The following is a 288,358-nucleotide window of genomic DNA, read 5'->3' on the forward strand; positions in this document are numbered from 1 at the left end:
TTCCAATCCCAAAGAAAGGCAATGCCAAAGATTCTTCAAACTACTGCACAATTGCACTCATCTCAAATGGTAGCAAAGCAATGCTCAAAATTCTCCAAGCCAGGCTTCAGCAATACGTGAACCGTGAACTTCCTGATGTTCAAGCTGGTTTTAGGAAAGGCAGAGGAACCAGAGATCAAATTGACAACATCCGCTGGATCGTGGAAAAAGCAAGAGAGTTCCAGAAAAACATCTATTTCTGCTTTACTGACTATGCCAAAGGCTTTGACTGTGTGGATCACAATAAACTGTGGAAAATTCTGAAAGAGATGGGAATACCAGACCACCTGACCTACCTCTTGAGAAACCTATATGCAGGTTAGGAAGCAACAGTTAGAACTGGACATGGAACAACAGACTGGTTCCAAATAGGAAAAGGAGTACGTCAAGGCTGTATATTGTCACCCTGCTTATTTAACTTGTATGCAGAATACATCATGAGAAATGCTGGGCTGGAAGAAGCACAAGCTGGAATCAAGATTGCTGGGAGAAATATCAATAACCTCAGATATGCAGATGACACCACCCTTTTGGCACAAAGTGAAGAGGAACTAAAAAGCCTCTTGATGAAAGCGAAAGTGGAGAGTGAAAAAGTTGGCTTAAAGCTCAACATTCAGAAAACGAAGATCGTGGCATCTGGTCCCATCACTTCATGGGAAATAGATGGGGAAACAGTGGAAACAGTGTCAGATGCTTACTCATTGGAAGGAAAGTTATGAGATAGCATATTCAAAAGCAAAGACATTACTTTACCAACAAAGTTCCGTCTAGTCAAGGCTATGTTTTTTCCTGTGGTCATGTATGGATGTGAGAGTTGGACCATAAAGAAAGCTGAGCACTGAAGAATTGATGCTTTTGAACTGTGGTGTTGGAGAAGACTCTTGAGAGTCCCTTGGACTGCAAGGAGATCCAACCAGGCCATTCTAAAGGAGATCAGCCCTGGGATTTCTTTGGAAGGAATGATGCTAAAGCTGAAACTCCAATACTTTGGCCACCTCATGTGAAGAGTTAACTCATTGGAAAAGACTCTGATGCTGGGAGGGATTGGGGGCAGGAGGAGAAAGGGATGACAGAGGATGAGATGGCTGGGTGGCGTCACCGACTCGATGGACATGAGTTTAAGTGAACTCTGGTAGTCGGTGATGGACAGGGAGGCCTGGCCTGCTGCGATTCATAGGGTCACAAAGAGTCGGACATGACTGAGCGACTGAACTGACTAACTGATGTGGAGTCAGAGAGAGTAAGTGTAGGTTGTACTTTGTAAAAGAATAGCTATTAAAGAAAGAAGCATGGAGATGCTTTTTGAAAAGTGGCCATTAAATAGCTTTTGGGGTTTTTTTTTTTGTTTTCTGAATGAGAGAAATGACCATATCTTTATGCTGAAGTGAATACCCAGTACAGCACTGAAGGGAAGAAAAGGATGTGACTGATAAAGCAGATTTCCTAGAGAGGCAGTGTGGAATAATATCCGCTGCACCAGTGGATGGGGCTGCCTTTGATAAGAAAACTGTTTTTTACTAGAGATGAAGACAAAGACAAAAAAGGGATGAATGCAGATGTGGGTGGGCGTATGGGGAAATGGGAGAAAAAAGCCACTCTTGGTAGCTGCTCATCCCTACCTTAGAAACAAGGTCATCCCAAAGAGAGGAGATTGAAAGCTCTGAAGAGTGGTGAAGGTTTGGTATTGTAGTTCGGGGAAATGGGAGAAGCACGTTTGTAATAAGACTGCTGAGTAACATTGCGGGAACAACTGAGATTAGTTTTAGTCCAGATTTATAGCCTCCGTTCTATATGGTTGTGATTTTTCTTTTTCCTCCAGCGAAGCAATGCTCAAGAAATGTTTACAGCTGAGGAGGCACCGAGGGGATTGCCTGAAGGACACGAAGTCCATCCATCTCTCCAGATAGTTTGGATTATTTCTCAAGATCAAGGTAAACCATCCAAATTAAATGGTTGAACTTTATTATTCTGGTCCCCCTTCTTCATGTTTCTAAGTTGCATTTTGGTCTCAGGCCTCAGTTTCCTTGGAGGGAACCCAATGACAGACAGGCATAGGCCAGTCTTTATTGTGAGCACTACAGGGGCTGTGGAGAAAGGGCAACCTCTAACCCATTCATGTTCCACTCATGAGGGCGCAAAGAGTCATTTCCTTTAAGCCCAAATGCCAGGGAACATCTGGGTTTTATACCAGGTTAATCTGGTATAAAGCTAGGCACAGTCCAGAGCCTGGTCTTCACTTTGGAAAACTTGGGTTCACATGTAGAATTCATCATCTGTTAGCTGGTTGACCTTGAGCCTCTTAACTTCTCTGTGCCTCAGTTTCCTTGTCTGTAACATAACAAAATATTTATTCCTACTTCATAAGGCTACAGTGAGAATTAAGTGAGACAGTCAGTGTAAAAGCGCTTAGCACAGTGGCGAATCGTTAAAATCCTCAATGCTTATTAGCCAGCTTTGTTGCTGTTATTGTTATTATCTTCCAAATGTTCTTTTCAGGCTTTGTGTTTTGTCTTTATCCTCGGTGTGACATGTATTTGTATGCATTCATTTACCTCTGGTCTCCACTTAATTTTTTTCCCCTTTTTTTCATTACCCATACTTAACTTATTTATTATCTGATATCTACCTATCACAGTTTTGGAATGAGTCAGAACCTAAGAAAGTGAATTCAAGGAGGTCTTAACCCAGTCAACAACTGTAAAGACTATTCTGTCCATTTTTACCCCTGTTGTAGTATATATTTCAGAGATGAGAAAAAGGATTTAGAACTTTCTTATCCCACATTTGCATCCAGAAATGCAAGTTTCCTTGAAGTCCATTTTGCCTGATATTTACTTTTTTTTTTTTTCAATCATTCTTGTTCAGTGCCTAAAGGCACTTCACCCTAATTCAGTATCAGCTCAAATATTCCTCATTATAAATAAACAACATATTATTGTATTTGCAGAAGAGGGTGGATTACTATAGTCATGGAAGTGGTTACAGTTTGAGGAAGGATAATTCAATAATTCTTAAATATGTTTGAAAGGCAACCTGAGCATATTTTCCTTATCAAACTTTAGCACTTGAAATATATATACTAACCCTTTAGGACTATTCAGTCAAAAGTCAAAAACTTTACTTAGTTTTAAAAATATTCAAGAAGTTTCATCTTGGTGTTAGTATATCAACTTAGTCTATAATGTCATCAGGGAAACATGGAAAATATCCCAGATCCAGTTCTTTGCTTTCAGCTAAATAAGTTATCTGTGAAACCCCTGATATACAAATGTATCTCTTGGCTGTTAATAGCTTCATTTTTGTTTCATTTTTCTTATTGTTCCTGTTGCTGTTTTTGTTGTTGCAAGGGCCAGTTAAGTACCACACATGAGAAGCAGCTTTTGTTTTGTTTTCACTCAGGTTATGTGGGCATGGGATGGTTTATCCCAGGTGTTGATATCAAAAGGAGAGCAAAAGGGTTTAAGGCCAGTTCTCTAAAGAAATATGAGGACCCACCTCCCTGTCCCCCTTCCCTCTCTCAAGGCCAGAGTTGAAAACCAGAGGGCGTGTGTTGGCGGGCTACTCCCACCATCACCGACCATCCCCAAGAAAGCAGTGTCGGAAGCACAAAAAGAGCCCACGTACAATGGTTAGCCTTCAAAGGGGCTCATTTGTTATATTGCTCAGAGCCCCACAGAGTTGCTGCAAGCTTATAACCGCCACTAATTTCAAAGGGAGCTCTGAACTTGCATACGCTCCGCGAGGCTCGGTGCAGAATGAGAAACAGCCTGAGTGGCTTGAAGCCGTGTTCAGACATTTTTTAATGTTCGTCAATGTCTTTGGCACCATCACTTTCACATAGAAACCCACTTACCTCCTGCTGCAAAGTGTGAAATAAAGCCATTTTCAAGCCTGGGTAGGGGATAGTCTGGAAATTGGGCTAAATCTTAAAACCACATGAAGACTGAAAATAGGATTCACAAGCTGGAGCTCAGCTCCCACTAACCCACTTCCAAGGTCAGGTCACCATGGCACCCTGCTCGGTTAGATACTGTCAGTGCCACCTTTGAAGGGTTAAGGCAGTAAACTGTGGTTGTCTCAGGAGCTACCAAACTAAAGGCCCATCTCCAAGGCGTCCCAGGATCGCTGGTCCCCAGAAGAGGAGAGAAGCATTATTTCAGTCCGTGCTTTGTCAGGACCCAATTGGCACATCCCTGGGGAAATTCAAGTTAGGAACTGGAATTTCTTGCCACAGTGCTCGGCCTCAGGAGGTGCTGTAAGTGGCCTCTTGGTCCAGAAGGTTTGTAGGAGACAGATTCGGATCCATCAGAGGTCTTCCCCTGATCACTTGCATAGCGACCAGCTCTTCCCCAGTTGTTTCTGTGGCTCCCTAGTCACTAAGGCAAGGAGAAAGAGATCCCTTAGGGACTCAGAAATGACCTTGTACGCTCCAGGAAACTCTGCGACAGGCAGTTCTCCAGGGAGCCTCTGGACGAGTCTCCATGAGCACCTTGTTGTTAGGATAAAGAAAAAAAGGTGTCCTTTTGGTTCACTGTTCAATGAATATTCATTAAGTCTTGGACAGTGGATTGGATGTTATCTTTTAGTAAGAAAGAGAAAGTTATTTATTTGGAAGAAAAGGAGTTAAATAATGGGACATGAGATGTGGTTTTTAGAAATCCAGAGATGCCCTCGATAAGTTTAAAAATGCAGCCTCTTCTCTAAAGTTCGTAAGAAAGTATTGCTAGGCATTGATATACTCACACGCTCACTCTTTCATCACTGCTTTAACCGGTGCTTACTGAGCACCTGCTCCATGTAGATACAGTTCCACTTGTTGGGGTCAGCAGGGGACAAAGCAGATGAAAGTCCCCTCAGCTGGTGTCCGAGCGGCAAACACATGCTGTTTGTTCAGTCACTAAGTCGTGTCTGACTCTGCCACCCTACAGACTGCAGCCAACCAGGCTTCCCTAGGATAACAAAATAAGTAAGAAAACTTTTAAGTTCATGTTCTTCACACAGTGAAAGCTGTTCACTTACATGAAAGATCTGTGGCCTTAAATGAAACATAAAGTAATGTTTTTTGACCAAAAAAAAAAAAAATTATCTGTGTTTCTGTCTCTCCTCAAGAGGCCTGTGAGTAGATGTAGCCATATATAGACAGATGAGGCTCCACAAGTAGTTTCTAGAAATGTATCAAGTCATATCTATCCACAGTGGCATCCCTAAATGTCCCCATCATCAGTGTAAACACCTTTGAGTAATCTGTCTTCACTTACTGCTCTCCTTAAATACTCATGCAAAATGCCAGCAGGCTGTCTCCCTTCTTTCTGTTGCATCTTCTTATCACTAAAAGGAGACAGCCGCCTCTACCCCTAAAACACAATACACTTGTATATTTTTCCCTCTCATCCTCCTTCCCTTTATCTCTTCTTTTCTTCCTATAGGACCTATGTTGTGCCAGACATGGTACATTCCATAGGCCTCATCTTAACCACACTAAAAAAAAAAAAAAAAAAAAAAAAAACCTAAATCTTAATATGGTTGCTTTTAGAAACACTGAAAAGAACTACTACATAGAATGGAAAGACGTGAAAGTCAGATTTCTCATAGAATATATGAATAATGCCACTGCCAATGGTACTACTGTACCTGAGAGTTTACAAGTCCTTTTAAAGATATGTCATTGTTGTTGTTTAGCCTCTTAAGTCGTGTCCAACTCCAACTCTGCAACCCCATGGACTGTAGCCCGCTAGATTCCTCTGTCCACGGGATTTTCCAAGCAAGAATACTGGAGTGGGTTTGCTTTTTCTTCTCCAGGGTGTCTCCCCAACCCAGGGATTGAACCCACATCTTCCACTTGACAAGCGGATTCTTTACCACTGAGCCACCTGGCAAGCCCATAACATATCATATAGCCCTCTAAACTTTTGCTTCTCAAAGTGTGGTTCCCAGAGCGGGAGCATCAGCATCTCTCAGAAGTTGCTAGAAATGTAAAATCCCATGCTCTGCCCCCAACCTACTGGACCAGACTCTGCATTTTAACTAGACCCTCAGGTGTATTTTATACACTTGAAAGTTTGAGCATCTCTACTCTAAATAGTCCCTGTGAGGAAATAGAAAATCTCATTGCCTGTTTTACAGGTAACAAAACAAAACAACGAAAACTAGGGGTTAGAAATTTTGACTAGTGAGTAGGTAACCAAATGTTGCAAGCAAGAGAGTTCCAGAAAAACATCTATTTCTGCTTTATTGACTACACCAAAGCCTTTGACTGTGTGGATCACAATAAACTGTGGAAAATTCTTCAAGAGATGGGAATACCAGACCACCTAACCTGCCTCTTGAGAAACCTGTATGCAGTGGAAGCAACAGTGAGAATTGGACATGGACATGGAACAACAGCCTGGTTTCAAATAGGAAAAGGAGTACGTCAAGGCTGTATATCATCACCCTGCTTATTTACCTTATATCCAGAGTACATCATGAGAAACGCTGGGCTGGATGAAGCACAAGCTGGAATCAAGACTGCTGGGAGAAATATCAATAACCTCAGATATGCAGATGACACCACCCTTATGGCAGAAAGTAAAGAGGAACTAAAGAGCCTCTTGATGAAAGTGAAAGAGGAGAGTGAAAAAGTTGGCTTAAAGTTCAACATTCAGAAAACTAAGATCTGGTCCCATCACTTCATGGTAAATAGATGGGGAAACAGTGGAAACAATGGCTGACTTTATTTTGGGGGGCTCCAAAATCACTGCAGATGGTGACTGCAACCATGAAATTAGAAGATGCTTACTCTTTGGAAGGAAAGCTATGACCAACCTCGATAGCATATTCAAATACTTTGCGAATAAAGGTCCATCTAGTCAAGGCTATGGTTTTTCCTGTGGTCATGTATGGATGTGAAAGTTGGACTATAAAGAAAGATGAGCACCAAAGAATTGATGCTTTTGAACTGTGGTGTTGGAGAAGACTCTTGAGAGTCCCTTGGACTGCAAGGAGGTCTAACCCTTCCATCCTAAAAGAGATCAGTCCTGTGTATTCATTGGAAGGCTTGATGCTGAAGCTGACATTCCAATACTTTGGCCACCTGATGAGAAGAACTGACTCATTTGAAAAGACCCTGATGCTGGGAAAGATTGAGGGCAGGAGGAGAAGGGGACGACAGAGGATGAGATGGTTGGATAACATCACTGACTCAATGGATATGAGTTTGGGTGGACTCCAGGAGTTGGTGATGGACAGGGAGGCCTGGCATGCTGCTGTTCATGAAGTCACAAAGAGTTGGACATGACTGAGCAACTGAACTGAACTGAACCAAATGTGGAGTCAAGGACCACTTTTCTTTCCATAACACTGCACTCCCTATTTGAAGGATCTGTTGCATACCTCTGTTTGGATTTGCCATCACCCAGCTCAGCATTTCATAGAAGGATCTGCACAATAATTATAGCCTAATGGTGGCAAGTAGGCCAATGCTAATCTGCTTCTTGACGATATATTCCTCATGTAGGATGGTCTTGCTGCTTCTCATCTGAGAGTTCTAAGGTTAATGATAAGAAAAAAGTTGCATATTTATAATTTTTCTAGTTTTCTCCAGTTCCTCACCAAAGAAGAACATGTTCACTGGATAACAATTTTTGAGGTTTCTGATGTCAGTTTCCTTTCCCCAGCTGGCTCTTGAGTATTTTATCTGATCATCTTGGAAGAAAGGGGAAAGACAGCCATCATATAGCAAGCACTTCCTGGGTACACAGCTCAGTGCTCTTTATGTGTTATTTCAGAATTCTCAGAGAGACCCATGGGTTGACTCGGTTGCCCTATTTTACAGAGGCAGAAGGTGAGACTCAAAGGTGACACCCGTGGCAATCCTGGGGATCAAGCCCGATTCTGTCCTACCGTGCTGGCCTCTTCCTAGAAGGAAGTCTTGTGTGAATGAGTATGGAAGGTGACCCAAGGTGGGGGCAGGCTCTCATTGTGTGTTCAGTCGTTCAGTCGTGTCCGACTCTCTGTGACCCCATGGGCTATAGCCGCCAGGCTCCTCTGTCCATGGGATTCTCCAGGCAAGAGTACTGGAGTGGGGTGCCATTTCCTTCTCCACAGGCTCTCATCACCTTCTGTCTTTGGTCACCACGGATGAAACGGCAGGTACCCATTTCCTAAACAAGAAAAGCAGGTTCCAATTTTCCCCTGCTTTTAAGGGTGGAGTTAACTAACTGGAATGAAATCAAAACAGAGAAGAATCCACTAGAGGGATGCAAGCTAAATATGCAAAACTTCCCCAAAAGAACTCAAAAGCCAGCACAATAGCGTTGCTGGGGTTATATACTTGAAAACATCCTTATCAACACCATACAAGTTGGCTAAAATCCAGACATATGATCTAAGAAAGTCCCTCTATATGAGTCACTTTTAAATTCCTCATGCTTAACAGGGAAGTGGGAAAATGTCACCATATTCTTTAAGAAAAGAATGAATAGATTTCTCAAACTGGTGGGGCTGAGAAAGGCATCTTCCTGGCTCTCAAACAGACAAACGCCCCCAACAGGAGTCCTCTCCATTCCGTCCCAGCTCAGATACACTAGACGGAAATGCCCTCATCTATTACTCTCTGAGAATCTGCAGACAATCTGCATGGAGGTATCTCTACTGGTCTTAAAAAATTCAATCAGATATTATAACCCTCGGATTTTAGTGTACGCTACAAACGTTTAACTGGTTTGGCATTAAGGATGTAAACTTTCCAATCTTTTCCTAGAACCATGACACTACAAAAGGGACTGTTGTAATTAGGAGTAAAACTGTGCTGTCTTCATTAACCAGTAAAGCACTCTCTAAACCCAGGAAGGCTCTACTTGTATTCCAAGAAAAGTCAGGAAAATGGTGCCACCAGAGCCCAATAAAGACATGGGGTCAGCTTGTGCTTGCTGGAATTGACTAGGGTTATGTGAAATGGCTTTAAAAAGCAAGGAAGAGCAAATGCTTCTAGCAGAAGAGATCTGAGTAGAGGAAAAATGCTGAAGAATCATGTTAAGCTCAATCTTGTTTAAAGTTTCATCAGATGATTTCAGTCTCGATTGCCTAGATTCATTCAGCATCATTGCATTGTGATGGAGCCACCCTTATTAGCCAAGGATAGTATGCTAACTGGTTGGAGGCTGCTTCTTTCCTGGTTGTAGCATGTGACCAAAAGAAGGCTTTCTGAATTGCAGCTGGGAGTGATACATCCCAGGTGATGCAAAATAGCTAAGGAGTGTGTATAAAACCAGGCACAGGCTAGTCTCAAAGATGATTACAGGCTTTCCTTTAGTTCTTTAATCTCCACATCCATTTCTGTCCTGTCAGAACCGTCTACTCTGGAGCCTCACTACAGAATCAGTTGCAGGAAGAGCCAAGTGTGTTACTAGCCTGTGCGTTTGGATGCCTAAAGAAATTTGGTCACTCACGTCACCAACCGAGCATGTCCTAAGGGCTTCAGCTGTGAGGCAGTCCCATACATGGGAGGAAGACAAGCACATTCTCAAGGAATTTGATTTATGTTTTCTTCACAGATGCTTGGGACGTGTGTGCTTCCTGGAAAACCACCATGGATCGATTGCATGTAGCAGGCTATCTAGCTGTTATTCTGTCTTTGAGCTGAAATTCTGATCACCCATGTTTCAAAAGCTAATTAAGCTATGGTGCAGTTGTAACAAAAGGACCCTGGACAGGATCTGGGCTCTAGTCCCTGCATCTAGCTGGCTCTTCAGCTCTAGGCAAATGAGCTCCCCACTGGGACGCCACTGCTTGGTCCTGCAGTAGTAATCACTGTATTTATTAAACACTTTCTCTGAGGTGTTCCCTGGTGGCTCAGACGGTAAAGCGTCTGCCTGCAATGTGGGAGGCCTGGGTTCAATCCCTGGGTTGGGAAGATCTCCTGGAGAAGGAAATGGCAATCTACTGCAGTATTCTTGCTTGGAAAATCCCATGGATGGAGGAGCCTGGTAGGCTACAGTCCAGGGGTTTACAAAGAGTCGGACACGGCTGAGCAACTTCACTGTTCACTTTCTCTGAAGTAGGGGTTATGCCAAGTACTTTAACTGGGTGATCTCATTTAAACCTTGCAAACCCCCCAGGAGTAGGTTCTATGGTTACCTCCTTTTTGCAGATGAGGAAACTGAAGCATGGAAAGCTGGATAGCTTGTCCAAGGAGACACAAGTGACATATGCAAGTAGCAGAATTTAATCCAGTTTCCTGGGTCTGTGCTCTTAACCCCTCAGCTGCCTAATTTTCTCATGGCCTCACTGCCCCAGGCCAGGGAGGTATTCTAGAAATTCCTGACTGTATTTAGAGATGATTGGCTTAACTTATATAGTTCATGTATGCTCCTGTGTGTTGTTTACATTTTTACATTTTAAACGTTTCTTGATTTTTCAATCAAAATCCCCAACTTGAAATGTCTGAATGAGTTGTGGAAAGATCACTTCCTCTAGGATTATGAGTGATTTTCTGTCCTTTATAAATTCCTCTTTTTATAAGTGGAGATAATAATGCCTGGCTTATTAGGTTGTTGTGAGGCTCCAAGCAAAACGGCTAGAGGTGGAAAGCGATGTATGAACAGAATTTGTTCACTAGTATATTTAAATACCAGCTCTTTGGGGAAAGACTTTCCTATATATCTGCTGTGATATGAAACACTGTGCCCTCACACTTGTGCGATGCTAAAGTGAGGGTCTTGATCATTACTTTGAATGTGGTTTTCAACTAAAAACAGAATTCTTTTTTTTTTAATTAAAAGTTTTTCAACTTTATTTGCATGCTTACTTTTAAAACTTTTCTATTCTAATATAGCTGATATACAGTGGTGTCTTAGTTTTAGGTGTAAAGCAAAGTGATTCAGTGTTATACATACAGCCTATAAATTTTTTTCAGATTCCTTTCTATTATAAGTTATTATAACACTGAATAAATTTCCCTGTACTATACAATAGGACCTTCTTGTTTATCTGGTTTTTGTATGGTAGTTTATCTCTGCTAATCTCAAGTGTCTATTTTATCCCTCCCCTGCTTTTTCACTTTCATGCACTGGAGAAGGAAACGGCAACCCATTGCAGTGTTCTTGCCTGGAGAATCCCAGGGACGGGGGAGCCTGGTGGGCTGCCATCTATGGGGTCGCACAGGGTCGGACACGACTGAAGTGACTTAGCAGCAATAGCCTTTCCTCTTTTGGTCACCATAAGTTTTTGTGACTGTGTGTCTGATCCTGTTTCATAAATAAGTCCATTTGTATCAGTGTCTTCAGAGTTCACATGTGAGTGATATTGTATTTATCTTTCTGTATCTGACTTACTTCACTTTGTATGGTAATATCTCAGTCCCTCCATGTTGCTGCAAATGGCATTATTTTATTCCTTGAAAAAGAAATCTTAAATGTATTCTTATTTACCTTAGCACCATAAATTGATGTAACAGAAAGAACAGCTTAATGGTGATAGTGAAGCAAAGAGAACTAACATCTACTGAGCACCTAAATTTGTTGTAGGCGTCATCTCAGTGAATTTCCATCATTGCTCTATTGAGAAAGATGTGAGAAAACTGAAATACAAAGATGTTAAGTAGCTTCCATGGGACACGTGGCTTTTCGTCAAGAGCGAGGACTGAAATAGAAGTTTAATCTGTCTCCAGATACCAGGATTTTCACCGTGTCATGCTGAGTGAATTCTCTGTAAGCTTTTTGGTGCTATGTCACTCCAGTCGTGTCCAACTCTTTGTGACCCCGTAGACTGTAGCCCACCAGGCTCCTCTGTCCATGGGATTTGCCAGGCAAGAATACTGGAGTGGGTTGCCATGCCCTCCTCCAGGGGATCTTCGAGACACAGGGATCGTACCCATGTATCTTACATCTCCTGCATTGGTAGGTGGGTTCTTTACCACTAGTGCCAATAGATTTTTTTGAAATTTATGTATATACTGTTCACTTATCAGTATATTAAAGTACCCATATTAGTAGTCAACATTTTCATAATAAATTTCTGCTGATAAACCAAGACCTTAAAATTATGAAGTTCAACTTCTAATCCATTGCTTTTCCAGTTTCTTCTTGGATACTTCCTACCATGTGGAACTCACTATTTCCAATGGCAAACACTTTCATTTTTGAATGCGTAGGAAGTATTGCCACTAGGCCATCCCCTCAGGCATCTCAAACTGAAGATGTTCACAACTTAATTCATAAAGTTGTTTCATAGTTTTATTTATAGTTATTGGGGATCTGAGCGTACCATAGGAGAGTGGGCCCTAAGGGAGCTTTATCCCATCAATAATTCACTAGAGATTACATTTTAAACATCCATTCACTTTTTCATTACTAAAGCCAAAGAAAAAGGTCAGTAAAAATTGTTACCTTGTCTCCTTGGGATTTTCCAGGATCATCTTATCAGAGTTTAGTACCTCATTTGGGTAGAAGACAGTTCTGTCAGTCAAGGTTTCCAGCAAGAAGCTAGTTGATGATACCTTCAGATGGAACCTGGGATGTGTTAATGAAGGGACCCTTACAAAGGTATGGGCAGGGCTCAGGGGAATCAGCAGAGTCTAATGAAGCATCCTGGTCAGCAATAGTAGAGGACCATTAGTCCATGTAGATATGAGAGAGTGAGAGGAAGGAGCAGACCCTTGAACCCAGGAAAGTAGCCTAAAAGAGGACCCCTCCCATTACTCACCCCCAAACCAAAACAAAGTGACCTGAGGTGCAGGCAGGCCGGCCGGCCATCAGAAATTCAACAGGGGAACAGACACCCTGACCTCACTATCCCTCACCCCCAGAGTTCCTACTGGTATCAGTTGGAAGGCAGAAGACAAATGAGCTTGCTAATACAGTCTTTGGGGCACAGAGCAAGGCACAGAAGAGGAGAGAGAGGATCTGGAGGCAGATGGAGAAGTCCAACACAATATTCCACGCAACACCATGTGTTCCCTGAGCCATGTTTTTCTTTCTTACCCTCCTCTTGCCAGCATAGCTTCCCTGGTGGCTCAGATGGTAAAGAATCTGCCTGAAACACAAGAGACCTTGGTTCAATCCCTGGGTCGGGAAGATCTCCTGGAGAAGAAAATGGCAACCCACTCCAGTATTCTTGCCTGGAGAATTCCATGAACAGAAGAGCCTGGCGGTCACGAGGTGGCGGGGGGGTGGGGTGGGGTGGGGAGGAGTCCACCAGTCCGTGGGGTCACAAAAGTCAGACACGACTGAGCAACTAACACTTTTTCCCCTTGCCACTTATTGCCAGCACATTCTCTCATTTCCACCTACTAAATCAGCAACAGGATGGACTAGTTTCAAAGTAGTCTAAGATCATGGAGGGAAATAATACTACTATAACTCTACTAGATTTTACCATGAGAAAAAATTAGAGTTTCTCTCTTAGATGGCACCAATTAATTCTAAAAGAAATTGTGTGACCTTCCTTCTATATTTTTGTGTCATAATTAGAAGACCAAGCCTGCTAAGAAATACATATAAATATATACACATACACACATACTCAGAGGCTATTTAATCTTCACATATCAAATGAACTTTTTTTCCTCTGATTTCCTTCTAAGATTTTAATTATTCTTTGTTAAAGCCTTTATTAAGCTTTAAACACTGGTTTAAGGCCTAAGCTCTGAATTACTAGTCTAATTGCTTTCTCCCTAACTCCAATATGTTCAAAGCTCTGCCTTTTGGGACTTACATCTTAACTACAGTTTTCTGAGACTAAAGTTTTCTGAGCAAAAGGTCTCAGAACCAGATCTTCCAATGGGATCTGCTTATGTCCTTGAAGATAAGAGATCTGGTGAATTGAATTCATTTCAGATAAGCCAAGACCACTGGGGAAAAAAATGGAAATCCTTTCCTTTGTTGCAAAACTCTCATGATGGAGTTGACACACTTTGAACAACAAATTTAAGGAAATGTTTGCACCCTATCACTTGGATGATGGTGTGATGGTCTCTTTTTAGGTATGTTGAGCCTGAGATGGGTTGTTCTGCAGACTTATATAAATCACATGGTAAGTAGTCTACTTCACCATGCACATACAACACCTTTGACAATGGAGCATTGATCAAGACCAGTACACCTCGGTGACAAAGATGACAGATTCTTATGCAGCATGAGCAGAATAAGGACAACATTTTGTCTTAAAAGGTAGCAAAGACATCGCACAGTCACCGGTGAGGCTATCAGGTTCCATAATTCCTTAATGTGTGTATATTTTTCCTCTTAATGTTACTTGTGTGGCTGGCGTGCTGAGAAATACACCTTTTAAATCTATGTATTCAAGTATTTATTCAGTCTCCTCTTTGCAGCAAGTATAGCAATAAGGACATGAGACAGCAAATAAGACATGATCCTTCTTCTTAAAGAACCTGTGGTTTAGTTGGGTGACAATGTCACATCAAAATGAGGGGAGGTTTTGAAAGCAAAATGTTGCCAGAGACTTGGTTCCAATGACGTCTTTTCATTTGTTTCATGCTACAACTCTTACATTGGCAAGGATCCATGAGACCATATGGGAGGAGATATTGGGGTTGTGTATGGGCCACAGGTCGTGACTATTGTAATTATCAATTGAGCCAGTCTCAGAAATAGACTCATACCCCTGTCATCCCCCAGTCTCATGACACCGTGTCTTAAGATTGTGTGTGTGTGTATGTGTGTGTGTGTGTTGACTCTTTGTGACCTCATAGTCTGTCCAGAGATTAGCTCTCATTAACTCTGATGTTGAACTGTGACAGTCTCCTAATTCATTGCCTTGTTTATACTCAAAAGTATCTTCCTTTTATTCTCCCTAGATCCATTCTCTAGCTTCCCTGCAATGCTCTTTGTAAAACATGAGTCTGGTAGCCCCATTCCCCCTCTTAAATGCCTCACAGTTTCCTGTGTCCCCCATGCTAAGACTCCTCAGGGGTACCGTGAGATCTGATTCCTACAGACTCCAGCAGCTTCCCATGGCTCCGGCACCTACACCTTCCCGTGGATTCCACCAGAGTGACTCCTCCGGGATGCTGCATGCAGCTTCTGCTTCACACTTTAGCGCCTCCTCCCTTTACACATGGTGTCACTGGGCCTGGGCCTTCCCCTTCCTAACTCCACCCCTGTTCTGCAGATCTAGCTCCGCTTTTCTCCATCTCTGTCTCCACCTCGCAAGCACAATCATCTGCTCCCTGGACAAGTATTGTCCTTTAGTTGCTAAGTTGTGTCTGACTCTTTGTGACCCCACGGACTGTAGCCCTCCAGGCTCTGTCCATGGGATTCTCCAGGCAAGAATACTGGAGTGGGTTGCCATTTCCTTCTCCAAAGGATCTTCCCAACCCATGGATCGAACAAGTGTCTCCTGCCTTACAGACAGGTTCTTTATCACTGAGCCACCGGGGAGGCCCCTTGGACAATTATAGTAGCTTCCTAAGCAGTCTCTACTCCATGTCTATTCTTGCCTGCCTCCAGTCCATTCTTGACCTCCAGGATGGAGGTGGCCATCCCTCATCCCCTATCTGCCCCATCCCTGTCACCCTTAAGATAAAGAGCAGAATCCTTATCAGAGACTGTTTGTTGTTCAGTTTCTTAGTCTTGTCTGACTCTTTGTGACCCCATGGACTGCAGCATACCAGGCCTCCCTGTCCTTCACCATCTCCTGGAGCTTGCTCAAACTCATGCCCATTGAGTCAGTGATGCCATCCAACCATCTCATCCCCTTCTCCTCTTGCCTTCAATCTTTCCCAGCATCAGGGTCTTTTCCAATGAGTCAGCTCTTCTCATCAGGTATTGGAGCTTCAGCATTAGTCCTCCCAATGAATATTCAGGGCTGATTTCCTTTAGGATTGACTGGTTTGATCTCCTTGCAGTCCAAGAGACTCTCAAGAGTCTTCTCCAACACCATAGTTCAAAAATATCCTTCGGCACTCAGCCTTCTTTATGGTCCAACTCTCACATCCATACATGACTACTGGAAAAACCATAGTTTTGACACGACAGACCTTTGCTGGCAAAGTAATGTCTCTGCTTTTTAATATGCTATCTAGGTTGGTCATAACTTTTCTTCCAAGGAGCAAGCGTCTTTTAATTTCATGGCTGCAGTCACCATCTGCAGTGATTTTGGAGCCCAGGAAAATAAAGTCAGCCACTGTTTCCATTGTTTCCCCATCTCTTTGCCATGAACTGATGTGACCAGATGCCATGATCTTTGTTTTTTGAATGTTGAGTTAAACCTGTATCAGTTCAGTTCAGTTCAGTTGCTCAGTTGTGTCCAACTCTTTGCGACCCCATCAATCGCAGCACGCCAGGCCTCCCTGTCCATCACCAACTCCCGGAGTTCACTCAGACTCACATCCATCGAGTCAGTGATGCCATCCAGCCATCTCATCCTCTGTCGTCCCCTTCTCCTCCTGCCCCCAATCCCTCCCAGTATCAGTCTTTTCCAATGAGTCAACTCTTCACATGAGGTTGCCAAAGTACTGGAGCTTCAGCTTCAGCATCATTCCTTCCAAAGAAATCCCAGGGCTGATCTCCTTCAGAATGGACTGGTTGGATCTCCTTGCAGTCCAAGGGACTCTCAAGACTCATCTCCAACACCACAGTTCAAAAGCATCAATTCTTCGGCACTCAGCCTTCTTCACAGTCCAACTCTCACATCCACACATGACCACAGGAAAAACCATAGCCTTGACTAGACGGAGCTTAGTCAGCAAAGTAATGTCTCTGCTTTTGAATATACTATCTAGGTTGGTCATAAGTTTCCTTCCAAGGAGTGAGCATCTTTTAATTTCATGGCTGCAGTCACCATCTGCAGTGATTTTGGAACCCCCCAAAATAAAGTCTGACACTGTTTCCACTGTTTCCCCATCTATTTCCCATGAAGTGATGGGACCGGATGCTATGATCTTTGTTTTCTGAATATTGAGCTTTAAGCCAACTTTTTCACTCTCCTCTTTCACCTTCATCAAGAGGCTTTTTAGTTCCTCTTCACTTTCTGCCATAAAAGTGGTGTCATCTGCATATCTGAGGTTATTGATATTTCTCCTGGCAATCTTGATTCCAGCTTGTGCTTCTTCCAGTCCAGCATTTCTCATGATGTACTCTGCATAGAAGTTAAATAAGCAGGGTGACAATATACAACCTTGACGTACTACTTTTTTCCTATTTGGAAACAGTCTGTTGTTCCATGTCCAGTTCTAACTGTTGCTTCCTGACCTGCATACAGATTTCTCAAGAGGCAGGTCAGGTGGTCTGGTATTCCCATCTCTTTCAGAATTTTCCACAGTTTATTGTGATCCACACAGTCAAAGGCTTTGGCATAGTCAATAAAGCAGAAATAGATGTTTTTCTGGAGCTCTCTTGCTTTTTCCATGATCCAGCGGATGTTGGCAATTTGATCTCTGATTCCTCTGCCTTTTCTAAAACCAGCTTGAACATCAGGAAGTTCACAGTTCATGTATTGCTGAAGACTGGCTTGGAGAATTTAGAGCATTACTTTACTAGCATGTGAGATGAGTGCAATTGTGCAGTAGTTTGAGCATTCTTTGGCATTGCCTTTCTTTGGAATTAGAATGAAAACTGACCTTTTCCAGTCCTGTGGCCACTGCTGAGTTTTCCAAATGTGCTGGTATATTGAGTGCAGCACTTTCACAGCATCATCTTTCAGGATTTGAAATAGCTCAACTGGAATTCCATCACCTCCACTAACTTTGTTCATAGTGATGCTTTCCAAGGCCCACTTGACTTCACATTCCAGGATGTCTGGCTCTACCAGATTAGTGATCACACCATCATGATTATCTGGGTTGTGAAGATCTTTTTTGTACAGTTCTTCTGTGTATTCTTGCCACCTCTTAATATCTTCTGCTTCTGTTAGGTACAGACCATTTCTGTCCTTTACCGAGCCCATCTAGGGGGCCCTATCAGGCCCCACTTGTCTTTCCAGCTTCATGACCCACTTAGCAGCTTGCTCCAACTACAGTGCCCTTCTTTCATGCCCTTGAAAGTCCTGTTTCCTTCTGCTATAGGTTTTGCTGATGCTAGCCTCTCTCTGTCTCTCTTTTTTTGGCTGCACTGCATGGCTTATGGGATCTTAATTCCCCAATCAGGGATTGAACATGGGCCATAGCAGTAAAGCACTGAGTCCTAACCCAGCTCTCCATGCTAGTCTCTCTTGCCTCCTATTTGTTCCACAGATCTCAGCTTAAGGATTACTCTCAGAAGAAGGTCTTCCCTCATTCTGGTCTAGGTCAAATCTCTTTATTCTGAACTTTCATAGACTGTTCCTTCTCTACATAGCACTTACCTCAGTCTGCAGGGGGTTGTAAGAAATATCTGCCTGTGCCCCAAGTGCAAGTTCCGGAAGGATGGATGGTCTCTGCTGTTGCTTATTATTGAACACCCAGCCCAGTACAGTAGCAGCACAAAGAGGCACTCACAGACTTGTAACCATTTGGTCCAAGACTCTGGCTTCATTTGGAAAGTCCCTGTATCGCTAACATCTCTCTGTCCCCTAGTAGCCTTTGTATGTGTTTAGACCCCACATCTTCGTTCTGTATTATTTTACTTGTCAGTCCCTGGAGGACCTCAGAGTCTAGAAAGAGAAGCAATAGCTTAATTAAGCCTACATCTACTACACTGACACATGGATAGTGAACAATATATTCATCAATAAGTTCTTCTTAATTGAGATAATATTCATATAACATGGGCTTCCCTGGTGGCTTAGATCATAAAGAATCTGCCTGCAATGCAGGAGACCTGGGTCCAATCCCTGGGTCGGGAAGATCCCCTGGAGAAGGAGATGGCAAACCACTCCAGTATTCTTGCCTGGAGAATTCCATGAACAGAGGAGCCTGGTGGGCTACAGTCCATGGCATTGCAAAGAGTTGGATGTGACTGATCAACTAACACTTTCACTTTTCTTTCACACAACATAGAATGCACCATTTTAACCATTTTTAAATGTATTATGCTGGGATATTTATTACATTCATAGCACTGGGCAGGCATCATCACTCGCTTGTTTCAGAACATTTTTATCACCTCCAAAGGAAACCTTATACTCATTTAGTAGTCACTTCCTACTCTCCCCTGTCCCCCAGCCCTGGAAACCAAGAATCTGCTTTCTCTAGAGTCTCCTATCTTGGAAAGTTCAAATAAATGGAATGACACAGTATATGGCCTCTTGTGTTTGGCCTCTTTGACTTAGCATATGTTTTCAAGGTTTATCCATGTGATAACATGTATCTGCACTTCATCATTATGGTTAAATAATATCCCATTGTGTGGATATATTGCATTTTCCTTATCCATTCATCTGTTGATAGACATTTGAATTGCTTCTACCTTTCGACTAATCTGAATAGTGTTACTACAAACTTCCATGTACAAGTTTCTGCTTGAATACCTGCTTTCAGTTCTTTTGGCTATTTGCTTAGGGATGTAATTGCTGGATGAAGTATCTATGATACGATATGATAACTGTATGTTCAGCTGATTGAAGAGCGACCAAAGTGTTTTCCACAGAGGTTGCACCATTTTACATTCCCACTAGCAATGTATGAGGGTTCCAATTATTTTTCCACACCCTCATTTTCTGTTTTGATGGTTGCATTTTTATTATTTTCTGTTATTTACAATTTTTTAAACTATTATCATAGCCAACCTGGTCGGTGTGAAGTGGTATCTTACTGTGACTTTGATTTTCATTTCCCTAATGGCTAATGATATGAACATCTTTTCATGTTCTTCCTGGTCAGTTACATATCTTCTTTGGAGAAACATGTATTCAGTTCCTTTGCCTACTTTTTGATTGGGTTGTTTTTCTCTTTCTTGTTGACTTGTAAGAATTCTTTATTTATTCAGGATACTAGACCCTTATCAGATATATGATTTGCAGGTATTTTCTCTTGTTCTTCAACCATCTTTTTACTTTCTTGAAGTGCCTTTGAAGTACAAAGTTTTAAGTTTTGACAAGTTTCAGTTTGTCTCTTTCTTGGTTTTGTTTCTTGTGCTTTTCATATCATTTCTAAAAACCACTGCCAAGTTCAAAGTCACAAGAAATTTAGCCCTATATTATTTTTCTATACAGTTCTTTTGCATTCTGAAATTATATAATTCCAAATATTATTGACCACCTACTAGATGCAAAGAACCCTTGGGATTTCAGGGAAAACTAGATATTACAGGCCCAAATATCAGAATGGACTTTACTTAAAGGCATTATTTTAGTGTTAGGATTGGGTCCTAAAATTTAAGCTTTGAAAGTGCCAAGATGGAATTCAGTTGTAAGTAGACTAGCGTATTTAGAATAAAAGTCTTTAAATACATATTCAAAAGAAACTTAAATGACCTCTAATTAAAATACATAAAGTGAAATTGCAAGTTCATGAAGGCTGTTAAGATGCTTTTAGAAAAGCTATGGGGAAAATATGATGAATGCCAAGCAGTACCTGGATTAAAGAACACGCCATTGTTTGTGTAGGGGGAAATGTTAACAAGTGCTACATACAGTTGTGAGCTGAACACAGGGAAAGCCATTCTAGATAAGAGGAAAAGGAAAAACTTAATTTTAGTTGAATCCGAAGAAATATAAGCTGAAGACTTGCCCTATACATAGTAAATGCTCAATAAAGAATTTGTTGGATGTGGAAGGAAGTTTCTAGAACAAATGAATACCCTGCCCAGAGTAAGTACTCAATAGTATGTTTGTTGAATACAAAATCAAACTCCAAGGGGGGAAAAAGTGAATTTGATGTGACCTATATAATTGTTACTTCATTAAGAAATGGAATTCCAACATAGATTATTGATAAGGAAGAAGTAATGACATTTCAGAAAGGAGCATTTCTGAAAAGAAGCAAAAGGAAGAGGGAAGGAAACTTACAAGATATAACGATGTACTATAGATAAAGGAAAACCCAGCAATTATGTGCCAATAGTCGAGTATTAAGGGCTTCCATGGTGGTTCAGACAGTAAAGAATCTGCCTGCAACGCAGGAGACACAGGTTGGATCCCTGGGTCAGGAAGAAGATCCCCAGGAGAAGGGAATGGCTACCCACTCCAGGATTCTTGCCTAGAGAATTCCATGGACAGAGGAGACTGGCAGGCTGCAGTCCATGGGACACAATTGAATGACTAACACACCCACACAAGCTTATTTAAATAAGTCAGCTTAGAGTAAACACACCATTTCTCTCTTGTCCTCTCCTTCCCTCCTCTCTGTAAAGCTTTTCTATCTCCCTTTTGTATTCTAAAGAATCTTTTAGCAATAGTAAGAAAGTCAAGAAGACAAAGATTGTAAGCAAGGATACCAATGGACGTGGGAGTGGTATTGTTCATTACTAACAGAGCTGACAGTAGTTCTTACATGCTATGTTTTTCTATTTGTTTAATTAAGGCAGAGAGGGCAAACAAAAGCCCTTAAAAATGTTCTCTATCATGATTGTCACGGTGGGTTCAATACTGTAGAGGTTTGTCAAAACTCACTCAGTTTTACACTTGAGTGTAAGTTACATCTTCATAAAGCTGACAAGAAGGAAATGTGAATGTCAGCCATAAGTAGGTTAATTGTAGTTCAGGGAGAAGTGGGCTACTGACTTCAAGCTGGAGAGAGAGATTTACCAAGCTTAGAGGTCCTGCAAGCTAGCTTTCCCTGTGAAAAACGAGGGGAGAGAGAGATCTATTAACAAGGATGTTGTGGAATTTAAGTAGATTGTGCAGTCTCATCCTGGAAACAAAGTCCTATGTTTTAGAGCAAAAATGAGCTTAATAGCAACAACCAGAATACAAGGGATTTTGAAAATTATGAACGTGGGATCAAGGTGGTTTATGACAGAAGTTATTCTTACATTTTAATGATGATAGGATGGCTGTTATCAAAACATTAAAACCCCAGAAACTAACAAGTGCTGGTAAAGCTGTGGAAAAGTTGGAAAACTTGTGTACTGCTGGTGGGAATGTAAAATGCTGTCCAAAGAAAACACAGACTCTTATGGAAAACAGTGTTGTGGTTCCTAAAAAAAATTTGTCAATAGAATCACCACATGATCCAGCAATTTCACCGCTAGGTATATATCCACAAGAATTGAAAGCAGGAACTAAAACAGATATGATCAGACTCATGTTCATAGAATTGTTTGGAAGCCTAAGAGCAGAAGCAAGCTGAGTATCCATCAATGGATGAACAAATAAACAGCTTGTGGTGTGCACATATGATGGACTATTCTCCAGCTTTGAAAGAGAAGGTAATCCTGTTAAATACTTCAACACGGATGAACCTTGAGGACACCATGCTAAGTGAAATATGCTCTTCACAAAAAGACAAATACTGTGTGTGTAGTCCAATTCAAAAGGACCAAAAGCAGAAGGGTGGTTCCCTGGGCCCAGGGATCAGGGGTGCGGTGCGGTGGCAGTGGGGAAGGGGAGAAGCGAACCTGTAGGCAAAAGGTTGGGAGAGACTTCCATTTTCTCAGAGTAGGGAGGATTCAAGCAGACACTCGCATGGAATTGAAGCCTCGATGTTTCACTGTCTCCTGTGTTCCTCCAACAGCAAAACGAGGGTCTTCATAATCTGAAGACCCCCGGACAGTTGGAGATGATGCTCAGTGTGGCATTTAGGAGAGAAGGAACAAAATAATGGCAACAGGAGGAAAGAGACAACAGAGAAAATGACTGAGACGGGAATCAAATTTGCAAAAGTAAAATTAGAAACCATTTCCTGAGTGGGAGAAGGAAATGAGAATTCAGAATTTGTAAAAAGAGAAGGGTGACAAAACAGCTGAGCAAGAAAGGAAGACATTCTAGAGAAAGGTGCTGGGGCCTAGGGGTTCCAGCTAAGGAACTGAGCTGCTGGCTGGTTAATTTTTGGTTCAAAGATCAAAAAACACCCTTTTTTCTATAGGTTGCACATATTTATTGCCTGAGTGGTAGTTGTGATGAAACACCTTGAAAATTATAATATTTGTATGCAGATATTTTATAAGCAGAAGTCTTCTGATAGAAATAAAAAAGCAGAAAGTCACTATTCAGTCATGTTTTCGGGGATACTTTTTAATAAAAAATTCTTATTTTGTGTCAAGAAGAACCCCGGGGAATAAAATTATTTTGAAAAGAAGCTACAATTCATACCCCTCCTCAAATGGGCAATAACTAGTTGTACATGAATAAACTTTCATATCTAGCTGTTTGAGTAAGTACTTAAGCCTTTCTTAAAATGATTATTCAGGGGAAATTATTCAGTTGGGATTATCCTTACTTTTTATAACATTTTTCTTTCCTGGTATGTGGCTTTTAGCCAGTCCTCTGATTCTTAGAATGCTCCAAAAAAAGATGAATTAAAGAAAAGGAAAGAAATTCAAATAAGTCAATGGGGCTGCTTGGCAGTAGTGAACATGAAACATGTGATTATAAAGAGGATGAAATGAACTAAAATCACGGCCACTGCTTTTTCCCAATAGTACTTGCTATTTCTATACTCCATTTCCATGGAAGAAGGAAAACTGAAATAGTATCATGAAAATAGCTAATATTCACCAAACTAAGCATATGATGTCCCAGGGCCAGTTCTAAGTGCTTTTATATATTAACTCATAATCTTCACAACAACCCTGTAAGGAAGGTACCCTGTAAGAGTCCGTTGTTCAATTTTCAGGACTCTTGTAAGCCTGTTAACAGCTCGAAATCAGCCGAATTATTTATACCTTAGAAACTGACATATATTTCAAAGCAGAGCTTTAGAGGGGAGGGTGAGTATTTAAACATTTTCTACAATGCCATGGCCATTATCTCTCTTTCACAGCTAGGAAAACTGGGTCCAAAAAAGTTAGGTAAGTTTTCTGCTGATGCAACTAGTAGTTGGTAGAGTTAAAAATGCATGCCAGGTAGCACCACTTGGGAGCCCAGGCTTTTAACCATCATACCAAAGTGCTTATGATGGGACTAAAATGTACCAGCTAGATTTACAAAACCCAGGACTAGAATTAGGGATCTTCTATGATCCTCTGTTTAACCATCTGAGTCTCAAGACATCTTCTAATAGAGATGTTACAATTGAAGAATGTTTCACATTTATCTTGGCTGTATCCTAAAGGAAATAGATTATGTGAAAATGCAAAATGTCCGTCGATTAGCCCCTTCCTTCTTTCCTTCCTTCCTCCTTCCTTCCCTTCTCTCTTCCTTCCAAAGTTTATGTCTTTGCAGTTGGAGTGGATTGTTTGCTGACCTCTTAGGACTTTTGGCAGCCCTTGAGGAAGAGCGCAGTGAATTTTCCCACTACTGCTTCTGCTCTGCTTTCCTCGTTACCATAGAAAGCAGAATAGCTGTGCTGACAGTGGGTATCATCAGCAGCATTAATAAATATTTATTGAGCATACCCTTTGTGCTGAGCTCTGGGGATACAGAGAGGTAGAAGATATGGTCCTTGAGCTTGTCCCATAAGTGGCTCAAGTCACAGGAAGAAATTATTAAAAAGAAAGAAAAGAGTAGCCACAATAGGTGGGTCACGTGGAGAAGCCTTTTGGCTAGAGGGTGGGGGGAGGGCAGGTGGGAGGGAGGGGGTGAGGGGCGGGTAGGGAATGCGATAGCACCTGCTCTAAGGGAGGCATTAAAGGGAACATGGGTATTATAAGCAGGGAGAGTGGTTTGAAGGAAGGCACTGGGAAAATTACAGTGTGTGTGTGGAAGAATAAGTGGTACCTTTTGGCCTAAGGGAAAGTTCTGTAATAGAAGATGAGGCTGGAAAGGATGGATTTCTGTTTAAGGAAGGTCCTTTGAGGTTGACGGAGGAGCCCAGCCTTCACTTTTTGAACCAACTTCTTGAGATGGGTAAAGTGGTGCCATGAATAAGATTAAAGTTAGCCAGGGGTGAAGGATGGACTGGTGGAGAGAATTACTAGAAACAGATAATAGTAAAACAAAAATCTGTTATGAAAGGTTTTCCAACAAGGAAGATTTTTATGGAATAATTAGAATTGTAAGCAAGATACAGTTAGAATTACAGATGATGATTTGTTGTTGTTGTTAAGTCACTAAGTCATGTCCAATTCTTTGTCACCCCATGGGCTACAGCACGCCAGACTCCTCTGTCCTCCGCTATCTCCAGGAGTTTACTCAAATTCATGTCCATCGAATCAATGATGCCATCTAACCATCTCATCCTCTGCCAACCTCCTTCTCCTTTTGCCCTCAATCTTTCCCAGCATCAGGGTCTTTTCCAATGAGTCAGCTCTTCACATCAGGTGGCCAAAGTATTGGAGCTTCAGCGTCAGTCCTTCTAATGAATATTCAGGGTTGATATCCTTTAGGATTGACTGTTTTGATCGCCTTGCAATTCAAGGGACTCTCAAGAGTCTTCTCCAGCACCACAATTTGAAAACATCAATTCTTCGGTGCTCAGCCTTCTTTATGATCCAATTCTCATATCCCTACATGACTACAATCATAGCTTTGACTATATGGACCTTTGCCAGCAAAGTGATGTCTCTGCTTTTCAATATGCTGTCTAGGTTTGTCATAGCTTTCCTTCAATAAGAAAGGCTAGGAAGAATGACAACTAAATTCTAAGAAACTGGATCTAGCCAGTGGAATTAAGGCTGTTTTCTCTTTCTTTAATCAAATTTTTTTAATGTGGACATAGTTTATCATTACAGAAAAAATGCACTAAACTTTAAAAACTTGAAAGAAAAAGAGGTGCTGAGGTGGGTATTAATTTTAGATAAAATGATGACTTATACTTTACATTTCTAGTAAGAAAAAGGAAAACAACTCCTATGGTTTTGGGGCAGCTGGGGATATGGGATTGAAGTTTTGGGGAGCAGTCAATACTTGACACTCTATTTTGTGAGCCATAGATGCTTCTGGCTGTTTGTGTAGCAACAGCTGCATTTCCACCGTGACTCTAGCTGAGAACCATGGTTTCAGATTTTACAAGATCCCCTGGTTTCTGAGCTCTGTTTATTCTGCCTCATCCCTTGGTTCCCCCAGTTTAGGGTAAGAATGACTTCTTACCATTGCTACTCTCAGTCCCTCATTTGACTTATCAGCTCTTCCATTACCTGCGTACCAACTTCCCTGAATTAAATTCCTCTGCTTTCCTAGCTGGGCCCTGACTGATACAATTCACTTGTGTACCTAAGCATGTGTATGTTGGGTCATGATATATAATACATTTCATACTGAGAGTAGTTGTTAAAACAGTTGGAAAGCCACAGTCTAGGAAAATAAATTTGAAAGCATGCCATGGATAGTGCTGGGTTTATTTCTTCTGTTGGGTCTTGATGGCTATTACTGACCTGAAGAACATGAACTTGGAGACTTTTTTTTGTCTTTTAAAAAGAGAAACAATCTTGTATAGTAGGAGGCATCCTGACTGGGAGTGAGGAGACCAAGAGTCTAATCTCTGTAGGTGTCCGTGAGCAGGCCATTCAGTCATTGGTTCTAGTATATTGTGCTGACTTTGTGCATGGAACCAGAGGTTCTGAGATTGGCGTGTATTTTTTAAACCAGGGACTACTGTAAGAAGTTTCAGTGTTAGCATGTCGACACCAAACATTGGTATATAATTTGTGACAGTTCATGTGACTAGTGATATTAGCATTTGAAGGCTGTTTGAAAGAATAAAAGTGAAAGTTGCTTAGTTGTATCTGACTCTTTGTGACCCCCATGGACTATACAGTCCATGGAATTCTTCAGGCCAGAATACTGGAGTGGGTAGCCTTTCCCTTCTTCAGAGGATCTTCCTGACCCAGGGATTGAACCCAGGTCTCCCACATTGCAGGCGGATTCTTTACCAGCTGAGCCACAAGGGAAGCCCAAGAATTCTGGAGTGGGTAGCCTATCCTTTCTCCAGTGAATCTTCCTGACCCAGGAATTGAACTGGGGTCTCCTGCATTGCAGGTGGATTCTTTGCCAACTAGGCTATCAGGGGAGCCCACTTTCAATGAACTAACATTAAAAGAAACGAGAAACAGAAAGAGCAGAGAATACATCACCCAATTGGATGTTTGACCAACATTGAGACTTAAACAGCCCTGAGAAGTCCCACATCACAGCACATCCGGGACCCCATTGGGAAAGGGTCCCAAGCAGCACATCTGCTCTGTGGTTGAGACTTCATTTGAAAGAATAGCATTATTTATTAAATGATTAATGTTAATATTTAATTAATTAGTTAATATTAAATAATAATTACTAATGATTATCTAGACTATTATGTTTTCACTATCTACTTTCCTCAGTTGATGAGTAATTATTATGTTAGCATTAGAAATAATAGCTCAGGATTCTTAAGCTCTCAGGAAAATAATCATCATTGATAGGGGCCATAGACCTGCAGAATATCAGGTAACGGTGGTTACAGTTATTAATGTTGGTAAATAAATCACAGCATAAAATGAAGTATCACTTAAAGACAAAAGTCCCCAATAGGTGGATATATTTTTCAAGCAGTTTGACAAAATATAGGCAGAGTGTGAAATGTCAGTGTCTTTAAGAGTCGGACATATCCCCAAACCCTAAGTATTAAACAAACAAAAAAAATGTTATATATTATGATGTTCTTTTTATCAGCAAATCCCTTATTTTCTCCCCTATATATTTAAGGAAATAAATAAGGAAAGTGTATTTAAGGATAGTCTATTATCAAAAGGCCACTAATAGCAAAATAGTAAAATTCCAGCAGACATCACAATGTCCCTGATAAGATAAGCAATTGAATATGCACAATCCCAGACCAAATGTGAGCATTGCCTTTATACCCAGCACTCATTGAAGTCATTGACTGTTCAGTTGACTTTATCTGAAGGGAAGATAAAAGCTTCCTGCGCAGCATTAAACCTTGCCCCATGTAGAATCCAGATGCTCACAACCCCTTCCCCAAACTTTGTATACTTGTTTTATATATTCATCACTTTCTAGCTGATAAAACCATTGAAAACTAAAATAAAACCATATTGTTGTGGGATCTATTTTATCCCTACATGTGGAGAGACCAACTTTTTTTCTTTCTCCCCCAAAGCAGATTATTTATCTCAAGTTCTTTAAAGAGTCATCTAAGGTAATTTTAGTGGTGAGTTCTGTTTTTATATGTTCCTGGCTTATTTTCTACTCTTCTCTTGAATTTATATAGAACTTCAAGTATAGAAAAGTGACTGAAATAAGACAACAGCAGATTGTGCTTTTGTGTACTGAACTTGAAGTAAGAATCTGGTGGGTGACGTAATTCAAGTCAAGCAGCAAAACGGTTGCACACAAATAAAAAGGCAGTCAATGGTAACTGAAAGGATAAGTTTTGTAGCAGCTGAAGGTGGTCTAAGAGTAAAAGACCGTAACAAAATCTAATAAAACAGTATATGAGGTGGATACAGCATATTCTCCTGCCACGGTACTTGGTGGCGAGGCTAGGGGATGAGATACAGGGTCACCTTGGCACAGAAGCATAGTATCACTCAGAGAAACACCGTACCCATCAAAGGGCACTGAGGGCAGGGGCCTGCCAAGCAAAAGTTAAAATCTTTGAACAATTTGTGACAATGACAAAATTTCAGATCCTGAATCTATGTTCTGATTCTTAATGCACAACTGCACAATGTGTCAGAGCCTCAAACACATGTTGAGGATGACATTTGTAAAATCCTACCTTGTCTAGTCAATATTATAAGATGGAGTATTATTGAGAAGGTCCTTCAGGATGAAATTATCCTGCCTTTGAAATTTCTAGAGAAATTTTTTGAGTTCTAGTAAGTTTTTTTTTTTAAGGGTAGACATGTTTGGACATATGAAATGTGCACACCTATTTTATAAAAGTTATGAAAAAAGATTAATTTATCCAATAAGTATTCTAGATCATTGATGCTGCTGGTACCTCTATATCAGTAATCCTTACCAACTTTGGGGAAGATCCCTTTGAGGAGCTGATGAAATGTATGGACTCCTTCCACAGAAAATACACGTTAACATGAACATGGAATTTTGAACATAGCTTCAAGGGATTCTCAAATGTTCTGAAGATCATTTAGATTCCACCTTTCCCCTACCCCATAATGGGTTAGAGACCTGTATTGATGACAAATTACTGGGCAATTTTTACATGAACAGTGCAGATCAGTCTGAGTCTGGAGTTTTACCAAGCTGGCTTAAAAATTCTGACTTCATTCTTTAGTCATCTCCAAGTTGTCTGATCACATTCCTCTTGCTGTTAAAAAAAGGGTGGGGGGAAGAATAGATAGAGCATGATTTATGTATATGTATTCATAATACATGTATTCAGTATTAATATATCAAGTGCATTATAAAACACAAAATAGAAGCTATAGCAATATGAGATTGAGATAATAAAACAATTTTTTTACGTGAAAGTGAAAGTCGCTTAGTCCTGTCTGCCTCCTTGTGACCCCATTGACTCTACAGTCTATGGAATTCTCCAGGCAAGAATACTGGAGTAGGTAGCCTTTCCCTTCTCCAGGGGATCTTCCTAGCCCAGGGATCAAACCCAGGCCTCCCACTTTGCAGGTGGGTTCTTTACCAGCTGAACCATAAGGGAAGCCCAGCTTGCTAATCATGAGTCTACCATTGACTCGCTTGTTAATACCTCAAGGCAAAATATATGCTTGGGTCAGAATTCATCATTATTCATGGTTTAAAAAAAAAAGTGATGGCTAACCTATATTTAAATTTCAAGTAGTCTTGGATAACTGTGAACACTTTAACCTATTTCTTACCAGATCTAAATGGACTGCGTTCTTCTCACTTCCCAGTGTGGCTTGGCGAAGAACCCTCGGAGGTTTAAGTGGCAGATTTGATCCTAACTTTCACTTGTCCTTGCATTATCAGATTTATCTCACTCTTCAATTTCTTTGAAGGAATATTTTCTTTAAAAAATTTATTTATTTTTAGCTGTACTGTGTCTCTGTTGCTGCGCAAGCTTTTCTCTAGTTACCACGGGTGGGGACTACTCTTCGTGGTGGTGAGCAGGCTTCTCACTGCCGTGGCTTCTCTCCTTACAAAGGAAGGGTTCTAGGGCATGCTGGCTTCAGCAGTTGCAGCTCATGGCCTCTGGAGTGCAAGCTCAGTAGTTGTGGCATGTGGACCCAGTTGTTCCGAGGTATCTAGAATCTTCCTGGACCAGGGATACAGGCATTGACAGGTGGACTCCCAGCCACTGGACCACCAGGGAAGACCTGAAGAAATCTTTTAAAGCCACTTGTTTTTCAAACTGATTGGTTAAAACCAGATAACATAATCTGTGCGTACGTGAGTGCTAAGTTGCTTCAGTTGTGTCTGACTCTTTGTGACCCTGTGGACTACAGCCCGCCAGGCTCCTCTGTACATGGGGATCCTCCAGGCAAGAAGACTGGAGTGGGTTGCCATGCCTTTCTTCAGGGGATCTCCCCAACCCAGGGATTGAACCCGTATCTCTTATGCATCCTGTCAGGGCAGCTGCGTGCTTTGCCACTAGCGCCAGCCACCAACATAATCTGTGGAAACTATTAACTTCAGGCAATGTCAAGTTCTCAAAAGTGAAAGGACCAGAGGGAGCATTGCTGTTACCCTCTGCCCTGTGGGCCCTGCTCTTCTATTAAGTAGTCTTCAGATACATTATTTGACTGGTATGTGACTGGTTTACTTGGAGCCATGTAAAGTAGCCAGGGTAAATGAGTATAATCTTTACAAAGCTCTTTTTTCTTTTTCTCTTTTGGTCTTTACATTTTTTTAGTCATTAGAAGAAAAAGAAATAAAATTTCTAATGTTCTTCCCAGATTGCTCACTCCACTTTGGAGAAGCCTATCTTAGGCAAATTACTTATTGCCTCTCAGTTTCTTTATCTGTAAAATGGAGATAATATCTCATAGGGTTAAATGGATTAAATGAAATACATAAAGGTCTTTGCATAGACACCAGCAAATATTTTAAAGGAGAAATAAAAGGGAGCTGCTATTATGATTATTACTACTCTATTACACAACTACCATGTATGTACTCATGTTATTCCTAGCCTAATTTTAAAATGAAACAAAACCTCCTCTCAATGCTGTTTATATGATAGCAAAAGCCATAGCTTCTCCTCACCTCCCACCTACTCCCACCACCCAAAGCAAAACAAACTCTAAAACACATCAGCCATTTCAGCTTGGAAAAATAACATATTCTGAATACTTAATAATCTTGTTCAATAACTAAGACCTGCTAAATTCTCTATGTCAGATGATTTTAATATATATATCTCTCATCCTTTCATTCAACAGAAAATGTTTAAACAACCTACCATGTCCTAGGCATTCGGCTAATTGTAGCAGTTTCAAAGATGAATGGAACTTGCTCTACACCCTCCAGGCACTAACCATCTACTGGAGGATACCAAACAAATAATTGCATCAAAGTGATAAGTGCTATCATGGTACAGACCGGTTGCTATGGGAGCAGAGGAGGACAAGCAGTTTCCTTTGCCTGGGGAGGGCAGAGAGGGCAAGGAGGGCCCTTGGAAGGTATCTGGGCTGTAGCTGAGCTTTGGAGGATGTGCTTGGGGAACCTGCATTTCATTGAGAGTGAACTAATATATCCAGTCTGGCCCCTTAGTTGCCAGGAGGTCAACTAGGCTTCCTGAGCTCACATGTTTTCAGGAGATCAAGAAGGCTAGTAGAGATCTGTCCTTGCACAGCTGTGGCTGACGTGCTAAGAGGTCTGAAATTCATCACAGAATGGATTGGGAATAGACAGAGGCTTTTGAACTAGAGGATGGTATGATCACAAAGAGAAGTGGGGTGGTATTTTGGAGGACTAGCTGTGGAGAATCTAAATTTATTGACTGTTGATTAGAAAAAAGGAGAGAAGTGTTTATTTCTGTAATAAATCCACTTGCTAATTCTGAACTCTTCACTAAATTAAATGTCGCCTGATTCACTTTGTCAAAGTTTAGTTTCCATTACTGTAGATGAAGTCCTCGTTCCCTAAATGGTCTTACTTGCTCCTGTTTGAAGCAAGACCACATTTCAGCCAGCATGAATAGTTTGCTGGATGAAACTTGAAGCTTCCTGACTTTGTGCATATATATATATATATATATAGAGAGAGAGAGAGGGTGCTGTAGGTAGATGTCAATTTTCAAACCCAGTGTCTACTCTATGCAGGATGTCAACCATGGCCAACTTACATAACAAGTGAATGTAGCCATACAGACATGAAAAAAATGACATCTCTTCCTTGATGTCAAACTAGAAAGAGAAAAGCAAGTTCAGAGAAGACATTATGACTCATCAAAGTCCAAAAGGAAAAGCTTTGTGTGAACCTAGCATCCTGTGCAGCCTCCCGGAGTCCTTCTAGCCGCCAACCCTATTTGCTTTTGTGTGATTTTCTGCAAAACAAAACAATCCCATCATTTTCCTCCTTAATATCAGTTGTTAAATTTTACCTTCCTTTGGAGATGAAATTCACGCTATATGTTCTACAATCTTCTTTTCATGCTGACTGAAAGGTGCTGCCTTTTCATTTCTCCTGAGTGTAGGCCTTATTTTATAAAATTCCTACTTGCTGCAGTGCAAGCTACAAACAAGACAATTCTTCAGAGTAAAGACTTGAAGGGTGAAGGTGGTGCTTTCTTAGACCAATGTGAAGGGAAAGGGAGATGCAATATCTATATTTAATCTCTGCTCCCAGTGACAGATTTTATTTTTCCATCCCCATCATTGTGCATGTAATGCACAGATACCAATCCCGCCAAGTACTGCATCAAAATTTTACATGAACTGAAGAATATACACATGTAACAAAAGGAGTATTGTTTTAGTCTTTACTTTCCATCTGACAAAACACCAGAAGGAATGACCAGTCTCTTCCGCTAGTATCTCACTAAAATGATTGTTCTCTCTTTCAAATTTGGGATAGCAGGTGAAAATGAATTCTTAAAAGGGATAAAGGGCACTTACTCACAAGGGAATTCAGATGAAGTCATCAATTTCTAAAAATTGGCATATAAGGTTGGCATGCCAGGGAAATGGATCACCGCCCCCCTTCCAGCCCAAATTAAAACCTTATATTACCTAATGTATTAAGCATCACCTTTGGGTTAAAGCCCTTTTATAGACAAGTAGGTTATCTGGCTATATTATTAGCTGAAATTTATTAGGCAATTGAAAGTTCTGCTTTTACTACATTGCTAGTTTTGTTTAAGATGTCTCACCTAGTTAATAGTTATACTGGCATAACCTCAGGCAGAAAAACAAGTTCTTACAATAGATTCTTCAGGGCATAATATATTCTACTTCTTTTATATGTTATCTTTTGTTGTCTTGAGTTTCACTTTGGGATAGATAGAAAATTATGAAGCTCAGGTTAACAAGCAAGTAGCAAAGCCTTAGAAAACTACAAGGTAGGTGATCCTTGACACTCCCAGCCACCTGAAAACGGTGCCCTTGAGGATTCTTCCTCCACCAGCAATGGGCCAACAACATAAACAATTCTTGCCATTTAATGACCCTGTGCAGCATGCTGCAGCAGTGTTTGTTCCACAGCTTCATGCCTTCAACTTATCCACTGCACAATTTTAAGCGCCCTAGAACTGTATTTCAGACCCAGTTGCCCAAATAGAGCCAATTTCGCAACAGTAAAATGGTGTTAAAATAGGATTTTACTCTAGGGGGGAGAAATCTTGAACCAAATAGTCACAGTGCACTTTGCATGAGTAATTTAAACTGTTACATTACAAAATAAGGGCTATGTCATACTTTTAATAACACTACCATATAGGAACAGTTTTAATGTTGTCAAGCACCTACATTCATCTAAGTCTAAAATAATAGGCCCCTGATTTAAAATCTCCTAACATTCTTTCACACTTCATAAAATAAAATAAAATTCTCTAAGCAAACGCTGACCTATTCATCCAGCCAAAGTACTGTATTTCAAGGAAAATAGGAAGGAGAGGTCTCAAACCCACCAAGCGCCAGCAGTTTGCTGTCTGCAACCGTAACTGGTCTTAAATGTGGGCTGGGGGTGAAGAGACGTCGGACGGGAGAGAATAAGAGATTTATTACCTATCTTAAATCAAAAGCAGATTCCATGCTTTAACTACCCCCTATCGCCCGCCCGCCCCCAAGAGGTTGTTTTCCTTTGTTTTTTGGTATATATCTCACGGGAAGATGATAGGTGAGGGAAGGTCAAAGTGCTGTGTCTGGTCCACAGAGTCAACACAGGGGTTAGGGCGGGTTTGTTTATTTATAAAGCGTTCAGCCTCTCAGCTGTTTTTCCCTCATTGGCATTTGGAAGCTTGCAGTCCTTTAGAAAAGAGACAGATTTGGCAGGAATGTTCTTTGTGCCCTCCTTCCTTTTTACGGGGGAGAAAAGGAACAGATTTATAATTACAGCCTTGGGTGGGGGGCGGGGTGGGGGAGAAAAAGTTTCCGGCAGCAGGTCGATGCCTGTTTTTTTTTTTTTTTTTCATGGTCAACACTGTGCTACAAACAGCTTGGGTGCCACTTGGAGCCTTCCCCCCTTCCCCTCCCTTTACCTCCGCAGGCTCGCTCTGGCAGGCAGAGGCACAGTTAAATTCCAGCACCTTCTTCCCATACCCCTAAACTACTACACGCTATTACTACGGCTGCCCTCCCTTTCACTTAGCCTCCTCCGCTTCCCAGCCTCCCACGAGGAGGCCGGCAGGGGCCCCGGAAGACTGCCGGGGAAGGATAACGGGCGTCCAACTCCCTCCATCAGGGCTTGGGGCTTTCCGCGTCCTGCGCAGTTTTTCTGCTCCAGGCACAAACACGGCCAGGGAGCCGGCGCCTTGCAGACACACACAGATCCACGCATACTGTAGAGCTGTCTCGATCCACATTCTTGCATACCGCCCCCTACTCCCTCCCAGAGCTCCGGGAGTCGCCGAGCGGGGCGAGTGACAGGCGCTTCCCGCCAACCCGCGCCCGGGCGGGCAGGGAGGAGCGGCGCTCTGGACCAACTGCGGCGCGTCTTCCGGCGCCCGCGGAGGCGGTGAGGGTGGGACGCGGGGCGGAGCCGGAGTTTAGGAAGAGGAGGGGATGGCTGTCATCAATGAAGTCATATTCATAATCTAGTCCTCTCTCCCTCTGTTTCTGTACTCTGGGTGACTCAGAGAGGGAAGAGATTCAGCCAGCACACTCCTCGCGAGCAAGGTAAATATAACTTACAACTCCTTTTTCCTCTTTCCCCTCCCTCCGGCCTCCGGGCTGCAGCAGCTGCACAAACCCCTCCGGCACCGCGCCGCCTTCGCCGGGGATTATTCATTATTAACCTAATTATTATTTATTGTGCATGCACGGAGACCAAAACAAACAGGCGGGCCAACCGCCGCAGCAACAACAAAAAAAGCCCGCCTCCTACCCCGCGGGCCTCAGGTGGAATGCTCTTAACGACAGCTCCCGGGCAGCAGTGGAAGAAACGCGAAAGTTTCAACCGAAGCTTGCTGTTCTAATAATAATAGTAATAATTACTACTTCAAGGGTGCAAGGGGAGGAAAATCCCAACAAACCACAGCCTTGACCTTAGGTAGGCAATCAGCGATGCGCTGCCAACGGAAGGTTGCAACACACACACACACTCGGCAAGGTTGCAATCCCCTCATTCCCTTAAAAACTGGGGTTGGGGGGAGGAGGTGGCAGGAGGATCGGGAAGAGTATGGAAACGCTAAGGTTCTACTAGAGCAGTCCTCCCGGGAAGAGTTGGAAGGGGACCGGGAGGAGAGGGCGAGGAGCCCGGGCTGACGGCTGGGCGCCAACGAACGCGGCTGCCACCAGCTTCCCTGGGACTTGTTTAAAGGGCTCCGGCTGCGGAGACAGGAGCTGGTCGCGGTGGGAGAAGCCGGAGCTGGCTCGCCGAGGCAGTGGCAGCCACCGCCGCGGGGCCGCTGCGTGCGGGATCGGAGGTGTCACCTCCACTTTGCGAGCAGGGATGGGTACGCTGACCGGTAGGCAGGCCTTTAGGCAAAGGGGCTGCCGGGGGTCTGCACCCGGGGCACTGCGGACGACCCTGCCCCTGGTACCTGGTGGCCGCGCGGGCTCGGGTGTTGAAGTTCGGGGTGTCCAGCCGCGACCACACTGCTGGGAGGGAGGAAAGGAGGGAGGAGGTCCTGAAGAAGGAGGTCGGAGGTGCTCATTGGGCTGTTATCCTGCCCTCCGCCTTCTCGGGTTTGTTTTCTTTTGGTCTGCATCTTCCCCTAGCTTGGGCTGCCGGAACCTCGGGCGTGGGTCGCCGGCGATCATCCGGATGCTAGGGGAGCACCCGGGCCCAGGAGAGCCACGGTGGCTGCGGGCCGGGGAGGCCATGATCCGGATAATCCTCTCTGCCTGACTGTCACAAACAGGACCCGCGCGCACCCTGTGCAGTGGTGTTCGCTGTAGAAGGGAAGGGCTGGCGCGGGGTAGGGGGTGGGGGGCGGGTGGGGAGGCTGGTGAGGGCAGAAGGCGGGGAGACCGGGAGGGAGCCTGCCCCCAGAGATGACACGCACCGCTTCCTTCTTGTTCCCTGCTTTCGAGTTTGCTTTATTCCCATCCCAACCTGGTTTACTCCCTCCTCTGCTTCCCCCTCCATCTCGCCGTGTTCCCTCCTCCCGGTTGCGTTGCAAAACACGGCCATGCCATCTGCAAAGGTGTCGCGATGCACTTCCCCAAATAACCAGTCCGGCGCGCCAGCCCCTAGTCACCCTCTGTCTGCGGGCGCACACCAAGTGGGGCGCCCTGGGTCCCCTGCACCAGGCCTCGCAGCCTGGGCGCAGTTGCACCGCGCGGGGCGGGGCGCAGCAGTAAGGGCTCCAGGGGGACAACCGCTCCTGGGTCCCGACACTCGGACCGGTTTCCGGCACACGCGGGGAAATTGCCTCCCGCCAGTGTCTGCGCACTCGCCCCCGCCTCCACCGCCTGGATTGCATTATTATTTTTATCCTGGTTGCAGTTTGCAGCCGATCCTGGTGAGCCCGGGGCTGGCCGGACTGCTGGTAGGGGGGGTGGTGGGGGGGCGGGTGGAGGGAAGTTGGACGTGGATCAGGCAGGAAAAAAAAAAGTTTGGCAGGGAGACTAAGGAAGGAGGGAGGGTGGGAGGGGGCGGCGAGCTCCCGCAGCTCGCGTCTCGGCGCCCTCGGGGCCGGCGCGAGTGTGTCTGCGCGTGAGTGTGAGTGTGTGTTGTGCGCTGGGGCCGGTGCGTCGCGAGCAGCGGCGCGGGCAGCTGCTCCTGCTCGTGCCCTGCCCGGGAGCCGCGGGAGGACAAGGCGAGGTTTGGTGGTGGAGGAGTGGTGGGGGTGGCGTGTGCGTGTGGCTGTGAGTGTGCGCGCGCGAGCAGCGGAGAATCAGGAAGTCACAGCAGCGAAGCGCACACAGACATGTTTGATCGCCGTGACATGACGCGCGCGAGGGAGGAAGCGGCAGCGGCTGCGGGGGCCGGGCCGCGGGCTGCAGCGCCGGCCTAGGGCTTGGGCGTGGAGACCCGCTCCCGCCGCCGGCAGGGCCGCCACAGCAGGCTAGGCTAGCCCCGCGCCTCTTTTTGTTCCGTGTCCCCCAGGTAAGGAGCCTGAGCCTCCGCCGCCTGCCGGGTGCGGAGCTTTCCAGTTCTTTCCCTCCCGGCCCCCTCCGGTCTCCGGGTCAGGCTTTCTTGCAAAGTCAGGAGGGCGGGAGAAGCCGGCTCCCGGCCCTCCGATCGATCGCGTGGAAAACTTTCCAGCGGGAGGCACCGCGAGGGGAAGAAGGCCTTGCTGGCTGCTGTCCCTTGTCAGTTCTTTCTCCTCCGGGTCCGGAGAGTGGAGTCGCTCTGCCCCGGGGCTGTTGCACATTCAAACTTCAGGCCTTAAACGTGCCTCCAGCTTTTGCCGGATTTACTCCAGAAATTAAATATTCGAAGTCGTCCGCTTGGTCCTGCCAGGCGTTTGGGTTTTTGAAGAGCAGAAGGCAGGCATGGGAGTCGAGGGGGATGGGGGTGTTGTGCAGAATCCATTCCTTCCTTAATGTCTGCAGCGGGTGTTATGTAATTTTAGTAGCACACGGGTGCAAAGCCCATACTGGGCTTCTCCCCTCCTTTGTTTATATAACTTTTGGGAGAGTTTTGCAAGGTCCCCCTCTCCCCTTCCTTTTCTTCTTTCCGTTCTCAACCTAATGGAGCTTGGTGCATTTGAAAAAGTAAAGCGACCTGGGTCAGTATATTATTGAGAGGTGCTATCCTTAATCTCCTGGTTATTATGCAGACTGTGTTCCTAACTGTGTGTGATGTTAGGGCATAAGGAAGACATCTGTATCATCAGTAGCAGAGTTAAAATTTCAACTTCCATTTCAAAGGACTTTTTAATTTACACCTGGATGTGCTGTGCTTGTTGGAAGAGAATGCTTGTAGGCACAGAAAGATTGTTGTTTTGGTTACTGAATGGAAGAAAATTTCTATCTAAGCGTGTTAAGTAAGACTCAGAAACCTCTGAGAACTGTACTGAAACAAAAGCCATGCCCAGTGTTGGTTGTGTGTATATACTTAACACTTGCACATTCAAATGTTTCAGTATTATCTTATTTGCAGGACCACTGCCCCAGGCTTGTTTGCCTACAATCGCTATGCTAGGCTTCTAGCTTACCTCTAGCTTCCTGGTGAATTGTTAAGAGGTGTGGCAGAGGTTTGAATCCAAGTTGGTGAATTGTTATGCAGATAAAACACCTTTTTCTCTTTTAGGAATCTAATTGTCCTTTTATTCTCCTAGACAATTTTTTTTTTTTTTAAAGCTTCCTAACAACTTGAGTGTTTGCTGGTGGGAAGAGATTTGGAGATACCATTAGGTATCAAAGATATTTATGGATGTGACTTGAAGTAGAAAAGCAAACCTGTACACAGCCACTCCTCTACCTTGTTGGGGGCATTAAAGAGAAAAGTCAGGTGAAGAATATTGTAAAATAAATCAGAGGAGTTTGGGGTATCTGAACCCTTAAAAAATTGGCAGAGGTGAGAGGGTGCCTCCTTCCATGAAGCTTTTTTCTCCTGAGTGACATCAGTTACATCCCAATTCAGGGACTAGCTGCTCTGTGGGGTTTCACAGAAAATATTCACCACCAGAGTGTGTTCAAAGCAGCCTTAGATCTTTTCTTTTGTTCATTTTTTTTAAGTGGTTTTTGAGCATTTCTCGTCAAGTTTCTTAAAAAGTGCTTTGACCAACACCTGGGGCTTGGAATTGACCAAAAAAACCCAAAAATGCCTCTGCTTCTGTTATACTGTTAATGTTTGGATTCTGTTTAAAATATTTCTGGCATTATAACTAGAAAGCAACGCTTTGGCAAAGAGATAATTATTTAAAACTTTTTTCTTTGATGAAGTTTAAGATAACATAAAAGCACATTTCATGCTTTTCTCAGAGATCATTGTGGTACCCTTTATATTCCGGTAATATTTTGACATTTCATTTTAAGGGCTTATTATGTATTGAAACAAGTCCATGAAAGAGAAGACTTTCATATATTATAAAAGTGGTGCCATCCTCCAGTGTTTTCATGTTGAGTTGGTTTTTTTTTTTCCCCCTTTAGAAGTCTTCCTTTGTAAACAAGGCCTTTGTCAAACTCTCCTAGGTCAGCAGCTTTTTGATACTCCCGAGAAATAATAAATCAGTGTTTATGACATCTTGACATGGTGCCATGAGAACTGAATTGTCACAAATATAATGCTAAGGAGTGTTTCCCTACACCAGCGTATTGAGATTGGTCAGACCTGATTTAGTCACCAAAAGTTTTGATTTTCACTGTTTCTGGGCAGGAAGATTTTAGAGAAGTCAGGGACAATTTGTTGCTTAACACGAGTGGCCTTAGAAACTTTATATAAATGAGTCACTTTTCTCTTCTGCAGTATTTCTGGTGAACAGATGAAAAAATTTCCCTAATGTGAAAAGCCATTTTTCGGGAGCTACTTCTGATTTTTTTCCTGTCCATTTTTTTGTATAAAAGAATGATTGCTCCTTTTTCTTAAACATACTCTGTAGGTGGTTTTGAACAATAGTGGATGCTGAATTTTCTGTCATCTTTGGAAGTGTTTGTTTATGGAACTTTAATCTCTAGCCAGTTAATAAAGTCATGGATCATTCTATGAGTAGTTGAAAATAAAATACAGGTGGTGGCAAGTTATTTGGTAGATTATTTAGGAAGGCCTGAGGTGTTTACTTTTTCTACCTAGAAAGTCATGACTATACCAGCGAGTATAGAAGTCTTAGAACTTAGTTCTTCCAGAGCCATTATGAAGCATAGCATATTTATTTGCCTAAAAGATATTTATCACCAAGTTAAGTGGGATCTTGCAACCAGGGTTTGGAAAATTTTACAACTTTATTGCTATTTATTTTTACTTTTCCCCTTCGTATTAATATAGCCCTTTTCTTTGAAAATGTTTAGATATATTAGAAATTTTAAAGATACCGTGAAAGATACTTGAATACTTATAGTTAGCAAAACATATAGCAGAGCTGATGAAATTCAGGAGCTACATAGCTGAATTTTTTGATTGTTGGATAGAAACATTATTTAATTTTAATTATGAGAGAAAAAGTCATTAACTCAATCATTCAGAGTTATGCTTTAGATACAAAATACAGGATTTTTGACTGAAATATGAACATAAGTGGTGGCCTTCTGGACTTCATTGAACATTATTATGTAACTGAAGCCTACTGTGAATTGTGATGTTTTATTAGATATGAGACTTTCAGGACATTCAGTGATCATCAGGAAATATGCCTGTAGAATTTTATACCTTTAAAAATAACACAGTATTCTATGTAGTGTTAGGTGTGTAAGCATCAATCTTCCACTGATACATCGTTTACCTCTGTGCAAGCACTAATATTTTAAAAATGTTTTAGAAACGGACCTAATTTAAATATGGGGTGACCCTTCTGTAGATGAATGAAGTTGCTAGAAGTTGAAATAAAATTTAAGGTTTAAAAACTATTAAATAATAAGTCCCCTCTCCTTTTGTCATTTTGTTTAACCTGAATTCAGAATTGGGGAATTAAAATTACTTAAAAATAGAAAAAAAAAAAAACCCCAAACCTCTGACCAGAAAGCATTGCTGTATGTTATTTTACAGGTGAACACAAGTCCAAGGGAAATTCTATATCAGTTTATGTTAGGATCCTGTTTTCTTCTTTAGGATAACTGTATGTTTCTTTACCTACTTGAGATTGTATTGTCCAGTTTTTATCATCCTACCAGGAGTTAAGTCATTGAACTTGAAACTTTAATGTACATGAGGAAAGCTGGGCAAATAATAACATTGCAAATATTTGCAATTGTTTGGCAGTTTTCTGTTGTGCTGTATTCCTACATGTACTAAAATGCTATTAAGTGGTCTATAATTCCTTAAAAAATTAATGATCTGCAATTGAGAATTTATGTCTTTTAAAGAATGTGCCTGAACACGTATGCATAGTGAATTGTAAACCACACTGATCGCGTGATCCAGGGAGAGATCTGGGTGAGCTCTTTTGAGTCCCCAGGGCAGATATTCTTCGCAATGGGGTAAGATTGTGGCCAGAGGAGGCAAAGGGTGAGGGCCCTGGGAGCTGATCATCTGAGATCGGAAGAAAATCCTGAGATCACAGGCACCAAGCCTAAAAAAAACTGTGAGAAGACCAATGGACCAGTTTTGACCTGCTTGCCCAGAGCAAGAGGTTCCAGTTAGAAGAATTTTCAAAAGATAAAGTTGGAGAAGGTAGAAAGACTTGCTTTCCAGGGGAAAGCATGAATTTTTTATCCGGCATGGGCTGGAGTTCGGAGCAATGGAATTCATGAACAAAAAGTAGAGCTATCTAGCAGATTGTGAATGCAAGTCGAGGTTGGAAATTGAAGCCTTTAGAAGGATCCTCGTGATGATGTACATTCTTCTATGATAGCTCACAAAGTGTTTTCATATGGAATATTTTATTTGCTTCATATCAAAATTGAGGTTGTAGCTGGCTGCTGTTACACCAGTTTTGTAAAAGAGAATTTGAAATTCAGGAGTCAAATAAACCACTCTGTGATTTATTTTTTAATAGCATTAATTATTAACACTGTAAATGACCACTATTCATTTTAACTGCAATGAACTTGAAGGGTTTGTGCTTGAATTTTTGTTGCTGCTGTGAAAGTTGGGCATATCAAAGCTAGTCTATCACATAACCAAGTTTCATTCAGCGCATAATGGTCAAGTTTTACTGCTCAGTCAGCATGCACCATGTCAACCAGAAAAAGGTTTTAAAATATATACTTGTTTAGTGTATAAATAAAATTATCTTAGCTAACAGAGAAGGAAGTGGCTATCATTGATTCTTGTCGGCATCCCAGATGAGGTTGCCATGCAAAGGGGCCTACAGAACCTAGGAAGGATGGGTGGGTGTATACACAAATTAGAGTGTATACACAAATTAGGAGTGTCACACTTTGCTACTAGCTCCTTGGTTTGTCTGTTTGGTTTTTGACCGGTTGCCTGGCAGTTTGGGTTGAGCTAAGTTTGAGAAGTGATAGTTATCTGTCATTACCTGTGATTACCTGTGGACACAAGTTTGGGGGTTAGACAGGTGCTCTCTACCTGAGGGCTTTGTTGTTGAGGGGCTTCTAGTACTTTGAGTTTTCTCATAAACACCCTGCTTAAAATAATGTTTCCTTTGTGGAAACATGGGCTGCCCTCACTGAAGAGATCATCAAATTGCATCCCAGGTAGATGCTTCTGAGAAGGCAGCTCATGGTATGTGCAGGGTTGTAGAGTCAAGAGCCCAGCTCTTGTTGAGGCAGCACCTGGGGCTCATGGGGCTGTAATTAGCCCTTGAAGTTGGTTGTTCTCTCTTGTCCTGCACGGATCTGCCTCGGGGCCCTTGCCAGGTCTGGCTCCGGGCAAGGACTGTCCCAGGGCTTTTTATTCCAAGTAAGGGCGGCAGCTCACATCCTAATTTGTCCCCTTGACTCAACGATGAGGAGTTCTCAGAAGCCCAGAAAACACAGCACATTTTTCACCCAACCACTTTTTAAAACCTCCTCAACTTTGAATGGTAAACTGACTTTGAATGGAGAAAGCTGTTTTCCAAGCTTCTTTAGAGTTTCGGGCCAGCCACGTAGAATACTCACTCTAAGTCCAGTGTGGTTTTTATCTGTGGCACAAATCATATCATGCACTGTTTAAAGTTGCACGTCTCAGGCCAAGAAGCAGGAGGGCTTTGGGGATATTTCACCACCTATCCAGACAGCCTTGGCCTCTAAAAACGAAACTTCAGGTCGGTTTATTTCTTTTATCTTCCTCGCTATTTTTACCGACTCTCCGCTCACCCATCAAGAACAGCAGCGCTTGTGTTCCAGCTCCAGGGAAGTTGTTACTTCTTGTGGGGGGATTATCAATTCATTTGTAGAGAAAGCTACAGAGAAAACAAGAAATCCTTCAGGATCGGGGGAGAAGGTCTGAATCAGCAAACAGACATAAAAAGAACTCTTATCTTAACTCTCTCCTGAGCCTTATATTTTTAAGGTAATGAACTGGGCCTAACTTTTATTTCTAATATTCCACCTTTGGCCCTTGCCCGTATGTCTTTCTGTAAACACAGCAGTGATAAAGGTCTGCTGGAGAGCCCACGTTCCCTCACTCTTCCTTATTGTGTTTGGAGAACAGTTATTTAAGAAGCATTGTCTAGTCAAGATGGTTCTGTTTCCCCAAACTTTTTCTGTGACTAGAAAACTACAGTTTCTTGTAAACACGTTTATTATCTACTTCAAGCCCTCACTGAAGCACCACCTTATCCATGAAGCCTCCCTTAATTCCCTTCTCTTGCCTCTGCCCTCTGAGATGTAAATCCTCTATTCTGCCTGTGACTGCAATAGACACTCCAGCTCAACCCCTTCTGGTCTTGCAGAAGCTTGCTTATTTGTTTGTTTGTTTGTTTTTTTCTCACTGCTATGTATGGATAAGTCTTGTTTCCCCATCAGACTTGCTGAGCTGTGGGGTAAGCCCTCTGGTCATTCTTGTACATCCTTCATGCCTTGTGCCCAGGGAAAGTCAGGACATTTGAGAATAGATCAGTAATACAGATCTTCCGGTTCTTTGATTAAATATCACCATCCTCTTAAGTTCATAACTTTGTCTCTGCCTCATATTTTCTCAAGGGCTTTTCTTCGCTTCTCTGTCCCTTCATACATTAACATATGATCACAGCCACACCCTAATCCCATTGCGACACCTCCCCCTGTTTCCATCTTTGTTTCTGCACCCTGCGCATTTTGCCCAACCTGAGTGACAGCTCTGCACACTGGTGGACGGCCTGGCTTGCCTGATGTTGCCCTAACTTGGTAATGGGCCCGGAGTCAAGAGATAAAGTCACCCACAGATGAGACTTTGGGCAAGCTCTGTGGTCCTTTTGCGCTCTCCTGTTTTAAACGGGGACATAACAAGATGTGTCCTCAAGTCAAGTCACTAAAATGATTCAGCCCGTAGGGGTGTGTTGGTAAGTATTACTGCAGGCATAGAGGTCTTTCAGCTGATTGGAGTAAACCACAAAGGTAGATGTTTTGTCGCTGGTTGTCTTGGTTGGACTGGTGACCCTTAAAATTCCATGAAGTTGAACTTCTTTTAATATGCAGATGGGTGTGCCCAGGGGCTTTCGTGCTTTCTGCAAAGGGGAGAGGAAGGAGGTTCGGGCAGAGGGAAGATGTCTGCGGTGGCTGGAGTTGTGGGAAGCACCAACGACTTTTATTTTTAAAAGCACACACTCCACGGTTGTAAAGGCAGGGTCAGGACGAAAAAAGACAGGGTGTACTGCTGAAAAATTCTTGGCTAAGAACACAGCGGCCTGGCCCTCAGGGAGTGCTGGTGTGAGGTAGAGGGAAGTGTTGGGGGAGGATGGAGGCGGGGGTGGTGTTGGCAGTGCCAGTGTATGGCCCTGTCTGTGTGTTTCACCTCCTCACACACATGCATTCTCTTCATTATATTGGCCATGTAATTGTGGAACAGGTCGTTCTTTTTGGTGACCATGTAAAACTCACCCCCCCCCCACCAGATAAAAATAGATTTTGAGTGTTAACTTTGTGGAGAGACCAAGAGCTCCCGCCCCATCAAGGTGACCAGAGCTGTAGCCTCTCCCGCATTCATCCTGCCCCCAACCCCACCATCACCACCCCATCTACCTCACTTCATCAGTGCTTGGGAGAAAGAAGAAAAGGCTTTGGATTTCTGGGCAGAGGGGGCAGGAGGATGGATGAGGGAGAAGATGGCTTGATCAGTACTGGACTTTCAACCTTAACCACGGGGACTTAGTCATGACCTGCACCTCTGCTCAAGACTCGCCCCTCTTTGTAATCTCCACCCCCAAGTTGTTTTACACTGTGAGAAAGTCTGATTAGGTCTTGGAGCTGTACAATGAAGTTGCCATCAGAAACGACGAGGAAGGAAAAGGAGGCCAGGACGGTGCACTCATCTCTGAAAGGTGCTCCTCTTTGGGTGCATCTTTGGGGGATGGTGGGACAGCACGAATCCCAGGTCCTGCTGGGAGGGTTACTGATGAGTGCCCCCACACGGAAGACTGGAGGAATCAGGAGATGCTGCAAGTCATGGATTGGCAGATGCACGGAGCCTTAAGATGCTCCGATTCCAAGCTCCAAGGAAACTGAGAAGCCCCAGAAGAAAGGCGCTTTGCCTGGGACCCTGAGGGTTGGTGGTGGCCCTGAGATTGGCGGACAGGAACCCAGGGTCTCTGGGCTCCCAGTCAGAAGCCAGAGAGTCACGTTCAATTTGCACAGGAGTCCAGATCCCTTAGCTGGGCAGCATGAAGCACGCTTGCTCATTCGTTAGACTGTGCTGTTCTTCTGAGCTGACTTCTTGTGTATGTGCTCATCTATGCTATTTCAAGGGCATGCTTCTAAAGATTCTCGTCTTAAGAAAAGTTTCCCATGTGGCACGTTAGCATTCCTCTATATACCCATACTTCCCTACTTCCTATCTCCTATGTTTTCCCCTAAGAAGTTTTTAGTAGTTTCCTATGACAAAAAACGAGCGTTTTTATGGGACTGTATACCATTCATTACAACCTGCTATGAGATTCCCAGGTGAAAATCATTATATATGGAGAAAATCATTAGATATTAAAATATAAAACATGAAAAGTAGGACGACCAGGCTGACTGAGCATTTGTGTCTTCATTGTTCAAACTTGTGGTGTCTTACCATCATAGCCACTGAAGCCAGTTTCAAGGTAAACCATAACAGGAAGTAAGCAATTTCCTTTTATTCACTAGAAAATAAAGGGGTTTATTAGTTTGCTGATATACATGAAAGAACATTTAAACTTGGAGTACCCCTGAATTGACGTCAGCTTCCTAAATTTAAAATGCTGACTGAACATGTGTGTGTGTATGTGTGTGTGTGTTTGTATATGTGAGAGGGTGGAATGCCAAAAAAAAGGTTACTTCTGCCTGCTTTATTAATCACAAAGAGAAAATAATAACATTTGGCTCTCTAGTGAATTCAAGGCTATAATTCACCATTCGAGCTCCCCTGTTGTTTTAGAAACCACTTGAACTGGGTTCTCTTAGTCCCCTCTTGTATCAGCAAAGCAGTTTGAGTGATCCCTTGCTCGAAATCGCTCCCAAGCAGCCTTTCATCGCTTCCTGTTTTAGCCCTAATTCATTTATCAGATTGGCCCAAATCCTTGCCTCCACTGTTAAGATTTCTTTGTTTGAGCATACCTTGAACGCTGATTGCTCTCCGAATTTTTTACTTTTTAATAATTGACTCTATTAATAGTTTGTCCATGCAGTTTTGTCTACAGTTGATTCAGTGTTTTGCTTTGTTTTTTTACTCCACACTGGTTGGATGTGCTGGGGAAACAGGAGCAAGGAAGAGCAAGTCCTTGCCCTCATGGCCCTCACATTCTGGAGATTCCTCGAGAGGTGATGGTAGTTAGCTAAGAATGGAAGCAGTGTGTGTGTGTGTGTGTGTGTGTGTGTGTGTGTGTGTGTGTTTTAGTTTAGTTAGCTAAGAATGGAAGTTGTGTGTGTGTGTGTGTGTTTTAGTTTAGTTAGCTAAGAATGGAAGTAGTATGTGTGTGTGTGTGTGTGTGTGTGTGTGTGTGTGTGTGTGTGTTTTAGTTTCCCCTCTAACCTATCACTTCTCTGTGGACAGAGAGGTGATGGTAGTTAGCTAAGAATGCAAGTAATGTGTGTGTATGTATGTGTTGTGTGTTTTGTGTGTGTGGTTTTTTTTGTGTGTGTGTGTGCGTGTGTGTGTGTTTTAGTTTCCCCTCTAACCTGTCATTTCTCTGTGGACAGAGCCCCGCTGTGGGTGACCAAGACCCTATGGTCTAATTTCAACCCTGCCACTCGTTAGTGGGCACACACGTCCATTTAGGATTTTGTGAGTTCGGCATCAGAATTTTGTGCATACAGGTGTGTGCCCCAGGTGACATAATAAATCATCATGACTATCCTGGGGTCATTCTGGATCATGGAGACATCAGAATTCAGAAAACAGCTTATTTAGTCATTTTGGCTCATATCCAAGAGTCAGTCGTACCCACCCCATGAGGCAGTTCCCCAGTGGGGATGCCGGGAAGTCTTGGCACATAGGAGATCGTATATTGCTTTGCTGGAGAACTGAAATTTCCGCACCTCATCAATGTGCGGAAATCCAGGAGTCATAGATGACTTCTCTTGTGACTCTTGAACCCCACAGAGGGCTGGGATGAATCTCTGGCCTCAGCTGTACATGTGGTCTTCTGTCCATTAACTTTGGGGAGGACCACATCTTAACCTGTCCCTCCTATTCATTTCTGCTGCCGTGGAGGTGGCAGGGGTGGGGAATAATGCTCAGTAAGAGTAACTGCCTGTTGTGCCAGACGCAGAGCTGTGGTTTTATGTGTACTATTGCATTTTAGTCTCCGTGCATAATTGTATACGTGGATATTTGAACCCATATTTGTCCAACTCCCATAACCTCTGTTTTTCCCATGATTGGCAATTCCCTTTCATTCTCAGTTTATGGAATTGTACTTTCCCCCCCTTTTGACTATCTAGAAATCTCTGAGAAGTTTGAATGCCCATTGACTTATGCAAGTGGGTCTTGGTTGGGTACGTCTTTAGGAATTTTATATTTTAACGGCTTTTGGGGGGGCGGTTAATGACTAGTAAGGTGCCCAAGTAATGGAGAGCATCTGTTGAGTTCAGTAATAAATTTCAAGCTTGTTTAGAATTCTGCTTATGTGTTAAATTTTAGTTTCTCCAGTGAGCCTTTTTTTTTCCCCCATCTTAGATGATTTATATCTTTCTGGAGAATCATTTAGAGTTGCTTTTTCTTTTAAACAAGTGGTCTTCATAAAGAGGAGGGCAGATGGATATGTATACGCCCTCTGAAGCATCTGGACCAGACAGGGGAGTTCTGTTTGATGTTTGTTACAGAAGTGGCACCACCAAATACTAACAACTGTTTTATTCTGATCTTAACATCATGTTTAAAACATCCCTTTCTCTTTTCTTCTTTCCAACTCAGTATCACTGTACCGACTGGCAGAGACAGGAGAAGTAGATGTCCACACCCACAGACCCTGGCGCGATGCCCCACCCGGGGCCTTCGCCAGGGCCGGGACCCTCTCCTGGACCCATTCTTGGGCCCAGTCCAGGACCCGGACCATCCCCCGGTTCCGTCCACAGTATGATGGGGCCAAGTCCTGGGCCTCCTAGTGTCTCACACCCTATGCCGTCGATGGGGTCTGCTGACTTCCCTCAGGAAGGCATGCATCAGATGCACAAGGTGAGTTCATTCCCCTTCCCAGTCTTGTCTTCTGAGTCATGGATGGCTAATAATCCCTGATAACCAACCCGTGCCCCCTCTTTTTTTCTATTATGGTTAACAAGAGAATCAGCTAGGTTTTTTTCTTATCTTGTACCTTACCTGGTGACTCAGAGACTAAAGCGTCTGCCTGCAATGTGGGAGACTTGGGTTCGATTCCTAGGTCGGAAAGATCCCCTGGAGAAGGAAATGGCAACCCACTCCAGTATTCTTGCCCGAGGAATCCCACGGACAGAGGAGCCTGGTGGGCTACAGTCCACGGTGTCACAAAGAGTCAGACACAACTGAGCAACTTCACTTTCACTCTCACCTTATTAGAAACATACCTTCTTAGACTCTTTTATGGTTACAGATGTTGCACTGTCAGGAAGACTTGCTCTTGGCTTTTAAAACAGTGTTAGCTATAATATGCAGCTTTGACAGATTCTGTGGATTGGGGGTTGCAGGTATTTTGACTTGGTGAAGAAGTAGGAGTTAAGTCTTACTTTTTTTCCCCAACTACGTCTGTTAAGTAACTTATACCATCTATGAGTAACATACTGAAAATTATCCTTCCCTGAAAAGATCCCATAGGTCCCAAAGAGGAAAAGGGAAAGTGAGTCTTTTCCTAAAGAATATTTTCAAAAAAGCCTTGATAGAAATAAAACAGTTTCTAGGGAATCCTTGAAAATGCACTTTGCTGTCTGCCTGTGAAGTGGCTTTATTCTGGTTTTGGAAGAGGGCTCTGATTTTGCGGAGCCCAGGCCCAGTTGTTATTAAGGTTATAATAATCTGCCATTCGTGAGATTCAGGTTGTTGCTGTGGGGATGATCATAACGGTATGACTTTGGTATTATGGCTTTGTAGGAGATGTGAAACAGAGAAAATGGCCTTTTGAGAAAGCAAACAAAATCTTCTGTGACAATTTGCTTTGAAGGGTAGGAGTAGCCACTGTATATTACCTGAAGGTTAGGCCTGATGAGATGTATGGCCGTTTTACATCTTTTTTGGATGATATCACAGGTAGATAAGGTAGTGAAGATGCTTCTTGGTGTTAAATAGGTGAATTGTGGAAGATACTGGTTTGAAACAGAAAGGTTACTGCAAAAAAGTACAAGTCTTTTCTTTAATTGGTAGAACTGGAGGTCAATTTTAAGGTAAGGAATTTTAAGCTCAGGAAGGAAAGATCCATTTTTCACAAATTTATGTTATTTGATGGTTTTCAAATAAAAAAATTAATATATGCTTATTTTGAAAAGTAAAACCATATTGATCTAAATAAAATAAGTGGTTCACCCCAGGTAACAGCTTATTGTACATACTTTTTTCCCTTAAATTTTGATTAAGACTGTATGATGTTTTTAAATTAGTTAATTAATTTTAATTGGAAAATAATTACAATATTGTGATGGTTTTTGCCAAACATTAACATGAGTCAGCTACAGGTATACATGTGTATCCCCCCCATCTGGAACCCCCTTCTGCCTCCCTCCCCACCCTGTCCCTCTGGGTTGTCCCAGAGCACTGGTTTTGGGTGTCCTGCACCAAACTTTCACTGGTCATCTATTTTATGTATGGTAATGTACACATGTTAATGGTGTTCTCTCTGACCATCCCACCCTTGCCTTCTCTCGCTGAGTCCAGATGTCTGTTTTTACGTCTGTGTCTCCTTTACTGCTCTGCACATAGGATTGTCAGTACCGTCTTTCTAGATTCCATATGTATTTGTTAATATATAGTATTTGTCTTTTTCTTTCTGACTTACTTCACTCTGTATAATAGGCTCCAGGTTCATCCACCTTATTAGAACTGACTCAAATGCGTTTCTTTTTGTAAAAAATATGGAACACTTCATGAGTTTGCATGCCATGCTAATCTATGCATCATTCCAATTCTAGTATATGTGCTGCTGAAGTGAGCACTGTATATACGCTTTTTGCACCTTACTTTTCTCCAGCTTCAACAAAAATACCATCTAAGCATAGATTTGCATATTCAGGTGATATATTTAAATTTTTTTTTCTTTTACCATAATTGAATCATATCATCATTGTTAATTACTTTGAGACTTCTTTTTCATATAACTATATCATGGATAGCCCTATAATATCTCCAATATCTCTCCCTGCTTTTTTGATTTCTTTTAAATACAGGTTTTTAGCTTGTCAGGTATGTATATAAATGCTTATTTTCCATATTTATTAGGAGACACACTGAATATAGAGACATAGCAAAGTCATTGCATTGTCTTGTGTTCATATTGTATTAATTGGGGGATTATATTATAGACTGGATCTGTCAATTGCAAACCTTGGTACAGGTAGGTGAAATAATTCTGGGAGGGTTTAAGGATGCTTTCACCTTCGAAATGAAAGATAAGATTTGAAGGAAATATTTAGCTCACCTTTAAAAATAAACATATTCATAAGTGTTAGGTCATCGTTACGTTCTGAATCATTTTTATTTATCTGATCCCTTCTGTTTTGTTCTCTAGCATCTTTGTCACATTTTCTCCTATTCTCTACCCCCATCGATGCTCTTTTTTTGTTTTGTTCTCATTCTGCAAGTTCTGCATTTTCTCATCCTGCTTTTCTTCGGCCCACAGACCCTCAGATAATTCCCTGGGTGAGGACATGGTGACGTGCCTGGAGTTCACACCTGCTGACCAGATGCTTCACTTTCTGAAAATCTTTTTATAGGCAGCTTTATTCCTTGTCTTTTCTCCTCCGTCTCCCTCTGAGCTTCAGCTTTTTGCTTTTCAACATTGCTGGAAATAAATAAACAAGTGGCCTAAATACATCTGCTGCGTTGCTTTGATTTCCTCTCTATTATTACTATTTAACAGACTCAGAGACACTCTTTATACCAAATTCTTCCCATTTTTCTTCTGAACATCCTCTTTATGGTAAATTTCTCCTCTTTTCAAGTGCGTGCTTTTGACTCTGCAGAAATTAACTTTCCTTTCTCCAAAACTGCAAACACTCATACTTTCTTGCTCAAAGTCATTTGGTTTCTATAAACTCCTGGAAATATTCCTTTCAGGCTGTTTTGAAAATTGCTATTCCAGTTTGGGGAGGAATAGACTTTTCCTTTCTCAAACACATGCTCTGTTGCCCAATTCTGGATTGGATTAGTGTCCATTCAGTGGCAGTTTCTTGGGTGTCTGTTGTGTCCAAGGCCTCAAGCCCTCAAGCCCTCTTTCCAGCCCCTGTGTTCTTCTTTGCCAAACTCTGCCTTTCGCCTTTTTTCTTCCTTCCTCCGCCTGTAGTACAGCTTCACCTACTTCAGCCTCTTTCCCTTTTGGTGCTTACCCCCATTCACTGCTGTACCCTGTCTGTTTTTCTTTTTCCAACTGCCATGGAACTTTCTGGTTTCAACTTTTAAACTTTCCATAGGTTCCTTCCCCTCTGATGAAAAAAAATTACCCAAAAAATAGATCATCACAGACATTTCAAAGAGTCTTTCTTCTTCCATTCTGACTTTGGACTCACTTCAACATACAGCAGGTTTCAGGACTTACTTAAAAGGGTGTAGAAGAATAGCTTATATTTGTCTGCCTTGTCAACAGGACTTCATTTTTATTTGCAGGTTTTGACATAACCAAAAACCTTTCAACTGTTTAAAGCTTTAACTTTTGACTTAACAGGTAGCTTTGCTGATCCTATTGGTGTAGTCTTTTTTATTTATTTTTTTCCCCCCATCTATGAAATCTATGTAGTATATAGTAATATATGTAATATAAATGTGAAAATATATGGCTATCATATGGATAATAGATGACTGGGCCACATTTTGAAGACTTTATAGGATGGGCTCTTAAAGCACCGGATAGAAATATTGTGCCTTACAGAGGTGCCTAACTGATGTCCTATAAATGTTTCAGCCCATGGATGGTATGCACGACAAGGGGGTTGAAGACATCCATTGTGGATCCATGAAAGGCACTGCTATGCGACCACCTCACCCAGGAATGGGCCCTCCTCAGAGTCCGATGGATCAGCACAGCCAAGGTTTGTGTTTGCTACATACCTGCTTTGGGCTCCATATCATAGTCTTTCATCTTTCCTATTGTTATTTTAATTATGACTTGCAAAGAACAGAACTTGTCTAAGGATGGGGTCTGGCAGGTTTCTTTTCCCTGTAGAAATCTCCCCTTACCCCCTCACCAGCACAACTTTATGTTTGATATGGGCAGTTTTCTTTACAAAATCCTAGTAGTTTGACTGGCCACCATGTGTCCAAGCACTCTGCAAAATGCACTGCATACTTTACGCAGAATCTTTGCCCTGATGTTGTAAGATACATTATATCACTCCAATTTTGTAGGTGGAGAAGCTAAAGCTCAGAATATCTACTTTGCTTCCATAAGTTAGCATATCCAGTAAGTGACAGGTCCAAAAGGAGGACCCAAGTCTGCCTCCCAACAACAGCATGGATGGGTGATAGCAGGAGCAGGATGAGCCACCCACGTCCCTTGAATTGTACACTCCTCCTTCATAAGGTGACTTTTTCTGGCAGTGGAATAACCTGTCATCACTGGGGAATGGCTATCTTAGTCTCTTAGGGCTCCCAGAACAAATTGCCACAAGCCAGGTGGCTTAAAACAATAGAAATGTATTCTCCCAAAGTTCTAGAGGCCAGAAGTCCGAAAGCAGGATATTAGCAGGGCTGTGGCTGCTCTGAAGTCTACAGGGAAGAATCCTTCTTCGCCCCTTCCTAGCTTGTGGTGGTCGCCAGCACTGTTTTGACATTCCTTGACTGGTAGATCTGACATTCCAGTCTCTGTGCTGGTCTCCACGTGACATTTAACCTGCATGTCCGTGTATCCAGACTTTGTTCTTTCTATAAGGACACCAGTCACTGGATCAGAGTCTACCCTGATCCAGTACGACCTCATCTTAACTCAGTTACGTCTGCGAAGATCCTGTTTCCAAAAGGGTCACAGTCACAGGCACTAGGGGGTATGTCTTCAGTATAGCTTCATAGAGGACAGGGTTCCACTCCACAGTTGCACCCACAGTAGTGGCCACATCAAAATATGGCAGCTTTGTCCTCTCCTGGGTGCTTTTCCCTCTCATTGTTGAGGGCATATTGAAGATAGTGGAAAGTATATCCAAAGATATAATGTAACCTCTTTTCAGAATCACTATAGGGGCATTTCAGCAACTCATGGAGGCATAGGAGTACATCTTCACTAATATTCCAGCAGGTTTTTGAAGATCCTAGACTCTGATCTGAAATTTGATGGTAGGCAGATGTAAGTGTGACTAAATGACTCGTAAAATCTTGCCCATGTTAGAAAAGCAGACTGAATAATTGGGACTTGTTCAGGCACAGAAGAAAAAACTTGAGCCATTCAGGGGTAAGAATGAATTAAAACAATACTTTCAGGTTTATCATTTAAATTCTGAAGAGCCAGGTGCCTTCACAGAGCTAATGTAGATCTCATTTTTAATACCTAGGAGGTGTAGATGAGTTATATTCAGTGATTCTCAAAGCCAGATGCTGGCTCTGTCTGCTCCTGGCTTTGCAGTACTTCTAATAGTGGGGCCCTGGGACAACGCCAAAGGAAAACACTTGAAATGCATGAATCATAAGTGAGGCTTTTTACTTTTATGTATCTTAAAATTTCTTTCATTGCTTGGTTCCTTTCTTGGACTTGTAGAATGATGATATTTCTTGGAATTTCCAACACTTGGCACAATGTCTAGCACATAACTGGATATTTAGTAAATTTTTTTCAATTAGGAAGAGAAGTGAACTTTATGTATTCAAAAAACACTTTTAAATAGATCGTAATTTTTATATAATTTCAATAAGTTATAATTACTTGAAATGCAGAAGTCTGCATTAAATTAAATAGAATTGGAATTAGAATGTAATATTTTTCTCTAGAAGAGTAAAGTGCCTTGTAAGCTGGGGAATTCATTATTTAAAATATGCTTTTGAATAAGGTAGTATTGGTATAATGCAGTCTTATTCTACATAATGAGCTAAAAAGAATTTAGGCTCCATAATAACATATATCTTTAAAAACTCTGTTGTAGGAAGCCATTTATAAACATACCGGTCTAGAGAGGTGTAGTATTGATCAGAAAACTGCCTGCTTTAACTACCTAGCAACCTATTAGGTTATTTTAAGGTATTGGTTGAGAAGCAAAACCATTTCCTTCAATAAATACTAAATTGTGTACCTTATGGTCCTGATGATAACATTGTTTATTTTTAGTCCACTGGATAGAGAAAGCCTTCAAAGAAAAGTATATAATATTTAATGTTTTGTGTGTGTGTGTGTGTGTGTGTGTGTGTGTGTAAAGAGAAAACTCATATAAAATTGGCATTTGAAAACTCAAGTTTATTAAAAGGAGAGAGGCTGATTGCCTCTCTCTGCAAAGAAATGAAACTGGGGAAATAATGCCCTTGAAGCTGAGGGAAGGAAAACTGCCATTTTTTGACGACTTTTAAATGAGCAAATTAAACCAGATTTCAAAAAGAGCAGATTCTGCATCAACACTGTCATCCTGCAGACAAAGGTATATTTACTCTCAGGCAATTTCTTCACCATTTTCTCAACCAAAGATAATTATGCAAATATGTTATTTTGTTTTTATCGTTTAGATTTTTTTCTGATTTTTCCTGAAGTTTTATGGAATGCTAGTCATGTCAAAAAATAAAAAGAAATCTCTCTCTCTTTAACTGAAAGACTGTCACATTTTTAATGTCATACTGTGATAGAATGATTCTATTAGCATCTCCTGTAAATTCTAGGAAACAATTTTTCCCACACCCCTAGTTTTTTTCTTACCACATTTGAGGGAAGATTTTGTTGTATTGATTAATTCTGGAAAATGATTTTTATTTCACTCTTAGTTTCTTTCTTAGGAGATTTGAGGTAAAACGAATTATTGTACTTAGTACAACTAAGTGTCTCATCCTTATAATTTTGCCATGCCAGGAGACATAGTTGAAAAGAGCGATTTGATGAAGTGTGTTACACAATTACATTTAGATTAGATTGTCTAATGTTTTGGTCAGTTGTATTAGGCATCGTGTGATTTATCACGGGTAAGCTATAATTGGTGACGACCTTAGGAAAGAGGACAGTCCAGAAGGCAGGAGACGTGACCCATTTTAACACCTGGTTGTATCCCTTCTCCCATGAAATGTCAGTAGCTATAGTAGGAAGTTTTTCCTCCAGTGATAGATGCAAAGTTGGCAGAAAGGTGTTAGGGAGGTACTTTCATAATGAACAAACTACCATTTTGCACCAGCATTACAATTTGGAGGTGAATTTTAACCTCGTTAAGAAGGAAAACCGTTAATGATGAAGTTAAGTATATGTTATTGATACTTAAAAATGTTTATTGTTATAAATAACATCCTGGGATTTGAATTTCTGCTCATCTTGCAGATGAGCGGGCTGATTGCAGGGGCATTTTCTTAGGCTAACTTCTGTGATCAACTAGAACCCTAATGCCTTCATGATTTTTGTGCTCGATTACAGAGTAGGGATTTCGGAAATGAGAGTGAGCAGCTTTTCCATTTCTCTTCAGGGCAGGATTACTCAGAATGGAGTTCTACATCTCACCAATTGATAGAACAAAACCTACTCTTGTCTTAGGGGATCAGGCTAAATTTGTTTCCCTCTCCAAATGGCAATTTGAGATAAAAGGAACTGTATCCTTTATTTTCTCTAGTCTTTCAAATGATGATGTTGAGTCCCCAGGCAGCGTGGGTCAGATATTCGTGAGCCTCTGTAATTCCACATAGACACAGAGTGCAGCTTCAGCTCAAACTTGATTAAGTGTTGAAACACACGGCAGATGCCTAATAAACACCTATGTGATGACCTTTAAAATAATTGTGATGCAGGTGGATTTATTAATGGCAAAGACCTTTAATTTAATGTTTTACATTGTGTCTTAGAATGCCTTTGAGTTGATGAGTTAGCCCTCAATTTGAATGGAAGACAATGTTTTGGGGTACAGCAAACCACTCTGTCCTCTCCTTCCTCTTGGATCTCCCTTCAGCAATGTGCAGTCCTATATTTTTCTAGGGATTCTTTGGCCAGACTCCACAGTTCATCTCTTGAAATAAGTTTCTTGAAAATTTTATTGCATTTTGACTTTTCTTTCTTAAGTATTCTTAAGTTTTCCATTTAAGTCTCTTTATCACCCAAACAGATTACTTTCATTTTTATATTACATTGTAAATGGTTCTGGGCTTCCCAGGTGGCCTTGGTGGTAAAGAACCCATCTGCCAGTGCAGAAGACGTAAGAGGCATAGATTTGATCCCTGGGTTGGGAAGATCCCCTGGAGGAGGACATGGCAACCCACTCCAGTATTCTTGCCTGGGGAATCCCATGGACAGAGGAGCCTGACGGGCTACAGTCCACAGGGTCACAAAGAGTTGGACACACCTGAGGAGACTTAGCTTGCAGCACATAAATGCTTCTAGAAGATTTTGGAAGCTTTCAAGCCTTTAACTTATTTTTATATTACTACAACAAAATTAATATTAGACCATGGAAAGAACATATGCCTTGGAATCAGGTGAATCTTGGTTACCAAGATCTAATTGTGTGACATGGTGTAACGTGCTTACTCTCATTTTAAAAAATGAGGTGACAGCACGTATCTTCTGGGAGTGTTGTGAGGACTATAGAAAAAAAAATGTATGCTCCATTCTGCTCACATCCCTCTAACTCTTCTTACCATTTCTGTGCTCCTATCATCCTTATATCTACTGGCCAGACCACCATCTTGATTTTGATTTACCGGCATCCACCTTACACACACAGACACACACACAGACACACACACACACACACACACACAGCATGAGATTAATCTTCAGGCATGCACTACAGCAACTGACTTAACCATACACTCCTTGTTGGCTTCCTTCCCTTATTTTACCTTTCCACACTCTTGTCAGTATCCCTGCACCTTTCAGATAAATCAGCTGCACTCAGTCTTTCCATCAGGCTCTGATTCCAGGGTAAACTTGGCTAAAATAGCATGTACAGTGCCTTGCTTAATGCCTACAACCATGGAGGCCCTCAATAATGGCAAATTACTCATAAAGTGCATAATAATAAACCAAATAATATCCCCGTAAGAGTCCTCATTCTGCACTGCAGTACAGCAGAGAGCTTCAAGTTCTGGTCTCTAGGTTGGAGCTCCTTTTAATGTATAATACTGTCCCCTGTGCCCTTCCTCTAGGTGTACAACAGCCACTACTAGGTCGTGTCACCATCTAGGACACGTGAAAGTGAAAGTGAAAGTCGCTCAGTCGTGTCTGACTCTCTGCGACCCCATGGACTATACAGTCCATGAAATTCTTCAGGCCAGAATACTGGATTGGGTAGCCTTTCCGTTCCCCAGGGTATCTTCCCAACCCAGGTCTCCCGCATTGCAGGCGGATTCTTTACCAGCTGAGACACAAGGGAAGCCCAAGAATACTGGAGTGGGTAGCCTATCCCTTCTCTAGCAGATCTTCCTGACCTAGCAATTGAACCAGGGTCTCCTACTTTGCAGGCAGATTCTTTACCAGCTAAGCTATCAGGGAAGCCTCTAGGACACATCGGGCTATCCACTGCTTGAAATGTGACTAGTCCCATTGGAGATGTACAGTAACTTAATATGGAAACAAAAATGTAAAATCTCTAATAATTTTTATTCTTTGAAATGATAATATTAGGGGTATGTTGGTTTAAATTATATATTATTACAATTTTGTCTGTTTCTTTTAATTTTATATGTATATATATATTTGATATACATAAATTTTAAATTATATATAATCCCATTAAGTTACATGTGCTTTAAATTTCTCTCAGTCAATGCTGTTGTGGAAAATCGTCAAGATCTCCAGGAATGTTTCTCTTTCAGGGTCATGGGGGGCAGCCTGTGACCTCTCCCTTTGTGTTTTATTCCAGGTTACATGTCGCCGCACCCATCTCCGCTGGGAGCCCCAGAGCACGTGTCCAGCCCTATATCAGGAGGCGGCCCGACCCCACCACAGATGCCACCGAGCCAGCCAGGACCCCTCATCCCAGGCGACCCTCAGGCAATGAACCAGCCCAACAGGGGTCCCTCTCCTTTCAGTCCCGTCCAGCTGCATCAGCTCCGAGCCCAGATTTTAGCTTACAAGATGCTGGCCCGGGGCCAGCCCCTCCCCGAAACACTGCAGCTTGCAGTCCAGGGGAAAAGGACGTTGCCTGGCATGCAGCAACAGCCGCCGCCACAGCCCCAGCCCCAGCCTCAGCCGCAGCAGCCACAGCCGCAGCAGCAGGCCCTTGTTAACTACAACAGACCATCTGGTAGGTTAATATGCAACCCAGTGAATAATGCGAGGGTCCAGCTCAGAGAAGGACGGCTAAGCACACAGAAGCCCTGGGCTGCTGTCAGCCCAGGGCCATCTTCTGCCGCACTTTGCTGGCTCCCTTGTCTGCTTTGCTTAGTTGGCCAAGATTCTTGATCTCCTCGGCCGTGGGTCCTAGAGGGGTGCTTCTTAAACCTTTGGAGACTCTGGTCTGAGCTGTGGCTCTAAGCAAAATGTGGGAAGCCCATCCACCCCACCCCCTGCCAGGTTAGGAACCCCTGCACCTGGTGTGTTCCATTGCCAGCAGGCACATCTCGAATCTCCTCTCCTTGAGCTATTTTGTGTCTGTTGACTTATTTATTTCTATCCTTTTGGTTGTGAAAATGTTTGAGGAGGCTTGCAAGAAAGCGTACCCATGGTAAAGAAATTATCAAGTAGAAAATTCAGAAACAGAGGGAAGTAGAAATCAAAGTTGGGAGATCTGCCATGGGGGTGGGGGCCCAGGAGCTCTTGTGAAGGCTGCCATCTGCGCATCCAAGGTGACTGGAACCGCATGGTGGTCAGGAAAGGGGAAAGCGTCAGGCGCCTGGTCCTCGCTGCTCAGAAGGAAGTTGCTCTCCAGTTTCTCAGAGGACACAGCATCTTTTCTAGTATGAGAGTATAAAGTAACTTTCCCAGGTGGGATTATTTTTTTAATTATTACTATTGTAAGGAATACTGCATGATAGGGGCATCAGTAACATTTGTTCATAATAGAGTAACAGAATCCACATGGCCTATTTCCTCTGGACCCCAGCATCAGAGCTGAGGCTGACATTCTGTAAGGAGCTGAGATGTGATAGTCTTTGGTAATGAGCTGGTGGTCTGCTTGATCCCACTGAGAGGATTCAGAGCTCCAAGAAGCTATAGGGTGATCTTCCACGAATGTTGTTTTTTCTGGGAAGATTTTTGTTAGCTACTGGATAAGCACAAGGTTTATGGTTCTGTTCTACTAGAGCTTTGAATTCCAGAGAATTTGAATCTCAGGAAATTTGAATTCCAGAGTGCCTCCTTGTCACTGATGCCCTTTCCTGTGAGTGAATTCCTCTCATTTGGGTCAGCCCTGACATCTGATCATTGCTACTGGTTTGGGATTATTGGTCTTCTTCTTAGGTTTTGGGACTTAGACATTGGGAAAGAGTTCAGATGATTTTTTTTTTTTTATTACTATTGTTCTTCCTTGGAGAAGGAAATAGCAACCCACTCCAGTACTCTTGCCCGGAGAATCCCATGGACGGAGGAGCCTGGTGGGCTATAGTCCACGGGGTCGCAAAGAGTCGGACACGACTGAGCGACTTCACTTCACTTCACTTCTGAGTTTGTAGATGTTTCTTTCCTGGTAGAGGAAACCCTGAGTTGCCTACTGAAAGGGTAAACTCATCTTGTTAATTGTAGATGGAGCCTTAGGAATGGTTTTCTAAAGAGCATGAAAGTACCGTGTCATCTCCAGACTTCTGTGTGTGGGCTGCAATGCTCTGGTAGGTGGAGGATCCCATGGGACCAAACATTAGTGACTATAAATGTTGTACAGGAAACCTGCACATTAGATGGTAGTTTGAACACTCAGTGTGTCTAGCAGCTTTAAAATTGCAAAAACTCTAGCTCTTAGGAATGCCACCAGAGAGAATCAAAAGTGTCTGTCTGTGTATATGTGTAGTTTGTACCTCCTGAGGGCCTGCTAGCAAACCTGGTGCTCCACGCCCAGTAATAAGCCTGTGCACGTGGGACACATCTGGAGCATGGAGACTCAGGATTCGATGCCAGAGGCCTCATGTTCTGCCCCGCCCTGGCACCCTCATGACCAGAAGGCTCACAACAAGGGAAAGGCTCTGTCCCAAGGTCTGTGCTCCACTGTGGGTAGGACGGAAAAGGATCTCAGCTCCTTACCGAGAGCCTTTTATTCATATTCTAGACACAATGTCAACAACATTGGTGACCCTGATATCCTGAGTCTTAGTATACAAGGAGCATTATTAACTAAAGGAGTTCCCAGTAGAGGCTTAGTGGTCACAGTCGGATAGTTGGTAGCTCAGGAGGAGGGAGCAAAGTCTATGCCTCCTGAAAGCCCACTGTGGGACCTTGTCACACAGGCATACTTCCTCGAGCACTGCAACTTGTCCTAGGGTAGTCCCTCATCACGGACCTCAGTGAGGTTTGTTATTTTTAACAATGACCTCGTCACAGCAGGAAAAGATTCCAGGGTATTATTTAAGAAGGCAGAAAGCTAAATGATTTATTTCATCCAAAGTCACAAGAATGAGACCAGATGATGATGTAAACCTTCGAGGATAGAGTTTCAGTTACCTGGATACTTACACACAGCAAATCCTCCACATCCTAACCAACACAGTGCTGGGTGCATTTTCCGGATCATTTCTGGAAGAGAAGGCTCCATTTTATTATTATTTTTTTCCTTTACCTGATGTCTACATCTTCGCTCGCCAGATTCCTGGCATTAGGGGGGAAGCTTGTTTCATTACTCACTGTTCGTGTCTTTTGTATTTCCAGCCATCAGGCTTCTTAGAAATGATATTACTCGGGCCGATATGCCAGAGTAGGCAAAGAGACTGTGGGCAAAGGAGAAAAGAAGACACTTTCCTCAAATAGAGCAGACCCCTTCCTGCCACCAGGAGGGAGGTTACATTTCTGATCTTGTCCGCCAAATCTCAGATTTCATAGGGAAATGATTACCTTCCTTGAAAATGGCTTTTTGGGTGGTTTTTTTTTTTTTTGGCAATGACATCTTGGACAAGTTTAAGTAAGGCCAAAAGAAGTTTTTCTTTATTTAAGAGAATATTACTTTTTTTCATTGTTTATCCCTCTCCTTTTTTAAAAAAATAATAAAGCAGCATAATTGCTTATAAATACCTCTGTCAATATTCCGGGGGGTGGGGGGGGGGATCAATTTAAGTATGTCTACTTTTCCTGGTGGTAGCTGTGATTTTTCTTTCGTCCCATTTGCTAGTGTCACTCATGTGTGAAGAGAGCTTTTTTGGCTGGGGTGATCTGCCTCAAACCCACTCCAAAGTTAGAATTCACCAAAAGCAATACCGCCAGGGCCACCACCCGAAAACTGCAGTTTGACCAGAGGAAGTGTGTGCTGAACAGACGAGTGACTCTAGTCCTTGCCTGCTGCGGGCTCCTCTCAAATCGAATCCATTGTTTTTCTTTTAATTCTGATTCATTTTTCTTTTTGGAGACCAAAGCAAATTTCAAAACAGGAACTGAAAAGGTTTTGGGTTTTTTTTTGCGGTGGGCAGGGAAGCCTTCATGGTAGAAAGCAAGAGTTTTATTGCTGATTTTTTTCAGTGCTTGTCACTTTCCTGCTTGCCCCTCTCATTTTTTTTTTTCTTTTGTCATCTAAAATTTCTTAGTATGCTTCGTTTAAGCCTCATTATTACATTTATCTTTTCAACCTCTGGAATCCACTTAAATCCTTGTCTAATGCACAGATAGTTATTTCCATAAACATCCTTCTGTACCGGAAGATAGAGTGGGAAGTCTGTACAGAAATTCTGTACATGTGAGGCTTAGGTAATTTAAGAAGTTTATTTACCTGTTTCTTAGATTCAGACATCTAATAAAGACTCCTTCCCTCCCTTAGCTGCAATGGGATGACACCCCTCAAGAGTGTCAGGGTGTATATCTACCTTGACTTCTAAAGTGAGGACTGACAGGAGGACACATATTTTGTACCTCAGACAATTCAGTCTAAATTGTTTATATTGGCGAGAGAGTAGGAGATAAGCTAAAGAACGTAATTTGTTTTCGATCTAAAGATATCAAGATGTGAGTTCTTATCATTCTGCAGACCACGAGTGTGCTGGTTGTCAAGAGATGCTTTCTGTTGATACAGAACAAACTCATTCAGGCAGCTCAACGCCTAAAAGACAAGCAGAACACCTCAGGGTTAGGTAGCTGTGTTCTGGGCGTGTCTAATGGCAGGCAGCTGCGTTCAGTCCCCTAGCCTCTGTAAGGAGAATTTTTTGAATAATGTGTTGGCTGGAGGAGAAAATAGACCCAGGCAGTAAATGAACTTGCAGTGTTTAGTTAGAAAGGAGTTTGCCTGTAAGTGACTCTGATGGGGAATTAGCAGGAAGCACAGGGCAGGTTGACTTATCTGAGTATCTGTGCTGAATTGTATTAAACGGTGGAAACATTTTCAAGTTTGCTCTTGAAGAGCGTACTTTCAAAGCTTCTAGCTAATACAGTACCAAATTTCCTTGAAAGCCTTTCTTTTGCTGTAGAGCTTTTCTGAAAAGCTGAGTGGTTAAATTGGGCTTCTTTGCTTTGGTGTCCTTAGTGGCAATGAAAATGACCAGAGCTGAGGGCTGAGCATTCAGCAGCCATGCTGTCTCATTGAATCCTCACTTCCCCCTTGCAGGGGTGAGGCACCAGAGATACCAGACATGCTCTGGATACCTCCCTTTGATTGTGTGTTTTTGAAAACAGTGACTTGAATATACCTTGAGGAGTCGGCATGACTCTACACAGGTATTTACAAGCCATCATGCTAAAGAAGAAACATCCAGAGTAAGTGAAATATGTGCACTCTTGCACTATTATGGCTTTTATTGATAACCTATTCAAATTGTGAAAGGAGGGAAAGCACTCTGAAAACTGAATTTAGGGTAATTAGTATGATGTTCGGAGAAGGCAATGGCAACTCACTCCAGTACTCTTGCCTGGGAAATCCCATGGATGGAAGAGCCTGGTAGACTACAGTCCATGGGGTCATGAAGAGTCGGATATGACTGAGCGACTTCACTTTCACTTTTCACTTTCATGCACTGGAGAAGGAAATGGCAACCCACTCCATTATTCTTGCCTGGAGAATCCCAGGGACGGGAGCCTGGTGGGCCACTGTCTATGGGGTCGCACAGAGTCGGACACGACTGATGTGACTTAGCAGCAGCAGCAGTACGATGTTATCAATAGGACACAGATTTTCTTTTAATTAAAGGTGGTGGTTTTTTAGAGGGCTTCAATGTATTACATTTATTATTTACTATGCTTATTATACCAAGTCTTCCAATAGTTTAACTCTACCAGTTTCTTGAGCTTGTTAGGGAAATTCATAGAATCACACTATTAAAGTAACTGTTAGAAATCTCTATCTCCTCTCTTTTGGCTCAAAGCAACTCAGATTTTTTTTTTAAATCTCCCCTGTTTCAAAGACCCTGAGGGAAAAAATAATCAAAAGTGTCCCTCCATAACTAACAACCCTGAGAGTTAATGTTTATAAACCAGTTTCTTCCATATGAATGGAAGGAACTCTAAATCTGAAATATTGTGAAAAGGTTTGCATTATGTAAAAGACCTCCCATTCAGAAAAAGAATCAGAATGTACTTCGCTGAGAAGGATCTCTTTACTATGATAGTACATCTATAGTGCCTAAAACAAACAAACAAAAAAACAAGAAATGCATTTTTCCCTCCAGAACTTGTCATCAATCCTAGAACAGGGCTACAGATGACCTCAGGAAGTCTCATCCAGCCCTAAGTCTCTGGGAAAGTTTTACCTAATTTCAGAAGGAGGGGAACGAAAGAACACCACCACTACGCACACTCATGCTCACAGACACACACATACTCACACACACTGTAGTTTCCCAGCAGTTTGTTCTAATTCTTCCCATTCCTCTTGTCAGAATGTTTGCTATCCTTGGGTTGTCATTTAAGTCCACTTCTCTCTGGTGTTTGCTGAAAATTGAAATGTGTCTAATTTTTCATAATGTATGTCTTTGGTACATTAATAAGTCACTCTGAAGTATAGAAATGATTATTTTTGTTACCATTTAATAATTTTAATATTTCTCAGAACAGATACAGAAAATACTTGCAAGAATGCCTATTTGAGGTTTTAAGATCTGCTTGCTGAGACTTTTCTTTTAATTTACTAAACTCTGGTAGCATCACTAATTTTATTTATAACTTTGAAATAAGTAAAAATTCATCAGAAGGAGAGATGGAACACTTCTTACTTTAGTTAAAACTCCTAAAGTTTAATGTGGGAAATTGCTTTAAATTAACTAATTAAGTACATTTTAATAAACTTAATGATTACATAGCCCTTTATTCTGATAAGATGAGAAAAATGCTCTCTTGAATCTTAATCTTTGCTAGGTTTTCTTAGGTGGAATGAGTAGATTCTTTATTTCCCCTGCACTGAATGTTTTTAGAAATATTTTCTAACATGTAGTAAGAAATTTAAGTTCCCTAGATGTACTGATAAAGCCTGAAATATAGTTTATAGATCATTAGGGGAAAATGCATGCTTATTTCAGTTCACACAGAGTACTGGTGGGCTGCTGCCTATATTATGTAAAGCATAGGTTCTACAGCTGGACCGTTCCAGATTGGGCAGGAGGGGGTTTGTGGTGTAGTCCGCAGAATGTGATTTTGGGACCACACCCAGATTGCATCTGACCGCTGAGTGACTCCCTTGCTTTTTCAGAACCCCAAATGCACCTGTAATTATTTTAAAAACCCACTGCAGCCCTCCACTAAAAACTGGCTCTCTATTCCTTAATCAGTTTATTACCTAAGAGTCATTTTAGGGCCATTTCCCTTTGGGATAGATGCCAAATTCTTTTTTTCCTTTTCCTTTCTTTTAACCCTTTCCTCCTTTCTCTTCTGGCTTTCCTCATCTTCCTCCCTTCCCTTCTGTTTTCTTCTCTTGAGACCTTCCATTGTCCCCATCCCCAGACCCTCCCTCGCCCCGGAGTGGGGGGTTGTCGGCGGGCAGGCGGGGTGTGGGCACAGGGCACCTTCCCTCCCCAGCTGCCCATGTTGCTATTGTCTTGCAGGCCCGGGGCCAGAGCTGAGCGGCCCGAGCCCCCCGCAGAAGCTGCCGGTGCCCGCGCCCAGCGGCCGGCCCTCACCCGCGCCCCCCGCCGCAGCGCCACCGCCCACGGCTGCCGTGCCCGGACCCTCCGTACCTCAGCCGGCCCCGGGGCAGCCCTCGCCCATCCTGCAGCTACAGCAGAAACAGAGCCGGATCAGCCCAGTCCAGAAACCGCAAGGCCTGGACCCCGTGGAGATTCTGCAGGAGCGGGAGTACAGGTAATGCACCAGCCCCGTGGGTAAGACGATGTGTGCTTGCAAGTACCACCCAGCTCAGATGGCCTGGTGTCTCCTGGTGTGATGGTCATTCTTCATGGGACCAGGGAGAGGCCTAAGGGAAACTGCAGAGGCCAAGACTCAGGCTTGAGAGTGATTTTCCAAAAAAGTCTCAGAAGAGTTTCTTTGCCACTGGAGCCTGGGAAAGGGACCCTCCGGGGCTTCTGGGCCTGATTTTCACTCTCGCAGTCAGAAAATTTTATCTACTCTGATGACACGCCAAGATCAAAAGCTCAGCCCAGAGTTCTTAAAGATACAAGAAAGTGGTCAGCCCACACTCAGACTGTGCAGTATTTTGTCCTAGTCTGTCAGTGTGTCCTTGAATGTTGACTGTGAGTGGCTCATATGTTGATTGTGTCTCCTGATACTAAAGGCCACCCTTCAGAAGGTGTATATAAGGAAATAATGTATTCTTTGATTCAGTTCATGCACTTGTTGGGCAATGGCTTGGTCTCACTTTTGGGGTAGGCCCCATTTAAATGTCTCGGTATGTGGTCCTTATTTTTACTCTTACTCCAGAAGCTTCATTTGGCACATTTATCTGAATCAGGGACGACAAACCTTTTCTCTAAAGGCCTTAGAGCCTCTGTCAGAACTACTCAACTCTACCATTATGGTGTGAACGCAGCCAGGCAATAATGGGGCTGGCTGTGTTCCTGTGAAATTTTATTTATGAGAACAGCTACGGACAGGGTTTGGCCCACAGACTGTAGTTCAGTTCAGTTTAGTCGCTCAGTTGTGTCCAACTCTGCAACCCCATGAATCACAGCACGCCAGGCCTCCCTGTCCTTCACCATCTCCCGGAGTTTACTCAAACTCACGTCCATCGAGTCGGTGATGCCACCCAGCCATCTCATCCTCTGTCGTCCCCTTCTCCTCCTGCCTTCAATCTTTCCCAGCATCAGAGTCTTTTCCAATGAGTCAACTCTTCGCATGAGGTGGCCAAAGTATTGGAGTTTCAGCTTCAGCATCAGTCCTTCCATTGAACACCCAGGACTGATCTCCTTTAGAATGGACTGGTTGGATCTCCTTGCAGTCCAAGGGACTCTCAAGAGTCTTCCCCAACACCACAGTTCAAAAGCATCAATTCTTCAGTGCTCAGCTTTCTTCACAGTCCAACTCTCACATCCATACATGACTACTGGAAAAACCATAGGACAGACCTTTGTTGGCAAAGTAATGTCTCTGCTTTTGAATATGCTATCTAGGTTGCTCATAACTTTCCTTACAAGGAGTAAGTATCTTTTAATTTCATGGCTGCAGTCACCATTTGCAGTGATTTTGGAACCCCCCAAAATAAAGTCTGACACTGTTTCCACTATTTCCCCATCTATTTCCCATGAAGTGATGGGACCAGATGCCATGATCTTCGTTTTCTGAATGTTGAACTTTAAGCCAACTTTTTCATTCTCCACTTTCACTTTCATCAAGAGGCTTTTTAGTTCCTCTTCACTTTGTGCCAAAAGGGTGGTGTCATCTGCATATCTGAGATTATTGATATTTCTCCTGGCAATCTTGCTTCCAGCTTGTGCTTCCTCCAGACCAGCATTTCTCATGATGTACTCTGCATACAAGTTAAATAAGCAAGGTGACAGTATACAGCCTTGACGTACTCCTTTTCCTATTTGGAACCAGTCTGTTGTTCCATGTCCAGTTCTATCTGTTGCTTCCTGACCTGCATATAGGTTTCTCAAGAGGCAGGTCAGGTGGTCTGGTATTCTCATTTCTTTCAGAATTTTCTACAGTTTATTGTGATCCACACAGTCAAAGGCTTTGGCATAGTCAGTAAACCAGAAATAGTTGTTTTTCTGGCACTCTCTTGCTTTTTACATGATCCAGTAGTTAGTAGATCCTAAATGGTTGATTTCAGTAAAAAAAAATGAGTCCAGGAAGAACTGAGTCAATATAAAATGAAGCTAAGATCATGGATTCGGGTGTACGTGTGTGTGAAAGTTACTCAGTCGTGTCCGGCTCTTTGCAACCCCATGGACTATATAGTTCATGGAGTTCTCCAGGCCAGAATCCTAGAGTAGGTAAGCCTTTCCCTTCTCCAGGGGATCTTCCCAACCCAGGGATCAAAGCCAGGTCTTCTGCATTGCCGGCGGATTCTTTACCAGCTGAGCCACCAGGGAAGCCTTGGTTTCGACAGTTAGCCAAAAAGTGTTCTCCGCCACTGAGTGTCTGTGTTGCCTTCCTCAAGGTACATCTGTTTTCTGTGACTCAGTTTCCCCTTATGTTAAAAGAAGGTATTATGCAATATCATCTTTTATAGGGAGAAGATAAAATTACACAAAGGCTTTCAATACATATTAGCTATTATTATTATTTCCCAAGTGTGATTTGACTTAAGACAATGAGGGGTTAAACATTATAGGGAATGTTAGGAAATAATGTCTGTGCTTTCGTGCTATGTTGCTTTAGTTATGTCCGACTATTTGCAACCCTGTGGACGGACTGTAGTCCGCCAGGGTCTTCTGTCCATGGGCATTCTCCAGGCAAGAATACTGGAGTGGGTTGCCATGCCCGCCCCCAGGGGATCTTCCTGACCCAGGCATCTAACAAGAGTCTCTTTCGTCTCCAGCATTGGCAGGCGGGGTCTGTACCGCTGGTGCCACCTGGAAGCCCAAACTAATGTCTTGTTGCTCAGTCACTCGTGTCCTGCTCTGCGAAACCCCATGGACTGCAGCACCCCAGGCTTCCCTGTCCTTCCTTCACCGTCTCCTGGAGCTGGCTCAGACTCATGTCCGTTGAGTCAGTGATGCCATCCAGCCATCTCGTGCTCTCTCGTCCCCTTCTCCTGCCTTCAGTCTTTCCCCACATCAGGGTCTTTCCTAATGAATAGGCTCTTCGAATCAAGTGGCCAAAGTATTGGGAGCTTCAGCTTCAGCATTAGTCCTTCTAATGAATATTCAAGATTGACTGGTTTGATCTCCTTGTAGTCCAAGGGACTCTCAAGAGTCTTATCCAATACCACAGTTCAAAAGCATCAATTCTTTGGCATTCAGCCTTCTTTATGGTCCAGCTCTCACATCCATACATGACTACTGGCAATACCATGACTTTGACTAGATGGACCTTTGTTGGCAAAGTAATGTCTCTGCTATTTAATATGCTGTCTAGATTTGCCATAGCTTTTCTTCCAAGGAGCAAGCGTCTTTTAATTTTGTGGCTACAGTCACCATCTGGGGTGATTTTGGAGCCCAGGAAAAAAAATAATGTCTAGGATCCCTTTAAAAACATTACCTTACTCTTTATTGTAAAACACATGACTACTTATCTATTATTATATTAAAATACTAATTTATCAGTTTTGAGAGTTACTCTGAAAGAAATCGCAGTAACTTGCCATTAAATGTGTATAGCTTTTTGGATAAAGAGTATAACTTTATTCTCACTGCTATTATTAATCCTCAATTAAGAGCTTTTATATTGCTGTTTCCAGCTTTTCATGTATCCCTAGAGAGCTAGATATTCATCATCAATTGATATTTCAGTGTTGATAGGCAGATTCTGTTGGGTGAGTAATTTCTGTGTGGTATAAAAGTCAAATATCAGCACTGTATACTCATTTGGGGCAGAAAAAATATTCATATTCAGTCCTTTCTTTATGTTGCTATTGAATAAAAAAGCCAAAAGCCATTTTAAAAGACAATAAATGGGATAGTGGGGTATAGTTTAAAATTCTGACTTCCTAAGTGCTAACATTTTTTCCCTACCTTGACCATACGGAGCTGCCAGTCCCTTTGTTGAATCGCATGAACCCCATATAACACAGACACTGTACCTAGAAATGCATCTGGGTTTTTTTTTCCTTCAGTTCAGTTCAGTTGCTCAGTCGTGTCCAGCTCTTTGTGACCCCCACGGACTGCAGCATGCCAGGCTTCCCTGTCCATCACCAACTCCTGGAGCTTGCTGAAACTCATGTCCATGGCATCAGTGATGCCATCCAACCATCTCATCCTCTGTCGTCCCCTTCTCCTCCTGCCTTCAATCTTTCCCACTATCAGGGTTTTTTCCAGTGAGTCAGTTCTTCACATCAGGTGGCCAAAGTATTGGAGCTTCAGTTTCAGCATCAGTCCTTCCAGTGAATATTCAGGACTGATTTCCTTCAGGATTGACTAGTTTGATCTTGCAGTCCAAAAGACTCTCAAGAGTCTTCTCCAACACCACAGTTCAAAAGCATTAATTCCTCATATTTTTTTCTTTCTTCAGCCTATATTATGAGGGGGGTGTGTGTGTGTGTGCTTACTGAGTCCTAAATTTTCTTTGTCATTTTTACCAGACCTGTATTTGCAGGGTTTTCTTGTAACAAGATCATTTTAACACTTTTCTGGGAAATGATCTTAATGGATGATCTCCCAAAGTACACGGTATTAATTATCACTGTTTAGCCTGTTCTAGTATGTGGAAAGGTTTTGTCCTCCATACCTGTATCAAGTTAAAAGCATGTGCCCATCAGTATCTTCTGAATTATAAGCATTGCAGAGGTGGTGGAATGGCTAATTGTCATGTTATTATTATTACTTGATAACATGTCTCCTCTTCTGTTAAGCTGCCTGGCTTTTGAAGTGACTGATCTGGCAACCCTGGGTTCAAAAAGCTGGTGGGTGTTTTGGCCTGAAATCTCCCATGGCTGTCTTGAGAAGCTAGGTTTATACTGGCAGAGTTTTGCAGGGGTATCTTTTATCTTCTTTAGTTACAGAGAAAGAGCTGACTTCTGCCTATATGAAGATAAATTATCCAATTGCAGAAATTAGTTAAATGTATTCCTTAAAAATGGTTAGATTAAGTCCCTTAGGCCCTTGTAAAAGACAGCTAAAACCCCGCTTTCCCCCTCTTTGAGAGAATGGCTTACTTATTACCCTTTAGCACTGATAGGAAGAGTCCAGTGTAACTCTCTCTTCTGATTGAGGATTTGAGCAAGGTCTTTTTTTTTTTAAGTCTCTTTTATAATTTTATAAACTTGGTTTGAGCAAAAATCATTTTTCAGAAATTCTTTAACCAGATGTTCATTTCTTTGTTGTAATATCACTTACCTTGTCTATGAAAAATGAAAGAAAATTGTAAGAATCTTTTTTTTTTTACTTTTAAGTCACTTGGCTGCTCTTCCTGTTCATCATGAAATCAGAATTTTGACAAAATTAACTTTGCTTTTTCAGTAATAGCACATGTAAGTTTCTGCATGTGAACACTCTGCCTCAGATCTGTATCAGCTCTTCAGTTAAAAACGCTTTGTTCTCATTTAAATTGGATCCTTTCTTTTAGACCGTCTTTTCCTTATGATGGAACTTTATTGCTTTTCTCTGTAGTGTCAGTACCTTTTTTTTTTTTTTTTTTGGTATTTTGGCATACTTTCTTTGCCCTTATCAATATACTTCACCTCCGTTCTTCCACCTAGAGTTAGAGAATTGATCAGAAGTGCTCCAGGAATTATAATGTTAGCATGTAAATTCTACAGATGTTACATGAGAAAGAAATATATTTCACACTGAAAGGGATTTATTTGAGAAGAGTATCTTTGAATGATGTGAGCCCTCTTTGGTATCAAGTCAGAATTTAGTATGAAAACAGCATACTAGTCCCTCGGCTTCGGGAAGCCAGCCTAGTGTTTTTTGTACTGCCCTGGCCTCCATTACAACCCTGAAAATTCCTTCTCAAAAATTACCAAGAGCCGCTTCATCAGCAGAGTTACCAAAAGTCAGTCTCCCTCTCTCTTTCTTTTAAAAAGTGTCACTCAGCTCCTGGAAGGAACAAAATGTACCAGTGTCATTTTCTGTTCAAATAACTCTCCTACAGGAATCATAAACTTCTCCTCTGGACCTGAACAAATATCTGTCGCCTTTAATGGAACTCTTTTTCTTGCCAGAACAGTAACCCCTCTTGATTTACTGTTCAATCTGTATGAAAAACCTGAGTGACCTAATTCTGCTTCAATTTTCTGTACCTGTGAGGACACTAAATGAGTGTCCTGCAGTTATGCAGTATTACATCTGTTGTTGTTTCGGGAAGTTTAGAATCCTGAATCTCTTTATCGGACTACCTGCTGAATTCCATTGATGGGAAGATGAAATTGTCTGGAGAGGAGCATTATTTAAAATGAAGATTTCTATTAACAGCCACCACCACACAAAGATAAAATTCTCTATGTAAAAGAAGCCCCTCCTGTCCCTTCGCTTCTCCCTCTCCCCACGTGCTGAATTGGATGCATATAATTGTATGTCAGAATCTACCTTTCCTCTTCTCCTATAGTTTTCGCTCTGTACTTCTTGCCTCCCTTCCATAAAAGAAAGAGTCTTTTGTCCTGGAGGATCTGAGATTCACTGACAAATTACTAGGTCCTTTGCAGAAGGCCATCATTTCAGGGGCTTCCCTTCCCAGCTCCCCACCGACTCCTGCTTCCAGGTGACCCCATGCTCCACCTACCCAACTCCCCACCTTCTCACCTCCCTGCTTCTCCTCTCCACTCTGCAACTTCCACCCTCCTGGTCCAGTGTGATTTAATCTCTACACAGTCAGGCCAGTTGTCCTAAGATTATTAATTTAGCCCTAGTTCCACAGTCATTTAGACGATTAAGGAAAAAGCACCCATTCCTCTAATACAGCACTTGACCCACTTTGTCAAGGAGAGTAAAACACAAAGCCAAGGGATAGTTTGAATTCTGGGTTATTCAGATGAAAGAGGACTGCAATAAATATAGAACCAAAGAAGCAGAATAACCGTACCATTGGCCTTTATCTCACCCCGCTACAGTATTTAAATTTCCCTTAGTATGGCCTTAACTCTATACAGTTAGAATTCTTTCAGTTTCCTTTTTTCCCCTTTAAATTATATATTTGAAAAAACTCTGTAATAGATTTTTCTCTTAATATCTTAATTGTTAAGATGCATCACCTGTTGCTGGATTTGGGAATTTGGGGCCATGTGCATATTTAAGAAATTGAATTGGATAAAGGAAGTAGATGTTTGTTTCATATAGAGAAAAGTTAAAAACCATGATTAGAATCCCATGAGTATCAATAGTAAAAGGAATGTGGAAGAAGGTTGGGAGAGTTTGAACAATTTGATCGAAAGTAAATTGATGAATGTTTATTGTTACTGTTTGAACCTAATACGTTTTTAGTCTGTTGCATGGTAAAACCATTTACAAGTACTATTGTTTATGTTGGTATGCATTGTTGAAATAACATGATAACTAGTAACATGTGATGATAATAAATCATTCAGTAAATCAGAATAACACACATATATACCCAATAAAAGAGGAATCTATCATAATGTTATTTTCATGAGAGTGTTCATTGTTCAGTCATGTCAGACTCTTTGTAACCTGTGGACTGAAGCCCACGAGGCTGGCTCCTCTGTCCATGGAGTTCTTCAGGCAAAAATACTGGAGTGAGTAGCCATTCCCTTCTCCACAGGATCTTCTAGACCCAAGGATCGAACCTGGGTTTGCTTCATTGCAGGCAGATTCTTTACTGTCTGAGCAACCAAGTGAGGTCAGTAAAAAAATGACACATTTCCTTTATCATTATTTTTAAAGGTTTGAGAAACGTATTTTTTTTTTTCTTTGTCAAAGCAGACAGCTGTAATTTTTGTTAAAAAAAAAAAAAAAAAAGGCCCTCATTTTGATACCTGGGCTTCCCAGGTGGCACTAGTGGTAAAGAAGCCACCTTCCAATGCAGGAGATGCAGGTTCCATCCCTGGGTTGGGAAGATCCCCTGGAGGAGGGCATGACAGCCCACTCCAGTATTGCTGCCTGGAGAATCCCCATGGGCAGAGGAGCCTGGTGGGCTACAGTCCATACAGTTGCAAAGAGTTGGACATGACTGAAGTGACTTAGCACACACACACACACGTACGCATTCTGATACTTGGGCTATATGAACTAATAAGATATTTTGCAGTGTCCAAGACACAGAAGGTTTTCTTTTTTCGTATCAATATATGGCATCATAAAGGTTGATAAAAGCATGAAACTAATTTTAAACAGAATGTTTAGTTATCAACTTCTGTAGTTGAGTTCCATGAGAGTTTGCAGTAGAAAGTGTACTTTGATTATCTGTGGTGTTGTTGCAGGGGTGCTAGTATAAAGCCAGTGAGGATTTTCATCTTGGCTCTCTCCTTTACTGGCTCTGTGAAGTCCAGATGTTTCTTAGTATCTCTGAACTTCAGTTTTCTCAGTAACATAGTGCTGTTATAGACTTACCTTGTAGATGTATATGTGTGTGTGGGGGAGAGAGAGAGAAAATTAAATTGTGCTTTAAATACACCTGCAATGCAGGAGACTCGGGTTCAGTTCCTGGGTTGGGAAGATCTGCTGGAGAAGAGATAGGCTACCCACTCCAGTATTCCTGTGTTTCCCTTGTGGCTCAGCTGGTAAAGAATCTGCTTGCAGTGCGGGAGACCTGGGTTGGGAAAATTCCCTGAAGAACAGAAAGGCTACCCAATCCAGTATTCTGGCCTGGAGAATTCCAAGGACTGTATAGTCCATGGGGTCACAAAGAGTCAGACCCAACTGAGCAACTTTCATTTTCACTTTAAATGCACCTTAGTGCAGTTACTGTTAGTTTAGTTTAACTTACTACCATTTGCTGTTCTTTCTTTGTCAAAATCTATTCCAAGACAGTTTTGCCTCCAAATTTGAGGGAAGGTGATTCAAGGAGATCCAACCAGTCCATCCTAAAGGAGATCAGTCCTGGATATTCATTGGAAGGACTGATGCGAAAGCTGAAACTCCAGTACTTTGGCCACCTCATGCGAAGAGTTGACTCACTGGAAAAGACCCTGATGCTGGGAGGGACTAGGGGCAGGAGGAGAAGGGGATGACAGAGGATGAGATGGCTGGATGGCATCACCGACTTGATGGACATGAGTTTGAGTGAACACCGGGAGATGGTGAAGGACAGGGAGGCCTGGCGTGCTGTGATTCATGGGGTTGCAGAGTCGGACACGACTGAGTGACTGAACTAAACTGAACTGATTCTAAAAATAGATTTAAATAGCAGGTCATTATTTGTAAGCATAGGACCCAGGTGAACTCTAAAACCAGTTTCTGTGACTTATACTAACAGTATCGCAAATAAATTAAGTGGGATGTCTTTTCTGTTCTGCCTCTATTATGAAGAAGTACCTACAGTTCTGTTCTTTTTTTTTTTTTTTTTAATGATGGCTGGACTGAAATTGCTTGACTGTCCTTTTCTAGAAACTCTTAGTTTTCACATGCTGTTTACTATTTACTGCCACCCCAAACCAGATTTTTTTTTTATGTCTGATTTGCCTTTTCTTGTCTTTTCTCAAGCAAGCATTGCTCACAGAGGAAATGGTTGTGGTTGGCAAGGCTCTTTCTCTCTCTCTGAAAGTTTTGGGTTGGCTGATTTCTGTGGCCTCAGCACCTAAAACTGTTCTCGTTTACTCAGCGTGAATGCCTGTCATCATCAGCATCTTGGAAGGGAGGGCCAGTGGCCCCACTGCCTCAGGACAGAGCTAGAAGTCGGAAAGAGAACTCTGTTGTCTCAGCTCTGTGCTCTGGCTGGGAGCAAGTCAGGTTTTCCCCGGCTGTCACTCTCTCTCTCTCTTCAGAGGGAGCCGTGGGACTTTGACTTTGCTCCTATGTGTACCCCAAGCCTTCCTTCCTGGCTGTTAGAGACAGGTTGTGAAGAAGGCCAGAAGTGTTAAGTAATATAGCACCTGTGTGCATTAGTGCAAAGGGAGCCTTTCTCTGCTTAACATCAGATAATCTGTTTGGGTGTCAGAAATTTGCCATCAGTATCTGCAAGGTGTTCTGCCATGAACGTAAACCTGAGACTGTTGTCTCTCAGTTAAGACAAGGCTATAACATTTATTTTCCCCTCCCCCTCCCCCATTTTATCGTCTCCTTTAGACTTCAGGCTCGCATAGCCCATAGGATACAGGAGCTGGAAAATCTGCCTGGCTCTTTGCCACCAGACTTACGAACCAAAGCAACCGTGGAACTGAAAGCACTTCGGTTACTCAATTTCCAACGTCAGGTAATAACTTTTCCCCAGCGCATCTGAGGTACAGGAAATGAATGTAATTGTTCCAGAGTGTGAACTGTGCGTTTCCTTAAGTCTGTTCAATATTGTTAAAAAGATATAAATTTAGTGAAAGAGTGTATCTTTCTGACCAGCAGCACAGAACTGAAAAGTAATGAAGATGAACTGCTTATTATTCTATTTTTCCTCTTCTGTACATCAGAGACATTTTTTTCTCTCCCATATTATGGTTTCCAAAGTCTGACTTATGGCATTTTGTTACTGTAGATGAAACCTTGAGAACAGATGGAGCAGCTCATGTTTGTCTTTATGATTTCAAAGGAAAACAGGAAGGTGATAGATCAGAGCTTCTTTGTAAAGAGAAATATAAAACCCTTAGCTCTGACTGTGCAAATTATTTTAACAAATATGAAAGGCCCTTAACTAAATTAGTAGCTCATTGTTTATACAAATACATAAAACTGTGTTTTGTAACTGCAGATTATTCATCAACACCTACTTTTGCAGCATCTGATCACGTCAGACCCCAGCACTGACTCATCAGTGATTTTGTAGTTATTGTTCTTGCTATGGTCTTAGTAGTCACTGATTAATAAAGGCAAGCATAGCGATCTATTTTACAATTGCTAAATCTGTAGGAGACTAGGGGGATGAAGTAGAGCTAATGTTCACTTTGGCAAGTTTTGCCTTGGTCCCCTAATTGTCACACAGCCTCATTTAGCCAAAGGGGAAAAGGAATGCTTCCTGGCCAGTCAGATGGGCTTGTTTGGGGAAGGACTCAGGCATGCAAAATGAATTATTAACGAGCAAAAGTAGTTTGGAAGGATTGAATTGCATGACTTGGTCTGTTGGAGGATGTGAATAAAATGCCATGGCCAACTGTCTTGCTGTTATCATGTGAACCTGGAAATACGTTTGCCTTGTTGGTTATAATATCACAAGAGGGCATCATGGTGGCTGGCGGCTACTTGGCTGTAGGTGTGTGAGTAGATTAGAGCTTAATAAAAAAAAACAAAAACTGTGCATTCCATTTGTTTGTTTCTTGTAGGTAACTTTATAAGCCATTTAATACAATTTTATTAAATGACTATCAATCAACTATAATTTCAGGAATAAGATTACATTCAAATTAGCTTTGCTATGCTGGATTCTGATTGGTTTCTGATTTTTGCTTCATTTTATTGAAAAACCTGTTATCTATGGAGTTTTCCAATGATATTAACTGTAATGGATGCTGATTTCAGATTCAATCAAATTATTATTTCAATGCATGTTTCCAGCCCTCACTTTCTACCACCATGTAACATATGATATGAATGAGGTGTTATATTTATGATAATCTGAAAGAAGTCCATGATATAGTAAAAATAAATAAATAAATACCTTTCAAACATCATTGTTAGGAGTGAGAGGAAGCCAAAACTAGTATTTCCCATTTTTATGTGAGACAGTGAATTAACATTGTTTGGTATCTACAGCTACTTCATATGAACAGGAAGCAGTTCTATTCTTTTTGCCCAGTGTCATCAACGTTAATCTTTAAACACAAAGAGAATGTTAGCATGGCACTTAAAATGAAGTAAAAAAAAATTTTAAAGCTTATTAACTAATTAATATCATTAAAATAATTAGAATGAATTGATTTGTTTAAAAACCTAGACATTCTCTACTTATTTACTGTAGACAGTGCTGTACTTGGCTTCTTATCTGAAATTTTTGGAAAGGAAACTTTGAGCGTCTCTGAACATACCCTATACCCTTGGCGTGATGTAGGCCTTGTGTTTATAGTAGGCCAGCTGTGATGGAGAAACTCGGGGAGTCCCTTTTCGGCTCCACCAAACCGAGGGCAGGGGGACAGGGGTCTGGCCTCCGTCAGGGGAGATGTTCTAACCACTCCCCTCCCGACAGCTGCGGCAGGAGGTGGTGGCCTGCATGCGACGGGACACGACCCTGGAGACGGCCCTCAACTCCAAAGCCTACAAGCGGAGCAAGCGCCAGACCCTGAGGGAAGCCCGCATGACGGAGAAGCTGGAGAAGCAGCAGAAGATTGAGCAGGAGCGGAAGCGAAGGCAGAAGCACCAGGTACTCGGGCCCCACCACGCGACGGGCCGAGTCAGAGCCCCTGGGAGATGGGCCCCTGCGGGCGGTGGGGACATCACAGAGGGGATCCCGGGCGGTCCAGCCACACCGTCTCATAGATGAGACAACAGGCCCAGCAGAGAGGTGACCTCCCCGAGGACACGGGAACAGTCAGTACAGGATGAGGGGCGAGGGCAGTGCTCTCGGAATTCCAATCGAGTGTCATAGTCATAACCCCATGGGATGCTGCCGAGGAGGTGGGTGCAGGAAGGTTTCCTAGGACACAATCCTAGGGGAGAGGGAGCTTGGAAAGAAGAGGGCAAGCATTTATTTTTATAACAAATATAAATATAGTATCCTGGGCTTTTCAAGGGCCCAGTTGGAGGTTTCACAAGGGTAGATATTTTAAAACATTCCTTTCCAGAGATTTGGAAATATTTTGATGTAGGATTTGATTCTCTTGTCATAATCCTATAAATTTTGTTTTTCTGAGCTTAATTTAGTGCCTTGCTTGATTTTGTTTTGCAAAGTGTTGGACTTTAGTGTAAATAAGGTTATGTGTTTCCCCTTCTTTAAGAACTGGATACAAATGATGTGTGGCCATTTTAGCTTCCTATAAAACTCATTTTGGGTGACAATTTAAGCACTACTTTCATAACGTGATTCAGCTGTTTGTCCTCTCAGTAGAATACCTGTTTCCTTGGGGTTTATTCGAGAGTGATTTGCTTTAAATTTCATCATCACCATCTTGTAGGTCCCTCTCAATCTCTGATCTTTTCATTTTCATGTGACCACACCCTCAGGACCTGGGAGGCTTCTTTTCTACAGGCTGGCACTCTCTCCCACCACCCCGTAGCCCACACCTCAGCTGTGGAGACACACCAGCGCACCCATCCCAAATAGGTTCTAGTCCCCCATTGCTGTTCAGGACACACTGCAAGTTTTCTTGGACTGGGTGGAAACTTTCACTGGGAACTGGATGTTCAGCCTTCTCTTCTCCCTGCTGTGGATCCTTTAGGAATACCTGAACAGTATTTTGCAACATGCAAAAGACTTTAAGGAGTATCATCGGTCTGTGGCTGGCAAGATCCAGAAGCTTTCCAAAGCAGTGGCCACCTGGCACGCCAACACCGAAAGGGAGCAGAAGAAAGAGACAGAGCGGATTGAGAAGGAGAGAATGCGGAGGCTGATGGTAAGGACCCTGCCTACGGGAATTCAGGAAAATGCTTTGCTTGCAGCCATCTGCACTGAGAATGTTAAACATGCCGTGGTAGAAGGAGAACGTAAAAGCTGTTTATCAAATATACTAATCCATTCCTTTGAACTTCACAGGGATAAGGTAAAAACACTTTCTTTTCCCTAGACAACACGATGCCAGTAGTCAAGGGCTACCACTGATGAGTACAGTGTTTCCATGTCCTAGGGTGGCCCTGGCACTGCCAGGCAGATGGTAGCTTCTCATGTGAAGACAGGCTCTCTGTTTCTTAGGAGTTTTGATAACCAGACCTGGAAGGATGGAAGTGGCAGTTCTTTTTAAGGTAGTGCCTCCTTTCTCTTATTCTCTCCTTTTCTCCCATTGCCAAAAGCAGAAAGCCCTGGATATTTCACTGTGATTTCTGCCAAATCTTTAAGATGATCACCCTACCATACAATTATTCCTTGGTATCCACAGATTGGTCCCAGGACCCCACCAGATACCAAAATCCGTGATGCTCAAGTGTCTTACATGAAATGGCATAGGACAGTGAGCCTTCTGCATCTGGATGCAGAAACCACAGATATGGAGGGCCTAAGTTAAATTGTTTCATGGAATAGAAAAAGAAGAAAACTCCTAAAATCGTCTTCTAAAGCAAGTGTAATATCAATACTAAAGCACTGTGAAAAATTCCAGTGAGAAGAAAAAGACTAACATTAATGAAAAAATCTTGAATGATATATTAGCAAAGAAAATGCAGCATGGTATTTAAAAAGTGGTTTAAAAAATAGTGCTTCTTTGAGACTAATGACACAAGTTGTTTTGAATGAATATCTCATTAAGTTGTGTCTTGGAATCTAGGAAGATTTTTTTTTTTTTGAAGTCTCTGATGCTTATGCTGCTTATCTTTTTTTTTTTTTTTTTTAATGGTGGAAATGTTTCTTTAACAGTTTAAAAAGTGATTTTTCAGTTAATTTTGAAATACTGCTTTTTTGTTACAGCTGTGTTATTCTGGAATGCTGTTCATGGGTCATTCCATTTCTACCGTTACTTTTTAATGGATATATAAACACAGAAGGAATTGGTTTATATCTTAGGCCTACATATTTGCTTTTATTGGCCACTTATTTTTGGAATCAAATCTCAGAGCGCACCATGGATTTTGGAAAAGTGTGTGTGATGTATATTGATAGGAGACCTGCATATTCTTTGTGGGATGTAATGCCTGAGTATTGGATGAAGATAAAATCATTAGCGTCAACCTGTAATTACGTCCCTGAAAAATTCCAAGTGACACTGTCTTCCTGGCTGGTATTATAGTTTGCATTTTTTGGTCATTAATTTTCCTTTGGATTTCAGAGAGTAAACAACATATTTTAAAATGCTCTGTGTCCAGGTACTGCTAAATCTTGTCATCTTCTCCTGCCTCCCGCTCCTGTTTTGGACGGGAGGGGACTGTCTCAGAGATTGCTAACTAGCTGGGGAGACCATTTTATAGTCATCTGAGCAGTAAGCAATCAAATTTGTCTGATTCAACTGAAGTGAGACTATATTAGAACTTCAGTAACAGATTGGTTTGACACTAATGATTAGGCATTTGCAAATCATTAATTTTTGCAATTAAATGATGGAATATACAGATAACAGAGAAACTGAAGTTTTTTTTTTTATCACTCTTTCTTCAAGTGAGATCAACCATAACCAAAAGCAATTAGAGTTATAATAGCATTCGAGGTTCATGTTCATCCACGGGGCAGACAGCAGCCAGGAGGAGTGATGAAGCTGCTGTCGCTCCGGCAAGTGCTGGAGGGACACCCTTGGACTGAAAACCCAAGCTCCTCTATAATGGAGCTGCCTTCTAAAGATTTTGCCGTGTGTTACTTTTATCCTGCATCACGTGAAGAAAATATTTTGGAGATGTCCTTTTCTTGGAAGGTATAAAAAAGATTTCTTTTGAAACAACCCAGAGTCCATCAGAGTTTTTATTCCATTTAACCTCATAAGTTGCTTAATGGGAAGTACTGTGTCTGTTTTATGGCTCAGCACTCTCAGGCTTCAGGTGCTAAATGACTTGTCTCCAGTCACCTGGGCACACCATGCAGTGCTGATCTGGGACCAAAATCCCCACAACTTGACCTTTGCTATCAACCACAGTGTCTGTCATGCTTTGAAGTATCAGAAATTATTTGTTCAAAACCTATTCAGTTCTTTGCCTCTGGAAGCACTTATGGAAATACTTACGAATGAAAAGCTATTATGGAATTTGCTTCAGGACCATTCAGTTCAGAATTACAGGGCAGAGGTGGGGGAAGGGCAGCAGTGAAACGAGGCATCACGTCATCACGAGTTAATTGTGTTGGTTGCTGTTGGTTATATGAGCGAGTTTACTACTTTGTCTCTGCTTTTGATTATGTTTGACAGTTTCCAACACAAAGTTAAGGGTAAGCTTCAGACGGTGAATCATCAAATTGTTAACACTGTTTGTGCAGTTTAAATAAAGAAGCATGGAAAGTTGGCTCGAAGTGCTTGATCACAGCACACAAATTGTGTAGTTACATGTGTTGATCTGGCCCTGAACCCCCGTTCTTGGGATGTAGTCATCAGTCCCCACCAGGGTTCTCGGACTCGGGAGGCTGGAATCATTCAGTTTGCTGCACGCACCACCAAAGTTCAGACCGTCAGGGGAAGGATGTGTGGGAAAAGGTGTTGTCCACAAACTTTTATTATGTTCTCGTCACACTCTTCTTTCCTTAATAGGCTGAAGATGAAGAGGGCTATAGAAAACTGATCGATCAAAAGAAAGACAGGCGTTTAGCATACCTCTTGCAGCAAACTGATGAGTATGTGGCCAACCTGACTAACCTGGTTTGGGAGCACAAGCAAGCCCAGGCGGCCAAAGAGAAGAAGAAGAGGAGGAGGAAGAAGAAGGTGAGTACGCGGATGCCTGTGGCTGAGCTGGCGATGTGTGTTGGGGACCAGTTTTAGGCCTGTCTTGCCCTGTAATGAGTACTTCTTAGCTACCCTAATGGAAGACTTAGATGATTTTACTGTAAACACTGCTGACATAAATGGGTTGATGAGGCATATTAGACAACATATTGGAGATGGACAGAATGTATATTCAATTCCTATTTCCACTGTTTGACACAATATTAAAAAACTAAGTACACACAGTCGATAGGAAAGGGAAAAACGTGGCCCAAAGAAGGGTTTACTCAAGTGCAATGCGTAGGCCGGGGACTGCTGAGTTAAGAAACTGGAATGAAAAATGAAAACCAAAATGCCTTGTTCAGATTGAAAGGAGCTAGAGGAAGATGTAAGAGAGAGCTTTGAGATACTTTTAGTAACATATTTCAGCCTGTTTGGACAGACAGCTGTTGCCAGGATTGTTCATTCAGTTCAGCTGCCCTAGTGTGACAGTAAGGTAAATGTGCAGGTCGGAGTTTTAGGTCATTACAGGAAACAGTAGTCTTATGTAAAATAATCTGAATTATCATGAGAAGTGAGGGTAAGATGTACAATCTCTGTTCTGCAGATCGTATCTCTTACTTCAAGGGTAACCTGCTTCCGTGTAGACCTGTGAATATATTAGATCCTCTTTGAAGCTTAGGTAGTCTGGTAATATAGTTCTTGGTGGCTATTCTATTTTCATGGTCAGTCCTGATGGGTCTGGGTACAGACATGAGCAGGAAGGCTTTAAAATTGTGAAGATTGAGGACTGGCAGCATTTAATCATTTTTTTCTCTGCACGGAATAATGGAACAAAATGTTTTTCGAAAAATAATTAATTTCATGGCTCCTGACTTCTTATACCTGTTTCATAATTAAGGAGGAGGAATAAATGATTGAGAAGGTGCCTTCTGCACCTGATTTCTTTGGTATAAGATAGCTCCCCTTATTGTGAAGGTGAACGAGGGGTGAGTCAGGGTTTGCATTTCGACATTTCCTTGGTGAGAAATACCAAATTTTCTTGTCAAGGTCGCATTATAGACTTTGCAAAATTCCAGCTCCCAATTTCTAACTTAAAGTTGACACATGGCAAACAGATACAATTCTGTAATATTCTGTAGGTGCGTGCTAAGTCACTTCAGTCGTGTTCAACTCCTTGCAACCCTATGGACTGTAGCCCACCAGGCTCCTCTGTCCATGGGATTCTCCAGGCAAGACTACTGGAGTGGGTTGCCCTGCCCGCCTCCAGGGATCTTCCCAACCAAGGGACGGAACCAGTGTCTCTATGTCTCCTGCAATTGGCAGGCAGGTTCTTTACCACTAGCATTACCTGGGAAGCCTGTATTCCATAGGTGGACCCATGAAATAGAAGTTTTAGTTTTTCCTAATTGGAGAAGACTCTTGAGAGTCCCTTGGACTGCAAGGAGATCCAACCAGTCCATTCTGAAGGAGATCAACCCTGGGATTTCTTTGGAAGGAATGATCCTAAAGCTGAAGCTCCAGTACTTTGGCCACCTCATGCAAAGAGTTGACTCATTGGAAAAGACTCTGATGCTGGGGGGGATTGGGGGCAGGAGGAGAAGGGGACGACCAAGAATGAGATGGCTGGATGGCATCACGGACTCGATGGACGTGAGTCTGAGTGAACTCCGGGAGATGGTGATGGACAGGGAGGCCTGGCGTGCTGCGATTCATGGGGTCGCAAAGAGTCGGACACGACTGAGCAACTGAACTGAACTGAACTGAATCCTAAAGTTTATTCTGTGGAGTCTGTAACAAAAAGGTCACTGTTAGTGTTTTTAACATCACAGTTCATATTCTGTTTGTGATTAAAAGCTAATGACTCAAATTTGAGCTTCTGGCTTTTAGTGAATGGATTGTTGCCATAGTATTGAGGGCTTCCCAGGTGGCTCAGTTGTAAAGAATCTACCTGCCAATGCAGAAGATGTGGTTCAGTTCCTGGGTCGGGAAGATCCCCTGGAGAAGGAAATGGCAACCCACTCAAATATTCTTGCCTGGGAAATCCCATGGACAGAGGAGCCTGGTGGGCTACAGTCCATGGGGTTGCAGAAGAGTTGGACACGACTTAGCAACTAAATAGCAAACAGTCACAGTATTGGATTGCTATATCGTCATAGGCAAAGAAAGAGAGATAATTGAGTAGTAATGATCATGCTTTTGTTTCTGTGTTAATCTTTACAGAGCAGGAACCTGTTGGTATTTTTCATGGTGCTTGCAGCTCTGCATCATCTATGGATTGACTCTCTACTTCCAAACTCTTGCTTTCAGATTTGCTAATAGCACTTATTTTTTCTATTCCATGCAGTTGCTCAGCAAATATTAACTGAACTCTTACTGTGATCTAGGCAGCGTGCTAGATTCTGAGGGAGAGAGTAAAGGGGTGAGGAAAATTTCTCCTGCCCTCCTAATTAAACCAAAGAAGGAGACAGAAAGACATTAATTAAACTATGCACCTCAATATATAAGTATAACCTGTAACAAATGCTGTGAAGGAAGGCAGGGAGCCAGACTACAACCTCATTTCTTGGCAAACGAGTCATAGGTACCCCAAGTGACTCCGGTCTACCTGGTGTCTCTCTCTGGGCATCTTCCGTTGCTGAGCTCACATGATGAAATGTGCAGAATTGTTACTTTATTATCAGCCCTTCCCCTCTTGCCTGGCATGCTGTCAGGATGCCTCGCATCTGAGCACTCCCTACCCTCAGCAGGATCAAGATCAGGCTCAATTTCCTTCCCAGCCATCTTGTTGGGAGACACTGGATAAAGGACAACAAGACACTGGGCTCCTTTCTAGTCCTTTCTGAAAACTGTCTCACAGGGTCTTAAGACTTAGTTCAAAGTGAGTCACCCAATTTCAGATGTACCTTCATTCAAGTGCAAAGAAAATGGATGCTTTCAAAAGCTGATTATTTGACACTTTGGATTATCTGGAGTTCCTCTCCCCTCCATTAGAGTGAATGATTGAGAGTTGTTTGTTCCAGCTTCTCTGTTGGGGAGGGAGGCTGCATGGGGATCTTTAATTCTATGCTATCCCTTTCCCCATTTCCCGTAGAAGTAATATCACGCTGCACCTATCTGCAGGGTTATTTTTTCCCCCTTATTAAGTAAGGCATCCCTAAATCTTTGTTTTGAAACTAGCTTCTTTACCCAGTGAACTAATAGCACTGAACTACTGGCAACACTTGTAGGATAAGATATAGGCCATTCCAAGAACTATGCCATCAAAGATGAGTATGATGGACCTTGTAATTTAATTGGAAAGGGACGACTTTGTTACTTTTCGTCATTTTTTACCCCAGTGTAACGGAGAAGGCCTTTCTTTCTTGGGGAGTTGATTCTGGTTACTTGGTATTAGTGAATAATCAAGTGGGTTTCCTTTAACCTCACATGATCTTGCTTAATTTTTCTCTTCTCATCAATAGAGCCACTTCCATGAAGTATACATTTATAAGTCATTCTGAAACTTCTCTCTCTCAACCTGTCTTCCATTAATGCTCTTGAAGTGGAAGAAAAAGAAGGAAACTCGGTGCATCTACTTGAATGTTAGAGGAGGAATCATTTTTCAAGTATTGAAATAACTAATTCTGTGACACCAGCGCCTGCAGTGGGACAGCATGAACACAGTGCTCATGTGTGCTGACTGTGCCCTTGGAGCCTACTTCCTCTGCTGTGAGGGTTCTTGCCCCTCTACTGGAGGGACCCAAGGTTGAAATGGGGGTGTGTACAAATAGGAGTGAACATGCTCACTTATGACTTGGATCACTATCTAAATCACATGAATACACTGTCTTTTAAATTCAAAACTGCATCAGAAAGCATAGAATACTAATTATTCTTGTTCCCTTGTAGGATATTTCATTAAGAGATCTATAACCCAACTCTTTAGTGTCTTAATCTGTTAGAAGGTGATAGGAACAGTACCTACAGCCTGCATTTGTTCTAAGGATTACATAGGTTATATGCATGCGTGCGCACTCAATTGTGTCTCATTCTGCGACTCCATAGACTATAGCCCGCTAGGCTCCTCTGTCCAAGGAATTTTCCAGGTAAGAATACTGGAGTGGGTTGCTATCTATTTCCTCGTCCAAGGGATCTTCCCGACACAGGGATGAGACCTGAGTCTCTTGTGTCTCCTGCTCTGGCTTGCGGATTCTTTACTACTGAGCCACCTGGGAAGCCCAAGTTTATCTAAAGCACCTTAAATGCTCCCAGGGACATAGTCAGCTAAGTCACTTCAGTCGTGTCCGACTCTGTGCGACCCCAGAGGCGGCAGCCCACCAGGCTCCCCTGTCCCTGGGACTCTCCAGGCAAGAACACTAGCTGCTACTGCTGCTGCTAAGTCACTTCAGTCGTGTCCGACTCTGTGCGACCCCAGAGGTGGCAGCCCACCAGGCTCCCCTGTCCCTGGGACTCTCCAGGCAAGAACACTAGCTGCTACTGCTGCTGCTAAGTCACTTCAGTTGTGTCCGACTCTGTACAACCCCAGAGACGGCAGCCCACCAGGCTTCCCTGTCCCTGGGATTCTCCAGGCAAGAACACTGGAGTGGGTTGCTATTTCCTTCTCCAGGGACATAGTAAGTGCTCAGTAAATATTGGTTATCAAGAAGTTCTGTAGTATAAATGCAGGATAGTGGGTGTCCAAATATGGTTATAGGTTTCTCTGAAAATGAAATCTTCTTTTTCCACTTATTGCATATTCTCTGTGATGTTGAGAGAATAAATGGCCACCATTTTTTTCTAGGTGAAGCTCAGTTAGCTATTACTAAGTCGGGTGTCTTTTGGGACAATGACAGGCCCCTTGGCTGTTGTGGCCTGCAGTGGGAAATAAGGATGTCTTATTTTGGGCAGACTCTGCTTGCCTTACCTCCCCAGCTCCTACAAAGAGAATTTCCTAATTATTTGGCCTCTGCTCTCTGATGGTTCCTGGTAATAATGAGGCATTTCTTACATAGACTTAAGGTATGTTTTTCCTTGGGCTGTGGTCAGGAGCCCCATGGCAGCCTCCTGCCCCAGAATCTAGTGCTAAGTCTGGTCACTTCAGAGGTTCAGCTTCCCCAGCTGTTGACTTCAGGCCAGAATTAAAGTATTTAACTCCCTCTTCCCAAATCTTTCACTGGGGTGTACACCAGCACAACTATACCCTTGGTGTTTATTGTGACATTTCTTGGAAACTCATGATACTAATGGGAACATACTCAGAGAATCCATGGGGGAGCACTGTGCCCAGTCTCTTTTTCATTGTGGCCTTTGGTTTTCTTTCTTTCCCTCTCATCAAACAGTATTATATACACTGTTATATGTGAATCTCAGATCTGTGACGTTTTGAAGGGGGAACCTTTCTGACACTAGTGTATTGATCAATATAGAGATGAAAACTGTGTTTTTCTTTTAGATATCAAACAATTAAAAAACCTCTTGGTATAATGATGAAAACAGCATCAGATGAAAAGCTATAATCTTATTGAGACATTTTATATTCAATTTATTCTCCAGTCCTTCTCAGTTCTTTTATCTCTTTTCCCCAGAGACTATTAGTTTATTGCAGTTTTCCTCCACAAGGAGATTTCTGTAGGTGAAAGAAATAGAAAATTCTAAGGCAGTTTTGGGCATTTGAGTATAGTGTGTTGTAAAGATAGATGAATGCAATGACACAATTTATTAGATTTATTTGATAAGTTTAGTGTCAAAATGGGTGAAACCAGAAGTTTGGATCAAAGTCTTGCTCAACTGGATTGACCAGTTACTTGAGTCAAAATGTTGGAGCTGGTTTTCCTTGCAAAGGCACCACCTAAGTCATGTGCAATTGCTTGTTAACTTGATATTCTTGGGTATTTTTTATTGCCTGTTCACCTGTCTTAATGGTCACAGGTCCTCTTAAGTGACAGTAAAAAATAACCAAGTGGTTCCTGACAATCTCAGGTTTCCCTCAGAGCAGAATGAGTTTTGAAGACGCCAGCACATTTGAATGATATTTCGGTATATTGTAACAACACCTGCTGGGGGATAAACTGTGTTCACTGTATAATATAGTTTGTAAGATATTTGATATAAAACTGTTTCTTTACAAAGCAAGGCTGTTTGTGGCATGTGTTCTGGTAATCTGCATAAAATACCCATTGAAGCCCGTTTTCTTTTCTTTGAATATTTATTCGCTTATTTAGCCAGACTGGGGTCTTAGTTGCGGCTTGTGGAATCCTTAGTTGCGGCATGTGGGATCCTTAGTTGCGGCATGTGGGATCTAGTTCCCTGACCCGGGATCAAACCCATGCCCCCTGCATTGGGCACACCAAGTCTTAGCCACTGGACCATCAGGGAATCCCGAAGCCCATTTTCTTGGGTTCAGCTTCCTCAGGGTTTTCATGTTTGAGGTTTCCTTTCTCTCCTTAGTCACTGATTATGTTATACAGCCTAGGAAGATAGGTACCTGAGTACAAAGCTTTGTTCACGCACATTCCTAAAGAGAGTGTTTGAATTCACATTGGCCTTGGAAATGGGGAAGCCCAGTTGTCTTTCATACGTTCCACCCTCTACCCATGAGGGTAGTTAGTTATCAACTTTTTGCAGGTTGGAAGAAGGCAGTACAAAGTTCCTTTAGCCCTGATTAGTGGCTGAACTGAAGTGGGTTTTGTTTTTGTTTTAATCAGCGGAGATAAGCTGAGGTGTCAGCCAGTAGTTCTGATAGGGTGCATTTAGTCCTGTTCTGCAGACTCTCTGATACAGAACTTCCTCAGGCAGCCGCATCAGAGTGTTTCACCAGGGGCTCGGAGTCTGTCCAGAGTTAGCTCCAGTGGTAGCAGCAGTCACAGTCTGTTTGGAGTTGACCATGAACAAAAGAAAAAAAAGGGATTTTTTGGTATTTTTTGAGGGGAGGGGAGTAGAAGGTTCAGCGCTAGTCTGATGTGAGAATGTGGATTTATGAAAGTATACCCACCAGAGATTCTCCCCAAACTGAAGAAATTTAAAGCATGGTGGGAGAACTTGACATCTCCTGCCATAGAGCAGACTGCCATCTGGCTTCCACCTTGTATAATAGCGCAGTCGAACTGGGCACACAGGGGAAGTATCAGAGAGCGCCGGTTCAGTGAGGGAACTGTGTGTACATTCTTAGCTTTTTTATGACTTGCAAACGTATTGACACCTAATTACAATGGTGGTAATTCACTGAGCGTATGCTAAGTGGAAAGCTTTGTTCTTGGTGTTTTCATTCATTCCTTCATTCACTGTATTTATTTAGTGTCCTGAGTGCCAGAACCCCTTGTAAGGTATGGAAATGCATGTGTGAACAAAACAGACAGAAATCCCTGACTTCGTAATCTTAGGAAGCAATTTTCAGACGGTGCTGTGTCTTATATAGACATAAATAACCCTCAGACTATCATTGATTCTTTTACATTGTGAAAAATGACACTTGCAATGTATATTACATGTAACCTTGGATTATTTGTATTCATAATGGTGATCCGGTCCTGCAGCAGCCCAGTCAGGTGGGAACTGCTACTTTCTCAGAGGAGGGAACCAAGATTCAAGAGATTTGCTCAAGATGACATGGCTAAGTACTCGTGCACTTAGTGACAGAGCTGGGATTCAAACGCAGTTCATCTAATTCCAGGACCAAGTTTCCTAAGTCTAATATTACCTTGCCTCTCAGATTTGATACTAGATGGAAATTTAAAAATTAGTTTAGAGGATTTTAAGTAATAGAAAGTGCTGCTGATGAGGCAGTTTTTAGATAACACCCTATCTGGTTGATAGCATATTCATAGAAGAGTGTTCTTCATAATAGTTTTGACTCTGTTATTTATGATCCTTCAGACTTTTTAATGTGTTATTCATTGAAACGGTGATCCATTTCCACTAGCTAGATGCTGGAAATTGGCTTATTCATTGTCTCATTTGATATTCTTTGTTTGCCAAATTTGTAGCTAATTTCTGATTTGTATGGAGAGAATGGTGGGATTAATTGACTTTCTGCAATTAATTGAAAAAGTCATCTGAATATAGTGCCTGAGAAATCCAAAGATGGACTTTTCAGGGGAGCTGGTAGCAGGGACGGTTCCTTCTCTGGCCTGTCTGCCATTGTTCTCTGAATCCGTAGCCCAGACGTAGGGCCCAGTGCTTTTCCATGATGGTCATTCCTTTTGAGCTTGGAAATATTCTCACTTTGGGGTTGCAGAAATGCAAAAATCAAATTTTGGGGAAATCATAGCCAAAAGGAGCATTTCATTTGGTAGAAAGTGCTGCATTTTTTACGCGTTGTGCTTTGGCGTACATGTATATGTGTATGTTTTATAAGAAAATTATAAAAGAAATTTCAGACATTTATGGGAACTGCCGTTCTTCAGTACAAAGACTGGATTTTCAACCCTAGACATTTTCTGTAAAAGCTGTTTTGTCAAGAGACAATTGAGTTATTTTCACAGGAAGCAAAAAATGTATTACACAATCAATGCCTTAAGTAAACAAAGTGGAGTTAATATTGATTCTGTATCATTATGTATATTTTTAATTAACTAAAGGGCCCAGGGGAGGAAAGCTCATTTTCTTAAATGTCTTGATAAAGGAAATGACTGGAGTTGGTTCCTTTTCTCCTCATTGCACTACACAGAATAACTTTAAAATAAGGCTTCTGTGAAGGTGGTGTTAAAGATTTCACTTGGCAAAGAGGTTGTTATAAATGTAAGAAATTTCAGACTATGTTGTGTTTATTGCAGATGAGGCTCTATCAGGTATGTACAAAATGTGACATAATGCTAGCTTTTCATTTAAGCTGTCTTTGAGGCACATTGAGGTTAATGGGCTAAGATACTGGAATATTTAAGAAATGGAGGATGACAGAATTTTCCATGAGACCACAGAATCTGCACCAAATCTCCCCATATACCCACTGAGGAAATGCTATTATGAAAGCCAATTAGGTAGAATGAAAAGCATTCAGAGAATGCACAGGGTTTTGAATGATTTTGTGTTTTTATAACCCAAGAGTGATTCAGAGTTCATTCTTGAGGGGACATTTTTTTAGAAAACTTGCTAAGGGAATGAGCAAGTTGAACTGATTCAGGATGTGTCTTCCTAGTGCCAAATACAACCACATTTCAGATTGTGACTTCCGTCCTAATGCTGCCACATCTTAAGCTCTTTGCATCCTAGAAGACACAGTCCACCCCTCTCTAATGGGCCAACCCTGAGTCACATCTAGCTTCAGTCACTCCCTGCAAGTTGCCAATAAAATACATACTCTGTCTCGGAGAGTGACGAGAAACACACATAAAAGGCATTAATTCTTAAGCTCTGTTGGATGGGGACAAGTAGTCATGAAATGCTGTTATGTGCCACTGAGTTGCCACGAGGTCCTTCCTGCACCCACCTTCTGGGATCATACCTAACATTTGACATTGTTTTGCAGAAGGCTGAAGAGAATGCAGAAGGAGGAGAGTCTGCTCTGGGACCAGATGGAGAGGTAAGGGATTTTGTACCCATTTTCACTGTGCTCTGCTGAATGATGCCCTGCTATTCTCTGTGTATACTAATTGTGTTTTTCACTCCGCTATTCATTTTTTAAGTAAAAAGAGTAGTCCATTAGCATAGTAGACAATTAAAATAGCATAAAAGGAATACACTAAACAGTAATCTTCCATCTCAGACTGCCAATCAACTGATATTAAGTTTCTTGTATACCATTCCAGAAATTTTCTGTGCGCATATAAGCATGTGTTTATGAATATACAGAATGTGGAAAAATCTTAAGTGATTCTATAATTACATTTTCCCTGTCAATGATGCAGAAGCATAAAATATGACCCAGTTTCTTTCATTTACTTTGAAATTTCATAACTTCATAAGCCAAACAATTTATGTATTTGGTAGCCTATTTTTTTTTAAATTTTCTGTAACCTTACCCTATAGCTTCTATTCATAGGTTCATCAGTATATTTATAAATTTTATTTCTGTTATTTCTGATATTCTCCTGCATCACCAGAATACAGTGATTGATTTATTGGATTTTTTTTTTCTCTGAAAACTCAAGAGTTCTGTGCCAGTGATTCATATGAGCAGGTGTCCCCCAGAGTGGGATGGGAAGGGTATTTGTTTCAAACTGCCTTCTCCTCTCACAGATTCTGACAAATCTGCCTGGAAGACTGGGGTGGGTGGAGGGTTGCCTCTTTCCTTTCCAGAATTACCGTTCACATGAGTCATATTATGAATGTGAACAGCCCAGTGGCAGGTAGAAGGTTGAAACCACTATTCTATGCAGAAACCTCTTGAACAATAAATGTTACTTAACCGCTATAATTCATCACAAGGAAAGAAAAGATTGGATAAAAGTCTAATGTGTGAGAAACACTCAGTGGGCTATTATAGGGGAAGAATATTGTATATTGGGGCACTTAGGAACAACTCTAATTTGTAAAAGCCCAGCCTTACCAAAGCATGCCTCACATGGGTCTGTAATTAACAAGCACACAGGGAGAGATTTTAAGGTGTTAGTGTGGTAGCTCTCTTATATTATCCCCCGGGAAAATTAGCTCATACACCTTTTTTTTTTTTTTTAAATCATGGCACATGATATGTTCTGTTTGCTATAGTGGGCAGTCTTCATCTTACCTAGTTTGTTTTGAAATAATGTTCTGATTACACTCTGCTGTGTTCACTCAGTGTTTCTGCCAAAGTTCTAATTTCAGCTGTAGTGATTCTCAGTTTTCTCTGAGGTATGACACAAACAGTAAAACAAGCTGTGGTATCATAGGTCAAGATAATGGAATAGGATTCTTCCGAGGGAAATGGTAGCATTTCCTACATAAGTTACGGTGTGTCCTACATGAACGTATAGATGACCTTCTACATTAATGAGGAAGAAGCATTGTCTTGAAATGCAGAGTAACAGTGTTCACAACCATTGCTTCAGCACACATAAAAGGAGAGAAACTCTGGAGTAAGCCTTCTCTCTTTACTTTTTCAGGTTATTTTTGTGGATAATTGCTAATATGTTGTTTCTTACTCTGACAGTGCTTTGTCGAGGGAGAAGGGGGAAAGAACCAGTTTTGAGGTGGAGGGGGAACATGGTCATTTCCTGTGGTATATAGAAGATAAACTACAGTACACGGTTTTTCCATTTTAACTCTAAGTAACCATTTAGAAACAACTTTTCGGAATTAATGAATTGCCTAAATGTTTGAATTTTACCACTTTTAAGGAAATAGAAAACTTGAATTACTCACAGATCAAGCGTTTCCAAACAGACATCTCGCCTGGGGGCCTGCTCCTAGATGTGCAGTCACCCTGTAACCAGTAGCATTCGTTTGCATAGGATTACTCCAGTTTTAGACCTTTTTAAACAACTTGTTCTCTGAAGTAGGTTAAACACAGCCTCTGCAATTTCACTTATTCTCTTAATTTTCTGAGCAAACTATTTTTCATTCAGAGTCCAGTGACGCATTTCAGCTCAAACTTGGTGGATCTGCCAGATTTGCGATGAGCAGAGCCTTTTGCTTTATTGCAGGTCCCCATGGTTGGGCTAGGTACCTTATGGTTTGGTTTTGGATAAAATGACATTGTTTCTGCAGAAGCCACACTGGCCATTAAGAGATGACACAAGTGACAATACCTCTTTCTTTTTTCCATGATTCTCTCTGAAACCATGAGTTTGTAGTCGTCTTTATCTGGGGGAAGTATCCTGAATATTCGTTGGAAGCACTGAGGCTGAACCTGCAGCTCCAATACTTTGGCCACCTGATGCGAAGAGCTACTCATTGGAGGAAACCCTGATGCTGGGATAGACTGAGGGCTTGAGGAGAAAGGGGAAACAGAGGATGACATGGTTGGATGGCATCATCAACATAATAGACATGAGTCTGAGTGTACTCTGGGAGACAGTGAAGGACAGGGAAGCCTGGCGTGCTGCAGTCCATGGGGTCCTTAAGAGTCGAACGTGACTTAGTGACTTAACAACAGCAAATTAATATGTGGGGGTTTAAGGGTTCTTAGTTGAAAATGGCAAGAATCAGCTCTGCTTGATTTAAGTAAGAAGGCATCATGTTAATAGAGTATTGCATGGGCCATCAGATCTCCCGAAGGCAATAACCTGACTGGTTATATCAGTTATATGTTACTGTGGTGTACTCTACACCTGGTTAGTGAAGACACAGCTGGCCTTGGGAGTAGGCAAGGCCAATATCACTGCACGGGCAATGCTGCCACTGTTGTGTGCTCTCGTGCCAGTGTGCCCATCGGCCCTTGCTTTCTTCTAGGTCTCGATTCAGAGCCTTGGTGAATGTGCCCAGTTGCAGAGCTTAGGTCTTGTGCCAATACCTTAGCTGCAAGGAAGGCCAATGTTTTCTATTTCTTTAGTGGAAAGTGACCTCCCGCATCCCACCTGGGACTCACCAGGTGACAAAATTTCTAGTGATAGGGAAGGGTTTCAAAAGCTGGATAGCCACAAACTCTAGCACAGAATTGGGAGAATGTCATAACACTAAGCAGTGCCGTGTCTCTTCTTCTGTCTAGCCCATAGACGAGAGCAGCCAGATGAGTGACCTCCCCGTCAAAGTGACTCACACAGAAACTGGCAAGGTCCTGTTTGGCCCAGAAGCACCCAAAGCAAGTCAGCTGGACGCCTGGTTGGAAATGAATCCTGGGTATGGCATGAAAGCAGCATTATTGGTGTTCTTTGGCTTTTTAGATTTTTGTGGTCCTTGTAAAATCTGGGAACTAAAATAACCTGACCATTGCTAAACTGAGGTTACTACTTGCATTTGTCATTTGTCCATAGAATGGACCATATGTATTTGTGTATACACACACACACATAGTTTTATCATTTAAAAGGCTAAACTTGCTCTTCCTCCCTGCTCTTTTTCTTGTAGTTACGAAGTTGCCCCTAGATCGGACAGTGAAGAGAGTGATTCTGATTATGAGGAGGAGGTATGTTTGTGTCTCTGTTCGGAGTTCATTGGCTGGAAAGTTCTCGGAAAATACCTGGGTCCTTCTGTCTCTCTGTCCTCCACTGTTAGCCAACGGGTGACAGCTGGCCTAGAGAGCTTGCCAGAGCTTCGCTGGTTCACGCCTAGTTACACAGTGACTTCTCAGAGGCTCCTCCTGGCCAGTGGGGAAACTTGGTGAATTCTCAATTTATTTGAAACCAAGAAAAGAGAAGCTGGCATTAAATTGGAGGTGGTAGAAAGGTCTTTGGAGGAAAATTGGAGATGGATTACTTTGGGAAAAGCAATTCCATGCTTCTAAGTGGTTTACACTGAGGGTTAAGAGCCTAAAAATGCCTGAAGTCCTTTAGTGCTTAGGCCTGTTTGAAGCTGTAAGTATTGAAATTTGGACCAAAAGGGCAACATGCACTTGGTTTAATGAGTTTATTGATGCTCTTGTTTTTATGTTTTTTTTTTTAAATGGGATTCTTGTTTTAATTCTTTGGATATACTTGTTATCCACCTTTCTCAGTCTCTTGGAAGGAATACTCACTGAATCTAGAACCTAAAATGGTATACTTTTAATATAAATGAAAGAATAATCAAGGTATTTCTAGATCACCTTTAAATTGCTTAACAGTTACAAATAGAAGAAATAAATGAAGATTTTTATCTCCTTTACTAGAGCGTTGCTAGTGTGTAGTCATTAAATCCGATGTTTACCAGTTTAGAGGAATCTTGGTTCAAAGAGCACCATGGCCAGAGCAGAGCAGCCTTACCATTGACAGCTCACCAGAATTTTAAGGCTGTTGTTATTTTCTTCTGTTTTGTGGACCTGTGTTTCCTAAATTAATCTGCCATGGATTAAAGATGAAATATAATAAAAGCTGTTATTTTTTTAAAGCGTACTATTAACAAGCAAATACTTTTGAAGGCATGCTATTTTTTTTTATAGGCTACTCTTTCTCTGAGGTATTTGAAACTTACAAAATCAATTTTTAAAATATCTCTTGTTTACTCGGATGAATGGGCCCATAAATGATCCATTGGAAGAATCTTCTCATTGAGTCTGAGAGCCAGGGAGGGACAGAGACGAAGTAAAGAAGGCTACTCAACCCAAAGGTGCCCTCCTAAGAGTGATAACTGCAGACAGCTCCAGACAACTGGTACCAGAGTGAACTCTGACCTGGGGGTCCAGAGACTGGGGCCTCATCTTGTGGCCAGTCATGTCCCCTCTTGGTGCTCACCTGGACATGAAGGAGCTGTACCCACTCCTCATTTTACCCCTTACAGTTCAATGATCTGTGATTAGAGATTTAATGTTCAGCATCACGATCATTGTCAGTCCTCATTGTTTCATTCAAAAGTGATGGAAAATCATCATTCTCTTTAAGCCTACTTTTAAAGGGAATTCTTCTAGGTTATCTGAAAAGATTTAGCCTTCAACACCAAGTGGATATGATGGATATTTAGTAAAGCTTTCCAACAGGCCAGCAGAACCAAGTACACAGTTCAGAGGTGGGGAGGTGATGAATCCTTTGCCATGTTATTGACAGTGTTTACATATCCAGAGATAGGAAGTGGCCGCACAACACACACCCAGAAGGCCACATGCTTAAAAGCTCCAGTCCCTCCTTCGTGAAGGTGTGTGGGAACATCCAGGGTCCACTGGCATCATCAAAAAGACAACACTAAGCTCTCTTCAGCTGGCTTTGGAAGAGAAGGGTGTAGAAGGTGGCTAAGTTATCAAGAGCAAATGTGGTCTACAGCAGCAGTCCCCAACCTTTTTGGCACCAGGGACCAGTTTCGTGGAAGAGTTTTTCCACAGACCATGGGGATACGGGCAATAGGGAGCAGCTGTGAATAGAGCTGAAGCTTCACTCAATTGCCCGCTGCTCACCTCCTGCTGTGCAGCCCTGTTCCTAACAGGCCATGAGCTGGTACCCATCTGTGACCCGAGGGTTAGGGATCCCTAATCTGCAAGACCCTCTGATGACCAAATATTGATACAGATCCATCTTTCTGGCATGGTTTTTACATATTTACTCTTGGGGAGCAAGGGTTCCAGGGGATTCCTAGAGGGCTTCTTCTGTTCTTTCATTCGGTGGTTTAAACAGCAATGGAACGGTGGGAATTGCCTGGTGTAGGTTAGGGTTAAATTTATGTCCCCCCTTGGTTGTGTTCACTTCACTCGTGAAGTTGAATACTCTTCCCTCTCTTTCCAGAAAATGCCAATCCTAAGGATTCCCTCTTTATTTTTAAAGTGGAATCTTTGTTCCTTTCCCAGGATGAGGAGGAAGAGTCCAGCAGGCAGGAAACTGAAGAGAAAATACTTCTGGATCCGAACAGCGAGGAGGTTTCAGAGAAGGACGCCAAGCAGATCATCGAGTATGTATCTCTCAGAGTTTCGTCTCTTGCACATGTGTTTCGTGAGGGTTATCCTCTATGAATTCTCTTTTAGAGACCTTTGTCTTTAAGGATGGAAAGCTGACTTTGCCCAGACTCCCCTTGAAATGCCACCATCAGAGGTCACCAGCGTGTCCCACTGCTCAGCCCCTTCCTTGGTCCTCTTCTCCTTCCTGACTCCCTCACTCCTGGGTTTCTCGTGTCATAAGCACTTCCATCCCAGATGAAATTTGCCCCTCCAACCGGCAGCCTTTCCCACCTCCTGTAATGGCATCAACACTCCTCCAGAAACCCATGGGGGATGTGCCCTTCCCTTCTCTGCCCTCGCTGCTGCAGGTGCTCAGCCCCCGACTCCCTCAGCCCAGTCTCTGAAACACCTCGGAGTCCTTCCCCTCACCTGAGCACCCAGCTCTTCGCCTCACCCCACCCATCCTCTTACACCGGTGGGCTACACAGCTCTTTGCCTATATCACTCTAATGTTAAAAGAAAAATTGTGGTGAAACAATCTGCAAAAGAGAACATTTTAAAGTGATGAGATTAAAAAAAAAAAAACAGAAATAGACATTCTGATATTTTCTCCTTTTATTCCAGGGCTCTGTGCCCACTTCAGTAATCTTTCCTTTATCCATCTGCCCCCTTCTTCACTGAACGTTTTAGGAGCCCACCCCCACCCCACCACCATAGGAGGCCTCCCTGGTGGCTCAGTGGTAAAGAATCCACCTGCAGTGCAGGAACCATAGGAGATGTAGGTTCGATCCCTAGGTCAGGAAGATCCCTTGGACGGGGGGAGCATGGCAACATACTCCAGTATTCTTGCCTGGAGAATCCCATGGACAGTCCATAGGGTTGCAAGGAGTCCAACAGAAATGAAGCAACTTAGCATGCACACTCGCACGCCCCCTCCGTAGAGTGACACAGTAGCTGGTTAACCTGGTGCAGAGTGTCTTTAATGTCACCTTCTTCCCCCCTCTAATCTGTCTTCCAAGCTTTGGGCAGTGTTCTGTGGGTAGGATTTATCTTTGATTTTCAAGGGCCTAGGACACTTCACTGGCAAAGTGTGAACTTGCAGGGGTGCAATTCATGCTCACAGCAGCCATCTGAAGTCAGGAAGGCCTGTGTGCAAATCCTGATGCCACCATCCTTCACGTGACCTGGGCAAATTCACGAATTCATGAACGTATCTCAGTCTGAAATTCTCCACAGGTGTAAAGTGGGGAAGGTAATAGTAACGTCTGCCTTGCTTGCTTTTTGCGAGGATTACAGATACTATGTTTTACCTGCTGGGCATGAAGTAGGTGTGGGGGCTTCCCAGGTGGCGCTAGCGGTTGAGAATCTGCCTGCCAATGCAGGAGATGCGAGAGACTCAGGTTTGATCCCTGTGTCGGGAAGATCCCCTGGAGGAGGGCAAGGCAACTCACTCCAGTATTCTTGCCTGGAGAATCCCATGGACAGAGGAGCCTGGCAGGCTGCAGTCCATAGCATCCCAAAGAGTTGGATATGACTGAGCGTGCACACATGAAGGAGGTGATAAATAAAGCTCTACTTACTGCAGCTGTTTTTGGCTCTCCATTCATGCACAACTTCCCTGTGCATGACTTTCCACTTTCTCTGCCCCAGGACAGCTAAGCAAGATGTGGACGACGAGTACAGCATGCAGTACAGTGCCAGAGGCTCCCAGTCCTACTATACAGTGGCCCACGCCATCTCCGAGAGGGTGGAGAAGCAGTCGGCCCTCCTCATTAATGGAACCCTGAAGCATTATCAGGTAACTGATGTGGTAACTGTGTATGCTTGGTGACACAGGGAACTGTATTCTTGGCAGACTGCAATCTGTTACCTAATTTTGATTGGATATGTTGTGTGCATGCTAATTGCTCAAGAGAGTTGATGATGGCAGGCGTCTGGGGTTACATTCTTTCTTTTTTCATTTTTGGCCATACTTCGTGGCATGTGGGATCTTAGTTCCCCAGACCAGGGATCAAACCCATGCCCCTCTGCAGTGAAATTATGGAGTCTTAACCACTGGACCACCAGGAAATCCTCATAGTGCTTCTAGTATAGCGATTCTCTCTGCTGTGCCTGTAATTCTTGTTTTAGAACATTCCATCTTACCTTCTTCACTAGGGCATTTACCTATTTTCCCTTTTATGGTTTTGGGATGAGTTGTTTTCAGAAATCCTGACTTAACCTTTGCAATTGGTTTACCCATGGATCTCTTCAGAATGGAAAACCCAGCCACTTTCTATGAGTACAGGGAATATCTGTGTCCCTTTTTGAAGTAAATAAAGTATATTTCTTCAAAATTTTCAGTGGTGGCTATAGTTTAACATTATGAATTCAGCCACCTAAGAATTGCTGTCTACAACATTTACATGCTTTTTTTTTTTTTTTGAGACACAATAAAGGGGTGAGCATCCATGCTTTGATGAAAACAAGGCTGTAAGCATAACAGGTGTTTCTCTTGACCTGTCTGTTATGAGGTCAGCACCTGTCTTTTACCTCCTTCCACTTCATAGTGTTTTCCAAAGCGTGTTCCTTGCAACATTTGTCCTGTGAGATAGACCCCAAAAAGAATGGGAAAATTGGGTTTTGTGGTTAAATATTAATAAATATGGGAAATACTATCAGCTGTAACTTGGATTACTGTATAATTTACTATTCCAAAGTTGGAGATGTATGAGAATGAACAGAGGCCCTTATAAGTGATCAGAGGCGTCACCCAGGGCTTTCAGAGCCAATCAGACATCTGGGCACCCTGGCAGTGACCCCTCTTGGTAGCCCATGCTGTGCATTAGCAACTCATGACTCTGCAAAAATGAATGTGTCATGCACCCGTATCAGCACCCTACAGTGAAGCGAGTTTAGCTTCGTATTGCCCGAATTTCTCTGGCCACCAAACTTTCTTTTCGTATATCATATTCCAGGCAGTGGCACCCCACTGCAGTACTCTTGCCTGGAAAATCCCACGGATGGAGGAGCCTGGTAGGCTGCATTCCATGGGGTCGCTGAGGGTCGGACACGACTGATCGACTTCATTTCACTTTTCACTTTCATGCATTGGAGAAGGAAATGGCAACCCACTCCACTGTTCTTGCCTGGAGAATCCCAGGGACGGGGGAGCCTGGTGGGCTGCCGTCTATAGGGTCGCACAGAGTCGGACACGACTGAAGTGACTTAGCAGCAGCATTCATATCCTGTAAAATTAGGGTCCTTTGGAATACACTTTGGGAAGTACTGATTTGGTCAAAACTTCATTCAGGTTTTTCCATAACATCTTATGGAAAACTTAAACAAGCTCTTTGACCCACCCAGTATGCACCTTAGGCCAATAGCTCTCAAACTTTTGGAACTTGAGTCCAGGGTCCGCTGAACTCTTAGAACACGGCACTGTGTTGGCTGCCATTGTGTGGAGGTAAAGAATACAGCTGCTGCTGCCTCAGTACTGCCCTGATTTGTGTTAAAGCGCCAGCAGCTTATACCCACTACTGCTTTTGCGTCATCAGCGCAAATGTCAATGCAGTATAAAAGGCAGATGATGCCTTCGTGTTAACAAGAAAATAATTTTGCTCTTGTGCTCTCCTCAGAAGGGTCTGGAGACCCTCAAGAGTCCCTGGAGCACAATTTGAGAACCAGTGCTCTGGCTGCAGTGAGGCCATATTCATGCTACTTCCATGAGGTTCAAAGTCGTTGTCATCTGATTTGGCCTGCCTGATGTAGATAGGAACTTGGAGCTGGTTCTGATCACCTCCTGTATGTCTGTGTATGGAAAGTGCACTCTTTAGATTATTCATAAATAACTTTTAAAGCTGCGTTTATTTCCTCCTGCCATCTGAGAACTTTTAAGTATTCTCCATCACTGTCTTTTCAAACCTATCTCCTCCTCTTTCCCTATAGGAATTTTATGGTCTTCCTCTGCTGGCTGCGTAAGATTTCCTGAACATGCCTCACTCTGCCCCTCCTCTGTTTTTTTTTTTTTTTTTTGCTTCATAAAGTTTCTTATTCCTGGACTCTGACTACCTATGTCCACCTGATGAAGTTTCTGCTTCTGTTTTATCTGTTATTAAAACAAATGCAAAATTCAGCCCATTTGCCAATTTTCATTAACAAATAGAGAAAGAAATCCACTCCCATTGAGTGTCCAAATGTGTCTGGCATTTAGCTGACTCCTAAAGGTCGGGTGGGCTCGAGGCCACATTGCAGGCGTGCAGCTCCTCCCACTGAGCACTCTGGGTTCCCACCATTCCTCCTCTGCCCCTCTCTCTCTTGCGCATCCCCTGAGGGCCTCTTTCTGTTCTTCTCATCTCTTGGTATTACTGCTGTTCTGCAAAAACCTTTAGGATGATTCAGAATCTTGCATGGTACAAGGCACCCCAAGAAGCTTATCCAAGTACTTCTTCAAACCATTGTAGCTGCTCATCCCAAGAAAAATTCTGGTCTATACAATTTTATAAATATACCATTCGCACTGCCAACTGCTTCTTGGTACATGAATGGCCTATTGGCTTCTCTTTGTAAACTTCAGAAGGGAGGCATGCATCTTACATATGTAGATACCCATGTGCTGTAGCTCCTTGCCTGGTCCTTTTCACAGAATCACCATTTAATAAATATTGAAAATGGAAGAATCACTTGTCTTGTTTTTACATGAAAGAAATGAAAATTAACGTTTCCCTAAGCATAACTTCATTAGCACGCTAAATTGACTGTAGCAATTACACACACACACACACAGGTGGTGCAGTGGTAAAGAATTTCATGCCAATGTAAGAGACACAAGAAACGCAGGTTTGATCTCTGTGTCAGGTAGATGCCCTGGAGGAGGAAATGGCAACCCACTCCAGTATTCTTGCCTGGAGAATGTCATGGACAGAGGAGCCTGGTGACTGCAGTGACATGGGGTCGCAAAGAGTTGGACATGTCTGAGCACACATACATATGTGTGTGTGTATATATATATATAGAGAGAGAGTTAATCCTCTCATTTAAACTAACATCTGTGATAACGGTGGTAGAAGGGAGTTCGTAGTTGGAGAGGAAAGTTCAACAATTTCGTATTTGCACCCACTCTTTCTTGTGTGTAACGTGGGAATCCAAAGCTGTGTCTCTGGTGCTGTGGTTTTGTACTTAACTGTGCTGAAGGTGTTTCCTGGGGTCAGCTGCCCTTGGGGAGCACTTGCATTGCGGAGTTTCCCTGTGAGGCTGGGAGCTTCTCCGCCAGCAGATGCCCCTGGCTCCCTGATCACTCTGCTACCTCACTTGAGGGGATCCCACCCCCGGGGGCTGACAGGCTCTTTATTACCAAGAAGCCTGTTTCTAATGACCTGTGATCTCCATGCCCAACCTGCCTTCTGGCTTGTTTTTCTTTAATTCTCACATTGGCTTTTTGTTCTTGGAGTGGTTAGAATGGATTTTCATTTGGGTTTTCTTCATCTCCAATAATTCTAGAATGCCATATACTGTGAAATGCTAAGTAGGGATGAACGGTAAAGCTGCTTAAAATCCCCCCCGGAACGCTCCAGCCCATCACTTCTAAATCTGATTAGCACTCAGCACCTGCCAAGCAGCGGGGTGATTACAGGCTCACATTTGAATTTCGTTTTGTGCTGGTGCTTCCCCCACTTTCCTACTGCGGGAAATCCGATGTACAGCACGGAGGAGTTAAGAAGTCGCAGCCCCACTTGAGTTGTATTAGTATTAATTACCTGTGCAGATCTTGGATAATTGAAGCAATTACTCTTCATTTCAGCTCCAGGGCCTGGAATGGATGGTTTCTCTGTATAATAACAATTTGAACGGAATCTTAGCTGATGAAATGGGGCTGGGAAAGACCATACAGACCATTGCACTCATCACTTATCTGATGGAGCACAAACGACTCAATGGCCCCTATCTCATCATTGTTCCCCTTTCGTAAGTAAAGCCATTTATTCTGCAGTTATCCTTCTTTATGTTAGAGCTTGCCCTATTTGTCATTTGTCATTTAAGGCAGAGTTGTAGCCTGTAGTGGGATTATCAAGAGCATATAATCTGGATTTAGATGTTTCATTTCCCACCCTGTCTCCCACCCTGGCCTCTTTGATTGGCTACATAAGCACAAGATGAAGTGATTTTTTCCCCAGCATTTCGTGTTGTTGCAGTCTACACAGCCTGCATACCGCACAGTGGGTCTCATTCTTTATCACACCTAAAGTGGCTCATGAAGCTGAAAGTTTTGATTTTTTTAAGATTTCCGATTTTTTCCTTCTGTTTCTAAAAGGCCACATATATTAAAAAAAAGGTGTATTCTTAAATCTTCCTTTCGTGTTCCCTTTAAAGCAGAGTCTAAATCAAAATCCAGACTCTGAACTTTGTATTAAACTGCCCTCAGTACTGTGGTTTATCTGCAGTGGTGATGCCACTTTGTCAGGAGAGGTCTTCACTGTTTTCCATCACATTCCCATGTCTCGTCCACTGCGTGGTTCCTTGTGGGTTTTGAGTGGACATACCTGTGGGAAGGAATTCCTGTTCAAAACTACCCTCCTTGGATGCAGTGCATCTGACTGTGGTGTGAGGTTTCAGTTCTGTTCACTGAGGTCCTCTTCTAGATCTCACTGCTCATTACAGACTTGGACCTTGAGATAAAGTAAAGATTCTGATTTAGTGTTTCCTTCAAATTTTGCCTAAATGAGAATTCTTCACAGACCTCTTAAATCCATTTTATTTGAACTCACAGCACTTAGACATCCTTTCCATGTTATCTACATCTTGAACATGTATTTTGCTTTTTATCAATATTTTGCATGTTCTGACTCATAGATTACACTGATGGTTTGGGAGATTTTTTTTTTTTTAAGACATTTACTGTTTTCCCCCTGCTCCCTCCTGGCAGATTTATTTAGTATTTTCATGTGCTTTTATCTTTTTTTTTTTTTTCCTGACTCAAATTTCTCTGAATTTGTACGGCTGTTTTTAGAGTCCCCAAATCACTCTGGTAATTGCTGTCTTTTCAGTATTAAAAATGAGATGTTTTTTTGTCCTCTATGTTCATGCATTCTTTAATTTTTTTTTCCTCTCACAGATTTCTTATGAATCCTCAAACTTGTCACGCTTTGTGGCACTTGTTTCTAACTTATCTCTTATTTCCACACCTTTAAAATGAATGTGTAGTTGAGATATTTTATATTCTCTGTCCTCTTTCAAGGTGAGGCCTGAAAGTGAATGAGAGCATCTTTTTAACCACAGACTTTTATACAAACATCTCTCTGTATTTTGTTTTGTTCTACAGGACTCTATCTAACTGGACGTATGAATTTGACAAATGGGCTCCTTCTGTGGTGAAAATTTCTTACAAGGTTTGGAATGTTGTATTTATATATAGTGGAAAAGCAAAAAATAGACCCTATTTTCTTCATTCCATGTGCACATCTGTGAACTGTATTCGGTTGTAAAGTTTTGTCATGTACATCATGTACTAAACAGTGAGAGTTAATCATCCCAAGAAGATTACTGTAATAAACCATAATTACTTTCAGATAGTGAAATGCAGAAGAAAATTGTTAATTATCATATTGCGAGGTTTCTGATGAGAGTAATACAAATGACAAATATCCCATATCCCGCATGCCAGCACCATGCCCACTGTTCCTGCAAAGTTAGGCAATTACCCAGACAGCCGAGCGCCGGCAGGATGCCCCTGTAGAAATGGAGCCTTTCAGCAGAGCAGCGGGTTCTCTGCTACCTTGGGGTCACCATAATTTCCTTTTCTCTCCCTGCCCTCCCTTGGTCTGCAGTGGGAAAGCCTCTCCGCAAGAGTCTGAAAAGTACCCAGACGTGGGCAATTTTGCCAAGTACTTTCCTCCTGGATAATGGATCTATATATGATAATTGCGTGTATGTGCAGTCCTCGGTCATGTGTCTGGGCTCCATTAAGCCATGAGTAGTGGGGGACAACGCACACCTCCTTCCCTGGGGTAATATAGATCTGTATTTTCTTCCCATTCAGGGCACCCCTGCCATGCGTCGCTCTCTTGTCCCCCAGCTACGGAGTGGCAAATTCAACGTCCTCCTGACTACTTATGAGTACATTATAAAAGACAAGCACATTCTTGCAAAGGTATGTTTAAAAAAATTATTTTGTCTCGAATTATGGGCCATCGCAACTGGAATGTAAAATATTCCCCAAATTATACTCACTACTGTAATTTGCTCATTAGATGACTGCCCTCTCCCTCTCTTTCTCTTTCAGAGTCAGATATATTTTGGTCATAGGTTTTTGCTTGCATGTGTGCTGATTTCTGTTGTGTGGCAGTGATCCTGGGACTCTCACCTATCCTGTTGTAGTTAATGAGTTTACCTCTCTTAAAAGAATTTACCTGGGTTCCTTCTGCCCCTCTTTTTCTCTCCAGCAGCTCTGAACATTGTGCTTGTGGAAGAAATGATTGTTTTTGTTGCCCTGGGATATTGTCAGCAGCGGAACTTCATGCCTCTTGTGTCTTTGTCTCTCCGGAGATGAGCAGGCATCTCTCCATATGGTCTTCTCCATATGAACGTTTATCCAAGCTGTAGCTTTTGTGCTCTCCCTGTTTTATGTTTATTTCCAGTGAAATAATGGGCTATGATTGTTTGGATGACTCTGGGTTGTTTCCATGACTGTATATTTGGAGCTGGGAAAAAGTTTTCTACCTGCAACCTACATATCTGCTAATTTATAGGTCCTAAACTGTCCGTTAGCCAAAAAATAGAATCTTTTTTTCCATTTATGTCATCTTGCCTCCTAATATATTCATGTAGAATGATGGGAGTAGTTTCTGTCATGGAGCAAGTAGAACTTCATTTTTTTTTTTTCCTTTAGTAATTTATTTTACGCTGTGGTGTTTTGAAAGCACTATAATCTGCAACTAAGTTATGGCCAGAACTGAACAGAATCACCATTTCTGGGGTCTGTTCAATCTCTGCATTAAACCTTTGCCCTGGGAACGGAGAGTTCCCTTCATGGCATCCTAGGAAATACATAAAGGAAATGTGCTCCCAGGGGAGGTTTAATAATTGAGATGGCACCAGCAACGATGCTATGTGTTCGTCTTCTTCACACTCTGAGATGAATTTGGCAGTGTCAAAAATGACATGTTTTCAGTATAACTGTGGGAATATGTGTGTACATTTGAGATCCTTTTGAGAAAATTTGTATCGTGTCTTCTGCATATGCATTTCAAAATTCATCGGAGACGCCTGGTAACGAGCTGTATTGCCTTTGTTTCTGGAGAAATGAAAATCTAGAAAAGGGTAGTAGTTTGTTTTGAGTGGAAGACCTAATTAGCAGTAGATCTGATAGCAAAATCATAGACCTTCAAATTAGGCAGGAAGGTGGATTTAGAATATTGATTAAGTACATTTTTATCTTCTGGCCTCTTTTATTGGTAAGTTTGGGACAATCGATTGTACAACTTTGATTATTCTTAAGGAATTTTCTTAGAGGAGGTGGAGGAAGTGGGGGGGGAACCCCAAAACACCTCTGGTAGTTTCTTTTACCCGGACCTCCCTTCCTGAGTGATGTTTTATTCTTTTCCCCTGATTTTCCTGGTGCTTCTGCTGAGGAAGGCGAGACTTCATGGAATTCTTTGCTTCTCCTTCCTCTCTAAGAGCTTTGCAACGGGATCCAGGGACATCTGAACGCCAGATGCTCTTCTTGGCCATTGCCACTGTTTTGTGGGGATCGGATAGGCTTTGTGGGATATTCCTCATTGTTCTCACTTTGAGAAACAGTGACCTTGGAGGGGGCTGAAGGGTTAGACGTGAGAGGGGAAGGGGACTGTGTGTAGACTTAGAAAGGGAGATCGTGTCATATGGTCATTCTTTATTTTTGAAGTGACTCAGTCATGCTGGAGGAATATATTGTGTTTAATTCTGAAGTTTTGGCATAAACAGAAGAATGCTATTTTAGTACCGCCGTCTCTGCCAGGGAGTCTGTCCTTTCATTTTAGACGTCTTGAAACCGGGGTCCTAGACCTGTCAGGTCAGGAATACGTGTGAAGCAAGAGAGTCCAGGTTGCTGGATCTTCTAATGTTTTAAAAGAAGCTGGATGTCCAGATATTTAGGTGAAGTATTCCAACTTTTATTCTTAGCAACTAAGTTCAGATTTAAAGAAAGAACAGGAGCCAAGCCCTGAAGGTAGTAGTCAGCCGAGGTAATAGAAAAAGGGCATGAAGCCAGAGGTCTTCTGCTATAGGCACTTGCTGATGTTGTCTTGGAGGAATCAGTCATTAACCTCTGCTTCAAGTGGGGAACTATATTCTGTACTCATCATGAGAAGTGGTTATGTAGCCTTTAAATCTGGCAGGCTGTCATGACATAGCATTGATAGAAGAGGTATTAGATGGGAAGACACAGGCGCTAGTCCTGGCCCAGCTGTTTCTTTCTGGGCCCTAGTTGCCTTCTTTGTGAAAAGGTAATTAGGGATCACATTCTGTCATTTCATCCCATCATTACATGGTGTGTGACATGACTGTCAGGTATAGGAAATAAGACTGTTGAGAGTCTTTTATGCCATAGCCTGGACCAAGCATGAGCTCTTTGGTTTTCCACATCAGCACTGGCCTCTTGGGGATACTTGTGTTTTCCCTTGCTCACCACATGTTGGTGCTTCCTCTTGCGTTACAGATCCGGTGGAAATACATGATAGTGGACGAAGGCCACCGAATGAAGAATCACCACTGCAAGCTGACTCAGGTCCTCAACACGCACTACGTGGCCCCCAGAAGGATCCTCCTGACCGGGACCCCACTGCAGAATAAGCTCCCGGAACTCTGGGCCCTCCTCAACTTCCTCCTCCCCACCATTTTTAAGAGCTGCAGCACATTCGAGCAGTGGTTTAATGCGCCGTTTGCCATGACTGGAGAGAGGGTACTGGCCTAACATTTATTTTCCCCACTGCATGACAAAGAAATGAAATGACGGGACCTAAAGCTGAGACCACAAGGAGGTGTACGGTGTTGTAGAATATCAGGAAGCCAGTCAGTGGGTGGGTATGCGTTCACTCCAGGGATATTTTTCCATCCTGAGAGAATGGATCCAGTAATGGGTAAGTGATCCTAGGATCTAGGGTGTCCTAATCCCACTGTCTTTCGCCAGTGTGGTAACTAGGCCAGCAGAGGGTGTTCCTGACCGGTGGAATGCTTAACTGCTGTGGACCACAGGGAGGATAGATACAGAGATACTTGTTCAGTCTGTTTAACCACAGCTCAACCAACCAAATGTAAACCTTGAAAAAAAATATTTTCTTGTTATAAACTTGGGCTTCCCCTTAAACCATTTCCATGTTAAGAGTTTGTGTGTAAAGCCAAACTAGTGTATAATTATTTTCTGTATGCATTGTTTTCAGATTTTAATGTGAATCTCAGTTTTGTGCGTATATAAATATTCCTCAAACCTTGGAGTAGCTGTTTTCAAGTTTCTTCTTATTATTCCTTTCTCTGCCTTCTCTTAAAAACTCATTTATTAGAAACAGGGACCTGTCCTTTTGATTAGTGATTTCTTAAGTATAGGAATGAAAACACTTAAAATGCTTTACAGATATTTGTGTTGGAACCATTTGGCCCTTTAATTTTGAGGTATATTATAGGTACCCTTGCCTTTTGTCAGGAATTCATTGGCTTGCCCATTTGAAGAAGGTAACATCAATCAGCTCTGCCCCCTAGAGGTTAGTGGAGGAAGGTGAAAGAGAAAGCAGAGGATTTACAAATGGGACTGAACTTGAACAAAATCACAGCAGAGCAGAGCAATCAGGTAGAGGGGCTTAGCAACCCACCAGCATAAACTGTATATATTCTTGTTCTTTTCATGTTCAAGCTCTGTACTGTTGGTATGTTTCTGCATCTGAGACAAAGTTAAGAGCCCAACTTACTGCTTCAATTTTAAGTGCTGTGCTTAGTTGCTCATTCGTGTCCAACTGTTTGAGACCCCATGGACTGTAGCCCGCCAGGCTCCTGTGTCCATGAGGATTCTTCAGGCAAGAATACTGGAGTGGGCTGCCATGCCCTCCTCCAGGGGATCTTCCCAATCCAGGAATCGAACCCGAGTCTCCTGCATTGCAGGCAGATTCTTTACTAGCTGAGCTACCAAGGAAGCCCTCAGTTTTAAGTAAGAACACATTAACTATTACCCTTTTACTCATGTTCAAGTTCAGTCTTCAATCAGCCTTTGTCACAATCATATCCCATCCAATTCTGAGCTGTTAACACTCCCAGTCTGAAACTGGGGGCTCTGAAATCTTTTTCATAGAAGTCAGCATTCAGACAAAGACATCTGTTTAGAGGCTGTTCTGTTACCACCTGGTAGGCAGGTGGGAACAGAATTCTGAGGTGTACATGACGGGTATAAACTTGGCCTTAATGCACATAAAATTTCAGACATATATTGAAACCAATAATAAATATAGTATAAAGAGTTATTACATGAAGTAACCTTTAAAAAAAAAGGATCAAATTCATCTAAGGCTCTCTTGCAGGTGGACTTAAATGAAGAAGAAACTATATTGATCATCAGACGTCTGCATAAGGTGTTGAGACCCTTCCTACTGAGGAGGCTGAAGAAAGAAGTTGAATCTCAGCTTCCAGAAAAGGTATGTTGCAAATTCAAAAGTTGTGATTTCTTCCCTCTGCCATTATATTCAAATTACCTGCCCCTGAAATGGTGTTTCTGAAATAGCAGGCTTGTGTTTTAGTTCCAGGTAACTGGAAAATATCTTAAAGGACTTTTTTGTTGTAGTTGTTAGAGAGAAGCTGGAGGGTTTAGTGTAGAGAGAGAATGGAAATTTGAACATTTCATCTTGGTTTCCAAAAGTTTGGGGACAGATTTTTGAAAATTACCAAATCACTGTCATTACATTTTAGCTTTAACTTACATTAACTTAACATTACATGAATTGACATTCTATTTTAACTTTAGAATTTCTTTTTTTTTTTTTTTTAATTTTACTAACCTTGTTGAGTTCACTCTTGTAGGCGCCATAAAAGTGTTCTGCTTTGAGCCACGTAAGGCTATGAGTTCGGGGCTTGTATCCTTATCAGAAGGCCTAGTAAATGCTTGCCACATTTCCCGGAAATGTGTTTAATGTCAGATGCTTGGGATGTCACTGTTATGATAGTAAGTGAAAAATAGGGTTCTTATTATAGATAACATCATCTAATTAAGATTCTATGAACATCTTAAGGAAATATTTTTCAGATTAGTTTTTGGACACTGATTTTTCAGGGCTTTAGGATGTCTTTTTGAGCCCTTAGCGCCACATTTTTGGACTGGATTTGGGTATTAGTTTAATATGTTTCTCATCGTATTTTGGAACCTCTGGAGTTCCAAACACTGGAGTTCTGCGTTTCATTTTCTTACAGATAGATTATTTGGCATTGCGCACTGTTTGCTGCATGAGCTAGTTTAATGTAACTTTTCTCTTTAGAGGAGCCAATTCTGAAATGTGTGTTTTGCATCATTGTGCTTTTCTGTGTAATGACTCTATTTTTTTGGACAGAATGGTTCATCCTATTCATTTTTAAGTGGGAGCTGGCAAGATATTATACAAAGTTGATTACTTTACCAAGAGAGAATTTTGTCCCCTAATCCCCTATCTTTAGCAGTCAGAGAAAAATTAAATATTAACACCGTTCTTATACCACACTTATCGTAGTGAAAACCCAAATATTTAAGTGTTTTATTTTGCTAGTGAATGCATCTTGGGGATTGAATGCTGTCAATATTTCTTTGACTTCGTATGGTCTTGACATCTTTGGATAACCCTCTTTCTGTTCAAGGTGGACCTTAGTTACTGAATAAGCTGGGGAATGGGTACAATGGTCATATAGCTTCCTTTAGTGTTACTGAGATCCAGAACTTACAGAAATGAAATGTTAAAGATTTTAATTTTCCCCATTCTTCCTTTTGTTTCTTAAGAAGCAACAAATACAATGAAAGACAATTATCTGAACTTACTCATTCATTCATCCCATAAAACTTCTAAATCTTGTTTACTGATTTCCAGGACTGGCTAATGTAGATAGATTTAAAAAATATTACAAGTTGAAAGTATGCCCTGTTTTTAAGAAGTCCATTTGATTAAAATACAGACTTTTGCACCATAAGGATCATGGGATGGTTGGTTATATCACAAAGAAATTCCTTACTTTGCTAAAACATTTATTTCATGGCTCTTTTCACAAGAAAACTTCCTGAGTATTGATTTTTTTTTAATTAGATTTTGAAGAGCATGTTTCCTGCATGAAGTACACTTGTACTCTTTAATACCCAAATTTTTATATTTGAGGTATATTAAACACCCATATATATAGACCTTGTTTGCATTTTGCAAAATTGCATAGTTTACAAAATGAAGGTTTGTGGCAACCCTGCCTCAAGCAAATCTATCGGCACCATTTTTCCAACAGTATTTGCTAACTTCATGTCCCTGTGTCACAAATTTTGGTAATTTTTGAAGAATTTCAAGCTTTTTCATTATTGTTAAATTTGTTATGGGAATCTGTGATCAATGATCTGTGATGTTACTATTGCAAAAAGGTTATGACTCACTGAAGGCTTAGAGGATAGCATTTTCCACACGTGAAGTATTTTTGATTACGGTATGTACAATGTTTTTTAGACATAGTGCTGTTGCACACTTAATAGACTGTAGTGTGGTGTAAACATGACTTATGTGCACTAGGAAACAAAAAAAATGTATATGACTCACCTTATTGCACCCTGTGTGTGTTGGCCTGGAACTGAACCTGTGCTATATCCGAGGTATGTCTGTATAATCTATGGATAAGCTACCTTTTTCCGGAGGTAACTTGGTGGGGTGGAAATCATGGGCTCTGCCTGTCAGAGTGGACCTGGGTCCCCGCTGCTTCTCTGTCTCTTGCTAACAGTGTGCTCTTGGGCATGTTACTTAAACCAGTGGGTCTTAGTGTTCTCAGCAGTGAACTAGAAAATAGATAATACATGCTTTATAGAAGAGGATTACATGGATGCAGTACTCATAATACAATGCCTGGCACGTGTTTAGGCTCCCCTGGGGACAGCTGCTGCTCCCGGAGTCCTTCCTTTCTCTATTGCCCTGCTGTTTCTGTTCCTGACTTTGATTCTGCTTTCCTGTTCACGTCAAGTTTCTCGGTGTCCACTGGTCCTGGCATTTTACCATCACCCTTTTAAGGTGATGAACTAATCCCTTAGCATGTGTATGTAGCTCTTGTTGATGTGGTTTGGCCAGTGTCCACTCTTTGTTCTTTCTACCTTGCTAGGACTTTGATCTGGGGAAAATCTGCCACCTACGTGTTATCCTTGGGGGAAAGGAGCTTTCTTCTGCCACCATCTGCTTGTAGACACAGACATGTATGTCTTTCTCAGGCTGTATAAAGAATCTAGAAAGGCGTTGTGGTGGATGGCAGCAAAAGGCTAAATCTTTTATAGAAGCAACGCTCAAATGTTTCCATGAAAAAGAATCAATTATAGAAGTAAATTTCCATTTTAGTTTTTAATTTAAATATAATAAAATATACTCTTCTTTGGTATATAGATCTGAGTTTTGACAAAGACAGTTACGTTAAAGTGAAGTCACTCAGTCGTGTCCAACTCTTTGCGACCATATGGACTGTAGCCTACCAGGCTCCTCCATCCATGGGATTTTCCAGGCAAGCGTACTGGAGTGGGGTGCCATTTCCTTCTCCAGGGATCAAACCCAGGTCTCCTAGTTATGTTAACTGCATCACAATCAAAATACAGAACAATTCTGTCTCCCAGTGCCCCCACCCACCCAAAATTCCCTGGTGTGGTCACTTTTTAGTCATGCTCTCACTTTGCCCTTAGCCTCTTACAACCGATGGTTCATCCTCCATCCTCATAGCTTTGTGTTTTCCAGAATGTTGGAGGAATAGAATCAGACAATATGTCTCATCAGACCTTCTGCATCTGGCTTTTCATTCAGCATAATGAATTTGAGAAACATCCAAGGTGTTGGATGTATCAGTAGCTGTTTCATTTTTATTAATGGGTAGTATTCTATTGCATGGATGCAGCAGAGTTTATCAGTTTAATTGTAGGACATTTGGGTGGTTTATAGTTTTTGACAGTTGTGCTTGTCTGCTGTGAACATTTGTGTATAGGCTTTTGTGTGAGCATAGGTTTGCATTTCATTTTAGGAAGTATGTAAGAGTGGCTTGGTCATAGACGTGTACATGACTTTGTAAGAAACTTCCATATGGTTTCATGCCATAGATTTCAGAACCCAGGACTTTAATAAATTTAATATTATTGTTTGGAAATCTCAATACACAAAGTGATCATGTATCACACAGTAGTCTGGGTTTCCTGTTCTAATAATACATCCTTTAAGGAATAGTGTTTAGGGAGAAACTGAATAAAGGTTGAAAGCTTTTCCCGGGTTATATAGGAGGAGGGTCTGGGCCACTGTAACCACCTGATTTGGCTCCTTGAAGGGACCAGTTTGGTCATTTACCAACATAATGAGTCTTAGGAGGTAATTGTCATGTCCATGAGGTTGGCACCCCAGTTTTACCTGTCCTTTGAAAATAATAGTCCCAGTGGCCGTCATAAGTCTAACCTGTTGGGAGAAGCATCCTTATTACAGAGTCATATATAGATTTTATTTCCTTCAACATCAGCCCATTTTGAGGAACTTTCAAATTCATGCTCTAATCAGGGGCTGTCGAGGCTTTTGGAGACGACTCAGACCCAGCAGCGTTTGAGATGGTGTGATTCTTACAAAGGCTTCCCTCGCCTCATCACTGTCAGTCTGCCCTTTTCTTGATGCGTGGCTCTGACGGCTTGCTCTGTGCACTGCACAGCACTCGGGCGGGGGTGGGAGGTGCAGGAGCTTTACCAGAAATTGGAGGCATGGTGTGCGATGTTGCTGAATGGTGGCATGACAGTGAAGGGCAGCATCACCCACCCCATCAGGTTGAGGGATCCAGGCATTCAAGTGCTTTAGGACAGGGGTCTCCAGAGCACACGTGGGTGTATGTCTGTGTATGTATATGTGGGGTGCTTACTAGTAGTCCACTGGGGTGTGGAAGGAAGATTTTAGAGCTTTTATTTATATTCATTTTTATCCTAAAAAGTAAAAAAAATTATGGTTTTTTGATTTAACATACAGACCCTGGTACCCATGTGGTATTTAAGCCTATGTCACAGAGTCCAGCAGGTGACTGGCCTAGACTGTGTCGGTTATCCTGGGGATGGGGAGCGTGAGGGGGAGCACCCCCACCCAGGACATCGGTCATCCATCCACCCTCACAGTTGGGTTCTTTTGCTCTCTGCCTGTTGTCAGCATTGTGGGTTTCCCCATATCCAGGTAAAGGAATTTTAGGATGATCTCATTTTAACTAACACCCCTGACCCTCAGGATGGATGACAGACTTTTAAAAGATCCCAGGATCACAGGTTGAAAACGAGAAATAGAGTAAGAGCAGGCGGACAATGGGAAAAGTGCAGACCTGCCACCTCTCCTGTTCCTAGTGTGAATTTTCACCAGCCCCATTGTAGAGTGATCAGGGTGCTTGCATGCTAAATCACTTCAGTTGTGTCCAGCTCTTTGCTCCCCTATGGACTGTGGTCTCAGGCAGACTACGGGAGTGGGTTGCCATTTCCTCCTCCAGGGGGTCTTCCCCACCTAGGGATCGAACCCTCATCTCTTATGTTTCCTGCATTGGCAGCCGAGTTCTTTTACCACGAACGCCACCTGGGAAGCCCATAAGGAGCAAAGGTCCTTGCCATAGAAGGAGAGTCAGTCAGTGAGAGATCCCTGTGGATCAGGGTGTAACTGGCTGAAAAGTCAGATGGCATCACCTTGGCCCCTTGAAATGTAGATGTAAAACAAGAGCCTAATATTGACCCATGTTCTGAAACTAACCTGTGTTTTGAGGCTTTAATATTAGCACAAGCATATGACTCATAAATAAATACATGGGCATGTAATTCATAAATATATGGGCATGTATTCAGAAGAGGTACTTTAACATGTATTCTTGGTAAGGGATTGCCATCAAAAAAGCTTAATAAACGCTTGTTTGTGAGAAATAAAAAGGAGGGTTGACTGATAGGTGTGGTGATCAGGGAAGACCTTACAAAGAGCCCTCAGGAAGAGTGAGATTTAGAAAGGCAGCCCTAAGACTATAGGAAGATACAAAGACAAAATAGCTTGGACTCGTTGGGGAAGTTACAAGGAGCAAACGTAAAACACAGTTGTGAAACTTAGAATGGTGATTTTGGTGATGTGTATCACACCAGCGTCTGTGACTCCCTAGTGGTGTGAGGAAGGAGGGTTGAGGGGAGGTCCCCTTTCTGCAGGAGCCGTCAGGTCCTAGGGATGAGCTCACTTCTCTGCTGACTCAGCCCCTGTGGGGTTGTCCGGCCTCCCTGTCTGCATGGCATCACCGTGCGTGCCTCCTTCCCACACGCCCTCCCATCCAGCTCTTGGCAGCAGCTAACTGATGAGAAGGAGGTTGAGGGTGCCGGTCCCCCATGTTGGATGTGCCATCTCCTAGTGCACTTAAAGCTTGCCTCAGCAGTCCTTTCCATTCTCAGGAAGATGTGCACAAGCTGGTGGGCAGTGAGGCTCAGGTAAAGATGAACATCAGGGCAGAACTAGGGAGCCTGAAAGTCTTCTTGGTTATGTTTAACATAGAGCTTAAGAAAGTGCAGTCTGGTTCAATCCTAACTGGATCCTTGAACAGCTGCATCATTTCAGCCCAGTCACCTAACATTTCTGATGCTCAAGTTCCTTATCTGTAAAATGCAAACACCACTAGATTTAACTCTGCCCTACAGCTCTTATATGGTAAAATGGGAGAAGGCACACCAAGCACCTTTGCACAGGGCCTGGTCCATAGAAAGAGCTCAATAATATTAGCCCTCGGTGTCATTTTTATCATTATGCTTGCAAAGTCTGAAGTTGTTTAATATTTTCTTCACCATGATCAATTACATGGAGAGTTAACAGCACTTGAAAAAGTCAAAATACTTTAAAACATGCCACGATCAAGTCTGTAAAACACAAAACCCATATTAAGTGCATCCTTATTTATTAAAACTTGGAGATGTTCTTCTTCTCTGGCCAAGAAGATCATTAAAAACTTTATGGCGGGTCACTTGTTTTTCTTTACTTGTCTGCAAAAGAGCTCATCTTTCTCTAATCTGATTTGGTGCATCAAAACAAGTGGCAAAATGCTATTAATTGCGGTTCCAGCTGGCCTGACAGACCCCTTCTAAAGCAACAGTCGAATGAATATTCAGCTTCTCTTCATCTGTGACCTTCTCACTCTGGTCCTCAGAGCTGAAAATAACCTGATCACTTTTAATCAGTTTGTTAAACATTAGGCAGCTCGCTGATTTACTTTTAATCACATTCTGCAGATTTCTAGGCGTTAATCTGATGTTTATTATGAAAATTATACATTTGTATTCTGGGGATTTTTTTAATAAAGAAAAATAATAATAGGAAATAATTAAGGCAGACTGCGTGCATTAGGAGTGTGTGAGAAGTATTGCAGGTGTGTGTGAAAACACCCACACGTGAATTCTGTCACAGTTTAAAACTGGATTTTTCCGTTGTTCAAGTGGAAGCACACAAGGCCTTGCCTCTAAAGAAGATGATCATAAAGCTGCATTTAATTGTGGAGTCACTCCTCTCCTTCGCCTACTGTCCCCACTAGGTAGTATCCGTATCCTCTCATCCTTCAAAAGCGGAGAGTAATTACCTACAGTCAACCTAGGCGCTTATGAATCTCCTTTTAGGATCAGAATTGAGGGAAGCCAGCCACACAGGATCATTTAAAAAGATATTTTCCCCCCAAAAAATCGGGGGATATTGGCTGGGTACTGGTTTTCCTCAAACTGGTCTGTTTGTATGAAACAGGGTATAGTTGGGAAGCAGAGGAAATGCATATATATGTGAAAGTGAAAGTTAGTCACTCAGTCGTGTCTGACTCTTTGCAACCCCATGGATGGCGGCCAGCCAGGCTCGTCTGTCCACAGAATTCTCCAGGCAAGAATACAGGAGTGGGTTGCCATTTCCTTCTCCAGGGGATCTTCCCAACCCAGGGATCAAACCCAGGTCTCCCACATTGCAGGCAGTTGGACTCTACCATCTGAGCCACCAGGGAAGCCGTGTATATATATACATACACTCTGTATTGAATATATTTGAACTTGAACAGTCTGCCAGCCTCTCTCTCTCAAACGTGGAACAAGTCAAGAAATTTCAGGAAACATGACCCTGGCCTGAGTGACATATCACCTTTTGCAAGTCCCTTCCGTATAATGGTACCTTGAGCAGTGATGACTGTGGGCTCTCCATCACGCCTCCCTCCCCAGTCTCCATGAATCCAAGAAGCAGAAAGAGATAGCTTCATGATTCCAGGAGAGCCACCAGCAGCCATGTCTCAACCATCTTCTTAGGACAGGCACCTTCTCTCTCCTGCTCTTAACCTAGGTACTGTTCTTTCCCCAGGTTGAGTATGTGATCAAGTGTGACATGTCAGCTCTGCAGAAGATTCTGTATCGCCACATGCAAGCCAAAGGGATCCTCCTCACAGATGGTTCAGAGAAAGATAAGAAGGTACGTTGTGGAAGGTGCTACAACTCAAGGTGCTGTCAGCTTTCTTCTTAGGGCTGTGCCGCTGGACACTCCCAGGAAGTATCCCCACGACTGCTGATTTGTCAAAGCAAATTACAGGGCCTTTTGGGGAGCTGTTATTGTTGCTGCCAAAGGAAATCCCTTGGCCTTTTTCCTGTATTGGAGCAGTTAGAAATGAATACCGTCTTGGTGTTCATATCATGAAAATAGTTCTTTTCGTGTAAGTCTGCACACAATATATCTGCCTAAGGGTAGGCTAGCATTTTAGAAGGTTTTAAAAGCCAGTTTCATCCCTGGGCATCTGTGCCATTCTTCTGTCTTCCCAGAATCCTACAGGATGGACAGTCATGTCTCAAAGCCATCCACTGGACATAATTCCCTCCTCTCAGATAACTCACATGGAAGATGGTCTATCTAATTCAGAAACGGCTGTGTAATAGTAACCGGAACTTTGGACAGTAGGAAGTGTAGGCTACCGAGATGACCTATGGCTCTTTGCTCTTTCTATGGAAACCTACTTTTTAAAAATGGGAAATAGCTGATCAATTAATAACGTATATTCTGACTCTCCTCTGCTTGTCCTTAGGGGAAAGGCGGTGCTAAGACACTAATGAACACCATCATGCAGTTGAGAAAGATCTGTAATCACCCATATATGTTTCAGCACATTGAGGTAAGCCTGCGGTCTCCGTTGTGACCCTGATCCTAGTTGTTCAGTTTCTACTAATACTACATTGAAAAAAATTTTTTATAATAAAAAAATAAAGCAAACTTAAAACATGTGGAAGTTGCAACTACATGGTCTGGTAGCTTGATAAGCAGAATTAACAGACATGAGGTTTCTGGTTATGGATTCTCATTGGCATCAGACACTTGGGCATCTGGAATTTTATAGGCAGGAGTTCTAAGTGGTGAGAAAATGCTGTAAACCAGGGCTCATTATGTGGGTTTGGGTAAGTACTGTGAATTGCCTCATTATGGTAGGTGCTCTGACATGGAGGATAATGACAGATACATCCAGCTTTCTCAGAAGGATGCTGTGAAAAAATACTAAAAGAATGGATTTATATTCATTGAAGGGAAATATGTTCCCAAAATATTTGCTCTGTGAAGATCACTGACTTTAGACTGTTTCTTAGATTTGTATTTTTCCTTTCTGGGTTCTTCTATGACGGTGTAAATCCAGGTTTTTTTATCCTGATGCTCTGGTCTCTAGGAAGCTATTTTCAGGGGAGAGGACATTTTCTGCCCTGTTCCTTACATGTGAATGAGTTTCCTAAATTGACAATTTTACCCCAGTAGGAGCCGTTGACCTGAGCAGGAAGGGAAAGGGGTCAGAATTGTAGCCTCCACTTTTCAAGGTTGCCTTGGATGTGTGCGGTCCTGGCAGCAGTTACTGCTGCTTACTGTCCACTGCAGAGGAGCAGGAGGCGTGGGGCAGGACCTGCAGGCTCTGTATTTTTCACTGGTTTATTAACAAATAAATAAATAGAAGGTTCTAGGGATTTAACTTTCAGAAGCATATTCCTAGGAATGAGACTGAAATGTTCTTGACTTTGAAGATTCTTTTTCTTTCTTCTTCTTTTTTTTTTAATCCTTGTTTTTGGTAATCATGCTTGTTAGGTAAGAGTATATACTGCACCTCTGTCCATATCCTGGAGTCCTGTCCCAGCTGTAGGATGAAATTAGAATTAACTCCTGACACTGCTGTTGCTTTAGGGAACAGGCCTTTTAGAGAGTAAAAAGGCCTTGGTTTGAGCAAAATGACAATGGCAACAACTGTAGGGAGGAATGAGGGCAAGGTCCCACTGACAAGCCTCCTTAGACACATAGCAGGAGAGTCCATGGTGTGGCAATGAGTCCATACCCCAGGCCACTTTTACCTCTGTAAAAACCTGCTGTATGTCACTTAGCATCTCCAAGCTATAGTGTATTTGACTTGTCATCAGATGGTGATAGATGCTAGGGCTGGCAGAAGGATAAATGTTTAAACTAAAGAACATACGAAGTGTCGGGTAAACCAGAAATGTGATAATAAACAGGCCATAAGCTATCAGTGTATTAGTGGGGGTGGCTTGTTTGGTTGCAGGCACGCATGCTCAGTCGCTTCAGTCGTGTCTGCCTCTTTGTGACCCTATGGACGGTAGCCCACCAGGCTCCTCTGTCCATGGGAATTCTCCAGGCAAGAAGACTGGAGTGGGTTGCCATGCCCTCCTCCAGGGGATCTTCCCAACCCAGGGATTGAACCCACGTCTCCTGTGATTCCTGTATTATAGATGGATTCTTTACCACTGAGCCACCAGGGAAACCCATGTTGGATTGGGGGAGCTGAAAAAAAGGTCTAATGGTGAAAATGATTGGGATCATATCAGGTTAACCTGTCACCTACCATCTTATATTTTCTTAAAAACAATTTTTAGATATTCAGCAAAAATATACAGGATTTGTCATTGTTCAGTTGCTCAGTCATGTCTGATTCTTTGAGATCCCGTGGACTGTGAAACACCAGGCTTCCCTGTCCTTCACCATCTCCCAGAGCTTGCTCAAACTCATGTCCATTGAGTCGGTGATGCCATCCAACTATCTCATTCTCTGTCGTCCCCTTCACCTCCTGCCCTCAGTCTTTCCTAGCAGCAGGGTCTTTCCCAATGAGTCAGTTCTTTGTATAAGGTGGCCAAGTATTGGAGCTTCAGCTTCCCACCAGTCCTTACAATGAATATTCAGGATTGAATAAGGATTTGAGGACTTCAGACTTATGAAAATTAAGTATCAGTCTTACTTCATCTGTCATACCAAAATGCACTTTTGAAACAAACTGGGTCATATCAGGACGGGTTGGGGGGAGTGCCTTTTACCCTCAAGCTTCTGTTTGGAACACCTGGGAAGTGGGGAGGGGGATCAGAGAAGCTAAGCTTAAGTAACATGCCCTCCTTTCCCTGCCTGTTTACATTTTAAGTAGCAGTCCATAGAAAGACAGACTTTGATTTGCAATTTTTTTAACATGAAAAACTTTTGGGAGGATATTCCTGGAAACAAGACCCACAGTGACTGGCAAAGGTATCATACTTGTGAACCAGAGACTGTGTGTGCAATTTGCTTTTGTCTTCGTTTCACTTGCTTACACATCCTTTGTTCATATTCCTGATAGGAGAAACCCAGTCTCCTAATTGGGCCCACTGCCTCCCTGAGGATCTTTAAACCAGAGAAATGAAAACAGAGGTTTTTAAATGCTGCTGATACCTGACCGTATCACCATCCACTGATACATACAGATGGAAACAGATGGAACCTCAAAAATTGAGTTGAGATTGGCCACCTGTAGGGAGGAAAGGCATGATTCCTGGAGTCAGAGTAGGGGTTTTGGGCTGTGATCCATCAGTGTTCATTTTGCCAGCGGGGCAGCATCCGGAGCGGCCAGGGCCCCTGTAAATGATGAGCATGTTTGAGAGTGGAGCCCAGAAGGAAAGATCTGGTCCCCTTGGAGGAAAGCTTTGGTGATTCAGGAGGGAAGGGAGGCAGAGAAGGGAGACAGCTGGTGGTTAAGTGAAGGTGTGACGTGCTCTCCTCCCTACAGATGGCCTCCCCTTCCATCAAGTAGGAATACGAAAATCACATGGGGAACAGCTATTTATTTCTTCCACCGAATCAGTGAGGAGGGAAATATGTAGTTAAGTTCTGTATTTTAAAAGTGGATGCCAGTTACCTGAGGGGTAGTGTACACTTAGGGCCTTATTTATAATGCAGAAAAGCACAGTGTGGAAGGGATGTTACGACTGCACTAAGCTAAGATCTGTATACTTAGTACATATATCATCATCATGACTTTTACTGCTGAACAGTTCCACAATATATTGATGTGTGTATATTAATCCTGATTTGCTTCTATTAAGCTCTTCCTCTTATCTAGACTCTAAGCTCCTTGGGGGGTAGGTACTTCCTTTACTTCCTTTTTTTTCTGGTTCCCCAGTACCTGCCTACCACAGACCCTGGGCCAGCGAACATTTAATCACTGTTTAATGAGTGAACTAACGCTGTCATCTCAGTATGAGAGTCTAGAGCCTTGCTGAAACTTACAGGATATATTTCTGGCAAAGCTGTAGTCTGAATTCAAAGGCTTTGAGTTCCTGGTTCTTTCCATAAGGAGTATTTTTTTTACTTATTATTTTGTTTAATTGCATTCTAGAAATAGGATGACCTCAGTAATAGAATAATTATTATGTCAATAATTACAGATCTGTTTTTAAAAATCCTTTTTCTTCTCTCTCTTTTAAAGGAATCCTTTGCTGAACACCTGGGCTATTCAAATGGGGTCATCAATGGGTAAATCCTAATTTTTTTTTCTCTTCCAAAAAATGGTTTGTTGGTGCCACCTAAACTTTTCTCTCTAGTGTTTCCTGTCACACAAATACAGTACTGCCAGCCTCCACAGCAACCCCTCTCTTCAGCAGAGGGTGCAGAAGTTGTTAACCAGAACGATATCAGCATTCTCTTTTACTTTACTGGCATAAATGACTACATGCCTTGAGCAAGTGGCTATTCAGAGGACATAGATCTCCTTTAATAGACTTAACAGTGTCATAGTGTTCTAAAAACGTTGTCAGAGCTTCAGAGGGTTGTTACTTATAACCAATAGTGTAGCTTGAGCTCAAAGAGAATTTAACATATGCGATCTCAAGTCAGTATTTAACATTAATGTGCATGAGAGGAAGATGTCTCATCTGCTATAAACATGTACAGCTTTACAGTCATTTGCTGGAGCATGGTCTGTATAAGAAATATTTTTCGTCTGGACCTTGAAGAGACACATGTCTGCAACAACGAAAAAGTACCTTGCATCGATAGAAAGCCTCTTTTGCTTTTTTGGCACCAGGGAGATTTTCTTATTAAGATAAAGGGGCCATTCTTTGATCCCCTGTGTCAGTGGGCCAAGAACCAGGAATTGGAAGCCATGCAGAACCATTGCCACCAGGCTCTCCTTCTCTCCAGATGCGGGGTACACTGCTGCTGCTGTCAGGGTGGCCAGGCCGTGTACTGAAAACATGGCCTCAGCAGGTGTTTGGAGGACAGTTCTCAGAGCAGGGGATGGATGTTGAGAAGACCTGCACTTGAAAAATCTATCTGTTCTCTGTGTCATAAAATCACTGCCAGTGTTACATTTCACTGTTACAGGTTAGAATGCATAGACACTGGAGAGTTTTCTCAACAGCATCCCCCTACAACTAAGTTTTAATAATGTAACACACCGCTGTTGATAAAAGAGGAGAGTGGTTTCTTGGGGAGGAAAAAATCTCTAATTTAGCTCACTAACATTCTCTATCTGACAGCACTCTGCCATCGTATTTTTTTAATGTGAATTTCTATTTTTCATGTGAATTTCCAGGAGTCTATCTCTTCCCCAATCCATTCTTCACAGTGTACATGGTGATCTTTTAAAAAGATGTCAGCTCTCGTGGCCCCCCTGTTTAAAACCCATCAATGGCTTTCCATTTCACTTAAAACTAAAACTAATAGAGCCCTACAGGATCTGTCTAAACCCGCCCCCCACCCTCTTCATCTCTGCTCTCATCTCCCAGTGTCTCCCCTCCACTCCTCGACTTATGCATAAGCCACACACACCATTTTTCTTTTTTCCATTTTTCAGACTCTCCAGATTCTTTTACTCCTCGGGGCCTTTGCACATACTCTTTCCATTTCCTGGAATCTCTTCCTCTCCACTGCTAAGTCTCCCTTCTTCACCTGGCTGCCTTTTGCTCTTTATTTCAGGTTTTAGGCTACATTGTTATTTCTTCATTGGGGTCACCCTTGATGCTCTAAACCAGGAGCTGGCAAATTATTTTCTGCAAAGGGCCAGATCCCCAAATTTTCACTTTTGCTGTCCCAAAAGTCTCAGTTGCACCAGCTCAACTTTGTCATTGTAGCTTGAAAACTGCCATAGGCAAATATAAATGAGCAAGCCTGGCCATGTTCCAATAAAATGTTATTTACAAAAACAGGCTGCAGTCCAGGGCTGACATTTGCCACACACTGTTCTTATGCAAAGAAGGTATCTGTTTTTCTTTTTAGTACTTATCCTAAGTCACTAATTGCCCATTTGGAAAGCAGAGATTCTATTTTGCTTATGCACATGCTCAGTAGTGTGCTTAGCACACTGTAGGTGCTCAGTAAGTATTTCAGTGAATTGCAATGCCCTGAGTTAGTTGTTTTATGAATTTAAATAAGTAGAGATTTAAGGAAATGACATAATATACATGTATGTATGTGTGGGAGGGACAGAGAGAAAGAAAGAGAGTTGAGACAGAGAATGAAACTATGAAGAATATGAGAAGGTTTCCTTTTCTCTCTAGACTCTGTCATCATACCTACAGTATATAATGTACTTTTGTGGGTTTTCTACAAATATATTCTATTTTTCCATGAAACACTCTCCACAGCTTTGGAGTGGCTATGTACTCATCCATTCATTCATTCCGTAGTTATTTACCGAATGTTTGCTCTGCACAAGGCACTGTATGAAAAGCAAAGCTCTGCTGGATCCTTCAAGAAGACAGCAGTAATACTGTCTTCTTGTTTTGCATTTTTGGGTTCAGGGCTGAGCTGTATCGGGCCTCGGGAAAGTTTGAGCTACTTGATCGTATTCTGCCAAAATTGAGAGCGACTAACCACCGCGTGCTGCTTTTCTGCCAGATGACGTCCCTCATGACCATCATGGAGGATTACTTTGCTTTTCGGAACTTCCTTTACCTGCGCCTTGATGGTGAGTGTGTAAGGAATTAGGCTCCACAGCCACGCTATTCAGAGTACAGGGATACTGGCAACTCAGATCCAACTTCAGTCGAAAGCAGGGGTAAAATTGTTGAAGAATTAGCAGAGTGAGGTCCAGCTTCTCTAGATGATAGCAGTTTTTATATCCTCCAGCCTAAAATAAGCTGAAATCTTTGTGCAGATGTTTTTCCTACATTCAAGCCAATGCAAGTGACTTAAAATCATTTATAAGTACCCCAATTAAACTAAACTAAAATTAAAAAACTCTTCTTGCCTTGGGCTTATCTATTCTCTATGTACCCCCCCCTATATAGAATATTTTGATAAACCTTTAGGTTTTTCTGTGAAGGCATATTTTAAAGGGATAAAAGTTATGATTCCCTTCTTTAGAAACAGTATAATAATCCACATAAGATTATATCTATCATTAAAACTTCTCTCATTTTCTAAATAGAAGTATATACATGCTACCTTAAGAGACATGGCTTCATTGTTTGCTGGATTTTGTGAACTGTGCAGAATATTTGCCTGATTTCTAGAGTGACACCATGTCCTTAAAAAATTAGTCAGAAAATATGAATTTAGAGATACTTCCTAAATTGCTGTACGATTTGGATAGCAGCCCTAGTTTTTCAGAGATTAGGGATACCAAAATGTTCTTACTATGGCAGGGGGTGACATTTTCCAAGAGTGGTATATAGGAGCTGGTTTACAGCCAGGATGGCGTTGAATTCCTGCATGGTGTTTCTAGTACCAATTTTTATCTGATGTAGTATTCAAGTTATTGTCAAGTGGGAAATTTAAAGTTTATGTTCCATTAAAAGATGTTTTATTTTCAATCCAACATTTTCTCACCCTCTTGCTATGAACTGGATACAACTGGATATATACCACCCTCGGACCTGCCGTATTTTCTCTTGCTTGAATTTTTAACTAAATTCTCTATATGGTATACCTATTAGGGCATTGTTAACTCTTAAATTAATTATACCCTCTGACAAACTTGATTTTTTAAAGAACTTTACTTCCCTGGTGGTTCGGATGGTAAAGAATGTGCCTGTAAAGCAGCAGACCAGGTTCGATCCCTGGGTCGGGAAGATCCCCTAAAGAAGGGAATGGCACCCCACTCCAGTACTCTTGCCTGGAGAATCCCATGGGCGGAGCAGTCTGGTGGGCCACAGTCCATGGGGTCGCAAAGAGTCGGACACGACTGAGCGACTAACACAGTTCCCTCTCCTTGAGGTCACTGAAAACAGATGAATGCTTAAGTGAGCGTTGATTCTGAATTCATGACACAGCTCTGTCAGCCACAGTCTGTCTTTAGGCACGTCTGCCTTGTGTCTTGTCCTCAGGCTCAACCTGTTCCTTCCTCCCTCTCTTTGAGGGGAAGCCCTCCGTCAGCATTCTTCCTTTGAAAGGCAAGCCCGCCTTCACTGCTGCTCAGGTGAGAGGCCACCAGCTCTGTTTTCCTGAATAGACAGTCCCTCACAGATGTCCTGCAGAACTATTGTTTACTGCTTTGTGGCATTTTGACTGGAATCTCAGCTCCCTGAGGGCTGTGGCCTTGGAATATTTGAGTCTGGAAAACTGGCAAGAAGTGACTTCCTTGAAGCAAATCTTTCTCACGTATCCTGCCAGCTTGAGAGAGTATCTTTAATTGTCTGTTGGTTGATGCCCTTATTTTTATCAATCATAACAGTCAGAAAAGCTCATGTTTATGGAATGCCTACTATCAGTACATGTGGGATACCAGGCAAAGCACTTCCTGTGCATTATTTATTTAATTTTCTCAGCAAACAAGGTATAAACACAATCCCCATTTAACAAATGAGAAAACAGAGGTTTAGAGAGATAAGTTAACTTGCCGAAGTTTACACGTGAGGCAGATGGTGAAACCAAATGGTAACTTTGATCTCTCTAACTGCACATTAATTTAGAATCAGTTTAGAATTAGTTTAGAATCTCTGAAAATGCAGGTTGTTTTCCCAGAGACAATATTTTTAAAAATGATTTTTAACTTATTCAACAATTTTTAATTAATTGAAAATGACCAGACCATTTCAAGAGAACGAGCCACTCACTGATCCTGCTAGCAAAGAGTAGGTTGGAGGAAAGAAGCAAACAAGTTCATTAAGTGTTACAGATGGCATTCAGAAGGCTTCATGGACTTCTAGCTGAAAGAAGCAACAGCCATTTGTTTCAGAGTTAGAGAGAATTCATGGGCAAACAATCAACATACACATGGATAAATTAGTACACCTACTTCCAACTGTACCACCCTCCAACCATATCCCCTTAACCCAATTGTTAAAATGACTTTGGATTTTCATTGCTCAATTTTATATCCCAGATTTTTGACCTCAGGAAAAAAAATTTGATGGCAGATAAGTAGATATTTTTTTCCTGGCAAAGATTATGGTTGCATGAATAGATTTAACTACGATTCCATCATAGTCTTTGTTTTCACTGGAAACAATTTTTGAATGAGAGTAAGCAGTAAAGTTAAGTCCCAGAAGACAACATTTTCCAAAAGCAGCTGAAACTAAGTTAAAATGAGTAATCATAAAAGCCTGACAGTGTGTTCCTTCTGGAAAATTTGCAATTTTCAACACAATTGCCTTTATTATTAACTGTATTCTTGGTTATGCTCTGCATCAAAGTCTAAAAGAACTTGGACTTGATACACTTTAAATCCTGTGCCCATATACAAGCAGCACTTCTTAGGCTGGAAATAAACCCTGACACGGTAGTTTGAATCTCCTTGAGCAGCATGCCAAAGATTGCTGATGATCAGCAAATATCTTGGCTTGGAGAACCTTTGACTAATGGAAATAGTAATCCAGAAAAAAAATTCTGAACCTTGTCATAAGAAATGCCATAGCTTTGCATGAGAAGTGACTCAATCACATCTTTTCCTGGCCTTATAATTTATCAGGTTCCATGTTGTGTATACGGTTGGTCCCTCATTCCTCAGTATCAAGTCAGGGATTGGTTCCAGGACCCCCACAAATACTAGAATCCGCAGATGCTCAAGTCCCTGATATAAACTGGTACAGTGTTTACGTATAACCTATGCACATCCTCCATATACTTCATGTATTTTTATGCCATTTTAATTTTACTTACGTTGTTTATTCTTTGCTGTACTGGGTCTTCGTTGCTCTGCATGGGCTTTCTCTAGCTGCAGTGAGTGGGGGCTTCTCTTTGCAGAGCACAGGCTCTAGGGCACACAGGCTGAGAAGCTGCAGCGTGCAGATTCACTAGCTGAGGCTCAGGGGCTTAGTTAACCCAAGACATGGGGAGTCTTCCCAGACCATAGATCAAACCTGTGTCTCCTGCGTTGGCAGGTGGATTCTTAACCCCTGGACCACCAGGGAAGTCCTTTCATATAATTTAAATCATCTCTAGATTACTTATTATACCTAATACAATATAAATGCTGTGTAAATCATTGCTGGTGCTCAGCTAATTCAAATTATGCTTTGGGGAACTTTATGGTATTTTTTTTAAAATTCCAAATACTTTTGATCCACTCTTGGTTGAATCCCTGAATGTGCAAAGCAAGACTACAAAGAGCTGACTGTACTGTTATCTCTGGGAATGTCTTCTTTCCGCATATTGGAAAGATTTTTATTTGCTTGTTTCTGTGGCTTTTCCTCCTATTTCTGACAGAGGGTGAAATGTGAACCTATAATTTTTTTTTAAAAAATCACTGTATCTGGACAGATGATGTAGCAAAAAGGTTTCATGATAGAATGGAACTTGCCTTCCATTGTCATTGTGAGCACACAGTTCTCTGTGATCTCAGAATGCTGGTTCTGTACATAAAAGAAAGAAGGACACCACATTTTTGAAACATTGTTCAACAAAACACATTTTGTGTCCTTCCCTGCAAATCTAAATTTTTGCAGTTCATCATTGAAGGATTTGACCAGGTTGCTCAACTGGAAATCTGATTTATAAAGTAAAATGAGCTCTAAAGAACATTTCTCCATTGAATGGGGACACCCAAAGGCCCTGGTTTCCAATCCCCGTTTGCTATATTCAGAAACTACATCCCCTCCCCCACCACAGGAGAGTACTTAACTATTTTTATTAATGTGAAAGACAGATGATCCCCCCATATTTGGGAACTTGAACCTCCACAGCAACTCAGTTCCATTAGCTGGAGTCACTTAAATGTTTTAATCCTCTGAAATAAATTGCTGGTATATTTTCATCCTTAAAAAAAGAACACCATGTAGAAATAATATTTGTATAGCAGGCAGTTAGTGACTATCAAGTAATATGCATACATATTTCCCAACAGGCTAAAGCCTTTTTCAAAACTCTGCAGCTGCATTTCTCTGGTAAAATATATTCAGATGGAATATCATAGGGATTTTTTTTTTTCCTTTTCCCCAATGCAGTTCATGAAATGGCCAGGTGAATACATTACAAACACTTTGAGAGTAAGGGACAGATTTGGAATGCAAATCTGGGGACCTTTGTGCTGTTGTTGTTCAGTAACTAAGTTGTGTCCAACTCTGAAACCCCGTGGACTGTAGCCTGCCAGGCTCCTCTGTCCTCAACTGTCTCCTGGAGTTTGCTCAGATTCATGTCCATTAAGTCAGTGATGCCACCCAACCATCTCGTCCTCTGTCACCCCCTTCCCCTGCCTTTGATCTTTCCCAGCATCATGGTCTTTTCCAAGAGTTGGCTCTGCGCATCAGGTGGCCAAAGTATTGAAGTTTCAGCATTAGTCCTTCAAATGAATATTCAGGGTTGATTTCTTTTAGGATTGACTGGTTTGATCTCCTTGCTATACAGGGACTCTCAAGAGGTTTCTCCAACACCACAATTTGAAAGCATCAATTCTTTGGTGCTCAGCCTTTATTATGGTCCAATTCTCACATCCATATGTGACTACTGGAAAAACCATAGCTTTGACTATAGGCACCTTTGTTGGCAAAGTGATGTCTCTGCTTTTTAAGACTCTGTCTACCTTTGTCATAGCTTTCCTTCCAGGGAGCAAGCGTCTTTTGTTTTTATGGCTGCAGTTACCATCCACAGTGATTTTGGAGCCCCCAAAAATAAAATCTGTTACTGTGTCTACTTTTTTCCCCTTTGCCTTGAAGTGATGGGACTGGATGCCATGATCAAGTTTTTTGACTATTGAGTTTCAAGCCAGCTTTTTCACTCTCCTTCTTCACCCTCATCAAGAGGCTTTTTAGTTCCTCTTCACTTTCTGGCATAAGAGTAGTACCATCCGCATATCTGAGGTTATTAATATTTCTACCAGCAATTTTGATTCCAGCTTGTGATTCATCTAGCCCAGCATTTCCCATGATGTACTCTGCATAGAAGTTAAATAAGCAAGGTGACAATATACAGCCTTGTTGTATTCCTTTTCCAATTCTGAACCAGTCCATAGCTCAATGTCTTGTTCTAACTGTTGCTTCTTGGCCCACATACAAGTTTCTTAGGAAACAGGTAAGGAGGTCTGGTATTTTCAGCTCTTTAAGAATTCTCCATAGTTTGATGCGATCCACACAAAGGCTTTAGCATAGTCAAAGAAGCGGGAGTAGATGTTTTTCTGAAACTCCCTTACTTTCTCCATGATCCAACGAATGTTGGCAATTTGATCTCTGGTTCCTCTGCCTTTTATAAACCCAACTGGCACATACAGAAGTTCCTGGTTCATACACTGCTGATGCCTAGCTTGAAGGATTTTGAGCATAACCTTGCTAGCATGTGAAATAAGTGCAGTTGTATCGTAGTTTAAATAGTCTTCGGCATTGCCTTTCTTTGGGATTGGAATGAAAACTGACCTCTTCCAGTCCTGTGGCCACTGCTGACTTCCAAATTTGCTGACACGTTGAGTGCAGCACTTTGAGAGTGTCATCTTTTAGCATTTGAAATACCTCAACTGGAATTCCATCACCTCCACTAGCTTTGCTGGTAGTAATGCTTCCTAAGGCCCACTTGACTTCACATTCCAGGATGTCTGGCTCTAGGTGAGTGACCACACCATCATGGTTATCTGAGTCATTAAGACTTTTTTTGGTATAGTTCTTCTGTTTATGCTTGTCACCTCTTTTTAATCTCTTCTGCTTCTGTTAAGTTCCTTACCATTTCTGTCCTTTATTGTGCTCATCCTTGCATGAAATGTTGCCTTGGAATCTCCAGTTTTATTGAAGAGATCTCTAGTCTTTCTTAGTCTATTGTTTTGCTCTATTTCTTTTCATTGTTCACTTAAGAAGGCCTTCTTATCTCTCTTTGCTATTCTCTGGAACTCTGCATTCAGTTGGGTGACTACTCTCTCTTTCTTCCTTGCCTTTCATGTCTTTTGTTTCCTTAGCTATTTGTAAAGCTTCCTCAATCACTTTGCCTTCTTACATTTGTTTTTCTTGGGTATGGTTTTGGTCACCACCTCCTGTACAATGTTATGAACATCCATCCATAGTTCTTCAGGCACTCTGTCTATCAGATTTAATCCTTTTGAATCTATTTGTCACTTCCACTGTATAATCATAAGGGATTTGATTTAGGTCATACCTGGATGGCCTAGTGGTTTTCCTTATTTTCTTCAATTTAAGTCTGAATTTTGTAATAAGGCGCTTTTGATCTGAGCCACAGTCAGTGCCAGGTCTTATTTTTACTGACTGTATAGAACTTCTCCATCTTCAGCTACAAAGAACATAATCTGATTTTGGTATTGACCATCTGGTTATGTTCATGTGTAGAGTCATCTCTTGTATTGTTGGAAAAGAGTGTTTGCTATGACCAGCGTGTTCTCTTGCTAAAACTCTGTTAGCTTTTGTCTGCTTCATTTTGTACTCCAAAGCCAAAGTTGGGTGTTATTCTGAGTATCTCTTGACTTCCTACTTTTGCATTCCATTCCTCTATGATGAAAAGGACATTTTTTTTTTTTTTTTGGTATTAGTTCTAGAAGGTCTGGTAGGTCTTCACAGAACCAGTCAACTTCAGCTTCTGTGGCATCAGTGGTTGGGGGTGTAGACTTGGATTACTGTGATGCTGAATGGTTTTCCTTGGAAACGAACTGAGATCATTCTATTGATTTTTTAGATTGCCCACAAGTACTGCATTTCGGTCTATATCCAAACAAAGCAGCAGGTAATGCACCTGGCGATGGCTCACCCCATGGTGTCTGATGAGACTCCAAAATAGTGAATAAGCAGAGAATATGAAACCCCAGAATATGTTCTTCATGCCCAAAAGTGAACTCTGTATTCTGGGGTTTCATACTCTCTGCTTATTCACTATTTTGGAGTCTCATCAGACACTATGGGGTGATCCATTGCCAGGTGTATTACCTGCAGCTTTGTCTTTAGTTTATATCCTTTGAACTGAACAGTTCAGAATATCAGCATGAGAACTGACCCAGAGATTCCTTTTTTTAAAAAATTATTTTGGTTTCAAGTCTTGCTAAAGAGTAAAAAAATATTCCATTCACATTTTATGTTTTTACTAACCAGATCATGCTCAGTAGCCATCCAAATGGCAAAATACAGTAGAAATCAATTTCCTTTTGTTTCCATTCTCTTGGGCATAAACAAGTCCCCACTCTAAAGTCGACTGGCAAAGTAGCTTTAAGCCGTTATAATAATCCTTTTAGGCATGTGTGTGTATATTTTTTTAAGTTATTTGGTGTTTTCAAGCATGAAAATAAATCCGGAAAATGTTTTCACCGAGTTTTAGGTTAGTGTGAGAATGTTACAAGATTTGTAAGTTTCACAGATTCCCTATCAGAATATTTAAACTCTTTTCAATATTTTGGAACAATGAGGAGTAGATAGAGCATTCGTTCTTGATTACAGAAAAGTCTCTTACTATCTCTCTTTTTCTTTTTTCTAATTGCAAGATGTTCAGTTTTCCTTTCAAAAGTGCAAAAACCTTAGGGGTTTCCTCACCAATACTAAGAGGAATCTGAGTCTATTTCTCAAGGAAGCAGGCCCTTTTGTCTAGCTCTGTGCCATTTTCAGACAGGAGTTAATTGGCAAATTTATTTTTCTCATCCCCTCAGGTACCACCAAGTCTGAAGATCGTGCTGCTTTGCTAAAGAAATTCAATGAACCTGGGTCCCAGTATTTCATTTTCTTGCTGAGCACAAGAGCTGGAGGCCTGGGCTTGAATCTCCAGGCTGCTGATACTGTGGTCATCTTTGACAGCGACTGGAATCCTCATCAGGTGTGCATCTCTCTGCCTTGGTGCCCTAGCCTCCCTTCTGGAGAAGACTGGGGAGGCTAGCGGTTCCCTCATATGCATTTATGGGGCAGAGCACATTCCTAAACAAGTGGACCGTGTCTCCAAAGGGAAAACAGTTCAGCACATTCTTATGTCTACTTTCTTATATCCCTTGAAACATAGATATTGAGGTGTCTTACACATGCCTTTGGTGTGCCTTTGAAGAGTTCAAGTTTGCAGGACAAAAACTCAAGTTTCCCCTTCATTTTAAGCCCCTCCATCCCCCATCTCCTGGGATTGCCACTGAACAAAGTATATTTGAAAGTGTTAGTTGCTCAGTTGTGTCCAACTCTTTGCGACCCCATGGACTGTAACCCACCAGGCTCCTCTGTCTTTGGAATTCTACATGCAAGAATACTCGAGTGGGTAGCCATTCCCTTCTCCAGGGAGTCTTCCTGACCCAGGGATCGAACCTGGGTCTGCAATGGCAGGCGGATTCTTTACTGTCTGAGCCACCTGGTAAAAATGAGTCCTAGAAAGCTGTAAATAATGTCCCCAAGGTCACACAATTTGTATATTAGTTTTTTATTCTGTGTGTTTTATTTAAAATCATCGTCAAAAAATATTCTATTCTATACACCTTAAACATTTTAAATCAACTATACTTCCGTTTTTAAAAACACATAGAAATATTCTATGAGCAACTACTAAAAAAACAAATAGAATAGGTCTCTTGTGGCAGTTTCGTCTGGGAGGTAGGTAGTATACCTGCCTATAAGATAACTCAGTAGAGCAATATTCAGGCTTCCCGGTGGTAAAGAACCTGCCTGACAGTGCAGGAGACTTAAGACACGCAGATTCGATCCCTGAGTCGGGAAAATTCCCTGAAGGAGGGCATGGCCATCTACTCAAGTATTCTTGCCTGGAAAATCCCATAGACAGAGGAGCCTGGTGGGCTACAGTCCATAGAGTTGCGAAGGGTTGGAAATGAATGAAGTGACTTAGCACACATGCAGGGTGATATTTTTGAGGATTAGATTCATATTGGAACAAATGTGGATTCACAGTAGTAAAGAGAACTGCAGCTCTCACATAGGAAGGTGAATTCTACATCAGCTTAGCCTGGACTCCTTCCTGTACAGGTCTCATGGACTATAAATACGCAGAATCACACCATCTCACTAGGTTGTTGTGAAGATTGGATGGAAAAGGCTTACAGAAGTTGTCTTTATCAGGAAGTGGAGTTCAGATGCATTAGAATTACGAGGGAGCTTTTTAAAAACAGCCATGCCTGCTTGTCATTCCCTGCACCCTACCCTTAATTTTGTAGGGCCTTCCCACTTGTCTAGACTTCTCTATACACAAGCTTCTGGGAGATTCAGACACAGACTTCCTCACACATCCGGGGATCCCTGACTTCAAGAATAAAGCAGTGATTCCAGACCTGTGGGTGCCCACCAGCCTTGACCACTGCATGTGCCCCTGCCATTCTTTCCTGGTGATGACATTCAAGTCGAGTTCCTTTTGAAATTTTCTCACCCTGAAAGGGGTTACAGGTGACCAGCATATAGTGTATTAGTCTTCAGGAGATAGTCTCATATGCCTTGTATATTTTTATATCCCATATTTCTTTCCAAATCACAGGGAGAATTCACATTCCCAGGAGAAACCCACAGTTTTCCTCTTGCCGTGGTAAATGTTCCACAAACATTTATTGAAGGGCTGTTATGCCACGGGCACTGAGCTAGGCTAAGTATCTAGGGAAGGATGTGTGATTCCCCTCCTCCCAGGATGCTTAGTCTGCCTGGCTGTTTACATCACCCTCGTCGCTGCTGCCTAAATATTCAGTGAGATACAGTAACCTGGGTATAGGTGAATGGAGAGTTCACTAGATTTTATCTTCCAGGATAAACACTTCTGTGGCATCTCAGCTGTTCACCCTCATTGGCACAGTGTTTATGCTAAGAATCCAAGGAAATCTAGTTTCCAGAAATGCCAGTATACCATGAGAAAGGATGCTGGGACATCCATGTGTTTCTGTGTCTATCTCTCTGTCTCACACACACACACACACACACACACACACACACACACACACGTTTATGAACAGTAGCTAAAAATGGAACCCCAGAATCAAAGTAAGTTACATGCATACCTAACACAATGCATGTGAATTGAAACTTGGGCAACAAAACACAGACCCCCACATTTCCTCTGGTCTAACTCATCCCAAATTCCTCACACTAGGCCATATATTTCTGCAGATATTTATATATCTGCCATAGGTAGATTCACTTCCACCTGATTTGGTTAACTAGAATGACTAGATTTTTTTTTTTCATGCCTGTCATTTAATCATGGCCATTAGTTTGGGCACACTTTTATTTTTTTAATTTTCAAAAATCAGTGATGTTCGAGTGATACAGATGAACACTAATTTTTCATTTAAAAAGTAGGAGAACTAACTTTTACTAAACAACAACTCTCCCAGATACTATGAGGCACTTTGCATACCTCATTTCAAGTAATCCTCAGAGTATTTTATATGTAAAGAAACCCAGGAAACACAGCCAGGATTCACACCCATGTCTGTCTAAGTTAGGGTTTAAATCCTGGCTTTGGGCTCTTTCAACCTTGTACACTTGCATACCTCCCCCTCCAAATAAAAGTTGTAGAGTTCTTTTTCCATCTTGGCTTCAGCATGTATTGAAGAAACACTTTTTTCCTGTAATTATTCTTTATTGTATTGAATCAAAATTAAGGCACATTGGTGAAAGGGGGTTTATTTGACATAGGTTGACAGGTTGAAGATTTGGCCTTAAAGTTGCTAATTGGAGGCCATTGCTAAAGTCAAAGATAGAACATATGAATGTGGAATTATCACTAAAACCTTCTGGGGTCACCAGGACTCTCATTTCCAAACTTCTAAGAGAAACACGGGGATTATTTTATTTACTTTAACCTGTGGAGCAGGAGCTGTGTTGTTATTACAGAGAGGTCAACAGCATAGTTACTTTGGAGGTCCTTTTCTCAGGCTGTGTTCTTGTCTTCAGATATCATCACACCTAAATCAGTGTGATGGGGTTCTAGATCTCTAAGACTGCAGAAATGGTAAATAATCCATTCAGTGATTGCAATACTTATCTCCTTGTCATAATATTGATATTTCCCCCCTTTTTTGGCATAGAAGCCCACAGGCTTACCTTGCATAAACTTCGTCAGCCTAGAAATAGACATTTTTGCTATTTTCCAAACAGATCATGTTAAACATACCAAAAAACACCACCACCACCACCAACAAAAACCTAATGGCAACAAGCTCCCAAGGGTTCAAGAACTTGTTCCCCTGTTTGTAGGTGGTCCATGCTCTCCACTTCCTCACCTGTCATAATCTGCTGCAAGCTGGACCTTAGTATTTTATGTTTTATCAGCATCTTCTAGGACAGGCTCAAACTATAACCCAGGGGTAAGTCTGGCCAACCACCTGAGTCTGGACCACAATATAAGCAAAGAATGATTCTCACATTTTTACATATAAAATGTGCAATTGAAAAAGAAAGAAAAATGAGTATCAGCCTTCGGTAGGAACAGTTGCTCAGTGTTTGCTCTTGACCCAGGCAGCCTGGAATATTTACCACTGGGCCCATTCTGGAATCGGTATTCAACCCTTCTTCTGGGAAATAATCGAGGTGGGTGGCACAGAACTTGCCAACTCAGCTGCTGCTCAGCCATTCCGGTGAAGATGTGTGGAGAGAGGACCGAACTCAGGGCTTGAAGAGAAGTGTAGGGTTTCCTCCCTAGCGACTCTATACCTTCGGCTTTTAATGATCTGCCTCACTTTCTCCTCTTTGGAAAATAATCTAATTTGGACGAGTCCCAGCTGTCTTCATAGTTTAGCTCTCCCATTCAGATATCTTCTGAGAAGAAACTTTTGCCCAATTAGTCATTTAATTGTAAAGGCCCAGCAAAGACAGGTCTCCTGGGCAGGCTTCGGCCTGTTGCGTCTCAGTGCTGCACGAGTAGCCAGGAAGCGCATCTTGTCGAGATGATGGCCTTACAGCTATGGAGCGTCAGCTCTGTGCAAAACGCCTTTCAAAGGTGCCAGGGATGCAGGGTGCAGGGGACGGACCTTTGCCCTAAAAATGTACACGGATTTAATGGAGGACACATGGAAACAGCTAATTCACATTAGCCCAGAAGCCATTACCTGGACCGAAATACACAAAAGTGGACCAACAAGTTTTTATTATGTGGCCTTAAAATTAGGTAACTCTGCCTCGTAGCTTTATGAAGGATTTTATTTAAAGATTTCATTAAAACCGTATTTTTTTATTACAAGAGTAATATATATTCAAAGCAGAAAAAAAAATTGCCAAACCACATGAAAATAAAATGAAGAAAATGTAACAACACCTATCTGGAGATAAAAAATATTATTGGCTTCTTAGTATTTGTCCTTTCTCCCTTTTCTTGGTACAGATGAATATATGCACATACAGCCTAATGTACATATTCATATATAACTTGCAGTTTTCACATATAGCTTTGTGTCATTAAGTTTTCTGCAGTATAATTTTAATGTATTATCTTGGCACATATGGTAGAAGACTGTAATTTATTTCACCAATCTGTTACTGTTGAATGTTTACTTAATTCTGCTTTTTAAAAAAAATTATAAATAATATATAATGCTGAAAGGTGCAGCCTTATCATAAATCTTTGTGGATATGCATGATTATTCCCTTAGGATGCATTTTCAGAAGTGGAATTTCTAAGTTAAGGACCACAATCAATTTTAACACTTTAGATACACAGTGCCAAATTTCTGTCCCCCAAATGGTGACTTGTTTACCACTCTGCCAGCTTTCCCTTTCATTCCTCCAGACTAAAGGTTGAGTCTTCGATGATTTGAATTAGATACCAGAAAATTTGCTACATGGACAATCATTATATGAACAATGTGTGTATATATGTATAATGTATGTGTGTATAATTCAGCAGTATCTTGATAATCATCTTTAACACCTTCCTTTAACCCTGCAACCAGCTTCCCTGGTGGCTCAGGTGGGAAAGAATCTGCCTGCAATGAGGGAAACCTGGGTTCGATTCCTGGGTCGGGAAGATCCCCTGGAGAAGGAAACGGCAATCCATACCAGTATTCCTGCCGGAATTCCGTAGACAGAGGAGCCTGGCAGGCCACAGTCCATGGGGGTGCAAAGAGTCAGACAGGGCTGAGCCATGAACACTTTCACTTTAACCCTGCAACTTAGGGTTAGTTGTAGTTAATATCCAAGTCATACTTGTGACATCAAATTTATTTTTATCTTTTTAGTTAGGGACAAATCTGGTGAACCTAGGGACACATTAAAAACAACAACAGCAACAAAACTATCTTGAGACCTGGATTTCAAAACCTGAGATGTATTTCAGTTAGCTTGGTTAATTTGAACTCAGGTTCCCTCAGCTAGCAATGACCTTGAATTTTTCGAAGGAAGGTAGCTTGTATATTTTACAAATGTAAGTAGAATCTTGCATTAGTAAAGGTGGATTAAGTAATGCCTCCCTGGTTTCCTCTTGGGTGGGCAACACGGCCGCTAACCCAGACGCATTGGCCCTCAAGCATGTGGTTCTCCAACAGGACCTGCAGGCGCAGGACCGCGCTCACCGCATTGGCCAGCAAAATGAGGTCCGCGTGCTGAGACTCTGCACTGTCAACAGCGTGGAGGAGAAGATCCTCGCCGCCGCCAAGTACAAGCTGAATGTGGATCAGAAGGTGATCCAGGCGGGCATGTTTGATCAGAAGTCTTCCAGCCATGAGCGGAGGGCCTTCCTGCAGGCCATACTGGAGCACGAAGAGGAAAATGAGGTACGGCAGAAAGCCGAGTCTAGGAAGTCAGTGACCCTGAGTCTCGCGAGGGTTAAGAAGGCCTCTTTGTTCTTTAAAGCATTACCTGGGCTGTTGTTAATTAAAATGAATAAATTAGCCGCTATCTTACCTCTATAAATTTCACAGAAAGGCTGTGAAACTTATCCTGACGAGTTTCTTAAAAGCAGCTGCTAGAGGGACCTGAAGGCTTGGCTAGCGGGTGCTTCCCTGGTTTCCGCCAGAGATGCTACCTGCACGGTCGACTGTACTGTGCGTGCTGCCCTCTGCAGGGAGGGTGCAGAACTGCAGAAAGGCCTCTTGAAAGAAGCTGCTAGATGAGACTACACAAAACGGAAGGGTTCCTCCTTGCCTTTTCTCTCTCCATCCTTCAGGGCCCTTTTTCTCTCTTGCTTTTTGATCAGGGATCACAGAACTTCAGTATGTTTGTAGGAGAAGCCCTTGCAGCTGTCTTTAGCTCTTTGAGTCATACTTCTACTGGAAAAAGAGTGACCTTAACCTCCACTCCAAATTCTCCCGTTAAGAACTGACCAAAGACTGATAAAATTACTGACAAAAAAAATCTCTTTTTATCTGCCAACACTGTTCCAAGAATGCATCGATTTTGTTTCTCTCGGGGAATCTCTGGAGAGCTGTGTTTTTTAAGATTGCTAGTCTTAGTCATTCGTTACTAAATTTTCATTCCCAAATGGGTTTGAAAGAGTTAAGAGATATAGTACGTAATCTTTATAAGACTATACAAAATACCAGCATCAGTCCTTATCATAAGATTGACTTGGGATGGACAGATCTGGTTTGGTGTGCCCATGTTTATAAATGGAAAAATGGGTTGGTCATACATATTTATGTGGAATACTATTTTCATTGTGTATATTAGATATACAGTTAACCTTTAAACAACACAGTTTGAATTGTGTGGGTCCACTTACATGCAGATGTTTTTCCATACTAAATAATACAGCACTACATGGGTCTGTAGTTGGTTGAATCTGGGGATGCAGAGGAATCATGGATCCGAAGGGCCCCCATAAGATATACATGGACTAACCACAGTTGTTCAAGGTCAACTGTAGTTTGATTTTGCCTTAAGTAGAATGTTTTTAAAATCTTCTATAAATTATAAGCCAGATTCTTTCAAAAATCTCATTTACTTTTTTTTCTGAAATAAGTTGAAATGTGAAGTAGTTCTTGATATTTAAAAGAATCCTGAAATGAATCTTTTTGCAAATTGAACAGCACTTTTCTGTTATGCCTCTTCACTTGTCAGTCTTATATATTTGATTAGTTATCTGTTAGATTTCACTAAAATGATGAAAATGCATATGTATGTACACTCATATTTTTAAATTTTTGATCTTAAGTAATTTGCTATATTTGATTCTAGGAATTGAATGTTTGATACACATTTGATTCTCAAAATTGAATATTTGATACAGATTTAGAATCAGGTTGTCAGGGTTTTTTTTAAAATTTTTTTTATACATTTGGAAATTTAAAAAATAGAATAATATGCAGAGTTGATAGTCAGCTAGGCATCTCCATGACATTTTGGCTTGTTTTGTTTTATGCAGGCCTTGTGGAAATAACTGTGACCTGCATTAGCTGGAATCTAGTGTTGCCTGTAACTTTGCAACCTTCTGAGACCTCAGGGAGATGTTTACCTCTTCTAGTCCTCAGGGCCCTTGCAGGACAATTGGTCCTGTCCAAAACATCCGTGAAGACATTTCATCTATAAGACATTTGACCCACACCAAAAGTTCTTTGATATTTGTCCAGAACCACTTGGCAGGGACCAAATATGCTCATGGATATTGTGGACAGAACCAAAGTTCAAGAACCTTTTGGCGTGGACCAAAATGCCTTTGGACATTTTGGACAGGACCAGACGTCTGCTCACCCTGAGGGCCACCAGGTGGAGCCTTCAGTGGAATCTGATGCCAGTTGCTTCTAACTGAGCAGACTTGCTGGGGCTCCACACCCCTTCCAGGCTGTCTGTGTGTTGGACAGATGTTACCATTTTCTGGATAGCACATGTCCTGATGTGAAGATGTTTGTGGACCCTGATCGCCTGCAGTCAGGGTCTCTGATCCTGAGTATGCAGCAGCCATCACCGTGGTTGATGGATCATGGAGCACTAGGACATAAGGAACCCAGGCAGATGTATGGTCCACTTGCCAGCCAGTTTGTGCTCTGTGAAAGCCAGGCTTCTTGCCAGTTTACAAGAGCATCTTTTCATCTTGGGCTTGGGAGAAGTCCAGCCTGACACTATATAGGCTATGAGGGGATAACATGATCCCAGGAATAGGGTGGACAAAGCCGGAGATCTTTTCACCAGAGGATATACTAACCAAATTCTTTGTATCTTGCAGTCACAGCCCACTCCAACTAGTCTATTTCTTTGTCAGATGAAATATAATAATGTATTTAGACAAATTGCCTTCCATCAAGAGATGAACTAGCATAGGTTTTTCACAAGTAATTTTATCTTGAGTCATCAGTTTTTACGTTACTGACTTGCATTCATTTCTGACACAGTACACCAGACATTACCTTGGGAATAGACAGGGGCATCTCCTTTAAGCTGCAAAACTCCATACTCTTTCTGGAACAAGCTGCCTCATTTTGAATGTATCAATATGACTTGGGAAACTGGATGTTTGAAGTTCTGGGTTTCCCTTTCTTCCTTCTGCTAATACTCTGAAATTCCCCATTTGATTTTTAACAAGCTCACTCAGCATATGATAAAAAGCATTTTGGACTATAAGTTTTGTAGTATCTACCCAACTTCTGGAATCTTATAGAAAAGATTGAAAAGTGTGAAAATTATAGAATAACATTTCTAAAAAATTTTAGAACTGTTGGTTTCTGAGGAATTTTTAGATATGTAATGTGCCTTGGTCTAACATATTATAAAATGAAAATGTGAGGCCTTGGGTAATTGCTTTCTCTACCTCATTTAAATTATTTTCATTAAGAAGAGTTTTGTGGGGCGTTTGTTATTGATACCTTTTGAGTTGTCACAACCATAGCTGTAACAGTAGCATAATAGTGCCCACTGAAATACATTGATTAAACATATTTTAAAGGCTATGTATTTGACACATATAGCCATGTGATTTTTGTGGTCTTGCTTTGTGTCTTATCACTAAGTTTCACATACTCGTGTTCTTCATAAAGCTTTGAAGATAAGCATTTATATTGCGCATAAGGTTGATGGAATTAAAAGAATTAATGCTAGACCCATTCTCATGGGGATTTCCTTATTTAAATCATACATCTACTCTGTGGAGTAAATGTCACGCCCATTTTACAGATGAGGTCATTGAGGCAGGGAGACAGTAAGTAGCCTATTTTGAAAGTAAGGAAATCAAGGGACTTCCCTGGTGGGCCAGTGGTTAAAACTCCATACTCCAAATGCAGGGAACATGGGTTTGATCCCTGGTCAGGGAACTAAGATCTCGCATCCTGTGTTGTATGGCCAAAAAACATAAAATTAAATTAAGGGGATCAAGATACACCCCCCTCCCACCCTCAAAAGAACTGGTATTTCTTAGAGTGTACTAAGTTTCCTGCCTAAACAGTTTTTGCTCTGGAAAGATGTTTTGAATTGCTTGCAAAATACTTATGGCAAGTGACCCTTCTGTTTTCTTTCTGGCTTGAAATGGGGTCCCATTGGTCTGGGGAATCACCTCTGGAGATTCACCTTAGCCACTGGTACCTCACCCCAGTTGTCCAACCTCTCTCCTAAAACCTGTTAACTCATTCTGTTCTGTTCTGTTCTGTTCTTAATCCCAGGAAGAAGATGAAGTGCCCGACGATGAGACTTTAAACCAAATGATTGCTCGACGAGAGGAGGAATTTGATCTTTTTATGGTAATGTTACAGAAAAGCATGGAAACAAATGGCTCATTCCCTCCCCCGCTCCTCTTCTGTTAAACGCATGATGTCTGGGGCCTGTGTGCCCTGGCCAAACTTCATTTGTAAAGCCTGAGCCTTTTCCTTCAGTTCAGAGGCTGCAAACTAGCTGGATTTAGCCTGCAGACATATTTTGTTTGGCCCATGCCATGTTTTTTAAAAATTTCAAGTCTGTTGCCAACACAAAAAGAATCCTGATTTCTGGCTTCTCTTGAAAAATGAGCATGGGCTGTAATACCAGGTCCACCTCTGATGGAAGTGTTTGGCTAGGGCTGAGTAGCAGTTGAACCCTCAGGACAGGCCATGTGGTCCCCAGCTTACCACAGACACACCCCCGCTTCCAGCTCATTTCTAATGCCGGAAGGCATCCTTCAGGGAACTGCCCTGCTCCTCCAGGCAGAGTTCACAGCTATTCCCTAGCTGTCTCCTTAGGGCTCCAAACAAATAAGTTCCCTGGAGGCGGGCAGGGGGAACAGTAGGAGGACAGGAACTGAAACGACCTCCTCTCTTTCCTTCCTGTTGAAGAGAGCCTCCCTAAGCAACCTTCTAGGTATGCGTGCTAAATTGGTTCAGTCGTATCCAACTCTTTGTGACCCTATGGACCGTAGCCCACCAGGCTCCTCTGTCCATGGATTCTCCAGGCAAGAATACTGGAGTGGGTTGCCATGCCCTCCTCCAGGGGATCTGCCTGACCCCAGGATCAAACCCATGTCTCTTATCTCCTGCATTAGCAGGCAGGTTCTTTACCGCTAGTGCCACCTGGGAAGCAACCTTCTAGGTCTGCATCAAGGTACAGCCTTCCCTTAAAGATCTAAATTGGTTGCCTTTCACTGGTATAACACAGATGCAAAGAACCTTGACATTTGAAAATTTAATGTCCATGATGTTTCAACATTGACTTTCCAGGATACATAATCATCTGTACTCTTGCCAAAACCTGAATTTGATGTATGTCTCTGGCCTGCCACAAGGTCAGTAGGGAAGGGAGCAAGTCTCTTAGCTAGTGAGTGAGGCCCTCAGAAGTCATATTTGATTGTATTCTTAAGGCATTAACTATAGCTATCTTATTTACCTCTGTATCCCCAGTGCTCAGACCAGTTACTGGCACATAATAGATGCTTAATAAATATTTGCAAAATTTCAGGCCTCATGAGGATGTCAGCATAGGTCAGGACCTAAAAAGGCCCCGTTCATCTTTTGATCTTTCTAACATTTAGCCTGTCTGTGGAGTGAGTGAATAAATGCTGGGGAACCCCCAATCAGAGCTCCCAAATTTGAAGCCCCCAGGTCTCAGACAGATGACTTGCATGAGGGAAGCAAGTGGACAGGGGTGAGTGGATGGTGGTGAAGGGTGAACCAAAGGGAGTCGCTTTGTCTCAGGAAGACAGAGCTGAAAGTCCCATGTAGTCAGAAATTCTAGCTTTTCAAGAGAAACTAAAAAGTGAGGTTTTTGTATTCACTCTCTGGATTGCAAGATGTTTGCAACTAAATTCGATTTTTTTATTATAATTTAACACTTCAGGCCAAGTAAAATATGACCCTGGGCCAAATATGACCCATAGGGTTTGCAATTTCTACCTCTTCAGCCTAGACAGTCTGAGAAGGGAGTCCCAGCTGTGTGAAAGCTTAGTTATTTTTGTGACTTTTGTCTTGGGAACAATGATTGTGCTCACACGCAATGATTCAAGATAAAGGATAGTTAATTCTTTCTCAGGAAACTTTTTAGTAGCCACAGGACTAGCTCCTACCCTGGGATGCTCACTCTCCCCCTGCCCTTTAAAATGAACGCTCCTACCCATAGTAAGGCCATTTTGAAGAAAAATGGCAGAAAAAAGACTTTACTAGCATGGTCAACACAGGGTGTTCATAAAACCTAAATTTCTTAGACTGCCGATCACCACCGTTATAGATTATTTTCTGTTTGGGGAGATTAGAGATACACTTAGGAAACAGACTAATCTTTTCTCTCCTTGAGGAGCTTATTAAAATGTAGATGACTGGGGAACACCAAGGCAAGCGGCCTTCAGCTTCCTTGGCTGATCACTGATTGGCAATAATTCAGCACTGCTATAGCCGCAGACACTCTTGAGGCCCTTGGAAAGGATAAGCTATCTGCCATTATTCAAATCAGATTAGGCCCAGAGATGGAGGTTTCCATCAGCAGCCGGGAGATAAGGGAAAAGGAGTACTTCTCTTTTCTGCCTTTCTGGCTGGGTATTTGTAAAAATTGAAAGCCTCGGGAAAAAAGAAAAAAATTGGATGTCTGGCCAAGGCTCAGCCTTCTTTTAACTGGGCACAGGTGAAGCTGGCTATGGAAGGCTTTTCTGTAGGCATTTTCATTTTGTGAACATGTGCTGGTTTCTTAAAGGTTGACTTCTCATTTTTGGATAATACTGATTTTTGGTTTGGTTTGCCTTGTGTTGGTTTTTTAAAGTCTTTTAATCAGACTGCTGCCTTTGGCCAATTCACTATTCATTAGCACCTCCACCAGGGGGCAGGAAATCAAATTGAATCCTTGCCAGTTCAGATTAAAAACTGTAGTGAGAAACAAGAATGGAATGTGAGCTAGATTTGGAATTCAAATATTTAAACTCTTAATCCATTATTATTATTATTATTTTTAAGTTAGCTCTGCCAGGCTCCTCTGTCCATGGGGATTCTCCAGGCAAGAATACTGGAGTGGGTTGCTATGCCCTCCTCAGGGGATCTTCCCAACTCAGGGATCAAACCCAGGTCTCCCTCATTGCAGGCGGATTCTTTACTGTCTGAGCCGCCAGGGAAGCCCATAGAGTAATACAGACATATTATTTGAGTTTTGTATCCTAGGCACTGTAGTTAAATAACACACATTATGCAGATAATCTCTTTAAAATAAAACCTTTCTTTTGAACATTTTTTCTTGTTTTCTCCTTCCAAAACTGACTTCAGAAAGTTATCTCTTATTACCTATGAATTTTAACTAAAAGAGATTTTTGACAGGCCCAGATTCATGTCTGAAATGTTGTGCTAACATACTAACATTTTAAAAGCTTTAAAAAGCTTTTAAGCTGCTCTGTTCCCTACAGAGGCATTATTATTTCCCCTTAAAAATAATCATACGCATTAGCATAAGGTTATTGGGTGTTAAGACAAACATATGTAATAGCCAAATGATAAATGAATCTTACTTGCATATGAACTTCAGATTTTGTACTTGTCTTCTGTAAGTAGAAATCTTTGGGAAGAGTTACAGTCATAAGAACTTTAATCTTATTAAAAATTTCATCAAAAATTTTTTTTGTATTCTTCCTAAAAGGAAAAAAAAGCAGTGCAATTTATTTTCTTTTATATTAGAAGAGAATTATTCTCTTATTTGTGGACTAATGCATGGCATAAGTCATTTTACAAGTCTTGGTATGGGAAATGCTAATCATATAAGCAAAAATTGAAGTGGTGATATTTTGCCATCTCTGTACAGTGCCTTAACAAAAAATGGTTTTTCTTGAATACCATCTAATAACTATTAGGAAATTACCTTGAGAGGCCCCTGTTTAGATTGCACTGTTTGTTATCTAAGCATCCTCTGTGTGCTGATTCCAAAGGTTTGTTGGATCTCATTTCTGATACCAGAGCATTAGGAGGCAGGATTAAGAGCAACCTCTCCAGCTAACTATAGCATATGACAGAATAGGACGGCCACATTTATCTACCAATGGGACTCCGCCATGCTCCAAGCCCAGCCCATCTTGGGAATATAATGATTTCCAAAAATGTTGAAATATGAAATGTTGCATAGTTTAAGGAACTTTGAACTTTAGATCGATTCTAGAGGTCCAGTTTGGACTTGAACAGAAATTTCTTTTACATCCTGTTATCAGTTTTAGCACTTTAGAAAAAATTAATATTGAATTCCCATTTCAGTACAGTAGAACTGAAGGAAGAGGGAAAAGGTCAATCATTTAATGGTTAATGGTCTGTTTGTTTTAGAAATGGTCTCGCCAGTGACAGACACATATACCTAATGTATACAGCAATCCAGTGGAGGTTTTGCTTTTTTTAACCATCACATTGTTTAGTTATAGGTTACAGGCAAATACATGGCACTTAATTTATTTACTAATGCACTGGATTTTTTAAAAAGAAAATAGGACATGGGGATATAGGCATTTTGAAGACTGTTGAAGGAAGCCATTTCACTTACATCAGTTGAGATGAGATTTCCTTTGATATCTGTCACTCTGTGGCATAATATTTTCATAAGAGCTAAGCTTTTTGAAACCTGAAGAACTGAGGGTCATTCCTTCTCCCAGAGCTCAGGGTACACCGAAAATTGAATACATTCACGACTGACTGACTAATAAACCAGTTATGTGCTCACATGTCCAAGTCCAACTGAGGGTGGCTATTTTATAATGACACTTGATGACTAACTCTTCCTGGTTGTCTGATTAAAAGCATGAGCCCCATTGAGGTACAGGAAATTTTCTTAATGAACTTTCTCTTTTATATGCCTGAAGAATACTTTTACACCTGTGCAGCAATGAGTTGTATCACCAGGGCTCATATTTTTAACTCATTTTTTTAAAAATTGAAATATAGTTGATATATAATAATATCAATTTCTGCTGTTATATTTTTAAAATACACCCCCAATTAGAATTTTCTCACTGTTACTTAAGGGGGAGCTTTTGCATCCACATAAACTAAGAAAAGGAATTTTTTTAAGGAGTATTTTTTTAAGTACTTAAATAAATTTCAAAGATGGGGACCGGGGAAGGGAAGAGATTTTGGCCTTATGGATGAGCTAGAACAAGTCAGAACACAGAGGCTCCACGGGGGATGCCGAAGGGGCCCTGCAGCCATCGGAGGAGACTCGCAAAGAGACTTACCTGTTGCTAAGTCTACACCATACAGAATCCCCTTGCCCTTTGGTGAGACTTCTGTTCATCCCTCCAGCGCATGGACATGGACCGGCGGAGAGAGGATGCCCGGAACCCAAAACGCAAGCCCCGCCTGATGGAGGAAGACGAGCTGCCCTCGTGGATTATTAAAGATGACGCCGAGGTGGAACGGCTGACGTGTGAAGAGGAGGAGGAGAAGATCTTCGGGAGGGGGTCTCGCCAGCGGCGGGACGTGGACTACAGCGACGCCCTCACGGAGAAGCAGTGGCTGAGGGTAGGTGTGGCTTTCTCCACTTCCTGCTCTGTGGGGCGTTGTTGGCTCGGTGAAATCAGAGGCCTATGGCTGGACCCGTTTGAGGGGGACTGGTTGCCGCTGCTACGGGAAGGGGCTCTTGAACACAGATAAGTCAGTTTGCTCTTGCAGCGGAGTCATTCTGCATTTCGTTGGAAGATAATGAAGAGGTGTTTTGCAACAGCAGGATTGGTCATTGGAAACATAGGATTATGAGAGCTATGAGACCCGCTAATGTTTTATGACTCGTGATTGCCTGGTCATGCCTCACTTAGAGTTAGAATCGAAATGTGGTAGGGGGCTTTAGAAGTCTTTTTCATTGTTCGCCCTCATTTCATGTTCTTTAATCGGAGTTTCACTTTTGCAAGTCTTGCAGAGAGAGTTCAGGACAGCAGTCTCTTCTGACTACATTGCTGTTTCCTAGACCCACGTAACATTAGCACTGCAAGGTGCCTTTGTACTCTCTTGGTTTTGCTGAGGTCCAGAGAGGTTAGGTGACTCTGCAAGGTCACACAGCTGGCTAGAAACAACAGAATCAGTGAGTGCTGATGCATTTGGGGGCTTGATGTTGGCTTGATCTGATCCGTCCCTTGCAGATGCTGCCTGGGGCCTGGGACTCGGGTCACTGACACTTGGAAATGGTATTCTATAGTTTGGATTGTTTTTTGTTACCCTGCTTTGGAAAATGTTGATTCCTCGTTTTGACTGAGGTCTGTGATCTCAGACTGTTTGAGCACAGAAATATCAAACTGCTCCTAGGAGCCACATGTGTGACTGCCCAGGTCAGCGTGACTGTTCCCTTTGAAGGTTTAGCCACACTTTCGTTTTTGGGTACAGACTTAGAACCAAGGCAGACAGAACAGTCTGGGATGTGCATTCCAGGCAGGGCCGGTAAATGCGTGATGGATATAATAAGCATGGTTGGGTGAAAACCAAACAAAATAGAAGCTGTTTTCGTGAGCTGTTCATTTTATCAGAAGCACATGCAGTTTCCAAGCGTTGTAAAACATGGATTTTAGGACCCAGGCTGTACGTAGGTAGGTGGGTGGGAGGACCATGGAGGAAGGGTTTTGAGATTGGATATCTCAGGCAGACAGGTCTTGGCCCCACTTGAGAGGCGGTTTACTCGGGCTGTCTATGATGAGAGAGAATGACCTGAATTTTGAAAAGCTTGACGTCTGTGGTGTCCTGAGAAGAAAGGGGCAAGGAAAGCGTTGCTCCTCTCTATGGTTGAACAATGACATGTGAAATGTAACTTTTGTGTGGTGGTTTTACTGTCACATCCAAACATTCCAGTGGCCTCAGAATATGGTTTTATGAGTTTCTTTTGTTTCACTGTTATGAGGTTGTAGTTGCATAATTAAGATCCATTCGCTAATGGGAAGAGTTTTTGCTTAATACTCATTTCTGAGCTGGGGGGAAATTCTTTTCCCCTTCTCTTTTATGTGAGCAATAAATTAACTACCTGGATATTATTATAGGGGATGAGACAAGAACCTAGGCCAGCATTTTAAAGTCTATCTTATAAATGTATAATTTCCAGACACTACAAGCAAAATAATCGTTTATTGGGCAAGAAGGTAGCTGAATGTATCCTTTTTTAATAATCAATGGAAAACGCTCTTCAAGTAAATAGCGTTATGAATCCTAGAAAGTTTTCAAGGTTAGAATACCTCAGTTTTTTCTCTTCTTCAGTTTATACCACTCAGGATGAGGGCTGTGCTACCACACAGGAGAAACTCCATGAATGCGTGTGAAAATGAAATGATAAACTTATAAGAAGAAAGTGGAAAGTTACTAATTTACCAGTCATGTTAGAGTAGTATTGTGTATTTTGTAGACTTCCTTTTTTTTTTTTTGTCTAGTGTTTCTTCACTTAGTTCACATTCTTTTGTCTAACAAAAGGAACATGTATGTCTAAAAATGGAAAACTAGCTTGTTTTACAAAACTGTGCTGTGAAATTGATGTTCAGAATTTTCACCTTAAGGTGCCTCGCAAGATACCACATCAGCCAAGAAGGATAAAACTGTTCTCAGGGCAGCTTTATTGTAATATTCCTTTTTGTAATCTCATCTCTTGGAAACTGTGTCTCCATATTCAGTGTGAGTTGATAACTTGCCATTAACCAGGCCATGCAATTAATGCAGGATGCCTCGTGGCCTGAGTATTCAAACAGATGCTTACTGTCCATCGTTGTTTACTTGTTCACCAGCAGCCATCCTGTTTAATATCAGCCTATTAAGCTCTTTCTTGATAATAAACTTTTATGCAAGGGGCTCTCATGGGCCTGAATGTGCGGAGATGTTCTCCACTGGCTGATGGTTGAACACACTGGGTGAACCTAAGCAACGCAGCCTTGAAAGGGAACTTGGCAAAGACTGTTCTATAAGAAATGCCGTAACAGGGCTAAAATAATTCTCCCTTCTCCTGGAAATGTTGTACAAAGCCGGCTTGGCAGAGGCATTGGCGATACATAGAATCCCTGAGTTGGAAGACAGCTCAATGGAACAGCTCCCTGTCCCGTGCTTACATCACATCCTCTGCAGCATCCGTGCCAAGAGGCTGACCGTCCGTAGAGGAGACATGCTGCCTTTTGTCTGCACAGCCCTTCCAGTGGTCAGCCCCAACTGTTAGTTCTTCTTCCCTTTGAACAGAATCCTCTTTCCTTATAGCTGCTGCTCGCTGGTCCTGATCCTATTCCCTGGGGGGTGAACAGAACAATATTTTTTCTGTTTTTAGCATCACCTCCCACTGGATGAAACATTTGAGGACTCAAATGCAGTTAGAATGAACTTCCCTACATTGCTCTTTCTTTGGCGCTTTCCTCATCCTCTAGGGCCCAACTTAATTGCCACCACTCCTTTGATCCCTTCACGAGTAAACACTAATCACACTTCTCATACTCTCGCTTTTCTTGGCCTGTTCTTCAGTAACAGCTCAAATCCAACTTGCTAGTTTTCTTGGTCATTGTTGACATACCTGCTTTCCTGATTCATTAGCACGCTGCATCTTGGTTGGACTTCCGTGTGCAAATAATAAGTGCCCATTGATTGCCAAATAGCGCAGGATTGATGTATGAGAATATTGCTGCAGGTAGTGTTCACTCCGGCAGTGGATGGACCTAAACCTGCTCTATTCATGGGCCTGTCCAAAAGAGTAAGTATTTCTCAGGTAAAAATTGAAGGTGGGTGTTTCTGGTTGGTGGAAGCAACCATTCCACCCAGGGCTGTTCAGGGATCGAGGCTGGAGGGACTCTATCAAGCCTCAGCATCTCCATCCCCTTGAGCTGGAATTGGGGAACACAGCAGAGAGTGGTATGTGCTGAGTTCTAAGGACTCTAAGTGAATGGGCCTCCGTGACTTCCGCTCACATCCCATTAGCTAGAGCTCCATCCTGGGACCATGTTAGCTATAAGGGCGGCTGAGAACTGTGGTCTGGCTATGAGCCCAGGAAGGTAGGTGACGAGACAGCAGTGTCTGCCTTGGAACACTTAGTTTGAATTGAAGTGCTACGGCCATTTTCTTTGAAAATTTTATTATGGTTTCATCACAAGCAGATTTTATTTTATAATCATAGTATGCTAAAAATTCCCACAGTGTCCTTTAGACAATCTGTTGAGTTGGAAGATTTAAAAAATTTTTCTGTATTCATGTTATTTTAAGTGAAGAGGATCAAAATTTCAAACAAAGCTCAATTTGACTTTTTTTTTTTAAGGTTTTTAAAGTTGTTTTGAAAGTCCTGTTTCCATTGAGGAAACCTTAATTTCTTTGGTGTTAGGCAGTCTCAAGTGAACTTCCTCTTTTGGGGATAGTCAGGTCAACATGCATGCCTCCCATGGGCTGTTTTTCTCCCCTTCTAGGGGTTCCTTGCCATCTTCCTTCCCAAGATGGCATCTGGATGAAGGTAGAAGCTGGGGTTTTATCATGACATTGGGGCAGGTACCCTGTCTTGTGGATCTCTGCTGGGCTCAGCACAGGACTCCCAGTCTGACTCCTTTCGCTGGAGGCCTTGACATGCAGCCAGTCCCATCTTCTGGTGTCTTTGATGACATGTGCTGTTAAAGTCTGGGGTCCTGGCCAGTCTCCAAGGGTCAGCTTTCCTGAAATCTCATGAAGACTCTCGGCTTCTCTGGTCTCTTGGTGCTCTCAGCTCTTTTGTGCACTAGTTGGGAATCTGAAAACTCTTGGTTGCTTTCTTCCCAGTGTGCTGGAACATCCAGGAGAGTCCAGCCCCTTTTTGTAAAAAAAAAAAAAAAATCACAGTCTCACTACCAGGGAGTTGTCAAGCCTGAAGCTTCTAGAATCTGATAGTTGGGTGAGTCAGGAAGCTCTTTAAAACAAACGATACAAAAATGCCTTACTTTTGCAAAATCTGTCAAAGTATCTGACTATATGAATGTACTGTGAGGGACTTTCCTGGAGCCTTGGGAGGTGCTGGTAAAGTGAGAATCCTAAAGCCCACGCTTCATGGCCTTCATAGAAAATCTACCTCTGGGCATTTTTGCTGCCTCATTGCTCTTGCTCACTTCGCCACCCCTGCAAAATATACCAGGTTTGGGGCCTGAAGAGTGAATATTCCATTTCAGCCCTAGCTAGGTGTATTGCAGGTCAGTCTGGTATGAACTACCTGGAGTTAGACCCCACAAGTTAAAGGGCTCAGTTCCCAGTAAGACTGGGCTTACTTTGGTGGCCAGCCACACTCTGGGGATCCCTGGACCACCTGCACTACTAACCGACTGGCTGTAAATTCAAGGGGTTCTCATGACCCTCTCGGATTCAGTAATTTGCTACAGTGGATCCAGAAAGTACCTCTGGTGGTTACAGCTTTGTTATGAATGATACAAATCGGGAGGGCCACCCAAATGAAGTAGCACACAGGATGGTCTCAGGGAGGGCACCCAGCTTCCCTGCCCTTGCCTCATGGAACCAGAGGGCACCCCTTGTGGCACAGCAGTGTGCACACCAACCAGGAAGCTCCACTGAGCTTCCGTGTGCAGAGTCATCATTGGAATCTCCTCCCCATAGATGGAGCTGGCACAGCGGCTTATACTACAGGTAACGAAGTCCTCAGGGCTCATGTCTTACCTCTCTTCCTCTTAACCCCCTTTTCCTCCTGGACAAAAGGCTCCCTATCCTGCCTTCCTGTCACATTGCAATGTCCCGTACACACGTGGCCTGGCCACGGTGCTCTTCACTGTGGCTTCTAGAGCGGTTCTGGGGATCCCTGTCCAGCAGTCTTACCTCCTAATTCCAAAGAGCCTTCGGAATTGAGAAAACTCCTCTCCATCAGCCTGATTTAGACTGCTGTCTGCTGGTAGAACCGCAAGTCCTATTGTGGAAGTCAGTGGTGGTGTTTTGTCTTTTTTTGTCTTGGCATATTAACTTTGCCCTAATCCTACTCAAGGCAATAAGTGGTTCCCCTGAATAAGGAATGGTCCCTTGAGAAAGTGTGGAAGAGAATATTAATGTGGTTTTAAAAGTATTATGTCAATTACCATTTTGTAGCTTTCCCATGGAGTACCCACAGTGGTAACAGTGCTCAACTATGTATTGTGTGTCTGTGTTTCCATGTAACCAATAATTGGCTCATGCTGATAATTTCTTGGAAGAACATCTTTGAGGGCAGGCATTCATAGACCTAAATTGGCAGACGTCGGATGAGCCCGTTGGGCCAGGTGTTTCTTACGTGCACGGGCTGTGATGTTCCTAGTATGATAATCATGACTGAGGCGGGAGCCCCGTAAAATTGGGGTGTCTGTAAAGCTTAACAGTGGGTGGTGGGTGAATGATGGAATGCCTGGCTTTCCTATTCTTCCTGTTCCTTTGGTCCTTCTGCCAACTTCAGAATCCTTCCCTTCCTAAACATTTAGTGACATCCCAGAATTTATTTAATTGCCGAGTGAGTGATTTGTGCCCCGCAGCACTTGAGGATAATTGGAATGCAGTCTAAATGATGTGCTCTGTATAATATTTCATTGCCAGCCGGATGGAGGGAAGGAACTTTGGAGTCTGCTTTTGTTTCACAGTGGATCTGATGCCTCGAAACTGTCGTTGAAAAGGTCCCTTACTTGGTGGGGTCTCTTCTCATGGTGCGGTCCTTACATATGAGTGTAAGGATGTTTCTTTTGGTTTTGTAAGCTCCTGGTGATGGTATGAGCTCTGTTCCTACAATGCCCTGCACTGTCAGGCCCCAGACCATGTTATCTAAATGATGGGGCTAAGACTCACATCCTTGGATCTTTCAGTCTCACAAGAGAGAAAGTTAGTTTTAGAAGCCCTAGGATTTCCAGGCCTTCAGGAAAGGCAGCACAGAACATCTTTTTCCCCTCAACCAGTCTGTCACCAGATAAGAGCTTGAGTTTCCCACAATTTTGGTGCCAGAATGACATCTTCATAGTTAGGTCTGTGTATGTGTTTAGGTGCTAAGTCCTGTCCGACTGTTTTGCAACCCCATGAGCTGTAGCTCTCCAGGCTCCTTCTGTGCATGGGATTTCCCAGACAAGAATACTGGAGGGGGTTGCCATTTCCTACTTCAGGGGATCTTCCTAACCCAGGGATTGAACCTGTGTCTCCAACATTGGCAGGTGGATTCTTTACCTCTGAGCCACCAGGGACTGACCACCAGAAGAATGTTTGTTGGGTCTCCCCTTCCCACAGTGCTCAGTGGAGACAACAGAGGAAGAGCATCCTGAACCATGAAATAGTTGAGATCAGTGAAGTAAAAAGTGACACCTCCTGGTGGAGTTTACCTGTCTGCCTTGAAAGGCTATGCAATACCAGGGTGCAAATACAGGAGGAGGTCTGTTAGTCAGCTTTCTGTTATAACCAGCCTCTGCCAAACCCTCTGTGGGAAAAAGGCAGGGAAATCCACCAAGAGTTAGCCACAAAGATCTGGAAAAAGTACTGAGAAAGTTTAAAGAAGTTGGGATTTTAAATAAGATATTTGAAACTTTGTTGAAAGATATAATGAGAAATAATAAAAAATATTTCCTGGTCTATACGAAGAGTATTATTCTCTCTCTGGAAATCTTTGAAACAGAATAATGTCTCCTCTGTTTGGGCTGGATTAAGTATGATGTGATACAGCCTGAAATTAGGAGCTGGGGTCTCCTAGGTATAATCACAGCTGAGAGCATCAGAGATTCTGTAAGACGTCCTTTTCTCCCCAAAGACTTTATTCTATACTGGCAAGGTTTGGGAGGGCCCTTCATCTAAGGTATTGTTGTTGCTCAGTTGCCAAGTTGTGTCTGACTCTTGGCAACCCCATGGACTGCAGCACGACAGGCTTTCCTGTCCTTCACTGTCTCCTAGAGTTTGCTCAAACTCATGTCCATTGAATTGGTGATGTCCTCCAATCATCGTATCCTCTGTCGTCCCCTTCTCCTCCTGCCTTCAGTCTTTCCCAGCACCTGGGTCTTTTCCAGCCAATTTCACATCAGGTGGCTGAAGTATTGGAGCTTCAGCCTCAGCAGCGTCTACAGTATAATGTGCTTAATACCTTTAGTATTTTTCCCCTTCTCTCTTGTTTTGTCACTTTGTGTCACCTTCCCTCGCTTTTTGTTTAAAAGACATAAAATTTTATTTTCTTTTTCTTTTCCCAAATGGCATTTTTTAGCTGTTCAAATGGGATCGTCAGAGTTACTGGGGCAAAATGGCTAGCAAGCTGCATTTCCGTTTTTATACACAAGGGAGAGCTAAGCCCCTAGCAAATGGATTTGGGTTTTGCCAAATTCAAGGTCCTTCAGCACTTTAGGAGGAGGTACTGAACTAATTAATGGTGATCAGAGTTGTGAATTGTCTGGGGGAAACATTTGACTGTAGTAAATGAATTTCGACACCTTTCTGTACTTTTTATTTTATTCTTAAATCAACGGGCTAGATTGTTTTCACAGCGATTGGATCTGATATGTTTCCTTTGGTTGGTTTAATGGAAGAAAGTGTCCTCAGAGGATCATCTAAAATACTAAATCCTAAAGGCTGAGAAGTGACAGAGACTTGTTTCAATCGGTTCTTAAAACTGTGATGCCTGGAAATTCTAGTCTCAAGTTTTAACCTTTCGAAATACAGGTTTAGCTCTGAAATCTACCTCAGACATTGAAAGTAACTGTGGGAGCTGGACCTGGCATAGCGATACTGAGGAGCCCACATCAGTTCACGTTATCTTTAACCACTGCTTAGAGACAGATGGCTTTAGGAATATGGCTGCTTTTCTGAATCAAGATTTGGTTCTTGTCCTGTTCTTTTTTGTTTTTGTTTTTTAAATCCATAAAGCTACGACAAGAAATCTTTTTAAAGAATATGTTTATTTTTGACAGAAGATGTATATACCTAAGGTGTGCCATGGGATGCTTTGGGACGGGTATGCACTGTGAAATAACTTCATTCTCCCAGTGAGAGCCGGGGAGGGCACGGCTGTTTTTAGGAAGTTAGAGACAGGATAGGGAACTTTACTGACACAGCTGTATCTTTGATCGCTGCCTCTCAAGGACATCTAGGATCATGGTTAAGAGACTAAACCTTGGAATCTGATGAACCAGGGTTCAAATCCCAGCTCCACCTATTTTGCTCTGTGATCTGGGGTGCCTAGTGTAACCTTCCTGTAGCTTTGTTGTAGAAATGGGTGAAAATCAAGCTCCTTCATATAATTTTCTGAAGTTTGCATATGTGTACCATGGAACCTGGCATATAATGATTACCAAAAAAAAAAAAAAAGAAAATTAGCTATTGAGGAAAAAGTATTAAATTGTTTCAGAGACTACCTAGATGGTAGGAAAAGAAGAAATAAAATAGTTCTGTTGTGTGTCTTGAATCCTAGATTTGGGGCAACAGAAGAAAGGTAAAAGGAGTGAAGAGGCCCCCGTCCTTCCCATTAATGGAATTAAGGAGGGCGACACGATTCCTTACTGAGTATGCTGTGGAGCATGCGCACAGGCTTACTCGCCTCCAGCCAGCCAGCCTGTACTCATGCAGCTATAAACCCTCTGGACTCTGGTTTTCTACGTAACCCTCCGTGGCTGTAGGAAGGGCAGGGGGCTAGCAGTCAGGAAGCTGGTCTGTGCATTCCGGCCCTGCTGCAGCCCAGTGCGCCACCTTGGTCTCTTGATCTGGGTGGAGCTGCGTTCTCTTTGCTGTGCTGGGTCCTCTCCACCTGCCTAAAGACAACCTCGGAAATCACATGAAGCCACTTTCCTTTTCCTTTTTACTGTGCTCTTAGTAATGAGCATCCCCTGCTTTCTGATCAGTGGGTCCATTGGTGGAGGCTGTTAAAAAGCACGTTCCATTCAACACCCATTTATTGAACGGTGAGCAGGTTGAGCTCCACACAGTACAAGCATGGGGAAAGTAGTGTTAATTGTTGAGCTAGTGTTCCTCACCGTGGCTGGCCCGCCTTATTAGAGCAATTAAGAGCCAGACTTGAGAGATGCTATTAGAGATAATATTGCACACTTAGCCACCTTAAAGAGCTTGTCAAGAGCAGGTCTCCAAGTGTACACAGATGGGAATTAATAGAGATTAGAACAGATTGTGAGATGCTCTGACTTGTAGGGCTTTTAACTGTGGAGTAAATCAGCAGAGTTTAAGAAATATCCATCCTCCTTCACCCTCGACTTTAGTGTCATGTCTCTGGGGACGTTATTTATGATTTCTCCCCTTCCCCCCCCCCCATCCTCAGACCCTGGAGGATGGAAGGGCAGCTGCTCTTTGGCACATGGTGTGACCTCCGGACATGGTTGGCAACAGCGTTCATTTCCTGGATGCTTCTGGGAGACCCAAGCCTCCCCAGCAGCCACCCCTGTGCTCCTCAGGAGTCTCCCCACCCTGCTTGGCCTCCAGTGGAGGAAAAATACAACACAGTGCATCCCCCATCCACCTTGACAAAAGAAAGAAGGATTGGGGGAGTTAGATGCCAACATCATGAGCTGAAGGAAGCATGTGACGCTTGCAGATTGCCATTGTTTTAGAGAATAGCTCTCCTCTTTGTTCAGGACAGTTCAGGTGGCTCCTCAGAGAAGTTGGAGGGCACTTCCCAAAGCAGATTGCAGCTGTGACCACCCCCTACCCCCCGCCCTGCTCCCCACATCACCCCTCCAGCAGCCTCCCATTGCATATGTGATTGAATCTAAGCACTTTAACATAGTCTCCAAGGCCATGGCAATCTGGCCTCTGCCTGGCCCTCGAATGTCATCTTCTCTTGCTGTCTGGGTGGCCGCCACACTGGCTTGTCTTCCTGGACCTGTGCACTTCCAGGAAGGTGCTTTCCCTCACTACCAGGTGGCCGGCTACTTGTCCTCATGCTCTCTTCCCAGACAGACCCTCCTCGACTGCCCCACTTAAAGAGCCAGGCCCTGCCAGCAACTGTCACATAAGCTGCGGTAATCTTCTTCGCAGCCCTTGCCACCGTCTAAAGGTTATCTCTTCTTCCACTGGTACCAAGCTCCATGAAAGCCAGGGTCCTCCCCTGTCTAGTCCACGGCCATATCCCAGCAGTAGGGCAATACCTCGTGCACAGTGAGCACTCCATAAATATTTGTGGATAAGTGACTGTACCAGCCAGAGATGAGGGGTCAGAGAGGGTATTTGCTTACATTTCACGTTCTTTTGGTTAAGGCAGTAGAATCCTGTGTTATTTACAAATATGGATCAAGGTAGAAATAACTGGCATTGTTTCCCATTAAGTTCATGATCTGTGTATTCATGTAAAGATTTCTTACTTAAAAGAATTCTAAAGATGTGCTTTTGACATAAGTGCTCTTGAGCTTTTCAAGATTTTAAAGGCTCTGTTCTAATTTCAGAACACATTGATGAGTATTTAAATATGCATAAAAATACAACCATTGCTTCAATCCAGCTATTCCTTGGAAATTCTTATGGATTTTACAACAGCTGTCCTTAGCTTAAGCCCTTATTTCTTTTTAAGCAAAAACCAGATTGACATATCTAATCTAACTCGAAAAGACAAAATAGAAAGTACTAAATTAATTGGATTTTCGTTTCTATTTTTGTACAAGAGAGTGTCCAATGGAAAATGGTGATCTTAAGCATTAGGCTATGTACCTTTTAGATGGATGCCTTTCTTACTTTCTGTTAAGAATGTTGAATTGTTGGAATCACGAGAAATTGTTGACAGGACCGTGAAACTTTCCTGCAGGCAAAGCTTGGTTCCTGTTTTGCCACTCCTACTGAAATCTAATATTTACGATCACTGTGCTCATAGTCCATAAAAAGTATATTCCTAATGCACAGTTGGAGAAGGCAATGGCACCCCACTCCAGTACTCTTGCCTAGAAAATCCCATGGATGGAGGAGTCTGGTAGGCTGCAGTCCATGGGGTCGCAAAGAGTCGTACACGACTGAGCGACTTCACTTTCACTTTTCACTTTCATGCATTGGAGAAGGAAATGGCAACCCACTCCAGTGTTCTTGCCTGGAGAATCCCAGGGACGGGGGAGCCTGGTAGGCTTCCGTCGATGGGGTCGCACAGAGTCGGACACGACTGAAGTGACTTAGCAGCAGCAGCAATGCACAATGCTGTTTTTAAAAAATATTTTTCCCTTGGACCTTGAATATAGAATATTTTCCAAAGATTATTTCCAAAGATTATTTTAAATGATGGGCTTCCCAGGTGGTGCAGTGGTAAAGAACCCACCTGCCAATTGCAGGAGGTGCAAGACAAAGGGATTTGATCCCTAGATTGGGAAGATGCCCTGGAAAAGGAAATGGAGGAGCCTAGCAGGCAGTTCATAGGCTTGCAAAGAGTCAGACACAACTGAGAAACTGAGTGTGTACACACACACACAGACACACATACACATTTAAAATGACATCCTCAAAACTTGAGCTTAATCAAGGCTTCCAGTGGCTCTGTCCTTCTTGCCCAGTTTGCCTCTCCTATTTTAGTGGAATGACAAGCCTGAGGCATCGGGATGTTGGGGCTCTGGTTCCAGATGTGTGTTGTTTTGTTGTGTGGCATCTTAGATAAGTCACCTCACCTCCCTGGCCTGTTTCCTTGTCTGCACATTGGAGTCACGAAGTGAGGGATAGGGGTGAGGAAAAGAGCCTCGCCCATCTCGCCTGCCTGCCTCCTTCCTCGAGTTTTGTCTTTGGCAGCCCTAGAATGGACTGTGTGGGTCTGGCTCCAACTGAGACTCAACCCTCAGGAACTAAAACTCAGAGGGGTTGGGGGTGAGGGATTCTTCTCCTTGTTCTTAGCCAGGCTTTCTCTCAGAAGTGCAGGCTGACGAGTGTCCTATAGCATATTAGTGGACTCAGTGCGTGATCAGTGTCCAGGACTGCCTGGGTGTTAGTAATATTTGGGGAGCTGAGCTGAGTCCTAAGTGCTGATATGATGTATATATGATGGCCAGGACACTAGCATGGTGGAGCCGTGAAGGGAACACCTACCTGCCAAAGGGAGCTACTTTCTCTACTCAGGGAGTTGGGGGCTTCAGCACCTCCGTATAGACCGAGACCAAAGACTTTTCTAGCACACTGTCATCAAGAAGAAATAACCCACCTCATCATTTTTTAAATCCCTTCTACTAAGCAGAATACATAACAGCTGCTGCATGGATTTATTTTGTTCATTGAAACATATCAAGTCTCCTTGCCAAATTATCAAGACCAAATCTGTTTGCATTTACTTTAATTTTAAAAAAATGCACTAATGTCATGGGATATTATTGGAAGGTCTGGGAAGGATATCGTGGCGTCTAACAGACTACAGTGTCAACATTCCAGGGGAATCCCTGGCATGAACATTTGTTTTGCAAAAGAATTAAGAAACCCAGTGTAGGGGTTTTATTTTATTGTGTTACCCAAATCTAATGAATGACTATTTATTAGTAGTTTTATAAATTGTGTCTTTTGCATTTCTGTAGTCAGCACCCAGAGCTAGATATTTTTTTAAGAAAAGTAACAGTTAAAATAGGGCTTCACAAGTGGCGCTGGTGGTAAAGAACGCTCCTGCTAATGCAAGAGATGTAAGAGACGTGGGTTCAATCCCCCAGAGAAGGAGAAAGCAGCCACTCCAGCGTTCTTGGCTGGAGAATCCCATGGACAGGGGAGCCTGGTGGGCCATAGTCCATAGGGTCGCACAAAGTCAGACATGACATAGCATGCATGCATGCAGTGTTTAAAATAAAATTTATTTGGAGGGATTCTCTCCATCATAAAAGCATACTGAGAAATATGGAAGAGGGGTAAGAAAATAGAGTCACCTGTAACCTTGTTGACCTTCACATACCCAGGTTGGAAAAGGAGCCAAGTAAAATCACAGACAGGGATTACTGTGGTGCCGTTGCGTTCAGCTGTATTTTTAACCTGTTATGAGGGTTGGCTCTCCGCAGTTTCAGTAAATCCCAACCCATGATGCCCATCAGGCCCCAGCCTGTTGTCAGCTGCATTTGCACGTCCTTCCAATCACTCTGAAGAACACCCTGTTTTCCTGGGCACCCACTGCTAAAGGGCTTTTTGTTTTTAGAGCCATTAAGACACGTGTGGGGGCATGCCTCCCCACACTGGAATGGCAATTTTTGCTTCTTCTCATAAATAGGGCTTTTATTTCTCCACTTCAGGTTTCACAACCTGTTTCTCCTCACTTTCAAATATGGCTTTTCAGTGTCACAAAGAAAACTGTTAGAACTCAGTAATAAATGAATTCAGTAAGGTGACAGGTTTATTCAGTAAAATCAGTAGTATACAAAAATTAGTTGCATTTCTTATGCACTGACAACAAATTATCTGAAAGAGAACTATCCCCTTTACAGTTGTATCGAAAATAATAAAATACCTAAGAGTAAATTTAACCAAAGAGGTGAAAGACCTATATACTGAAAACTGTCCCTGGTGAAATACATTGAAGAAGACACAACAAATGGAAATCTGTTTGGATTGGAAGAATTAATAATGTCCATATTACTCAAAGCAATAGACAGATTCAGTGTACTCCTTATCAATTCCCAAGACATTTTCCACAGAAATACAACTAACAATCCTAAAATTTTTATGGAACCACAAAAGTCCTAAATAGCTAAAGTTATCCTGAGAAAGAAGAACAAATCTGGGGGCATCACTCCCCTAATTTCGAACTATATAACAAAGCTATAGTAATCAAAATGTTATTTTGTTGGCATAAAACAAGTACAATAGATCAGTGAAACAGAATAAAGAACCCAGAAATAAGTCCATGTCCTGTGCTGTGCTTAGTTGCTCAGTCGTGTCTGACTCTGCGACATGGCCTGTAGCCCACCAGGCTCCTCTGTCCAAAGGATTCTCCAGGCAAGAATACTGGAATGGGTTGCCATGCCCCTCCAGCGGATCTTCCCAACCCAGAGATTGAACCCAGGTCTCCCACATTGCAGGCGGATGCTTTACTATCTGAGCCATATGTAGATAGCCAATCAATTTATGACAGCAGTACAAGAATACACAAGGGGGAAAGAAATTCTCTTCAGTAAATGGCATTGGGATAACTGGACAGCAAAAGAATAAAATGAGACCATTATCTTTCAGTGTACACAAAAGTTAACCCCAAATGGATCAAGGACTTGAATGTAAGATCTGAAGCATTAAAACTCCTAGGGAAGAAAAAAAGAAAGCATAGGCAGTAAGCTATTTGTCACATTGGTATCAAATTTTGTATCTGACTCCGAAAGAAAAGGCAACAAAAACAAAAATAAACAAAGTAAGATGTTTCTGCACAGCAAAGGAAACCATCAAGAGAATGAAAAGTCAGCCTACTGAATAAGAGAGAATATTTGCAAATTATATATCCATCAAGGATCAACATCCAATTGAACAATCTAAGTAGACATTTTTACAAAAAAGATATGCAGGTGGCCAACAGACAACAGCATCACTCATCATAAAGCAACTGCAAATCAAAGCCATAAGATCAGTTCTGCCTCTTAGAATGGGAGTTCTCAAAAAGACAGGAACTAACAAGTGTTGGTGAGAATTTGGAAAAGAGGAGATCTTCCTGCTGGTGGGAATGTTAACTGGTACAGTTCAGTTCAGTTGCTTAGTCGTGTCCGACTCTTTGCGACCCCATGAACCGCAGCACGCCAGGCCTACCTGTCCATCACCAACTCCCAGAGTTCACTCAAACTCATGTCTATCGAGTCAGTGATGCCATCTGGCCATCTCATCCTCTGTCATTCCCTTCTCCTCCTGCCTCCAATCCCTCCCAGCATCAGAGTCTTTTCCAATGAGTCAGCTCTTCGCATCAGGTGGCCAAAGTGCTGGAGTTTCAGCTTTAGCATCATTCCTTCCAATGAACACTCAGGACTGATCTCCTTTAGAATGGACTGGTTGGATCTCCTTGCAGTCCAAGGGACTCTCAAGAGTCTTTTCCAACACCACAGTTCAAAAGCATCAATTTTTCAGCGCTCAGCTTTCTTCACACTGGTACAACCACTATGGAAAATGGTATGGAGGTTCCTCGAGAAATTTAAGATAAAACTATGATATGATCCAGCAGTCCCACTTCTGGGTATTCATCCAAAGGAAACAAGATCACTATCTTGAAAAGATATATGCACCCCCGTGTTTACTGCAGTGTTACTTACAGTAAACAAGATATAGGAACAACCTAAGTGTCCATCAGTGGATGAATGGATAAAGGAAGTGTGGTCTATATATACATGCAGTGGAATTCTGTTCACCTCTGAAAAAGAAAACAGAAGTGCTGCCATTTTCAGTAACATGGATAGACCTTGAGGGGCTTATACTGAGTGACATAAGTCAGAGAAAGACATACTATATGATTTCATATTTATGTGGAATTTAAAAACAAAACAAATGAACAAACAAAACCAAAATCATAGAAACAGAATACAGTGATGATTGTCAGAGAAGAGGACGGTTAGGGAGTAGGCAAAAATGGGTGAAGGGGTCGAGAGGTACAACCTTCCAGTTATAAAGTAACTAAATAGTGGCGATGAAATATACAGCATGGCATATTCAGGCTGTAGTTAGTAATATCGCAGCGCACGCTTGAAAGTTACCAAAAGAGTAAATCCTAAAAGTTCACTTCGAGCGTGATAGATGGTCATACGGAGACTTCCCTGGTGGCGCAGTGGTAAAGAATCCGCCTGCCAATGCAAGAGACACAGGTTGGATCCCTGAGTCAGGAAAGTCTCCTAGAGAAGGAAATGGCAACTCGATCCAGTATTCTTGCCTGGGAAATTCCATGGACAGAGGAACCTAGGGGGCTACAGTCTATGGGGTCACAAAAAGTCAGACACAACTGAGCAACTTTTATTAAGATATTTATTTTTACCTGCACTGGGTCTTCGTTGCTGTGAGCGGTGTCTCTCTAGTTGCGGAGCAGAAGCTACTCTGTAGTTGTGGTGTGAAGGCTTCTCATTGCAGTGGCTTCTCTTGTTGCGGAGCACAGGCTCTAGGCTCTCAGGCTTCAGTAGTTGTGGCACACGGGCTTAGCTGCCCCAAGGCATGGGGGGTCTTTCCCGAGACCAGGGATAGAACCAGTGTCCCTTGCATTGCAAGGCAGATTCTTAATCACTGGACCACCAGGGAAGCCCAGCATTTAGTATATATGTATTTTAATATGGAATGTTGAATGTATTGCCTTAAAGATTTTGAAAATGCGCATCAGTGCAAGTCTGTGGGAGTATGGGGTTTGGTAAAAGATAGATATTAAATAAATCACCTCCCAATTCACAGCCCCTTTGCTCAGTCAGTGTGCCTCCTCCTGGCCTGTTATTTTGGCTGCTTCTGCCTCAGGTCAGATCAGCAACAGATGAGTCTCCTAATGACCCTGGGAGAACTCACTGCTTGCAAATATCAAGAAAGCTCCTGGATGGGATGTAAGACACACCTCATGAACACTGTTAACCCCACCGCTCCTCCAGAAAGGCCTCCTTTGTGGACTTCCTTCTTCCCAGTTTCCCTGGTGGCTCAGATGGTTAAGAATCTTCCTGCAATGCAGGAGGCCCGGGTTCAGTCCCTGGGTCGGGAAGATCCCCTGGAGAAGGGAATGGCAACCTACTCCAGTATTCTTGCCTGGAGAATGCCATGGACAGAGGTACATACAGTCCATGGGGTCTCAAAAGAATCGGACATGACTGAGCGACTAACACTTTCACTTCCTCCCCAGCAGCAAGCTCTGGGTGCTTTCTCTACCCTTCTTGTTGCCTGGTTTCTAGTGGGCCAGGCCCCTCCCTTTCTCCTCCTTACCTGTTCACTTGAGTCATCCATATGGTCCTGCCTCTGAGCTAAGTAGGGGTGATTCATCACTAGTCTGGCTTAGAAGGTCCTTTCTGCCAATGAGGTTGAATATCTTATTTAAACCATTTAACTCCCAAAGCTGGATGGAGACAAAAGATTTTATAATTACCAATTAAAATAGAGATAGTTTAAAGAGGAGGGCTCGAGAAGGGCAAACAAAAACCAAAAATCTTCATTTTGCTCCATTTATCTGGCTTAGTATAATTCATTCTATAATCCTGCAGCCTTCCCTTAAACGGTAATCTTTTAAGCCAGACCTTAGAATGCACTTCCTCGGTAAACCCTGTCATTTTGAGAAAGCAGAAGAGTAAACAATAAAGACTTAATTTTATTTCAGTAAGATTTTGGGGTCCCACTGGTTGAGCAAGGCCTCAATCTAAATGCTTTGGAAGGCTATTTTTATCAAAATGACTTTTTTAAAACTTCCAAAAGCAATTTCAGACTGATAGGAGGTTTAAGACGTTTTGTTATTTTTTTTATTAGACTATAGTTGCTTTACAATGTTGTGTTAGTTTCTTGCTGTAACAGCAAAGTGAATCAGTCATATGTATACATATATCCCTTTCTAAATTTCCTTCTAAATGGCGCTTCCCTGATAGTTCAGTTGGTAAAGAATCTGCCTGCAATGCAGGAGACTCTGGTTCAGTTCCTGGGTCGGGAAGATCCACTGGAGAAGGGACAGGCTACCCACTCCAGTATTCTTGGGCTTCCCTTGAGGCTCAGCTGGTAAAGAATCCACCTGCAATGCGAGAGACCTGGGTTCGATCCCTGGGTTGGGAAGACCCTCTGGAGAAGGGAAAGGCTACCCACTCCAGTAATCTGACCTGGAGAATTCCATGGACTGCATAGTCCATGGGGTCATAAAGAGTCAGACACGACTGAGCAACTTTCACTTTCACTTTCCAAGTTAGGTCACCACAGTCAGTTCTCATTAGTTACCTGTTTTATACATATAGTGTATATATGCCAGTTCCAGCCTTCCAGTTCATCCCACCACTCCCTTCACCCCTTGCTAACTGTAAGTTTGTTCTCTACATCTGTGCCTCTCTTTCAGCTTTGCAAATAAGTTCATCTCTACCATTTTTCTAGATACCATGATATAAGTGATATTATTCAATACTTGTTTTTCTCTTTCTAACTTAACTTCACTCTGTATGATATCCTCTGGGTCCATCCACATCTCTGCAAATGATACTGTTTTGTTCTTTTTTCTGGCTGAGTAATATTCCGTTGCTTATATGTACCACAGCTTCTTTACCCACCTCTGTATCAATGGGCATTTAGGTTGCTTCCATGTCAGACATATTTTAAGACAAAACCAAAGCTCATACCAAGAAGATTTAAATAAATAGTGACTAAAAGTACCTGTAATATACTATGAAAGAACAGGCGAAAGAGAGGTCAAGTATAGCACTATGAGTGAAATGGCACCTTGGCCGTTTCTTAAAAGGCAAGCATGATTTGGTAGGAAAGAGGGATCAGGAGAAGCAGGGTGCCCATCTAAGGGAGGCATGAAGAGCCGTGGACGTGTGACACAGGCTACTCCTGCCCTGTGTGTTGGGAGCAGAGCGTTTTTATAGGGATGGGAGCAGAGAAGGAAAACGAAGATGAGGCTCTGCATGACCAGAGAATCTGGGCTGTATTCTTTATCCTCTTCATAGAAAGAATGGGGAGTCTGAGCCTTTCTGAAATCTGAGAATGAGTGATCTTTCCCTCCTTTTAGATCAAGAAAAGATAACCATTTTCATTATAAAGGATGAATTTTAGGGGCCCCAGAGAGAGGATGAGGGGAACCCCTAAGGGAGGCCATTATACTTGACCCTGTAAAGAGAAGACCAAACCGAAGGGAAGGAAACAACTGTTTCTATTTAGAAACAACTTATGAACTATTTTAGAGGTAAACCGTGGTGACTGACAGGACATAGGTTATAATAAGGGAAATTGATGATTTTAAAGGTTTCTCTTCCGGATAATTGAGGATGAGAGTGGTGGACGCTGCTGCCCTTCAATGAAATAGAAGGATTCAGAAGAGAAATATTCACTCTGTCAGAAGAAAAGGATTTATTTAATTTGGGACTTTTTGGTAGGATATTGGAAATCTTGATTGGTAAGGCCAGGCTGGAAGGAGAATTTTTAAAACTGAGAGCATTGAGGTCATACTTGAAACCAGGGCCAATTTGGATCTCCATAGAATATTCTGCATTCAAAATAGGGGACTGGACGTGTCACAGGTACCGGCCATCAGTAGTGAGGGGCTGCTCAGAAAGCACTCGACACACGGAGGCCTGTGAGTCTGTCCGCGCTGCTCAGCAGAAGGCACCCCACGTAGGAGCCTTCGCGGGTGTGTCTCACAGCCCCTCCAGGAAAGCACTTTGGAAGCGCCCCAGCGGCAAGTCCTCCTAGGCTCGCTAAGAGACATCTCGCCTGTGGCTGATGAGGACATCAGACATATTAGTGATGCCTGCTGTGTACTCAAAAGGGGCCACTGACCACACACTTACACTGACTGCATAGTTACAGCTAGAATGAAAAAGAAGCAGGCCCAAGAAAAACTGGGAGAATCTGTAGTCACGGGAAGGAAAATGTGGCGAAAAAAGGTAGGAAGTTCCCAAACCAGAGCGTTAAAGGACGGAAAGCTTTTTAAGTAAGGAGCAATGGAAGAGAAAGGAAACAAAACAGGTCTGGAGGTGATGAATAGAAATGGGATATAGGAGGCTTTGGGCAGGTTTGGAAAAACGTCAGTGTTTGGGTTGCTAAAGGAATTTATATGGTCAGGAAGGAGATCCATCAGAATTGATGACTCTAGAAGTTGATGCTGGCAGGGAGGTGAGGAGTGGCATGAAGACTAGAGGGCAATGCAGGGAAGATGAGCGTTTGACACTAGAGCTGGTCACTTTGTGCTTGGTTAATATAGAAGTATCCAAAACAAATGCACTTGAATTCAGTCATAGTACTTGGTAAGCTGGTAGATGACCTAAGAGCAGTTTTCACAGGGAGCTCTGTCTAGAATTTGACTTTGTGTTCAGGTGCCGTTCTGTTCCCTGACTTTTCCCTCCCAAAGCTAGATTCTGTAGGGAAACTGAGAAAAATAAGGCAAGGTCTCTGTAAGGAAAAAAAAAGAAAGTTTCACAGCTGGAGGAAAGTAGGGACAATCATGGATGTAAGGATTTGTGAAAGACACTCCAGAGGGGAACGTGAGAAATCACCAAGTGGGGAAGACGCGTAGCTTGCTCTGGGGAGGTCCCAGGCTTCATCCTGTTATTCTCGCTGGGTTCGCATACCAGGACATCAGGCAGGTCAGAAGGGGAATGACCAGGTCAGGGGCATCCCAAGGCTCCAGGCAAGAGACTTGAATTGATTTCACTGAGGAAAACTTAAGAATGCAAATAGGGCAATCCCCTGATGAAAGGGGTATGTAAAATCTGACCAATAGAGTGTGGCCCATAATAACATCGGAAATACTCAGAATGGAGCGATTACATCCTGTTGCATTGGAGAAGAGGACTGGATGAAAAAAAAAAAGAACAAGCAAGCTAATAGGCCTTTCTTTGTGACCCCTATTTCAAAAAGAAAAAGACAGCAGAAGCCACCTTAACTGAAATAATCAGACCCAGTAGCCAGTCTGTCAATGAAAATATTAGTTAAGGTTAGAAAATGATACACATCTCACTTGTATATAGATGAAAGCTTCAAGGAAAAAAATAAGATATGTCTGTTTGCCACAGTTTTGAGGGAAGGCTTGGGTTTCCTTTGAGTCTGCTTGCTAGAAGACAGTAGCCTATCTTGCCTAAGTAACACCCATTATGTATCACATAGGATTTCCAGTATTGCTATTTTTAGAGTGAGAATCTTTGGGGAGGGGGGAAACCTTTAGCTTTATTGCAGTATAATTGACAAAACTATAAGATATAAAGTATACATTGTGATTATTCGATAGGCATATACATCGTGAAAGGATTCCTCTAATTAACCCACCCATGAGGGAGAATCCTGACACCAACAAAGCACGGTGAAGGCAAGAAAGAAAGTGAAGTCGCTCAGTTGTGTCTGACTCTTTGCGACCCCATGGACTGTAGTCTACCAGGCTCCTCTGTCCATGGGATTCTCCAGGCAAGAATACTGGAGTGGGTTGCCATTTCCTTCTCCAGGGGATCTTCCTGATCCAGGGATCGAACCCGGCTCTCCTGCCTTGCAGGCAGATGCTTTGTCCTCTGAGCCACCAGGGAGTGAAGGCAGGTCCTTTCCAAATTATAGGAGTCTAGCCTTTGCCAACTTCAACAGTATTTTGTTTTTAAGCAACTCATCTTTTATGGAGTCTTTGGTTATGCTCACTGTTTTGTAGAAGTAAGAATCCTATTTCTTTTCACAACTGTGTGTTTTTGCTAAGTCGCTTCAGCTGTTTCAGACTCTGCGATTCTGTGGACTCTAGCCGGCCAGGCTCCTCTGTCCATGGGATTCTCCAGGCAAGACTGCTGGAGTAGGTTGCCATGCTCTCCTCCAGGGGATCTTCCCCAACCCAGGGATCAAAACCTGGGTCTCTTAAGTCTCCTGCATTGGCAGGCAGGTTTTTACCACTAGTGCCACCTGGGAAGCCCACTTTTATGTAGTTCCAATAACAAGCACAACTAGCATCGAAATGTTGGGCAACACAGCTGAGTGTTGGTACGGAGTGAGGTGGCGAGAGCGGAAGGCCGGTGCTGTGGGCAGAGTCTTAGGTGGAGGTCCATCAAGAGAAAATGCTGGCTGTCTTGTTGACTCAGGGGTGCATCTCGTAAGATTTTCTCTAGATGCTCTGTTTCTGGAATGCGTTTTAGGGATCGTCATCTATAAAAGAATGCCACTGCCCATTAAAGCCTGTCCCAGTGTTTGTCTGCCCCATGCCAATTGCTGACACTGTCTTGGTTGACGGGATCTCCGATTCTGTCTGTGTTTATTTCAGCTGGGGATTCCCAGCAAAACTGGGAATAGGCTTAGGGTACCACAGAGCTATGGAAACCAAGCAAGACCAGAAAAGTGCTAAGTGTGTTTGCTAGTAAAACCTGGTCATAGTTCCCTCTGTCTTGTTTATTTGTGCTTTAAAACTAGAGATTCATTGTAAAATTCATTGCATTGCAAATTGCACTTGCGACATATGTATATTGCTTAGCTAATAGGGGCTCAAAATTCTGTTTAGAATTTTTTGCTTTATTGACTTAGTATTAAATAAAGCAGGATAGTCAAACTTGACAAATAATCTTATGTATACTTAGGAGTACCATATAGATACAACTTGAGTAAATCTAAATCTGAAATTATTGTACATTTCCCAATTGGCTTCTCAACTTTAACTGGAACCAGATATTCCTCTCCTGACACTCTTAATGTGTGTGTGTGTGTGTGTGTGTGTGTGTGTGTGTATATATATATATATGCATGTATATATGTGTGTGTGTTTATACACATCTATCTATGTAGCCTAACCAGATACTTGTGTGCGTTGTGTTTATGGAATTTCAGTCTCCTTGGGACCAGCTATTGTTTCTCCTTTACACGGTAAACTCTTTGCACCTTGTGTTTCCTGTTTGTTCATTGTTGATGGTAATAACATCTCAAGTGCATGTGCTACCTCATGACCTCATTCAGCTTCAACTCTCACACCAGTGTGGATGTGCTCTTTCACATTTGTAGTTCAAATTCCTAAGAGAAGTGAACTACCCCAGCCAGTCAGTCTCACTTGGGCTTATGCGGAGACCCTCAGGCCAGGCCCTGCACAAGCCTAAAGACTGGCAATCCCAAGAACAGGGGCCCATTCTCAGGGCCACGGGGTGAGACCAGGGCAGGGAGAAGTTGCCTGATTTGGAACATAGATCCAGGCGGATAAACTGAGAGCAGGACAGCTCCCCTTACACTCCAGGCATGAAAGATGAAGACTACCATCACTTATTCAAAGGAATGTTTTATATACATACAAGCAGTCTTTGCTCTGCCCCATTGCAAAAGTTGGCTTAAAGCTCAACATTCAGAAAGCTAAGATCATGGCATCCGGTCCCATCACTTCATGGGAAAATAGATGGATGGGGAAACAGTGGAAACAGTGGCTGACTTTATTTTGGGGGGCTCCAAAATCACTGCAGATGGTGATTACAGCCATAAAATTAAAAGACACTTACTCCTTGGAAGGAAAGTTATGACCAACCTAGATAGCATATTTGGAGAAGGAAATGGCAACCCACTCCAGTGTTCTTGCCTGGAGAATCCCAGGGACGGGGGAGCCTGGTGGGCAGCCATCTCTGGGGTCGCACAGAGTCAGACACGACTGAAGTGGCTTAGCAGCAGCAGCAGATAGCTTATTAAACGGCAGAGACATTACTTTGCCAACAAAGGTCCATCTAGTCAAGGCTATGGTTTTTCCAGTATTCATGTATGGATGTGAGAGTTGGACTGTGAAGAAAGCTGAGTGCCGAAGAATTGATGCTTTTGAACTGTGGTGTTGAAGAAGACTCTTGAGAGTCCCTTGGACTACAAGGAGATCCAACCAGTCCATCCTAAAGGAGATGAGTTCTGGGTGTTCATTGGAAGGACTGATGCTAAAGCTGAAACTCCAATACTTTGGCCACCTCATGCAAAGAGCTGACTCATTTGAAAAGTCAGCTCTCATTGGAAAAGACTCTGATGCTGGGAGAGATTAGGGGCAGGAGGAGAAGGGGATGGCAGAGGATGAGATGGCTGGATGGCATCACCGACTCGATGGACATGAGTTTGAGCGAACTCCGGGAGTTGGTGAAGGACAGGGAGGCCTGGCGTGCTGCGATTCATGGGGTCGCAAAGAGTCGGACACGACTGAGCGACTAAACTGAACTGAACTGATTGCATTACTTACAAATTTTCATTATCATGATACAGTTAAAAAAAAATCAGTCCCTCAAATAGGAGATTCCAGTTATCATCTGTGTTAGTTTGCCAGGGCTACCAAACAAAATAGCACATACCTAGCAGCTTAAACAACAAACATTGGTTTTCTCATTGTTCTGGAGGCAAGACGTCTCAGATCAAGGTATTGGCAGTATTCTGTGTCTGTGTCCTAATCCTCTCCTCTCAGGAGGATACCACGCATTGGATTAGCACCCACCCTAGTGACCTCAGTTCAGTTCAGTTCAGTTCAGTTGCTCAGTCGTGCCCAACTCTTTGCGACCCCAAGACAGATCTTTCTTGGAAGACCACCTTATCAGGAGCACAAGTGAAGAAAGATGTAGGCTCACACAGGGGCCTTTGGAGTGGGCTCTAGATATTCAGCCAGAGAAACTTAGTAAGGCAAAGTTAACAATGTAATGAAGAAAACAGTCGTGACATAAAGGATGAAGATGTCCCAGAGGAAGTGACAGTTCCAAACAAACAAACAAAAAAACACATTAAAGGAATGTGGAGAGAATTCACAACATTGAAAGGGCAAAGGGTAAAATGTTGAAAGCTGATTCTTGGCAATTTGCCAAGGCTTAGAAAAGGGTCTTGGTCTGTATCCTAAGCTATTTGATGAAAATAAAAAGGCAAGTGCTATCCAAATGTTCTTGATAGATTTTTTTTTTACCATTTTAATGCCATATTTCTCAGTTTTAAATTAGTGTACTAAATACTCATTTTACTATGTTTTTTATCCCCCTGTACATGCATAACCCACAATGAGTTAATGCTTTGACATAAATTTGTCAGTATCATAGAATGATCATAATTTTCCCATTGATTATCAAAATGGCTTTGTTGACTTTCAACTTGTATAGTCATCTTTATGGTCCCTCACTTGCATGCAGAGCAAGGACTGTGTATGTGTGTGTGTCCATCTGTGTGCCATGTATGTAAGCACATGTGTGCATGCGTGCTTCTGTTTTTGCCGAAGTCTTCCCAAGATGCACCGTGCGATGTTCTTGACTGTATTATTCACCTAAGCCTAAGCATAATTTAGCCTCTTCTTGGTGGCTCGGATTTCCCTGATAGCTCAGTTGGTAAAGAATCTGCCTGCAATGCAGGAGACCCGGATTCGATCCCTGGGTTGGGAAGATCCCCTGGAGAAAGGAACAGCTACCCACTCCAGTATTCTGACCTGGAGAATTGCATGGTCTGTATAGTCCGTGGAGTTGCAAAGAGTCGGACACAACTGAGCAACTTTCACTTTCACTTTGGTGGCTCAGAGACATCCTCTGTGCTGTGGAGTAGAGTAACTTCCCAATGTGGGTAGGGCTTATGCAGTCAAACTTCCAGAGTTTACATCCTGTGAGTCTGTGACTCACTGAATTTTTTAATTGAAGTATAGTTGATTTGCAATCTTACATTAATTTGGGGTGCACAGCACAGTGATTTAGTATTTTTACAGATTGTAGTGCATTAAAAGTTATTACAAGATAATGGCTGTAGTTCCCTGTGCTCGGCAGTGTATCCTTGTTGCTCACCTGTTTTGTACAGAGTAGTTTGTATCTCTTGATCCAGTGCGGTATGCTTCATCTCTGCATGCCTGAGTTTCCTCACCTATAAAATGAGGAGGATGACAGGACCTAAGGGGGTTGATGTGAGGATGAAATGAGCAAATGTGTGTGAAGCATGAAGCGCCCGGCAGCATGGTGAACAGCCTGTGAACCGCGGCCTCCGCTGCCCGTGGTGATGGCAGAAGGATTCATGATGCCATGCGTCTTCAGGTTTATTGGAATTGATGCTCTTCCTTCCTCTAAGAAATGGCCTCAAATCACTGTGCTCCTGATTTCTCATGTTGCTTTACCTTTGTGGTCTTCTTGCTTGGAACTTGGCTCTTGGTGGCCTTCTTTGCATCTGCCCCAAGCAGAACAAGTGTCCTATTCTCACCCTTGCCCCCATTTGAATTCCTTTGAATTTGATGCTTTAACCATGGTGGGTTTACAGACAGAGAACTGGTCTTGTGCTGGTAGCCCGTAAGCTTCGCGGACAGCCTGTCACAGGAAAACCCAGAAAAGCATTGATCATTTGACCCCAGGACCTGCACTTCACCATTTGTCGTCATCTCTGAATGAGGTTACACCCCTAATCATTCGGTTTTGCCCATCTGTCACAGAAGCATTAAATTATTCTTTGTAAGCGTTGAAATTATACCACAATTCTTTCTGCATGTCTTCTCCTTTTTTTTTTAATATCCTGAGAACCTCCAGTACACGGGTGGACCAGGCCCCCAGAGGAGCTCTGCTATGGAAAGAATCAGGTGGAGTTTTGGCTGTTAGGAGTTGATAGTGACTGGTGAATGGTCTTGGGGGTAAGAGCTGATGTGTATTTCTTTAATTCTCCACTGTTGCTCTAAGCTTCTTTCACAGGCTCCCAAGTTCTCTCTTGGGCTCTGTGGTTGAGTCCACCAAGGGAGCTGAAGTGTAACACGTGCCTAACAAAGGTGTTAATGTACTATGTCTATAATGTGGCAGGATTGATGGGGCCAGAAGTTTGGGGGACCACCCTCCCCTGCATCTCAGTCATTCTGTGAATAGAGCATTATGTTTAATACTGCCACAAAGGTACACAATTGATCTTGAAGCTTAAATAACTTTTATGGGGTTTCCCTGGTGGCTCAGATGGTAAAGAATCTGCCTGCAATGAGGGAGATGTGGGTTTGATCCCTGGGTTGGGAAGATGCCCTGGAGAAGGGAATGGTTACACACTCCAGTATTCTGGCCTGGAGAATCCCATGCTTATAATTTTAATAATCCATATATTCTTTTCCTCTTCTAACCTCAAATTTCTTTTACCTGAAATAGATACTAATTTACTCTGTCTCACTGTGTAAAGGGTGGCTCCCCTCGCCCCCCTCCTGCACGTGTCCTTCTGTGGCTTCCTTATGCCATCAGAGAGGAAAGAGAGAGCCTTGCATCATTGTTGCGAATGTGATCTAAAGTTGTCAAACAAGAAACTGTAAAGCTCTCAGTACCAGAAATTCAGTTAAACTGAGGCTCCATCTGCTTTCCCTGAGTGGCCAACATTGTCCATCTCATTCCCCGACTTAGGGAGAGCAGGGAACTCAGCTGGCCTCTGATTTGCCTCACAGATGAGTGAATTAAGAAATGGGGGTCTCTAAAATTGTCATCAGTTAATTGAACCCCAGAGGAAAAAAAATTTGTTTTAAAAATGATGCTAAAATTCTTAGCCTTCAGATTAACTTGTTTGATTTCTTGAGTGTTTGAGGCATTTGGTAACAATGGTACAAAGTCTGTGAATAGGTATGGCTTGTGTACAGGAATTTCCGTACATCATGGATGTTTCCTTAATAACACTGAATGAGTGAATAATTGAAGATTTCTGACAAGGCTTCTAGTCACTGGCCAGGACAAGACCAAACGTGCTTCTTGTTGAAATATTGTAAGGTTTTGAGTTTGGAAGGAAAGCTCACAAGATTTCACAGCATTATGTGTTGAGGTGTAAGGAACACGTATGAACCTGCAGTTGTTGGGGATTTTTCCTTAATATTGAGTTTGTTTTCTTTTACAGGGACTTTTTTTATTGGGATAGAAAACCCATAATGTAAAATGCGTAATTTTCACCACTCTCTAGTGAATACTTCGGCACATTATTGTGCAACTATTACTGTTCTCTACTCCAGAAATATTTTCATCTCAAACTGAAATTCTGCACTCATTAATCAGTCAGTTCTCACACATCTATCTGTTTGACCCCTGAGGACCACTGCTCTCCTTTTTGATATACATGGAATTGTACAATATTTGTCTTTTTGTGTCTTGCTTATTTTACCTCTGGAAATTTGATTTTATGCATATTGACCTAACAGATGGCTTGGGGGGTGGTGGTAATTATTGACCTCAAAAATAAAAATTATTTTATCAGCAAAAATGAGCTTATTCAGGAATAGCATAGAATTGTGTTTCAGGACAACCATGCTATAACAAAAATCATAGACAAGTCCAACAAACAAAAGAGAGGAGTGTTCTTTAGTAAATAAAAAGGAAGAAGTTGGGGAGGGTTGTTTGGAGAAAAGGAGGAGTTTGGAGTGATAATGGTTTCTCACCGGCTGGATTGCTGGGGTAGTAGAAGTCTTATAGGAGATGCAATATACAGTTGACCCTGGGCAATGCGGGCGTTAGGAGTGCCAGCCCTCTCTGCAGTCAGAAATCTGTGTGTAACTTAGAGTGGGCCCCCCACACTTGCAGGTCTTCTGCACCCAATTTGGGATTAAACCAACGGCAAATCATGTAGTACTGTAGTAGTTACTACTGATAAAAATTGATGTGTAAGTGGACTCACACAGTTCAGACCTTTGTTGTTCAAGGGTCAACCAAATATCTGTTCCAGTTGGGTCCTGTAGCTGGTGAATCTGTCCTGTTGATGATTCTTCTCAGGGTCTGAATCTGACAATTCTTCCCTTGATTGACATGCAGTGGTGCTTCGTGAGAGCTCCCCCTTTTGGCCTCCTGACTCCATTTTCATGCGGCTTCCCTTTATTAATTTTCATATAATCAAAAACAATTGTCCAGTTTCTGCCATGGATCTGAGATTCTGTATCCAAAATTGCTATAGTCTCTATGAAACCGAGAGATTGAAATGATTGTGGCATTTTGAGCAAGAGCTCCATGTTCAATTTTTGTTGTTGTAAAATATTCCTATTATAAAAATGTTTCTTATCCTTGAAATCTTGAATTTTCTTTAAAATGCTACTCTTTGGTTGTAGTCGCTGCTCCTATTCCCCTGGTTGTCTGGGGGATCATTACCTGTATTATTTGCTTCCAGGTCTTAGCAGGGCTTGAGGGAGGTTTAGTCTCCCTGAATATTGGAATGAAGTTTAGTGGTCGGCAGGAAGCAGTGGAATTGACATGTAATTGGCACCAATCCTCTGTCTTTACTGCTTAGCCCTCAGTTCTGTAACCCTCGCCCCTACTTCCAGCAGCATCCGAGGGCCTTCTGGAATCCAATTAGAGTCCTAAGGGAGAAGGACCCCCAGAGAAACAGAGGGTAAAGAGAAGAAACACACAGAGAGAGACCTTGTCAGGGGGCAGATATTTAAATACCAGACATTTGAATGTAGAATACGGAATTTCCTATTTCATCTCCAAAAAAGATCATCCATGCATTGTCTAGAATTGCTTTTGAATTGCTCCATTCAGTTTTTCTTAAGATGGTCTGTTCCACTGTAAGGGCTGTGCCACATAGCTCGGTATGCTTGGAGATGCTGAGTGGAAAAGACAGCCACAGGGAAACGGTGCACCCAGAGTTGGCTTGTGGCTTTTGTTTGCTCGTCCCTGTTCACCTATTCATAGTCATGGATCCCTTCTGCCGCTGCCTGGTATCGTGGAGCCTCGCTGTACCCTGGGGTTGAGAAGAGTCAGGATAATGCGCACTTTCTGGACTGTTCATCTTTCACTAAGACATAGTGTGTGTCGGGATGACAGAGGGGGGCATGGCTGGACCCACGTGTGGCTTATTCCCGGGTCTGCCATGTGCTCTGTAAGCTGCAAACTGTTTGCTTTAAAACAGCTAATCCTGTACTACCAACCGTCTCCACGGACCGTGTCCTGCATTTTATGTTCAGAACCTACACACACACACACACACACACACACACACACACACACACACACACACCGTCTCCTCCTGCATTTTATGTTCAGAACCTACACACACACACACATAATCTTCTCCTGCATTTTATGATCAGAACCTACACACACACACCATCTCCTGCATTTTATGTTCAGAACCTACACACACACACACACAGGCACACACACACACTGCTTTCTTAACTAATTGAGGAAAGAGCCACTCTGTATCTTATCCTTGAATATCCTGTGTCATGATCATGTATTCTTTAAAAAAAAATTTTTTTTTTAAATTGAAAGAGAAAGAGAAAAAAGGAGGGTGGGGGGAAGAAGGTTGCCATCCAGTGGAGGAAGGAGTAATTCCCAGCTTCATTCAGGAAAAAAAACGCAGGCTGAAATATGCTTAACTATTTTAACTTGGCTGGGGATTTTTATCACCAGAAGGGTTTTTTTCTTTCTTAGCGACTTCGGGAGCCAAATGGGTGCCGTGTGCCTTTAAGGGAAGAAGTGCCTCAGCAAACTTCGCTGTAGTTGTGTCTCACCGTTTGGGTAGGGAAGGAAAGCGTTAATTTCTTATTTGTACACTTTTTTTCCCCGACTTCCTTCCTATTCACTTCATTAAATCTAGAGGCAGTTCAGCATGGGAGCCGTCTGTATGTTGAATTAGGGCTCGCACTCTTGCGCAACACGTCACCAGTCGGAAACTGGGGGTTTGCTTCTGTGATTTATTTCAATATTGTGCTGGTAAAAGGTTTGGAAGGGAATTCTTTGTGGGGTAGTACTTGAGCATTGTGTAGCAAGTTTTGTGTGTGTGTCACTAGCCCCTAGCCCTGAGTAGTGTCAGTGAAGCCAGTTGAATAAATAATTTTTTTTTTTAAGAGGAGAACAATTTAAAATTTTCCATGAATAATTTTACTTTCAGGCTGGAGTAATCTTACTCCACTCTCTTAAGTGCGAGAAGCACTGGGAAATATTTAGTGAATTGATTTCCATTAGAAAAAGACCCTTAGAAATCCCTGAACATAAAGCACTGCATATGGATGTGTTTGGGGTCTTTGGGGAGGAGGGAAAATGTTTTGTAGTTCTCTGCATTCCTGCATAAAACCTTAATTTAAGGGGAATAATGGTCAGTACTTTGTGTGTTTCCTTGTGATTCCAAACCCTAAATTTAATAAGAATCTGCACGTATTAGCAATTGTAATAAAAATGGTCTCCCTGGTTCTTTTTGCAGTTTAATTTGTTTTTGCTTCTTAGCTACTCCCAGATTTAGAGATTGAGAAGTCCAAATATCACAAGCTTATGCTTTGTTCCATTCTTGCAAAATTTAAGGGAGGGGTAAGAGGAGAAATATCCTTTCACAACTTCCCCCCTCTCCATTTATCCCCCAGAAAAGAAAAACAATGAAAAATTTTACAGCATGAAACTGAAAGTGAAGTGTCACAGTTGTTTGGGATTTTCTTTAAAGAGAATAATATATTGTATTAAAATACTTGAACTTGAGAACATGCACATTGCTTTTACTTACATGCATTTAATGAAAGAATTCTTTTATCCAAAAAAAAAAAAAAATCATCTTAAACTGCTCCAAAACCACGCAGCCTATTTTCTTAAAGCACTAAAATAAGCTTTAAAATACCAAAAAAAAAAAAGCATACCTTTTTTTAAAAATAAATTTGAATATTAATTTGTTTTCTTATTGGCTTAATTGTTCAAATGTGAGTAAGAATGAGAAAGCACCTGAGCTAAAAATCTCTAATTCTGCTGCCTGGAATAATCAGGGGGAAAAAAAAATATGATAAGTAGTTGTCAATATTAAAACAGGCTGAAGGAGGAAGGCTTCGGGCCTTGTAGTAGGTAGAATGAAACAGCAGATTTGAGTCTCCACAATCCTTTCAGTATTAAATTTTCAGTAAAATAAAATTACTTGTATATGAAAACATAGCCTTTCCCCAGCTCTCTTTTTTTTCCTGATCAGCTGATGAAGAGACTAGCAGCTCGCTGCTTTGCTGGCTTGTTAATTTTATCCCCACTAACTGTGATTTCCGATAGCCGGCCTGCTGATAGTGGTAAGGTAAATATCCTTTTTCGTTGCCGTCTTGAAGATTCAGTAGAACTACATCCCAGGCATGTGTAGGTGTGTAACACATCAAAAGCCGGTGTTCTCCGTATTTCTGTGTGTAACTGGGTGCTTGAGGAGAGCAATACCATTAACTGTTGACAGCCTTGCATGCTGTATTTATTATTAGCATGTTCAGCCTCCAAGATTTGCGGGACAAATTTCCTTTTCTTAATCTTCGCTTTAGCTGCAGTGTGTTTAGCTGTATAGTGGGTGTCCTGCTTTTAGTCAGATGAATATTAATGAAATAACGTGGAGCTTTTTTTTTCTTCCTTCTTTTTTCTTTTTCCTCATAACTCATCAGACCTTGCCTCCTTCATAGTGGTTATCTGAACACTGTAGGATCGTGATGGAAATTGTCTTTTGATTATTAAGGCCTGGGCTCAGGCTGTCCCTTTAGGATTCTGTCTGTGTGCATGTTGCTTCTCTGGGTTTGCACATTGGAAGATGCATAGAAAGCCTATTTTTTTCTTTTCGAAATCCCACTGGCATTTTTAACATGCCAGGTTGTTTTGTGTTCTGCACCAGGTTTTCTTCACAAAACCTTTCTTTTTCAGAAGGCATTGTACATAAGTGCAAGAAATTATGTCTGAGCTGTAATCACTCTTTATATTGATTGTTATACTCACATGATCATAAATATTAGCCATGTTTGGTGCTGTGGAGAAATGAAGGTAATTGCCTTATGATTAGAGCTCTTTTCAGCTACGAGAAAGGATTGATTAGCATTTGCATACTGGAGGCAATATTGAGAGGCAGGAGGAGCAAATAACAACATCAGTTATTTTGTGTGAGAAACCAATCTCGATATGCAATTTAAAGGTCTTTTTAAAAATTTTCTTTTCCATGGTCAGATTTTGTCTTATCTATTGCTGTTTTTTTCTTTGCAGTTTTTCCTTTCCCTTTATTTTCCTTAAGTTTTGAGATTAACCAGGAGGGGAAAAAAAGTTTAAACTTCTGGGGCTGTCACATGGATCTCTTAGCCCTTTATGAACAGGTTTCTTCTTATACCTGGTTGTTTTTATAGCTATTTTATTATCTCTCTGCATTAGTGCTGCTGGCTCTGGTTTAAAGCAAGCGTTTGCAGGTAATTGGAAAAAAGTGTTTTTTGTTTGTGAGTGTGTGTGTTCTTTATCGGATGATTTAAGTGCGTTTACCCAGGAATGTGGCTTTGTACTTCCCGTTTCTTGTTTACTAATTGCTATGTTAGAAGAAAATCTGGATGGAATTTTGACTTACGTTGTGAATCATGAATAAATTGATGTAAAACCTCAAAGAAGAGAAGGTCAAAGCTTATATGAATGTAAGGATGCAGTCTTAGGGAAATTTTTTCCTTATTCACCCCTTGTTTCAGTTTACCTTTGACTCTCTACAGAAATAAGACAATAAAGGTTCTTTTCCTACATCGAGCTGAAATGTCATTTGGTTTTAGTTATCTTCAAACACTTAAATGTATAAATCTCTTCATATTTGTCACATTCTTTGCTATTAGTGTTTCGGGCCTTCGTGTATTTTGATCAGGAAATAAGACTTGGGTTAAAGATACATTTATCCAATATGGTGGTTTTCTATTTTTCTTCTTACTTCACTGATTACTGTTAATTTCTGCTTTGTTTGTTTGTTTCATTTTATTCTAATTATCTAATTTTTTTTTTCTTTTTAGTATTCTCTTGTCTTGAATTTTTCTCCTTCGTTTCCAATTAACAGGCCATTGAAGACGGCAATTTGGAAGAAATGGAAGAGGAAGTCCGGCTTAAGAAGCGAAAAAGACGAAGAAACGTGGATAAAGATCCTGCAAAAGAAGATGTGGAGAAGGCCAAGAAGAGGAGAGGTCGCCCTCCAGCTGAGAAGCTGTCACCAAATCCCCCTAAACTGACGAAGCAGATGAATGCTATCATTGACACTGTGATAAACTACAAAGACAGGTGAGCACCTCAGTCCCTCACCTCTGTCGTCTTCACCAAGGCCACGCGTGCTGCCGCCTGCAGAGCACGCTCTGTTAGGGTGCACACTGGGTTCTTAGGCCCTTTCTACCTCCCGTTTTATGGTTTTTGCTCCAGGGGTATCAGTAAACTTGGACCCAATTTAGAGAGGCTACACTTGATATTTTGTATGATGTTTTACCAGGTATTATGTAAGATATTTGGAAATAGGAGTTTAGATGACAAAATTAAAAAACAAAACAAAACCCTAAGGGATTTCCAAAATACCATCATTTACATGGAAGGATTGGAAAGAGAGTGAAATTATACCTTTGGCTTGAGTTGTTAGAGGGGAAAACAAAGTCTTAGCATATTTAAGGTGAATATTCACGTTAAGACTTTGTTTTAAACCAAACCGATGCTTCCATCAAGGTATTTTGACGGAAGCATCAGTTTGGTTTGAAACGAAGTCTTGCCGTGAATATTCACCTTAAATATGCTAAGACTTTTTTTCCCCTCTAACAACTCAAGCCAAAGGTATAATTTCACTCTCTTTCTAATCCTTCCATATAAATTTCTGAGCACTTGTTCAAGCCATCTCCTTCTTCCTAATAACCCTACCTAAAGAGGATGGTTTTCCAGCAACTTTATCTCTTTTTCATGAGATAAAGGAACTTTTGAATGTAAACTTTGAGAAATCTGTACCAGACACTATCTCCAGGCCATTTTTAAATAGTAAACAATTATTTGAAAAGCAAAGTAAACCATGTTTTGGGGTGTCAGGCAGCTGTATGTAGTTGATAAATTAGGCTACATTTTTGATTTGGTTTCTATTCAGTCATCATGTGATGCAGTTTTAATAGGAAGATCACATCTCATTTCAGTTGAAAAAACTGATGAGAAAAAACACATTTCATGTCTCTAGGTTTCATAGTGACATGAATCAGTTTCTAGCTACCAGAAACGTTTGACATTAACTCTGTTGCTCTGTATACCTGGAATTGTTTACCACAAATAAGTTGTGTTTTTAGTCCTTCATTGTAACTTTATCACATGTTTTTGTAAGAGGAAGAAAACCTCATCATAAAGATGAAGTGGAACAAGCAGGAAATTTTCAGCCATGGGGTTTTATTAATAGCTCCTTACAGAAAATATAAAGACTTTCTCAGAAAATGGTGAAAGGGGAATAGGAGCAAATGTGTGTGAAGAGAGTCTGAATTTCTCGGTCCTCTTTACCTCCCAGGCGTCTCGGGTTCTCTTCTGCTTACTGTTTTCACTATTTTCTTTTTTAAAGTCATTTCCTTTGAGAATTCTAAAGTGGTCACAAAAGGCGGCCCCGTTACATCACGTCTGGATAAGATGTTCATTGACACGGGGGAGTGACAGTAATCTAGGAAAGGAAGTTTGGCCACGACATCATTCTTTGCCCAGGTGAACACGCAGACTTGTAGACCGAGCATCAGCCGTTCTCTCTGTCAAGTCTCTGTCCCTTCTTGGCTACACTGGTAGGTTGGCTGGAGGCAGAAATGGTTTCCAGGAAGTCAGTTTGGACACTTACACCTTATGTATTAGCTCCTGGCATAGAGAGAAATAAGTAGAGGGTGTCAGTCTGCATATACCTCTAACTTTTTGCCTTTGTCTCTGGAGAGACACGTCTGTGGCTTTGACCAGGGGTGCCTTGATGTCTAACAGGCATTGTGTTCATCACCTGCTAAGTGAGCCTAGGTCTGCTGGAACACTGAGAAGAGCCACAGAAGTCCTTGGAGGTTTAGAAAGTCCTTTTATTCCAGGTGATGGCTGTCTCCTCCTTTCACGGGATGAAAGAGGTCACCACCTGGTGAACCACATACTGCCAACAGATTGTTTCATCTTTCTTTTTTTCTTTCTTTCTGTTTTAAAGCAAGCGCATAAATCTAGCGAGAATTCTTATAAAGCGTCAGGGTTCCCCCGCCCCACCAGCATCACTACCTTTTTTGAAACATCTGAACGTCTGGCAGCAGCACTGTCCCTAGGCTCCTCTAAGGTACCCGTCGGAGCAGAGATGTGGCCATTGCCCCCACTCCCCCGTGGGCTGTCCCTCCTCTGGATGGCCACCATCCCCACTGGCCGCTGTCATCCCTCCAGTGTGGAGTGTCGGTTGTCATTGATCATTGTATTTTTCGTTCCTGGCTCATTTCACTCCCTTAGATCACCTGCCAGCTCTGTAACCTTTTGGGTTTGTGATTTGCTGATGCACAGGGCCATAGGCTGACAACTTTTCCAAAAACCACCCCCAAATACAGAGTCATATGAAGTTCTGTCCCTTAAACCTCAGCTAAGCATAGCACAGTAGTTTAAGCTCTGGTCTTGGCTTAACTACCTGCATTCCAATCCGAACTCCACCATTTACTGCCTGTGGGGCAGCTGGGCAACTGACTTAACCTCCCTGACCCTCAGTTTCTTCATCTACAGAATGGAATGATTACTGTACCTCCTTCTAGCGGTGTTAGGAGGATTTGATGAGTTAATATAGCTCTTTGAACAGTTTAATTATTAATAATCAGCCTTGCAGACTATTTATAGCAAATCAGGTGGGTGAGCGGAGCTCTGAGCACCATAAAGAAAATGTCCTTGCTCATACGATTTTCATACTGTTATTTCCAAAACCAGGAACATGCAGTTTCACTGGGACTGATGATGGAGCATGCCTTTGGTTGTACTACAGAGAGAAGATATGTAAATATTTCAGCATGCAGGCATTGAGTCATTTGTTTTTTTTCCTCTTTCATTGGTTTTATTTATTTTACTTTTCCTTAAAGTACCTGTTCTATTAGCACGCACATTTAGGTATGTTCTGGGAAGTACATTCTACATGTTTCATATGCATTTCGTGTTAGTCATCCTCTAGAAAAAAGGCTTACTCTATGTTTTTTATGTCTCGTACCAAATTTGGCGCTCAAGTAGGAGTCACTCAAATTAGGAGCGCCTTTAATTAGATACATCATATTTTTGGTTTTAGAAAAAGCTGCAGAGAAATGTACTTCTCCATGTGTTGAGATTTGTGCACCAGTAAAGTCAGTGACTAATATAGTAATTCAACCTACCTGTGAAAGAAATACCACCTGGACTAACCTCCTTCCCATCACCTCAGTCAAATGTTAGGGCTCTGACAGTCCTGAAGATTAATAGAATATTAAACAAGAACTGGCATCTATATTTAACTAATATATAAGAATTAATTAGCTCTTAGGAGACAATCTTCTTTTTTTTCCCCCAAAGTTCTTGCATGATTTCGGGACAGATGTAGCTTTATATTTTTAAAAAGAACAAGGGTAATTTAAGTATCTACTTATTGCTTTTGTTTTCAGTGCCAGACCTAATTTTTTTAGGGAGGTACTTTTCAAAAATGTGACACCCCCCCCCAACCCAGAAAAAAGCCAATAATTCTATGTGACACAAATCTGAAATCTTTCTGCAGTAGTCTCTACTAGAGGTAGCACTGGTCTATTATTACCATCCTCACCCTTTTATATCTCCAGTAGAAAACTTGATACGAAGTAGTGTTGGAAGGCTTTGGTTTGATATATTAAGCATGCTTGCATAGAAAGCTTTTAAAATTGTACTCTCAGTTAATATGATATTTAGCCTCAGGGTCTTTACTTCTTGGAAATGGGACTTATCCCAGTCTACATCTGTACCCTCTAAAATCGCCCCTGTGAAGAGATGGAGAATAAGATGGTGAAGAATGGAGTCTGCTGGAGCTATTCCAAGTCTAGAGGCGTGGCTTATAGTTACTTAGATAAGGAGGGAGTTTCCTAGAGGGGATTCTTAGTATTGAAGGGGTTTCAGCTCCGTCTGCTCCAGTTTCCCGGCTGTGTCTCCCTGTGTGACCCCCAGCAGACTATCACCTAACCTCGTGTGGACATGCCCAGCCTCAGCTCACTGTGTCAGGAAGCCATTCACGACACCAAAGGACAGCCCTAAACACGACAGGCATTTCCTATATTAAGACAGACTCAGCCCTCTGACTTCTAGCTATTTGTTCTGCTTGGAACTTCAGAGAGTCCGTCTTCTCATTCTGAGAAATAGCCTTTAAAATATGCATAAACATATCAGCCTCAGGCCATGCTCCTTCAAGTTGAAACGCCTCACTTTGCAGTCTGAGTGAAGCCTGGACTTGGGCCACCCTCTTCCCCCTCCTTAGACACGGTTTGCTTCCTTAGTGTCCCATTAAGAACATGGCACCCAGAACTCCAGAAGGATTCCCATGGCGGCTAGTTGCAGGATGCTCGGTAGCCTTCTTTTTCTGGACACCAAAATTCTGTTACCATCACTCAGGAACATGTTAACTTTCTCCACCAGCCTTGACTCAGAGTTAACTCCCATTGAAAACCTGGCTTGCTGAAAAACTTACTCCCCTGCAGCATATACACACATTTCTTTTCTCACATGAATGCTGCCAAGGTTAGCTAGCCTTCAGCTAACCCTATGACTTTTGTTTTTATCCTATATCTACTTATTCTTATTCCTATCTAGTTCCATCTTGCTGATTTTTGTCCCATCATTCTAGTCCATTGATGTAACACTGAGTTTTATGCCTTAAAAAAAAAAAAAGACACGTTGACTTGTTTTCCCAAGTTGTTGCTGTCATCCAGAGGTTTGCTATAAGCTATTGCTGAGAAACTTCCAGAGGGCAAAGGACACGTCCTCTAAAACATGCCCCTGAAAATCACTTAAGGTTGACGTGCGTTTATTAATCAGTAATCTTTAAAGTTGATAGACCATCTGTGAACTTTACATGGCCATGCTATCATGTCACCTACACTCATCTCTCCTTTCTCAAGGTTATCAAAAAAAGTTAAACCCAAGATATACTGTGTTTCTGGCCTCCCCAATCCATCAACCTAGAAACCCTGCTGAAAGAATGAAATGAGGTTAGCTTGCCATGGCTTTCTCTCAGAGACCCCCTACCAGTACTTAATGATGTTATTTATCTTCTCTAAATGGCCCTGTGGCATCTGAATAATTTCTCCGAAATTTTGACCTGAGGTCCACATCAAGCACAGCCCTCTCGAGTTTCCCTTCTCCTTTTGAAAGCGGGACATTTGCTTATCTCTAGTCTCCTGATTCTGTTTCTATTCTCTGTGATTTCTTAAACATCATTAGCAGAAGCAATCTACTTACTCTTTCAGCATGTAATTAGTTTGCAACTGGACACTTGAACTCATTTGAAGTGGCTTGATAGGCTCTATCTACTCTCCTATCAGTAGCTTTCGTCCGACATTTCTTATGCCTTGCTTTTCAAATCTGAGCATTGTTCACATTCCTGAAGAATCTGGAAACAGGGTATGAGGAGGTTATTGGCACCTCCTCCCCCTCTAGCAGCTGTTTGAAGACTGGCAGGAGCATTCCTTGAGGAGGGGCCCTGCTGTCTCCAGAGGGTCTGGACTTCAGGTGCAGCCCTGCAGAGGGACTTGGGAAGCAGCGGGGAGGTGGGAGACACCTGCCTAACCCTGGTACCCAGCGGGGCATCCGGGCGGTGGCCGAAGGGCGCTTTTCTCCCTGATGCCCGTCAGGCTCTGCTCTCTTCCCCAAGGCTAGTCTGTCTTCTTCTTGACCCTCATTTTAATAAACCCTGATGATATCTTTAGGATTGGTGGAAAGCTTCAGCATGTTCTGAATCTTAGCTCTCCCCACATTGTAGAAAATCATTTATTGATCCTGGAAATATTAATTGCACTCCCCCCACCTCCGCTCCGCCCCCCGCCCACCTCCTTTCCAGCCTTGAGTGCCAGAGGGTTAAAAAACTCATGGTACTTGCTTCCACTAGCTTGCCCTGCGGTGGGGGAGACGGTTCTGAACAGGCAAGCGGCCAGGGGATTTCTGGGAAGTCGGGGTCATGTGAGCCCCTTATATAAGACTATGATAACATTATCTGGTATTTATGGTCCCTTTGAGGGCGTCCCAGGTGGCTCCGTGGTGAAGAATCTGCCTGCAGTGTAGGAGACACAGGTTCATTTGCTAGGTCGGGAAGATCCCCTGGAGGAGGAAATGGCAACTCACTCCAATATCCTTGCCTGGAAAATTCCATGGAGAAAGGAGTCTGGAGGCCTACAATTCATGGGGTAGCAAAGAGTTGGACATAACTGAGCATGCACACACATGATTCCTTTTAGGGGAAAAATATACATCATTATCACATTTACTTGGGACAAGAGAGCCAGCATTTTTACCCTAGTACATTATAGTACCTTTTAAAGGACTTGAGAAACCGCAAACCCAAGGACCAAGAGTACTTGTTTAATTCCTGTACACAGACTCCTTTTTGCAAATGGAGAGTCTCTTGTAGCATTTCCCTAATGAGTGAGGCTGGCTACTGTTTTAAAGGGCCACATATAGTCAACCCACACTCCAGAAGGGATAGACTCTTCCTTTAAAAAGTTCCCTTTTCTTCTTTCAATGTTTTCTTTCCAGAGTGCTCTACCTGGAGTGCATTTAGGTATTTACGATATCAAAGGCTTTCCCTCAGTTATCATCATCCTGAGGCTTCCATCCAAGATGGACTAATCACACCATTGTTCATACTGTCTTTTAAGATATATTTGTAGGAACATACGTTTTTCCCCTGGAGAAGGAAATGGCAATCCATTCCAGTGTTCTTGCCTGGGAAATCCCATGGACAAAGGAGCCTGGTGGGGTTGTAACACAGTCCATGGGGTTGCAAAGAGTTGGACACAGACTGAGCACAGTGTACATTTTTAAAGCCAAATCATACCATTATTTAATAAGCTTTTTTGTTTTGTTTGAACTTTTTTCCCAGTCAGGTTGCTGACCCACATAGGTCTGTCCTTCCACACTCCTTAACGGGATCATTTGAAATTATTCTGTTGGTATCTCCTCTGTTCAGAGCCTCCCTTCCCCGATGAGCTGTCATCTCGGTCAGTCTCAGGTCCAGGAACCACGCGCCCACCCTTCTCCAGTGTATCTGCAGCGTGTCCTGTGATGTGTCTGCCGTGCTATATGTCATTCCCAGAATGTTCTTCACTCTTACATATTGTGACACCACATAGTCTGTTTCAGCTTCTGTATCCCCTTGGTTAAGACCATCACCAACCCAAGATCCCAAATGTGTCATGAAAAGAGCAGTCCCAGTTCTGTGCCTTATTCCTAACATCCCCTTACACACAGAGTTTCCTCAGCATTTCTCCCAGGCCCTTCACTGCTTCTGTGCCCTCAGCCTCTGTCTGCATCAGGCCCTCACCCTCATCACTGGCTGTGTGTGGGATGGCCTGCCTTCTCTCAGAGACATGGAATCCCTCTTGTCAGATGGTTACTTAGGAGCTCGCAGTAGCTCCTCATCGCCTCACCGATGGTGACCAAACTTCCTACCGTGGGAAGGACAGTCTTCCATGACCTGGCCCTAGGACCTTCTTGACTTCATTTGCCACCATGCAGCTTTCCCTTGTGTATCACACATTCCAGCTGACTCTGCTCTTCCAGCACAGCCTTGTACTTTGGCTCCTCTCTCCTGGGTTTATGCTTCGTCCTCTCTGCCTTGCTTCCCGCTCTCCTGGGGCAGAGTGGGCAGTGTCCCTGAGGACGGACGTGTACGTGGCTGTACATGGGCTCTGTATGCCAAAGGCACCATCTATGCCTAGAGTAAGACCTAAAGGGGATGTGGGGTTTTCCCAGGTGTGTCTCACGTCTCAGCTACTTCTCTGAAAAAAGTGGAAGTGTTAGTCACTCAGTCATGTCTGACTTTTTGCAGTCCCATGGACTGTAGCCCACCAGGCTCCTCTGTCCAGGGAATTCTCCAGGCAAGAATACTGGAGTGGGTAGCCATTCTCTTCTCCAGAGAATCTTCCTGACCCAGGGATCGAACCTGGGTCTCCTGCATTGCAGGGAGATTCTTTACCATGTGAGCCACCAGGAAAGCCTACTTGTCTGCCACCACACAAAGGGACACCAGAGGGGCAGTTTCAAAATCCTCAACTGAAGAGGCTTTCCCTAGAGGCCAGGGCCCTCTCTTGTGTGGTGGTTGTCATTTCCAGTTGAAGATCAGCTAGAGATTAACTCTGTAATCCGACTACCAAGATGGTGCTCAGAAACCGAGTTAGGGCTCAGGGCCCCCTCTGGGTGCTGACTGCTGTAGCAAAGTGCAGCATCCTATCTGATGGACACAACAACTGTCTGAGGTAAGTACTCACCCCATTTTATAAATGAGGAGCTAGACTCAGGTAGGCTAAAGCTGCCTTCCTAAGGTCACCCCCACACCCACCAAGCAAATGCTACTGTCTCCCACTGCTTCTAGCACAGCTGATGGAAATATGTAGGGGGAGATGGGACCGGAGTAGCAGGCATTGACTTGTTTGGAAGAGGCAGGAGAAGTCCCCAGTCATCTTGCCAGCGATCCCCTGAGGTGGGCAAGGCAGGTAGGTGATTATACTGAGGCGTGAAGTGTGACATGAACCACCAGAGGTCGCCAGCCTAGGAGGAAGGAGCCGGGCTGGGATGAGGACCCAGGTCTTCTGACTCGAGTGTTCTTTCTACTCTACCACAGGTGTAACGTGGAGAAGGTGCCCAGTAATTCTCAGTTGGAAATAGAAGGAAACAGGTCAGGATCTGTCTTGTATTCCTGTGTCTCTAAATGCAGGTATCCCTTGGCCCACCACCCGGCCTTCGAAGCAGATCCCTCCGACGGCCTCCTGATCATCCCTCCTTGTAGTGGGCGATGGAGGCACAGATGTTCTCGAGCACCTGTTGCGGCTTTTGTTCGTGCTGTGTTTCCATTTGGGCGTGTCCATCCTGTAAATGCGCTTCTTACAAAGGCATCAGGAGCCGCCACCAGCGGGACCCTCCCACCAGACATGGGTTTCTGTCGCTTGCCCTCCTCTCTGAGCGCGGCTTCTGCCTCCCATCCCGCGGGCCTCTCAGCTCTGCGCTGTCTCGGTTTGAAGCTTAATGGAAAGCACCTGGTGCTGTGCGCGCGCGCGCCCCCCGCTGGCCGACCCTGTGCGGTCACCTGTGCGGAGAGTGTCACCAGCTTGGGTTCAGGGCGCGACCTCCAGGCTTACCCGTCGCCTGTGGTCTAAGCAGCCTGTTTAACCTTCGTGTGGCTCTGCTTTTGTCGGGTGGAGAGCAGAAATGCTTTTCTCCTGGAGACTTTGTGAGAATGAGAGGATGTCGGTTGGGAGAGAGGGGTGTGCAGCCATTACCAAGGGTGAAGAGTTGTTATTAGTATAGTGAAAATAACTTCTTCCCCTTTTGGTCAGCCTGTACTTAAAAAAAAAATATCGATACCGTATTTTGCCGTCATGTTCCACTTCGTCAGCTGCCTCAATAATGTCCCTTATGGCGCTTTCCCCCCCAGTTTGGGGCCAGAAGGAAGAAGAATCCAAGCGGCATTGCAGAACAGATTACCGTCCCCGGCTGTGGCGCTCCCTCTGTATAGGGAGGTTAAATATTGGGGTGATTCATACCCCCTGTATCTGTATGGAGATGAAGCTGTTGGACAAGATTGTCGTGTTTTTTGGTATTTCTTAGTTAACAGTGATCAATCCTGGAAGCCAGACACACAAACCATACTGGGTACTAAGAGGTGTCAAGAATGGTGTTCTGTTTTTGCCACTATGAGAAAGAACTCAGTCTGAGTTCGAATTTCAGAAGTGAAACAAGAAACGCTTGACTTCTGGAGTCTTGATATGAACCAACATGGTAAATATTTCCACCATCAGGATGTAGAAAGGAAGCTTTATAGTCTAAAAGGCATAATGTAGGCTAAATGCCTGGTGCGGTGAACAGGAACAGGCAGAAGCTCCTTCACCCCACTGCCCGGGTTCCATCAATATAGTCATGTGACCATGAAAAGGGGATTAATAACTTTAAAGGGTATTAAGAGCCCCCAGGGTCATGCCTAGGCTTTCTGAGGAGACGACATGAGCGTATATAGTTAGGACCCAGATAAATCTTTTGACTGAAGATACATTTAAACTGCAGCTTCCAGAGGCATAGAAGGGGGTGACGTTTGCTTCCTCGGGACTCTTCCAAGTCTGTCTGGCCCCTTACTGTCACGTATGGTGCTTCTCCCCAGAAGCCCGAGTTTAAGACATGTTGTTCAGAGCTTGCATTATGATTAATTTTTAAAAATTCTTTTAAAAAAATCCCTCCATGTGTTCAAAAGCACTGAGCATTTTCTACATGTCAGTCTCTGTGTAAGTATTGAGAATGAGGCGGGGGGTGGGGGTGGGGGAAGGGTAAAATGAAATGCCTTAAAACATAGTTGGAAAGAGTTATATAAGGGAATAACACAGATCTGTCGTCTGAATCGAGTGTACATGCCAGGTGAGAGGGTAGGCGCGGCAGAAGCCAAGTCAGTCGGTGGCTTGTGGGGGGAGTATAAATCCCCTCAAAGTAGCTGGGGGTGGGGTGGGGGAAGCAGGGTGGGGGTAGCGAGGTGAGGAGGCCCGTCTATGTTAGGCAGCCAGGGAGGAGGCAAAGAAAAGCGGGACCCTCTCTAGAGACCCTACACCTCTCAGCATGGCTGCGTCATCAGGTGCCAGGGAAGCGGGGCATAGCACTGGGCAGGGCGGCAGGTGCGAAAGCAAGAGGGCAAGTACTCAGAGGTGTGATTCACAGGACTTTGGGGCAGCCCAGAGGTGAGGTGGAGGAGAACTTGACAAACTCCTGGTTCTCTGTCCTGAGTGGCAAATGGATCTGGTGAAATTTACATTGACAGAAATAGGGCTGAAAAAGAAGGTGGCCTGTGGTACATACTCCATCCTAGGAAATCTAAACTCTCTCCATGGCTATTAACAGCCCTTAATGTTGTGATTATGTTGTTAGTATTGACTATCCCTTAAGGACCAGCCAAGAAGCTCTTTTAGACAAAATTTATTTTTAGCAACATTGGCACCAGACATTTGGTATTTCTTTAAATGGGGGAGGGAAGCTGTGACCAGACCTCAGGCTCAAGCAGGACCCTTTTCATTTAATTAGATTACAGAGAAATTGCCATGAAATACAAGCGTGACCAAGTGGAGACAGAATTTTAGTTCTAGGTGAAGAACCTTTCTTCACTTACTCAGTTTGGGCACTGTGGGCTCAGAGACATGGCTGGCAGTCTGCCTTGCATTTTCCCCTGGAAGAGGGCATGGCAACCCACGCCAGTCTCCTTGCCTGGAGAATCCCATAGACAGAGGAGCCTGGCAGGCTGCGGTCCATGGATCCATGGGGTCACAATGAACTGGACACGACTGAGCGACTGAGGACTAGTGTACTGGCAGTGTGAGTGAGGAAATCAGAGCCTCAGGTGATGTCCCTGGCAATGCTTTTTCTCAAGAGTATAGTCCTCAGATTAGTCCTAGGGCTTCTTGGACAATTGGCAGTGTGGTTAAAGCCCCTGAGGTGTTTTTGCTACAAAGTAGCCAATTGAACTTCCTTTAACTCAGCATTCCCGGAACTCATTTAACCAGCGAAGCCCCCTGTCCAGGGAACACTGTTAATGATCCATTAAGCTCGCCTTCCATAGGGCACACGTGTCGGGAAATGAGGGCTCAGAAGTTGCATTTAGTCCTGAGAGTCAGCTCAGGGAAATGTGGATACCAGGACTTAATTTTGTCCTCCTTAAACAGTACTGATACTCTCAGATGTGTACTGGGATATGCCGCTCTTTGCCTCCTGGTGACTTGACACTTATTAATGATGCTCAGCCAATTTTAACCATGTACAGCAGGTGGGAAGCCCACAAATAAACTTGGCCCATCCGCTTTTTGAGGCACAGAAGGCCTCCCCGGGGCTCCGAGCTTCAGCCTAGCCCAGGAGCCCAGGGTCTCTGCCTCTCAAAGCTTCAGGACAACTAGCACAAGCGACCTCTCTCTGAGGCAGGGGAAAAAGCCCCAGCTAGAAACAAGGAAACTGATTTTCTTACAGGGCTGATAAGCTGTCTTCAAACCACTCTCTGTCTTTTGATTTTAAAATGGATCGTTCTGAAAGAGGACAGTTATTAGGCATAAATGTTCTTGTACATCCATAGGAAAAATATCCGCCTCATTTCTTTAGAATCACACCTCACGTGTCTTCCTTAAGAATTTTCTAAAACGGCCATTAGAGGAAAAAGCACGCTTGGGGTGCTTGCTACAACACACAGGCACATCCCTTTAACAGAGTGACATTTGGTATCTGCAGCTCAGGTAGAGAGCGATTTGATTTTGTTTGCCTGCAAAAGCTTTGTGCTTTTTGAGCTTGATCACAATTCAACCAAAAGCTTTGAAGCGTTTTTTTTGTTGTTGTTGTTTTGTTTTTTACATTACGAAGTTAGAGACCTGGGGAGAAATTGAAGGACAGAATATTCAGTGGAAGGGAAGGTGGGTTCTTACCTTTGGAAAGGAATGCTTCCTTTGAGTCACTTCTGAGTCTCCAAGATGAGGTGACAAAAGCTGAGCAAGGAAGCAGCGTCTCACTGAGACAGGTGGACAGCTAGAATTCCGTGCCTCCACCTGCTGTGATGAAGTGTTGTGGGAAAGAAAGAGAAGAGGAAACTAGATGGCCCGAGTCAATGTTTCTAAAAAGCCAAGTGGCAGATGATGAATCTTCTCAGTCATCTCCTCAAAATGCTTGTCCAAATACACAATAAATAAATAACACTCCAAACCTCATGTCCTGGCCATCGCCTCTGCTTTGCTGTAAGTTCAGTGAGAACTTACTTCGTTGTAAGTGCAATGAGAAAATTCTGAAGGAACAGATAGGAACTTTATACAGTAGATTCTGTTAAAATCTACTTTTTTAAGATAGAAAATTTATGGAATTATTGTTCTATTATTCTGTTTATTTGGCTTTATATGGAAGAGTTAAAAGGTGCCAGGTGACGAACTGTGCTGTTTACGGTGACATAAATAATACTTGGTCATAGGCCCCTCAGACGACGTTTCTCTGGGAAAAATCAAATTAGATTTTTTACTTATAGCATGCTTTCAAAGAAGGTAACCCGGGATAGTGTTTGAGGTCTACTTTATTTATGGATGACAGTATGGTTCCAAATCATATTAGATTGTAAATCTTCATTTTGTTGAACAAGAGCACATTATTATTAATGTATGTTTATGCGCTGACATTTCTCCTTCTGGTCCTTAGTTCATGCCTTTTAAAAAACCTAGTTGAATGTGTATTGCATTTACAATTTGATATCCTGTTGGTTTTTTTCCATTGAATGTCATACTGAGCATTTTCCTGTCTTTTAAGGCACATAATTTAAAACTACATAAGTTTAGATTCTAGCATTCCCTCACTTGTTTTTTCCCCTAATTGTTTAGCATATTGGCTGCCTTATTTTAAATAGTCCTGTGATGAACATCTTTACATGTACATATAATATACATATGTATATATCTTTATCCATATTTCTGCCTAGATTACCAATCACAAAACCATACATCAGAGTACGATTGCATTGAAGACTTGTTAAAGCGTTGGTGCTTTTCTTATTGAACTGAGTGAGCCCTTTAAGTCTCCTAACTTTGGGGCATTTACCTTGCATAAACCTGGGGTAACCTCATTTTGGTTGATAGGCACATTATATATCTAATCCTTAAACAACCCTTGGGGTAATTTTCACAGCTATCCATTCCACTACCAAAAGCAAGTCAGCCCACATCCCATTCTCTTTTGGTATTACCTCCTATATGCCTCAAGAAGCCAGGAAGTCAGATTCTCAAGCTTGTTGGGAGTTACAGTATTGTCCGTCAGTACTCAGTAAGATTCGGATGAGAGGCCTCAGTAGAGAGTGCATGGTGCAGGTGCTCTGACCCCTACTATATGACTGGCTCAGATCTCTCGGGGCTTCCCGGATAAGCAGAGTGCTACTAAGATCTAAGTGCATTTTTAAATGGTATTTACTAAACCCTATAGGAATCTGACCCTACAAAAAGACACATGCTTCCACCTACTGCCCTCCAATGCTGACCCAGTTTTTATGGTTTTCTTCTGAAATGATTTCCCATGTTTGACCCCTTTAGGACTCTAATAATTTTCTGTGAAACCTTTCCAACTACAAGTGGGTGTTCTAAATCATGATGAAATCTTATGGAGGCAAGAAAACCATACACTTTTATATTCATTCATTAAATATAAAAAAATATAAACAAAACCTATTTCAGCCTTAGTTAAGATTACTTTCCAGAAGTATCCATTAGGAATTCTTGTCGGTAGATCAGCTTTGGCAGGTAAAAACACAAATCATGAAGCAGCCAAAAAAATTTTTTTTCAAGGACCCTTAACCACTAGCATTAAACACATACTAGCCAGCATTTTCGGAGAAGGCGATGGCACCCCACTCCAGTACTCTTGCCTGGAGAATCCCATGGATGGAGGAGCCCGATAGGCTGCAGTCCATGGGGTTGCTAAGAGTCGGACATGACTGAATGACTTCACTTTCACTTTTCCCTTTCATGCATTGGAGAAGGAAATGGCAACCCACTCCAGTGTTCTTGCCTGGAGAATCCCAGGGAAGGGGGAGCCTGGTGGGCGGCCATCTCTGGGGTTGCAGAGTTGGACATGACTGAAGCGACTTAGCAGGAGCAGCAGCAGCAGCCAGCATTTTAAAGGAGTAGGTTTCTAAGCTAGTATTACAGTCTTATGCACTCTTCCAGCTTTACCTAAACTGTAATCAGAGGTAGACCTGATATTTATGTGACATTTATAATGTCTGTAGTCATCATTTTTAAGTCCTAGTAGTAGAGATGTGAAATTCTTGCCATTCTGTTTATGGAGGTAATGGGAGAAAAACTGGCTCCCAGATGAAGCACAGCAAAGCAAATCTCGTGTGTGTGTGTGTATAAGCATGTAAACTCTACATGCAGGACTTGCAAACCACCATTAGCATAGTGGCATGTAGGGCTTTTCCATCTCATGTACCGTGACAGCAAAGCCAGGTGTCTCTTTGACCTCGAGAGGAAATGTGTGTGCCTACCAGCACCTGCAAACTCTGTTAAATGCAGTGGGTTCCGTTATCTTTGTATTTTAGGTTATTCTCCTTCTCCACCCCCTACATCTTATAGGATCACGTTTCTTATTCTGTGATAGAATGTTGTATGAAATAGGTGGGAAATCAGACCATTTTGGAGGAGGGGGGCAGGTATCACTTTTGCCACGGCAGACAGCACATTTGGAAATAATAATTTCTGCTCAAGCCTTAAATGTATAAAATGACATAATGGAAAATGCCTTGGGGGTAGGATAAGAAATGGAACACCTTCTGCAAATCATTGGACAATTAGTCCATTGTTATGTACTTTAGGGGAAAAAAACTTCCTGGCAGTGAAGAAAAAAAGTATTTGAGAAGGTATATTGAAAAAGCATTTGTGCAGCTTAAGTTTGAGAAAGAAATGCCAAGAATTCAAAACTCTGTCAGGCTGCCTTCTTTTTTTTTTTTTTTTTTAACCTTTTTAAAAAACCTTTAATTTAGGGAAAAATAAGTTACTGTAACAACATTAGCAAGTGGTCTGGCTACCTCATGCATTCTATGGGTTATATAAAAGCTGAATGTCCTTCAGGACCACCTGACATTTCCTGCTTGGGGCTGAGATGAGAAGTATCCCCTCTGATAAGACGATGGGGGAAGGGTCTGACTGCATGTAAAGTGTTCCCATGCTCTGTGGAGGAGAGAGAAAACCCAGCATACATAGAATTAAGTTCTGAGCAGCAAGGTACCAAGAGTTGTTTAATATTGAGGAGAACAGTTTCTTGATCCTGGATGGATCATGGACTATTTGAAGGGAGTAAAGGATAGAGAACGTTCTAGCCATGGAGTAAGAGGTGGGAGACTTGGAATTTGTGATAAAGAGGGGATCAGCTGACGTACTTGGGAGTACGCATAGAGAGGCTGTTCTGACTGGAAGAGTCACATTAGCAGGACAGGTGGGATTTGCAGAGATGGAGCTGAGGAGGTCTCTGAAAGCCAAACTGAGGGGTTTGAATGGAGATGGTTCTAGTGAAGCCACAAGAAGGTTTCCTTAGATGGCATCCAGGTCTTCCTTCAGCTCCGGTCCTTGGTTCTTTGGAGGTGTTGGGGGTGGAGGGAGCATAAAGAAAGTGAGAGAGGAATATTAAGCCACGTGAGCCTTTGTTTTTGAAACCAAGTAAATTTATGTCATTTTACAGGTATTGGTCCTGAGTTTCAGAACATTCAGCTGTCTCTCTTATTGAGCATAGATAACTCTGGACTTGTCTCCTTCGTAGGTTCTAGAATATGTCGTGGGAACAGGACATCAGACCAAGATTGTTTGAGCCATTCTGTCCCTGATGAAAAGAGCTTTACCACACCCTCAGTGCAAACTGCTTCTTTCCTACTTGTCTAGTAGCGCAGATGAAATTGAGAGTACGTCCATCACAGGTGTACACAGCAAAGATTTACTTGTAATCCGTCAATAGAAAAATGACACCATCTGTTGGCAATGTAGAAAATGACATTGAAGATGTCACTGAGGGTCAGGTGTTAAATCCAAAATTACAAAGAGGTCTGACTGTTGCTAGGGTATAAAGAATGCCAATTATAAACAGAAAAATGAATATCTATAAATTCCTCTATTGCCTTTCAGATATTCATTTACAGACTGGTGAAATGTTTGTGTATTTAAGTCTCAGAATGGGAGAGAGAAAAACAGAACAGAGATTGTGGCCCTGTGTCAAAGGTGACAGCAAATGAAATGGTTTTTTTCACATTCTATATGGGGTAATTTATGGTGGTACCATCACATTTCTCAGCCTCAAATGGGAGGAAGGGGTGGCTGAGGGTAAGCGAACACCTTGGTTCTTGCCACAGTAATCTTTAAAATCCAGCTTCCTATCAAAGTGCGGTGTTCTTATACCTCGTGGGTTGGCCCCTGGCTTCAGTATTCATGAGGCCTGTATATGCATTAAAAAATAAAACTAAATACTGACCCAGTATCACAGAAAAACTCACCCATCCCTTTGACAGGATTTTCGGTTAATTTATGCAGGCCCCTTTGCACTTCAGCATTTTCCCCACTGGTTGCTAGGCAACCATTTGAGTTACTGCGCATGCCTTTTTTATGATAACTGTCATTATGATTATTTTTTAATTATACGACTGGGACTATAGATTAAAACAGCATATTGTCACTCATTCCCTGCTGCTGCTTCTAGCATTCTCACACTCTCCTAGGATTACCTTCCAAAATTTACATGGCAGTGATTTATATTTTTTTCATGTATTTCTGGCTTCACAAAAGAAGTGGAGATGGCATTGTAAGGAAAGTGAGATTTTTGTGAAAAATGACTATACCATATCTCCCAAGCTGTTATTGATCTAGATACGCTCGGTCAGAAAATAGGATCCTGAGCCTAAATTATATCTTGTTCCTTTGATTGTGTCTGCTTCTAACATTAAGTAATGTTAAATGCTTATATTGTATTATAGTCTGTTTCTCAAAATTACAAAATGTGAAGACTTGTTGCTATTAAATGTGCTTTCAAATAAAGCTACCATGAATTGGGGGGGTCGGGGGGAGGGTACAGCACTGATCCCAGGCGCATGAAGCAGCCACACTTGCTAAATATGTTTGTTCTTTTCTGCACAAATTACTTCATACACACAAAATGGAGTTAGGCAAGATGAAGGGGTTCCTCCGGCAAATAATAATAAAGGTACGTGTGGTTCACAGTGTGTAAAAATGCTCTCAAAGGAATAAGACTGCAAAGATAAGACAGCCCTAGTACATACAGAAGCTTTTCATTTGAATTTCCAGAGGATGTTCTAACACACTATTTTCTGAATATACAGTGACTATGAAAACAAAGGGGTATGGAAAGAAAGCCAGTGTTATTTTTTTTATAACCAATTCAATTATTACTCATTTAGAAATGGAATTTTTGGTGGAATGGGATATTTTAAATATTTGTATCAAACTGAAGAGGTTCACTCTGTGGATTTCCCACACATACATGGCAGAAGTGGAGACCTGCTGGTGTTTCCGTGTGATTTTGAAGTTAGCACCAAGGACATGAATCTCTTATAGCGTTAGTGGTAGGATTTTCTTTGGTCTGAAGAGCTCCATGTTTCTATGCATGGGCTGCCATTTGCTTTTTTGACATTTTCTGAAAGAGAATACAGGTTTGTCTCAGTAGTGTGTGACCTGTTATGGTTCTGTGTGTCTCCCCCACCCTACAGTTCAGGGCGACAGCTCAGCGAAGTCTTCATTCAGTTACCTTCAAGAAAAGAATTACCAGAATATTATGAATTAATTAGGAAACCGGTGGATTTCAAAAAAATAAAGGTACATCTTTTGTTTACAAACTTTTATGAAAGTAAATAAAATAGAAATGTAAATAGGTTGGAAAAAATCCTAATTATTAGGACTCGACAGTGGTGACCCATCTTCCTGCCACTGCCCCGCACCGGGGCCTGGCACTTTAAAGGTCAGCATGTTCCTGTGCCTTTAGGTGTACGTTATTTAATCATCATATTGAGAGCTCATATTGATTATATGGCATTTTATTTAAGAAGTCTCAGATTGCTCCCATGATCCCAGTGCCCTTACAGGTTCCCGTCATATGCTCCTCACTGCCCCTTGTAAGAAGGGTGGTCTCTGGATGGCGCCCCCTGGAGTTGTGTAGCCCCACCTTTCTGGCAGGACTGTCTACTGGGAAGACAAAGGGAAGATCAGGCTTTGTTAACCAAGTACTGATTGTTGTATTTCTACCTCCACCCTCCCCCACCCCTGCGCCACCCCCCCCCACCCCCCCCCGCCCCCCGACTCTGTTTTATCCAAAATTTCCATCAGGAAAGAATTCGTAATCATAAGTACCGGAGCCTGGGTGACCTGGAGAAAGACGTCATGCTCCTCTGTCACAATGCTCAGACATTCAACTTGGAGGGATCCCAGGTGAGACATGTTTAACCTTAAACATGCCGGTGTTGTTGTCAGTAAACTATTTTCATTTGCTACCACCGCTCCTATCCTGGCAGAAGAAAAGGAAAAATAAAAGCCTATCTTTCCATGCTACTTACCTAAGTAAGTCAATCGAGGCTTTGGCATTTTTAAATTAATGCCAGCTCCTTTGTACCATATCCATACTAGTTCCTTCTTGTGCTTCCCTTTTAAGGCCTGGCTTTTAACCAGAGGAGGAATTTAAGTTAATAACTTAATATAATGCCTAAAAGCTAGAGGTACAATCTTTGCTTTTATAGAAATGGTATATTTGGTTATATTTACCTTGGATTTTCTGATTGTAACTTTGCCTCAGGAGCTGAAACTGCTGTTTTGTTTTAGAACAAAAATTATATAGCAGAAACAACCATCACCCCTAATTGTTACAAAAATGCTTTTTATCAGGTCAGCTGCAATTCTCTTTACTTTCTTTCTCTGCAGTTAGTGGGTATAGGAGTCTGTAAGTGTTTCTATTAAAATAACTAATTAGGTAGGACACTCTCGCTTTAATTACACCTCAATTCCACTCACCTTTTGTAGGAACTCTCCTTTCCCCATCTATGCTCTCATACTTATGAAGCAGAAAGAACATGAAGGCAGGCCAGTGTGTCTGCCAACCAAGGCAGTGTTAAACCACCATGAAAGTCCTTAGGCCTCTTTCCTGATTGGGCTTTTTAATCTTCATGTCAGTTCCAGTCACTAAATTGGAGAATGTGGGCCTCCTCAGAATGTGCCTTGAACAGACTATATACCTTTCCAGTTAATGGGACTTAATATTAGTGTTATTTTGACCAAAACAATAGGTCTTGAAAGCAAGCCTTCTTCAAAGAAATTTAAGGTGAAAACTAGGACACAGTTAAGTCCAAGAGTCGATACAGAAGCGTTTTGTGAATGACCACTGAAGGTTTGTGGATAGACTGGAGGTTCTTTACAGGACTGTGGCTACACTGTGATATTCACCCTGACCCACCACCCGCAGTTTGCCACACTGCCTCACCCCTGACCTGGGGTGATAAATGGCCTCTCAATTGGCTTCCTTCCCAGGCCCACCTGGATGTTGGTTTATCTTTTTCTAAGCACCTTCTTATTCTGTCCTCTACTTCCCACCAAGCTTTGAGCTTCCCCACATACTATTAAAATATAGAATGAATTTAATTGCCGTAGTTTGCTTTTGAGGTTATATCCTCACTCTTTGGCCTTATCTCCTGCTGTTCCTCAACCTAAACAGTTCATAGTCCAATAAGACAGGTCCCATAAACACCCACTTCCCCAGATACGCATGCAGTTGTAGGAAAGAATATAAATAGAGTGCCTTGATAGTAACAGCTTGCATAATAGTCATTCCATGTCATAACCAGGAAATTGATGATGGCTCCATCCCAGACACATCTTTGCGATTCTTGCCTCCCCACCTTTTCCTTTGTTCCCCTTTCCTAAAAACCCCTCTTTCTGACCCCTGATAGGATCATCCTCACCTTTAAGATCCAAAACTAAAACACTACAGCTAAACTGTAGTGTCTCTGCCGAAATTCTGCCCCAGTGGCCCCATCCCAGTGTGTCTTCTTTACCATTTTTAAGTGTACAGCTCAGCAGCATGAAGGGTATTTTCACTGTTGTGCAACAGACCTCCAGAACTTTTTCACCTTGTAAAAGTGAAACTCTCTAATCTTTCCACCAAACACTGTTCTACCTTCTCTTTCTATGAATTAGACTATTCTAGACAGCTCATAAGGGAATCACACAGTATTTGTCTGTCTGTGAGTGGCTTGTTACTTCACCTAGCATCGTGTCCTCAAAGTTCATCCATGTGGTACAGCATGTAACAGGATTTCTTTCCTTTTTAAGGCTGGATAATATTCCACCATATGGATAGACCTCATTTTGTTTGTCCATACCTCTGTGATGAAAATTTGGTCTGCTTCTACCTCTCGGCTACTGTGAATAGTGCTATTGTAAACATGGGTCTGGACGCATCTCTTCAGGACCCTGCTTTCAGTTCCTTTGGGTATATATCTGGAATGGGCTTGCTGGATCATATGGTACTTCTGTTTTCAGTTTTTTGAGGAAAAGGGCCATTTTTGAACTTTAGAGTTCTCTCAGCAACCACACAGGGCTATACTCACATATATGCATACACTAGAAATAAAGCATTTATTGCAATACTGTTGGCTGGCGCAGATAAAGTCAGTAATAAATAATGGCTTTCCATTCTTGTTAGGAGAATTGCACCTTTAAAAAAAATGTTGCTATACCACAGTACTTGATGGAACAATTTAAGAAATATAGTTTGATTTTATTTTTTCTTTCTAGATTTATTGAGATTTTAGTGACCTAAGGCACTGTTTTACCTAAGTTTACCATGTACAGTATAATTTTACTTACATAAATCATGAAATGATTGCCACAGTAAGTTTAGTGAATATCCATCATCTCATATAAAATCAAAGAAATAGAAAAAAAATATTTTTCCTTGTAATGAGAACTTAGATTTACTCTCAACATTCGTATTAAACGTACAGCAATATTGATTATATTTACCATATTGTACCTTACATCCCTGTAACTATTTGTCTTATAACTGGATGTTTGTATCTTTTGATTGCTGCTGCTAAGTCGCTTCAGTCGTGTCCGACTCTGTGCGATCCCATAGACGGCAGCCCACCAGGCTCCCCCGTCCCTGGGATTCTCCAGGCAAGAACACTGGAGTGGGTTGCCATTTCCTTCTCCAGTGCATGAAAGGGAAAAGTGAAAGTGAAGTCGCTCAGTCGTGTCCGACTCTTGGCGACCCCATGGACTGCAGCCTGCCAGGCTCCTCCGTCCATGGGATTCTCCTGGCAAGAGTACTGGAGTGGGGTGCCATTGCCTTATCTTTTGACTACCTTCATCCAATTCTATCTTCCCCTACCCCCGCCTCTGGTAACCACAAATTTGATCTCTTAAGAAATAACATTTTTGAACACTAGTCTTGCTGTCAAAAATGAGAGGACATCTTATTGAAGCCCCTTCCCTCTCAAGCATGTGCACACACACACAGACGCTGAAATTAACTCAGCTGTATGTGGACTTTTCCAGTAAGACTATCTCTGTAGATCTGAGTTTGGTGTTTTCCTGTTGGGTGTCAGAGGTGTGGGCACAGGGAAGAAAAGAGCACGCTGCATTTGTGAATCTCAGGCCCTCAGATTGGGGTTCTCAACAGTTGCCATTTTGACCCTTTAGATCTATGAAGACTCCATCGTCTTACAGTCAGTGTTTAAGAGCGCTCGGCAGAAAATTGCCAAAGAGGAAGAGAGTGAGGACGAAAGCAATGAAGAGGAGGAGGAGGAAGATGAAGAAGAGTCAGAGTCAGAGGGTGAGTCCACGTGGTCGCGCCACTTCTTCGGGCTCTGGCCACCTGCGTCGTTTCTCCAGCTGCTCACAGGGCAGATCTGGATTGAGGCCTTGGTCTTCTGTGGCCTCTCTGGGCAACCCTGGCAGTGGACTTAACCTTGCTGGAGCTCCGTTTCCTCCTATGTAAAGCTGAGGTTCTAGATACGCCTCCAACCACACAGGAGCGTAGCACATGGCCAGGCTCACAGCACACACTGAATGTTGCCTTTGGAAATCAGTGTAATAGACATTTTCTACCAGCATGGCTGTTCCTACCAGCTTGCTATTACCCAGCATGGTGGTTCTCTAAACTTGGTGACCGCTGGGCTCCACCCCGGAGTTTCTGATTCCGTGGCCTGCGGTGGGATCTGAGTTAGGGATGCATCCAGCACCGCACTTTGAGGATCACCGCCTTGACTCTCAGACTGTGGTGCATTTTGTCCTTCGTGGATCAGATACTGACCCTGTCTTTTAAGTTTTGATATTTTATTCATCACGGGGGTTTTTTTGCCATGAATTTTGAGCTTTTAAAACATTGCATCTTCTGGTACTTATCTTGGTTACTCAATTTTGGAGTCAAGTTTTTCACCCAAGGCAAGAATGTCCCTAGTCTTAATCTAGTCCCAGCCTTGATGGGTAACTATATTATTTCAAAGGTTAAGGCTGCCTTGAAAACATCTAAAATTTCTTCTTACCTAATTATGTTTTCACCCCATACTTCCTCTCAAAGTAATTATAGTCTTCTAGATAAAACAGTATAGGTATGCTTTAAAACTTTTATTAGATACATGCTTAGTACAGACAACTTGGAAAATATTTTTTTTTTTTTAGTTTTTTATTTTTTAAATTTTAAAATCTTCAATTCTTACATGCGTTCCCAAACATGAACCCCCCTCCCACCTCCCTCCCCATAACATCTCTCTGGGTCATCCCCATGCACCAGCCCCAAGCATGCTGCATCCTGCATCAGACATAGACTGGCGATTCAATTCTTACATGATAGTATACATGTTAGAATGTCATTCTCCCAAATCATCCCACCCTCTCCCTCTCCCTCTGAGTCCAAAAGTCTGTTATACACATCTGTGTCTCTTTCCCTGTCTTGCATACAGGGTCGTCATTGCCACCTTCCTAAATTCCATATATATGTTTTAGTATACTGTATTGGTGTTTTTCTTTCTGGCTTACTTCACTCTGTATAATCGGCTCCAGTTTCATCCATCTCATCAGAACTGATTCAAATGAATTCTTTTTTACAGCTGAGTAATACTCCATTGTGTATATGTACCACAGCTTTCTTATCCATTCATCTGCTGATGGACATCTAGGTTGTTTCCATGTCCTGGCTATTATAAACAGTGCTGCAATGAACATTGGGGTATCAGAAACTGGAAAATATTTTTAAGAAAATAAAATTTGCATAATTCCATCACCCAATATACATTTAATTCCAGCTGCCTTCCAGTTTTTTTCTACACATAAATATTTTATTTATAGAAGTATCACACACTGTTTTGTAGCATGATTTTTGTATTAGAAACATTTTCCCAAAGCAAAGAGGTTTTTATACAGCCATGCATACGAACATCCATTAATGAATGTACTAAGAGAGAGAGTAATCTCACTCTAGATAATGCTGTCTGAACATTCTTACCCATAAATCATTGCACACATTTTAAAAACACATCTGATGCCTACGTATTGCCACAGAGAATGGAGCTGACATCTTTGTCAGCAGAGTACTTAAGTGTTTCCCCACAGCCGCATCTGCTCTTGGGGTTATTCTCTTTAGTGATTCTGCCTTTTAAGTATTAGTTTAACCTTTTTCAGTTTCATCTGGTTACTCCCTAGTTTTTATATCCTAGCATTTGATGATTAAGTCTACATAATTTATTCTAGCTAAACATTTCCATATTTTAGAGCCAGATTGCTAATCTGTTTTCACATAGCTCCCTTCGTATCCCAGCTATCAGTTGACTTTTTCCCTAACCTCTCCTGAGACTTAGTGTATTAACTTTCTATGGCAACTCTAACAAATGACCGCAAACTTAGTGCCTCAGTACAACTTACATTTACTGTCTCACAGTTCTGTAGGTCACACGTTTGCTGTGGGTTTCTGGGCCAAAATCAAGATGTTAGCAGCCTGCATTCCTTTCTGGGGGTTCCAGGGGAGAATCCATTTCCTTGTGTCTCCTTCTCATGTTGCATCTCTTTGACCCTGTCTTCTGCCTCCTCTTCATCCACGTTCTTCTTTTTGTTGTTGAGGTATAACTGATATATTAGGTTCAAATATACAGCATAATGATGCCATATTTGTGTATATTTTGAAATGATCACAGTGAATCTCCTTGACATCCATCACCACATAGTTAGAAAAAAAATTTTCTTTTTCGTGACAGGAACTTTGAAGATTTACTCTTAGCACATTTCAAATGTGCAATATAATATTCACTATACTCACCCTGGTTACCTTAAACCCCATGACTTAGTTATAACTGGAGATGTATACCTTTTGATTCCCTTCACCCGTTTCCCACCTCACCTCTGTGACCACCATATCTGTTTAGTTTTTAATCTCACATATAAGTGAAACTGTACAGTATCTTTTGCTCTCTGATTTATTTCGTTTAGCATAATGCCCTCATGGTGCATCCATGTTGTCACAAACGTCCTTTTTTAAACCATTCTATTTCATATTGCAGTATAACTGACTTGCAGTGCTCTGCTGGATTCAGGGGCACAGAAAAGCAATTCAGTTATACACATACATGCAGCCATTCTCTTTCAGATTCTTTCCCCACATAGATGATTACTCAGTTCTGCTTAATCTACTGCTAGTCTTCTTGGGGGTTCCCTTGTGCCTAAGTTATTTTTGCTGCTGTTAAGGCTTTTTAAGTTTTGACATTTTAATTACAGTATGTCTCAGTGTGCGTCTCTTTGGGTTTTCCCTTATTTAGGAATCCCTGGATATGGACCCTGCTGTGGGTCACTGTGATGGGATAGGGTTTAAGTTTGCTGTGAGATTGTGTCTCAGCCTCCTCTTCGCGCCTCTTACCTGCTTCAGTGTGGGTTTTTCCTCATTGGCCCAGTGTGGCAGTGTCACTCAGCTAGTTTCTGCATCTTTTTCAGAGGCAGTTGTCCCACTTGTAGCTTACATTCAGGGTGTCTTTGGGAGGAGGCAAGCTCAGCTTCTTCCCATGTCATCATCTTGAACCAGGAGCTCCTCTTCCTCCACTCTGAAGGACGTGTGATTAGACTGAGCCTACGTGGTTCACTAGGATAATCTCCCCATCCCGGGGGATTATGGCATGCTCCCTGTTGCGGTGCAAAGTAAACGTATAGACAGGTCTGAGGATTAGGACAGGGACATCTCTGGGAGGCATCATTATTCTGCCTACCACCCTGGTTAGCTAGAACTTGTCACAGGTCTATGTGGTGGTAATGTAGAGCCTTAGAATGCTGTTTAAAGGGCCAGTTTATTAGCCTAGTTGCCCATGGCAGCTTTTTAGGGGGTTTTGTGGAGGAACACAGTCCACTGACTCATGAGCCTGATGGCTTTCCAGTGCCCACCAGTCCCGTGAGTATTTAGATCGTGTTCTTGAGCATGTACTTTCTCGCCTTGACTGCCAGTCTTCTGCCTTTTCCTGACTTCTATGGATTTCCTGTACTCCTGCGTCAGGAAGAACTATACCTGTATAGGTAAAGGTAGTACACTTTTTCTTTCCAAATTCCCATTTTTTTGAATTTATAGGGCTTCACATCTTATACACATTTCCATTACCAGGTAGACCTTCTCATCCCCAGTCTCTTCTTGTCCTAAATTACTCTACCCAAAGCAACATGGCCCTGCCTTATAGCTCATTAAGCAGCAGCCATGTGGGTATCGTAGATGGAAGAAGCCTGGACTAGAAATACTGTTTTGTGCACTAGGATTTGCCAGCTTCTGCCATATTTGGGATGGGGGGAGGGCGGATGTTGTCCCTACACTTCAGAACAGCTCTGTCTCATCTTTTTTGTCAGCCTACACTTCCATGGAAGACTTAATGTCTGGAAATGTTCAGTGGGTCCCTCCCCCTTCACAGAAGTCTGAAAAGTTCTCATCTCTGAGATTCCTTCCAGAGCTGATTGCCTCCATGACAATTATCTATTTCTAGGTGCCTTGAGACCCACCAGACATGATATTCCAACAAAACGAGTTTGAATGAGAGACATTCATTCTCAGTCACCTCATCATCCATTCCTGAAAATGCTATTCTAGGGACGCCTGTCCCAGAACAATGCCGGGACATGATTTTCTATGTACCTTGGGATGTATGCCTGTAATTGTGGTATAACACTTTGACCTCTTTCTTCCAAATGTTTTTTTTCGATCCTCAGAACAGTCCTGTGAAAGTGGAAATGGGTGCCATCTTTCTGTATGTGTTTATACTTGTATTCTTTATATTCTCTGTATACAGAATTATATGGAATTTTATGTCATCTATCTATAGAGATTCATACACACACACAGGGATGACTATATGTGCAAATAGGGATGTATACTACTTTTTCTGGAAATAATCACCAGAAAGAAAACAGTAGGAAGATAGACTAGAGAAGAGGGGAAAAAGCTTTCAAATTCTTTTGTTTTTATTTTCCATTTTGTACCTTGCTGTACTGTTAACTTTTTAAGTCAACTGGAGTTTTATTTAAACAGTAAAATCACTGTTTGTTTTTTTTTTAATCCTTTTACACGTACACTTTTTAATGTCAAAGTTCTCTTTTAAAAAATGCCCATACCCCTCCATGTGGTCAGTAAGGCAGCTTTCACCATCCTGGTTATTAGGAAGATCCCTGTTCAGCCATCAAGAAACCTGGAAAATGACCCAGCCCAGCTTCCCTCCGGGACCCCATTCAGGCTAGTTGCTTGCTTAGGGTGACTGTGTAACTTATCATGCAAAACCAAGACACATTTGCAAGTGAAAGGGTGCTAACTATAACTGGATCAGCCACTGGAGAACAGGCATGAATCAAGGACACTCTGGGCACTTTGGGATGCTGGCTTTGTCATCTGTAGGCTGGGATCATTTTACTACTTGTAAAAAGATTCCCCTGTGATTCCTCATTGCTGCCTGTTTGGTTTTATTGTAGCGAAATCTGTTAAGGTGAAAATCAAGCTCAATAAAAAGGATGAGAAAGGCCGGGACAAAGGAAAAGGCAAGAAAAGGCCAAACCGAGGAAAAGCCAAGCCTGTGGTGAGCGATTTTGACAGCGATGAAGAGCAGGATGAAAATGTAAGTATGGCTGTCTTCGCTGAAGTTGGGAAGCCCTCCCCGCTTCTGTTTCCCTCTCGTACGCCCATGCCCCTTCCACCCTTGATGCTTTATTACTCAGAAATGAAAATGTAAAGATTTGGTGAGATTTCATTATTGAGGGGTGTGAACTGAGCCGCGTGATTTATAACAAAGAATTTGGGGCTTTGTTTATTGTCTTTTTAATAGCCTTCAAAAATGAAATAACTGCTAAATCAAGTTCCCTCTTTCCCTTTATCTTCCCAGTGCTTACTTACAAATAGAGTTTTCTGCATGGCCAGTTAATATTTTATAGCCATACCACCCAGCATACCTAGTGTATAGTGGTATACAGAGGAAATAACCACTACATGAGGCTGAGAAAAAGTGATAGGATGCCAGAGTTTTGGATCTGAGTTGCTACTTCAGGTGCCATACAAAGAACTCAGATGAATTTTACATACCTAGAGGTGTTATTTTTAAAATTTGAAAAATTCAGGGTGCATTGATGGAGCCAGGTCCTGACATAAGGGCCTTCTCATATGGTACCATACTTAATGCTTATAATAATCCTAAGATAGATGTCACTCTCACCTTACTACAGAAATCAGTGCTTACTTGTTATGTGTTTTGCTGCAGGTCATGTAAGTAAACAGCAGAGGCTGATTTCAGACCCAAAGAGCATAGCTCGGTCTGGGGCGCTGTCCTTGACTCTGTGGGCAGCTGAGGTAGCTTCTAATACAGTGCCTTCTGAAGGGCCCTCCATTTCATTCGCTTTCCAAAGGACTTCCAAGTTCCCTGCCACCAATCCCCTTCTTTTGCTCTCTGGAAAGTTAATTTTCCATGTTCAAATGTATGCTAGTTTGATTTTCCTTCAACATGTTTGCCATTGAGGTCTGTTGAGAAAAGTTTAGCATTCTTATCCCACCCCACCCAGCCTGAACCCTCGACACAAGCATTTTCAAACACATTTAAAATCCTAAAATCAAACACACAGTACTTTATTCTCCCTTGCAACGTGTGCATGCTCAGTCATGTCCGACTCTGCAACCCCATGGACGGTAGCCTGCTCTCCATGGGATTCTCCAGGCAGGAATACTGTAGTGGGTTGCCACTTCCTCCTCCAAGAGATCATCCCGACCCAGCAGGTGGATTCTTCACCACTGTACCACTTGGGAAGCCCGTGGATTTTCTAAAAATAGTGCTCAAAATAGAAATCATTAGCCATGAACTTCCCCGGTGGTTGGGAATCTACCTGCCAATGCAGGAGACACAGGCTCAGTCCCTGCTCCGGGAGGATTCTACATGCCGTGGTGCAGGTAAGCCCACGTGCCACAGCTGCTGAGCCTGTACTCTAGAGCCGCAGCTAGAGAAAGCCCTCACACAGCAACAAAGATCCAGCACAGCCATGAAGAAATCATAAGCCGTGAACTTCTCATACCCAGCTGTGAGAGAGCACAGCGCTGGCACAGATGGCCAGCACTGCTTTGGGGCTTCCAAGTAGGAGCCCCCCTTTTCAGCACAGAGACTGTCGATGCGTCTTTACTAGCAGGGTTAACTGTTTCCACAGTGTCATTTCTTTTCCCCATTGCCTCTCGATGGCTTATTGTCTTTCTGTCCTACATTTACTTTTAGGAACAATCAGAAGCCAGTGGGACCGATGATGAGTGATCACTACGGACATTTTTTTGTTGGTAGAACTGAACTTCTTCCCCTCTCTCGTCTCTACCCAGTGAGTTCATTTCTCTTATGGGCACTGGGTCGTTTCTATATCATTATCATCTATAAACTAGCTTTAGAATAGTGCCAGACAAACATATGATATCATGGTGTAAAAAAACACACGCATACACAAACCTTTGTAACATATTGTGACCAAATGGGCCTCAAAGATTAAAACAAACAAACAAGCTTTTGATGGAAAAAATGTGGGTGGATGGTATATTTCTATGGGTGGGTCTAATTTGGTAACAGTTTGATTGTGCCTGGTTTTATCACCTGTTCAAATGAGAAGATTTTTGTCTTTTTGTAGCACTGATAACCAGGAGAAGCCATTAAAAGCCACTGGTTATTTTATTTTTCATCAGGCAATTTTCAAGGTTTTTATTTGTTTGGTATTGTTTTTTTTTACACTGTGGTACATATAAGCAACTTTAATAGGTGATAAATGTACAGTAGTTAGACTTCACCTACATAGACATTTTTCCATTTTATGCTCTATGATCTGAAAAAAAAATGCTTTTTGAATTGTATAAGATTGATGTCTACTGTAAACATTGCTTAATTTTTTCGCTCTTGATTTTAAAAAAAGTTTTGTTGAAATCGCTATTGAATATTGCAATCTATATAGTGTAATGGATGGCTTCTTTTGTCACCCTTATCTCCTATGTTACCAACGTGTATCGTCTCCTTCTCCCTAAAGTGTACTTAATCTTTGCTTTCTTTGCACAATGTCTTTGGTTGCAAGTCATAAGCCTGAGGCAAATAAAATTCCAGTAATTTCCAAGAATGTGGTGTTGGTGCTTTCCTAATAAAGCTATAACTGAGCTCAACAAACACTGCCTCTGGTTTTTGAGTTCTGGGAGATTAAAACCCTGGTGCCTGAGTAAGAGTGTCCTGCAGAGGGCTGGGCAAGCTCTTTCTACAGTGCACATGGTAGGGAAAAAAAATTTCTTCTAGACTTGAGAGTATCCCCTAGAATGAACCAGGTGAGTTGCAAGGGAGCAGAGTTTATTGCTTTCGTGACTTTAGACTTACATAACAGGACTGATGATGCCACGAACTGAGTCACACTAAGCCCCTGCTCAACCTTTTCTAGTGGTTTAACTTCTATTTACTTACCAGAAAATACACAGGTACACCTCAGAGACACTGCAGGTCCAGTTCTAGATCAACACAGTGAACAGCACAATAGAGTGAGTCCCACGAGTTTTTGGCTTCCCAGTGCATGTAAAGTTCAGTTTGCGCTATACTGTAGTCTTAAGTGTATAACAGCATTACGTGTGCAGTAGCTTTATGTCTAAAAAATAACATACATACCTTCTAACCCTCATCTGAGGCTTCAGCGAGTCATGATAGTAGTAATCAGATTACAGGTCACCACACCAAGGATAACAATGAGAAAGCATCAAAACCACTGAAACGTGTCACAGAAACGTGAAGTGAGCAAATGCTGCTGGAAAGCAGGACTAACAGACTTGCTGGAGGTGGGGGTTACCACAGACCTTCAATTTGCAAAAAACACAGTATCTACAAAGCACAGTGAGGCAAAGTGCAGTAAAATGAAGTGTGATTTATACCGTAGTATTTAATAAACCTATATTTATATCAATTTAGAAAGATCTGAAAAGGGCTCATTTTGAAAGACTGGTTCAGGGAACACCCCATAACCTTTCTACTAAGATTCATTAATGACTAATCTATCCCACCCCACCCCCACCCACTTGATTCTTAACCAGTGACAAGGACCAGAATGGAAGCATTTTTGCTTGTCTCTAATGCATTAGTTGGTTGAAACTTCATTTCTTAGAAATGTCTAAGAACTATGAGATTCTTACTTTCATAATATGAGGAACTGCCAGTGCATCTTTCTTTGAATCTTGAAGGAAATATGACCCACACAAAATGCAATCCTCCCGCGAAATTCCCGTCTTTCTAAATGTCCACTCAGGTCTGAATTTCCAGTTAGTCTAAGCACTGCAGAATGTGTTGGTTTCCCTTCTTGGCTTGTTTAGTTTGCTGACCACAGTAGGACTGTAGACTCCCAGGGAAGAATGAACCGCATTAGTTTTTCTTATTGAGATGATTTGCCATTAGTTTAAAGGCACTGCTGTTCTCAAGCCATCCAAACCATTGTCTTTATGGTTTAAGACGTCTGTGGGTGAAGGATCTCTGATCTCTCTCCTGCTGTCTTGCTGTGTTGTTCTCCCTGGCTAGAGTAGAAAGGAAAGGCAGAAGGTGGCTCTTAGAGCACTAGTGAGCTGGCAGGGAACGTGATCATGCGTGACTAAGAGGCATCTGCACATCCGCCTATTTTTAACCTGGTCACAGCATCCACCTTGTCTGTTTCCAGTAGCTGAGCCCAGGGGTAGGCTTCGTTCTTTCCAAAAGCAACAGTTTTCCAGGAACAGAGGAAGGAAGCTGAGAGTATCAGGCAATGTACTTGATCTTTTACTAGAATTATTTAATTACAAGAACCCTGGGAAGAAGGCATAATTCTTATTCCCTTTCTATAAATAAGGATGATGCAAAGGAGAGACTAAATAGCTATGGCCAGTGCCCCAAAGCATAATTTGAAAGTTAAGATTTGTTTGCCTCCAAAACCCATCTTCCTTTCAGCTTCCCTACCTCCCCAGTGAGTGAAGCCTGGAACTGATCTTATTGATAAGCTCCAGGTCCCCCTTTGTTTGGCAGTTGCCAATATTACCAGGCTTACAAATGAGTCCTGGCTTAGCTGTCTGGTTTCCATGACTGAGAATCCACTACCTTGGTTCTTTCTCTTGGTGACAAGCCACTCCACAAGGGTTAATACCTTGTCCTTTACACCCAGCTGCCTTTGGATCCTAAAGGCCCCTGAGATTCCGCTGACTTGGATAGCACTGGGGCCCTCCAGGTGATTCAGATCATGCTAAAATCAAAGGAGCGCTGCTAAAGCTGTCAGATTCTTAATGCCCATTATTTCATTCCTGGGGAACAGTATGAGGCCACAGTGGTCCTGATCCTGATTTAGATCACTGGTACAGGCATATACATCCATCACACAATCATCATTTTGGTAAAACCAATATAAATGGAAATAACTGAAAAGTCTGAATGTTTTTCTCTTTCTGACACAGCTTTTCTGTCTTATAGGTTACCAGGAAGCAAGCTTCAATTGTGCTTAACTTGAACCTCATTCAGACTAATAAACTGTAATACCTGGGGGAAATGTATTTGGTCTTCTTAGCAGTAAAGCTGGAGACATATTCTCCCCTTATGACTAAATGTAGTTCCCATGAGAATATTACAGTAAGAGTCAATCTCACTCTACAGATACGCTGGAGGAATGGCCAAGTCTGTTCCTCTTAAAATTTGCTAAATAAGAGCCACATCAAGCCAGATAAAGTAACATTTCCATCCTTATTCACCCATTCTGTCATATAGTATATGAATCGCAGGGTTCAGTCTCTGTCATACTTGGGGAGAGGTCATCAACAATGAGGCAGCACAGGGCAAGAAACGACGACCGATATGTCTAGGACTGCTGGGTCTATGTCCAGGTGAGCTCTCCTCATCACTGGTGTGGTTTAGGACACTGAGCTTATTAACAGAGGGTGGAAGTGACATGTTCCTAGTGACTAAGCCCTTTATGCAAGAACATATCTGCATTCTGCATCATTTTCAGTAAGAATTTTCCAAAGGGGTTTTCCAAGTTGAAGAAAGCAAGACAACTAAGTCAAGACTATGGGAAAACCGGCATTCCTGTTTATAATCACTGGTTTCTTTTTTTAAAAAATATATATACTAGAAAGAGGCCTCTGTCATTTTTCAAAGCATATTTGATTGAAGTGTAGTTGATTTCCAATGTTGTGTTAGTTTCTACTGTACAGCAAACTGATTCATTCATACATATATATACACTCTTTTTCATATTTTTCATTATGGTTTATCATAGGATTTTGAATATAGTTCCCTATGCTGTACAGCAGGACTTTGTTATTTATCCATTCAGAGGCCTCTTTGTCAACTCAAGAACTGCTGTGAAGCAATGCTTACTGTGAGATTATAAACCTTAGAGAGACTGGACTCATAGTGCCCCACCCGAAAAATATGCATTTTAAGTTGTCTTGTAAAACCTTTAAATTTCTCCTCCAAGATGATAAAATAGACATATGTCCACCACAACCAGTGAAATACAAAGAAAATTAATTTGGAATTCACCCCTACCAGGCAATCAGTTTTAATAGCTTGATGTGATTACTTCTGCCTGTTCTTATTCACATTAAAACACACACGCACAGAAACATACACCGTCAAATGCCAGTTCCCCAGCTATCACCAATGTAACCTAGTAATAAGATGAAGTGGAATTTGCTGCTTACTGTGATAAGGGAACCCACTGCCTTGATTGAGTTTTGGTAGTTTGAGAAGGAAAGTCAAGGTTGGATTTTCTTGAAATCTGATTTTGGTTAAGACTGGGTAAACATTGTGATACACAGTTCAGGACTGTGGAAAGAGTAAGGTAAGGATTTTGAGGGGGGAATCTAAGTCTTAGGGCATAACTATCCATTTATTATGTTGCTTTCTCCTGAAGAGCTGACGTGTCTTATAGGAAGCTTATGCAGTAGACAGTAATTATTTGCCAGGGCAAGGTTCTCCTGGAAAACTTAAATTATGCTAATGATGACAACGGAATTGTAAAGTCATGTTAATATAGATAGTAAGCTGTGCTGGCATTGAATGTTCAGTTTGTTATTTAAGTACTGAAGTACCGTACTAGTCTCTGCAACTTGCCTTATTTTCCTCCACATCAACAGGGATTAAATTCAGTTAAAACTTTTTCTGAGAACATTTATTTTCTTTTTTCTAATAAAATAAATATATGCACATTGTAGAAAATGTGGAAAGTAAAAAAAGTACAAAGGTACAGATAGTACCAGGGGAAAAAAAAAAAAACACTGATACTGTTACCACCCAGAGAGAAGTGTTTAAGACTTCCAGTATCTTGTCTAGCATTTAAGGAGCCTGGAAGTCAGCTATCCCTTTAACACAATAAGAAAATAGCTACGCAAACTGAAAATCAACAGCTCCTCTTAGATCCACCAGAGAACTGAAGTTTGTTCAGGGCAAACTGCTGCCCCTCAAGCTGAAGAGACAGACAAGCAGATACAGAGAATCACAGCCTACTGGAGGAGCAGAAGGCCAGCAGCAGGTAACCAGTACCAGGCTTTTGGTTTTTAGCCGCTAAGTCATGTCCAACTCTTGTGACCCCATGGACTGCTGCCTGCCAGGCTCCTCTGTCCAAGGGATTTTCCAGGCAAGGCTACTGGAGTGGGTTGCCATTTCCTTCTCCAGGGGATCTTCCCAGCCAAGGATGGAACCCATGCCTCCCGCACTGGCAGGCAGATTCTTCACCACTGGGCCACCTGGGAAGCCCAGTACCAGGACAGGAAAACCTAATCTATAATTAACAAATTGCTGAAGGCCTCAGTTGGACCAGACTGGGCAGGGGTGCCCAGTCTTAGGAGGGTTCCCACACTTACATGAGATTTACCTCCTGGAACCCTAGCAGGTTCTCACAGTAAAGACAGGAGAAAAAGCCCCCTCACTTTTAGAGCAGAGAGAGTAGAAAAGTAGCCATATTTAAATATACCTTCTTAACAAGGCCCACCCTTAACAAACTATTTAGCCAACATGGAAGAGTAACAATACCCAAATCCAGTACCTTCTTGTCTCTCCTAAGGGCTGGGGGAACCAATCTGAGAAGCACGTGTGAAGGTCACAGCCCCAGGGGCTCACTAAATCATTGCCACCTAATCGTAGGACTGCAGAGCAGTTCCTCTGCGCTGAGACCCCACCACTACATCAGTAAGTCTGCAGAAGAATGCATGTTGCTCAAGTGCCAGCTCCTGCCCTGCAGCAGTACTGAGGCTAGCTGGGCCTCCGTCCTTTTGTAAATTAAACAACACTGGTTTGAGTCACCTCTCTCCCCGTTCCCCAATGTCTGGGTCCTCCTCAAGCTGTGTGCAAGTTTTTTTTGGGGGGAGTGATTTCCCATGTTGTTCATTTGTTGATTCTGCATAGCACACAGCCTGTCTCTACAGGATGGACCAAGGCAGTTTTAGGATTTTTATTCAGAATCTGGGAGAGATGAGTGGGGGCATCTGGTATGTAAGCACAGCCAAGGTCTTAGCTGAATATATAACAACCCTGTTATAAAACTTGTTGGCTGTTTCTCCCTTGAAAATCAGGGATTTCTCAATGACTGACCCTCCTATGGCAAGGACCTTCCCTCCTTACGGGCCTCCCAGGGGGCGTTAATGGTAAAGAACCTGCCCACCAGTGCAGGAGACTTGAGACAATGGTTCAGTCCCTGTGTTGGGAAGATGCCCTGGAAAAGGACATGGCAACCCACTCCAGTATTCTGGCCTGGAGAATCCCATGGACAGAGGAGTCTGGTGGGCTACAGGCCCTGGGGTCGCAAAGTCGGACATAATTGAAGCGACTTAGCATGCATGCAATGGCACCCCGCTCCAGTACTCTTGCCTGGAAGATCCCATGGATGGAGGAACCTGGTGGGCTGCAGTCCATGGGGTCACTAGAAGTTGGACACGACTGAGTGACTTCACTTTAACTTTTCACTTTCACGTACTGAAGAAGGAAGTGGCAACCCACTCCAGTGTTCTTGGCTGGAGAATCCCAGGGACGGGGGAGCCTGGTGGGCTGCTGTCTCTGGGGTCACATAGAGTTGGACACGACTGAAGTGACTTAGCAGCAGCAGCAGCATGCATGCAATAAGAATGGATACATGCATGACTGAATCCCTCTGCTGTTCACCTAAAACTGTCACAACATTATTAATCAGTTATACCCCAATACAAAATATATATATTTTAAATAAGTCTCCTGTACAATAACAGGGTCATACTGCTCAATGAATTGTGCATCTCAGGTGTTATTTTTATAGAAGATCATTACAGAATGCTAAAAGGATCAATTCTCCAGGAAGAATCACTCTTAAAAAATTTCACTTACTTCCTTTTCCATTTTCTCCTGTTCATTATTAAGATATAATAACACTTTCCCATTTTAAAAACAGAGTTTGGGGAATTACATACAGTAATGTAGACAACTCCACAGTCATGACAGAAAATTTTCTTTACCCTGAACAGTTTTCTCATGCCCATTTCCAGTCAATTTCTTACCCTGACTCCCAGCCTCAGGGCAGTCATTGATCTGCTCTCTGTCACTATCACGTTGCCTTTATTAGACTGTCATCTATAAGTGGAATACGTCATGTAGCCTTTGTGTTTGACTGCTTTCAAGTACAATATCATCTTTGAGATTATTCATGTTGCATATGTAGCCTATGACTTTTTATTGCTGAGTACTATTCCATAATATGATTATCCCACAATTTATCTGTTCATTAACTGATGGATATTTGAGTTGTTTAAAATTCTTGACAATAAGGCCTACTATAAACACGGCTGTACAAATTTTTGTGTGAATATGTTTTCAGTCCTCTTAGTTGAATGCTGAGGAATGAAATTGGGTTAGGTGGTAAGAATTTAACTTTACAAAATAATAGTAACTGGTTATCTGTATGAGAAAAAAAAACTTCAAACTCTTCATATCATACACAGAAATTAACTCAGAATGAATCTAAATGGAACTGAAATTTTAAACTTAAAATATTATGTTTCTAAAAGAAAAATTAGAAGAAAATCTTTGTGATCTTGTGTTAGACAAAGATTTCTAAAACAGGGCACAAAAAGCATGAACCATAAAATATTGAAGAACTGGATTTCTTTAAAATTAAAACCTGTTGCTCTTTGAAAAACAGTTAAGAAAATGACAAGGCAACCCATAGAGTAGAAGGAAATACTTTCAAGCAGTAACTGAAAAAGAACTTGTTCCCAGAATACATATAAAGATCTCTTACAACTCACTAAAAAACTAATTGAAAAAAAAAGGAGGCAAAAGATTTGAAGATACTTCACAAAAGAAATATATGAATGGTCAGTAAGCACATGAAAAGATGCTCAATACACATCATCATCAAAGAAAAGCAAAATAAAATTACAATTAAATACCACTACACATCCACTAGAATGGCTAAAATTTTTAAAAATTGACAATAGAAAGTGCTGACAAGGATATGAAGCAACTGGAACTCAAGCCTTGCCGGTGGGAATGCAAAATGGTTGAATCACTTTGAAACTAATATTTTTTTTTAAACAAAACTATATGATGTACCCATGTATGTATGTGTCGTAATTTACATAATATTTGCTCTTCTAATGGATATTTGAGCTGATACTTGTTGGGATTATTATGCCATTATAAATAATTCTAGAAAATCATTAAACCCACTCTATAATTTTTATCTCTTTTTTTTAAAAAAAGAATTAGTAGAGTTACCTTTAAAGTTATTGCAGAAAACATTTCCCATCCCATTACATTGGATTCTAATAAAAGACAAAAACCAGAGGTGATTGCTTTATTTCTCAGTCATATGTATACTTGTTCAGCAAAACCTTCTGGATACTTATTTTCATAACACTTTCATCATCTTTTAAAGAAAGACCCTACAATTAAAGGCCTAAATGTGAGACCAGACACTACAAAACTCCTAGAGGAAAAGAAAGGCAGAACACTGACATAAATTGTAGCAATATCTTTTTCAATCCATCTCCTGTAATAATGGAAATAAAAACAAAAATAAACAAAAGCTTTTAAGACCTACTTAAAAGCTTTTGCACAGCAAAGGAAACAGTAAACAAAACAGAAAGATGACCCACAGATCAGGAGAAAATATTTGCAAATAATGTGACCAACAAGGGGGCTGGTCTCCAAAATTTATAAACAGCTTGTGATGTTATGTAAAATATATAAACAATATAACATAAACAACAACGTATAAAAGTAGACTGTAGCCCACCAAGCTCCTCTGTCCATGGCATTCTCCAGGCAAGAGTACTGGAGTGGGTTGCCATTTCCTTCTCCAGGGGGTCTTCCCGACCCAGGGATCAAACCCAGGTCTCCCACACTGCAGGCAGACGCTTTAACCTCTGAGCCACCAGGGAAGGTCCCCCCCCCCCCCAAAGAAAAAAAATGGACAGAAGACCTAAATAGACATTTCTCCAAAGAAGACATACAAATGGCCAAAGAAACATGAAAAGATGTTCAACACCACTAATTATTACAGAAATGCAAATCAAAACTACAATGAGGTATCACCTCACACTAGCCAGGATAGCTATCACCAAAAAAAAAAAAAAAAATCCACAAACAATAAATGCTGAAGAGGGTATGGAGAGAAGGGAACCCTCCCACACTGTTGGTGGGAATGTAAACTGGTACAGCCACTATGCAGAATAGTATAAAGATTCCTTAAAAAACTACAGAGTTACCACATAACTCTGCAGTCCCACTCCTGGGGCTATATCTGGGGGAAAAAAAACCAAAACATGATCTGAAAGGATACAGCACCCCATGCTCATCACAGTACTATTTACAATAGACAAGACATGGACGCAACCTAAATGTCCATCAAGAGAGGAATGGATAAAGAAGATGTGGTGAGTATATACAATGGAACATCACTTGGCCATAAAAAGAATGAAATAATGCCATTTGCAGCAACATGGATGGACCTACAGAGTGTGATACTGACTGAAGACAGAGAGGAGAAATATCGTATGACTTTCCTTATATATGCGGCATCTAAAAAGAAATGATACAAATACTTTCTCACTAAACAGAAACAGATTCACACACATATATATGGAATTTAGAAAGATGGCAATGACGACCCCGTATGCAAGACAGCAAAAAAGACACAGATGTGTATAACGGACTTTCGGACTCAGAGGGAGAGGGAGAGGGTGGGATGATTTGGGAGAATGGCATTAAACATGTATACTATCATGTAAGAATCGAATCGCCAGTCTATGTCCGACACAGGATACAGCATGCTTGGGGCTGGTGCACGGTGATGACCCAGAGAGATGTTATGGGGAGGGAGGGGGGAGGGGGGTTCATGTTTGGGAACGCATGTACACCCGTGGTGGATTCATGTCAATGTATGGCAAAACCAATACAGTATTGTAAAGTAAAATAAAGTAAAAATAAAAATTTAAAAAAAAAAAAACAGAAACAGATTCACAGACTTAAGAGAATGTGCTTATGGTTGCTGGGGAAAAGGACGGGGAATAAGGGTGTTTGGGATGGACATGTACACACTGCTATATTGAAAATGGATAACTAACAGGGACCTACTGTATATCATATGGAGCTCTGCTTAATGTTATGTGGCAGCCTGGATGGGAGGGGAGTTTGGGGGAGAACTGATACATGTGTATGTATGGCTGAGTGCCTTTGCTGTTCACCTGAAACTATTATAACATTGTTTGTTAACTGCCTATACCCCAATATAAAATGAAAGGTTTAAAATAAAAGATCCTAAAAGTTACTTTACCTTGTCTTTTTTACCCCTCAAGCCCTTAACTTTGTAAGGGAGATTCTGCAAGCAGATGCTTATGCTCCTTCATTTAGTTGGATATGCAAAAGGCTGCTTCAGAAAATCAAGTACCCATATTTGCTCCTGTCACTGAATTTTGTAAAGAGTCAAGGCTGCTCTGAATGTTCCAAGAAGGCAAAGTTTGGGGACTGCAAGGCCTTGAGAGCAAGTTCTTTGAGCTGGCAAGAATCTCAACACAAGATTATTCTCTCCTCCCAGGCACCTAAAGAATTTTCTCAGCCTGATAGCTCTCGAGGAAGTTGGCTCCTAAAGGTGATACTAGCTCTAAAGTGTCTCTCTGTGATGAGATTGTAAGCTGTTTACTGAGGCTTAATAGAAAAACCACAATTTCCTTCTTTTTGAATAAGTTTGGCATATGCCAAATTATACTGGAATACTTGGAGTCAGTGTGACCCTAAGGGTAAAATCCACCAGAGAGGGACACCATGATAGTACTAATTCAAATTAAAATAATTCCAGAGAATTTATATTTATCCTAGCATTTTAAAGGCTGGCTTATGTGGAGAAACAACAGAACTCCATTTAAGAGTTTTCAATATTATACTGATTTAAGCATGGCTCATATATAAATAAATACTACAGATGGTCCCAACTTAGGATGGTTTAACTTAAAAATTTTTTCAACTTTATGTTGGTGTGAAGGTGATATGCATTCAGTAAAAACCATATTTCAAATTTTGATCTTTTCCCAGGCTAGCAATACATGGTGTGATTCTCTCATGATGCTGGGCAGTGGCAGTGAGCACAGCTCCCAGACAGCCATGAGATCATGAGAGTAAAAACTGATACTCTTAAACCCATTCTGTACTCACATGAATACGTGCATGCTAATGGTGTCTGACTCTTTGTGACCCCATGGATGTAGCCTGCCCAGGCTCCTTTATCTATGGAATTTCCCATGCAAGAATACTGGAAACATTTCCTACTCCAGGGGATATTCCCAATCCAGGGATCGTACTCGCATCTCCTGCATTGGCAGGTGGATTCTTTACCACTATGCCACCTAGGAATCCCTTGCATGGATTACAGTCTTGTTGTGGTAAAGGGGCTTTTATAAGCCAATGAAGCTATGAGCTTGCAGTGCAGAGCCACCCAAGACAGATAAGTCATAGTGAAGAGTTCTGACAAAAAGTGGTCCACTGGAGGAGGAAATGGCAAACCACTCTAGCATTCTTGCTCCAAGAGCCCTATGAACAGTATGAAAAGGCAAAAAGATATGACACTGGAGGATGTGCTCCCCTAGGTCAGAAAGCATCCAGTATGCTGCTTGGGAAGAACAGGAGGGCAATTACTAATAGCTCTAGAAAGAATGAAGCAGCTAGGCCAAAGTGGAAATGACGCTCAGTTGTAGATGTGTCTGTTGGTGAAAGTAAAGTCTGGTACTGTAAAGAACAACGTTGCATAGAAACCTGGATTGTTAGGTTCATGAATCAAGGTAAACTGAACATGGTCAAGTAAGAGATGGAAAGAGTAACACTGACATCTTAGGAATCAGTGAACTAAAATGGACCAGAATGGGTGACTTTAATTCAGATGGCCATGATATCTACTGCTGTGGGCAAGAATTCCTTAGAAGAAAAGGAGTAGCCCTCACAGTCAATAAGAGAGTCTGAAATGCAGTACTTGGGTGCCATCTCAAAATCAACAAAATGATCTTGGTTCATTTCCAAGGCAAGCCATTCAATATCACAGTAATCCAAGTCTATGCCCCCAGCCACTAATGCTGAAGAAGCTGAAGTTGATCGGTTCTGTGAGGAACTACATCTTCTAAAACTAACATTATAAAAAGATGTCTTTTTCATCATAGGAGATTGGAATGCAAAAGTAGGAAGTCAAGAGATACCTGGAGTAATAGGCAAGTTTGGCCTTGAATTATAAAATGAAGCAGGGCAAAGGATAACCGAGTTTTGTCAAGAGAACACAACGGTCACAGCAAATACCTTTTTTCCAATAACAAAAGGGATGACTGTACACATGGATTTCGCCAAATGGTCAAGACCAAAATCAGACTGATTATATGCTTTGTAGCCTAAGATAGAAAAGCTCTACACAGTCAGCAAAAATAAGACTGGGAGCTGACTATGGCTCAGATCATGAGCTCTTTATTGCAAAATTCAAGCTTAAATTGAAGAAAGTAGGGAAAATCACTCAGCCATTCAGGTATTACCTAAATCATATCCCTTATGATTATATAGTGGTAGTGATGAATAGATTCAAGGGATTAGATCTGATAGACAAAGTGCCTGAACAACTATGGACAGAGGTTCATAACACTACAGGAAGCAGTGATCAAAACCATCCCAGAGGAAAAAAGACACAAGAAGGCAAAGTGATTGTTTGAGGAGGCCTTACAAATAGCTGAGAAAAGATGAGAAGCAAAAGGCAAGGGAGAAAGGGAAAGACAGATGAAAGCAGAGTTCCAGAGAATAGCAAGGGGAGATAAGAAAGCCTTCTTAAATGAACAATGCAAAGAAATAGAGGAAAACAATAGAATGGGAAAGACTAGAGATCCCTTCAAGAAAATCAGAGATACCAAAGGAACATTTCAAAGATGGACATGATATAGGGCAGAAACTATAAGGATCTAACAGAAGTAGAAGAGATTAAGAAGAGGTGGTAAGAATAAACAGAAGAACTATACAAAAAAAGGTCTTAATGACCCAGATAACCACAATGGTGTGATCACTCACCTAGAGCCAGACATCCTGGAGTGTGATGTAGGCCTTCAGAAATATTACTATGAACAAAGTTAGTGGATGTGACAGAATTCCAGCTGAGCTATTTAATATCCTAAAAGATGATGCTGTTAAAGTGCTGCACTCAATCAATATGCCAGCAAATTTGGAAAATTCAGCAATAGCCACAGGACTAGAAAAGGTCAGTTTTCATTCCAATCCCAAAGAAGGGCAATGACAAAGAATGTGCAGACTAACATAAGATTGTGCTCGTTTCACAAGCCAGCAGGATTATGCTCAAAATTCTTCAAGCTAAGCTTCAGCAGTATGCAAACCAAGAACTTCCAGATGTTCAAGCTGTGTTTAAAAAAGGCAGAGGAACTAGAGATCAAAATGCTAACATCTGCTGGATCACTGAAACAGCAAGGGAATTCCAGAAAAATATCTACTGCTGCTTCACTAACTATGCTAAAGTCTTGACTGTGTGGATCACAACAAACTGTGGAAAAATCTTAAAGAGATGAGAATACCAGACCACGTTTGTTATCTGTCTCCTAAGAAACCTGTATGTGGGTCTAAAAGCAACAGTTAAAACTGGACATGAAACAACTGAGTGGTTCAAAATCAGGAAAGGAATATGACAAGGCTGTAAATTGTCACTCTGCTTATTTAGCTTATATGCAAGTACATCATGGGAAATGCCAGGCTGGATGAAGCACAAGCTGGAATCAAGATTGCCGGAAGAAACATCAACCGTCTCAGATATGCAGATGATACCATTCTAATGGCAGAAAGTGAAGAGGATCTACAGAAACTTTTTTTAAAAAAAACTTGCTTATTTTCTCCTTTAATACAGTCAGCCCGTGGGGTGTCATTAGGCTAATTTTACAGATATGGAAAAGGAGATTCAAACAAGTTATTAAGTCCTCCAGGCCCCTCCTCCTAAGAAGCACACCTGGGGCTTCCCTAAGCACGGCTCCCCTTAGATCTTCCACTTTCTCTGCTCTAGGGCTTCTCAGCTGGATATGAGAGAGAACAGTTGCCACTGTTTGGGCTTTGTTCTTGGGCTTAGAGCAGAGTCCGAGGTTCAGCAAGCTCCCTCCAGGGTCTTCTGTTTTTTAAAACTCAGGCTTGGCAAGCCTGACCAATGCTTCCATCTGCCAGGGAGCAAGGAAGGGTCTGCCGTGTTTGGCTGCAGGCTCTGGTCATTTGCAAAGGGCCGGGCGGGGCTGTGTCGTGTTTTGCTGTGTTCTCCTGTGTTACTGCATGTGCAGCCCTCTGGCTCATGTTCCAGGGCCCAGGTGGGCACACACTCTGCCTCTTGTTCCCTCTTGGTTTTTTTTCCATGACAGCATCAAAGCTGCCAGTGCAGTCAGGCACATCTGTTTCTGGAGCAGAGCACACTGTCACGTTGTCTTAGGGCAAGAGTGGCGAGAGGAAGGAAGCTGAGCAGGGGGAATGAGGGGGTTGAAACATGAGGAGACGAGCCACGTGTGCCTCCGCTCAGGCTGGTCTGAGGCCAGACCGATGGGAGGCCAATTGGAGGATCCAATTCAGAGTCCAGGAAAGGCAGCATGGGGCCTCCAGGGCAGGAGGCATGGCTGGTGCTGGGGTCGTGGCCTCCCTTCCACGCAGGCCTGAGTTTTGCATGGTTCTATATATTCTTTTCTGCTCATCAGGTCCTCCTGTCTGCTCTCAGCTGGTGTTCTGCATGCACTTCTGTGTCTGAAGGTGTATTCCTGATGTATTCATGAAGAGAGATGTCCTCCATGTCCACCTACTCCTCTGCCATCTTGTTCTCCCAGAATCTCTTGATAAGGGTGAAAGAGGAGAGTGAAAAAGCTGGCTTAAAACTCAACATTGATAAAACTGAGATCATAGCATCCAGTCCCATCACTTCATGGCAAATAGAAGAGGAAAAAGTGGAAGCAGTGACAAACTTTATTTTCTTGGGCTCCAAAATCACTATGGACTCCAAAATCACTTCAGCCATGACATTAAAAGATGCTTGCTCATTGGAGGGAAAGCTATGACAAACCTAGACAGCATATTAAAAACCAGAGACATTACTTTGCCAACAAAGGTCCATCTAGTCAAAGCTATGGTGTTTCCAGTAGTCATGTACATATGTGAGAGCTGGACAATATAAAAGGCTGAACACTGAAGAATTGATGCTTTTGAACTGTGGTGTTGGAGAAGACTCTTGAGAGCCACTTGGACTGCAAGGATATCAAACCAGTCAATCCTAAAGGAAATCAACCCTGAATAGTCATTGGAAGGACTACTGCTAAAGCTAAAGTTCCAATACTTTGGCCACCTGATGTGAAGAGCTGACTCACTGGAAAGAGCCCTTATACCCTAGTATAAGATGCTAAGAAAGATGGAAGGCCAAAGGAAAAGAGGGTGGCAGAGGACAAGATGTTTAGATAGCATCTCCAACTCAATGGACATGAATTTAAGCAACCTCTGGGAGATAGTGAAGGACAGAGGAGCCTGGCATGCTGTAGACCATGGGTTGCAAAGTGTCGAACATGACTTAGCAACAGCACACCACCACCTGGGATTCCTGTACCCATATGATCAGTCTGTTTTCCACCTGCAATATAGCGTCCAATAAATTACATGAGATAGTCAATACTTTATTATAGAATAGGCTTTGTTTTGGACAGTTCTGCCCAACTATAGGCTAATATAAGAGTTTAGAGCACAAAGTCAAGTGGGCCTTAGAAAGCATCACTACGAACAAAGCTAGTGGAGGTGATGGAATTCCAGTTGAGCTATTTCAAATCCTGAAAGATGATGCTGTGAAAGTGCTGCACTCAATATGCCAGCAAATTTGGAAAACTCAGCAGTGGCCACAGGACTGGAAAAGGTCCGTTTTCATTCCAATCCCAAAGAAAGGCAATGCCAAAGAATCTTCAAACTACCACACAATTGCACTCATCTCACACGCTCGTAAAGTAATGCTCAAAATTCTCCATGCCAGGCTTTAGCAATATGTGAACCATGAACTTCCAGATGTTCAAGCTGGTTTTAGAAAAGGCAGAGGAAACAGAGATCAAATTGCCAACATCTGCTGGATCATGGAAAAAGCAAGAGAGTTCCAGAAAGAAAAGCATCTATTTCTGCTTTATTGACTGTGTGGATCACAATAAACTGTGGAAAATTCTGAAAGAGATGGGAATACCAGACCACCTGATCTGCCTCTTGAGAAACCTATATGCAGGTCAGGAGGCAACAGTTAGAACTGGACATGGAACAACAGACTGGTTCCAAATAGGAAAAGGAGTACATCAAGGCTGTATATTGTCACCCTGCTTATTTAACTTCTATGCAGAGTACATCATGAGAATCACTGGGCTGGAAGAAGCACAAGCTGGAATCAAGATTGCCAGGAGAAATATCAATAACCTCAGATACGCAGATGACACCACCCTTATGGTAGAAAGTGAAGAAGAACTAAAAAGCCTCTTGATATAAGTGAAAGAAGAGAGTAAAAAAGTTGGCTTAAAGCTCAACAATCAGAAAACTAAGATCATGGCATCTGGTCCCATCACTTCATGGGAAATAGATGGGGAAACAGTGGAAACAGTGTTAGACTTTATTTTTTTGGGCTCCAAAATCACTGCAGATGGTGACTGCAGCCATGAAATTAAAAGACGCTTACTCCTTGGAAGGAAAGTTATGACCAACCTAGATAGTATATTAAAAAGCAGAGATATTACTTTGCCAACAAAGGTCCATCTAGTCAAGGCTATGGTTTTTCCAGTGGTCATGTATGGATGTGAGAGTTGGACTGTGAAGAAAGCTGAGTGCCAAAGAATTGATGCTTTTGAACTGTGGTGTTGGAGAAGACTCTTGAAAGTCCCTTGGACTGCAAGGAGGTCCAACCAGTCCATCCTAAAGGAGATGAGTCCTGGGTGTTCATTGGAAGGACTGATGCTAAAGCTGAAACTCCAATATTTTGGCCACCTCATGTGAAGAATTGACTCATTGGAAAAGACCCTGATGCTGGGAGGGATTGAGGGCAGGAGGTGAAGGGGGGCAACAGAGGATGAGATGGCTGGATGGCATCACCAACTCGATGGGCATGAGTTTGAGTGAACTCCAGGAGTTGGTGATGGACAGGGAGGCCTGGCGTGCTGTGATTCATGGGGTGACAAAGTGTCGGACACGACTGAGCGACTGAACTGAACTGAGGCTAAACTATGATGATCAGTAAGGTGCTGCTACTGCTAAGTCCCTTCAGTGGTGTCCGACTCTGTGCGACCCCATAGACAGCAGCCCACCAGGCTCCCCCATCCCTGGGATTCTCCAGGCAAGAACACCGGAGTGGGTTGCCATTTCCTTCTCCAATGCATGAAAGTGAAAAGTGAAGTCGCTCAGTCATGTCCGACTCTTAGCGACCCCATGGACTGCAGCCTACCAGGCTCCTCCATCCATGGGATTTTCCAGGCAAGAGTACTGGAGTGGGGTGCCATTGCCTTCTCCAGTAGGGTAGCCTAGTATAATGTGTTTAGACACAATGTGGCTTCTTTAACAACAGTGTTAGGAAGAGACTGTACCAAATTTGTCTAATTCTGGGCATACTTTCCTTTGGTCTGAATCATCCCACATATCCCCAGAAACTTTCTCCAGACTTCCTAGTAACTACTCTCACTTCCTGAGAATCTGAGTCCTTAATAAGTAGCCTAAAGTAGGGGGAGCTTCCCTGGAGTCCAAGAGCAGTTTCCATTGTTTCCAGTCTACTGCTTTTCAGCCTGTAACTCCTTTGACAACTGTCATTTACACACAGCTTCCTGAGGGCATTCTACGCCAAGCTGTACATTCAGTGCAAGGAAAGCATCAAGGAGAGTAGACTCCACTACCTGTTTGCATCTCCCCTAGAAGCAGGAGCTTCCTGTGCCCACTCCATTTCCCCACTCCTTCCTCCACGGTCAGGAGACAATCCAGCTTAACATCCAGCTTAACACTCTGATAAGTGGTGTCTCATTACCTACTGAGCGCCACACTCTTCAGCCTTTTTAATATGGATGAGCAAGTAAAAAATACAGCATCTCTTATTTACAGGATGGATAAGAAGCCCAACGTGGCCTAGTTCTAAGTTGGTTCTGTTTACTCCCAAGCCAGCAAGCAATCAGTGCACCAGATTGCTTATTTATCTGTATACCAGATAAAAAGAGTAAATAAATGCACCAGATAGATACCAACACATGAACACAGCACTCTGTGGCCTCCTTTAGTGGCTGACAGATGTGTATCTAAAGTTAGCACCACTGAGGAGAGTGGCTCCAGGCCCCAAGGTTTTTATAGGCTGTGACAATAACTAGAGATATTCCATGTACATGCAAAGTAAACACTAATATGTTAGATTTTATCAATTCTCAAACTTAATTTTTTCACCTTTAAAAGACATGATCTCTTTTAATTTATGGTGTCATAATTTTGATTGGCAACAGTTTTTCTTTGTTAATGATAAATAATAATCCATTTACAATGGATGATGTCCTAAGACTTAATAAGACAGTCTGTATTTTTTTTTCTTCCTTAACATGCATTGTATACAGCAAAGTGGTATCAACTCTTCCACATTTTGAAGAACATTCATATCAGTGCATAAAGAGCTGCTTCATTCTTCCCAACAACTGCATATATTCCATTATGTTGTTATCACAACTTAACTATAAGCAGTTCCATACTTATCAAACACTCTGGTGGTTTATCATCTGTGTTTATTCATTGTAGCCAAAAATGATACACACTACAAAAAGGCTGAGAGCCAGATGTTACAGAGAAAACCTAAAGGTTTTGTAAAGGATGTGAAAACAGGTCTGAGACTGAAGTGGGGGACGAGACACGACACAGGTCAAACTGCTCCTAGGATTTTAATTGGGGTACATCATGGGAAAGCCACTCACCATCTTCCATTGGAAGTGTGCTTAAAACATGTAAATTCCAAATAATTTAAAAGAAATATCTGCGCTGGAGCTTATTTCACTTGCCCAGAGCTCACTTAATGATCACAGAAGATTAATGCCCATTTCACTGTCCTGAAAGGACACTGGAAATAGTCATTACTCACTGCCTTCCTCAGGCTGACACAGGGCCCAGGGAAACAGATCTGCAAGAGGAGACATTGAAAGTCTTTAACTACTTGATGATGATTTGGATAAGACCGAGAAACGTGTAGTGGGTTCCTGAATATGCTAAAGAATGCAGACCAGGGTGAAAAGAACTAACAAAATGAGGAAAGTGAAATCAAAGCAGCTCCAAGTGTAAGAAATTCTATCCACACTATTTATTCTGCGGCATTCAGTCCTGGCGGCCTACAGTTGGACACAACTGAGTGACTAACACTTTCACTTTCTTTTTTTGCCATTCAATCTTGGAAAGACCAGGATTGTAAAACAGCACCATAATACCAGCATTCCAGTTCAGAATGGAGGCTGCCTCACTCCGTAGGTCATCTTCCTCCTTTCCCATTCCAGTCCTCCTTGGAGTAATAATGACTGCAAGTGCTTGAAATGGTGCACTGCTCTAAGCTTCGAGATGGAGAGAGACAGAGGACAGGTAGATAAGAAAGGCTCATTTAAATATTCACAATAACTTTATGATGTAGCCACTACTATTCTTATTTTACAAATTAGAAAACAGAGGCTTAGAGGGGTGACCTCCACAGATCACCTGTCTAGTAAGCAGTGGAGATGGGATCCAGTCTCCAGGACAACTGCTTCCAGAGTCCTTGCTCTTAACTAGTCAGTCAGTTCAGTTCAGTTCAGTCACTCAGTTGTGTCTGGCTCTTTGCGACCCCATGGACTGCAGCATGCCAGGCTTCCCTGTCCATCACCAACTCCCGGAGCTTGTTCAAACTCATGTCCATTGAGTCGATGATGCCATCCAACCATCTCATCCTCTGTCGTCTTCTCCTCCTCCCTTCAATCTTTCCCAGCATCAGGGTCTTTTCCAATGAGTCAGTTCTTTGCATCAGGTGGCCAGAGTACTGGAGTTTCAGCCTTAGCATCAGTCCTTCCAATGAATATTCAGGACTGGTCTCTTTTAGGATGGACTGGTTGGATCGCCTTGCAGTCTGAGGGACTCTCAAGAGTCTTCTCCAACACCACAGTTCAAAAGCATCAATTCTTTGGCACTCAGCTTTCTTTATAGTCCAACTCTCACATACATATATGACCACTGGAAAAACCACAGCTTTGACCAGAGGGACCTTTGTTGGCAAAGTAATGTCTCTGCTTTTTAATATGCTGTCTAGGTTGGTCATAGCTTTTCTTCCAAGGAGCAAGTGTCTTTTAACTTCATGGCTGCAGTCACCATCTGCAGTGATTTTGGAGCCCCAAAAAATAAAGTCTGTCACTGTTTCCATTGTTTCCCCATCTATTTCCCATGAAGTGATGGGACTGGATGCCATCATCTTAGTTTTCTGAATGTTGAGTTTTAAGCCAAATTTTTCACTCTCCTCTTTCGCTTTCACTAAAAGGGTCTTTAGTTCTTCTTTGCTTTCTGCCATAAGGGTGGTGTCATATGTATATTTGAGGTTATTGATATTTCTCTCGGCAATCTTGATTCCAGCTTGGGCTTCATCCAGCCTGGCATTTCACATGATGTACTCTGCATAGAAGTTAAATAAGCAGGGTGACAATATACAGCCTTGACATACTCCTTTCCCAATTTGGAACCAGTCTGTTGTTCCATATCTAGTTCTAAGTGTTGCTTCTTGACCTGCATACAGATTTCTCAGGAGGCAGGTCAGGTGGTCTGGTATTTCCATCTCTTACAGAATTTTCCACAGTTTGTTGTGATTCACACATTCAAAAACTTTGGCATAGTCAACAAAGCAGAAGTAGATGTTTTTCTGGAATTCTCTTGCTTTTTTGATGATCCAACGGATGCTGGCAATTTGATCTCTGTTTCCTCTGCCTTTTCCAAATCCAGCTTGAACATCTGGAATTTCATGGTTCAGATACTGTTGAAGCCTGGCTTGGAGAATTTTAAGCATTACTTTTAAGCTCTTAACTAGTACTCCACCTAGAACCCCAACCTGCCTCTCAGCATCTCTTCTCTGGGCTGGACTATACACTCCTTAAAGGACACAGTCAAATGGACTGCACATTCATCTTTGGGTGAGCCCTCCTCCTCCTCTGGCTAAGCAATCACACTGAATAAATATATTAGAAGTTTCCCAGGTGGTGCAATGGTAAAGAATCCACCTGCCAATACAGGAGGTACGGGTTCAATCCCTAGGTCAGGAAGAGCCCCTGAGGTAGGAAATGGCAACCAAATACTCCAGTATTCATGCCTGGAAAATCCCACAGACAGAGGAGCCTGGCAGGCTACCATCCACAGGGTTGTAAAGAGTCAGACATGACTGAGTGCGAACACTGTGTTTAGTAAAAATTTTAAGTAATTAAAATTTGAAAATAGCTAGATTTCTCATTAAAAAGCTGTATGGCAAAAACCATTATAATATTGTAAAGTAACTAGCCTCCAATTAAAATTAATGAATTAATTTAAAAAATAAGCTAGACTCCAAGCTTCTGTAGAAAAATTTACAAATAAAATCATTGTAGGGTTGTATTTCTTTCCAGCAATAAGCAGCAGGGGCCCAATCACACAGGCCCTCTCTGGAAAGGTCTTGAAGGCCCACTTCACTCTGTTATGACACTGAGGCCCTTGTTGTAACTGAGACAGCAACCTCCAAACCAAGGCCTCCTGGGCTTTTCTCGGTACCTAAATACACCAAGATCTCTCTTGCCTCTTCACACATGTCGTTCTGTCTGGAACATTCTTACCAACACCACCAGGCCCACCTGGCTCACTCCTTCTTACCCTTCAGGCCTCAGCTGAGATGCCACTCTCTCCCCGAATTGTAAGTGCCTCTTCTGGGTGCTCTCATAGAAGCCTTGTCCTGTCAAAGCTTTCACACATTGTAATTTTCCACCAGCTTGCCTGTCTTGCCCATCAACCTATGAGTTTCCTGAGGGAAGGGAACCATTTCTTTCTTATTCACCACTGTATCTATTGTGCCTCGTCCAGTATCAAACGGGTACATGGTGCCCATAAATATTTGTTAACCAGATGAGTGAACGAAAACATAAACAGCTAGAAGTGATTTAAAATAATATTGCCGAACCTTCAATTCTCCACTGGATGGCTTCAATGGAATCTTAGCTTTCTTCCTAATTCTAGAGACAGCAACAACAAAAAAAAGCAAGTTCTAAACTTTTTCTTACATCTTCAGTGCAAGAAGAAAAACAAATTCAAACTCCTTAATTATTTAAACTATTCCAGTTGCTCAGGCTTTATTTCACTCTGCTTAATGCACTTAAAGCCAGAAATAATTAAATTAAGCACAATAGTACTACAATATCAACTTACAGATTCTGGCTCAATTTTTGGCATATCCTGTGTATCAGCTGCACTGTACCATCACTTTACTGGTTTAAAACAAACAGAAAATTCTTTCTTCCGATTAAGAGAGTCAATATTGTTTTAAGAGATTCTGTCTGGAACATTCTTACCAACACCACCAGGCCCACCTGGCACAAAAGTTTGCAGAAGAGAAAAGAAAGAGAAGAGGAAGTGAGAGAGATTTTTACTCCATATCTGCACTAGCCAGTGTGGACTGGGCATTCAGGAAATTCACAAAGATATAAACGGTTGAAAATTCTTTTTTTTTTTTAAATCGAACCTGGGCTGGTGACTCATTTCATATATGATATTATACATGTTTCAATGCCATTCTCCAAAATCATTTTTAAGAATAGAAAATTCTATTCTTAAAGAGCTCATCATCTAGTACAGAAGATAAGTCATTGCCACAAGTAAGTGTAATGTAAGATAGGAAGAAGCAAGTGTCATATGACTGATGGAGAATGCCATATGAGAATTTGGAGGGGAAAAGTTCTTTCAGCTTGGGGTGAACCCTGGAAATCATGCGTGGTATAGGTCACACTTGGCCTGATCTTGCATTAGCATTTAAAATATCTATGCTCTTCAACAAATCACACTTCTTCTCAAGTACATTCAAAAGTACATTTCAATCCCTTTTCCAAAATGTTTAATATATGAGAAAAGTTAAAGAGAAGAAAATATGAAGCTGTTAAGAGCAGGATTTTAGACCTGGCTTCACAAGGAGCCAGTCTGTGACCTTCAGAAGTTTCTTAATCTTTCTGGACCTAAGTTTTCTCATCTGTAAATTGAGCTGGCAATAAGTGATCTCTGAAGTCCCTTTCTGGCACTAGCATTCAATGAGTGTCTATATTTTAATCCTTTATGCTGATTAGACTTTTGTGGTTAAATGCAATTAGTTTTACTCTGTGCTTCATGATAAATTCAGGCTTTGCAATTCTTCATTATGCACAGAGGCAGTCATGTCTTATTGCTTAGGAGACAAATGAATTGTCAATTTTATATGAAGAAAATGATTAGAGATTATGTGTCTGGAGGGGAAGAGTAACTCTCACATTCAAAAGTGAAATAATAACGTTAGAAGTTCTTAAAAAGACTATTGAAATGTTCTTTGGAGTCAGATAATTAAAGAAGGAAGACTGCATGACTAGGTTCCCAGATGCAGCAGAAATGGGCAATTCATATCATTAAATAGATGCTATTTCATTAGTCCTGACCAGGTGAAGGGAGAGGAAGAAGAAAGAACATGCTGGTATATTTTGTCCAATTTATTAAATCCTTGGAAATGGCATTCAATCTATTGTAAGAAGAGTCTGCTAATTAGCAAGATGAGAATTTGCACCCTTCCTTCTTTATTGTTGCCAGTAAGCACATTTGCTTTAAATCTGAAATCTGTTAGTCGCTCAGTCATGTCCGACTGTGACCCCATGGACTATAGCTCACCAGGCTCCTCTGTCCACAGAGCTTCCTGGCCAAGAATACTGGAGTGGGGTGCCATTTCATTCACCATGGATCTTCCCATCCTGGGGACTGAACCTGGGTCTCCTGCACTGCAGGCATATTCTTTACCATCTGAGCCACCACGGAAGCCCAGTTGCTTTAAAGCAATGCTCAAACAGGGTTTCCCTGGTAGCTCAGCTGGTAAAAAATCCTCCTGCAATGCAGGTTTGATTCCTGGGTTGGGAAGATACCCTGGAGAAGGAACAGGCTACCCACTCCAGTATTCCCGGGCTTCCCTGGTGGCTGAGACAGTAAAGAATCCACCTGGGTTTGATCCTTGGATTGGGAAGATCCCCTGGAGGTGGGCATGGCAACCCATGCCAGTATTCTTGCCTGGAGAACCCCCATGGACAGAGGAGCCTGGTGGGCTACAGTCCATGGGGTTGCTAAGAATTGGGCACAACTGAGCAACTAAGCACAGCATAGCACAATGCTCAAATGAGTGAAATTAAATACCCCAGGAGCAGGTAGATGGAAAATCAATTGGAAAGCCCCTATGCAATATTACTCACCAGTGATATTTCACTTAGTGTTACTTGCTCAGTCATGTCCAATTCTTTTTGACCCCAGAGACTATAGCCTGCCAGGATCCTCTGTCCATGGAATTCTTCAGGCAAGAATACTGAAGTGGGTTGTTGCCATTCCCTTCTCCAGGGGATTTTCCTGACCCAAGAATTGAACCTGGGTCTCCTGCATTGCAGGAAGATTCTTTACCATCTGAAATAAAGTAAATAAAATAAAATAAATAAAGGGAAGCCCTGGCTATATACCAGGTGGTACTCCGTGACATTTCACGGACAAAGATGGAGTTACTCCCAGTCTTATCAAAGACTGGCCTCCAAGAAGCCAGTCTATGGGCACAAAAAAACCCTCAAATCAATTTGTTATCTTTAAGAGTCAGTTGCTTTGCTGAAGCCTGAGAACACGGGAAAGATTCCCGAACAGTGGGATGCCTGAAGCAGCACTGAGGTTTCAGTGTCTTTCCTTTGGAGCTATAGTGTAAATAGTCTTCTCTCTGATCCATGGAATGAAAACAAGTCCAAAGCAAGAGGAAGTATTCAGCTTAGGAACACCCCGGACCTTGGCTCCGTGTTCATCCAAGCCCAGGCACTGGTCTGGCTGCCCCACAATGGCTTTGGCAGTTGAGGCTACCACGGCCGAGGGAGTAGAGCCCAGCAGTAAACACGGTCTGGGGATTTGCTGAAAAAGGACCAGTACACCGTAGGACTTGAGTTGTTTAGAACTGATACTGACTTTGCCCACAAAGAAAGAAAAGAAAGCTAATGTGGGAAACAGGATCGGAGAGGTCACCCAAGGTCATAGAAAGAGTGAATGACAGACAGTGGCCTCAAATGCATTGTCCCGCCTTCTTACTTGGTTCACTGGATAAACAAGGACAGGGATTTTATTTAACTTGGAGGAGAGAGTGGCATGGTGACATTTGGAGTCACACAGACCTGACTGAATCGCAGTGAGCTGTGTGGGGAAAGGAAGGGAATGTGCTTAAAGTGCCTGGAACACCGGTAACAGGCAACAATAGTAGCTTCCTTTACTTCCCACCTCCCGGATCTACCTGTCCAGTGGCAAATCTTACCAAATGGTTTCCATTTTCACTACAAGGTTCAAGAACAGTCTTTCCTGACAATATAAGAGCATGTGTCAAAGACAACCCATATTTACTAAACAGTGATGGATTATTTTTTAAGCTTTTCATCCATTTTTACCAAATACTGATTATACCTGCTTACCTGATTTTAGCTTACGCTGTACTAAGCACAGGTTCAAGTCTTGTTCTAGAATCAATCCTCAAAATGAGCATACAAGGCAGAGAGTATTACACTTTCTATTTTTCATGTAAGGACTGTAGTCACGAAGGTTAAACAACTTACCTAAGGTCACTCAGTCAGTAGCAGAGCCAGGACTGAAGCAGACAGTGAAGTGCCAAAGCCCTACCCTGTTGTTGCTGCCTCTGCAAGGCTGCCTCCCAACAGGCACATGTTGTTCTTTATTAAGTACACAGAAAGCAGATCTAAGACATTATTAATACCGGCCAGAATCAACAGAAACAAAAACACCTAAGCTCACTTATTATTAACTTTAGAGACTAATTAAAATTTATCCTGGGGAAAGGCTATTTCAGAGTCATTACAAATCCTCAACAAAAGAGTAAATGAATTGGCCTGTAGCTAATGTCTCCCCATTTTCACCAGTTGCTGATGTTTCCACAAATGAGCCTCAAAAGAAACTACAGTTCAGTGAATCACATGTTATCAAACATATTGTCATTCATTCAATAAAAATACTTCCAGTGTGAACAGAGTGCTGTGAAAGGCATGCTAACACACGTAGGGAATGAAAGCAAACAAGAAAATGACATTGTCCAAAATACTGAGAAATCTGTGATAACTACTATAGCCACTATGATAAATGAAATAAAATATCACTATTTCACTATAATTTTTTATTCAGTTCAGCACACCAAATATTTCCCAATGAAGAAATTGAAGGGGAATGTTATTCTATTTAAGAAAGCAAACTACAAGCACCCTTACACACTTTAGAAGGACCATTTAATTATAATAGTAGATATCCTGGTTATTAATAGTTATTCAATATTAATATTATGGTTGTTCCTAAGTGTCCATCAACAGATGAATGGAAGAAGATGTAGTGTATACACACAAACACACGCACACACAATGGAATATTCAGTTCAGTCACTCGGTTGTGTCCAACTCTTTGCGACCCCGTGGACTGCAGCATGCCAGGCTTCCCTGTCCATCACCAACTCCTGGAGCTTGCTCAAACTCATGTCCATCAAGTCCGTGATGCCATCCAGCCATCTCATCCTCTGTTGTTCTTTCCTCCTCCCGCCTTCAATCTTTCCCAGCATCAGGGTCTTTTCCAGTGAGTCAGTTCTTCACATCAGGTGGCCAAAGGACTGGAGTTTCAGCTTCAGCATCAGTCCTTTAAATGAATATTCAGGTCTGATTTCCTTTAGACCTGGATGGACTGGTTGGATCTCTTTGCTGTCAAAGGTCTCTCAAGGGTCTTCTCCAACACCACAGTTCAAAAGCATCAGTTCTTCGGTGTTTCAACTCTCACATCCATACATGACTACTGGAAAAACCATAGCTTTGACTAGATGGACCTTTGTTGGCAAAGTAATGTCTCTACTTTTGAATATGCTGTCTAGGTTGGTCATAGCTTTTCTTCCAAGGAGCAAGCGTCTTTTAATTTCATGGCTATGGTCACCATCTGCAGTGATTTTGGAGCCCAAGAAAATAAAGTCTGTTACTTTTTCCCCATCTATTTGCCATGGAGTGATGGGACTAGATGCCATGATCTTAGTTTTCTGAAAGTTGAGTTTTAAGCCAACTTTTCACTTTCCTCTTTCACTTTCATCAAGAGGCTCTTTAGTTCCTCTTCACTTTTTGCCATGAGGGTGGTGTCATCTGAATATCTGAGGTTATTGATATTTCTCCAGGCAATCTTGATTCCAGCTTGGGCTTCATCCAGCCCAGCGTTTGGCATGTTTTACTCTGCATACAGGGCTTCCCTGGTGGCTCAGAGGGTAAAGCATCTGCCTGCAATGTGGGAGATCCGGGTTCGATCCCTGGGTCGGGAAGATCCCCTGGAGAAGGAAATGGCAACCCACTCCAGTACTCTTGCCTGGAAAATTCCATGGATAGAGGAGACTGGTAGGCTACAGTCCACGGGGTTGCAAAGAGTTGGACACGACTGAGCGACTTCACTTAACTTCACTCTTCATATAAGTTAAATAAGGAGGGTGACAATATATAGCCTTGTTGTTGGCAATTTGATCTCTGGTTCCTCTGCCTTTTCTAAATCCAGCTTGAACATCTGGAAGTTCATGGTTCACATACTGTTGAAGCCTGGCTTGGAGAATTTTGAGCATTACTTTGCTAGCATGTGAGATGAGTGCAATTGTGGGGTAGTTTGGGCATTCTTTGGCATTGCCTTTTTTGGGGAATGGAATTAAAACTGACCTTTTCCAGTCATGTGGCCACTGCTGAGCTTTCAAATATTGCTGGCATATTGAGTGCAGCACTTTCACGGCATTATCTTTTAGGATTTGAAATAGCTCAACTGGAATTCCATCACCTCCACTAGCTTTGTTCGTAGTGATGCTTCCTAAGGCCCACTTGACTTCACATTCCAGGATGTCTGGCTCTAGGTGAGTGATCACACCATCATGGTTATCTGGGTCATGAAGATCTTTTTTGTATAGTTCTTCTGTGCATTCTTGCCACAATATCTTCTTAATATCTTAATATCTTCTGCTTCTGTTAGGTCCATACCATTTCTGTCCTTTATTGTGCCCATCTTTGCATGAAATATTCCCTTGGTAGCTCTAATTTTCTTGAAGAGACCTCTAGTCGTCCCCATTTTATTGTTTTCCTCTATTTCTTTGCATTGATCACTGAGGAAGGCTTTCTTTTCTCTTCTTGCTATTCTTTGGAACTCTGCATTCAAAAGGGTATATCTTTCCTTTTCTCCTTTGCCTTTAGCTTATCTTCTTTTCTCAGCTGTTTGTAAGATCTCCTCAGATAACCATTTTGCCTTTTTACATTTCTTTTTCTTGGGGATGGTCATAATATTCAATGGAATATTATGGCTGAGTAATAACTCAGCCACAAAAAGAATGATATAGTGCCATTTGCAGCAATGTGAATGGACCTAGAGATTATCATACTAAGTGAAGTTAGAGAAAGACAAATATCATGACATCACTTACACACAAAATCTAAAAAAAAAAAGTGCAAAAGAATTTATTTGTAAAACAGAAAGACTCACAGACATAGGAAAAAAACATCTATGGTTACCAGAGGGTAAGAGGAAGGCAGGAGGAGAAGGGGATGACAGAGGATGTGATGGTTGGATGGTATCACTGACTCTATGGACATGAGTTTGAGTGAACTCCAGGAGTTGGTGATGGACAAGGAAGCCTGGTGTGCTTCAGTCCATGGGATTGCAAAGAGTCGAACACAACTGAGAGACTGCACTGACTGACTGAGTGAAGAGGAGGAAGGGATAAATTGGGAGTATGGGATTAACAGATGTACACTATCAAATATAAAATAAACAACAAAGATGATTTTTTTTTGTATAGCACAGCGAACTATATTCAATATCTTGTAATAAACTACAGTGGAAAAGAATAAAAAAAGAATACAGATATATACATGTGTGCTGCTGCTGCTGCTAAGTCGCGTCAATCGTGTCCGACTCTGTGCGACCCCATAGATGGCAGCCCAACAGGCTCCTCTGTCCCTGGGATTCTCCAGGCAAGAATACTGGAGTGGGTTGCCATTTCCTTCTCCAATGCATGAAAGCGAAAAGTGAAAGTGAAGTCGCTCAGTCGTGTCCGACTCTTAGCGACCCCATGGACTGCAGCCCACCAGGCTCCTCCATCCATGGGATTCTCTACGCAAGAGTACTGGAGTGGGGTGCCATTGCCTTCTCCAGTATACATGTGTATGCATAACCAAATCACCTTGATATACACCTGAAGCTAACACAATATTGTAAATCAATTATCTTCAATTTTTTTAAAAATGGAAAAAAAATATTACAGTTACTACATTTGTAACTGTCTTGCCAGCCATCCCTCTTTATTTGGAAGGTCTCTTTTACCCCAAAGCCCCAGGGGAGGATTGGATGCCCATTCCTCTGGCTATGGCCAATTGGATCTACTCATGGACTCAGCAGAGCCAACTGAATCCTCCTTCCCTTGGGAATTTGAAGTAAAGACACAGTGGCCATATTTAGGTATTGCTGGTGTTGGGCCAATGATGGAACCAACAGATGAGAAAACAAGAGAATCTAAAGCAGGAGAAAAGAGCAGATGCCCACAGAGTTTCTAGGACAGGGTGATTGGACCCTAAAGAATTCCTAGCTGCGTAATTTCAGTTCCTATGTGACCTGCTTGAGGAAACAAAGACCTCAGACTCATAATTTTAAAAATAATTATATTAATGGCATTGCCTAAAGAAAGCAAGGAACTGTTCTCATATTGTCATGTGGTCAGCAGGGACAAAGGCCCTAAAGATGCTCAGGTTGATGGGAGAACTTAGGTTACTCTGCTTCGATGGGGAAGTCGGGACTTGAGGTGACAAGTTAGCACATCTTAAAAGGGCTATCACAATGTTTGTTATTGAAATAATACAGATCTATCATTGTGTTGAGTTTCAGTTTCCTTCTCTACTGACATTGAGGACTTACTATGGATGGGTTGATTTCTTTATCTGTCTTGGTTATTAGTCCTTACATGTTCAATAAGAACATCTCTTGTAGCCTTCCATTACTTACATTGCAGCCTTAGTTTGGGTTCTCCCAGAATCAGACCTGAGACAAAGATTTGATTGCAAAAAGCTTGGGAAGTGATTCCAAGAAGCACTGGCAGGGGAGTGGGAAATCAAAACAAGGAAAAGAAGAAGCTAATACAAGGTGTGTTAACAAGAAGGTGACTGCTGTAGACTGCTGGGGTGCAATCCCACTGGGGAACTAGGAGACGATGTAGAACATGCTTCAGAGTTGTCCTAACAACTGAGGTATTTATTTATCCACCAATTCCCATGTGACATTGTTTAAGGCTCCTTTGCAGACAGTGTCAAGTTCTCAACACTGTCCTATGTCCAGCGGTAACCCTTGGGTAAACTTACAGTAAGAAGCTATCAGCATGTAAGAATCAGTGAGTGCCAGGGGATATGGGAAGGGTACCCTGAGAGCATCTGCTCCAACTTACAGGGGGTAAGTTAGATGGAGTTCCTCTTCTTTGCAACCAAGCTGTCTCTTACTAGAAAAGTCCCACCAGGAAAGCTTTTGATAGCAGAGTTTAACTCACGGTGTTTCTTTAAAGAAATAAATCTTCATGTCAAAAAAACATACCTTTCATTCATTCTAACTGGCCTCCCCCTTTCAAGCCCCCACTGTCTGAATTAGTGTCATTTTATTGCATTAGTAAAAGTTGATTCTACAATGTAAAAATTTCAATAAAAAGTTATAGGAAGGGAACAGAAATTAGACTTAAATCTAATGGGCCTGACAGTTGCCTTCACTAGCAAATGCTCCTTGCATTAATTATTAATAGGCTTTGACAGTGGTGTGTCGTGAATGAAGGTAGCTGTACAAGTCATCCATCTCCCACACTAAGAATTAATGACAACTCAAGACCAGACAGAGACAGCCAAACACATGATACACAAAGTCTCTTAATATTTACTACAAAAAATAGCAAGAGGGCTAGAAGTCAATGAGAAATAAAGTTTATTTTCCTGTACTGAAAAATGGAACTAACTCAAAAGGCCAAGGCTCAAACATTGATAATTTATCATTTTACCTCAGCATTACTCTTGTTACTACAATGCAAGTTGTCACTTAATACTGCTATGTATTATTAAAGTAGCATGTTAACCCAACTATTGTACCAAGCGATAAATTTGTTCATAAGTTTATAGAATAATGACATAATTCAAGACCATGCAGAGTGAAGAATTACCAGGATGTGGCCCACTGTTTGAAATGAAGGGCCCGATACTATGTTTTCTGACTGAATGAATTAATGAGACATACTACCTTTCAATCTAGGGAATTTCAGTTGTAACAAAGAAAAAGACTAAAAAATGACTCCTTTATAACATTTTTTAAAACCAATTATATCACACTATTTTAATTCACTCATCTATTCTTGTCTGGAGAATCCCAGGGATGGAGGAGCCTAGTAGGCTACCATCTATGGGGTCGCACAGAGTCGGACACTGAAGCGACTTAGCAGCAGCAGCAGAATCCTCAAGCCTCTGTGGGTTGAAATGGACCTTAGAGTACAGTTGGGAACAGTGGATAAAGTGCTAGGTAGAAACTTAGGTGTTGGAATAAACTCTGCCTCTAATTATATGTCATCTTAGATCATCACTTCCCCTCTCTGTTATACTACTTGAGCTCTATTGATCCTTCCACTCTTGTTAGGCCAAGTGGTGTGTCATCAATTCAACCCTTCACATCACTGTCTGTTAGAAGAGTCAGACATCGTATGTTACAGTGACAATCAAGATACAGAAAGCCAGACTGCTCAAATGTTAAGCACTAACTACAAAACCAAAGCCTGGCTTGGGAAGCCCTATGGGTAGAGAATCTGCCTGGGGCCTGGGAAGCCCTAAGGGTAAAGAATCTGCCTTCCAATACAGGAGACATGGATTCAACCCCTGGGCCAAGAAGATCCCTTGGCGAAGGAAATGGCAACCCACTCCACTGTTCTTGCCTGGGAAATTCCATGAACAGAGGAACCTGGCAGGCCACAGTCCACGGGGTTGCAAAAGAGTTGGACATGACTTAGCAGCTAAACAACCACCACCACCACCACACCCTGAAGATAAAGAAATTACCTCTAGCTCTTGGGCTGCCATCTATGGGGTTGCACAGAGTCGGACACGACTGAAGCAACTTAGCAGCAGCAGCTTGCTTTGCTGTGTGATGGGCAGTGGCCTACAGTGAGGCTCCCAAGTCAATGGAGACTGAGGAGTCACCTAGATGGTCTTTTGGCAGGGAGGACTCTAGGAAGGAGAGCTTTCTGGTAGTAGCTTATGCCTCACGTCATGCTAGTTAGCCTCAAGGCTTCGAGCAATGGCCCCCAAACTGGGCAATGGGATGCTCTAGCTAAGTCAGTACATCAATACTTTTTGAATAGCGTGATAGCCAGATTTCTGATAGCCAGAAATCACTATACTCAATCTTTAAGCAGGTTCTCTCTTTTTCTGAAAGCCAAATCTTCAACTCACCTCTGGGACCCTGCAGTGACAGGGGGAATAAGGAATGGGGAAGATCACATCTTGAGACTCTCTCACAAAACTAAAACCTTTATGATGACAGAGTTTGAGACTTAAAGACAGTCAATGTTCTCTACATACCATACTGGAAAATTCTGTCTATGGGCAGAACTGCAGATCTGAAATACACACCCCATAATTTAAAGAAAAATGAGTACATTTTAGAGCACTTTTAGATTCACAGCAAAATTGAGCTGGTATATAGAAAAGGGTTTGAATTGAGAAGGTATATAGAAAAGGGTTTGACTTGCTTTTAATATTATATCCTAAAATCTTGCTATACTTGATTATTAGTTCTAGTTTCTCTTAATTCTTTCTACATTACAATTATATCACCTATAATCAAAGATCATGTTATTCCTTCCTTCCCAATCTGTATACCTTGTATTTCCTTCACTTGTCTTCATGCATTAGCTAGGATTTCCAGTATGATGTTGAAAAAGATGGGGACATCAAGTGTTGTTCCTAATCTTAGGGTAAAAGCTTCAATTAAGTATGGATTATCATACTTATATACATACAAACAATAATGTACATACATATAATTACTCATACTTCATTAATATGATGTAACCTGTAGAGTTTTGGTAGATGTTCTTTGTCAAGTTGAGGAAGTTCCCCTCTATTCCTAGTTTGTTGAAACTTTTTAACATGAATGAGTGTTGGATATCATTAAATGTGTTTTTTTTACATCTAATGAAATGATCATGTGGTTTTTCTTCGTTAGCCTGTTAATGTGAAGGACTATATTAACTGACTTTTGAATGCTAAAGCAGCCTTCCACTCTCGCTGGTTGTGCTGCATGCTGGATTCAATTTGCTAGTATCTTGATGAGGGTCTATGTATCTGTGTTCATAAGATATTGCTTTGTAATTTTCTTTTCTTGTAATGTCTTTGTCTGGTTTTGGTATTGGATAATCCTGTCCTCATACAACGAGTTAAGAAATATTCTGCTCCTATGTTCTGAAAAAGACTCTAGAGAATTGGCATAATTTCTTCTGTAAATGTTTGGAAGAATTCACCAGGGAATCCATCTGGGCCTGGTACTTTCTGTTTTGGAAGGTTTTTAATTATGAATTCAATTTCTTTAACAGAAACATTCAGATCATTTCTAAGTTTAGCAGATTATGTCTTTTAAGGAATTGGGCCATTTCATCCGGTTATCGAATTTGTGGGCACAGAGTAATTCAGAGAGTCTTCTATTATCCTTTTCATGGCCATGGGATCTGTAATGACGCTGCCTCTTTCATTTTTAATATTAGTAATTTGTAATCTCTTCTTAGTCTGCTTAGGGGATAATTGATTTATTATATTTCAGAGAACAAGCTTTTGTTTTTTTTAGATTTTTCCCTATTGTTTTTTTTTTAATTTTTATTTTTACCTTATTTTGCTTTACAATACTGTATTGGTTTTGCCATACATTGACATGAATCAGTCACGGGTGTACATGGGTTCCCAATCCTGAACCCCCCTCCCACCCCATATCATCTCTCTGGATCATCCCCGTGCACCAGCCCCAAGCATCCTGTATCCTGTATCGAACATAGACTGGTAATTCGTTTCTTACCTGATAGTATACATGTTTCAATGCCATTCTCCCAAATCATCCCACCCTCTCCCTCTCCCACAGAGTCTAAAAGTCCGTTCTATACACCTGTGTCTCTTTTGCTGTCTCGCATAGAGGGTTATCATTACCATCTTTCTAAATTCCATATATATGTGTTAGTACACTGTATTGGTGTTTTTCTTCTGGCTTACTTCACTCTGTATAATAGGCTCCAAAAATTTTATTGATTTATCTAATTTATATGATTTATTTTATTCTTACTGAATTTGATCTGCTTTTTCTAATTTCTTAAAGTAGAATTCAGATTATTTAATTTTTTTAAATTTTTATTGAAATAGCTAATTTACAGTGTTCTGTTTCAGGTATACAGTAACATGATCCAGTTATACACACACACACACACATATAAAACTGAAAGTATATATATATATACACATATATATATATATATTCTTTTTTACATTGTCTTTTTCATTAAAGGCTATTACAAGATATTGAGTATACTTCCCCATGCTATACAGTAGTCCTTGTTGGTTATATATTTTATATATACCAGTGTGTGTATTAATCCCCAAACTCCTAGTTTATCCCTCCTATCATCCTTTCCCCTTTGGTAACTGTGAGTTGTTTTCTACGAGCCTACTTCTGTTCTAAGCTCACTTGTACTTTTTTAGATTCCACATGCTAGTGACATCATATGGCATTTGTCTTTTTTGCTAATATGCTACGTGCATTCAGTGCTATACATTTCCTTCTAGGCTCTATTTTTGCTTCGTGCTACAAATTTTGATAAGTTGTGCTTTCATTTTCAGTTTGTTAAAAATATTTTAAAAATTTCTTCTGAGATTTTTTTCTTTAATTCATGCTCCATTTAGAAACATGTTGCTTAATCTGCAAGTACCTTGGGATGTTCTGACTGTCTTTGTGCTATGGACTTTTAGTTTAGTTCCATTGTGGTCTGAAAAGAGACACTGTATGATTTCTATTCTTTTCAATTTCTTAAGATGTATTTTACAGTCCAGAATGTGGTCTATCTTGGTGAATGTTCCACGTGAATACCTGTCAATTACATCCAGTTGACTGATGGTACTGTTGAGTTCAATTCTGTTCTGACTGAATTTCAGCCTACTGGATCTGTCTGCTTCTAATAGGGTGATGTTGATGTTCCCAACTATAACAGTAGATTCATCTATTTCTCCCTGCAGTTCTATCAGTTTTTGCCTCACAGAGTGTGACACTCTGTTGTTAGGTGTATACACATTAGGAATGTCATGTCTTATTGGTGAATAGACCCCTTAATCATTACGTAATGCACTTTCTTTATTCCTGATAACTTTTCTTGTTCTGAGTTCTACTCTCTTTCGTATCAGCATGGCATATCTTTCTGGATTACTGCCTTGTTGTGGTGAAGGGGCTTGCATAATTCAGTGAAGCTATGAGCCATGCCATGCAGGGCCACCCACGGGTCACAGTGGAAAGTGTTGGCAAAACGTGATCCATGGGAGGAGGGAATGGCAAACCACCCAAGTAGACTTGCCGTGAGAACCCCATGAACTGTATAAAAAGGCTAAAAGATATGACACCAAAAGATGAGTTCCCTGGGTCAGAAAGTGTCCAGTATGCTACCAGGGAAGAGCAGAGGACAACTACTAATAGCTCCAGAAAGAATGAAACCGCTGGCCCAAAGCAGAAACAACCCTCAGTTGCAGATGTGTCGTGATGAAAGTAAAATCCAATGCTGTAAAGAACATTATTGCGTAGGAACCTGGAATGTTAGTTCCGTGAATCAAGGTAAACTAGACATGGTCAAGCAGGCTAAATTAAAACAAATTAAAAGATGCCTGCTCCTTGGAAGAAAAGCTATGACAAACCTAGACAGTGTATTAAAAAGCAAAGACAATCACTTTGCCAACAAAGGTTTGTCCAGTCAAAGCTGTGGTTTTTCCAGTAGTCATGTATGGACATGAGAGTTGGACCATAAAGAAGGTGGAGCACAGAAAAATTGATGCTTTCAAACTGTTGTGCTGGAGAAGACTCTTGAGAGTCCCTTGAATAGCAAGGAGATCAAAGCAGTCAATCCTAAAGGAAATCAACCCTGAATACTCATTGGAAGCACTGATGCTGAAGCTCCAATATTTGCCACCTGATGAAAACAAGGGACTCATTGGAAAAGACCCTGATGCTGCGAAAGATTGAAGGCAGGAAAGGAGGGTGACATAGGATGAGATGGTTGGATGGCATTACCAATTCAGTGGACATGAACTCGGGCAAACTCCAGGAGATGCTGAGAGACAAGGAAGCCTGGCATGCAGTAGTCCAGTGGGGTCTAGAAGAGTCTGATACAATTTAGGGACTGAAAAATAGCAACATCTTTATATTTAAAGTGGGTTCTTATAAACAACACATAGTTGGGTCTTGTATTTTTATACTCTCTAACAATCTCTATTTTTTAATTGATGTATTTAGACCATTGGCATTTAAATTGATTATTGATATGATTGGATTAATAGCTTCTAAATTTGCTACTATTTTCTATTTGTTGCCTTTGTCCTTTGTTCCTACTTTTGTTGTCTTCTTCTGCCTTTTGCAGTTTTAAATGAGCATTTAAAATGTTTCTATTATTTCTTTTTTAGCATATCAATTATGCTTTTTCCTTTTTTTCCTTTATTGTTTGCCTGAGACTTTGCCATATTTTCAACTAATCCAAGTCTTCATTCAAATAACTCTATATTGGTTCATGGGTGGTGAAAGTAGCTTATAGTAACAAAATAATCCTAATTCCTCCTTCACTTATATCATTGATACAATGATTCCCTCGTGTCACTGCTGTCATTTGTTCCATGTGTATGTGTACATATAAGCAATATATATGAACACATATGTATATGTATATATAAGCAATATATATTGCAATATACATATATGGACATATATAGCTGAATACAGTGTGGCTGTTATTTAACAAACCAAACCTGTTAGATTAATTAAGATGAAAAAAAATAAAAGATTTACATTTACTTATACCTTCTTTTCTTTATAGAAGAGATCCAAATTTAGTAGATCCAAATTTCTAACCTATATAATTTTCTTTTTCTCTAAAGAACTTCTTTTAACATTTCTTACAAGGCATGTATATTCCCTCAATTTTTGTTTGTCAGAACAAAAATTACTTCTCCATCTTTGAAGGATAATTTTACAGGATACAGAATTCTAGGTTGGTGGTTTTTTCCTCTTAAAATCTCAATATTCCACTCCATCCTCTTCTTGCTTACATGGTTTCTGAGAAGTTGGATGTAATTCTTATCCTTGTCCCTCTACAGGTTAAGGCTTTTCTCCCTCCCTGGCATGTTTCAGACTTTCCCTTTGATTTTCTGAAATATGAATATAATCTATTTAGGTATCGGGGTTTTTTTTTTTTATGTTTTCTGTTTTTCATTTATCCTGCTTGATATTCTCTGAATTTTCTGTAACAGTGATTTAGTAACTGATGTAAATGTGGGCAAGTTCTCAGTCATTACTGCTTCAAATATTGCTTCTGTTCCTTTCTATCTTTCTTCTTCTGGCATTCCTATTACACCTATTACACCTATTTCACCTTTTAGAGTTGTCCCACAGTTTTTAAATACTGTGTTCTCATTTTTTCCCAGTCTCTTTTATCTTTACTTTTCAGGTTTGAAAGTTTATACTGAGATATTCTCACATCCTTTTCCCTAAAGAACTTCTTTTAACATTTCTTACAAGGCATGTACACCCCCTCAATTTTTGTTTGTCATGATGGTGTGATCACTCACCTAGAACAAGACATCCTGGAATGTGAAGTCAAGTGGGCCTTATGAAGCACGACTACGAACAAAGCCAGTGGAGGTGATGGAATTCCAGTTGAGCTGTTTCAAATCCTAAAAGATGATGCTGTGAAAGTGCTGCACTCAATATGCCAGCAATTTTAGAAAACTCAGCAGTGGCCACAGGATTGGAAAAGGTTAGTTTTCATTCCAACCCAAAGAAAGGCAATGCAAAAGAATGCTCAAACTACTTCACAATTGCACTCATCTCACATGCTAGCAAAGCAATTCCTAAAATTCTCCAAGCCAGGCTTCAACAGTATGTGAACCTCCAGATGTTCAAGCCAGATTTAGAAAGGGCAGAGGAACCAGAGATCAAATTGCTAACATCCACTGGATCATCAAAAAAGCAAGAAAAACATCTATTTCTGCTTTATTGACTATGCCAAAGCCTTTGACTGTGTGGATCACAACAAACTGTGGAAAATTCTTTAAGAGATGGGAATACCAGACCATCTGACTTGCCTCCTGAGAAATCTGTATGCAGGTCAAGAAGCAACAATTAGAATGGGACATGGAACAACAGACTGGTTCCAAACTTGGAAATGAGTGTGTCAAGGCTGTATATTGTCACCCTGCTTATTTAACTTCTATGCAGAATACGTCATGTGAAATGCCGGGCTGGATGAAGCCCAAGCTGGAATCAAGATTGCCATGAGAAATATCAATAACCTCAGATATGCAGATGGCATCACCCTTATGGCAGAAAGCGAAGAATTAAAGAGCCTCTTGGTGAAAGTGAAAGAGGAGAGTGAAAAGTTGGCTTAAAACTCAACATTCAGAAAACTAAGATCATGGCATCTAGTCCCATCACTCTATGGCAAATAGATGGGGAAACAGTGGAAATGGTGGCTGACTTGTTTCCCCATCTATTTGTCATGAAGTGATGGAACCAGATGCCATGATGTTAGTTTTCTGAATGTCGACTATAGCTTCCTTGATACTAGACATGATGTACTAGGTAAAAGGAACTGCTATAAGCAGTCCTTTAGCAATGTGGTGGGGAGATGTGGAGGGAGGGAATGCAATCAATAGTGTTACCTCTCAATCTTCTAGTGAGCCTGTGCCTCTGGACTATGAACTTCACAAATGCTTCTCTGTCCCCATCTCCAAACCTTTGGTGGGACATCATGGCTAGAGTGGGATGAAGTTGGGTATTTCCCTCCCCCCAGGTCAGTTAGGCTCTGATTTAACCCCCTAGAAGCTTAGCATCTTGTTAAGTTTCTCTTGACAGCAGGCCTTCTTAAAAAGAACAGAATGCTCTACCATAATTAAAAATGGTTTCTCCTTCTCTCACCCCACCAAAAAAAAAAAAAGAGAGAGAGAGAGAGAGAGAGATTTTTCAAGCTCTTAGAGTTTAAATTCTCAAAAGTGTGGAGACCAGCCTATGATGAAGCCCCACTGGAACTTTTAACTCTCAGACTTATCCACACTGAGCCTTCAGAAACTTTTCAACTATACTGCAGATTTTCCTACACCAGCACTGGTTCCTTTGGAGGTGTTTCCTCACAGATTTCTGCTCCTGTATTTGCCCATCAATCTCTCCAATTTAGGGAGCAGCAATTTTCTCTGTGACCACACCTCTCCTATACATTTAAGAAAAGTTGTGGATTTTCCAGTGTATCTGACTTTGTGCTTAAGATAAGTGGTGACTTTCAGCTCCTTAATATTGCTGGACTAGAAACCTGAGGCCTCCTCCTACTTTTTATTCCTCTACCTGCACAGGTTAGAGATTTGGACTTTGGGAAGGACAGGCATAGTTAAGGTAGTCTTGTTAGAGAGAGATGAGCTGGCCTCTGCAATATGGTAGGGAACCTGGCTCAAAGCAGAGACAGAAATGCCTAGCAGAGAATCCAATGGTATGGTACCTTAGACCAACCACATCCTGTGTCTAATTTGAAGTCTTCCTTTCCACTCATGATTTAGTTATGATTTATGAATAAAGTAAGATTCCCTGGTAGCTCGGCTGGTAAAGAATCCGCCTGCAATGCAGGACACCCCGGTTCGATTCCTGGATCGGGAAGATCTGCTGGAGAAGGGATAGGCTACCCACTCCAGTATTCTTGGGCTTCCCTGGTGGTTCAGCTGGTAAAGAATCTGCCTGTAATGTGGGAGACCTGGGTTTGAAAGATCCCCTGGAGAAGGGAAAGGCTACCTACTCTAGTATTCTGGCCTGGAGAATTCCATGGACTGTATAGTCCGTGGGGTCACAGAGTCGGACACAACTGAGTGACTTTCACTTTCACAAATAAAGTTCAGAAGATTTTCAAAAAAAAGTTACAGACTACTATTTCCTATGTTTTTGGAGAATGAAGAAATGTGGCGAAGGACAGCAAAGGAAACCATAAACAAAATGAAAAGACAATCTACAGAAATGGGAGAGAATACTAATATTTGCAACTGATGCAACTGACAAGGAATTAATCTCCAAAATATACAAAACAACTCATGCAGCTCAACATCAAAAACACAACCCAATCAATATTCCAGTTCAAGATGACAGAGTAGAAGGGCTTGCGCTCATCTCCTCCAGCAAGAACACCAAAATTACAACTAGCCGTCGAACAACCATCTACAGGAGGATGCTGGAACTTTACCCCAAAAAAGATGCCTCACGTCCAAAGACAAAGAAGAAGCCACAGAAAGGCAGTAGAAGGGGCATAACCACAATAAAATCAAATCCCATTCTTGACGGGTGGGTGAGCCACAAACTGGAGAAAAATAATACCAAAGAAGTTCTCCCACTGTCGTGAAGGTTCGGAACCCTACATCAGTCTTCCCAGCCTGGGACTGGGAATCCCCAGGGAATCTGACCTTGAAGCCCAGTGAGATTTGATTACAAGACTTCCACAAGACTGGGGGAAACAGAGACTCCAGTCTTGGAGGGCATAAACAAAGCCCTCCACGCACCAAGACTCAGAGGAAAGGAGCAGTGACCCCACAGGAGACTGAACCAAAACTACCTCCTAGTGTTGGTGGGTCCCCTCTGGGTCAGGAGGGGCTTACCACAGGGGCAGGGGAACTGGAAGCAGCAGTCTGGGAAGGTCCTCCTTGGAAGCTCTTGGAGGTTGCCATTAACCCAATCATAGAGCCCACAGACCTAGACCTGAGGGCTGGTCGCCTCACGACAAAAAACTACCAAAGACGGAGCACAATCCCACCCATCAGCAGATAACTGGATTACAGCTTTACTGAGCAAGGCCCTACCCACAGAGCAAGACCCAGCTTTTACCACCACCAGACCTTCCCATCAGGAAGTTTATACAAGCCTCTTAGCCTCCTCCATCAGAGGGCAGACAGAAGCAGCAAGTAGCAGCACAGCTCCACAATGACCAAAACAAAAGCCGCATTACAGAAAGTTAATCAGCATAAAAAAGCAGAAAGTTATGTTCCAGATGAAGGGACAAGATAAAACCCCAGAATAATAACTAAATAAAATGGAGATAGGCAACCTTCCTGAAAAAGAATTCAGATTCACGATAGTGAAGATGATTCAGAATCTCAGAAAAACAATGGAGGCAAAGATTGAGAAGATGCAAGAAATGTTTTCCAAAGACCTAGAAGAACTAAAGAACAAACAAACAGAGGTAAAGAATATACTAGAAGGAATTCAAAGCAGAATAACTGAGACAGAAGAATGCATAAATGACCTAGAGGACAGAATGGCAGAAATCAGAATATAGAAAAAGAATGAAAAGAAATGAACAGCCTAAAAGATCTCTGTGCTTAGTTGCTGAATCATGTACGATTCTTTGTGACCCCATGGATGGCAGCCTGCCAAGCTCCTCCATCCTTGAGGATTCTCCAGGCAAGAATACTGGAATGGGTTGCCAGGCCCTCCTCCAGGGTATCTTCCTAACCCAAGGATGGAACCCAGGTCTCCCACATTGGAGGCAGATTCTTTACTGACTGACCAGAGAAGCCCAAGAATACTGGAGTGGGTAGCCTATCCCTTCTCCAGGGGATCTTCCTGACCTAAGAATTGAACCAGAGTTTCCTGCATTGCAGGGGATTCTTTACCAGCCGAACTACCAGGGAAGCCCCAAAAGACCTCCAGTACAACATTAAACATGCCAAAATTCGCATTATAGGGTTCCCAGAAGGAGGAGAGAGAAAAGATCTGAGAAAATATTTGAAGAGCTATTAGCTGGAAAATTCCCTAAAATGGGAAAGGAAATAGTCAACCAAAACCAGGAAGCACAGAGAGCCCCAGGAAGGAGAAACCCAAAGAGGAACACAACAAGATACATAATAATCAAACCAACAAAAACTAAAGACAGGGATAAAATATTAAAAGCAACAAAGGAAACACAACAAATAACTTACAAGGGAACTTTTTCAATAGAAATTCTACAAGCCAGAAGGGACTGGCATGTTATATTTAAAGTGATGAAAGGGAAGAATCTACAACCAAGAACACTTTACCCACCAAGACTCTCCTTCAGATTTGATGGAGAAATCAAAAGCTTTCCAGACAAGCAAAAATTAAAAAGAATTCAGCACCACCAAACCAGCTTTACAACAAATGCTAAAGGAACTTCTCTAGGCAGGAAACAAGACAAGGAAAAGACCTCCTATAGAAAATAAAACCAAAGCAATTAAGAAAACAGTGACAGGAATCAAACATATCCATAATTACCTTAAATGTAAATGGATTAAATGCACCAACCAAAAGACACAGACTGGCCCGACAAATGAAAACGTGTATGTACACACTTGCCCTTGCCACATCACTCTGCTTGACTCCCCATATTGTATGTAATTATCTTATACGGTTAGGTTGATCATGTTCCCTTTATGGCTTGCAAATATAATTATTTTTTGACTGGCTTTTGATAAAACAGATAAACATCTTTTACTATTGTGATTATGTAACTATTACTCACTTTATACCATTGTATCATGACTGGGTAACAGAAAAATAATAGAATTCTATATCACCAAAACTACCATTTAATAGAAAAACCTGTAATCACGTTTAAAATCAAGATGCATATCAGAATTATCTTGGAATTTTTTGAAAAACACAAATGCCCAGGCATTACTTTTTTTTTCCACCAGCGCTCCAGATGTGTCTCTAATGAGTAGCCATGTTTAAAGACAACAGGACTTTATGAGGACCTTTTCCTTTTATCTAGTTTGTTTCACTTTTTCCAGTTCATAGTCAGCGCTTCCATTTCATTTAGTTTATGTTTTCCAATTGCTCCGTCTCTTTTTCTAATACATATTCTTTCCAAAGCCTTTATCAAGCATAGTGAAAAAGCTTTTGTATGCATATAAATAATATGCATAATATATATATTTTAGAAAACTTATGAAGTTTTGCCTAACTAAAAACATTCTGACATTTTGATTCCACTTGTTTGACTCAGTATGAATAGAATGTGAGATTTCTAATTTAAAAAGCAGATATGCAACAAGCAACAAAGGTTTACTGTATAGCACAGAGAACTATAGTCAATATCTTGTATAATGGAAAATAATTTCAAAAATAATATATGTGTATATGTATAACTGAATCACAAAAACAAGAATTCTTTTTGAAATTTAGTAATGTTTATCTTTTTGCCAGTTTTTCTAAATGTCCTATGGAAACCTAATAACATAAGAGATACAAAATTTTAAATATTTTGTGTAAGATATAAGATAAATATAAATTAATATAAATATATTAAATTATTAATGACATCATTCAAGATGTCCTATTCTTAGTTTCTGCACTTAATAAAATATTCTCAGAGAAATGTTACTATGTCTCACTATGATTATATATTTTTTTCTTTTCCCTTATATTTCTTCTGAGTTTTGCTTTATGTATCTTTATTTCTTTGTTGTTAGGTACCTAAATGATTTATGATGTCTATCTTCTTTGTGAATTATACATTTTATCATTAAAAATATTCATCTTTGTTTCATTTTAAAATAAATTAATTAGTGGAGAACCACACACGCAAAGAAACAACCCAATCAAAAAAATGGGCAGATGATCTAAGCAGATACTTCTCCAAAGAAGACAAACAGGTGGCCAAAAAGCACGTGAAGACAGCTTCAACACTGCTAATTACCATTGTTGTTCAGCCACTAAGTTATATACAACTCTTTGAGACCCCATGAACTGCAACACACCAGGCTTCTCTGTCCATCACTATCTCCCTGAGTTCACTCAAACTCATGTCCATTGAGTCAGTTATACCATCTAACCATCATCCTCTGTTGCTCCCCTCTCCTCTTGCCCTCAATTTTTCCCAGTATTAGGGTCTTTTCCAATGAGTCAGCTCTTCACATCAAATGGCCAAAGTAGTGGGGCTTCAGCATCAGTTCTTCTAATGGATATTCAGGACTGATTTCCTTTAAGATTGGTTTGATCTCCTTGCTGTCCAAGGTATTCTCAAGAGTCTTCTCCAGCACCACAGTTCAAAAACATTAATTCTTCGGCACCTCAGCCTTTATAGTCCAACTCTCACATTCATACATGACTACTGGGAAAACCATAGCTCTATCTGGAACTTTGTCAGAAAAGTCTCTGCTTTTTAAAACACTGTTGAGGTTTGACACAACTATTCTTCCAAGGAGCAAGCATCTTTTAGTTTTGTGTAGGCACTCACCATCTGCATTGATTTTGGAGCCCAAGAAAATGAAATCTGACACTGTTTCCACATTTTCCCCATCTATTTGCCATAAAGTAATAGGACCGGAAGCCATGTTCTTAGTTTTTTGAATGCTGAGTTTTAAGTCAGCTTTTTCCACTCTCCTCTTTCACCTTCATCAAGAAGCTCTTTAGTTCCTCTTCACTTTCTGCCATTAAAGTAGTATCACCAGCATATCCTTAGATTGTTGACATTTCTCCAGGCAATCATGATTCCAGCTTGTGATTCAAGCTAATTATTAGAGAAATGCAATTCAAAAGTACAATAAGGTATCACCTCACATTAGTCAAAATGACCATCATCAAAGAGTCTACAAACAATAAATGGTGGAGAGGATGTGGAGAAAAGGGAACCTTCCTACACTGTTGGTGGGAATGTAAATTAGTACAGCTGCTATGGAGAATAGCATGGAGGTTCCTTTGGTTCGGTTCAGTTGCTCAGTCATGTCCGACTCTTTGCGACCTCAGGAATCGCAGCACGTCAGGCCTCCCTGTCCATCACCAACTCCTGGATTTCACTCAGACTCACGTCCATCGAGTCCGTGATGCCATCCAGCCATCTCATCCTCTGTCGTCCCCTTCTCCTCCTGCCCCCAATCCCTCCCAGCATCAGTCTTTTCCAATGAGTCAACTCTTCTCATGAGGTGGCCAAAGTACTGGTGTTTCAGCTTTAGCATCATTCTTTCCAAAGAAATCCCAAGGCTGATCTCCTTTAGAATGGACGGGTTGGATCTCCTTGCAGTCCAAGGGATTCTCAAGAGTCTTCTCCAACACCACAGTTCAAAAGCATCAATTCTTCAGCGCTCAGCCTTCTTCACAGTCCAACTCTCACATCCATACATGACTACTGGAAAAACCACAGCCCTGACTAGACGGACCTTAGTCAGCAAGGTAATGTCTCTGCTTTTGAATATACTGTCTAAGTTGGTCATAACTTTTCTTCCAAGGAGTAAGCGTCTTTTAATTTCATGGCTGCAGTCACCATTTGCAGTGATTTTGGAGCCCCCAAAAATAAAGTCTGACACTGTTTCCACTGTTTCTCCATCTATTTCCTATGGAGTGATGGGACCGGATGCCATGATGTTCGTTTTCTGAATGTTGAGCTTTAAGCCAACTTTTTCACTCTCCTCTTTCACTTTCATCAAGAGGCTTTTTATAAGAAACTAAAAATAGAGGTCCCATATGATCCAATAATCCCAAAAGTGGGAGTAGCTATAGTTCAAAAAAATACATGTACCCCTATGTTCATTACAGCGCTATTTACAATAGTGGTGGGGGGCAAGAATAAATTAGGAGGTTGGGATTAATATAACCACACTACTATATATAAACTAGATAATCAACAAGGACCTACTATATAGCACAGAGAACTCTACTCAGTAGTCTATAATAACCTATATAGGAAAAGAATATGAAAAAGATAGATATGTGTATAATGAAATCACTTTGCTGTACAACTGAAACTAATACAACACAGTAAATCAAATATATTCCAATATAAAATAAAAATTTTAGAAGTAAATTAAAAAGAAAATAGAAATATAGATCTGATCATGGCACCACCTACTAAAAGGACCTCAGTGTTAAACCACAGTTCTTAAGACAGACATCAAAATTTTCAACACAGATAATAGGTCCCAGCACAATCTGGCCCCACAAATTTCTTCAGTTTCTTCTGATAATTTCTCTTATTGTCTACATTCCTATCTGATTCGTGTTGTTTGAATTCCTCCTTTATACCATGTTCCGTCCTGCCACAGGGCATTTGCACACACTGCTCACTGTTTGGAATGTTATCCCTTCCCTCTTCACACAGAACCTCCTGCTCATCCTTGAGAACTCAGTTTAAAATACACATTCTCAGCAAACTTCCCTGGCTTCCCCTGACCCCACTTCTGAGACCCCACTTCTGACCCATGACACATCCTCATAGTGCTGGCACACCTCTGAAGCATTTCACATGGTAGCGATTTTTAAGTTTCTACTTATTAATAACAAAGTTATATGTGAATACACTTTGAATAGGGCTTTGCCAGGTGGTGCGAGTGGTGAAGAACCCACCTGCCAATACAGGAGACAGAGGAGACAGGTTCAATCCCGGGTTGTAAAGATCCCCTGGAGGATGGCATGGCAGCCCACTTCAGCATTCTGAAGATTCTCTCTGCCTGGAGAATCCCAGAGGAGCCTGGCAGGCTACAGTCCATAGAGTTGCAAAGAGTCGGACACAACTGAAGCGACTTAGCACACACACACACACACTTTGAATAAACCTAACACGAACAGAAAGCCAAAAATTCAGCTTCATGGTTTTTCACATGGTGAACAAAGCCATGTGTGTTCAAGGTAAGAAACATTTCCAGGATCCCTGAAGCCCCCCTCTGCAGTTACTATACCACTCTCCCCAAGGTAATGACTACTATTTTGATTTATAACACACGAGTGCATTTTTTATTTTAAACATTCCTACAATTCACATAAAGCATGAGCACCCCCCCCACTTCCCTTCCCACAATGAATTTGGTATATATCCTTTTTTTGATATACATATCTACATGTAATTGATACATAATTTTATTTTATCATTACATCCTAATCGCATACCTGTGTAACAGTATCATTTTCTATCTCCGCCACTACACTGTCCTCTCTGCAATGACTGAGTCAATGGCAGTACCTGGTCCTCATTTTCTCTCCAGCTCCTTGTACATACGCGGCCACAGGGTACACTCCACCCAAATGGTAAATATATGAATAGTTACGCCAGGTGCTAAGGCCACCAAAGTGAACAAGACAAACAGGTCCACTGCCCCTACTCTCCTCTAGTGTATAGAGTGTAATTGGCCGGAAAGCTTTTTTAAAGCCTCCCAGAAGTGATGCTTTAAAGCCACAGGGTCTGTTCTTTCTCCCAGAGACAGCCCCTACCTCAGAGAGCTCTTCCCTGCTGACTGACACATCTACCCTGGACCAATTAAGGGGCCTTTCCCTGATTTCTATGTTTTCACCAACTTTCACTGGGCTCAACAGCAACTCCTGGTTCTCATGAGGATGCCTCTGGTTGGGATCTTCTTTCTGCCTTCATCCCACAAAACTCAACACATCCCCAAGAATTAGCTAACAAGACAAACATAGTGGAAGGAGCTTTGTTCTTGGGAGTCAGACAGCATGGGTTCAAGTCCTAATGCTTTCACTTTCTGGTTGACCTTCAGCAAACTGTTCCACCTGTCTGGGCCTGTTTCCACATTCATCAGAGGAAAAGGCTGAACTGACAAAAATTCCAGGGTTCCTTTTCCTCTCTAATGTCCTATGATTTTTACCATGGAAGGTACCTATGCCTAAGAGTACACAGCTGATCCCTCTAAAGATAGTCCTATATCCCAAGGATGATTTAATGCCCCCAAGGGAGACTTAGCACTTCTGAAGGGCTGGTTCGGTTTCTTCATTACACAGGTCAGTCCCATCCCAGCCCTCCGCTTTCATAAGTGTACTACAAACAGCAACGGAAGGGAAGCAAACAGTTCTTTAGGAGGGCTGACAAGGATGGTCAAGAGTATCCTTATAAAAATGTCAGCAAGCTTGGGCATTTTTTTTTAGGAAACTGTCTTTTGAAACACCATGACCTGATTTTCAGGGAGGGACCAACTGCAAAAGCAAGGGGTTTCTTGCCAGGGCAGCAAGTTTTTGACTTCTATTTGATGATTTGAGACTAAGAGAAAAGCAAAACAACAGGAATTTTACATCTTTATATGATTAGATCAGGATGGACTGAGATCCCTGGGAACTGAACCCAGTGTCTGGAGACCAGGCTAGCCAGTCAGCATGCACTGAGGATCAACACACCAGGAGAACCCCAGATTTCACACTCAGGCTGCTTGGCATGTGGCAACTCGAGGGCCCCCTGTTCTGAGCCATTCCAGCATGTCTGGGGCTGCTCAAGTTTTCAGAGTGAAGAATACTCCCTAGGAGTGGGTGTGGCTTAGTTTCAATTCTCCTCACTCCCTGAGACTTGAAGACCTGCCAGACTTTGCAGACTGAGAACATGGGTCCTCATGAGTACTGTGGGCCAACTTTGTTCATCTCTATGTTATTGTCCAATTTCATTCTAACAGAAGCACTCACATTAGATATCCCTGGACTCATTTTACAGGTCAGGAAATTTTAAGTCACTTGCCCAATGTCACAAAGAGAATAAGGTTTCAGCTCATGTCTTAGGATGCCAAGCCTCACGATGTACAATTACATCCAGGAGAGCTACCAGGGGCTGCAGCCTCCCTTCCTCCTGACCTCTTAGGAGGAATGTCCAGGACACATGGTAAAGCCTGTCATGGTAAAGGCTGGATCAGTACTTGTCAGGTTCACTGTTCCTTGTGGCCCCTTAGCTATCAGAGTGCAAATGGGGCTGATCAGGTACCCCTGGGGGGCGCCAAATCACCAGGCTCTTTGTAGGCTTTGCCCGAGGCAGAAAATCTGTTGCAAAAGCAATTCCTCTGACCTTTCTACAAAACAAAGTAAGAGATGGAGCCGGAAAGAACGGACATTGAGTGCAGGTGCGCATAAGGAAGAAGCACATTTTGAGTTTAGGGGAAAAAAAGTACAGGGAAGAAGGAAGAATGGATTTTGAGGGGGGATGGGGAGATTTTTTATTTTCCCCAGAACCCAGCACCAAGCCCAGCAGTACAGGAGTGTGGTTACCCCAGTAAATCAATGTGTGAATGCATGAACCAATCTCATGGGGAGAAGCTCCTCAGAAGACACGCTCCTTTCCCTCTCATCTTCAATTTGGTTGTCAATTACTAACATACCCAGGCATGCCTCATCCGCAAACATATGCTCAAAATTAATCCTCCCAACACTGCAATCACCTTGAGCTATTCTGTATCATGAAACTTTCGGTAAAGAGCAGACTACAATCACTAGTTTGTCTTCTGGTTCGCTTGTGGTTCAGATGGTAAAGAATCTGCCTGCAGTGCAGGAGACCTGTGTTCAATCTCTGGGTCAGCAAGATCCCCTGGAGGAGGAAATGGTTACCCACCCCAATATTCTTACCTGGAGAATTCCATGGACACAGGAGCCTGGCGGGCTACAGCCCATGGGGTTGCACAGAGCCGGACACAACTGAGCTATGACTTACTCTAAGAGAACAGGACTGAATATTATTCTTTTACTCCCAGGGTCTGGCTCATATTTGATGATGTGAACGGGCCCTGCCTTGAGAAGAGTCTCTATGTTCTCTAAATGTGCTCCTCATACTCCTGTGCTTTGCAGTCTCCTCTACACTGATGCCTCCATTGCCAAGGTAAAGCTCCAGGAACAGGATATGCTTTCTATCCTGTTCCATACAAAGCCTGCTCCTCCACCCATGTTCCCACCTAAACTAACTCAGTTGAACTTGGAGTTGGCAACTGATCCAACATCAAGGTACATACAAGCTAGGCAATATTTTATGAGGTGGCCTCAACTAAAAAGTTCTGCCCCTCCAAGAACTAAGTGAGCCAATTACCTCCTTCATGAAGCTGAATTAAAAAATATGGGGAAAAAACAGATAAGAGCAGAAGTAGAAAGATCATGAGAATGAATGGAGATCGTGAATAAGCCAATGTTCTGAGCAATGAGAAGATTAAGAGTTGGAAGTTCTAACAGAGATAAAGGAAGATAAAGATACATCACAGAAGCTGGAGAACAGTTGAGAAATCATGGTAGGGAAAGTAGAGCAGCTAAGGAATAGATGAGTTTCACTTATGTTAGAAAGTTAGTGTGGAGATCCATGAATCTTAAGTCACTGAGACCTTAGCACAAGCAGACTTGGATCTGGACTGGATTGTTGCCAGTCATGACTTAGGGGTGGGCCAGTCCTTTCCAAGGAAAACCTTTAAACTGAAACTTTCAGGGGAAATGTTGTTACTTGCTGGGCCACAAATTAAACCCAGGAAGGTTATTCAGATGTATATGATTTCAAAGATCTCTCAAGGAAAAATTAACATTCCAGAGTGCTCAGAATGTTGAAATTGGCCCTTCCAATATCTTTCCATAGGACACGGAGCAAGTCAAACTTCCCCTGCTTTACAGAAGCATGGGAAAGTAACTTATCTATATTCCAAAGACCCAGTGAAGGCAGGTGTCATGAATCCTCAGCACAATATTCTCTTCACTAAACCTTGGTATCAATGCTTCTTGCCATTCCCTGCCCAGTTCTTCTCTTTTCCTCATTTATCTGGGAAAGCTTACAGTTTCAAAGATGAGCTCAAGGAGCCCTAAGATCACAGCTATTAGGGAAACGCCAGCAAGAAGTACTGGAAAGTCTACTAGGGACTGGACATTGTAGCCCAAGTGTGATTTTGAGCCACTAAGGTACAATGATGGTGGTGGGTCTGCAGGCACTGCCCCAAAGAAAAAAGCATTTAGTGAGTAATGCCTTCACATATTCTGTGGTTTGTGAACATTAATACCAAACAGAGAAGTTCAAAAACACTGCTGCCCTGGACTTCCCTGGTGGTCCAGTGGTTAAGAATCCACCTGCCAATGCAGGAGACGCTGGTTTCATCCCTGGTCCAGGAAGATTTCACATGCCTCAGTTCAGTTCAGTTCAGTCGCTCAGTAGTGTCCGACTCTTTGTGACCCCATGAATCACAGCACACCAGGCCTCCCTGTCCATCACCATCTCCTGGAGTTCACTCAGACTCACGTCCATCGAGTCAGTGATGCCATCCAGCCATCTCATCCTCTGTCGTCCCCTTCTCCTCCTGCCCCTAGTCCCTCCCAGCATCAAAGTCTTTCCCAATGAGTCAACTCTTCACATGAGGTGGCCAAAGTACTGGAGCTTCAGCTTTAGCATCATTCCTTCCAAAGAACACCCAGGGCTGATCTCCTTCAGAATGGACTGGTTGGATCTCCTTGCAGTCCAAGGGACTCTCAAGAGTCTTCTCCAACACCACAGTTCAAAAGCATCAATTCTTTGGCACTCAGCCTTCTTCACAGTCCAACTCTCTCATCCATACATGACCACAGGAAAAACCATAGCCTTGACTAGACGGACCTTAGTCGGCAAAGTAATGTCTCTGCTTTTGAGTATACTATCTAGGTTGGTCATAACTTTTCTTCCAAGGAGTAAGAGTCTTTTAATTTCATGGCTGCAGTCACCATCTGCAGTGATTTTGGAGCCCCAAAAGATAAAGTCTGATACTTTTTCCACTGTTTACCCGTCTATTTCCCATGAAGTGATGGGACCGGATGCCATGATCTTCATTTTCTGAATGTTGAGCTTTAAACCAACTTTTTCACTCTCTTCTTTCATCAAGAGGTTTTTTAGCTCCTCTTCACTTTCTGCCACAAGGGTGGTGTCATCTGCGTATCTGAGGTTATTGATATTTCTCCTGGCAATCTTGATTCCAGCTTGTGTTTCTTCCAGTCCAGCATTTCTCATGATGTACTCTGCATAGAAGATAAATAAGCAGGGTGACAATATACAGCCTTGACGTACTCCTTTTCCTATTTGGAACCAGTCTGTTGTTCCATGTCCAGTTCTAACTGTTGCTTCCTGACCTGCATACAGACTTCTCAAGAGGCAGGTCAGGTGGTCTGGTATTCCCATCTCTTTCAGAATTTTCCACAGTTTATTGTGATCCACACAGTCAAAGCCTTTGGCATCGTCAATAAAGCAGAAATAGATGTTTTTCTGGAACTCTCTTGCTTTTTCCATGATCCAGCAGATGTTAGCAATTTGATCTCTGGTTTCTCTGCCTTTTCTAAAACCAGCTTGAATATCAGGGAGTTCACAGTTCACGTATTGCTGAAGCCTGGCTTGGAGAATTTTGAGCATTACTTTACTAGCATATGAGATGAGTACAATTGTGTGCTGGTTTGAGCATTCTTTGGCATTGCCTTTCTTTGGAATTGGAATGAAAACTGACCTTTTCCAGTCCTGTGGCCACTGCTGAGTATTCCAAATTTGTTGGCATATTGAGTGCAGCACTTTCACAGCATCATCTTTCAGGACTTGAAACAGCTCAACTGGAATTCCATCCTTCCACTAGCTTTGTTCTTAGTCATGCTTTCTAAGGCTCACTTGACTTCACATTCCAATTGTCTGGCTCTAGATTAGTGATCATATCATCATGATTATCTGGGTCATGAAGACCTTTTTTGTACAGTTCTTCTGTGTATTCTTGCCACCTCTTCTTAATATCTTCTGCTTCTGTTAGGTCCAGACCATTTCTGTCCTTTATCGAGCCCATCTTTGCATGAAATGTTCCCTTGGTATCTCTAATTTTCTTGAAGAGATCTCTAGTCTTTCCCATTCTGTTGTTTTCCTCTATTTCTTTGCATTGATCCTGAAGAAGACTTTCTTATCTCTTCTTGCTATTCTTTGGAACTCTGCATTCAGATGCTTATATCTTTCCTTTTCTCCTTTGCTTTTCACCTCTCTTCTTTTCACAGCTATTTGTAAGGCCTCCCCAGACAGCCATTGTGCTTTTTTGCACTTCTTTTCCATGCCTAGGAGCAACTAAGTATATGTCCCACAACTGCTGAGCCCAAGTATCTAGAGCATGTGCTCCACAAGAGGAGCCACCGCAATGAGAGGCCTGCACACAGCAATGAAGACCCAGTGCAGCCAAAAATAAATGAATAAATTAAGTTTTTATTAAGGATACCTAGAAATATCTTTTTAAAAAAAGAACACTGCTGCCCTGCCCTGGCAGATCACCTCCACCTTGCTCAGACCACCAAAGCTGAAAAACCACACATGCTTTGCATTCTCATACTCTGCAGATCATCTCAGCTCAGTGTGGCCTAAGTCCTCTTGGAGGAGGTCACCATTAGATCCACTATAGAGCTGCTGAGCAGACCACCTACAAACTGGAGAACAATTATACCAAAGAAGTTCTTCTACTGTTGTAAAAGTTCTAGGGTCCACAACAGATTTCCCAATCTGGGGATCTGGCAAAGGGAATCAGAACCCCCAGGGATGGGGCCAGTGGGATGTGACTACAGAACTCTCACAGGACTGGGGAAACAGACTCTTGGAGGGCACAGCAAAGAACTGTGTGCACCAGAGCCCAGGAGAAAGGAGTAGGGACCCCAGAGAGGCTGAGCTGGGCCTGCCTGTGAGTGTTTTGGGGTCTCCCACGAGGTGTGCACAACAGTGGCCAGCCACGGGGTCAGGGGCACCGATTACAACAGTCCTGGGAGCTGAGGTGTGCTGCTGTAAGTCCTTTTGAAGGTCACCATTACTGCCATTATCCCTACCATAGTTTGGCCTGAGGCCAAACTATAGGGAGGGAGCACAGCCCCACCCATCAGCAGAACATTGGATTAAAGACTTGCTGAACATGGCCTTCTTTGTGCCAAAGAATGCTCAAACTACTGTACAACTGCACTCATCTCACACACTAGTAAAGTAATGCTCAAAATTCTTCAAGCCAGGCCTCAGCAATCTGTAAACCATGAACTTCCAGATGTTCAAGCTGGTTTTAGAAAAGGCAGAGGAACCAGATATCAAATTGCCAACATCTGCTAGATCATGGAAAAAGCAAGAGAGTTCCAGAAAAACATCTATTTCTGCTTTATTGACTATGCCAAAGCCTTTGACTGTGTGGATCACAATAAACTGTGGAAAATTCTGAAAGAGATGGGAATACCAGACCACCTGACCTGCCTCTTCAGAAACCTATATGCAGGTCAGGAGGCAACAGTTAGAGCTGGACATGGAACAACAGACTGGTTCCAAATAGGAAAAGGAGTATGTCAAGGCTGTATATTGTCACCCTGCTTATTTATCTTCTATGCAGAGTACATCATGAGAAATGCTGGGCTGGAAGAAGCACAGCTGGAATCAAGATTGCCAGGAGAAATATCAATAACCTCAGATATGCAGATGACACCACCCTTATGGCAGAAAGTGAAGAACTAAAGAGCCTCTTGATGAAAGTGAAAGAGGAGAGTGAAAAAGTTGGCTTAAAGCTCAACATTCGGAAAACGAACATCATGGCATACGGTCCCATCACTTCATGGCAAATAGATAGGGAAACAGTGGAAACATGGCTGACTTTATTTTGGGGGGGCCCCAAAATCACTGCAGATGGTGACTGCAGCCATGAAATTAAAAGACGCTTACTCCTAGGAAGGAAAGTTATGACCAACCTAGACAGCATATTCAAAACCAGAGACATTACTTGGCCAACAAAGGGCCATCTAGTCAAGGTTATGGTTTTTCCAGTGGTGATGTATGGATGTGAGAGTTGGACTATAAAGAAAGCTGAGCACCGAAGAAGTGATGCTTTTGAACTGTGGTATTGGAGAAGACTCTTGAGAGTCCCTTGGACTGCAAGGAGATCCAACCAGTCCATCCTAAAGGAGATCAGTCCTGAGTGTTCATTGGAAGGACTGATGTTGAAGCTGAAATGCCAATACTTTGGCCACTTGATGCGAAGAGCTGACTCATTTAAAAAACCCTGATGCTGGGAAAGATTGAGGGAAGGAGGAGGAGGGGACAGCAGAGGATGAGATGGTTGGATGGCATCACCGACTCAACGGACATGAGTTTGGGTGAACTCCGGGAGTTGGTGATGGACAGGGAAGCCTGGCGTGCTGCGGTTCATGGGGTCACAAAGAGTCAGACGTGACTGAGCAACAGAACTGAACTGAGCATGGCGTTGCCCATCAGAGCAAAACACAGTTTTCCCCACAGCCAGTCCTTCCCATCAAGCTTCCACAAGCTTCTTATCTTCATCCGAGGGCAGACAGAACGAAAACCACAATCACAGAAAACTAACCAGACTGATCACATGAATCACAATCTTGTCTAACTCAGTGAAACTATGAATCAAATCCTGAACAACAATCAACTTTTTTCTTAAGAGGTTCTTCTTCCAGAGAACTCTATTTTCTCTCCCGAGACCTGGCAAGGCAAAGGTAGCATGACCTTCATAAGGCAGAGATTTGAGATTCCACTCAAAGGAAAAATCTGCTAATTAAAATAAAGTCCAAAATCTTATTACAAGTAGAAAGGACCTTTAGCTAAATGATTTAGATTCAGAGCTGAAGCACAGTAGTTTCTTTGCAATATACTGATTGCTGTCATCCTCTGCTGGGTTTATCTGGAGGATGAGATGACCTCCAAAATTCAGGAAGAGCAAAACTCTTCAATTCTAGATCAAATCCAAAGCATGTTGTCCAAGAGCAGAAAACATTCTTCCCACACCCTTAAATCTAGAGATACCAAGTGGTAGCTTCTGGGAGAGGGTATTCTATTAACTTCCAGCCTCCAAAATCCACTATGACCTAGTCTATAATCCAAATATATACAGCACGCTGGACATGTAATTGGAGTTTCAAGAGTCCTAATTTTGTCTTCCAACCAGGTTGCCACTTCTGAAAACATGTAGAAACACCAGGTGTCCCAGTGCTTTGAAATTAGTCTAAAAAACCCGGGGACAGGGGGTGGGGGGAATCCATATTCTATTTGAAATAGAATCAAAAGAAACTTTGGAGATCACTGATTTTAGACCCTACTTTACTATCAAGGATTCAAACTTGGAATGCATTTAGAAACTTTGGAAACTATTCTGGAGAAGGCACCAAAAGGAGGTTGGTCCTCGGTCTCACCTCCTGCCGGTTTTGTTCTCCTCGCACCTCTGTAGTGGTTCAGTGAACAATCTGAGCCAGATTGCCAGCCAGAGGTCTGAAGCTCCTCCCTGTGGCTTACTAATTATTCAACCCTTGTAAAAAGATGTGAGAATAAAATGAGTTAATGTGCTCTGAGTGCTTAAAATAGTGTCTGGCAGCTGTAAACTAGTATACATAAGATACAGAAACAGCTAGGTCCCACTGTATAGCACAAGGGATTAGATTCAATATCCAGTGATAAACTATAATGGAAAGGAATACAAAAAGGAATATATATATGAGTCACTTTGCTATACAGCAGAAATTAACCCAACATTGTAAATCACCTATATTTTAATAAAATTTTAAAAAGTTACAAGATCAATGAAGAAATAAAACTGAATAGGGGCTTCCATGGTGGCTCAGTGGTAAAGAATCTGCCTCTCAACACAGGAGACAGGTTCGATCGCTGGTCCAGGAAGATCCCACATGCCTCTGAGCAACTAAGCCTGTGCACCACAACTACGGAGCCTGTGCTCAAGAGCCTGGGAGCCACACCTCCTGAGCCCACGTGCCCTAGAGCCCTTGCTCCACCAACCAGAGAAGCCGTGGCGATGAGAAGCCCACACAGCGCAACTAGAGCACAGCCTCTGCTCGCAGCAACTACAGAAAAGTGCACGCAGCAAAGAGGATTCAGCAGAGTCAAAAATTAAGAAATAGAATTGTTATCTTTTAAAAGTGAAACAGCAGGGGCAGGGGAGCCAGTGTCTGACATACGGTGAGGGGTCATAAGATGCTGGCTAACATAATTAGTCCCTCAAAGGACTCTTTCTAGGATTACGAGATGATACCGAGCTAAGGTTCAGCACAGTGCCTGACACATCATGCTCAATAAATATGTTCTTACGGTTTTACAGGAAGAGTGAGAGAATGGTGCTCTGGGGTCCAGACCATTTGCTGATCAGGAAACAGTGCTGAAGGTTTTTATTTCAAGGTGAGGGCATTTTAAAGTGTTTTCTCATTTACACAATATCGGACATAGAACAATTACCAAAAACCCTTGAACTTCCTTTCAAGAGTGTGTTTAAGAGATTTCCCCAGAGGTTAAAACTCCATGTTTCCACTGCAGGGGACATGGGTTCAATCCCTGGTCTGGGAACTAAGATCCTGAAAGCTGCATGGCCAAATAAATAAACCAAATGTACCTATATTTAAAAAGTGCTTTTAAGAGAATTCCACAGCAATATCTGGGAACAATATTTCTGCTTGGGAGAGGAGAGGAATCCAGACAGGAACTTGGGCCATGTTGGCTACGAACTATGACCACCTCCTTGGTAAGAAGGACCGAAAGATTCCCATCATACCCCATGTTTTGGCTTTCAGCACTCAATGAATATCATCCTGTTTAGTAAACTCCATAAAATTATCAAGCTAGAGTAAGAGGTCACATTGTTAAGAAGTCTGCCATCATGAAATAGTGAGTTACCAGTCTCACCTGAGTGCTGCTACAGTAGGGACCTGGACTAACTGGGGTCTAGCTCTAGTTCAAATCAAAGCTTTGGAGTTCAGAGTGGCACTAGTATCCTGAGAAGACTTCTCTTTGGGTTGGCTTCACAGTACGCAGGTCATTCATACCTCACCCTTACGGAGATGGATCTCAGTGGAAAAAAAGATGCTCCTTCCCAAGCGTCCAGTACAATTGTCATAACGTACTCTCACTGGCCCAGCTGGAGGCTTGGCATGAACCACGGCTCTGTGGCCAGGTTGGTGTCAGAAGGGTGATAAATCAGTCTGACCAGGTTGGGTCATCCACCCACCTTGATATCTGGGACATGGGGTTAGCCCCATCCAAACCACATGAATAGAAAGAGAATGAGGGGGTACACCACAGGGAAAACCTGGGGACTGTTACCAAAATTGAAAGAATTTGTGGATACTGGGCAGGCAAAACCAGTTATCAGTTTTACCTGGCTTTCCTACTACTTGCTGTGTAGGAATTTAGTGAGTCATTTGAACTCTCTAGCACATAGTTTTTCATCTATAAAATGAGAGATTCAGGCTAGAGAGCACAGAAGAATCCTTTGAAGGATTTGTTGAGACAGTTTCTTGGGCCCCATCCCCAGAGATTCTGATTCAATAGGCCTGAAATGGGGCCAAGAATTTGCCTTTCTATCAAGTACCTGGTGACGCTGATGCTGGTCTGGAGACCACACTAGGAGTAACATGGGGCTAGATGACGACTCAGTCCCTGGCATCCTGTGAGTGATGGAAAATCTTCATTCTGAGACTCCCAGCTGGGAATTCTGCTTCTGCCCCTGCTGTGGGAAGCAGCATAAGCTGGACAAAAAATACAAGAACGACAGGGGCGAATTCTCAACTTGGCTCCCATCACTGGGAATACTGACCAAATCGGATGTTACCTAGCAGCCACTCAAGCCAGTGACTACTTTCTCTTGTTTTTGTGGCTGCATCTCAGAGTAGAAGGATGTGTGCTCATCTCCTCCGGTGAGAAAACCAAAATCTCAACTAGCTGCTGAACAACCACTGGCAGGGGACTGTTGGAACCCACCAAAAAAAGATACCACACATCCAAGGACAAAGGAGAAGCCGCAACAAGATGGTAGAAGGGGCACAATCACATTTAAAATCAAATCTCAGACCTGCCAGAGATGCTAGGAGGCAGCAAACAAAACCTTGTGCACACCAGGACCCAGGAGAAAGGAGCAGTGACCCCACAAGAGACTGAGTCAGACTTGCCTGTGAGTGTCCGGGAGTCTCCCTCGAGGCCTGGGTCGACACTGGCCTGCCACGGGGTCCGGGGCACGGGCAGTAGCAGTCCTGGGAGGTGCACCATGCAGGCATAAGGCCTTTAGGAGGAGGAGGTCGTATCTGTACCATAGTTTGGTCTGAGGCCAAACTACAGGGAGGAAGCACAGCTCCACCCATCAGCGGAAAATTGGATTAAAGATTTACTGAGCATGGCCCTGCCCCCCAGATCCAGCTTTCCCCACAGCCAGTCCTTCCCATCAGAAAGCTTCCACAAGCCTCTTATCTTCATCCATCAGAAGGCAGACAGAATGAAAACCACAATCACGGAAAACTAACCAAAATGATCACATGGATCACAACTTTGTGTTAACTCAATCAAACTATGAGCCGTGTCATATAGGGCCACCCCAGATGGATAGTAGACAGTTCTGACAAAACATGATCCACTGGAGAAGGGAATGGCAAACCACTTCAGCACTCTTGCCTTGAGAACCTCCAAAACAGTATGAAAAGGCAAAAAGATATGACACTGAAAGATGAACCCCCTCCCAACCCGAGGTCAGTAGGTGTCCAATATGCTGCTGGAGAAGAGTGGAGAAATAGCTCCAGAAGGAATGAAGAGCCTGAGCCAAAGTGGAAATGACATCTGGTGTCTGTGACTGCTGGTGAAAGTAAAGTCCAATGCTGAAAAGAACAATACTGCATAGGAACCTGGATGTTAGGTCCATGAATCAAGGTAAATTGGATGTGGTCAAACAGGAGATGGCAAGAGTGAACATCAACATTTTAGGAAACAGTGAACTAAAATGGACCAGAATGGGTGAATGTAATTCAGATGACTGTAATATAAACTACTGTGGTCAAGAATCCCTTAGGAAAAAATGGAGTAGCCTTCAGAGTCAATAATAAGAGTCTGAAAAGCAGTACTTGGGTACAATCTCAAAAATGACAGAATGATCTCACTTCGTTTTCAAGGCAAATCATTCAATATCACAGGAATCCAAGTCTATGCCCCAACCACTTATGCCAAAGAAGATGAAGTTGACTGATCTATGAAGACCCACAAGACTGTCTATAACTGACATAAAAGAAAAGATGCTCTTTTTTATCATACAGGACTGGAATGCAAAAGTAGGAAGTTAAGAGATACCTGGAGTAGCAGGTAAGTTTGGCCCTGGAGTATGAAATGAAGCAGGGCAAAGGCTAACAGAGTTTTGCCAAGAGAACGCACTGGTCATAGCAAACATCCTCTTCCAACAACACAAGAGACAACTCTACACATGGACATCACCAGATGATCAATACTGAAATCAGGTTGATTATATTATTTGCAGCTGAAGATGGAGAAACTCTATACAGTCAGCAAAAACAAGACTTGGACTCGACTGTGGCTCAGATCATGAACTCCTTAATATAAATTTAGGCTTAAATTGGAGAAAGTAGGGAAAACCACTTGGCCATTCTAGTATGACCTAAATCAAATCCCTTATGATTACACAGTAGAAGTGACAAATAGATTCAAGGGATTAGATATGAAAGAGTGCCAGAAAAACTATGGACAGAGGTTCATAACATTGTACAGGAGGCGATGACCAAAACCACCCCAAAGAAAAGACAAAATGGTTGTCTGAGGAGGCCTTACAAATAGCTGAAAAAAGAAGAGAGGTGAAAGACAAAGGAGAAAAGAAAGGATAAATCCATCTGAATGCAGAGTTTCAAAGAATAGCAAGGAGAGACAAAAAAGTCTTCCTAACCGAACAATGCAAAGATATAGAGGAAAACAATAGAATGGGAAAGACTAGAGATCGCGTCAAGAAAATGAGAGATACCAAGGGAATATTTCATGCAAAAATGGGCACAATAAGGACAGAACTGGTATGGACCTAACAGAAGCAAAAGATATTAAGCGAAGGTGGCAAGAATACACAGAAAAACTGTACAAAAAGGTCTTAATGACCCAGATAACCATGATGGTATGATCACTCACCTAGAGCCAGACATCCTGGAATGCGAAGTCAAGTGGGCCTTATGAAGCATTACTATAAACAAAGCTAGTGGAGGTGATGGAATTCCAGTTGAGCTATTTCAAATCCTAAAAGATGATGCTGCTAAAGGACAGCACTCAATATGTCAGCAAATTTGGAAAACTCAGCAGTGGCCACAGGACTGGAAGAGGTCAGTTTTTATCCCAATCCTAAAGAAGGACAATGCCATAGAATGTTCAAACTACCACACAACTATCATTTCACATACTAGCAACATAATGTTCAAAATCCTTCACGCTAGGGTTCAAAAATGTGAATCTGGAACTTCTACATGTTCAAGCTGGATTGAGGAAAGTCAGAGGAACCAGAGATCAAATTGCCAATGCCCACTGGATCACAGAAAAAGGAAGAGAATTCCATAAAAACATCTACTTCTGCTTCATTGACTACACTAAAGCCTTTGACTGTGTGGATCACAACAAACCGCAGAAAATTCGTAAGGAAATGGCAGTACCATACCACCTTACTGAGAAACCTGTATGCAGGACAAGAAGCAACAGAATCAGACAGGGAACAATGGACAGGCTCAAAATTGGAAATGGAGTACGTCAAGGCTGTAAACTGCCACCCTGCTTATTTAACTTATACACAGAGTACCTCATGCTAAATGCTGGGCTGGATGTCTCACAAGCTAGAATCAAGATTTCCAGGAGAAATATCAACAACCTCGGATGAACTACCCTAATTAAGAAAGTGAAGAGAAACTAAAGAGCCTCTTGATGACGGTGAAAGAGGAGAGTGAAAAAGTTGGCTTAAAACTCAACCTTCAAAAAACTAAGATCATGGCATCCAGTCCCATCACTTCATGCAAGTAAATGGCAAAAAAAAAAAAAAAAAGGAAACACTGACAGACTTTATTTTCTTGGGCTCCAAAATCATTGCAGACAGTGATTGCAGCCATTAAATTAAAAGATGCTTGCGCCTTGGAAGGAAAACTGTGAAAAACCTAGACAGGGAATTATTAAAAAGCAGAGACATCACTTTGCTGACATAGGTCTGGCTAGTCAAAGCTATGGTTTTTCCAGTAGTCATGTACGGATGTGAGAGCTGAACCATAAAGAAGGCTGAGTGCCGAAGATTTGATGCTTTAGAATTGTGGTGCTGGAGGACTCTTGAGAGTCCCTTGGATTGCAAGGAATCAAACTAGTCAATCCTAAAGGAAATCAGTCCTGAATATTCATTGGAAAGACTGATGCTGAGCTGAAGCTCCAACACTTCAACCACCTGATACAAAAAGCTGACTCATTGGAGAAGACCCTGATGCTGGGAAAGATTAAGGGCAGGAGGAGAAGGGGACGACAGAGGATGAGATGGTTGGATGGCATCACCGACTCAATGGACATGAGTTTGAGCAAGCTCCAGGAGATGGTGAAGGACAGGGAAGCCTGTCAGGGTGCAGTCCATGGGGTCACAGAGTCATAAGTGACTGAACAACTGAACAGTGCCTATAGGTCCCAGTGGTTGGACTGAGTAGGGGGACCAAGAAAGGGCTCTGTCTCCTCAAATCCAGAGCTCCGTCGGGACATATCTGTTTTCTTGATCTCCACTAGTCCTTATTCAAATCGTTCCTGGGGTGGCCCAAAGATACGAAGTTCCATATTCAGAAACTTGCATAAGCTTGGAAGCAGTAGAGGTTTCGAGTTAAGGACACAGATGTTGGTGACAGGCAGACCTGGACTCCAGTATTCACTCACCTGCTCTTTAAAGGCTGCATGGCTTTGGGAAGATTCCTTTCTCTCTCTATTCCTTAGTTACAAAACTGGGTGTGTGTAGCACCAATATGTAGAGTTGTTGTATGGACTAAAATAAATTAGACTATATTTAAGAATTTAGCACAGTGCTTGGCACATGCGTGCGTGCTAAGTCACATCAGTCGTGTCTCTTTGCGACCTTATGGATCCAATGAGAGTCCAATAAATGCTAAACTTGAGGTAACCCTTCAAGTTTAAATCCAAGACGCCCCTGTACACTGCATAGCTTAACAAGGTTCACTCACATCCATCCATTTCCAATTATCAACATCTTCTCAGTAAGAACATCCTATTCCTCTTTCCCCATAGTTACATTTTCTCAGGGTGTCTCAGTTAAAAAGTTCTGGGGTCAAATGTTGTTCAGAAAATGCTAGGTAAAAGAAGGTTTTCTTTTCTATGGGGCTTCTCATAGTCTTTGCTATGAAAGTTTGCATTGAGAATCTCCAAGAGGGACATTCATATTCAGTAGTTCCCAAACTTATTGGACCACGGAAGCCTCATGTCAAGGATCTCCTATTAATACACATTAAATATTCTAGCACTGTACAGGATGCAGGCTGGGAACCTCTGCTCTGGAGCTAAATTCTACCTGAAGTCTCTATAGTCTGATGCACAGGTGTGTTCAGAGATGTACTACTGTTTCTGTGAAACAACACTGTGAATGTCAAGATAAGTAACGTGATTTCCACGGATTCTGATATGTCCACAGTTGAGAGTCAATATTATATTTTAGAAACTATTTAGAAAATTACTTTTCCACCAGAGCAAGTAAACATTTCAATACACAGGTGCTGAAATTGCAGACTCTGCTTTTATCTGAGGCCAGGGCATGGTTAGGGACATGGTGAGAATGTCCCTGCACTCAGGGGGAGGAGAGAATGGAAGCCCAGTTCTGAGACTGTGGGAGGAGGTTAATGGGAGCAAGTAACTCTTCACAGAGGAGTAGGGAGCACGAGAGAGTACCTCCCACTAGTCCAGGTAGCAGCTCTCCTAGACTGTCAATACCTGCTGTAAGAACTTGCAACATCCCCAGAAGGTTTTTAGCTCCCTCCATATTATTAGAGTGTTCTAGGTCAATAGCCAACCAAAAGTGCAGTAGAGATTATACCAGATTTATCTAAGTTACAAAAATGTAATAATGATGATTCAATCAGGAGAGGAACTGGCTGCCCTTTTCAGAATAGCACCTAACTAAACTGTGATCTCTGAAAAAATGAAACATGGAGGATACTCAGGACAATGACTCTAATTTGGAGAGTCTTTGAGCTCAATGAAACTGCCATGTCAGCACACACTCCCTGGGGCTGTGTGCAATTTGCTGAACTCTCTGGAAAACATCAAAGAATTAAGACAACTGTGACAACCCACAAGCTTCTTGTTCCGTATTGCGTGGGTCTGGCTATTACCCGCAGTTGAGACAAGCTGAACTCTAAGGAAGACTTGGGAGTAGAAAACAGGCCCCTCATGTGGAAGGGCTTCATGGTTAAAAAGTAAAGGCCTGGATCTAACTGCCAGCAAGGCTGGGGTTGCCTGCCTCTCCCCACTTCTCCAGGCCCTGGCGCTGACCAGGTGCCCTGTCTTCTGTTAGGACAGGGTTTGAAATGCTCCATCACAGCTAACACAGATCGGGAGACTGCCACTTATATTCACTGAAATGCACTGCTTGCATTTCTGAGAGTGTGGAACAGAAAGATGGTGACTTTTAATTGCAAGAAGTAGCAAGCGTCTTTGAGGCAGCAGGCATACCTCCTGGGAGGCCCTGCCAAGGGAGCCTCCTGCAGCAAACTCCACGAAATCCAGGGCTGAGGCAACTGATGGAGCTCTTGATTAAACCATTTCCTCAGCTGCCCTCTTCCAGGATCTGGCTGTCTTTTCTCAAGCTCCCAGTTGCACTCTAAGGATCGCAAACGGGAGCCCAGGCTGGGCACACTGATTGGCTCCTCTCCCCTCTGCAGTAGGGCTGCTCTAGTCAGACCTGTGCTGCACACTGTCCTGAGAATCTCTAGCTTTCTTGTGCTCTGACAGCAGGTTCAGTTTAAAGAAGTCTCATTTCATTTCTCTTTGTCACTAAAAGGAAGTCCTAAAAGCCACTGCCACAAAGCTTCTGAGAGAAGAAGAAAGAGGTAAGCACTGAAGAGCAAAGAAACACTGGGCTGTTAGAAAGAAGAGTGTCAGTCCTGCTCCTCTGGATTACGGCAGGATTTGCTCGAGACGAACCAGAGGGAAATGGGAATTGGTCATTTCAGATGAGGACTTGATACACTATAGCTCTTAAAGAATGACACTGCCATTAATAAGACATTGGGTCCACCAATCCATCTACCTAACTGTGCAATACCTATCATTCAGCATTGCTTTCCACCAGGGGCATGTAACTGCAAGCAGAGATCTAGGGACACAGGGGCCCACAGGTATCTGCCCTCAATGGGCTTACATCTGAATCAAGAACCAGTACTCATCAACACAGTGTTGGCAGACAAAGAGTCCAGGAGTGACAAAAGTGATCACTTATTTTAACACTGAGAATGAGTCAGTGATTGGAAAACCAAAAAGATAGTCCTGAACTGCAATCCCTCTATGATGTGCAATACTCAATGTGCCTGAATATTTCTTATCTACTTCCCAACTGGTTTGCCCAACTCTTTTTCAGGGACAAGACTCCACATGTGGTGAAAACCACCAGCTAAGACTTGTCAAGAAGGCTGTCAGCATAAACTCAATGAGGGCAGGGCCAGTGTCTTATTCGTTTTGGGGCTCTAGAGATTAAGGTTGGTGATCAGAACATGAGAAGCTAATAATAAATATTTGCTCAATGGCCTTGGATCACACCTTTCCTCTGTCTACACCTTTCTACTTTTACGAAACAGTTCTACATATTTATTCTTTCTGGAAACCTGTGTGGCAGAGCTCTTCAGAAGAGAGATGAAACCAAGGCACAGATGGGTTAAATGACTTGCTCAAGGTGACAGGGAGTGAATGTCAGGGTGGCACTTGAGCAGGCTGCCAAGGAGGGGAGGGGGCGCTTAGGGAAATGGAGAGAAAATGAGACCTTCTAGGCCTTATATTTCTGTCCCTTAACTTACTTACAAGCCTTTAAATTGGTGCTGATTTGGAGCATCTTAATAAATAAAGTTTTTTTTTCAGTTGTAAAGATGAAAATATATAAAGACCACTATAGGTTATGGATGAATAAATGCCCCCTCTAGATTAAAATTCATGCTATGACTTTTTATTAAATTGGTAATACTAAAACTTATCAGACACCACCATTGAGCATAAAACTCCATCCAAAAAAAAGCAAAACCAATTTTGTTAGGAATGAAAAGCAGAAATGATCACTGTGTAATTGGGATTTACTAGAGAAGCAGTTTATTTTGCTAGGAAAGTAAACATTCCCCCTTCTCCTCAGTACTTACTAAGCAGTAAGATCATCACATCTGATAGCACCCTGATCAATTAACATTACCCCTTAATTAGTCCCTAAAACTATTAACCACATAACCAAGTGTATCAGCAACCACAGGGCTTAATTTTGTACCTCACTATTATGTTTACTGAGGCATTTTGCTCTCATAGAGTAAATTAACACTCCTGAATCTCAAATGGTAGCAAGTTATATTTCTGTCATTATAGTTTATGCTCTAAATATAAATTCTTATTCTCTACAGCATGCATTCTCAACAGAGCCAATATTCCCCCCAAGGTGGCAAAAACTGGTTCTTAGGGTGAGAAGGGTGACAAAATCTTACCTTTTTTAAGTATAAAGCACAGACTTACATACAGTATACAAACACACATACAATGTATCTGTGGTATTGAAATTCCTGGTAGGGAAGGCAATGAGGAAAAACGTACACCTTACTTAAAAAGGGCTTCCCTGGTGGCTCAGTAAAGAATCCACCTGCAATGCGGGAGACCTGGGTTCAATTCCTGGGTTGGGAAGATCTTCTGGAGAAGGGCATGGCAATTCACTTCAGTATTCTTGCCTGGAGAATCCCCATGGACAGAGGAGCCTGGCAGGCTACAGTCCATGGGGTCACAAAGAGTCAGACAGGACTGAGAGACGAGGCACAGCACACCTTAAAAAGGGTCCTTCTGTTGGCGGCAATGTTGAAAAAAAGAAGACTGAGAAACGCTGCTGTGAACCTCACTGGAGTCGTAGAAGTACTGACACCTGAGCCATTCCCAGAGCTTCTGATGTAATTGGCCTGGGATGGGACCTGGGCATGGTACAGGTAAAAACTCCCCAGAGAGGTCTGAAGGTGAGCTTGAGGACCACGGCTCTGAACTGCAGGTGACGTTAAGTCCTGCCACTTTCCAACCTAAGCTACTGTGGATGTGACTAAACCCCTGTGACATCCTTCCCCACAGAGCCCAGGTGTGGCTTTGGAACTTATTCCATATACTTTCCCATCCATTCCAAACATCAACTGCAGTCAATTGAAAGTGACATGTGAAATGAAACCTATTTGCCATCCCTGTTCTAGATGGTCCTCTGGGCTAGAAGAGAATCTACCTAAAATCCTAAGTTTTAGTTCCCAGAAATTTCTTACTGCAGTATGTTTATAGATTATGTCTCATATCCCCCTCTATCTTTCTGTGAATTAAGCGTAAGAAGAAGAGAGAACCGAAACTGGTGGTGAGCGAGAAGAGAGGTTTGTTGAGTACTGAAATGTAGTTGTGCAAACATTTAGCTGTTCCTGGGTAGTGTTGGCTGATATCCTAGTTTTGCAATAAAATAAAAGAGGCAAATTGCCTTTTTTGGATGTAAACAGAAAACTTCATCAGGTCACAGAAGGATCCCCAACAGTCTCATTTCATTGCAGGCCTCTTTTGGAGGATAGTCCTTCAGCTCTATGCGAGCATTTGTGCTTAATATGTGCATCGTTTAGTAGGCATAAACTGAATTGGCATTACCAACAGCAAGGATTAATCTCAGGTTTTAATGAAGTTAGCTCTTCAAGGGGAAGGTCAAATGAAATAATTTCGAGAATAAGAGTTTCTGACTAGCTCTTTAGATTTAAAACATGATGTCTGTTGAGATAAAATAAACAACAAATGCAAAGAAACCTCAGACACCAGAAAAATTACAATTTACCCTGAAATTGATGGTTGAATAAAAACATAAACTTGATGTTTTGATCATTTGAATCTGAACTATTCAAATACATGCATATATACGTGTGCATGTGTGTGAGACAGTAATTAGTTTTCAGGAACAAAATGGCCAATAAAGATTTGGAAAGGTGCGTGCCTCATTAGTCATCAGGGAATTACAATAAAAATAAAGCCAGCAGATGGGCAAAAGTTTTAAAAAGCTGAAAACAGCAAAGTAGGAGAGGATGCAGAATAACAGGCTCTCTCATCTAGTGCTGCTGGGAATGCAAAGTTGCTTCAAGGGCTTGGGAAAAATAGTGTAGTGGCACTTAGCAAAGATGAAGATATCCATAGCCTGTGCCCCAGCAATTTCACTCCTATGGCGTTCCACCAGAGAAATGTTTTCACATGGCATTGGGAGGCATAAATAAGGATACTCACAGCAGCAGCATTTGTAACAGTCCCAACCATAAGAATGTGAATATTCATCCAGGATAAAATGTATAAGTAATGGCAGCATATTTACAAATGTACTCCCGTAGAGCATTAAAACTACTTCTATCCGTAATAATGTAGATGACTCGCAATCATAATGGTGACCAGATAAAAAGACTCCTTTCACATAAATTTCAAAACAGAGAAAATTAAACAATAGCATGCAAGGTGCATATACAGATGATGAAACTATCAAAGGAAGAAATGATCATCAAGAATGCCAGCATGTCAGCACAGTGGTTAAGGAAGAAGAGCAAGATGGTTGGAATCATTAAGGAGGGGTACCCAAGTAAGAGAAATGATGGCTTCCAGGCATAGTAACAATATTCTATTTCTTGACCCAGGTGCTAATCACATATACAGATGCTCACTTTATAATTATTTGTAATACATTTTTATGTGCTTCTCTAGATATATGTTCTATTTCATAATAAAAAATAATTAGTTTCTCAACTTGCTGTGTTCCATATGACTAGTGTATCAATATATTTAAGTTAAGCAATTAAAAAAGGCTTTTGAAGGGAAAGTGGAGCAACCCCAGAATGAAGAGAAGCTGAACAACAGCCTTGAGAGGTCCCAGCAACAGGACAGCTCTAGGGATCATGCCCTGAGGGACCCTCTCTGTAGGACGGTGCTCATCAGATAGCTTGGTCAATTTCCGTAAGTCCTGGGTCTCCCCTAGAGGTCCCAGTTCCTAAAAGAAAGAATAGACTGAGCCAAGTCTTATGCCCCAGTGGTCACATGACCTGCCCCACCAAAGCCCTGTGGAGCCAAGAAGACAGAGAGGAAAGAGACTGTGCAGATGAAAACCAGCTATGCTCACAAGCTGGACACTGCCGAAGCAAATAAGCAGAAAACAGCAGGGTCCAAGGAGGTGTGCAGACAAGAATCACAAGCAAAGACAGCACGGATCCATTTCTCTGATGATGATCAACCTGTTCTGCAGATTTCATCCCACACAAGGAAGGTAGTTAGTCTGCTTCATTTTACTAGCCACAGGACTCCAGGACTGGAAGGCATAACTGGGGCACAAATGGTGAACAGTGCTGAAAGGTGAGACTCTTCCCATGGACTGTGCCCTGATTCACCACCCACCTTCTCCCCGAGAACTGTGTGTGAGCCAAAGATGGCCATTCTGATCGCCCCTCCTCTTCATCTCTCCTTTATGGTTTTCTTTTTAGTGAGCTCAATGGCGGTCAAAATAGCCAGAAAGAGGTAAAAATTGGGTGAGAAATGCCAAGAATCATACTCCTGTTTGCGGGGACCTTGAGGTGGAGGACTCGCTGGTCGTTTACAGGTCCTCAGACTCCTACAGGGGCTTCATTTCAGAGCAGGGGCAGGAGGGAGGGTTGTAAACTGGGGGAGCCATGAAGGGAAAGAGGTGGGAAATATTACCGTGCCAGTAGGCATTCTGCCCACCTCCACTACTTATCCTTTATCAAGCCACCAAGCTAATTTTAAAAACTACACACTGTGTGTGCTAATGTAAGCCTTCCTCCAGCCCTACCTGAACACTGAAAAGCTTTAACCAAATGGTGAGAAATTACACAGGGAAACTGCATTTTTGAAGCAGAATGAGTTGCCTCAAATATAGCTATCAATTTGAAAACTGCATCATAATAAAATTTAAACTAAGTATCTTTATTTGTGAGTTTGGACTCCTAAGATTAAGGATGTGGGTGCCTGCATACTTCCTTCATACACCAGTCACATTGATCAAATAACACTCAAATACATATTTAGTCTTCAGTGAGTACCTATTCCTCTGGAGTCTAGAGCACTTTATAGACATTAGTTGTTAGCATTAATAAAAAGCATCTATCACACGATGCTCCAGAGCTACTACTGTGTCCATTCTAAAAACCACTCATCTGCCTTGCTTTGAGCAAAGCCTCTATTGATGGCTTCTGTGGGTACAGTCTACATCCGCCCTCCCCCATCTGATCTCATTATTTCAGATCCATCCATCCTGGCTGGCTTGGCCTGCAGGTCCTCCTGCCACATCAGTGCAATTGTTTCCTTGCTTCCTTTCTGGGAGCCCGGTTTTGTCCCAGCTTGGCTTGGCGTGTGTGTTTCAGGACCAGTATCAAGGCCCCGTGGTGAGGATTTATAGCTCCCAGAGCCCCTCACTGGGTGACCTTCTCCTGTCGGGCCCATTTTTCTGGAGAGCTTTCTCTTGGGGCCCTGAACAGGACTCTCCAAGTTGGGCCCGAGCACTTGGCAGACAAGCCCCTCGATTGTAGTTGGAGACCTCAGGTCGCTTCAGGGCGGAGCTCGCCTTTCAGGAATTCAGGAGGCTGGGCCTTGCATTACTATGAGAGGGGAAACGTGCTAGGGAAGAGGCAGGCCTTGATGTATGTCCCACTGGACAAAAGCTGCCAGTGTCAGCTTGATTTGCAAAATCAACATTCATGAGTTCGACTGCTTAGAAAGGGGGATTATCTGCAAACTCGGGCCTGAATGGAAGCCATAAATAAGTGATTTCACACCACCAAGCAGGAAGAATATTCCCCCTCCTCAATTATTCCCAACAGCTTGTTCGGCCCCTCCCAGGTTCCCACCGATGGTGAGCCCTCAGTGTGATGTGTTCAAACGATGGAGCTCTTGGAGCCCGGAGCACCAGCCTAGCCATGAGCTTGTGTAAGGGGACAGGATGGAGCAGAGCAGAGCAGAGCTGATGAGCAGCGCTGCTTCACTTCCCAAGATCCAATCCGGGTTTTGCTTGGTGCTGATCCAGAGCCCCATTCCAAGCCTGCTTACTCCAGGCAAGGTTTTCCCTCTCATTCACCGGCTTCAGCCACTCTGCCGGGGCTCAACTCAACACCGATACTCAAATGTGCGTCTGGCATCAAGGCATCAAAGACATTGGGAGGGTCTTTCATCAGCTGCCTGAGGAGGGACGTACTCCCAGCTATCCTCATTTGTAGCCGCGTTTACTCTGAAATGTTAATGTATCTCCTGATGCCAAAAGAAAGGCTGGAAGACGTTTTATTCCATTCGGCATACCCAATGTCTCATTTCGTCTCGCCCTCATCCATCCTTTGTGTGCGCCTAGCTGTGTTAACCCTATGAGGCTCACACTCTTTCTCCCTTACGGTTGTCTTCAGGTTTGTAGTTTGACTTCCTCTTTGGGCCCTCACTAACCCTCCCAGTTCCTAGAGGTAGTTTCATTGTAGGACAGACACAGATGGAGAGCCACAGATTTCAGATGTGGCTTTGAGGTGCGGGGAGTGGGGTGAAGGCAAGAGCTGGGTCAGCTCATGATGCTGCCTGAGTACTGAGCAACCTTGTGGTTGTCAAGTTTCTTGGAAGCTCAGCTTAGCTCCACTGATCCCCTAGCCCGGGGAGATGGACTAGGATGCTGAAGAGCAGAGTAAATGGTTTCAGGGGCATCCCTCTAGGAGGATGGTGCTTGGATGTTTAACACTGAAGAATTACCCAGCAGGCAGCTGAGCAGGTGGGTCCGAACATGCTGTTGGGAATAACTGAGGAGGGGGAATATTCTTCCTGCTTGGTGGTGTGAAATCACTTATTTATGGCTTCCATTCGGGCCTGAGTTTGCAGATAATGGAGTCATTTAAAAAACCTTTCCTCCTGTTTTGGGGAGCCTCCCACTGTTAGGGAAAGAGTCAAACCTTTCAGAGGTTGGAGGGGGAATAGAATGACTCTGAAAGTGGGCAGGGAAAGGGAAGAGGGAGGGGAAGGAGTTGAGGAGCACCCTCAGAGCAGTTCAGGAGGAGGCTTTGTTCCTAGAGGATGGATTTGTGAGTTAGGAGGGAGAACCAGGCAACAGGGAAAAGTTAGGAAACATCTCTGTACTGGGTAGAGGGGAGGGCCTGTAAAGGTCATTCAAGGTGTTGGCAGTCAAGGGTCTGCAGCCTCAAACCATCCCGAAGGATGAGGTCCAGTAAAGAATGTGGGGCTAGGAGTCCATGGGCCTTAGGCTGGGCTGAGTGCAGAGCACACTGAGAAAGTTCTGCCCTGTGGTCCTAGCTCACTGAGGACACAGCACGCACTGACAAGAGAGGGTGGGCTCTGTGTGGAAAACACAGATGTTTGCTGAATGGATATGGAGTTGCAAAGAAGCCTGCTCAGAGTCTTAACACTGAAGGAAATTGTTCCTGGTTGAGTAATTGAGTCTGGATGGCCGGGAGATCGCCAAATCCCCAGGCATCCTTGATCAGGGAGAAGTCCCGCTAGGAGTTCTTTGGGCAATTCCCAACCATGGGTTCCCGAGAAGACTGTTGCCAGTTTATATGCAGCATTGCACAAACATCTCCAGCTGGCCTGCAGATTCTGTTTGATAAAGTTTTCTCCATAAAAGCTTTTTTCTTTCAACAGTCTTTCTGTGCTTTTGAACTTTGATATGCACAAGTTTACTCACTGCTGCATTATCATAATTGCAAACTACTGGAAATGACTTACATATGCAAACATGTATAAATTATGGTGGACACATAATGGAGTACTATGTAGCTGTAAAAAAAAAATTAAAAAGCACAACTATACAAAATGACGGAGTGTGTTCCAGAGTATATCACTAAGTAAAGTATCATCTTGCAAGCAAGATGCAAATAAGCATACATATAAGTGCAAAGTGGGCTAACTTCTATGAGTAGAAGAAGGGAAAATGAGAAAAACATACATATCTGTTTGTCTTTAAAAATGAAAAAAGCAATATAGGAAAAATATACCAGAAAAACGGGATGAAATGAGGGTACTTCCCTGGGGGTTCAGTGATTGAGAATCTACCTGCTAATGCAGGGAACATGAGTTCAGTCCCTGGTCTGAGGATCCCACATGCTGCAGAGCAAATAAGCCTGTGTGCCACAACTACTGAGCCCACAACCCGAGAAAGCCCTTGCATAATAGCAAAGACCTAGCACAGCCATAAAGAAAGAAATACATTTAAAAAAAAGAGGCAGGTGGTGAAGAAAGTGGAAGAGATATGAGAGGAAGTAACACTTCTCTGCATTCATTTGTGTCATTTTGATTTGGGAAATATTGTTAGTATTCTGTATATTTTAACAGTAAAATTTTAAAAAAGTATGGAAAAGGAGAAAATATCCTAAAAAGCAAACCAAAAACAATGAACCTGATTCTATTTTAAATGAATAATCACACTGAAAAGAAAAAAAAAAAAAAAACTAGTCCAAGTAATTTATGAACAAGCATTGGATGACTGTCAGAACTGGGTAGGCTGATGGTTGGAGAGAACTGAATTTAGTATTCAGTAAATACTAAACTTTTATTAGCATTCCTCACAGAAATGACTGTTTCCAGGGCTGAGGCAGGAAAGGTGCATGATGAGTCTAGAACACTTTTTTCTTAAATTGGAGTGGAAGTCACATAGCATCAAATGAACTGTTTTGAAGTGCACACTTCTATGGTATTTGGTACATTCCCAAGCTTGGGTATCTATTCAGTGGGAGCCTGAAGCATCTTATGCTAGGATGTAAAAAGTGCTCAAAACATTGCTAACATGGAAGCAACCTAAGTGTCCATCGACAGATGAATGGATAAAGAACCTGTGGTCCATATATACAATGTAATACTACCCTCAGTCAGAAAAAGGAACACATTTTAATCAGTTCTAATGAGGTGGATGAACCTAGGGCCTATCATACAGAGTGAAGTAAGTCAGAAAGAAAAATATAAATATCGTATATTGACCCATATATACTGAATCTAAAAAGATGGCATTGATTAATTTGTTTTCAGGGCAGCAATGGAGAAACAGACACAGATAATGGACCTAAGGACATGGAGGGAGGGGAGGAGGGAGAAGGTGAGATGTATGGAGAGAAGAACATGGAAGTTTACAATACCATACACAAAACAGACAGCCAATGGGAATTTGCTGTGTGACTCAGGGAACTCAGACAGGGGCTCTGTGACAGGCTGAAGTGTGGGATGGGAGGAAGATGGGAGGGGGGTTCTGTAGGGAAGAGACATGGCTGATTATTGTTGATGTATGACAGAAAACCACAAAATTCTGTGAAGCAATTATCCTTCAATTAATAGGCAAATGACCAAAGCAGTCTTAAGAAAAAAGAATGGAGCTGGAGGAATCAACCTTCCTGACTTCAGATTACACTACAAAGCTACAGTCATCAAGACAGTATGGTACTGGCACAAAAACAGAAATATAGATCAATGGAACAAGATAGAAAGCCCAGAAATAAACCCATGCACCTATGGGTACCTTATTTTTGACAAAGGAGGCAATAATATACAATGGGGCAAAGACAGTCTCTTCAATAAATGGTGCTTGGAAAACTGGACAGCTACATGTAAAAGAATGAAATTAGAACACTTTCTAATACCATACACAAAGATAAACTCAAAATGGATTAAAGACCTAAATGTAAGACCAGAAACTATAAAACTCTTAAGAGAAAAACATAGGCAGAACATTTGATGACATAAATCAAAGCAAGATCCTTTATGACCCACCTCCTAGAGTAATGGAAATAAAAACAAAAGTAAACAAGTGGGAGGGACCTTTTAAACTTAAAAGCTTTTGCATAGGAAAGGAAACTATAAGCAAGGTGAAAAGACAACCCTCAGAATGGGAGAAAATAGCAGCAGATGAAACAACTGACAAAGGATTAATTTCCAAAACATTCAAGCAGCTCATATAACTCAATACCAGAAAGGCAAACAACCCAATCAAAGAGTGCGGAAAAGACCTAAACAGACATTTCTCCAAGGAAGACATACAGATGGCTAACAAACACATGAAAAGATGTTCAATACTGCTCATTATTAGAGAAATGCAAATCAAAACCACAATGTGATAGCACCTCACACTAGTCAGAACGGCCATCATCAAAAAGTCTATAAACAATAAACGCTGGAGAGGGTGTGGAGAAAAGGGAACCCTCTTGCACTGTTGGTGGGATTGTAAATTGATACAGCCACTATGGAAGATGGTATGGAGAGTCCTTAAAAAACTAGGAATAAAATTACCATATGGCCCAACAATCCCACTCCTAGGCATATACCCTGAGCAAACCAAAATTGAAAAAGACACGTGTATCCCATTGTTCATTGCAGCACTATTTACTAGAACATGGAAGCAACCTAGATATCCCTCGACAGATGAATGGATAAAGAAATTGTGGTAAATATACACAACAGAATATTACTAAGCCATAAAAAGGAATGCATTTGAGTCAGTTCTAATGAGGTGGATGAACCTAGAGCCTATTATACAGAGTGAAGTCAGAAAGAGATAAATATTATATACTAATGCATATATACAGAATCTAGAAAGATGGTACCAAAGAATTTATGTGCACAGCAGCAATGGAGAAAGAGACCTAAAGAACAGACCTCTGGACACAAGGAGAAGGGAGGAGAGGGTGAGATGTATGGAGAGAGTAACATGGAAACTCACATTACCATATGCAAAATAGAGAGCCAACGGGAATTTGCTGTATGGCTCAGGAAACTCAAACAGGGGCTTTGTATCAACCTAGAGGTGTGGGATAGGCAGGGAGATGGGAGGGAGGTTTAAGAGGGAGGGGATATATGTATACCTACAGCTGATTCATGTTGAGGTTTGACAGAAAACAACAAAATTCTGTAATACAATTATCCTTCAATAAATAAATAAAAATTAAAAATTAAGAAAAATCTATTAGGCAATCTTATAATTTGTATGGAAATACAAAAGACCATGGATAGCCAAAACAATCTTGAGAAAGAAATATGGAGCTGGAACAATCAGGAGCCCTGTCTTCAGGCTGTAATACAAAGCTACAGTAATCAAGGCAGTATGGTACTGGCACAAAAACAGAAATATAGTCCAATGGAACAAGACAGAAAGCTCAGAGATAAACTCACACACCTATGGTCACTTAATCTATGACAAAAGAGGCAACAATAGAAAAAAGGTCTCTTCAGTAAGTGGTGCTGGGAAAACTAGACAGTTACATGTGAAAAAATGAAAGTACAACACTCCATTTTGTATAACACCATACACAAACTCAAAATGGACTAAAGATCTCAATATAAGCCTGGATACTATACAAAAATCTTCCAGGAACACAAGGCAGAACAGTCTCTGACATAAATTGCAGCAATATCTTTTTTGATCCACCTCCTAGAGTAATGAAGATA

General features: G+C 42.2%; 1 protein-coding gene across 12 annotated transcripts; it reads left to right on the forward strand.

The window, feature by feature from the left end:
- The first annotated feature begins 35,004 nt into the window (after window positions 1-35,004).
- On the forward strand, window positions 35,005-212,289 carry SMARCA2 (SWI/SNF related BAF chromatin remodeling complex subunit ATPase 2). 12 transcript variants are annotated; one of them, XM_069576449.1, is made up of 34 exons: window positions 35,005-35,150; window positions 48,481-48,741; window positions 52,643-52,769; window positions 58,701-59,084; window positions 65,935-66,190; window positions 76,129-76,255; window positions 78,170-78,343; window positions 79,359-79,532; window positions 82,293-82,463; window positions 91,909-91,962; window positions 95,008-95,138; window positions 95,367-95,424; window positions 97,708-97,808; window positions 99,445-99,592; window positions 103,574-103,737; window positions 105,092-105,158; window positions 105,809-105,919; window positions 108,464-108,706; window positions 110,310-110,423; window positions 118,317-118,424; window positions 119,029-119,115; window positions 122,716-122,762; window positions 125,030-125,196; window positions 133,231-133,394; window positions 139,030-139,257; window positions 143,071-143,148; window positions 148,126-148,344; window positions 181,963-182,180; window positions 190,717-190,770; window positions 200,338-200,443; window positions 200,951-201,052; window positions 204,314-204,446; window positions 209,594-209,736; window positions 211,369-212,289. In XM_069576449.1, the coding sequence occupies exons 2-34, from the start codon at window positions 48,517-48,519 to the stop codon at window positions 211,402-211,404; spliced, it is 4,719 nt and encodes a 1,572-aa protein (XP_069432550.1). In that variant the 5' UTR covers window positions 35,005-35,150; window positions 48,481-48,516; the 3' UTR covers window positions 211,405-212,289. The 12 variants fall into 12 exon arrangements, with proteins under 12 accessions (XP_069432550.1, XP_069432556.1, XP_069432554.1 ...); XM_069576453.1 differs by lacking the exon at window positions 35,005-35,150 and adding an exon at window positions 35,633-35,929; XM_069576451.1 differs by lacking the exon at window positions 35,005-35,150 and adding an exon at window positions 36,647-36,940.
- The last annotated feature ends 76,069 nt before the right edge of the window (window positions 212,290-288,358 follow it).

Source organism: Ovis canadensis, chromosome 2 (assembly GCF_042477335.2).
Source record: "Ovis canadensis isolate MfBH-ARS-UI-01 breed Bighorn chromosome 2, ARS-UI_OviCan_v2, whole genome shotgun sequence".
Classification (NCBI taxonomy): Eukaryota; Metazoa; Chordata; class Mammalia; order Artiodactyla; family Bovidae; genus Ovis; species Ovis canadensis.

Bases quoted from the DNA above. Each gene is read 5' to 3' on its own strand.
- SMARCA2 (XM_069576449.1), top strand. From the start codon at position 48,517: ATGTCCACACCCACAGACCCTGGCGCGATGCCCCACCCGGGGCCTTCG. The intron at 125,197-133,230 runs GTGAGTGTGTAA...TCATCCCCTCAG, and splicing joins CCTTTACCTGCGCCTTGATG to GTACCACCAAGTCTGAAGAT. The intron at 190,771-200,337 runs GTCAGGATCTGT...CCCACCCTACAG, and splicing joins TTGGAAATAGAAGGAAACAG to TTCAGGGCGACAGCTCAGCG.